The sequence below is a fragment of the Pyrgilauda ruficollis genome, unplaced genomic scaffold, assembly GCF_017590135.1.
Source record: "Pyrgilauda ruficollis isolate IOZ18807 unplaced genomic scaffold, ASM1759013v1 scaffold19, whole genome shotgun sequence".
In the NCBI taxonomy this organism is placed as follows: Eukaryota; Metazoa; Chordata; class Aves; order Passeriformes; family Passeridae; genus Pyrgilauda; species Pyrgilauda ruficollis.
In genome coordinates, this window is record NW_024518095.1 from 3,973,226 (window position 1) to 4,261,583 (window position 288,358).

At 40.4% G+C, this 288,358-nt stretch overlaps 6 protein-coding genes and 1 non-coding gene across 16 annotated transcripts in view; 4 read left to right on the plus strand and 3 right to left on the minus strand.

Moving 5' to 3' along the window:
* The first annotated feature begins 4,064 nt into the window (after positions 1 to 4,064).
* Positions 4,065 to 142,939, plus strand: SRGAP1 (SLIT-ROBO Rho GTPase activating protein 1). The gene is made up of 22 exons (XM_041465689.1): positions 4,065 to 4,705; positions 71,061 to 71,256; positions 73,668 to 73,830; positions 81,929 to 81,991; positions 91,477 to 91,659; positions 92,049 to 92,177; positions 99,164 to 99,385; positions 100,173 to 100,274; positions 101,941 to 102,138; positions 102,258 to 102,342; positions 106,098 to 106,125; positions 109,094 to 109,127; positions 112,199 to 112,259; positions 112,423 to 112,500; positions 114,008 to 114,142; positions 124,255 to 124,360; positions 127,662 to 127,886; positions 128,924 to 129,003; positions 136,774 to 136,954; positions 137,514 to 137,648; positions 137,775 to 138,120; positions 139,850 to 142,939. The coding sequence occupies exons 1-22, from the start codon at positions 4,639 to 4,641 to the stop codon at positions 140,225 to 140,227; spliced, it is 3,195 nt and encodes a 1,064-aa protein (XP_041321623.1). The 5' UTR covers positions 4,065 to 4,638; the 3' UTR covers positions 140,228 to 142,939.
* Positions 142,940 to 162,459: 19,520 nt separating this feature from the next.
* On the minus strand, positions 162,460 to 172,235 carry KICS2 (KICSTOR subunit 2). 3 transcript variants are annotated; one of them, XM_041465614.1, is made up of 4 exons: positions 171,955 to 172,235; positions 169,899 to 169,972; positions 169,684 to 169,802; positions 162,460 to 165,174 (listed from the first exon to the last, which is right to left on the minus strand). In XM_041465614.1, exons 1-4 carry the CDS (start codon positions 172,187 to 172,189, stop codon positions 164,358 to 164,360), a joined length of 1,245 nt encoding a protein of 414 aa, XP_041321548.1. In that variant the 5' UTR covers positions 172,190 to 172,235; the 3' UTR covers positions 162,460 to 164,357. The 3 variants fall into 3 exon arrangements, with proteins under 3 accessions (XP_041321548.1, XP_041321546.1, XP_041321545.1); XM_041465612.1 differs by having other exon boundaries at positions 169,684 to 169,820; XM_041465611.1 differs by having other exon boundaries at positions 169,684 to 169,972.
* A 1,363-nt stretch (positions 172,236 to 173,598) lies between these two features.
* On the minus strand, positions 173,599 to 177,183 carry RPL18A (ribosomal protein L18a). Its single transcript, XM_041465619.1, has 5 exons — positions 177,034 to 177,183; positions 176,489 to 176,668; positions 175,787 to 175,916; positions 174,171 to 174,280; positions 173,599 to 173,748 (listed from the first exon to the last, which is right to left on the minus strand). Exons 1-5 carry the CDS (start codon positions 177,049 to 177,051, stop codon positions 173,656 to 173,658), a joined length of 531 nt encoding a protein of 176 aa, XP_041321553.1. The 5' UTR covers positions 177,052 to 177,183; the 3' UTR covers positions 173,599 to 173,655.
* On the minus strand, positions 175,038 to 175,169 carry LOC121352616. Its single transcript, XR_005954967.1, has one exon. It is a non-coding gene; the product is annotated as a small nucleolar RNA SNORA68 (small nucleolar RNA).
* Positions 177,184 to 177,320: 137 nt separating the features above from the next.
* On the plus strand, positions 177,321 to 204,971 carry XPOT (exportin for tRNA). Of its 3 annotated transcripts, XM_041465615.1 has the most exons (26): positions 177,321 to 178,719; positions 181,117 to 181,225; positions 182,182 to 182,315; positions 184,143 to 184,225; positions 185,305 to 185,361; positions 186,800 to 186,869; positions 188,018 to 188,236; positions 188,822 to 189,006; positions 189,473 to 189,641; positions 190,925 to 191,161; positions 191,456 to 191,494; positions 194,056 to 194,118; positions 195,095 to 195,219; positions 196,135 to 196,279; positions 196,432 to 196,551; positions 196,734 to 196,828; positions 197,614 to 197,683; positions 197,961 to 198,199; positions 198,680 to 198,965; positions 200,169 to 200,358; positions 201,608 to 201,724; positions 201,811 to 201,926; positions 202,419 to 202,466; positions 203,390 to 203,461; positions 204,010 to 204,068; positions 204,486 to 204,971. In XM_041465615.1, exons 3-26 carry the CDS (start codon positions 182,256 to 182,258, stop codon positions 204,565 to 204,567), a joined length of 2,946 nt encoding a protein of 981 aa, XP_041321549.1. In that variant the 5' UTR covers positions 177,321 to 178,719; positions 181,117 to 181,225; positions 182,182 to 182,255; the 3' UTR covers positions 204,568 to 204,971. The 3 variants fall into 3 exon arrangements, with proteins under 3 accessions (XP_041321549.1, XP_041321550.1, XP_041321551.1); XM_041465616.1 differs by lacking the exon at positions 181,117 to 181,225 and having other exon boundaries at positions 204,010 to 204,066; positions 204,485 to 204,971; XM_041465617.1 differs by lacking the exons at positions 181,117 to 181,225; positions 201,608 to 201,724; positions 201,811 to 201,926; ... (2 more) ...; positions 204,010 to 204,068; positions 204,486 to 204,971 and adding an exon at positions 201,451 to 201,557.
* A 6,516-nt stretch (positions 204,972 to 211,487) lies between these two features.
* Positions 211,488 to 235,671, plus strand: TBK1 (TANK binding kinase 1). 4 transcript variants are annotated; one of them, XM_041465603.1, is made up of 21 exons: positions 211,488 to 211,608; positions 213,371 to 213,511; positions 214,335 to 214,464; positions 215,014 to 215,195; positions 216,000 to 216,160; positions 218,029 to 218,139; positions 219,882 to 220,061; positions 221,403 to 221,599; positions 222,784 to 222,842; positions 223,943 to 224,034; positions 224,475 to 224,576; positions 226,581 to 226,659; positions 227,539 to 227,660; positions 227,786 to 227,862; positions 228,206 to 228,245; positions 230,493 to 230,594; positions 230,684 to 230,780; positions 231,844 to 231,950; positions 232,260 to 232,331; positions 233,013 to 233,066; positions 233,185 to 235,671. In XM_041465603.1, the coding sequence occupies exons 1-21, from the start codon at positions 211,522 to 211,524 to the stop codon at positions 233,234 to 233,236; spliced, it is 2,244 nt and encodes a 747-aa protein (XP_041321537.1). In that variant the 5' UTR covers positions 211,488 to 211,521; the 3' UTR covers positions 233,237 to 235,671. The 4 variants fall into 4 exon arrangements, 3 of the variants coding, with proteins under 3 accessions (XP_041321537.1, XP_041321538.1, XP_041321539.1); XM_041465604.1 differs by having other exon boundaries at positions 233,058 to 233,066; XM_041465605.1 differs by lacking the exon at positions 233,013 to 233,066.
* A 1,385-nt stretch (positions 235,672 to 237,056) lies between these two features.
* RASSF3 (Ras association domain family member 3) overlaps positions 237,057 to 288,358 on the plus strand; it is a 105,431-nt gene continuing 54,129 nt past the window's right edge. The window contains exons 1-2 of one of the 3 annotated variants that reach the window (XM_041465663.1): positions 237,057 to 237,158; positions 263,743 to 263,867. In XM_041465663.1, coding sequence (XP_041321597.1) covers positions 263,814 to 263,867 — 54 coding nt within the window. In that variant the 5' untranslated portion in view covers positions 237,057 to 237,158; positions 263,743 to 263,813. Of the gene's footprint in view, positions 237,159 to 237,244; positions 237,406 to 263,742; positions 263,868 to 288,358 lie in introns of those variants that run through there. The other 2 variants (XM_041465664.1, XM_041465660.1) reach the window with 2 other exon arrangements.

A 288,358-nucleotide genomic window follows, 5' to 3' on the forward strand; every position in this document is an offset into this window, starting at 1 on the left:
AGATAAGCAACTGTATTTGCTAAAATAATCTCATTCCAAAGCAAACATATTTGATTCTTTAGAAATGTGCTTCTTATCAGTGACAAACATTTGAACAAGCTCTATGAATGGTGCTTCTTACTGATTTTTCAGTAACAATCAAATGTTTCATTGTTTCAATTAAAGCTTGGTCTTTCACTTAGAGACTTACTGTCCAATTGTAAAATGACTGATTGACTGCAATTACAAAGCAAGATGAATTATTTGTCTTCTTTTCAGACTAAAGAACATTAGTGTAGGGTTTTATTGTTTAAGGGGGTCAATGTGTTTCATTATGTACTCACAGAGAATAGCTCAATGATACTCCAGCAACCAGTTATATGGACTGTTTTTATTGGCAGCAGAAGAAACCAAATACTGCACAGCTTATCGGGCTGTAGAAATGAAATGCAATAATGAAGTTCTCAAGCAAGCAGAATCAAGCATACCTGTGTTATTCCCTTTTTGCACTAAGTGTATGAAGTATTGCAGGAACTGCTCTCTGTAGAAACATGTCTCTGTTCTATCATACATAATTCAGGTTTTCCAATTCCCCGGTGGAGTAGATTATCTAACTCCATACCCTGAGGTAGTCCACAAACCCTGCACCAGAACTGTATCACAACAGTACCGTACTACACTGCATTACTGATACAACAACATATGTGCTCTCCACCAGCTTTATCCTAATACTTTTTAAATGTCTGTAGCATTCTCCCTGAGAAGACCTGGATATGCTCTGCAAGCAGTAAATTAGAGTACACAGAACCCTGGATAAACATGATTTCTTGAGCATCATTCATGAGTGCACAGGGATTTATATAACATGACTGTTCCACAGCTCTAGCACTTGCTGCTCTCAAAATTCACGTGAACTCGGTGGGGATCTTTGGGAACAGGTCTCAAATGACGGGCATTTCTGTAATAATCTTCTGTGTCCTGTAAGTCACCTCAAACGTGGCATTGCAGAGCCCAGGCAGGGTCTGTTCCTGTGCAATCACCACCCTCACAATGGGATTGCAGGCTGTGTAAATCAGTGCGGAATTGAGTCTGGAGACTTGAGCTGCCATGAACATCTTAAAAGAAGATTACACCCATGTAATAACGCACAATCCTTTGCCAATCCCTAAAGAAGAGCAGGGCAGGGAGGGGGGGACGGGGCCTCGGTAAGCAGGGGGAGAACAGGGACAGGGGGCCAGAATCAGATTTCTCAGCCAGCTCAATCCTGGTTATCCTGGAGTCCAACCCTAACTCAGGGATCCAGAATCTCTGCAGCTCTAAGCCTGGTACACTCAAGCCTGCTGGGTCGCTGGCCCATCCTTCCTCAGTGGTCTTGCTACAGACACACAGCCCTGAGCTGAGTGGCTGAATACAGGGAGGTCAGTCTCCAGAGCCCAAAGGTGGTTTCTTCATCTTCTCAAGCAATAACATAATCTGTCCACAGCTTCTGTTTTGGCTCTGTGGAGCCAGGCTGATCCTCTGGATGTAGGATCTAGTGCAGAGGGAATGGATGGTGTCGGCATGGGCATTCAGCCTATCTCTGCACCATTCTTCTCACAGTCTTTCCAGCACAGGCTCAGTGGGGGCTGCATCCTTCAGGACTCAGGAGAGGACACACAGAACATTTCTACACCTTCAGCCACAGTTGGGCATGGTTTGCCCAACTTCAGCCAAGTTTGGGCATGCCCAAGTCCTAGGTAAGGGAGAAAGGGACTGGCTTGGCTGGAGGCGCCAGCCTGCAAAACCTCACACAGGATAGAAGGGGACTTGAGCATTGTTCCCTGTCCTGTTTGCTAAAACACAGCGCTCTGAAAGACCAGACAAGACTTACAGCTAATCTCCAGCTAGTGCCTTGTGTTCCCAGGGAACACAGCCCACTGTCTTGTAAATCAGCCAGTCCCCAGCCAAACAGATGGACTCAAACAGCCAGGAAGCAAGATGCTGGCATCAAAGGTTGAGATGAAAATCAAAGTGGTTGGGATTACAGAGATGACTGCTCTTTTGAGGCTGGGCTTCTTATTCAAGGGATGTAATTTGACTATCCAACCTAAATTTTTTAATTGGTTTTAGACAATAACCTCCTGTGCTAAGACAGTGTTAGGTGAACTGGATTGGGATCAGAGTGCATAAAGATTGCACTGGGAGGGCAAGATGAAGACATGTAATAAAATTACAGAGAACAAAACATGAAGATGGAAAAGGGAACAGGAATCCTGTTACCCTGATCCCCTAGCAGGAAGAACATGGTACTTAATGAAAGATGAACTGCAAAGGACAGATGTACACTTACTGCTGAAATGCAGAGGTGTGCAAGTGAGCAACTCTAACACCAAGGCAACCTGCTTATAAGAATATAAACACAAGCAAGAACGTCTGCATGAGTAGAGTTAACTGTGCCATTGCTCTCTGAGCAGCAGGTCCCCCCAGCACTCAAGCTCAAATCCCTTGAACTTTTCCAATTGCAGATCATCCCACAATTCACTTGTTTGTCCCAAAGAGTCAGGTCCTGGCAGTGTCAGAGCTAGCTGTCCAGGACAGGATCTCTGGGAACTTCCACCGCAAAAATTATACAGCCACTATCTTTGGAATTTTTGAAATTTTGACCTCCCTGCAGCTCAAAGTCTGAAGCTGTGCCCTGCATTGACGTTTGGCTTTGACCCATGAATGACAGCCACATTCTCTGTTCATCACAAGGCAGCAATGTCCATCACTCTGCTTTTTCAATGTGGTGGTTTTTTTTTTGTTGTTTTATTTTGTTTGTTTGTTTGTTTTGTTTGGTTTGGTTTTTTTCCCCAGAAAGCTCTTCTCTGGCAAAAGCAAAGTTTCAGAGCACCCAGGGGAAAAATGGGTTGTACAACCTGAGCCACACTTGAGCCCTTCTGCATCTCTAGCCTTGCAGCCAGGGACCTTAGAGAAGTGTGGCTACCAGCTCTGTGTACCACTGTGCTTGACTCCTGGCAGGCATGGTCTCAACTCACCTGCACAGCTGGCAGCCAGCTCTCATCCTCCACAGTCTCCAAGGGCTGAACCAAGTTCCAGCTCTTCAGGCAGAGGAGGCCGTCCCCACTGCAGCTGGAGGCACCCTGGACCAAGGGTATGCCAGGGTCACTTATGCCCTTTTGACAACTTGTCCCATGCTCCAAATTTCAGCTATTCCTGCCCTTCTGGATGATCTTCTTCCCATCTTCCGAGTCCCAGTTTTTTTGGCGAGGGCCGTGCACCGCTACTTGCTGGGCTGGAATCCATCCTTCCGAGGCTGACATTGAACATGACTGTCAGACAACAGGGCCAGCCCCGATGTGTGCCATGCACAGCAGCTCAAGGCAGCACCATTTTGAGTGGCCTCCTGCCCAGCTTTGCTTGTTTCCTGCAGGAGATGTGGGGAATGCCCCACACAGGCGCTCCTGCCCTCGAGAACAAGCTACATCCGCAGGAGAGCACCGAGCAGACAAAGCAGTGCAAGCAAGACCTGCCGTGCTGAGGGTGCAGCTCATCCCCTGGGTGCTGCCAAGCTCTAGCCCTCTGGGTCCGGGCCCCTATGCCCCCCACCGGTGCAGCCGTACCCTCTCTTCGGAGACACTGGGGAGACACATGGTGTCCCCAAAGGCTACTTGTCCCCTCCGGGCTCCCCCTCCCCGGGCGGCTTGGTGCTGACGGCAGCACGGGGCTTTAACTTTCCCTGCCGGATCAAGGGCCTTCTGTAACCGTATCGCGGCCTCACACCTCTGTCCCCCGAGAGCATCCGGCCACCATGTGCTAGATGGGGGCGGCGGGGCGGGGGTCTCTCTCCTCCCACCCGAGCCCGAGCCCCCAGGCCTGCTGGGCCTCCGGCTGCGGGCCGGCCGGGCAAGCGGGCGCTGCACCCACGGGTCCGGCCCCGGGCGGTGAGCGGCTGCCGGCGGGGCCACGGGGAAACGGAGGGGGCGGACAAGGCGGACGAGGACCGGAGGCGAGAGGGCAGGCAGGAAGGGAGGAGACAGCGGCGGGAGGGCGGGGAGAAGTTTATTCCCGGAGACACCTCTTCAGGGCGCGGCGGGGGAGCTGCCCCGAGCCGGCGACTGCTCGCCCCGCGAGGTTGGGACATGCGCCGCGGCGCTGCCGCCCGGGGTTAGTCACGGCGGGGCGCCGGCCCCGAGTTTTCAGCCAGACGAGAGCGGCGGCAGCTGTAACCAGTGTCTCTGGCGTACGGGCCGAGCGCGGCCGCCTGCCTCCCGCCCACCGCTCTCTCCCTGCTTCCCTTCCTCTCTCCCGGGTGCGTGCGGACAGATAACAATGGTGGGGCGCAGCCGCCGGGCCCCCGCCCTCGCCTAGTGGAAGCGAGTGCCCCGCGGCCGCTGCTCCGCCGCCCCGCCCTGCGGCGGCCCCGAGCCGCGGACCGCGTTGCTGCCGGCGGCGGTGCCGGGAGGCGATGGTGCCTGCGCCGGGGTTAGTCTGATCGCCGCTCCCCGCCTCGCCGCCTCCGGTGCCGGCGGCGCTCCCGCGGGGCCAGCGCCCGCCGCCTCCCCGGCTCGCTCGGGCGTGCGGCCGCCTGACACAACTTGGGAGCTCCTCCAGATAAACAAGAATAATTAGTGATAATAATTTAGAACAAGGCGGAGAAGCAGAAGAAGCGAGTGGATAATGTCAACCCCGAGCAGATTCAAAAAGGACAAAGAGATTATAGCGGAGTATGAAAGTCAAGTGAAAGGTAAGAGCGGGGAGGCAGCGGGAAAACCGCCGCGGGGGCCGGGCGTCCTGCCGGCCCCTTTCTCCGGCTGCCGGCCGAGCCGCCACCACCGGCGGGGCGGCCGGTCCCAGTTGCCCGAACTTCGGGCGGGAGGGAGCGGAGAGAGGGCGGCGGAGGCTTTTTCCCCGCCGCAGCGCTCCGATCGGCGCCGGTGGGTCCGAGGGTCCGGGCCGGACGGCAGCTGCGGCGGCTCTTCCCCGGCCGGGCACCTTCCCTTCCTCCACCGGCTTCGGTAACGCCCGGGGGGGTGGGGAGGGAAGGGGAAAGGGAGGACAAAAAAAAAAAAAAGCTTGTCAATTACTGGGGCGAGAGACAATGCTAAGCCTGCCCTTTCTTGAGGCACATGGCTGGTGTCTCCCACCCTCCCCTCAGGGCTGTAGTTTCTGTGCTGGGCTGTAGAAGATGGCTAATAAAGAATTACCCTTGAGTACTGAATGAGCCCATTCAGCCATCCCAGGAAGTATTTCAGCCTCGCATCGCCCGGTTGTATCGCATCCAACTATTGTGCCAAGGACAGAGCCGCCAGATCCTGGCTTGAGCCACCGGCGCTTCCAGACCCTCGAGTTTCCTCGCCTAGCGTTTTCCTTCTGGGAGTGTCTTGGGTGGAACGGAGATTGGGAAAGTAGCGACATGGCAGTGGGGTGTGGGTCTCTTGGTGCGCATCCTTTTGGGTGCTGTCGGGGAAAATATTGCACAATATATAAATTGTAATAAATCCAGGGATGGATGCGAACGTGAAACACGGCATTTAAAAAGCTATGCAACATCTGAACTCTCTGCTTTTTAAAATGATGCTGGTGTGCTCTTCACAGAGGTAGGGTGTTCCCTCCTTGATGCTGCCCAGAGTCTGCGATGTGCACAGACGGAGCATGTCCTCATGCAGGTCCGTGGGCTTCAGGAACAGCCTTCCTGCTCCATGCAGGCATGGGCTGGGGACCTTCTATATGAGGCATCTGGAACAGGGTGGGAGGGACCACTCCTCAGCTGTTGAAAGATTTATTGACTTTGTGTACTTGCACAATATATTTCCCTCTCACTTGATCCTATGACATCAATTTTTCAAGGCAATGCTTGTAGTTTTGTTGGGGTTTTTCCTCTTAAAAGTAAAGAGGTAATTTTTGAGTTTTTTCCTTCTTAAGCTTAACTTTCTGTGAAAATACCTGTCACTATTGAAAGTCTTTTTGTGTCCAGAAAAGGATCTGTGCTTAAAATCCGCCAAATAGGTGGGCAGTGAGGCAGTGAGGGGTCTGTGCTGGCAGGTGGGCCACGCTTCAAGTGTCTGTCTGACATGGGCAGGGCCAAGACAGTTCTCACATAGCTGGTGTATTCACTGCCATTGAGCCCTTGAAGGGCTGGCGCTTTTTCCTCTCTGGACAGGGTGCAGATTTGTCTTGGTCACTGAGCATAAAAAATGTTTGAGATCTTAAGCTCATTGCACAGTGTGCAGACTGTTCTTTGCCTCCTCCTAACTTGATTGTTAAAGGCTTAGCCTTTATTATCTGCAGCCAGTTGCTATATATGCCAGTCTTTTCTTTTGAATAATGAAGAAAAGATGCCATGCCCTTCAGCTACATCTATTGTATTGTTTCAAAAGACAATAAAGATGAAGGCATGAAGTTCTCTTGATAACCTGGCTCTCCTTTGGTGTCATGGTCCTCCATCATAATTGCAGAGGGAGGTGGCATTTGTAAATATAGCTTAATAGGAATTTTAACTTGCTTTGCTTCTTTGTGGTGGTCTGGGGTGTGTGCAGTCTGGTCCCACCCAACTGTCTTGCTGGAATTGTTGATCAGCAGCTGTTTGAAAGGTATGCTGGGCTAGATGCTTTTTCTTTAACCAGCAACACTACAATTGTATTTCAGATGGCAAGAATTGTCTGTGCTAAGATACAATCCTGCTTGACACCAGCTGTGATAGTATAAAAAAACAGTGATACCACTCTGTGATACCTTGAAAATCTTTTTGATATTGAGGGTTAAAGGCCTAAGAAATCAGCCCTAATTAGCCAGCAAGATAGCTTTAAGGGAATGTAAATTCAGGAAAGTCAGAACCCTATATACTGCTTGGAATTTCTTATATTAGGTTAGGAGAAAGGGTGTGGCCAAATTGCTTTTGCTGCCTGTGATTTCTGGTGTTTGCAATGGCTGGCTTATGTGTTTAGTTGCTGAAGGATGTGGACAGCTGGGAGCAGACTGGCCCTTTGGGGTCCTCTGGACAGGCGTGTGCACAGGAGTGCAGCAGCACGTACCTCCCGTACCTTGTCGTGAGATTGCACTGAGCACAAGCATTAGTGCTTCAGAAACCGCGCCACTGATGTGTGCAGTTGGAAACCCTGCCCTAAGATGTCTGAGTATTAATACTGAAGGAAGAGGGGCCTGCAGTGTACACGCCCTGTAGGGTATGTATGTGGTGCCATATTTGGAAATGAGGATTTGGTAGTGCCATTCTTCACATAGCTTTTCTGCTCTTAACTCCTCAAATAGGAAGCAGTAACAGATGTTAATTGTCGTGCCTGGTTCCTGGGTGGTGTAAACTGACATATTCTCCTTGGATTTTAGTATCACTAGATTGTCTATTGCTTTAGTAGAGGTCATGCAGGAACAGCAGAAAGTCTGTAAATGTTACCTGTTTGTTAAGCTGAAGTAAACAAAGTACTTCTGACTTGTTGGGTAGAGCGTTTTATTGCACCTTTTTTTGCAATATCCTTGTTCTTCAGTCTACCTTCTGTCAAGAACTGTCCCAGCTGAATCACTAAGGTAAGTGCGTTTACTTCCCTGCACATTGTATAGAAAGCAGAAGAATATTTCTTAAGGATGTTTTAATACTGAAGTTAGATCTGTCTAACTGGATACCTATACATGTTGTTTTGGGAAATGTAAGAATATTATAATGGCATAGGTACCTTACTTTGTAGACATAAAGGCACCTGGAAAGTAACATAACTAATAAAATATTCCTGGTCATCCACAGTATAAGTTGTATCTATGTTTTTCTGAAGAATGTGGTAATTTTATTTGCACTCTGAAGTTATTAGAGGTAGTTTTACCAACCTTGCAGCTGGGGTGGGGGATACAACTAGAGCTAGAAAGTGGAAGGAATACTTTTTAGATGAGCAACAGACTAGTGGTATAGTTATGAGCCAAGTATTAACTTTCTGCTGTATGACCCTATTAGACTAACAGACAGCATGGCTTAACTCAAGGCTCAGTTGCCTATAGTAGCCTATCTTACTTTTTGTATTCTGAGGGTCAGTGCTCCTTGGTACTGCTGATAATGTCAAGCAATGTCTATTGATAAAGTTACTGAGCAATTCATACTAGTGAAGAAATCATCCTCTGATGTCTTTGAGTGGGTGTCTTGAGTATGGTAAAGGGTGAGCTGGTGAGATCTTGAATACCTGACTCCCTCTGGAAATTTATCCTCTGAAAAATAAGTGTCTTGGAGGAGCAAGAGGATTAGGGATATACTGCTCCAGAGCTTTTCGATCATTAATGTTACACTGGCATGTTTGCCTTCTTAGGGCTTGTAACTGGCCTTCCATGGACAGGAGAAATGTGCTTTGACTAGGTGAGCATTGTACCGACTAATTATCAGGCCTGTCTATTCAGAGAGATCTCCGTATGGTGTGAACTGTTGAGAATCATTGCAGTTTAAGTCTCAGCCTTCTTACGCAACTGCATCTCTGACTGAAACGGCTGAGGGAAGAGCTGCTTAGATCCTTCCTATTTCCACCTTAATTTTTCATTTGGAATTGATCTACTGGAAATGCAAGCCCAAAAGCAGTTTGCAGAGGAAAAGACTTCCCCAAGATCAATATTTGCATGGTCTTCTTCAGAACAAAATACTCCTATTTTTCATCAGAAAGAACTTGGTAGCAGGCTGTATTACATTGCCTAACTAATTTTTATGGAAAACGAAAATTCTGAATTGTGGAGCTGAATTTCTACTTCACATTAAAACAACAACAGAAGCCTCTCTGAGAAAAGACTTGAGTTCTGAAGTACAAATTCGGCTGTTGTTTTAGTAAACTGATAGCTATTTTGAATAAAGTCTTTGTAATGAAACATTTGGTACCTTGGATGATGCCAGAATTCTTGAGGTTTGTTTTAAAAAAAGCTGATGAATAGATGCCAGTTTTCAAAGTTCAAGTTTATCAAGTGTGGTTTAGCAGAAATTTTTCTGGTCAAAGAACTTGACCGCACACAGTACTTTGTTTGATACAGGAAGGATATTGTTCTCCATGCTATTTTCCAGTTGGAGTTATGTTGTCTAATGAAGTTCCTTATCTTTTCCCCCACCATTTTCTCCCAGCTCTCTGATCCTTCCTTTCAGAGTACAAACTCCAGTTGCCCAGGTACATGTTAATGAGTTTGCCCAGGTAAATGTTAATGAGTTTGTAGTTGACTATGCAGCTGAAAGGGGTATCTGCAAGACAGTTCAGTCATAAACTGAACAGTTTTTTGGTTGGTTTTGGGTTTGGTTGGTTTTGGGTTTTGTCTTGTTCTGTTTGTTTGTTTTGTTTTTTAGTTAACCAGCATATTCAGTACTCTTACTCTTCCACAGCATTCTTGGAATGAAAACGAAGGGACTTGGTTTATTACTATGCTGTGTACCAAAGTATTTGGGTTATGGGGGAGCCCTACAAAATGCCTGCTTCCCAAAGGTCATGACTCAGGAACTTCAGAGGTTTTGGCTTCTTAGTCTTTCTATGTAATTAAAGAAAAAAACCCCACCTTTTCTTCATGTCTTTTTGAAAATACGACAAAGAGTCAGGAAAGTACACTTTTTTTCTTGGTTTGACCACACACTGTAGGTGCTGTGTTCCTGCAGCACAGTGAAACTACATTATTTTACTTGAATTTAAAGGTGAATGAAGTCTTGATTACTATAGCACACATGAAAAGATAGGTAGTGAATGGATTGTCTGAACAGTGTTTCTTTCTGGCAGTATGGCACTCATAATGCATATTTAATGCATATGTTTTGCAGATACACATTTTTGTTAGTCTCTAGCATGAAGTTTTAACTTGCCTCGGACTCTGAAGCAATTTGGAAACTTTTTATGATCACTTCTTTGAGGCTTTTTTTTTTTTCTTTGCCAAGCTTACTTTCTGTGCAGTTTTGCTGTTGCAGAGCAATGCTCTAAATCATGCTAAGGTCACTTAATTTCCTGCCATTATCTTTTATTGGTCACTTTTTAATGAACTGGAGTTCTAGTTGCTAATAAAATTAAACATAGCTTTGAAGTGGCTGCAGTAAGACAGAGTGGGATCCAAATTTCTTTCCATTTTCTGCTTCAGACTTTGCTTGTGTTAGGTTTTCCCTTTTGTTAACTGGGCTCTTTGTCAGTCAGAGGTGATGGATGATAGTGCTGGAAGAAAGTGGGTCAGCGCTGTTGAGATTGGATAAGAAATCCGCTCCTGACCATTACACAGCCTGTTAGAAATCACTGACCATGACTTGACAGTGCAGCATGTCTCATCTCTGCTTTGGACAGGGATGGACACGAGGGAGAGCAAAAATAGAGCCAGGCAGGTGTCAACACAAGCTCCTGTGTTACTTGTTCTTCCGTTTACCTTTTCTTTTCCCAATGCTTCCTACATCTACCTGTCATGCTATCCCACGTCTAACCTTTCTGGTGTCCCTAGTGGAAATCGCTGCTACCTTAATTTGTATTAATCCCTATTAGAGTCTAATCTACTCTTACAGCTTGGCTTTCACAGGGCAAAGTAGGCTTTGGAGTGTGGGGGCTTGTTTGTGTGTGAGCGATTAGGCTAAATGTGTAGCAGAGCTGCCTGTGCTCGGGGTGCTGCCGCCTCTGCTTCCTGCAGGGTTTAGTCTTAGGCAGCATTTCCTCTGTGGGTGCTTCTCCCAGCTCACCGTGTACGGACCCGACCCTTCCAGGGCTCTGCCCCGAACTGCGCTGGGAGCTGTGTGGGCCGATGCGATCGAGTGCTGGCCATCTCTGAGGCAAGGCTGGCTGACCTTGCGCTGTGCTGCTCAGTCTGGGAGCTGCAAGTCATGAACGGCCTCTTGTTCCTGAAGTTACTTCATCTTTTCTTTCCCCACTTTTTGTCTCTTGGGCACTGTGCCACACACCCTGAGGTTCAAGAGATTGTGGGTGTGGGTGTGTGTGTAGGTACATACACAGGGATGTGGAAGAAGAGCAACAGCTGAAAATTGGAGGCAGTGGTTGAAGGTGCAATGACTGGCATGGCTGCTTGTGTACCAGTAACAGGGATGAGGCTGGTGGGCTCTGCAGTAGCAGATACTTGGGATGAATCACAGAAGGCCATTGCTGAGAGCATGGGCCCATGTCTTGGGTAAGAGACAGAGCTGTCTGCACAGGAAGACTGCTTGCTGTGTATCTTTTACATTATGAAGGCTGTATCTGGCACCAAAACTAAAGAAGTTGGTTATCACTGCTTTTTCCTTTGTTTCCAAGACTTAAACAACTGCAGGCAGTTCTGGCAGTTTGTGTGGTGGCTTGGTCCTGTGGGAGTGCTCTAAGGCAAACAATTCACTTTGATCTGTTGTAATGGAGCCATAATCCTGAGGCACTACTTCCTCCGGAATCGACTGTTTTCTGCAGCTTGTGGAAGTCATCTTCTCATAGACATTGAAATGTGTCACAAGTGAGTTACAGCCACCTGGTAAGCTAAAGGTGTGTTACCTATGCTCTGCCCACTAATCCATCTTGTCCAGGCAAAGCACTCATATTCTCAAGCCATTTTCAGTTAATCTCAGTTTTGTAACTGATCAAGGAAGATCTCTTTAAGAACTCCTTCCCTCTCGTTTTTTCTCTTCTGTCACTATTTCTCAGGCATATACCTGTATGAATTTCAAGATGCAATATTCAGTCTTGCATTGTACAACATGCTGGAAACCTGAATTTTACCTAGAGGTGACTGATAAGTCCTGAGATTGAGATGTAATGTCATTGTGAAAAATGAAGAGCATTTTGGAAATATGTTTGGAAACAAATCTGATGTCCTGTTTCCAAGAATTGGCTTGTATGTGGGCCTGGCCATGACTTCATGTTATTCTTCTGTCTTCTCTGGAAGGTGTAAATGCTTGCTGTAGTTCATACTTGGCTCAATAAAATAATCCCAGCTTTAGGTGCATGTTAATGAGGTAGATGTTGCAGGTAGGAAGGGAAAACCCACTAAATACTCTAAGAAAATGTTGTGGAGAAAATGTATGCTTTATGATTTGACTCTTTAATAATCATATCTGTGAAATAAATTGAAGATGGTCTGTATTATTTACTCTAAACTCTATCCAGTGCAGGACAGTGCTATTGATCTGTCTTTAATGAAGTCTCTCCTAAGGTATATGGCTTCGTTATCTGTGTTTACTTTGATCATAGCATCTGGGAGGGTTGCTTTTAATTAAGGTGGTGAGAAGGAAAAAATACTTCTTCTTTGTCTATTTTTCTCAAAAAAGATTCAGTAGAACTTGCTTAGAAGTGTGATCATAGATTCGCCAGTTAGACTATTCCTGCTAACTTTGTTATGTTATCTATTATTGACCAATAAAACATGCTTTAGTTTCAGTTGCAGCCTCCTGAGGTTTTCCTTTATAGATGCAGAAGTGCTGACAAGCAGGCAAGGGAGTTGTATTAGCATATTAACCAAAACATTCTCAAAATACACTAGACCTAAGTGGCTTTTTTATTGTAAAATAGAAGTTACAAAAGTATAATTAGAACACTTATGGTGCAGTATTTCTTGTTAGCTATATTGGGAATAAAAAGCAAATGCAGCTGGCTTACTGGATGATGACTTCCAGGAAGTAATGATTGTAACCCTTTACATAATTAGCTGTTGTGGGAAACAAAACTGACTGGAGATTCATGTAAACTATCCAGACTCCTTAACTGACTCAGTGCTTACTCATCCAAATTACTCTGCATGTAAAATCTTCTAGCAGTTAGTTGGTGCTGTCTTTTGGGGGGAGTCTTTGAGTTGCTGCATGTTTCTTCCAGGGTGTCACAAACGGAGTGGTGTGCACTTTGGATTTGCTCAGTGTGTAAAAGTAAATAAGGAGAGAGACTGATCCCCTTTCACTTTGCAGTGTACATTCTTTCATGTGGTGAAAAGAAAGTAGTCTCTGCTGTTTTAGCCAGTTCCAGAGTATCTGCTTCCTGAAAATCAGAGGAATCTGTTCATGTTTACAAAGTACAGAGTACATCAGAAGTCTAATAAGATTCAGTGATAGCTCTTGTATGACTCTGTTCTTTCGACAGCGTATCTTTTTTCAAACCTTGCTGTTCTCTGCTTTTCACCTCTGATTCTTTTTTAAGCACAGAGAGGATAAACAATCTAAAGCATCAGGTCAGAGGCAAGATGAAATAAGTGTTCATTCAGTACCAAGATGAGCAGGCATCTCATCTGAAACTTTCTAACTCAACAGTTAAGTTATTGTTTTACACAGTAATGGAGAAATTGAAACAATTGCAAGTTACTTAATTGAATTTTTAAAATATAGATCAGGATGATCTGTTATTCTGCTTGTGCTACTAAAACCAAGAAAAACCACCCCAAAAGAGGGGTGGTGGCTTTTGTCATACGCTTCATACTGGTTTCTGTGACTAGTTGCTGTGACTAAGTTGCTAGGCATAAAGTTACTTTTATTTCTTTGAAAGTATTTCTGCAGGCATTCAAAAGGCATGCTAAAAAGAAAAAGTTCTTAACCCTTATCATAGCATTCTTACTACAGCAAGGTTGCTGTAAGTGGTTAGACAGTACAGCAAGCTCTACCTCTTGCAAATCACTGATTTGCTAATGAATAGAAATGAGAGTGTATAAGCTCTTGTCCATAGGTGCCTTGTGTATTTTGCAAATTGGTGTCTGCATTCTTGGCTTAAATAATACTAGTTTCTTGAGGAGCCAGCTGTGTAGCAGAAAGCTAGCTTTTGTGTGTGTTGGCATATGGATAACTGGTATATTTAAGAACTTGACAGCTATGATGTGCTTGCTGCCTAGCAGACTACTTGAGATAAGACCAATGTAATAGGGTTCTTTGTATTGTGTACCTTTTTTGGGGGCTGTCTTTATTTTGCCTTCCTAATTTCTAAATAACAGCGCATAAAATTAGTGAGATTCTTAATATAATGACAGAAAATAGAATCCAAATGTTGATCTGCTCAGATCCTTCAGCATTAAAATCACAGCCATGTGCAGAGTGGGAGAAGGTTCCCCTGTGCAGAAAAGATGAGGGAGCCGAGTGCAGGTAGCGAGTCCCCACCTGCTTAGGTGCTCCTCTCTTCCCAGGGTGCCGTGGAGGAGCCTGGTGGCAGCGAGCACTGTCGTGCATGCCCAGCATCACTTCTTCTGTGGCAGCCTGCGATGAGCGGTCTATGTGCATCTGCAGCTGAGCTCATCGGATTATTGTGGACTGTATTGTAATCCTATAATTGCCAGCCACTTCTGATGCCATGATATTGTAGTTGTGGGTCAGATTCTGTGCTTCGTAAGCAATATTCCCACTTTACATGTGGGATGGTGCAACAGACTATGCCTTGTGAAATTGATTGTGTGGCTTTAATGAGAAAAAAAAGCCTCACCTGTCTTACAGTAAAGATTTTCTTCCTTATATCTAATCTAAAGCTACTTTCTTTCAGTTCAAAGCCATTACCCATGCTTCTATGACTATATGCCTTTGTAAAAATTCTCTATCCAGCTCTCTTGTTCCCTCCTTTTAGTTACTGGCAGGCTGCTCTGACATCTCCCCGAGCCTTCTCTTCTTCAGACCAAACAGCACCAACTCTCTCAGCCTGTCCTCACAGGAAAGGTGCTCCAGATTCCCGATCATATTCATAGCCTTGCTCTGGACTTGCTCCAGCAGGTCCCCATCCTTCTTATGTTGGTGGCCCCAGAGCAGGATGCAGCCCTCCAGGTGAGGTCTCACCGGAGCAGAGTAGAGGGGAAGCATCATCTCCCTTGGCACACTGGTCATGCTCCTTTTGACGCAGCCCAGGATGTGTTTGGTGTTCTGGGCTGCAAACATGCATTCCCAGATCACGTTGAGCTTCTTGTCAACCAGCGTGCCCAAGTCCTTCTCAGGGTTGCTCTCAGTCCATTTTCTGCTCAATCTGTGTTTGTCCTTAGGATTATCCTGACCTACATGCAGGACCTTACACTTGGCCTTGTTGAACTTCATGAGGTTTGCAGGGGCCCACCTTTCAGGCCAATCTAGGTGCCTCTAGATGCCATCACTTCCTTCCACGTCAACCACACCATACAGCTTGGTGTCATTTGCAAACTTGCTGAGTGCATTCAAACCCGTTTTCTGTGTCACCAGTAAAGATGTCTAAAAGCCCTGGTCCCAGTACAAACCCCTGAGGAGCACAACTCAGTGCCTCTGGTTTCCATTTGGATGTTGAGCTGTTGACCACAACTCTTTGAGTGAGACTATCTAGCCAATTCCTTATTGACCAAGTGGTCCATATGTCATATCCATGTGGCTCCAGGTTAGAGATAAGGATGTCTTGTGGGATAGCATCAAGTGCTTTACACAAGCCAAGGTATGTGACATATTGCTCTTCCCTTATCCTCTAGTGCTGTAACCTGCATTACAGAAGACCACCAAATTTCTCAGGTACAGTTGGCCCTTAAAATGTCATGTTCACCTGTCACAGTATTTTCCACCTGCCTTAGCATAACTTCAAGGAGGATCTACTGCGTGATCTGGCTGAGCACTGAGGAGAGACTCACATCTCTGGGAAACCTTTCTGGACAACCATAGTGTTGAGCAAGAACCCTCTTTTACATATCAAAATGGAAAAAAATCAGTGGAAATAACAGCCAAAGTGTAATTCCTCCAATATATATTCCCTGACAAGCCAACTAGTGGGTTGCTGGTGAGAGGGTATGGGTGTTAAGAGGGACTGTTCAATGAGATTGCAAGCACATGCTTTGATAGTGGCCTGCTTGGCAGTTCAAAATAGCTCTATGTTGTTCCCTGCTGCTTCCAAGATGGCCTGTGTAATTGTGGGTGGAGGGCTACTGGGGTCTCTGCTCAGGCCTAAGAGGACAGACTTTCAGGCTACAGTAGCAGTTTTCAGTCTTCCATGGAGGCTCAAAGAGGCTTAGGGTGTAAAATATCCCATGGGATGAAATTCATAAAAGAGCTCTAGCTTGTGTTTGCCTTTCAGATGCCACATTTAGTTTGGTTGCTGCCACGCTTCTGAGGCGTTGGTATGTTTGTGTGATTGCACATATTGGCCTACGTGTTTATTCTGTAGTATAGTTTGAAATGCAGCATCTCTAATATTTATAGACCACAAACTGCCTTGCCTGCAGCTGGCAGAGACAAAGTGCCAGCCTCATCCATGCTGATGTCATCTGAGTTGCCACCAGAGTAGACCTAAAAATGTTGCTTTTTCTGCTGAGCTATGTGAGGATATGTATGAAATTGCGGCATCAGGAATCTGATCAGTGCATCCTTCCTAGGGATCACAGCATTTGCGTGAATTCAGTTCCATATTTTGCTACCTTTTTCTTACTCAAAATTGAGTCTTGAGTACAGATCTCCCACCTTGCAAATGATTGCTCTGAGAACTAAGGAACTGAGTATTCTTGGACAAGTCTCCCTGGTTTCTTGTTTGTTGAAGCTCTCAAGCTCTTTCCTAGACTTAATGAATATTTAATTATTTACAGGGTGATTATGAATCCATTGCCTGGTAGTTAGAGCAGGCACCAGAGAGATAGGGTTCTCTATGAATTCCAGCAAGAGTGTGTTCCTGCTCTGCTTTTTTAAAGAAATGGAGGAGGACTGTAGGATTGAGATAATTATGTGACCATTCTAAATTAAGAATACTTACTTTATTAGTCTGGAGGGGGGACTGTTCAGAGGCTCCCTTATTTATTTGTCACAGTATACAGAAAAAAACACAGCTCTTTCCTTTGTAATGATTTCTGATCTTAAAGCCCTTACAGGATTTGCACCAATTTTTGGTAGCTTGTCTCTAGTTTTGCAGATAATCTGTGAAAGAACTGTTTGCTCAGCATTATTTTAAACGTTCACAGATGAATGTCTGTTTGCCTGAACCTTTGCTTTCTGCAGCACTCCCTGCATACAGCAGTCAGTCCTCTGTCCCATGGCAATTCTGGACCCCAGGTGCCTGAGTTGCAGATTCACAACAGTTTTGTTTTTTTTTTTTTTTTGCAGCCAGAATAATCTTACTCAGCAAATATTCCTGATTTATTTCATATCAGTGAAGAGTTGGGTTTGGGGTTTTGTTTTGTGTGGGGTTTTGGGGGTTTTTTTGCAGGCAGAAAAATTACTTCAACTGATGTTTAAGGAGGAAAGAAGGGCAGTTGATCTGCAAATATTACCAAGGCAAACCTGCAGGTTTTAGTCAAATAACAGTGAATGTTTTGGGGTTTAGTGACTAGAGATGATTACTGTGCATTAATATATCTGTAAGGAGGAAAAATGAAGAACTTTTTATCAGTCATGACAGCTGATCGGGTTATTTCCTTTGCAGAGCTGTTTTGTAAGGCAGCAGACAGTCCTTCAAGAAGCCAATCTACTTGTTACTGATTTGGGGCTTTACTTTGGCGTATTAACGGGGTTGTTCTTTACTTCTACTGCTGCAGCTATATATGGTGAGGTCAGGTTGTTTGAACAGCTGTATGCAAAGTGCCATAGCTGAGAATCAGGCAAGAAGATGGAAATGTCTTTTGCACTTAATTTAAAAGTGGATTTAAGACGATCCTTCAGGTGTGGTTCTGAACTTGTGCACTGGCGTGTTTTTCATTGGAAAGGACAGTTTAGTTCTGTTCTGCACTCCATTCAGTTATCTGATAATTTATGTAACTATTCATGTGATAATTTTTTTTTAATTGTAATTGACTGTTGAGTTAAATAGCTAATGCATCATGAATTAGTAGCACTTCCTACTGAATAAGAGTATGCTTATAATTGTATTGAAGATACTTTAAATAAGGAGATTGCATGTATGTGAAGACTTAATAGAAATTTTAGTTCCCTAACTATTTACATGTAATCTGTTGGTTTTTTAGTTGTAATATCTGACTTGGAAATCACATGCTGTTCACATTATGTGGATTTGGTTTTGCTTAACATTGTGTTAAGATATTTGGAAATAGATTTAATTTAGTTGCCTTTTTTGCTTCCATCTCTGGAATTACTTTTTTTCTCAGTTTGTTAACTATCAGTAGTGTGGGAGATCATGGGATTAGCTATGATCACTGAAAACTCCATCTTACATGTAGGTCTGTCGCAAGATGCTCTGGAAAAGAGCTTCTTAGTTTACAACTTAAACCCTGTGTAGTGCAGTGGGAATTCAGGCCTGTTGCTAGGATCATACAGGCCATTATTCCTATTACAGTGTGTTTATAACCTTGGAATTACCCCTTTGAATCTCATCAGAAGAGTCTGTGATTTTGGGAAGACATACGTCTTGTATAGTTGTTGTGCAAACAAACCTGACTTAGTGAAAAAAACAAAAGCTTTCAGGCTCTCCTACATCAGGGTTAAGACTCTGCTCTAACTTAATGTAAGAGGATTTAATTTAAAGTGAGGAGATCGCTTAATTCCAGGTGACTGAACAGACTGCCAAGAGTCTCCTTATGTGTAGTGAAGGTAGATGTACTTGAACCAAAAATTGAGTACCAAGTTCCTTGTTCACAACATTAAATAAATATTGATGAAACAAACTGGTGTTTTTCTTCAGGAATTTATTTTTCCTGTAATGGGTAATATTTTTGCCCAGTCTGGTATTTAGGTGGTTTCCTAAGCAATGAGGTGTGCTTTGCTGAAGCAGTGCTGCATGTGGATGGTGTGGAACTGGCACTGGTAGGTGCTGAGGAAACTTCTCCGTTGTGTAAAAACACGTCAGTGCTTTCTAATGTGTCTTGGCTACAGGAAGAGCTCGAGACCCACTGCAGTAAAATTTCAGTCAGTTAATGGAATAGGCTTTGAATGCATTCAGTGCACTGAATAGTTGCTAACTAAGGCAGGGTTGGAGGGATGAATGAAGTGGTACTGCTTTTACAAGCAGAATAGTTGCTATGTGTCCTGTTAGGACAGCCTTGCTTACTTCACGTACATCAATTTGTTGATCTGACTGGAGCTCTTTACCTTCCTAGGGCTATTAATCTCCATAATGTCTGAAGAATTTGCCTTAATTTTGGCATGGGAATGTGCCAAACGAATACAACAATGAGTCATCATTTTTGTAGTAGGGCATTCAGACCTAGTCCCACAGTCAATGTGTCTGGCTGATACTTGCCTGAGAACTTGCAGGATCTGATCCATGCTTTTGGAATCCTGACTTCTTAAGTGTAGGAGAGACTGTTCTGAAACAAAGGAAATATAATGCAGAATATACTGAAGCAAAGCAATAACTGTCACTTGAATCAGATGCAATTCATAAAATAAAATTAGTGTAGGTTGTAGCTGGGATTATGCATACGTTACAGAATGTTTCAGTGGTACTCAAGATGCCTTGTGAAAATGGTAGCAGTGATGTTTTCAAGTTACTGACAGTTACTTCCTTTTTTGCAAATGGCTAAACTAAAGCATGGCACTTCTAAAATTTATTGGAGGCACTGAATTGTGGAGGTAATGGAGAATGATGTGAATGTCACTTTCATGTCTGCACTATAAAATGCAAAAGCACAAACATAGTAACCACAAGGCTCTTTTTGATGTTTTAATCTTTTAAACCTTTGAAATGGTGGTGTGCTTGAAAGGGCTTCTAAATCCATTGGTTAGTCTGTGCTGTCTTGTATTGTGTTCAAAATCATAGCAGATAAAGGAAGAGTGATCAGAAAGCTTAATGCAGTCAGAGCGTCACGACCTGTTATGTAAAGCAACATTTGGCAGGGCCTTCCCAGCTGCTGTAAATGAATGTTAACGGCATTTTATCATCTGCTTTCACTGTCTTTATTACATAATCTGAATATTTATGACCCTATTAATATGTTTAGCCTTGAAATTGCAATATTGAAGGAATGAATGTTCCACTGAATATTGAACAACAAGAATGATTTTATTTTTGCCTCGAACAAAAGTTGTGTTGGTATTAAAAAGCTTTGAATTCATATTTCAGATAAGTTTACTGAGTTTCTTTACAGGTATATATTATTTATTCCGTAAATTATGCATTTCTCTGAACATTGTCGTAAGAAAAGTATCTTGGTGATAGAATTGCGTTGCTGACCATGATGGGTCTATGTTTATATGAAATACAGAGCACTAATGTGAAAATGATGACTTTTGTTACCTGTAATGCAAGTCCTTGAATGCATTGTGATGATACTCTGTGGCCTTGAACAAACATAGCCAAGCTAGACCAGATCCAGGCTATCAGAATCACTTCTGCCAAGAGAGCTGTTCCAGGTGGGATTCTGGGGCAAGCTGTGGGCCTAGTTATCACTACAAGGGTTTTGTGTGGGTGGGGCTTTTTTTATTGCTTTGTTGGTTGGGGTTTTTTTATAACCCAAATCTTACTTTCTACTGCACTTCCTCACAAGCATGCATGCCCTCCCTCTGTTGTGACTAGCTATACTGTTGTCTTCAGACCTGAAATGCATATCACATAATTAGGGGGTGTGTGTACCACATTGCATAACTGGGGAATGGTTGCAGATGCTGTCTCACTACCGAATGCACACTTGCTTGTATCGTGATTGTACTTGAAATTACGTGTAGGATGGTAATATGCTTGGTCAGAAGATGAATGAGGAGCTGTAAATCATTTCCCTTGGGAGCCTTTTCGGTTATGTTATGTCCCCAAACAGAACTGAACATCAGCATTTCAACAGTCATCTGCAAATTTCTAACAAGGTGGTGTGTTCAGTAAGTGGCTCTCACTGATGGAGTTTACAAGTGACATTGATATTGTGATTCTTTACCATCCTGCAGGCTAAATAGCTCAGTTGGCTGCAGGCTCATATTTGCAGATTGTCTACAACCATCCAAAGTGGAAAACGAAATTTTGCATCTGAGTGAAATTAAGTTCTTGGTCACTTTTATCTTTAAGTGCAAAATCTATAGCCTGTGTGAAAGCTGCTGTCCTAAATGTCTTCATACTGATTGCTAGGGCTAGAGTTGGAGAGATGCAGATGTTTGTGGAGGTAGGTCCCTTTTGTTTCTAAAGGTCTCATGGGTGTAGTGCAAATCCTGTGGTGTGTTGTGACACTATATCTAACTGTGAGTAACTTTGACTCATAATGGTCTGTACTTCCACCCTCTCCACAGTCAAACCTTATGAACTGGTACAGGAGGCAGCTGCACATGACTGTAAGTGTACAAATTCTTAAAAATGTGAAGATAAGTGGTTACAGGGTATGGAGTGTTAGAATCAGGAAGTAAGTTTAGATTAACACATATTTTTTAACAGTATTTTATCCCCAAGCAAGATTGTTATAGTTACTGCAGAACTCCAAATGGGCTCTCTTCCCTTGTGGGGATTAGAGATTTAAATATGTGTTGTTCTTCTGGGCAATAGTATTGAGCAGTCAAGTAAGGTTCATAATAGAACAAGGAAGCCTTTAATTAGGACAGGAGTTTCAATTGCATTCTTTTTTGCTTTGTGTAAGAAAAACTTGCACTAAATCAGATAAATAAAACAATAGAGGGGTGAAGGAAGTTTGGAAGAAGCACATCCATTTACAAAGTCAAGTGCCGAGTTTACAATAAACCAGTAGTTTTTATTTGGGAAACTCTTAAAATATGATTTGCCTTCTCCCAATCCCTGAGCATCTGAGTCAAGATATTTTAAGATGTTTTTCAGGTTATTCAGTGGTTTGGGGATTTCTTGCTATCTTTGGTTTTTCTATCCAGGAGTGGGCATTGCAATGTAAATTTAATAGCAATGTTTACATGGTTCTAATATGTTTGGTTAGGTTGGTACATGCATTGTAATTGCATTCTTCCCTTACTCAGCTTTGTACTTACTTTTTGTGGCCTAAATACAATGCAGTATTTCCTTTAAGCGTAAAGAATGAGAATTAATCTTTTGCATAAAGAATGATAATTAATCTTTTCTGGTAGGTTCTGGGGTGTACATTGCTTTGTGTTGTTGAGGTCTTGAAGTCAGTAACCTTCTCTACAGCCTCAGCAAGTTGCCAGTGTGCAATAAATTATAACTGGCAATTTTAAGGAATAATATCTAGTAGCTTCAAGGGTTCCTTAATTTGTTTCTGAAATTACCTCTGGCAAAAAAATCCCAACAAACTAGTCTCCTCTGTCCCATCAGACACTGCTAAGAGGAAGCCTAGCAGGTTTGAAGCTGTCTTTTCTTTGCACTGGCTTATTTAATGTTTACTGGCTTATTATGTGTGATGAGGCAATGGAATAATCTGTCTTAAATTAGTTTTTTAAAGGAAAAGCTCAAAAAGATGGTGGTGGTGAATTTGGTCATCTGTCTTATGCCTGTCCTCTGCAGTTTAAATGCCAAATCCAACAATGACAAAAGACTGCCGTTGTCTGGGAAACGATTGATTCTACTCCTTGTTTGGATAGAAGAGCTCTCAGACATGGCTCAAGGTAGCATATTTCCCTAATTACCTATCACTTTGGGTATTTTACAGCCTTCTTCTCAGTCCTATCAGGAGAACACTTTTCAGAGCAAAATTCATGTCCCTTTAAAGAACCTAAGCAAATTGCTAAATTTTGAAGAAAGCAGCTGTTGATTTCATTGGACTTTGGGAAAGAAAGGGCAGAGCCCTTTATGTTAAATAACTGACGTGATCTTTGCTCAAAATTTTGTTTTGTGGAATGCTCTAAAAAAATGTTCCAGTTTTACTGTGTGAGTGGTAAACTCCACTTTAAGTGCAGACCAGCATCTCAGTTGTGGAGGTGCAAAGAATACTTCATAGTACCAGTATACTTGAAACTTACTGGAATCTCCTGCCATTACCCTCATCTTGCATCCCCTTAAGTGCATCCCATATGAGTAATTTATTTGCCAAGTAAAGGTATTGTACTCCCTCCCCTTCCTCAGCTGGCATTTGGGATTCTTTACCAGGAAGGAGGGACAGGGACATTGTGTTGCATTTATAGAATGTGCTACTAAATGGCTCTTCCTGTTGCCTGACTTGATCATGACTGGTTCTTGTTTGTCACAAGGATCAGTACAGTAAATTTATGTAAGGGTGGTTTTAGTAATCTGAGAGTGGAGATTCAAAAAGGTCTTTTTTCCCCCCCCCCCGAATATCAAATAGTGTCTGTTTCCTCTTGTTCTTTCAGTGGGCATTGCTGAGAAGGGTCTGGCTCCATCTTCTCTCTTCCTTTCCCCTGTTCTCCATTGTTAAGATCCACTTTGAATCTTTTATTTGAATAATTTCTTCAGGATGAAAATTGCTCTAGTGCTTTAATAATTTTTGTGGTTCTTTGCTGAACTCACTCAAGTACTCCCATTGGAGTGGACAGCCCAGAACTGGACACAGCAGTGCAGATGAGATCTTACCAGTTTTGAGTCGAGACAGAAAATCCTCCTCTACCTGCTGGCAGTGCTTTCCTAGTGCAACCTAGTGCTGGCTTTCTTTGCCACAAGGACACATTGTGGGCTCATGTTTAACTTGGTGTTCATTATGACTTTTTTGGTCAAGCTGTTTGCAGCCTGTACTGTGTGCTGGTGCCTGCACGTGCAGAACTTCGAACTTCCCTTTGGTAAATGTTATGAGGTTCACATCTGTCCATTTGTTCAGCCTATTGAGGTCCTTTTGAATGGAAGTTGATTCAACCATATGCTGTATCAACTTGCTCTTCTCAGTTTTGTATTATTTGTAGGCTTGCTGAGGGTGTTCTCTGACCAATGATCTAGGTCATTAATGAAGATGTTAAGAGTAGTGGCCCACAGTATCAGCCCCTGGGGTATGCCAGTTATGACTGGCTGCTAGCTGGACTTTGTTTTGCTGATTATAAATCTTTGAGATTGACAGTTCAGTCAACTTTCAGTCCACCCCAATGCTTGTTCCTCTAGCTTATATCAGTTTTTCCGTGAGGATGTTGTAGGGGAACAGTGCTGAAAGCCTTACTAAAATCAAGATAGACAATATTCTGTGTTCTTCTCTCCTCTGCAAGGAGAATCATCTAATTGTAGAAGGTTATCAGGTTAGTCAATCCCGATTTTCTTAAATAATTGCATACTGACCATTTGAGATCACCTTCCTGTCCTTAACATGTTTGGAAAGTATTTCCAGAATTACTTTGTTTTTCACCTTCCCTGGGATCCTGGTGAAATTGGCTGAATTTTAGTTCTTGGATCTTTTTTTTTTCTCTCTTGAGTATAAGAGTTGCCTTTGCTTTTCTCTTGTCCCGAGGAGCCTTTCCCAATAGTTAAGACCTTGTGAAGATATTCCAGAATTGCCTTGTAATAGTGTTAACCAGCTCTCAGCATTCATGGATATATATGTTCCATCAGTTCTAGTGGACTTAAGTATGTCCAGTTTGTATGTTTGCTAGACTAATTCACTTGTACCAAAGATAAGTCATGCTTGCTCCTGACTTTCAGGAGGTTTCAGGAACCTGAGAATGCCAAAGCCAAATCTTTGCCACTCAAGTCCAAAGCAAAAGTGCTGTTGAACATCTTTGCGTTTTCTCTGTCCTTAGTCACCGTGTTCTCTGCTTTGTTCAGCAGTGGTCCCACATTTTTCCCTCATCTTCCTTTTGTTGCTGATATACCTGCAGAAGCCCTTCTTGTTGTCCTGCATGTCCCTAGCCATATGCAATATCAGACAGGCTTTGGCTTTCCTAATTTTCTCCTTGTATTCTTGGATGGTGTCTTTGTATTTTTCCTGGACTGCCTATCCCTGGCGCTTCCTCTCATATGCCTCCTTCTTATGTTTGAGTTTTGTCAAGACCTCCTTGTTCATCTATTTAGCCTTCCTGCCACTCTTGCTTGATGTTCTGCTCACCAGGGCAGACCATCCTTGAACTTGGAGGAGGTGATCCTTGAGAACCAACCAGTTGAACTGCTGATAGCAAGTGCCTGGACAGACCAGAGTCTGCTCTCCTGAGGTCCAGGGCTGTTGTTCTGCTATTTGTTTCATTCCTTCCTCATACCATCCTGAATTCCATCATCTCATGGTCATTGCAGCCATGACTGCTCCAGCTTTCACATTCCTGGCCATTTTTTTTCTGATTTGTAAGTAGGAGCTTGAACAGAGCATCTTCCTGTATTGTTTCCTTAATCACCTATGTCAGGAGGCTGTTATCAGGATGCTCCAGAGACCTCCTGGATTGCTTGTGCTTGCCCTTCCAGCAGGACTGTTGTTTATAAAACTTCCTGTGACTGCTCTTCAAGTAATGTGTGCAGCTTAGGAGCTTTTGTTTATTTGGTTGTTTTTCCCTAGATCCAGTATAAATCAGTTTCTCACCTTGATCCAGATGGGACAGATCACATGATGAGGCTGTACCGGCAGTGAATGTGTACTTATGATGGATGGATTTCTGGAGCTTATTAACAAAATTTCATACAACTTAGGTTACATAATTAAATCAACCAGGAAAATATGAGTATATAGCTATTAAAGCTATATACTGCACTGATACTACGGGTCTTTGTGAATTAACTTTTTGGTTAAGCAGTAACTTTATAAACTTTTTAAACCAATCTTGCACTGAGTAATTTTAGAATAAATTCTGTAGGGTGGATTTAGTTCAAGAATGTCCTAGGTTAGTGACACATGCTGGCTATAGTATTTGCAAGAATTTTTTCCATGGACAACTGCAAAAAAAAAAAAAAGAGGTGCATCTTCCATCTTAATTGAACCCTTGAAATTTGTGCCTACAAATCAAATGAAAATTGAAACTAGATGTCTTGTCAGCAAATTGCAAGCTATCAGTCACAGTTATAGATGAAAGCTAGCACGACCTACATCTGTCGTGTTGATACAATGGTGCCGGCATTACAGTTTCATTGTTTAGGTTCAGGGTCAAGCCTGTTGAGACCTCTTTTTATTCAGCTTTGAATGTATCCATTTTCATTAAGTTTTTCAAAGCTGTATGAAAGACTCAGCAGGGCAAGATGTGGCGATGCTGAACCTACGTTAGTCTTGCAGCTATCAAACTGTCTCGTAGTCACAGATGGTCACTGCGATTGTCCACACCACTCTACCGCCAGAGCTGCTATTGAAAGGGCACAAAACTGATGGTACAAAGGGACGCCTTTTTTCCCGCCAATAAATGAAGCTAGTGTTGCTGTGAGCTGACATTGTTGGAGGTTTTGTGCAGGAGAAGAATGGTTGTTGACAAACCAGTTTCCATGCTGAAAAATGCTACTCTTATTCCTAAACTTAGAGATCTTTCCTTGGTTGAGTAACTGCTAATAGCAGAGTGGCATTTTGCAAACTATTTGCTTTGATTCTTTGGTTGATGGTTGTACTGGGAAGTCTAATACTGACAGCACTAAATATGGGCTTCCTAAAGTAGGCATGCTTCTGTTTCGTAGCTCTGTTAGAAGAAAATCTTTGACTGTACACTGTTAAAAACATTGGAGGCCTTAATTGCTGCATTTCTGTGTTTAATCCTCCAATGTTAGTGTCCTTACATACATTGAAGGAGCTTGGACAGTTGTCTCTTTGAGTTAGACTTGGTTAACCGAGTACCAAGTATCTTGCTTCTCATGCTATCAAAATTGATAGTCTTGGAGTTGGTAAATAAATCTTCTAATCTTCCAGTCTTCCATTGGCAGTGTGAATGTGCTTCGTTTTGTCTTTAAACAGAACTGCTTTTCCCATTTTTGTAATACCATTTTCCAAGTACCTTTTCTTCCTTTCAGGGTGGAGTGAAAGCCTCTGTACAATGAACTGCCTGTTTGTTAACAGACTGAAGAAAGTTTTTGTGAGATTAAAACAGTTCTTGCCTGAAAGAACAATAAAAAGCAATAAAGCTGATTTCTATTGTATGGGATCCTTTGTGGCCTCTGATAGATCCTTTTACCAGTGGTGAAGGAACCTTTAAAATTCAAGTGACCACAGCAATGAAATGGATGCTTTCTGGAGGGGGAATATCAAGCTTCTGTGGAGACCAGTTGAATGATTCATCCCATAACAAAGTACAAAGTAATAACCAAGTACAGTTTAGAAATCATACTTTAATTATTTTAGTATGGGGATTTTGGGGTGGTTTATTTCACTGAAGCTCTCCATTGGTTAGCCTCCTGTGCTACAGTGGAGTTTTTTAGCCCGCTAAAGACCTGAGTAATTTCTGCATTGCCTGTTGCCCTTGGAATTTCATAGCTCTCTGAGTACATTAATGTTTGTTTGTTTTGTTTCTTCATCTGGCCCATCAGTCTGTAGCTACATGAAAGGTCTTAGACAGGTGTAAGTTACAGAAGAGTACATTTCTACATGTGAAAGGTAGGAAAGCTGGTAATGTACTTAAATTTGCAGTCACAAGAATGAAATACTTCTGTGTCAAAGATAGAACTGAAAAAAAAAGGGATATTTTTCCCATAAAATGAAAATCACTTGCAGAGGGATGGATTTGACTGTCACAGAAGGAAACTTCCAACTTCCTTCTGGCTTAGTAATTCTAAAGGGAATCTAAAGAATGAGACTTTCTGCCAGGAAAGTGATGAATATTGATGAATTTCAGAGTTTGCAAGAACTGAAATGAATTTGACACTAACCTAAAGCTGAGTCACTTGTGTAACTAATGCTTCTTAATGACTTCAGTCAATGTGTCCTTGCTTCTGAGATCATGCTTTCTGCTGCCTTCCTTGGTCTCAGGTCTTGCATTATTTTCCCATTTCTGCCATACAGTATACTACATGAAAATAAGTACTTAAACAAACATGGTGTAAATTATTAGATTTTCTCAATAGTGATTTCCTGGAAGCTGTGTCCTGTTTGAGGGGTGGTTTCTAGGCTTGTGGTTTCCTTTCTCATAGGTAGTCTGTGTTTGTTATGATGTCAGTGTAACTTATGCTGTGTATTTTCCAGGCAGAAGTTTTCCTGTTCTTTCTGATGTAGCTTGGTAGAATGAGTGATAAATGTGCTTGAGCCAAGCAGTACAGGTTTCACAAACTGAAAGCCTTGTGCAAAAACAGCTGCCCTCTCCAGCCCATGGACTGTGGAGCTCTGAGGAGTGGGAACAGGGAGTGGTGGGGGTGACACTTGGATTACGTGATCCCATAGCCTGGCCCCTCCAATGCAAGGGGCAACCAGCCACATCTGCTCCAGCAGCCTCTCTGCCAGCCAGTCCTGGCACCTCCTCCACCTACATGATATGCAGAAGGGCTTTTCTGACTGTGGTTAGTTCTGGGACCCTACCAACTATGGACAAACAACCTGTCAGGTTTAATCAATTACTAGTTTGAGTAATACTGGTAAAGGACAGTTTTGGATTTTCCATAGTCACTGTCAGAACAGAAATAACACTTCATCCTCCATTTTCAGCTTCAGTTTAACTTCACATCCAGAAAAATCAAGATCTTGCCCTGTCAAATGCAAGTAGTCTTGACTCTGGAGTCAAGCAGAGGATCTTAAAGACAGGTCCGTGAGTTGTGCCAACACAAGTACTTGCCATGCTTCATTTCAAAACATTTTCTGGCTTTGCACAGAGTCAGATTTCTAAGAATAAAGGTAGAGGGAAAAATTTTGAAGTGCAGTGTGCTCTGCTGAGGGAGTACTAGTCCTGGTACATCTGGACTAGTTATACCTTCTTAGTCTGGTTTCCAGTGCAGCTGTAAGTTAGATGGAACAGCAGATCCCTATAAACTGTTAAAAGACCTAAGGAGTCAGGTGTTGCTTGGGGGGATGGTGTTTTCTTTTTAGCCTTAGATTGCAATTAAAGGAAAATCTATCCTGTTAGTTATCCTGAGGTATTAAATAAATTGTACTGGCTCTAAAGTTATAGTGAGGTTTAATATAACAGCAATATCCTGAAAAAAAAGGAGAAGATTAAGGTTTGGATGCTTGAAAATTCTTCCTCCTTTGTGAGGAATTACTACTCTGCATTTCAGGGAAAAAGCCAATGTTTACACTGCAAAATTAAACACATTTACATTGTCCCAGTGTCATAGAAACATTATACCAATTATCTACTGAAATGCTCAAAACCACTCGCTTTGTACTTCCTTACTAGTGGTTTAAAATGTTACTTTATTATCTGATGCCATTTCTTTTAGATGCTTGTAAAAATCAAGTAAGAGATTGCACACATAGCAGACTCTACTGTAGAGTCTGCTCTTTTGTAGATTTTAAAATTGCTTCTAGGTGTTCATGAACCACAGAACAGTACAGGATTTTTTACCTTACCTGATGATAGGGCTGAACGCATAAGGTATCAAGTTATATGACAAAATTAAAACATCTGGCAAATGTTCTATTTGCTGGTTATTACAACTGCCATTTCCTTCAAGACACCAATTTCCAATAACCTATCCTGCATTATGGCTTTTCTTCAGAAGAGAGATTCTACCCCAGATAATTGTAATCACCCAGACCATATTTATACTGCCTACAAGCCTGAGGGATGTTTTAGCATTCCAGCCTAGCCAGGAGCATACAAGATCCTAGACTTATTCAGCTTGGGGCTGTAGTAACATGAGAGCTTTCAGTGTGAGGACACTTGGGAACTCTGCAGCAAGAAAACTAGGGAGACAAACCTGTAGATAACAGGTTTATATTTGTTGTTTAGGTTTCTCTTCTGGAAAATGTTTGCAGAGTTGCTCAGCTCAAATAGGGTTGAAACTTAGTGCAGCCAGGGTACTGTGTGTCACTGTATGCCTCAGCCTACAATTTAACTGCTAGGACCATTTTTCACTGGTCTGTAATGCTTCCCTTCTTTTATGTTCTCCCCTCTTGCATTCTGTGTCTCAAAGATGGCTGTTGCTACCCTTTTGCCTGAGGAATGCTGGCAGTCTCACCTCTAAACTCTTCCACCTAAATTCTTAATCAAAGAGTCTGCAGCCTGAGAACAACTGTACTGCCTCTGCATCTCCTCTGCTGAGAGCACTGAATTGATATCTGTGTCTTTCTGTGGTGGATGGACCTTGCCCACTCTGTGTCTCTCTGGCCACAGAGGGGTTAAGTGTCTTAGTTTTAAATGCCTTCCTGTGGTTTTGGGGTGTCTGCTATTTGGAGTAACTGGTGTTACCACCACTTAGACAAATTGCTGCTACTTTCAAAGCTCCTTTCCCTCCATCCCTTAACTTCCTTTCAAAAATATGCAAAAAATAAATGCAAATATTTTGTGAACTGCTGTTGTTATCAATGCAAACCTTTCAAGACATTATCCTGAGGGAAATTAGCGACACCTTATTCATCAGTGTACTTAACAGTAGTCTCACTGGCATGGGGTATGGGGTGGGGGAAGCTGTTTGCATGTTTTGTAAGTGGTTTATATCAGGAAAAACTGGAATTTGCTTTGACTCTTTAAGCATATAATTCCTGTATTAATTGATTATTAAGTTAAATTTTTAATTACAGCTGGAGCTTTGTATAACACTGAGGAGTTGCAGAGAGTAAAAGACTTAAAATAATACCTTGAAGTAGTACATTGCACCTTGAAAGAGGTACATTGCAGAGGGAGCTGGAATTGGGCCCCACACTTCCTGAAGAGTCAGCCAAAACTGTGCTTTAATTTTGTCAGCCTTGCTGTGTGGTGCTGTCTATTTAAAAGTAGTTGAAGTTTGATTTTTTTTTTAAGGTGGATTTTAACCTTACAGTTGCTCAGTACATTTAAAAAAAATATTTTTTGAAAGTATGTGATATAAAAATCTCAAAATAAAGAAGCACAAGGGAACTTTTAACTGCTTGAGCTGCATATGCTTAAAGTTTATGAAAAGAAGTATTCAGGGACAGGGTGCAGCGTTGTGTCTCGCATCCTCCACGCAGCTGCTTAGCAGCGATAAGGAAGCAATGCTCTATTCATGCTGACCTTGTTTCCAAAGAAGCCTTGTCCTGAGAACTACTGAAAATAAGGAAGAATTTCCTGTGACATGCTGCTCATGTTGGCTTTTGAAAGGGGGGTAGAATGAAATCTCTGAGCACGACACATACTGTATCTAACCACACAGGATTTCCTGTGCTGGAATGGAAGCTTAGTGGAAGCCACGTTTTTCTCTTCCTCTTAATTCATTCAGAAAAACAGAGGTCAGCGTCATGAATTGATATGGCTATAGCCGCTGTTAAAAGCTAAAATCAGCAATTGCTAATGGATGCATTGTGATGCCAAGAGGACTGCAAAGCAATTTTTTTCCCCTTTGTAACAAGGCCTGTACATATCCTGATTACACTTTTAAACTCTCATAAAAGAAGAGTTGTGCACTTAAAAATTCCATCTCAGTGAAGGTGAAAAAATAGTGCATGTATTGCCTTAGACTTTAGTGTCTTTTGGTAGTGGACTTTCTGCTCTTTCACAATTAATTAAGCAATTGATGAATTGGGAAATACACAGAACAACAGTTGGATTTTACCTCTGAAAACAGAGAAAATGTTTATTTTTCCTTAAATTAAATTTCATTTTATACTACTTTGGTTAAATAAAATTCTGTGTTTTTCCTGTCTGTTGCTCATTTGCAGCATTATCTTCCTGGGAGGGTCTCATTGGGTTTAAATGGTAAAATCAGAGCTTCCTGCTACAACCACAGGGAAAGCTAGAGTTAAGCAATGGGTTTTGATAGGATAGAGTGCATGTATTTTTAATCATATTTAAAATAGAATCACCCTGTTTGCAGTAGATCTTCAGAGAATGAGCTAACAAGCCTGTGCATAATGGCAAATCATCTAGATGTCCTCACACTGTGTTGTGGCTCACTTTGCTCCAGAGCCAAGCTGACCAAGCAGCCTCCTGACTATACTGTGTTAATGGTGAACCCAGAGCTTTCCTGGTACTTCTTGGCTTGGGTTCAGTGCTTTCAGGTTGCTCATATATTTTTATTCTTCCTTTAGTGCAAATAGTGGTCTGCTGTCACCATGGAGTGTGGGTAAGAGTGACTCAGTAATAGGATCAGCTGTAGGATAACACCTAGTGCATTTATGCTGTATTTTCTGAACCTTTCTGTTTTACTAAAACTTAGCTGTGCTAAGAAGACATTAGTAGCCCATGATTCAATTCATGGCTTCTTGACTCCTGTTTTGAAATTCTACAAGCAATGCCAGGTACGAGTTGGCATACTCTTATCTGAATTACAGTTTGGCCTTAGTGTAAAGTTTTGTGACTCTGTACTAAGACAGTGTGATAATTATCCTCTGTACCTGCCTTTAAGGAAATAAAAGTAGTTTTGCAATGATAATTTGCTATTAGCAGAAATGAGATGATGTCCAAGAGTTGATAAAATCTAAAGGGAGATATCTGAAATTACACTGTGTTTGTAAACCAGTGTGTGTTGTACAGGCTTAGAGGGAGATTTTGCTATGTATTGCTTACCACATACACTAAATGTATGCAGAATATCAGTCCTTATTACTGTGGTCAGTGGCCTTCCTTTCAGTGAATGAATGCATGAATGAATGAATGAGTTGTGAAGAGTGTCTTTGCGTCTGCATATTGTGAATGAAACATTGGATTGGATATTACTATGGTGGCCTTCCTGTGTGGCATCTGGTTGCTCAGAGACACCATCCACAATTCCCTTTGGTACTTAATTTAAATATGTGCATTCCTTTGTGTGTGGTATCAAATAGATAGATAGATAGATAGATTAGATTTGCAGTATGAGTGTGGTATTTTGAACACATGGACATATTTTATTATGTTTGTGGTAACCCAGAAAACCAGTTAAAAAATAATCTAGTGTACTTGGGATTCATATGATAAACCTGCTGTGTCTGCATTTTCTTGACATTATTTGTGTGCCTGCTGAGGACTGTGTGCCTGAAGGCTGTGAAGGGGAAGGTGGGACATGTGCTGACCTTTCTTGGTATCAGACAGACTGTTACTGAGTGAATATGTTTAAAACTTGCTGTGAAGATACTGAAGGGCAGGTCTGAACTGAATATTATTCCAGCTCACCCTTATTTGTGTTTTTCTCCACTTGTTTGAGGACAAAATAAATTTTGGTTGAAGCCCAAGACACCAATCTGATAGTTGCTTGTCTTCTTGCTTGTTAAATAGTTTATCACTGTTGCCCATCTGGGAAAGGTACACTAGCACAGTTATCTGCACAGCAAAGAAACACTTATCAATGCTATGGAATAGACACAGAGGAAAGGAGACAGGAAATATTTTAAATTTAATTTGAAGCCTTTTCAGTTTGAAAATAAAAAAATCATTGCTTTTACTTTGTAGTAGCAATGGTTGTTTCACGTTGCTTGTAAACAGAAAGATTCAACAACATGTCAGTCTACTAGCAACTTCATCTGTGCAGCTACTTAGAGATGATTAATGGAAGACAGTAGCATATAGGGATTAGTAAGGACATATTGCCAAAATTAAAACTGGAGAATATTCTTTTGAATAATAGATGAAATGAGGAAAGAGGAATCTCTTTGTATACCTACTGTGATGTATGTATTGTGCCCATGCAGAATAGCAAAAGTTGTATTACTGAACAGGGAAACTTTGACATAGGAGCATGTGATAAAGATTTAATTAACTTCTTTGGGCTAATACTTTGTATTGTATTTTCTTTGCATTTTTACTGAGTTGTTATTGCTACTGTCAACGAACATAATTTCTAATCTGTCTAGAGAGTCAATAATTTTGATTTGTTAAAGTAGACCAGGATCACCACCTTATATCTGTTTCCATTTTCACCACTGGATAGCCCCATAAATTCTGCAAGGTCCTACACACACTTTGATAAATAACAAATGGCAGGTGCAGCTGGTCACAGATGTTACCAGATTTGGCTGTCTGGTCAGATTGATGATGTTCTGTTGAAGCCATGACATGAAATGAAGTGTTCCTGTGCATCTTCAGGGAGCTGGTGCCTGTGAGGTGCCAAAACCTCTTTGGCAAGCTGAAGTCACAAAGTGCAGGTGGACTCACTGGAGAAGAGAAAATTTTAATTGCATTCAGGGAGGACAGCATCTTCTGGTAGATTGCTTATTTAAGAGATACAAAACTTCCTTCTAGAAATGCTCTGGTTTAGGAGTAGTTGTTTTAGCAAAGCAATTCTCAGAGTCCGCAGCCTGTGCCTTTCAGCCTCTCTTTTGGACCAGGCAGGAGGGTAGGATGCAGACCACAATGAGTCATCACCAGTTACGCTGTGGTTCCTTTTGTCCCAGGGGACTTGCTTCCCCTTGGCTGCCACCAGAATGCTGAGGCCCTCACATCGTGCTGAACACGTCTCGTCACACAGGCAGATCCATGTGCGAGACACCTGTATGGGCAGATGGTAATCACAGACAACTTCAGTTGTGTGCCCAGCTGCGCCTCCTGCCGTGGCTGCTGCCTGTCTGGATACAGGAATGCCTACAAGATATGGAACTTAACACTTGTTTCTCCAGAATGTTTTCTCTACTGGCAGAGTATTTAGATGATAGTATCTAGTATCTACAGTATCCACTGTAGGCAAAAAGTTGGAGGTATCCTGGAAACATGTCAGAAATAGCATGACCAGCAGGGCTAGGGCAGTGATTGTCACTCTCTACTTGGCACTGGTGATACTGCACCTTGAATCCTGTATTTAGTTCTGGGCTCTTTGCTACAAGAAGGACATTTTGGTGTTGGAGCAAGTCCAGAGAAGGCCACAGAGGTGGTGAAGGGTCTGGAGTGCAAGTTTTGTGAAGAGCAGCTGAGGGAGCTGGGGTTGTTTAGCCTGGAGAAAAGGACGTTCAGGGATACTGCTCTCTACAACTACCTAGCAGGAGAATGTAGCAAAGTCAGGGTCAGTCTATTCTCTCAAGTTACAAGAAATAGGACAAGAGGAAACTGCTTCAGGTTGAACCAAGGGAGGTTTAAATTGGTTATCAGGAAAGAAATTCTCCACATTTCTTCGCCAAAAGGGTTTTTCAAGCACTGGAGCAGGCTTCCCAGGGAAGTGGTGAAATTTCCATCCTTGGAAGTGTTCCAACAAAAAATGTGTAGATGTGGCACTTGAGGACATGGTTTAGTGGTGAAGATGGCAATGCTGTGTTAATGGTTGATGATATTGAGGTCTTTTCCAACCTTAATAGTGCTAGGAAAAAAAAAAATTGTTGTTACTCAACTGTTTTCTTTCATTATACATTATTTTGAGCTACATCAATTTTGAAACTTTGAAGAGCAGAAATCACAAAAGCTATTTCAATATCACTTTGAAATTTCATATATTTATATACTAATTTATATATATAAGTCATATATTGACCTATAGCTGGCTCTTAATGTCTTCTAGCCTTGAATTCTTTTATCTGTCATTTAGACTCTTGTCTGGTTTCTCATCTTTAAAATTATTAAGGTACCAATTACAATCTCTGGAGGAAACAGAATCAGGTTTAAGAAGGGGGGCGGAACCCCAAACAAGATAGTAGTAGGTACCTCAACAGATGAGAAAGGTGAAGAGGACCTATTGAACTTTGAATTTTACCTGAATTCATGATAGGAAAATACCATTGCATACTATTGTATTTAACTTGTTAAAGATAGGATGTGAACTGTGCTCTATTTTTTGATGAGTACTAAAACCATAACAACATTATTCAAAATATCTGGGTTTGCTTTGTGAATCAGATCATGGGACATCAATCCATGTTCTTTGCACTTGAGAAGGAACTTCTCTTTAGTATATTATTTTATTAATTCTATGTATTACCAGAGTTCATGAAAGTTCTCCAAGTTTTCTGGTTTGTTGGGGTTATTTTTTGTGTTTTTTTTTTTTTTTGTATGTTTGTTTAGTTCACAAGTGCAATAAGTGTTTAATTATGCATGTAGCAGATCTGTGCATGGTTATTGTTGCCTGCTGCTGAAGAGACACAGTCTCATATTGCCTTACCTGATGAGAATGTCCTCATCATCAGACAAAAGCCTGTTGGGGTGAGAGCTTCCTCTTTTCCTTCCTTCTGGCAGCATTTAGTTTTCCTTGGATTCCTCATAATTGTTAGAGAGTCTGAGCTAAAGGGAGAACAGCTTCTTTTTAGTGATGGAAACTATCACTAATCAGTGGGAATTTTTTTACAAGCCCGTTAGTGATAAAGAGTGACCCTACTCGTGCATTTTTTTTTGCTAAAGGCTAGGTGTGACCATCAGACTGTGATCATGGTGGGGCTTTTTCTCCTGATCTCTTGAGACAGTGAATCTCTGAACTCAGGCAGCATGAAGCGAGGCTTCTCAGTAACTTTTGGGATGGACTGACTCATTTCTCTCAGGTGGAAGAATTTCAGCCTAGGCTGTATCATACTTGGGTGAAGCGAGGCTTCTCAGTACAGCTTTTGGGACAGACTGACTCATTTCTCTCAGGTGGAAGAATTTCAGCCTAGGCTGTATCATACTTGGTGAATAGACTTCCCAACTGGCTTTTTAAATACTGTCTTGTTTTGTCTGCCTCTGTCAAGGAGGGGTTCAGAGTTTGAATCCTCTCTCATTGAGATACCTGCCCTATGTATCTCAATGCAGGGAGCTGTTCCAACGCCTCAGATACTGCCTGCCAAGTACCTGGTGGGCTACCATCCTACTACAGTGGAAGGCAGAAATCTTCAGTGAGGAGTCTGGAAGCACCATATATGCATTTGCATGATACTGTGTTGGAACAAGTAACTCTTGCTTCTCTACCCAGTCTTCTCTTCACCTAAAGACTTAGAAAACTAAATGAATGCAAACATGGATGTTGTCTCTTCCATAGTAGAAAATGTCGAGAATTGTCTGGAAAGAGCAGAAGTATTATCAGGTTTTATCAAGAAACAAAGCTGACAGCCTTATTTAAACAGAGCACATAAAACCAGATAATCAAACCAACACTCAGTCTGCAAGGACTTCTATACAGATGTCAAACCCTTACAAGCTAATACAAATGGATTGGAGTGTCTGATTTTTTTGTTAGACTGCCTTAACAATGAATATTCCAGAGTTGAATATTGATTTATATGTTAGAAGAGCAGCAGGTTACACCTTTGGAATAATGGCTTTGTGCTTTAAGGATAATGAAACTGGATAGCGTTAATTAGTCAAATGCATAAACACAGTGCCTCAGTCCATGTGGATAGAAAATGAGTGAATATATAGCCATTATCTTAGAAATATACCAGCAGTTATAGCACAGAATGGTAATAATGATACAGAATATGGAGGAAGATGAGAATTGCTGTAATGTCAGAAAACAATAATGTAAAAAAAAGTTAGTTACTTCTCCGTATGGAAAGGAGAAGTCACAAAAAGGTATGATGTGGAAATAATGGTCAAGTACAAATGAGTTTGTTGAAGCACCCACAAAAAAAATGCTGATTTTGTACTGGGTCTTCATTCACAATTTATATGCTTAGGATTTGTAATGTATTTTAATTCAGTTTTCTTATTAAATGAAAAGGCCTCCCAAACCCCTCTCACTTCCCATTATAATATTTCAGAAAGGAAGTAGATGAAAATGAGGAAACAATCCAAGGCATATTAAAAGGAGCAGCATAAAGGGTAAAATACATAATAGACTTTGGATTAAACCATGGATTAAGCTATTAAACTATGGCTCCAGTTTAATGTATTCTTTGTAAGTGTACTAGGTTAATAGTATGCTACTTATCAGAAAGAGTTTGCTATGTAAAACCATGGTGCAGGATTTATTAAACACTGTATATAATTATAGTCTCTCTGTCTAATAACAAAGGTGACATACTTAAAAAGGTACAGGATACATGGAACCGCTTGGGTGCAGAGGGGATTGCAGATGATCTGGGAACAAATGGCTGGAGAGGGACATGGGAAATTATGTGTTGCTGAAGGCAAAAAAATAATTAAGATCACGGAAAAGATGACTAGGAATGACTGAAGTGGCAGCATTCTGGAATTCTTCCTGGAGCATGCATAGGATGGGGAGGTAATTAGACAGTTACTAGCCTTTGTTAGAAGTGTCCAGTGTGAGAGGTGGTGATCTTTGACCTGGAAAGCATCTGCCAACCTGTAAGATTTTTGGCTGCCATTTGAAAAAAAAAATATGTGTGCCCAATGAATATAATTCTGACTTGCTGTGTTTAATTCCTTACTAAGAAGAGAATATTCAGTTCAAGGATGAAAACAAGTATTTAAGGCTGGAAAACCTTATACTGTGAAAAATGTCACCTATTCAACAGCTTTCTTCTTTTTTGAAGAAAGCATGTTTTCTCAGTTCTTCTGTGCTTTGATGAGGTCACTTGCTGGACATGTTTCTTAAATTGACTTTTCTTGGTAGTTCTTAGCATTTCACCAAATTGCCTGCTTCATGATAGAGATGGAAAGGAGCTGCTTCTGGTCCTGTTTAGGACAGATCTTCAGGAAACTGCTGGGCTTTCTTTTAACATTTTTTTTCCTTCAACTGGCCTCCATTCAGTAATTTTGCTGCTATTGCAGTATATTCCTTGCATTTTGGAATAGTAAATTTTAGAACACAATTTTACTTAAAAAAACAAATATGTGCATATTTTTATTCCTGAAGAATTTTCTTCCTAAAGTCTGAAATTGTCTTACATTCCTGCACAGATATTTTTCAGGAACAGAGGTAAAGATTTTTACCCTTAGTATTGTTAGGCTGGTCTGATCATGCTTATGTTTTTGGATGACACTTCTTCCTAAAGGTAATGCACATAACAGCATGAGTCCATGGCTGTTGACCTTGTCATATTAAAAATGTTTGAAAGAGCTTTTAATCTGCCCCAGTGCGCATCAAATAAGCATAGTTAACTATCACTGCCTTTAAAGAACTCCTGGTATTCTCTCAGGGACATCTAGATGGCTTCCTGATACAGGCAAATTGTGTGCACAACAGTACTCAGTATTTTTATTTGGAGAATTATTTCTCTTATTTCCAAATGAGTTTAGTATATTATTCAATTGAACAAAATCCTTTGTTTAGGGAGCTGTCTACAGTCCAGGGAAGAGTTATCTGAGTTTTCTTCAGCTGTAATTGTGAAGTAAAGTTGTTTATTGAGAAGTAGGTGTATGTGAAGAAGCTCTATATTCACTTTGCTCATGAGTGTGCAGTTTATCTTTTTAGTCTCTGTATGCAATCATGGTATAATTTAGGTTGGGAGGCATGTCTGGAGGCAGTCTAGTCCAGCCTGTTCCAAGCAGCCCCTTAGATGAGGTTGCTCAAGGGTGTTTGCACTTGAGCTTTTCATACATCCAAGAATGGAGATTTCACTAACTCTCTCTAGGCAACCTGTTCCCCTGTTTGACTGCTGTCACAGAGAAGGTCTTTTCCTTGCAGCTAATCAGAATTTTCTGTCATGCAGTTTGTGTCTACTGGTTCTTCTGCCATTGCTCTGCACCTCTGGGAATACCATGGTTTGCCTTCTGTATGTATGCCTTCCCATTAGGCAGCTGAGAACAGCACTGGTGTCTTCCCATCTGTTTCAGTCCACAGTTAAAAGTGAAAAAACATTCAGGTTGCCATTTTGTTTTCCTGCGGGAATTGTAACGTGAAAGTCTTTTGCCTCAAAAGTCCTCTGTCAGCTGAATATTCTAATTATACTAAGTTTTTCCTCCCCTTTTTAAGTAAGTGTAGGCCAGTTGAAGTCAATTAGACAGTAGTGGAAAGTATAAAACACTTGAATTACAACTCTCTGAGAATTACAGTTCCATTTTGAAGCAAGATATTTTCAGCTGAAAGTGTGAGGATGTTTTTCAGGCTCTCTTCCAACAACATGTCAGAATCTTATGTGTCTAAAGCTGTCTCTTGTAGGAAAAACTTGAGCTTTGCCATTCAATATAAAATTTGGTTTTTACTTAAGTTTGCCAGAAAGCTTTTAAGCAGATGTTTAATGCATCTTAATATAGCTGAATGTGTTTCTGCTGCTGCCAAAGGAATTGTACCCTAGTGTTTTTTGGAAATGACTGCCTTAGCCATGGGCTCCCAAGACTTCTGAAAGTCTGTTTGTGTATTCTGTTGTGTCAGTTTTTGATATTCCAACTAATTTTGATTAGGTTTCAGTTGTTGACTCTTTTTAATAACCAGCTTATTTTTCTTTACTACTACACCAGAAAGTATACATGAGTGTAGTTTTCCTGTGCTTTTCAAGTATTAAACTTGAACTTTCTTTGGAGATAAAGCAAAACAAAAAGACAGGAGTTTTGAATTGATTCTGTCAAATCAATTCAAACAGGTTTAACTGCTCAAAACTTACCATAAATTGTTTTATTGAACTGCAGTGTTTGGTTCTGTCAAATCAATTCAAACAGGTTTAACTGCTCAAAACTTACCATGCCTATGTACACACTCTGCAGCACTTACAGCAACAGGACCTTACTGCCTTGGTGCTACAGAGCAAACATTAAACAAGATGGGTTTATCTTCTAAGGTTTATAAAGAAGCATTTTGTTTGTTGGTTGGAGGATTATGTGATTTAAAACATACAGAATGCTGATATTCACAACTGAGTAGGAAGGAAAAAGAAATACAGTTTATTGTATCCTCTCAAACAGTGAAACTCAACTTGTTCATATTCATGAAATAAAATTAGATTCTTAGGGCCCAGTGTTTGAGGCTGATGAACATGTCTCTATGGCTATAATTTACTTTGCATCAAACTTAGATGTGTTTTACCTGAGCCTTCTAAAAGGGCACGACACCTTCATCTTCTCAAGCTCATTCACTGGAGGGCAAGTTTAGAAAAAAAATCTTTTCATCTTGAAAGATTTAAAAGTGGCTCATTTTGGCAGAGGGAGGCAAACCCTGTCCAGTGCTTGGATTCCCCTCAAGGAATGGAAAGAAAAATTAGAAGAATTTTTGACTTATTTTTTTATTGGCAACAACATTGATAACAGTTAATACAGCTAAGGTTAAAAGGACTGTGTGAAAGCAGTGAAAATTTATTTTCGAGTATTTCTCATGACACATACTGAAAGTGCTCATAGCAACTATCACCACGGAGACCAGTGAAATCCTGAAAAGCCCTAGGGTCAGGTGTGAGCACCAGGAGACATTCCATTTTGATTAACTGGGCTTTGAAGCAAACAATCCCTTTCCCCCCATTTCAGTGATTTTTTTAAATAGTTGAAGAACACCATGCCTTAGAATAAAGTAATTCTTCATTGCTGAAAAAAGTTACACAGATACAGACAGTAATACATGAGGCAAGCATGGGGCTGGAATTATAATGATGGCAAACCTCAGAGTAAGCTGTCAGGATACCAAATGGCTGTAAAAATTAGCTGTAATGGCCATAGTTAATGCATATTAGGCATGAGTCCACAGTCTAACAGCTTGCAGCTTCCTTACTTCTGTAATGTATAATGGCCTCCTCCTGGAGGCACTGAATTTTTTTTCTTTTTTTTTAACTTAATGGAAAATTTAAGGTAACATTGACAAATTTCTGATTTGGGTACCATGAGTTGTTAAAAGCAAAGCCTATAGATATGCCAAAGAATGTGTTGTTTGTGTTTGTTTTATTCTTAGCTTACAAAATGGGAGGAGGTATTTCACAATTCTTTCATGAATATTAAGTAAAAAATTATATTAGAAATTCAAAATGTGTAATTGGTTAATCCTGGCACAATTTTTCCAAGATCCATGCTGGATCCAAATGCCTTTTAGGTTTATAAGCACTTAAATAGTGGGGATGGCATTCTCAGGGGTAGTTGGGTATTTTACATTTGGTTTTATTTTCTTTTGGTGCTTTCTTGAGAGACAGTGCCTTTGCATCTACTTATACATATCTCTTAGCTGCCTTCTTTTTTTCAAGTTTATGTTGCTTTATCCAGGGCTTCATTCTATTTCATTGCAATAAGTCTTAATGTATATTGCTGGCTTGAGGTTTATCTGTAACTTCTGCCAGTTTTTTACTGGGTTCTGGGAAATGCGTAATGATGGACGTGACGCCCTGGCTCACTCTCCAGCCAGTCACTGTGCTCCACTCATCTGACACATCTTCTGTTTTGTGGCCTTTTTATTGCTGCTTTTTAAACTGAGAGCATTAAATAGGCCAACTGGCATAAAAAGTGGGGATAGCTGCTTTCTGCTATTGATTAACTTACGCATGACCACACTTTTTAATTTGTGTGGATAAACAAAAGCGAAGCAGCCGGTCCAGCGGCTCATTTCTTACGTAACCTTGCCAAATGAGTCTCGTTGGGCTGCAGCCTGGATCAGTCGGTCTGGCGTGTATTGATGAAACTTAGCAGTAGTGGAAAGACGTGGCAGCTGTTAGTGCTGTCACTGGCTTCCCTTGTCTGTGGCCTGATGAGCTCTGTGTAAAACAAATGGGTAGAAAAGTCATTGGGGTTTCTTCTGTGATGGGGGTATCCTTTACATTCAGGAAGAAATCAGATCTCACTCAAGCGACTGCTGTATTTAAGTTTCTGCTGAGAGAATCTTCAAGATTGCTTATGCCAATGTTGACAGGAGGTTGCAGATCATGCTGTTTGAATGCTTAATGCTGATGCACTTTTGCTGCTGCAGCCTTCCTGATGTCCCCATCAATGTCCCAACAAGCTGACAGGACTTTGCAGTTTCTGGGGAGCAGTTACTAAGTGGCTCCTCTGGCTGCAGCCTTACTGAAGCCATGGCAGAGACTGAACATGAGGTTCCAGTGGGGACATGGTGCTTTGTACAGGGATCATCTGTCCAGGTGAGGCCAGCCCAAGGCAGGAGCAGCACTGAGGTTGGCAAGAGGATAGCAGAGGGGGTGAAGGTCTGTATATGAACAGATGACAGCTAGTGCTGTGTTCCTAGAGTGCTGGGATACATCTGCTTTCTTTGGGATGGTGGTTGTAAGAAGAAAACATAATAGGAAAGCAGAATGCCTTGTTACAGAACGGACCAGATCAAATGTCTGAGTCTTGTGTCAGTTCCCCAGTGTCAGGATGAGGTGTTATGCTAGACACACTTTTATGCCCATGGTTGTAAGGTTAATACCAAAGAATTTCTTTAGTTTTCCACTAGTTTTTTTATCACTTTATCTAAATTATGTAATTACGGTATATGAAAAAAATCAGTGTAGTTCAGAGCCATTAATGTCTAAAAGGGATGTCTTAGTTTTAAATTAGCAAACTATCCCTAGTATTTTAAATTTTGCCTTAAAACATGTAATTAGGTTCCTTTTAAATGCTGCTGTCACCATCATATTTGTGTTTTATGATATCCCTAGCTGGCTTTGTGTTGATCTTGGTTTCAGCTTAGAACAAGGCTGAAACTTCTCACTGAAGTTAACTGTGCTCTTAAATCTATACCCCTTAATTCAAGCCTAATAAATTATTGGAAAATTTTCAAGGAAAGAATTTATTTTGTTTCAGAAATTTAGTGTTTTTAATGCTGATCGTCCATGGTATGTGAAAGAACAAACTGATTTGACCTTAATTTTTAATTTATGTAAAACTGAAAAAAAAAGGTCAGAATTTTCCATACCTTCTATGTCATTTGCAGAACTTTGGGATTTGACTGGTAGGAATAGATTGTTTGGTTTGCCCTGGGCATTCATAGTAGAACTGCAAAACACAAGAGTAGGAAATAGCTTTTCATGAGACTTTTGTAAATGCTTCTAATATGCCTTTAGTCTCAAGGAATTGCCAGTCTAAGCAAATAAATAGCAGGACATTAGCTGAGAAATACATCTTGCAACATTTAATATTTTAGCTTTATAACAAAATGCTCATGAAAAGAATGTAGAGTTGCATAAGAATATGTTGTTTGCTCTCAATAATGGGAGGAAATGCTTGTGACTTAATAGACATATTTTATTTTAGCAGTAGTGATGGTGGAAGTATGTTCTGTGAGATGACAGTCTTTTCATCCAGCAGAGGAAAATAAATCTTTCATTTCACTAACTTGCTCGTAGGACATCAATTTACTTGGCAGGGTTATACAATTCAGGGAGTCTCAAGATGAAGAGAACTGGGTTGGATGGTTAACTCTGCCTTTTAAGTATTGGATTATTTTCTGCCTTGTTTCTGAATGAGGAGGACAGGGTAATTCTGCAATTAAAAAGTCCTGGGCTGTCAGTGTCACCTTACTGATTAATTTATAAACATTAAAAATTACTTTACTGAATTAATTGCATAGATTATATGTTCCAGTTCTGATAGCAACAGGGATAGTTTTGACTTTGGAAGGTTGCTTTTGTTTGGATTTACAAGCTGTAGCTCAAGCATTCTTCTTCACATTGGTTTACAGTGAAGTCTTGCTAGTCCACACTTATTTATAGCAGATTCATTCTGGCTGTATGCTCATTTTTCTGGCTTCAAATGGTGCTGTTATGGTTCAGCGACTGCCACAAAATGCACATCCTGAAAAATCTTGATTGCTGGGTGGGCAGCAGCCTGCCTGTGCCTTCCTGGCATCTGCAGTTATGCTCTGTCTGAGCAGGAGATCTTGAATCCTCTCCATCTCCGGAAGGAAGCGTGAAACTCTCCCGCTCTTAGGTGGGACTCCGAGTTTCAGTCTTCCAATGATAGGTTGTGGTTTCCTCACCAAGCCTAATTTATTCCCCAGACAGTGTAATTTTGGTCTTTTTGGAGCAAAAACACTCTAGATTTAGAACAAAACCTGTACTATGTAAGCTTTGGCTTTGAAAACAGTAAAATGGTTTAAATGCAGTGCATGTTTACTAAAGGTTTAGCCAGCACTGGATGATCTCAGATCCCTCTTTGGAACTTCCCTTTTTGCTGCATTTCTTGGAGTGCTGACAATTGGGAACCTCTGGCAGCTCCTCCACTCTTTGTAGCAATGCCCTGCTTATCCTGTCAGGTAAGCCTTTGGTCTGCTTGTGCCAGCTTGTGTAAGGCAACATTGCAGCCAATTGGAGATAGAGAAAATGAATTCCTTGAGACTAACAGCTTGGCCCATTGTGTTTCCATGTTTGCTCTTCCCACGGCCCCACTGCATTTCAGCTTTAAGGCATACAATAACTGCTCTATTAGACCGTGCAGATTTAGGGAGTCTCAACAGCTGGCTTAGGTGCAATGCCTTGCCTATTTTTTTGCATAGCAGCCTTCTTATTATTCATAGCTTTATTGTGTATCATTTCTGTTTCACAGCTTTTATTATCCGTCTTTTGAATTATGGCTGATATATTAATGTTTGTTACTCCAGGGGCAGAATACAATCCTATTATGGCATTTCTATTAACTGTGCTGGACTCAAACAATGCAATGTGTTTTTCTTTATAACTACTTTGCAAATTTGTGATACTTCTGTCTTTATAGAAACAAAGAGTAATCTCTGCATCCACTGGCATTTTTTGAGACCTATGTCTGCTGATAAACTGCTTCCGTCGTCTCAAATAAAATGGGCGTTAATAACCATTGAAAGGAGCCACTCATAACAAAAGCTTAAACACTTGCAGTTAGAACAGAACGTGACAAAATCACAGTGACATGTATGATATGCTAATGTTAAGTAGGGAAGAATTTAATGAGGCACTTGACCACTTCGGGTTAAACTGTTGATGACTCCAAAATGACAATAAATTACTCATAAGTGAGCTACAATTAAAAAAAAAATTTAAGAGGAGAATGAAAGTGGGTTGGCAAGCTGACTAAACAAGGGGAAAAGAGGCTAAGGAGATCATACCTTGCGAGAGTTAGTAGAGCACTCACTGAGGTAAGACCTCAGTTTCATCCTGCCATGGCTGGCAGTTGTAGTTAAATCTGGTCTCTGCAGATCTGGATTTCTTTCTCAGCTCAGCTGCACGCTTTGAACAATGTAAAGTAGGGATGGTACTTTTTTTGTGATTCTGATGAAGGTAAATTCTGGAGAATGTTGTGTGTTACTCTGTATTTGCACATCATTTAAAACAGTGGGGTTTCTTCTCAGCTGGGGTTTCTGGGAGCTTTTATGCTTAAGGAATAAAATATTTTTATCTACTTCAATTACTAAACCTTTCACATCTTCAAAAAAATGAAGATGACAGCTAAGTTTTCTTGTGCTGTGGAAATAAACTTCATACACTTAGCTTTTGTATTTAAATATACACTTGGTACTGAAGAACCTTGAATGGAAACATCCCACCAAATCTTTTACACTCAAAACCTGCTTTGATAGAGAAAGGATTTTTCGTCCTCTAATGTGGAAAGAGTTAGACTATTAAATTATATTAATTAATCTCATTGAAAAAATAACATCACAATCAGTATGTCAGAATCAGTGTATCAGTATCATGTCAGTATCAGTATCATGTCAGTATCGGTGCACTCCCAGAGTATTCACATCAAAAATATTCTTTGCAGGGGGCACTGTCTAATCAGGTGTGCTATAGTTTTTGCAATTCACAGAACTAGGCAAAACCTTCTAATTACAGAGTGCAGTAGAAATTTTCCAGGGGATATTAGTGAAATCAAGCTTCTCTGGTAAATATCAACATTCTCTAGAGAAAGTCTCTTGCTGATTTGCATCAAGAAACCCCAATTTTTCCTCTCTATAATAATAGGATATCAAGCTAGTGTGTTGTAAAATACAGCAGAAGTCATGTATCTCCTTTATGAGAACACTGTGGTGATCTCTACCTACTGTGGTGTTCTCTTCTACCTACTTTTCCAGAGTCATACTGGGAGCATAGTGCAGGTTAGATTAGCTGCTCTGATGAAAGCAATCAGCTCATCTCCATCATGTTACAGACATTAAGACAGTCCTCGTGCATAATTGCCATTTATAGAATCACAGAATATGCTGAATTGGAAGAGACCCTAGATTCCAGACAGGGCAACCTAAAAGTTAAACCATATATTATCCTAACGGCATTGTCCAAATGCTTTTTGACCCTGACAGAATTGCAGCCACGACCATTTCCTTAGAGAGTTTTTTACAGTGCTTGACCACCCTCTGAGTGCAGAACTTGGTCCTAATACCCAACCTGAACATCCTCTAATGTCCTGATGGTACAGAAGGGAAAGGAACCATGCCTCAGGAAAGAAGGTGAAGAGGAGCACATTTCCTTGAAAACGGCTCATAACTGCAGGACACTCAGGAAAAATAGTCACTGGGAGGCAGCTGCACAAATGTCTCTGTTGGCAACAGGCTGTTTATGCCCAAACTGTCTCCTGGAGCTCTCCAGCCTTGAACAGGGAGTTAGGATTTAATGGCAGAAGCATGTACTTGTGCTCAGAGTCATGTGTGCCCTTTAACTCCAGTGCTCATAGGGAATGACCAAAAAGGATGCATGATCTGCAGACACATGAATGCCCAAGTTTCCTGTACAGTGGAAACCACCAGTTCCCCTCTTTCCCTCTATTAAAGGCTGTGTGGCCTACCACAACATTAGAATTGGGAACTACTGTGCTGTTACCTAACACAGTACTTGGAGCTTCTGTGATGGGCTTCATGATTCTCCAATTATAGCTGAACCCTTTGAAATAGTGTGTTTCCTGTAGGAAATAATCTCCTAGCTGGTAAAAATCATTGAGATGTAGAAGCTATTTGAGTCTCTTTCTTCTTCCACTTTTAATGTCTCATTGTATTCAGCAGTTGTCCCTGAAGTGCCTGTGGCTGTTCTGCTTCCTCTGTTATTCATGTTGGAAATACATGTCTCTTCACAGGGTTGTGGCTGCATAAGAAATCTTTATATTGTGTGTGGAACTTTTTGTTGGGGTAACTGTCAGTGGCATTTGATGGCACCACTGCTATGAGCATCAAAAATAAATTATGGTTTAGAAAGTGGGCATCACTTTCGTGTTGAAGTTCATGCTTGCTTTTCTGACTTCCTGAATATAATGGAATTCTACAAACACAATTATGCTGACATAGTAAGAACCTATCTTAAAATTTTCAAGTTCTTAAATATACAAATCTACCCATCAGCATTCCAGTTTGCCTTTCTTCAACCCACTTCCCATTTTCCTCCCAAAAGCTTCAGATGATGATTTGTTTTCTCTCAGCATAAAATGAACTTCCATGTTTGTATTCCTTTATGCTTCAGATTTTTATCCTGTTTTCCCAAGTAAAGATGTACCACAGGATCCTGCTGTGTCTGTCTGTTCAACTGCCTGCCCTCCTCTCTCGAGCACCTTTTCAGCTGGAGGGCAGATCTCAGCCACACAGGTCAGGGGCTCAGCAGTCTGAGAGACAGGATGCCCCTGAGAGCCTTTACAGTGTGCAGAGCTGTCTGTAGAAAGCAGGGTTTATTCCTGTTTCAGCTGAGGGGTGTACTAATTAGCTCATCTTTCATTAGCTATCAGGAGACAGAAGCAAACAGGTTACATCACTTCTGCTTTTATTTTTCCCTTTCCTCTGCCCTTGCCTATACTTTTTGCCATTTGTTTCCCCACTCTGAACAATGCCACTCTCTTGGGAGATCCTGTTGTTTGTCATCCTGTTATTTTGACCAATACTCAGTCTTTGCTCCACAGCTGCTTATCTTTTGAACTTTGCTTGCCTAAAAATTATTGAAGATGCTGCAGGGAAACCAGCTGGGAGTCAGAAAAGTCATTGAAGCTGTGAGGTCTGTCAGGAAACAGGAAACCCGTGTTGTATACTGTGGGGGTTCTCTCCTGCAAGGCTGCAACCAGTGGAAAGTCTAATCCTGCCATCCTTTACTCAAGTAACTAATCCTAGTTTGTATGCTTATATGCTCAGGCTCTCGGAAGCCAGCAGAAGCTATCTGTGTTTGTGAAGATTGCTGGACCAAGTCCTTATTTTGAGAGAAAGATAAATTGTTTCTTGCCTTTGAAACTGCTGCCAGCAGAAGCAGACTGCACGCACTGAGAAAAAAGTTGTACTTTGGGGAGCTAATCGCTTGAATGTTCAACACATGGCTAAGTGGTAAACTTTAAGCAGATTATGTTTCACTGAATTGTTTTCCCTGTTTCATTTTTTTTTAAATGTCAAATATATCACAATGTAATTTATGAAGACATGCCTTTGAGTAGAACCACAAACACTTATAGGGACACTTGCTTCAGACAACATATGGCAAATCCTATGAATTATGCACAGCCAGCATACGGAGAATGGAGACAGCCTAAGGAAATGATTAGACCTGTTACTGTAGCAGTGACTGTACATTATTTTCACTTGACTGGGAAAAATGGAGTTTTATTCTAGGTTGGGGCTGAGATTGTTACTGCCAGGTGCAATATATTAACATGCATTTTAATATTTAATGGTTTCTAGGAAATGTGGTAGCTTAGTTCTCTTCTGTGCTAAACCATGTTTCTGATGTAGTTGCTACAGTCTTGTTGCAAGAGTAGCAGCATAAAAATACATCCCAGTTTTTTAAAGTGTATTATTTTAAAATATATGTTACACACCAGCAAATATTCCATGCCAGATGCGTGGCTTTCATCAAGTTTGCATTTACCAATTCTGCTTTTCTTGTTCTGAAGAGTAGATTATATGTTTTTACACTCAGGTTAATTGCATTGTTCCACCAACAGAATTTGTTCATCCTCCAGTGGAAATGCTATTAGTAAAATGCTGATAATGTGGAGTTTGGACTCTTCTGGGGTGGAAGACCCAAAGATTTTTAATTTAAATCCTGGCTCTGCTTCTGAGGGTTGTCAGATGTCTTCCATAGCATCTGCTTCCTGAAAAAAAATACCTAAAACTGGCTTGTTGCACTACAACCTAGCCCACAGCGCTTCACTGAAACTCTGAAAGTGCCCATGGGTGACTAGGCACCCAGGACATCTGGCTTAGCTGTAGAAGTCAGTACTGGGTGGCCTTGCTGCTCCCAAAATTTCTAGTACAGTTAAAAAGAAATCTGGAGGTGACATTTTAAGTTTAGATGGTTCCAGTTTGCATGACAGAAGTGAACACCTTCTGAAGCTTCATCTGTGTGATTCAAGTATTTCAAAACCAAAGAGACAGAATTCATAGAAAAAAATTACCTTCTTTTGCACCTCAGGGTTTCCAGCCAGACGTGCTGTACTCTGGGAAGGTGACAGAAGTTTAAGCACCAGACTAGACTACTTCTCTCAAGCCTATCTGGAAGGCACTTGGGCCATCCATTATCACATCTTTTCTGAAAGCATTAGCCATTTAATTCTTTCCAGATGACTGATACTTATGTTTTCTTCAGCTCTTAATTAGATATCTTTCCATCTTGCTTTCTCCTAGCTGGCCTCCTAGGAAGTGCTGTGTGATGATAATGAGCTAAATCAGAATCCTTACTCCATGTTAACAGTCTTACTTCTACCTCTTTCACTTCCAGCACTCTTTGTAGTAGGTATATGAACATATGTTGGCTAAAGATAATAAAGCGTCTAGTGTTTTACTCTGTAAATCCATGAAACTCATATGATTCCATATCAAATGTTGATAATGCTTTCTGGCTTTACTTTTTCTGAAGATATGTGTCAGAGCACAATAGCTTTCACTATGGAGAATTCACTAGTGCTTCACAACATGTGTAAGCAAAAATTTATGGTAAAGCTTTTACCTCTTCTGTGGAGGAAGAGGAGTAAAGGGTAAGAAATGCCTCAGTCAAATGATGAACAACATTATTCGTTTCAGAAGGGGAAATTTATAGATAAATGTTCATAGCCTTGTGTCTAGGCCATATGGTGAAAGGTATTTATCAGATTGATTATCCTTCTGAAAATTCAGGTCAACTTCCTTTATGAGGAGTTGGAGTGAACATGACTCTTCTCTATTTGAAGCTATCAAGATTTAGAGCAGTGCTGTCTGTCTAGGTTTATGTTAAGGCATTTGTGCCCATAATGCAAGACTAATAGATTTGGATGTCACGTCCAGCTGTAGATGATGTAAGTCTTAAAAGATGTTGAATTTATTTAGCATGATGCCTCTAAAAATTGAGATCCTGGTTTTCCTACAAGTATGGATTTTTTCAGTGTTTTATTACAAATCCGGAATCTGGATCTTAGATGGTTTTGCTTTCTTGTTCATCATATCAGCATCTGTAGAAATGAATATCCACACTACAGGAAGATCAGGCAGCTCTGCCTTTTAGTGTATTAAACAAAATCCACGTACAATCAAAAGTCAGCATAACATTTGAAAGATCTAAAATCAGAATAGAATATCTTGATAATGTCTTTCAAAAAGCTCTGACTGAATCAGTCTTCCCCTGTATTATATTTAGTGAGATCAAGATTTTCTAAGAGAAAATTGATTTCAATGTCTTTTCAACCACCTTCACTTTCGCTCTGCTGCTCCTACTGAGCTTTGACTAGCCTTAGTTCTGGATATCTTGACATAGATAGGAGTTTCTAAAGCGTAATTCTGCTTTTAATGATAATATTTCATATTAAATACCCTGATTGTTTTAAAGAATACATACCTGTTTTGGTATGTAAAGATGTAGTGGACTTGGAGCAGAAGTGAACAGAAGGCTTGTTTGTACAATGGCACAATGACCTACGAGCTAACGCTGCAGCTCTGCTGACTGCTACAGCGCGAGTCACCAGACAGGCTTGTAATCACAAAAATGGCCTTTTAGTTTTGAAGGCAGTATGTTTTTCCTCTATGGGAGGCAATGAGAGTAGCACACTATATTTTAGAGCACTTTTTAGTTGAGAGTCACAGCTAGCTTTATTTCTGAGGATTTGAACTTCAGTGTAGGGATTTTCCACAATGCTTTCTCCACTGTGAAAAATGCAACCACCTTGTCGAGTTTCTTCAGACAAGTTGAAAAATTGAACTTCGGCAATAAACTGCCAGAGACCAACGCAGATGTTTGGTTGGCAGCATTGCACAGAATTCTTCTCTTCATCCTACAGATATCTGCATATTTGAATTGTAGAAATGGGCTTCTTGACACCCAGAACTAAACATTTTGCTTAAGGAGCAGGAGGAAGTTATTAGTATGCAGACTCACAGCGGAGCTTTTAAATGAGATGTTTCAAAAGTACTACTAGTATGCAGGTAAACATGTCTCCTGTTTTCTCAATAATCAAATTGTTCACTCCTCCTGGATTTCTTTTGCCATCAAAGCCAGGCATTGTGTCTGCCAGCGTGCTATGGAGTCGAGCCTATAGCTTGCAGGAGGAGCTGGTTTGGGTGTCAGAACCCCTCTGACAGCTCCTTATGCTGCTCCTCAATTATTTCTTAAGTGCTGTGCCCTTGATTCCTCTGGTGGGACCTCAGACAAGTCCTCCTGCCCATGCCTGCCTCAGTTTCTCTGGGCACTGCACCAGCATACCAGCAGCTGCCACACTTCATACAGTCTAGAAGTTCACTGTGGTATTAACTGTATGTGTTTTAATAAGAGCAGCCTCTGTGAGTCCCAGCAGACAGGCAGGAAGAGATGAGATGTGATGTATAACCCTTCTCCCCAGCTCTCACCGTGCCCGGTAGCTTGAGAAAGAGCCAAGGAGGAAAAAACGAGAGGGAGGGTAAGGAATTGAAAAGTGAGATTCCAAGATAGACAGCTGTGTGTCTTTGTAGCACAAAAAGGAGAGGACATGAGGGATAGGAAGAATAACACTGAGATGGGGTTTGGCAGTGTGACACTGCCTGGCACTTGGCTCTTTGGAGTATGGTAGATCTGAGCTGGGGGTCCACCAAATGCTCCACTTTGAGGACCAGCAGCCAGTGTGAGGTCATGACAGTCACCTGGAAACAACAGCAGTTGAAGAATACACTTTCAGGAATACACTTAAATCAAAAGATTAGAGAAAAGATTGAGTTTCTTGGCTTTTGATCCCTGTGCATTTCATTCCTAGTTAGTTTTCTATTTTTGTTTACAGCATTGATTCCCCTGGAGTTTTTAATCTTTTGATGGGGAGTATGTTTTTAACATGTTAATAAAACCCTCTGAAACCCATAAAGTTCAAGTCGTATGGTGATTCCCTCTGATGGCTTGGAGATTGACTGAGTTGAAGTTGGTGATGTTTCTTTAAGATTGAAAATGATAGGGGAAATCAAGCCAGGCCAGCTGAGCTCTGTGGAGAGGCAATTCTGGGAAGATTATCACCCCATTAGAGCTTCTCATTCTGCCATAGTTATGGGCTTGTCATTACTGTGGTTTTCTAGCTATCATCTTACACCTGGAAGGCATTAACACAGAATTCAGTTCCTTGTAGAATCCCTTCAAATGCATTTGTTTGTGGAAGTAAGTTATCTGTTGCATTTGATGTGACATAATAATTATAATTCCTTTCTCCTGAGACAACTCCTTGTTTTGTTCTTATGAATGCTTTTTTTTGCCACAGCATTTCCTTTCTGATATATTTGTTTTATAGTTTTAAATCCCTTTGAACAAAGGGAATATTTGGTTTTGTTCCTTATTTAATTGCCATATTTACAGTCTTTCCTGACTAGTATGTTTGAAGGCATTTATAACTTCTTTTGTGTTAGCATTCCAACATCTGCACTTGGCATTCCAACATTGGCTAAGTGCCTCTGATCCATAGTAAGTGCTGGCTGTCATCTGCTGTGGAGCTCTTAAGCAGTTGCCTTAGAATGTCAAATATATTGCATTCTATCCCTAACAGAATTAAAAAAAAAGTTGGAAAGACCAGTAGCAATAAAAGAAGTGTTGCTGTAGTCAAAAAAGTTACCCTGCTGGTACAGGAGAGGTTGTCTCAAGTCGGTGTGATTTGGTGCACAGCAAGGAGGCATGTTCCTGCTTCTTCAGAAAACAGCAGTATGTGTCCCTGCCTAGCATATCTGTAGTAGCCAGCTGGTGACCTGGCCAAGCTCCTGCTTGACAGATCCATCCATTTCACACATTGATGCATGGGCTAATGTTGTATCCAACCTTTCACTAAAGGGAGAAGCTCCGAGCAAGGCCATGGATTGATGTCCTACCTCCCTGGAATTAGCTGTTTCAGAGAGCCAGCTCATGTCATGGGAGTCTTTTCTCCCTCTCCAATAAAAATAGCCAGACCTACAGGATAAGGTATTTCCTTGTCCTCACACTGAATAGCATCCTGACACCTCCATGCCTCAGGCTCAATGCACACATGAAGAAGCAATTATATGACAATTTCCTCCCCAGCTTTCTCCATTATTCAATTGCTTCACATTCTCATGTCACTGGCTGATCTGTCCCTTGTCACAGGTGTCCCAGGACACTCAGGACTGGCAGCCTGCACAAAGATGGTGAACGAGATATTCACTCTGGGAGTTGTAGCTGCTCTGAATTCCCTGCAGAAGGATTTATTTTCTGGCATGAGGAATATTGGGTTCCTGAACTAGGTACTTCTTAGTTACTTAGCATGGGTGCTTACCTTCCAGAGGCACAGAACCCTGTGGATTGCTCCTCTATACCACTGCAAATCCAATAGTGAGGTGGAATGTGTTACATGATGGTCTGATCCACAAAATCAAAAGGAAATTCTTCCACAGGAGATATGGTGAAATGTATGGTTGTTCTACTACAGGCTTTAGGCAAGAGAGTAATTTATCAAGGAGGAAGCTGTATCATCCTTCTTGTTAATGCTTTACACATGCATTTTTACTCAAGTGCTTGACAATATCCAGTATTAGAAATTGCCCCTGTGCTGTAGGATTTGGACTGAAAGACAGCAAACCCTTGGCATTAGTGCCATTACTCTTGCCAAGGCATCAGTGTCACTTCTAGGGAAATGTATCCTTGCAAGTATTTCACCAGGGTGTCTAATGCAGAGCTGACAGGTAAGACAGCGCCTGTGCCTGGTACTGTGAGAAATGGCTCAGCACGTAATCAGATGACAGTGTATCATGCAGGGCAAACAGGACTTTTCTTACTCTTTTTTTCCATCCGTGTGTGACCGCATATCTGACTAACTTAGGTGAATTTCCGTTTATGCGCCGTTGCACCTGAGTGCAGTTGTTCTTTCTGCCTCTCCCTGATTCCTGGTATGGGGGCTGCTGGTTCCTTTGTGAGGTGCTAGAGAGCTGTGTTCCAGTGTGAAAAATAGATTATACGGAAACTAATGGTTTGGAGTCATCACACCCTTTTGGCAAGAGGGTGGTTTCTCTGGTTTCCCTCTGTCAGCAATGGAGAGAGTACCAGCTCTCCCAGGGAGCAGACCAGAGTGCAAGGTACTTGGCTGCTGCTCTGAAGCAGTGGCTGAAAGAGAAGCAGGGTGCAAGATGAACTCTCTTAGGCCAGAGTGATAATGTAACCCTACTACAAGGGAACCTGCATGGATGAAAAACAATCCTTACCCGCAATTCCCTCACCTGATTTTTTTTTTTTTTTCTGGTTGGATTCAGACCTTGGTCTGACAGATCATGCAGTGTGCAGCCTCATGTATCTTATCTGAGGAGGGGCTGAGCAACCAGGGAGAGGAGGAAAGGTGGGCCCATTATTTCCTTAACAGCCCACAGTTTAATCAGCTAAGAGAGATCAGCCAAACCTTCAGTCCTTCTGCACTTCAGGCCCCATGACTATTCTGGCTTGCAAGTAGCCTTCTTAGCTCCCATCATATGTTGCTTTCCTACTCTTATAGAGTGGCAGCAGTGTAGTTGCAGAGAGAGCTGATATGAGGGATAATCTTTTTTACCTTGTTAATTTTTAGTGAGATCAACACCCTAAGCACACATAACACATGTTAGCACAGATGTGCTGCTCTCGATCCAGCTTAGGTCAGCTTAAGTTGCACCTCTGCAGTGTGCCAAGGGCAGTCAGATGGAAACTGTTTAACAGCAAGTGCAGAGATAGGCAGTAAGGTTTCTGCTCTCTTGTGAGACTAAATTTGCTATAATATTAATAACAATTCTAATTTTTAATAGTGCCTGGAGTAAATAGGATGCCTGTTGGGTATTTGTTCTGCTGGATTTCTTTTTTCCTCAAAGAACCACATAGATCTTGCTTCCAAAACATGAAGGTGCACTCATCCTCTCCCTTCATTGCTTTATCTGAATGTCAGAGCTTGGGTTTGCCTCCCTGCTGTTGTCTGAGGTTACCTGGGTTTTAGGCAGTGAGAAGTGGCCTGTGATAAGAGAAACCACAGCCAAATACAGTCCTGTCAAACTGGAAGGTTCTGCTTTTTTTCTCAGCAACCACTCTTAGACAGCTTCATATTGAGCTCTTCATTTAAATGTGCTTTCTAAAAAAAGTACTTTCGGTCCTCTATAACAATCAAACTTACTGGAGTATCACTTACTAAAACGCACCCAGCAACCCACTTCTTTGCTCTTTTTCTCTTCTAAGAAAGTTTAAAAAAATTATGGTACAAAACCATTTTGGGTGAATAAGGTACGGGGCCTTATTGCACTCTGTCACAGAAGAAGGCAAAACATCTCCTCAGATCACACGAGAATCTAGCAAAAACTGAGAATAAAATCTGTATTTCCCAGGTGTTAAATTTGTCCTGTCTTCATCCTCACCCAGGCAGCTCCTGTCTTTCCCGCGTTAGTTATGGCATGGGATACTTAATGCCACACAGAACTCACATTGTTCCTCTGTGTGCAGCATTTGTCAGACAGAGGTTTGAGGTTTAGATGGACATGTTTAATAGAAAGGTCCTCATTCTGTGCCACACAAGAATGAGCATGACTGCACATCCATCCATTTGATCAATACTGCTGCTGTTGGGAGCTGTAAATGGCTTTCTAGACCAGACCTTAACAATAGATGTCTCGTATTGAAGACCATGCAATATTCTGTATTTTTATGCAGAAAAGGTACAATTTTCTGAACTGACCTGGCCTTTACTATATTTCTTCTGAAGTAGCACACCTGTAATATGATGTTTGTTTACATTCTTTAATAAGGAATGTCATTAATGTCACAAAATCTTATTCTGTGTTTGTACGAGAGTTTTTCAGTCTTTCAGTTCAAAATCTCATTTATTCACAAAGCATATTCTTCTGTCCTCTGATGCTCGTCCAAATGTTTGCCATGTAAGCTGCCTGCAATGGAGCAAATGATTCTGCTCCTCCAGTTTTTTTCTTCTAAAAACCCCAAAAACATATGGGGAATACAGAGGGAGCATATGCCTGCAAAGTAAAACATCCTGGTAAATAGAGAGGAGCATCCTCAAACCACTGTGTTGTACATGGCTGTCTGGTGCCTGTCTAAAAAGATACTGTGGAAGGGTTTTGTTTTACCCCTGAACAATCAAGGTTCTTGCTATCCCTCTTTCCCTGCATTCAGAGAACATAAGCAGAGGTTCTTGAGCTACAGCAGCATTTATCAGGATGTCCATATAGGACAGTAGGAATACAGTGAAGGCATCCAAAAACCCATTTTCGAAAGGAGACCTGAAACTGTTACCAAGGTAATTTTGGATTCATTTGCATGGGGGCACGATCCTGAAGTCAGCCATGCATAAAGGAATCCATAGGAAGGATGCAGGTGGTGGTGAATCCAGCCCAGATCAGAGGCAGGTGTATTTGGCATTGTAGGAACAGTGACTGGCCAGACAGTGTGTTCTCTTGCGTAGCTAATGAGTGCAGGTTTCTTATAAGACTGTCTTGAGACGTGTCACTGTGCTGAGCTGATGGAGTATGCTCTTGTGTGGCAACACAAGGAACAAGGACAGCACTTTTTCTTATTATATTCACTGAACAAATGCATAGGTCTGAAGGTGCAAATTGGAAGAAGTCTGGCACTCAGGAGAATGCTGACAGTCTTGTCAAGTATTCCGCTGCCAGATGCAGTCTCTGCAAGGTTGCTTATTCTCCTGGATCCACTATTGTTAACGTCACTGAAAGCTTTTATTTCTTGCCTTAAATTTCCTTTGGCAGCAGTTGTGTAGATCTTTTTGCTTGGAGATTTAAATGATAAAATTTGTGTCTAAATCAAACCAACAAATGACATATTAAAAAAAAGAATCAGAATTTCCTTAGCACAGGAAATTGCAAGGTTTGGAACTTTCGTTTACATCTTAATTGCAAGCTTTTTATAAATTAAAAGACTGAAACTTTGCAGAGGAAGGAAGTTTCAAATTAAAATCATTAGGTGTTTTAGTATTGGAATATATGTGTTCTCCTTTGTTAAATCAGAGTGCTTAAGGGTTTTCCTGATTTGTTTTGATTTTTTTTGTTTGAAATTATCTCTGCCTTCACAGTGCTTGCATCCTTGCGGGTAAAGATATGCTGTGAAAGTGTCTTTCCTTTTCCTGCAAAATATAGGTGGGTCTGCAGCGCTGGCAATAGTACTTCTGCACTAAGTGCTCAGGAGAGGCACGCTCTCCAGCTTGGTGTTCCCAGCAAAACACCTGAAGGACACAGGCAGTCAATCTGAGTGATGCCCTTGACGCAGGGTGGCAATGAGGAGGTGCTCTGAGAGGAAGGATCTTGAAACTTCTAAGTGTCCTACTCTGAAATGGAGCTCTGGTGCAGTTTTATCAAAGTGCCGTTTTTACGTCTAGCCTTAGTGATGATTCAAGAAACAACTAATTGTTCAGCAGAGTTAAAATGCTGCAGATGTGCTTCTCACTCAAAGGACATGGGGTAGGTCTTCTGTTACCATCTAATCACGTTACTTCCGTCAGAGACTACACTAATTCTGGGTGGCTTTTCCGCCCACTCTGATGAGCTCAAGCAGCTTGTTTGGCTTCAGTGTGAACTGCTTGTAGGTCTGCTGGAAAACTTTATCCTAGGAAGCTGGCTTACAACCAGTTTTTTCTGTTCAGGCTATTGGCTTTTCTGGTCTGAATCTTTCCTTACAGAATGCAATATACCTGTGTGGCTAGAGGACTCTCTCTATGGAAACGAGGAAAAGCTTGCTTGGCTCTTTGGGAGAAGGAGGCTGAGCTCAGCAGCCTGGCTGGGTACCATGTGCAGTGGTCTTCCAGACCAAGGGAGTCTTTTGCCTATTCCTGTCTCTAAAGCAATTTTGTAAATAGAACTCTAGGAGAGAAAAGTAAGTCTAGTTCTAACACCTTGGTAGATTTCAGTATTTGCGAGCAATTTCCACATGATTGACACAGTTTTGGGCAGGACTGTTTGCTCTACAAGCAAATTAATTTTGTTTGGAAGTTGGAAGAGGGGGCTCCTGCTGAGGTTAGCTGGATTCATCTGGGTGTTACAGTTCTATTGAGTCTTCTGACTAGCCTTTCTTCATGCCTGAAATTCTTTATTTTCTCAATTTTTGACCTCATTGATTAAAGCCAATCCTTATTTGCAATGAAACTGGGTTTTACAGACAGGGAAGAACCATTACCTGGAACAGTGCATCATCAGAAAGGCTTAACTTGCAGAATGCTTAAATACTGAGCACTTACTGTCTTTGCTTTTCGTTCTGGGTAAAGAGTTCTGGTTTTTCTCTTTCAAAGTAGACAGAAGTAAATGTTGCTCAAACCCCTTTCATAGCTGCTGTCTTATTCTTGTTGACTATCTTATTCTTGTTCTTCATAACATGAAAGTTGGTATAAACAAGTAAAAATACATCTCCGAGTTTTGATGACACACTTGTTTAGAATTTGTAACTTGCCTTTGGACTCCTGTTATTTGGACCTTGCTGTTTGTAGTAAGGGTGTGTTTATAAATACAGCGTGGGACACCATGATCATACAGTTTGCAGCCCTGTGCAAAGGCGGAATGAAATTTATAGTAATAGTCTTGTACCTTTCTGAGCAGTATTTCTGAACACACCCACAAACAGGCCATGGCAGCTGTAGAGTGGGCAGTCAGCCACAGGCTGCTGTGGTTTCACCATTGGCGTTTGATGTGTGTCACTGCAGTCTCGCCTGAGCTTGGCACTGTGTTCAGCACAGAGCAGGTGTGTGGGGAGTTGGACGCAGGAGCTGGGTTATGTGTGACTGTCCTGAGGAAGGTGCAGCTAGTTGTGAAATGATTGTTGTTCTATAGAGAAGCCACAGATGGGGTCTTTTAGATAATGCCCAGCTTGGACATGAGTAATCTACAGTTTTAGACTGAGTCAACTGGGACAACTTGAATTTCATGCAAAGGTAGTCTTCTTTGTGATTTTTACATGTCAGGGTTATGACAGATTATCACCAAAGTGACAAAGCAGTAGATTAGCACTAAGATGAAAATGTCTATCCAGGCAGAGAGGACAGGACTGATGCTTCAGTAAGCACTGTCGCTGTACTCGACAGATGAGGTACAGAAAGGAAGTTGCAGTGAAAATGCACATTTTGCAGAAACTGGAAAAAATAAATGCTTTTCAACTGGTTTATCTGTATTTTTGTGCTCTTTAAGGTTTTTTGATAGATTTTAGATGGAACAGGAATAGAATAATTTGAGGCAAAGGACTGCAGGTAACTTGAGGCGAAGGATTGCAGGTAAGTTGAAACTGAAGGTCAGCTGGGTTTAAGTTATCCACTATCTGTTGATAAGCTTAAGTAACTCCAGTGGCTTGCCACCGTAGTTTTCTTTTCCAGGAACTGACCTGGTTTCTCCTTATCTCTCTACCTGTCTTTGTTCTATAAATATTTCTGATGTGAACTTCAGTAACTTAGGCAGAAGTAGCAATTTGCTTGCTAGAACACACTGGCATCTCTCTCTGCTCCCCATGCTCTTTCCAGGAGATGCTCTCCAGCCCTTTGGTCACAGCAGCCACTTTCAGGCAAAGGGGACAGATTCTTGTCAGCAGTTTGGCCATTGCAGTCCTGGGTTCATCTGGCCTACTAGGTGTGCACTGCCACAATTTACAACTTTTTGGTCTTTACTTTATCCTTCTGTTTTAATTATTTTTCCAGTGCTCTTGACTGACTCGAACTCATCTTTGGTTAAAAAAAAAAAAAAAAAAAAAAGAGTGGCCCTAAAGTAAACATTTGGAAATATAGCACTGTTGTAAAACCAGTATCTGGAGTATTCAGAGTATTCCTGATTAAGAAAACTTAACACAGGATAAAGCCTCCTTTGGCAAATTGTCAGAAACGTGTAAGATTCATATTGCTTGCTGGCGTATCTGGTTTGCCCTTCCAACTACTCTTGCTTTTTCCCCTAGTTGGTATCTGTGTTTATTGCATTCATTATTTCAAAAAAGGTCCCTAGTATTTTGCTAATGGTTGGATGATGATCTTCTTACAGGATGGAGATTTCTCCATTGTATATGTCACATCTTTAATTTCTTCGCTAAGTCATGCACAGCCTTCTGTGAATTACCAAACAATGTTTTTTCCCAGAATAAAGAATAACTGTTTTCACAGATTACCACTTTGCCATCCAGGTGCTATGGCTGCTGATGTGCTTCTCAGGACTGGAACTTCATGCTTACAAAACATCAAGATTCAATTTCAGTTAAGCCAGGGAAAGGGCCTAGGACCTACAGCTGCTGCCCTGCCCATTGCTGTTCTCCTTTACTCACTCCAGTGCAGCTTTTGCTACCACAATGTCTATTTCCAAATGGAGATAGGCTAAAAACATAGGCAATGATAGGGGTTTTATAGCCCTTTTTTATAAAGGAATTCTGAACTAAGCATGTGAAGCATTAATCCCTTGGCCATTCAGTGAAGGTGCCCTAAGTGGCACATCTGTTTCCTACAGCTGTTTTTGGTGTCTTTGCTTCCATTCAGCAATCAGCAAAGCCCTGCTGGAAACCCTAATCACCCATATATCTGTTGGAGAGAAACATTTGCAGAATACACAAAACAGTGAATTAATGCAGATACTGGGTTCTACAAATCATGAGCTTTAAGTTTTGTTCATTCTGATATTTCCTCACATTAAAAAAACAGGAGTGATATTTTTCTTTTTTTTTAAACTTCTGACAGATTGAAGATTGTTTCCAGGGGACCTGGAAATATGCAAATTATTTTAGCCCAGAGTTAATTTACTAGCAGATACTGTTCTTCATTTTACTGTTGAGTGAGTAAGCAACAGTTACCTACAGTCTCACGGGATATTTTTTTCTATTCTCATTTGCAGGAAACTGGGGGGGGCGGGGTGCTTTCTTCTCCTGCTACTGTAATAACTGAAGATAAATTTAATTAATTAAATGTGGTCCACAATCCAATTTGTTCTTCCCTGTAGCAGAAAGAATCTGCTCTGTGACACTGAAGGATTTGTTTTTTCCCAGCTGCTGTTAGTGGACTTTGAGGCTCTAAGTAATTGGGTTCAAAACCATCCTTTGAGGTAGGCATTTTATTTTCTCACTTAGGCATTACACCTTCTACCAAATCAGAGCAGTACATAAACAAATGTACTTGAAGTGTGGCAGAATTTATCTAATCTTGTTAAGTGACATATAAAAATGCCTGTCAGTTACTTCTACTTGTATAATAGTTATAATCAACCAGCATGGTGATTATCTGATTATCTATTTTACATTTATTAGTACCCCTGCAGACAGAATAAGTAATTCCATCATGATGGAGGTTATTCTTTTGTTTAGTTAGTAAAAATACAAATTTTCTGTTCAGAGTTTGTCATACAGAACTTTTTTTTTTCTCCAAAACATGATGCCCTGTGTCTTAAATCCTCTGCTGAGTCAAATTCAGTATTATTTGCTATGTGAAAATGAGACAAGACACTGAAATTTACTTTTGGATAATATCATAGTCATGCTCAGAAGACCAGTAATCCCTCACCGGGGCTTTGGTTTTGCAGACTTAGACCAAGTCTCTACTAAAAAATTATGCAGATCAAGGTCCATCTGGTCTGACAGACATACTCCTGAGCCAGACTTGCACTTTTACAGTTAAATCTGTCCAAGAAGCATGAAGCAGGGTGATAGAATTTCATTCAAAGATTGGCTAGGTGGTAGATGCCATCCTTCACTCAGCACTGGGTGGGTGAGTGAGGAGCTCTGATCCACCGCTGCTGCCTCTCTGGTGCAGGGCTGTCCCTGCTCTGTGCTGCTCCGTGCTCGTGGGCAGGGGCTAATGCTCTGCCCACAAGTGTGCCACCATCCAAAGCAGGCTCTGCAGCTCTGGCATGTTGCCCAAGACAGTTTCTTTCCGCAGTTGGCAGGCTGGGGTACACAGTGCCTTAAGTAACTTCAGAGATGTACTCAGGTGAGTAATTAGCATGGGTTATGTACAAAAAGTTTTAAAACCGATGTTGGAGGCATCTCAGTGGTGTAGCTGTTTGTCTCACTGAAGAAGAGGAGCATCATGGATCTGTTGCAGAAAAAAATACATATTCATTTTAAAAGAAAAATACAAAGGTGCTCAATGTATTAAGTTGGGGGGTTGGAGTTAAATGTATCAAAGCTAAATGAGCAATAGTGAAAGTATTTTACTGCATGTTAGGTTGGACTGAAAAGTGATGTGGGTAAAATGCTGGCGTGCAGCACAGATTACTGTTTCCTTTTTGTGCTTAACTGCACTGTTACTTCACCTTGGTACTTAAAGAGCTGTCACTGAAAGTCATGGCTGGGTCAAATGCATGCTCTTATTTATGACATGCAGCAGGGTGTGTGTCATCCTAAAAATGTTTTATTGACCTCCTAGAGATGTGCCATGCATGGAGGGTCATTTTCACAGGATGCAGGGAGGGAATTTTCTCTAGTTATTAATTTCTGAGTTTTATCACAGTGATAGTGTACAGGAGATGCTGTATCTCATTGATGTGCAGATTTCATGCTTTCTTGCTTATCCTGCTGCGCAGGAGTTCCTGGCCTGCACTTCTACCAGCGTAACTCTCATCTTATAAGAGCTGCGTCACCTGCCAGAGGTTCAGATTAATTAATTTTTTTTTTCAAGAAAAGGCACTTCTCTCAACATCTTATTTCTAGAAGAAGCCTTTAGATGTTTTCACTTGTCAGCTCTCCATCCAAGATATTAAGAAGGAAGGAAGGGTTTTATTGTGACAAATAAGTAGAACTTAACAAAGTGAAATGGTGCTGGTCTGGATGCAATCTGTACTCACATCTGTATGGTCAGGAGGTTTATGTTTCTCTGGAGATAAAGGATATGTACCCATACTAAGACTGGAGTCATTTGAGGGTAGTGTTAGTGGACAAGTGATGCAGTGTTTGTTGCAGAGTGGATACTGCTGCACTATTCAGAGGCAGCTCCATCCTTAGCCTTGCAGCAGCTGAGGCAGAAATTCCACCTGATTTCACCCAGTTTACAAGTAAGGAAGCTAATGAAGGGTATTAGGTTTTCATTACTGCTTGGATTATGACAATCTGGGTTTTCTTTCCTACCGGACCCCCTGGTTTGTGTGGATTTTTTGTCTCATGGAGTGCTAATGCCAATCAGGCCTCCCAGACATTGTGCAAGGAATGTTTCCAAGAAGACCCATGAGTTACTTTTCTATTATATTGGCAGATACGTCATTGGTGAGAAGATAAGAAAGATTTGGGCATACTGATTTCTTTTTAAATTTCTCATGTGCCCAAAACTTAAGACTGCAAGGAAGGGCTCATGGTATCTTAAACATAAAGCATAAAAAAAAGGATGATCGAAGCCCTTAAGAAGAATCAGAATAACTTTTCCCTTAGTTTTAACTTGACAGTTTTAACTTGACAGTTTTAACTTGACAGTTTAGATGCTCTAAATGGGTTTTCAGACACCTACTTTATGATAACCTGTCTGCTTGGCAGACAGTTGCATGGACTCTTTTTATCTCTCTCTCTCTCTCTCTCTCTCTCTCTCTGTCTTTCTTTGCAGAACTGATTTGCTCATCTAGAGGTGGGGCAGTTGGATTTTGGGAGAGTATCTGCTCCCACCATGGGAGATAAGGGCTGGTCACTCTGGTGAAAGATCTTGAATCAGACTGTTGACGCAGAGGAGACATCTTGCCCTTTGTTCTCTGCTCTTCTGGTTGGCAGTGTTTTGAGATGAGCTGAGCTTTTACTATTGAGCAAAATGAAGTTCCTTCTCCTCTGAGGGACAGAATTTTTTGTCCTCAGTCCCAGCTCCTGTGACTACAAGGACAGAGTATGCAGGCTCAAGGTTTGGTAGGACATAGTGCCAGCACTTAGTTATGCGTGCGAAGGAGCAGTTGCCACAAAAGCAGTGGCACTCAAAACGTGGTGCAGGCAGACTGCCTGCTTAAATTCATGGTCACTTGGCAGCAGCACTGTGGCAAAAGTGTCCTGCCAAGTCATGAGCTGGCATACTGCCCTCCATTTAGACTCAGACTGTAGGCAGCCAAGTGACCAGCAGCTGTGGCTGTGAATAGCAGGAGGGCGTTAGTCCAAGAACAACAAGAAGAAAAGCTTCTTCTTCTACATCTAGAGATTTTCTTGGCTCTTCCAGACATGTCTTCTCATTTCAAAAGGATCTGGAAGGTGCCCTAATACAGCTGCCCTTTTTGAATCCTGTCCACTGGGATCCCCCAGTTACAGGATTCTGCATATGCACATGTTGTTGCCCAGTCTGTGATTACAGTAGACAGAAGTGTGTTTGCTTGAATATATAGAAATGAAATTTTCAGCTTCAAGGAGAGGATTCATTGTTTCTCTGCTCCCTTTGTTTAAGCAGGACAAGTGAAGTGACCCATAAAAAATTTGTTTGCATCCTGCAAATGGCTTCTACACCAGCTTTCCTCCTAATGGCTGCACGAGGATTGGTTTTTATCTTTAAGGATGCCAAAGTGCTTGAATGAATATGGTTTACAGTTTTTAAAGAGGTTGACAGATGTCAACAGGGGCTTCAGATTGCTGACTCTTTGTACAGCCCTTCAGATAGCAGAAGTGATTCTCTCTCCCTATCCAATTCTACGCTACAGCCTGAAGACGTGATCTGTCACAGGCAACTTCAAGCACATCCCCCAAAATCCCCAAACAAACAAAAAATCTGAAATGAGTTCTCTGGAAAATAGCACAAAGTCAAACATTAAGTTTAATGCTGGGGTGTGCACAGCAGAGGTCACACTTGAAGTGGTGACGTGTATAAAGCTGTATGCTCAATATACTAAGTGAAATTGATGGGGGTCAGGGTAGAACAAAGTCCACAAAAGCTCTGCCTATGGAAGCTCAAAGGCATCACTGTCTCTGCAGCCACACTTCTTACGTGCTGAACACAGGGAAGTGATCTCCCCTAGTCTGTCATAGAAGGTTAATGTTGTGGTACAGGCTCATGATCTATTTAAAGGCATTTCTGCATCAGCCTCCAAGATCTTTACCTCAGCATCTCTCATTAGCTGTCAGTCTGGTGGAATTTCCTGGCTTTTGAAGTGGATTTTCTTGCTTGTGGTCAAAGAAAATGGCAACAAGGACTTGGGAGAGAGTGTGAGCCAGACTCCCTGCTGACCACAGAGCTTCCCTCGCCATTTGTCATAGAAATACTCAAATAGCTTTCTAGCCAAGTCTCTGAGAAACAAAAACTTTACAGCACTAGCGTCTTTAGGCTGTGTATCTCAGAGACATGTATTGGCAGCTGGGTCTGAGCACCCACCATGGATGTGATACCTCTCACTGTCTTTATCTTCTTGTCTGTTGAGAGGAATAATAGTGTCCCTGGGAAGCGTGGGAGCCCTGTTGGGACATGGCATTAAGGAGTACTAGATGTGCGCAGGGACACCTCCAGGCCCCTCTCAGTGATTCTTGCTGCAATTTCTCTGCTGGCAGCATCCTCAGAGGGTTGGAGATAAGCACTTTGCTCAAACAAAACCTAAACTGGAGATGTTGACCAGCTGCATGCAGCTGGACCAAAGCTCTGCTCATCTTGACAAGCCAAAACCAAGTCCTTACAAAGGCAGAGGTTTGAATGAAACTGAAATGATCAGTCCCCTCTTGCAGCACCCCAGCTTCTAGCAGCAGGGGTAGACATGAGCAATTCTTCATGCTAAATAACTAGGGCACAATGAGAGGCATATAAGACTCAAGTGTCTTCAAGGAGGAACTGCGAGATGATTAATGCTGCAATAGCTGCTTAATTACAAATGCATGTTGGTCGCCAGATGATATCTAGGCTGAATTTAAGGTCTGAATCTTTTCCTGTGAAGTATGATCTGGATATCATTGGCATGACAATGAAGGATACTTGTGTTGATAGCTCACTGGTGTAAAAAAAATTACTAAGTGTAATGGTTTAGAAATGCAAAGTCTAAGATACCATGTATAGGTTTTAGTGCATTTGATGAGACATTTTTGAGGCATTTAAAATTAGCTGTTTTTGTGAAGGAGACATTTGGAGAAAAATGGGAGGTGATGCAGCTTTGTCTGGTTACCCAAGAGATAAAACCTGCAAACATAACTATGTCTTGTGAGAGCCTCTGTACTCTCAGAGTTCTGTTGAGTTACTTGTTTTTGTGATCTTTTGAAGGGTGAGGCCTCAAGGCTGTTGGTATGATTATCCAGTAATACCCCTGGGTTAATATGTCTGCATAGTTTGTGTATGGTAATCATGACTTAAATATAGCTCCTTGCCAGGCAGGGTGAGGCAGTGGGTGGGAGGCTTGTGAGCCAAGAGGGGTGACTGGGGAGGCATGTCCTGCTCTGTGGCATTTTCCAGAGCTTTCAGCAAACACCAAAGCCCATGTCAGGGCTGCTCTGCAAGCGCAAAAGTTAAATGGGAGCTAAGAGTGGCAGGCTGCATCAGCTCCTGGAGTGGCTCAGGCAGGAAGCATCTTGAGGCAGGTGTGTTGGTGGCACCATGAAGCATTCTTTAGAGTTGCTTTGCTTGAGTGTTGCTAAGAGAGTTTGTGATGGTCTGAAAGGTCTCCAAGGTGTGAAAGGCTTAGGCATAGCCTAGTGCAGCATGGCTGGAGCACTGCAGTACTGCAGGGATGGGGTGGGGAGTGCAGTAGCAGGGCAGCACTGCTGCTCTGTCCATGGGTTAATCTGGTTAACACCATGTGTTTACAAGTTGTGAGCTACTGAGGTCAGGAGGGGCTTTCCTTTGACTTTTTGGGGATGTTTGGTGGAGTCTGGTGCTTTTATGTGTGGAAGTGAAGGTGAAGAACTTCATTCCATGCTGGTGTGTAGCCAGCATTATGATTGTGTCACACTGTAGTGTATCTTCACAGGTTCCTTCACGGGGGACACTGGCCTGTCACTGGTTCCGTATGTGTTCCTCAGGGTAGTACAGGGTATTACAGCAGTGCCACGTAAGTCACTGTTTGTAATAATGTACTGTGTGCAAAGAGGTAACCTTGATGAGTTATTTCTGATTATGATTTGGGTGATATCAGCAGTTTGGCTTCATCTGCTCTGACTTTCAAAGTTAACTTTCAAAGCAACTATAATCTTGTCTCTTTTTACTTTTCATGGTGCGCAGATCTAACCACTTGTCAAGGAAATAAAAAATTGTTGAAAGGTTAGAGTTACATTTTCAAAACTGGCATAAACAAAATCTAATTTTATACTTATTGCAGTAATTCTAGTGGAGGGTGTCTGTGAGGGCATAGCATAAAAATCTTTAGAAATAAAATTTTATTCAGTTTATTGATTTAATTGCCATCTCATTAACTATTTCCTCACTTTGATTGTGTGCAGATATTGGACAAAGTGTAGGGTGGATTTAATTTTTTTTTTTCAGTTGATGTGATCTCAGTCTGTTCAAGCTGCAGTATAAATGGATGGGATTCTTTTTGAGCCTGCCCCTGGCCAGAAAACCAGTGAGCATTGACTCAAAGCTGCCAGGAGAAAGAAGGAGAAGGTGTTAACTCATCCAGGGTTTAAACGGGTCTTTTCCTTGCACAAAATAGCCTGGAAATTTGACATCAGCCACTCAGCAGAGCAGAATAGGACAATATCATTGCCCATTACAACTGGTACCAATTCAACTTTGAATTTAAATGTGCCAGCAAAATAACAGTAAAGACAGTCACCCCTCTCTTACTTGCTGCACCTGTTTTTGTATCTATGGAGTTTGGACTATGCTGATTTTATTTCTTTGAATATAGTGCAGCAATTTTCCATGCCACTCTTTCTTGCCCTAGGGAAATCACATATGTAAACTGGTTAAAGAAAATAGCATTGCCTTGGTGCATTTTTCTGTAGCAGTAGGTAATGGGTAGTCTATTATAGTTAATAGTACCTGGACAGTTGTGATTTTGTCACACACAGCTGCTCAGGCTGCCTGCCTGTTATGCCAGTACTTGTTCTGGAGGTTTATTGTTGTTTTTATTGTTGTTTGTTTGGTTGCTTGCTTTTTTTTTAATCCACTGCTCTCGTCAGAAAATGGAAATCACAATATTTTCTGATCTGATTTCTTATTCATTGCCATCTCCTCAGCCTGCCAGTATGGTATTACACATTAGTAAAAGTTTAAAAATGGAGGAGCGGAATGACATGAAAGTCTGGAAGGAGAACTGCTGTTGAAGTCGCTTCTGGACTGACTGTGGTCAGCTAGCATGAGTGGGATGTACATCTCCCCTTTTTCTCCTCCGGCAGGAGGCCACAGGCTTAGCCTTTTGGAATCAACATGTTCTTTCCCTTTGCTGAGACTCAAATAACCAGAAATTAGGAATCTTCCCTTCATAAAGCTGCAGCCCCCTGAGCCCCTAATTTTACCAGCCTTACTCAGACCTTGTACCTCTCCATCAGCTTTCATAGATCATGCTTCAATTTTGTTCTTTAAAATACAAGTTTGAAGGAACCCACTATTGTCCACCGGAAATCCAGACAGCATCAAAAAGCTAAGGCAGTTTCTCATATTTTATCTGTTGTCCGTTGTTCATTGTTTCTTGCATTTCTATTCATATATTCCTGTTTCTAAAATTTCTCATTCTTGTTGCTATGGTAAAAGCCTGCCTAAAAATGAAGAATTATAGCAGCAAGGTACACTGACCTACAAAATAATCAGAACATAGTTGCTCTGTACAAAATGCTGCTTTCAAAGTAACTGCTAGAAAATCTTGAGTGGGAAAGGGAGACAGCTGAAGTATAGTGACCATGTACACGGATCTGGATTCAGTGAAAACTCCAGCTTACATACAAAATTGCTGCTTCTGACCAGTGGGTCTCTACAGCTGGTTCCCCATACACAGGATTTTTCCATGACTGCAATATTAACATAGTAGACACCTAAAAAAGTGTCTTGAGTGTCTGTTTCTGTTGTTAACCTTCCAGCTCCAATGTGATTTTCTCCTCTGTGTACATGAATGTCATTGATACAGTGTTGTATTACAGTGGCTCATCCTTGCTGGAGGCATGGTTTCTTTTCCAACAAACTGATTTGAAATGAAGTGAAAACCAAACCATGAATTTTTTTTGGTTCACCTCCCAGACTATAAAAATGGATGGTCTCATTAATGATTAACACAGCAGCTGGTAGCTCACAGGAGATCTGGAAGAAAATACTGCAGTATCTCCCTCTCCAGCAAATATATTGGTTTAACAGTTTCCTGTGCTTGTACTACCTTATTTCAGTACACACATTTGAATCCCAGCAGAGTGGATCTCTGCCTTCATACCTGCTCTAAGATCAGTAAGGATGCATTAGATCCTAGTTGCATCAGATAATTTTTTGCAATGTTATTGCTGCTTAGTGGTTTGCAGTTCCATGTGATGTTAGTATGACTTTTAGAATGCTCTTCTCTTTCAAACTATGCTATGGGCTTTGAAGATTTCCAGTATCTTTTTGCCCACAGCATGGTTACGTCATTAAGAATCAAGTAAAATTTCACAACAATTTTGCATTTATATGGACATCACTTCTGGATGTTTTGCTGTTGATAAATCCTTATTATAGCTTTAAACTGTGTAATAAATATACACGTATATTATTGTCAGGAAGTGTTTACTCTTCTTTTTACTCCACAGTATTGGAGTGCCTGGGCAGCTGACAAAAGTGAAATGAACTCTAAAGAACCAGAGGGATCTTTTTAGACTAAACGTTCTCAGAATGTATTTAACTGGTTAGCACTCAGGAAATAAAAGTGCTAAAAAATTGCCAGTCAAAATAAAAGAAAATCAAAAACCCCAGAAATCTCTAAAATAAAAACCCTATTACATAGTAATTTTGCATATGGCAAAAAGTGGTGGGATATCTGGAGGCTTTTCCTTATTACTCTAGAAGAGAACTGTGAGCATATATTCTTTTCTAAACTGAGATTCTTCTAAAATGATTTTTTTAAATTCTAAAAAATATACTATAGTCTCTGGAACCTTGTACAAATTTTCGAATAGTTGTCTCTAAGTATAGGTACATGTTTTCCTCTATATTTGCTGTAAAACATTACTGCATGCATGTATAGTACACCAGTTCCCTCCCTGGCAGAGATAGGGCAGACATGGAAGCTCACCTGTGCACAGTCACAATGGATAATGCCTCCAGGGTTTATCACAAGGTTGTTTCCATGCTGTACATGAAGATAGAGCACCTGACAGTCAGCAGGCTGATCCTGGCCCAAAGGGTGCTTGTTTATCCAGCCATTCTTCAGGGCAGCACCACCTTCTGCATTTCCAAGTGGAATGTTGTGCTAGTGCCAGAGGCCAGAAGAGGGATGGGAGAGGAAGGTGGAGACTCACCTGAGCCCCTGTCACAGCTGTTTGTGAGACAGACAGCAGGTGGGAGGATGCTGGGCGTTAAACATGTGGTGGCAGAAGTGAGAGCTGCCACTGCTGTGTCCCACCACGGGACCTGAAATGCAGCTCCAGCTGGTGTAGCTGTGAGGGTGAAGTACACTGGAGTGTTTGTAATTTGGGTTGGTAACACTCAATGAATTTGCTCTCTGACCTGAGTGGATATTTGTTTCTGTCATTAGAGATCCGAGCTCAACTCGTTGAGCAACAGAAATGCCTGGAGCAGCAGACTGAAATGAGAGTGCAGCTTCTTCAGGATCTGCAGGATTTCTTCCGCAAGAAGTCGGAAATAGAGATGGAGTATTCCCGAAACCTGGAAAAACTGGCAGAGAGGTTCATGGCAAAAACAAGGAGTACAAAGGATCATCAGCAGTACAAGTAAGAGAAACCTGCTTGCGCATCACCCCCATATTGTATCTGTTGCTGGTTCAAAAGCCTGTTTTAAATTTCCACCCCTGCTTAGCAGCATAGCAGTTCTCCTTGCAGTTGAAGGTAGAGCATGCCTAAATACTAGCGTTGATGTGGCTCCTTGCAGTTACTCATGTCAGCTTCTGACAAGTAGTTTCAGTTTCTTAAAAGGGAAGTTGCACAGATATTATCCCTAACCTACCGTATGGATTTTAAACCACCCAAAATACAGCCAGTGTCTAGAAGAGATGCAGAGCTCCAAAAGCTTGAAAATCTGTGTGCTCATTTCTAGTGGAGTTGATAGGATTTTGAAGCATCTGCATGTAGGTCAGTCAACATTACAACAACAAAAAAGACAATTTTGGCCAAGAATGGCATTAAGAAATAAAACTATTTTGATTTGTTGTTGCATGTGAGCTTTGCTGCATCTTCACCTCTCTGATTCCTGGGAATAAAGATGTGAACGTTATGCATTGTTTACATTTTTATGTATCCTTTTAATGCCATAGTTTTGTAACATGTACAATATGTTTTCTGAAATGCTTCATGTGCATCACTTGCTGACATAGTCTCATGTGGTTATTTTCCTGACTTGAGCTGATTAATGAATGCATGTGTCTGGGCCTGTTACGCTTAAGGATTTAGAAGAGTATTTTGTGTTCGTAAAACTAAAAATAATTTTCCTACTGTTCACTCAGTGCTGTGCTAGAGATACACAGATAAAACTGTTGTTTCAGGACAAAAGTCTTTTCCAAATACATCTGGCAAAGGAAAGGTTAATCAAATACAGCTTGAACAGTTCAAAGAGCATTAATATATATTTCTTAAAATTCGTTTTAGTGACTCAATGATTCTCTGAAATAACCAACTTGTGCATATGTCATCACTTCACAGAGAGCCCTGGCTTTTGTTCTGCTTTTGGCAAAATCTTTTTTCCTTGTGTGTACAAACATCTTTCCTTGTTCTTGAACATGTTAAATCCAGACTGGCAGCTGTGCATGGGTGTTATGACTTGAGTTCTACCTTTGGCTTTGTTCTTGCAGTTCTCTGCTTTGAGAACAGGTTACAGCAAAAGTGGCTTTAGTTGTTGGTCTCCTGTTCCCACCATTGCTCCCAGAACAATCAGGAAGGTCTGTTGAATCGGCTTCGGGACATGCAGAAGCAGTGAGGACCAACTAGCATCGGGCCCTTCAGGAGTGCTCATGTTGTCTGACCTGGCTGATAAAACCCCTTGCTGTGAAGTAACACTGTTAAGATGTCTATCTGAAACAAATGGAGGAAGTTTTCTTAACTTCTGATTCATAGCAAAGCAAAGCACTGATTAAGAAAAGACTTTTGTCTGTTATCATTCTCTGTTGCTTTGATTGTGAGGGTGAGAGCTAAAAGTAGACAATTAGATGGGAATTAAAGGCCATATTTCTAACAATGAGACTAGCTAATTATTAGAAGAGTTTGCCAAGAGTTGCAGGAGTTTCTCCCTGAATTCATCACCACTTCTGCCTGTTTTATCCTCATGCGCTTTATCCTTTTAACTAAAGGAGAATCACTGTAAAAGAGAGAAAAAAAAAAAAAAAAGCAGCAAGTTTCTGGAGCAGTTAGTTGAAAGGCAAAATTTATACTAAAATGTCAATAAAATCCTAAGACAAATTTTATAAATCTTTTGTTGTCTCTGAAATAGTTGCTCAGCTACATGTATTTTTATTTTGCCTTGTGTAAAAGAAATGAGAAGTCATCTTTGATTTCACTTTTTGCTACGTTAAAGCTGGGAGTGGGCCTGCATTGCAAAAAGTCTGTCATGGGAATTCAGAATTGGATCACTGGAAAAAGTCCAGTCCTGCTCTTTGTCTTGTAATTGACACATCTAGGACTAGCAGTAGCAGTGTATTTACTAATGCTGTGAATTTATGAGCATTGCTCACAGAATATGGATGCTTGAGACATTTTCTTCTATTTCATCAGTTACACAAATCCAATGCAGTGAAACAGCTAAATCTGCAATTTTGCTTATGAAGAAATTGGGTTGTGCTTTCAGTACTTTTTTATTTCTAATGTCAAAAATTAATTACTGTTACTCTTCCAGGAGTGACCTTCACTGATTTTGAACATTTACATGTAGTCCATCTCTAAACTTTGTGGCAGGATATTTTATATTTTATACTTTCAGGAGGTTTGCAGAGTGTCCATGCCTCATGGGACTTGAATGTGTCTTAAAAGTCATCTGAGGCTTGCCTAACCTGAGTTATCCCAAGAATGGATAGACTGTTCAGAAGTAGCTATTTTTATGTAACACATTATGACTGTAAATGTCAGTGAGATGTTTCAGTTAATAACACAACCTTTTCATTTCTATACATTATACATGTGTGTATCTCCTTCCTCAGGAAAGACCAGAACCTCTTGTCACCAGTGAATTGCTGGTACTTACTCCTGAACCAAGTGAGAAGAGAAAGCAAAGACCATGCCACACTGAGTGAGATCTACCTGAACAATGTGATCATGCGATTCATGCAGATAAGTGAGGACTCCACCAGAATGTTCAAGAAGGTAATGCCTCTTCTGCAGCCCTCTATCCAGGCTTATAAGATGCATGAGGGAGGCAAAAGTGTCCTAATAGATAGCATGTGAGGAGAAGATTCAGCACACACAGCATAAAATCTCTTTTAGCATACATATAAATTCTTCATGACTGGTCTCTTGAAGCAGATGCTTAGTGCTGAAATGCCTGTGATCCTGCTGTATATGCTGGTGACCTTAAGAGCTGAATCACAAATATCCAAAAAGCAGGGGAAAAAGCCTGTCTTCTCTAAAAAGCACTCTTGTCTGCCCATGCAGAAAGGAAACAGTTTTCTCTTATGACTCCCAAAATAGTAACACTGTATTAATTAATTATTTTAAAAAAGAATTTCATTGTGAATGAAACAGATTGTAGACAAAGCAAGAGTTTGCTTTTTAGTCCCTTGACATAAAGTTGGTAGCATATGCCACAGTTCTCCTAAAAGTGTTTCCTTTTCTTCCTAATACTAATATGAACATAACACTTTTGATGATATAAGTATTTCTATTTGTTCCTTTAAGTGTTGTCTCTGTACATGTTTGTCCTTGTCCACGACTGTTACGTATTTTCAGAACACATGCATGGTGTGTAAATCCCTCATGTACTAAGCAAGCACTCTAGGTGACCTTAGCTCAAGATCTACATAATGTGTTTGCAGTCATTGTTGTTAAAATGTTTCAAAAGAAAAATAAATTATAAATGCATATTTATTATTCACAGTGTCATGCTGGTAGACAATTGGCATACAAAAGAGTTCAAGAAGAGTAAAGGTTAAAAGATGTAAATTGTGTGATGAAATGATAGCAGCAGTACCCGAGTTAATGTTTTCAAAACAGGGAACTGGTTTCACATATACCTGACCAGAATTCCAGATAGCACTGGGGTAGGGAGAGGAATCATTTAGGGAGCACATAGATTGTACTTGGAGGAAATAAAAGTAAAAACTTAAATCAAACTTCCTGGTATGCATTAAAACCTGGGGTAACAGGGACATGTAACAGGGACAGAGTGGAAGTTTATGGTTTCTCAATCAGTAATGGGTGGTTCATATAATATGTCTGATATGTAAAACTGTAATTTACTGACAAGTCAATTTAATAAAATGGAAGATAGTTATAGAAAGTGATCCAATAATGAGAAAAGTGATTTGAATGGGCTGCAATACTGTCTATGTGCAGATATCTCAGAGTTGCAAACCAGTACAATTTATTTTTTTTTAATCTGGAATAGTTTTTCCTTTGTTTATGCATCAGAAATATCTTCTTCAATAGGTGTGCATTTATTAGACAAACCTGTTTACTTTCAACATAGTTCAGTTTTTTGGCACCTTCTCTCTCAAAAGGAGGAAAATACATGGATATTTTCAGTATGTTAACGGGAGGCATATTGTCCCATCTTCCTGATAAACTTTTCTCTCATGTCCTCCATGTTGTTCCCATGCAGATGCAACATTTCAAATTGTCTCTTTCTAGCACAGCTTCTTGAAGAAGAGCAAGCAGCTGCTCTTGCTTTTATATTCCTAACTTGGATTTTCTAAAGGGGAAAGAAGAGCAGGGAAATAGACATGGTCCTGCCATGCACAACCTGAAGCTGGCACTAGTAGAGCCCAGATCCTCAGCAGCTCTTCGCTACCTTTCTTCAGGGTTTGCCAGCTGACACTCAGCGTGAGAGTGTCATGTCAAAGAGCTGTTAGCTGAGGTGGAGCGTGGGCAGAGTGAGCTGAGCAAAGGCTGTGCAGGGGTCTGAGCCAGTCCCATAACATTAGGGGAAGGAAGACATGCAGCACCTCAATGTGGTATAAGTGAGCTTCATGGGCACGTGGGCTGAATGTGGCTGTGCTTGTTCACCAGTATCAATTCAGAGCACCCATTTTTAAGACATTCGGTCAGGCTCAGTACTTGTTGCAGAAGGTTTGATATTTCCACTGAGCCCCAGTGTGCACAGTTCTTGCTGTGGTGCTTGCTGCAGAGTGCTGGTGATTTATTTGCTGTTAGTTCCCAGGTGCAGAACTGATGATGAAGCTCTTTCAGCCCAAACCCTTCCATGATCCTGTGATAATTTGTGTGAGATGTGAATGAGCAGTCTAACTTAAGGTGCTCGCAGAACTGCATAATGGATGTTTACTGGGCAACAAAAAGATCAGATGCAAAACACATGTAGTCTGCTACAGTTCTCTTTGCAGGAAAGAGGTCACAGGGGCAAAGAGAAGGTGCACTTAAGAGTGAGAAAGGTGACAGCCAACAGTGTCCTCCATCAAAATTGTATTCTCCCTGAAGAAAATGGCATTGCTTTGGTTGGAGATTTTTTAACATCAAATAGCATATTTAAGCAATTTCTGTCAATTTCTGTGATTCTGCTGATTACTTTTGGGGAAAAAAAAAGTATTTAGAATAAAATAGTGTCAGAGAAAAGTATAATCAGTCTCAATAGGTGTCATATCCCTGTGAAAGCATATGGAATTTGTGCACCATTCACAGATTTTGGATTAAAGTAGAGACAAACCATGTCCTTCAGATACTTCTACTCTGGAATCTGATCATACTGTTCTGTGAAAAATGTAGTGTCTCTCTAAGTAATAAATGTAAATAACAAGCAGTAATATGAAGATTTTAAAAATAGACTAACAAGTGCATGCTTAGTGGCTTACTGTAGTCCACGGTCAAGGGCAGGAAATATTTGTACTCTGTTGGCTCTCACAGTATTGCTCACAAGAGCATGTAATGTCTACAGTTCTGTGATTCTAGAATTTACAAATACCAGTTAGTCAAGCTTCTCTGTATTCAATTGTTAGATTTTTCAGTTATAGATCTTACAGCTTATTAATCTAACGTGTTACACATCACTACTTTTACTTCGTTTTAGTTCTCCATCAGTCTTGTAGTCGCAAGGTGCTTTACTCCTTTTCCAAGTGTGGAGAGTAAGTGCATACACCAAGCCCATGATCAGAGCAGATCTTCACTGTGCTGCTCTGAAACCTCAGTCTTCCTGCTGCAGAAAGGAAAAGTGTCTCAGGGTGGATTGCCCCATTGCCCACAAGCAAGATAAGGAGAAACAACAGCAAAGTCGTGATCACTCTGAACATCTTGACTCTTTCTACTCCCTCTTTTTTTCTCCCCCTTTCTCCTTCCAAGAGGATGGGACTTCCCATTCTGCTTCTCAACGCTAGACATTACTGACTTTTTCCATCTTGCTGGTAGGTATGTTGGTTCTCAGGTGAAACTTTTCCATGAAGTGAGTCCAACATTTTCTAGAGGAGTGTGACTTGAATTTGTATCTTAAGATTGACTCCAGCTTGAATTGTAGTAAAGATCCAGTAATTTCCTCTTTTCTCAGCCATACTTTGTTACCCCTCCTATGTGCAACATCACACAAGCCATAAGTTTGTAGCAGCCCCTTTCTCTACTTGTTCTGTAAAAGGTGTGTGCAAAAGCCAATGATGATCTGGTAAAATGTAGTGATGAGGATGTCCTCATTCCTTAGGCTTTGTTCCTTGTCCGAAGGCTCAGTCTCTGTTCTTCATCATTCTGCTTTTCCTTTTGTGTGCATCTGTCTGGATATTTGGATTGTTTTGGGGAAATTATGCCTATTGGCTCTACCTTACATGGTCTGATGGGACTGGATGTGCTGTATTCAAGTACCTGATTGTATATGGCTTTGCTGTCTAACCTGGCCTCCTTAACGTGTTGATATTAATTAATTTTGTTCTCCCAGGAGCTATTTGTCATTCTTTTTTTCCAGGGGTCAGAAACTGGCATCTGTTTAAATGCTCTAAATGCAAGACAAAGATAGGATCTAGTAAAGAGATTTTGTAGCTTTTGTTGGAAGACATTATGTCAGGCCTCATACTTTCAGATAGGCACCTAATCTCTTCTTTTTAGTGGCTGGCATATAAAAGCAGTAAGATTGCTGTTGATGCCTGCACTTCATGCTGCACATAAAATTACAAAAATAAAGTAGTGGAGTTCAAACCTTGCATGCTTGCATGTTTCTTCAGGCAGATGGGGTAGCTGGCCTCATGGGGACAATTAAAGAATAAAGTAATAAGGAGAAATGTCAAGCAGAAGGGAAAAGTATTATGCAGAATATTTCATGCAGTGATTCTGGTTACCCCAGCAGTAATAATCAACTGTATAAACACATACTAAATCCTTAAGCAGATTTGTATATTTATAATTTATAAACATGTATTTTCCTTGGACAGAAATCTACATAAGCCAAGATGAACATATCTTCCAATGTTTACAGTAAAAGATGCTGGAGATACCAAGCACAATAAATATTTTAGTTCCTTAATCTGGCTATTAACAAGAAATATGACTACCTACCGAATCTGTTTGGTATTATACAGATTGTGGCATATAAATTTTTTGCATCATTTTCTTAAGCATTTAAATGTTTAAAAGGATAGCAAAGCCAAAGCTGTTTGTTTTGTATAGACTGGCAAGTCTGGGACAGTATTTTACTGAGTTGGCTATGTTAGTGTCATGCAGCTCATGAAACCTCCATAAAAGAAGGGTTTGCACTTCACTTCCCATAGGGACCAGCAGCAGACTTATTTAAAAGCAATAGGCACAGAATATTTTCCTTAAATGATGTTAACTGAGTCGTGTTGTGTATGCTAAATACAGACACTAAAGAGTTCAAGGAAGAACTGGACTGACCCTTAAATTTCAGTTACAATAAACAAGAGTAAAGCTGGAGTGCCAAATTATGCTTTAACTGAAATGTATGGAAAAAATTTTAACATACTTCATTAAAAAGATATTAATGTGGAATAAAATTTTAAGTTTCTCAGACTTTTATCCAGAAATACAAATCTTGACATATCAGTAGGAGCACTGATATGTTGAAAGTTGAGCACATACTGAAAGGAGGGTTTAGGTACATTTGCTTGTCTGTTGCATATGTAGGATCTATGCTGCTAGCAGGTGAAAAAAAATACACTACTGTCTCTTAATGTCTTGAACCAGACTAGTAAGATATATAATATTCTTAGCAGCAATTTGCATGTGATCTAACATTTTTATTACATTCTTCGTTCCTTTGGTTAATAGGTCCTAGTGCGTTTCACAGGGGCACAGTGAATAAATAAGCACCTTCAGTGATTGTTTGTCAGGTTTTAATAGCCTGATTAGAGCTATCAACTCAGCTCTGGGAAAATGTGTGCTGCATCTTGCTTTCTGTTGTTTGGGTACCCTGTGGACAGGCTCCTAGAGGAGCACACCGTTCACACACACTGAACCCTACTGCAGGGAATAGGTAGCATAAACAACAAATTATAGGATAGCAATTAACCACTGAAAATAAATTCACTTCTTAACTGGTGCTCTAACATGCCATATATTACACAATAAAAGCCATATTGCTTGTCACTCAAGTCAGTGTTTCTTAATCCTAAATGGTAAAGAAAAATGTGTCAGTTCTTGAAAAATAAATCCCTTTTATACTGCTAAGTTTAACCTTGATTTTTTTTTGACAATTCCTAGAATATCTTTCATCAGAATTGAAATAATTTGAAATGTTATCCATCACTGCAGGCATCTTCTGCTAGTTGGAGTCCACAGATCAAGTGGTGGAGGGATGACTCCTCTGTGATTGTGTGGCATTGCTTGGTTGTCACTTCCCAATTTTCACACTTTTTGCTGATCACCTCCCTCCTCTTTTTGCTTTCAATTTTAAAGCATATTTTCCTTCTATAAAAGCATCTTTATCTATTGTAATCCCTTCCATTCACTTCCAAATTTGCCACTGATCACTGTGTTGCCCTGGAAAAGATCACGTATGCAAGATAGCCAGTAAATCCTGAGGGCTGGACTGCTTGTATTTCAGTTCTGGACAGAGCTTGAAAGGAGCAAAGGGAAAAAATGTCCTAATAAATAGTGATCATTCACCAAATCCTCAGCTTATCTGGTGTCTGCTTGCATCAAGGTGGGGCTGCATTAAGAGGAGAAAAGAAGGGTCCATCCTTCAATAAACTCTGTGTGCTTTGCTTACAGTGAAATCTCAAGGGGTAAAGAGAAAATTGATTTGGGGTTTTCTGTCTCACCTTCTCAAACAAACTTCTGCACTACCGGGTTGAGGCATCCTGCCTTAGAATTGCTGTTGCTGTATTTAGGGCTTGACTTCTCATCAGCCTCAAGATGGCTGTGAGCAACAGTTGAAAGGGATAAATTGCTTAAAGCTGGAATTCATCTAGAGTTTCCTCCCACATGGGTATGCTCTCATCTTAATGTCAAACATCTTATTTGTATGTTTTGCCCTTCTTCCTGCTAAAGTAATTTAAAAAAACACACACATTCAGCACTATAGAAGCAGCTATCCAAGAATAAGCAGGTGGCCTCTGCTTGGAGCCTTGAGGAGATGTGTAAGCTGTGTTAGAGCTGTACTGCTGACTTTTAAAGGCAGGGTGCCAATGTGAAGCAATGAAAATCAACTCAGAATTTTTGATAAAGATTTTATGGCATTTCCCTACAGCAGCTTGCAAATCTGCAGTCCTTTTCAATTCTTCATAAACACTATACTGTTATATATATGAAATTTTGTCCTTATTATTAGATGAAAATAATCTGATATTTGCAAAGAAATGGACGTAGTAAGTCTTGTGTTCTAGATACTTTGTAACTAATGCATACCTCAGGAAAATATGTCTTTGAAAAGTATAAGCAATAAGGAAAGTTTCATAGTAATTCTGTGTACCTCAGCTTCAGAGCAGCTGTCTTACTGTGCCTTAGCTACTACAGCTAATGCCCTTGGGAATACAAGAATTTCACTGAAGTGGTTTTTGTAAATTATATTCCTATCTTCTTGTCAGTGTAAAACCATCTTGCACATAATGATTGGAGTGAATACTGATAAATGATACGATGGGTGCTTTAAAAGACTGCCCAGAGTTAAAGTAGGATAGTAGGAGCAGGATAAAAAAACACCCGACATTTTCTGTTTGAGCTACTGTATGTATCTGATTCATCCTCCTGGAAGACACAGTGGGTGGGATGTGTGATGTGGTTTCCCCTCATATGTGAACATTGTGCTGCAAATTGTCATTCAGAAACCCATTATTCCTTCAGGTGTTTTAGTGATGGCCAAGTATGCGCTAGCAGCTTTGGAGATGAACTGTCTCTGAGGATTTTCCTTTGGCTTCCATACAAATACAAAGTACTTCTCGTAGCTAAGGCCATTATCTATCATGCTGTTGAAGTTTTTAGAAGCCAGACTAATTATCAATTTATTCACAGAAAAAAAAAAAAAATCTCATGCTTCCAGCATGGATGTTAGAATGCTGAGCATCACAGCAGAAGTGTAGCCAGGCTGTTTGCCAAGTCCCATAGCTGTATTCTGTAGCTGTTTTCAAAGGCTGTGATACAAATGCCTTCAACTCTTGCACAGTTGCCACCATTTTCATCAGATTGAGCTGCTGTGGAAAACTAACAAAGGAATATATTTCAATGAGACTCCAATTAAATACTCTTGTTTTGACATATTTGCTTTGATAATAACTGCTGCTAAGCATTTCTTTTTTTTTTCTGGGTCAGAATGAAAGTAAAGTCATAGTCCAGAAAAGCTAAACAAAGCTGGTTCAGCAGCCCACTCTGTGGAATATTAGGCAGTTGGGTATCTGTTTCAAAGAGGAGCCACAATTATTTCTTGCATAAATATTTAGATAGTTGTATGTGCTGAGAAACAAAGACTAGATGCAAAATTGGGCAGGATGTCCCTCTAGAGTATCACATTCTGCGTGGTTTAGTTTTTGTATATATCTTAGCAATTATAAAACAGTACACAGTTTGTTCTATTGAAAACATTAATCTTGAACTTTCCCCTTTCTGTTGGCACCTAATTTCCTGATGCTTTATGGGAAAAATACCTTAAAATTACTTCTGGGCTTCTTTTTAGGAGTCTTCTGTCCAGATGTTACCTGTCTGCCTCTGCATCCCTGAATCACTCTTTTTAATGCACTGTAATTCAGAATGGTTTTTGGGAGCAACATTGCATTCACTGTCTAGGATGAGCAATGAGTATAAATATCAAGAAACAAATGTATGATGCAGTTTTTACATGCCCTTTTCTAATGATTCTTTTTAATTACAGAGTAAAGAGATTTCATTTCAGCTTCATGAAGACTTAATGAAAGTACTTAACGAGCTTTACACAGTAAGTACAGTTACTTACTTAGCTTATCTTATACAAATTCCATATCAGACTACTTCTGTAAGCTTTATGTGGACTTTCATTAACTAAGTTACCCCCAATGGAGTTACTTATTTTTATGTTTTACAGAAGCCTAAACTATATTTTTGAAAAGACTACTCACTTGTTTAAAATACATATGCTAATGCTTTCAAGATTACTCTTTACTTTCAACCCTTTTGTTCCCCAGACTCTGGTAAGCCAGTTTATTAGAAGTCGTCTTGTTTATTAATGAGACATTTCTACTCAGAGCTTACCAGAGCAAACTTCTTTCTTTTCTACTTTGTTTTTGTCCATGCTGCCGTCTGCTTAGTTTGACTTTGACGCTCCATAAAAATCATCGGTGTTTGCAGATCCAGTGCTGTACTGTCTAAATGTTACTTACGTGCCCTTCCCCATCCCTGACTGGGATAAGTAAATAATGAAAAGGAAAACAGAGGGTTTTGTAGACTTCCCATACCATTTAGAGAGATCAGGGAAAAAAACCACTGTGAACATTCTGGCAGGCTCCTGCTAATCCATAGGAAAATCTGAGAGAACTTAGGTCTGATTTTCTATTTTCTTGTTTGAAACCCAGTTATGCAACTTGGTACTACAAAGCAATGTCTCGTCTACCTGATAACTATTTCCCCAGCTATTTTCTGAGGGTGTGTGTTGTGAAAAAGAAAAGAAGCAATAATTACCCTTTTTTTGAAACACAGCTGTAGAATTAAGATTGCATCTCTTATAAAAGCCTGTTGATTTCTGCTCATTCAGGAAGTTGTACATAAATTCTCTTCTTTTTTGTCTGGAAGAACTGAAACATATATGCTCCAGTACCCTACATAACAATCTCTAGGCACCTCTGTTCCCCATCCTCAAGATTTGGAAGACCATAAAAAAACCTTACAGTAGTGATATCAAGAAACATTTGTGAAGTTTAGGAAGCTATCAATGATCACTTCTCCACAGGCAGAGCCCAAACATTAGTTTTGTGCATCTTGATGATTTTTCTTTTGACCTAGGGAAAACTCTGCAGCTATCTGTGGATGGGCTGAAGAACATTTCAACTCAAGAACAACTTAGGTGGCAAAAAGGAGATCCAAAGAAAATTAGTCTTGTCTTTCTGCCCTGAGTTCTTTTTAATTGTTACGAACACAGATTCCCAAAGCCTTCCTAAACCACCACTTTTTTTTTGTTCGGGATTTTCTTTGGGGTTATTTTGTCTGAAACCGCGAGGATTTTGTAGGGTGCTATACTGCAAAGCCTTCTTGGCTGAGGCCTGTAGTCAGTGTTCTGGGATCAGCTTCTGCAAAGTAGTGGTAGCCACAGCCAGTTCACACAGCTGCAGGGGATCAGCTGCTGCAGGAACTGTGGCACAAGTGGGACTTCAGTGCTGGATAAGCCCTGAAGATACAGCCTTGTTTCAATTAAACAGTTGCATAACTCCAGTGTCTGGCAAGGCTTGGGATTAGTGCCTGTGCTCCGTGGTAGGGAGACAGTGAAGCATGTGCTGAAATACTTTTCTGAAGTACCACTGAAAATCTGCAGGACTGGACTTCGGTATTTTCATTCTCTTTCTTCACCCTAGTGCTATATATGCACACAGATAACTATCAGATTTAATCAGGTATTAACTTCCATATTATGGCTTCCAGTGCATGCTAATTCCTTTCTCACAATTCAAGATTTATTTTTTAAATGGGAATATTTTTTATGTTATAAAAATTCTGAATTTGTCCACAATTTGAGTCAAGCTACTGCTGCAAATGGTTTCTTGGAATGGAATTTACTTTACCTGATTTTCAGATATCTGCAGTGTAAATACAAATATCTTAGCATGCTATCTGTGTTCCAGCTAGAGGCCCTGGAAATATAATATGGGCAGATGAGATCCCTTTAATCAGGTGCAAGAATCTGCTTCAGATTAAGTGATCTGTACTGTTAACTTCATTGTCCAGCTTTTCATTGATTGCAAAGGGCTTGGTCAGCTCTACATGTCCACATTTAGCTAAATAAAGCCCACACATAATAAAGTGACAATATGGTGCAGAGTAGCATCTGTTTCACTGCTTGAATGTTTAGAATGGTCATCATCATATCTGTGTATTATATCTGCTCATGTACATAAAGATAGAACAGTATCTAGACAGATGGGGACCTCATGCACAGGTTTTTAATTCTTTATGACATTTACTATGTACAGAATAAGATCATAGTGGCCTTATTGGAACAAGTATCGACAGTTTTAATCTCCAGCAGTGACATTTATCAGTCACAAAAAGGAGATGTCATCTACTTGTTTGCCCCATGATTTATAGAGGGGGGAAAAGTTTAAAAAAACCAGTCTTTCTATTGTGAGATAAATCATTGTGTCCAAAGAAAAGCAAATTGATGCAAAATCTGTGAGTAATGTACTAATACTGAAGTCTCTCCGTACTACTTAGTTCTGTTTGTTTGAAAGGAAAGGTGCCTTCCTGAAGTAGAACTTAGAATGTGATGTCATGTTGGAATTTAAATACCTCTAAAGCTTTTGAGTAAGGGGCAAGTATCAGAGCTTTTAGTATGTATAAAGAAGGTTTAATAATCTAGTTATTTCTTATCATCATGCCTTATCTTACAGCAAAGGTCTGTAAATTAAGGCCTTTAGCTTGTGCTGTCATCATTAAAACTGCACATCATGTACAGGATTGTTGAAAAAATAAGGACAGAAGCAGGTGAACCACAACTTCAGATGTTCTCAGAATAAAGCAGGCTTATTTTGCTGGAATAAACAGAATTTTGTAAGGGAAACCTTGGTTTCTAATTTTCCATCTCTTCTATGTAAAGGTTTTTTTTAATGTTACATTATATAGGTTTTCAACATGTTTTTCACCTAATGAAAATGCATTTTAAAACTGTATTTTCAGTTTTCAGTATTTTATGCATACATTTTAAAATCATGACTGAAAACATCATTCTAAAACAAATTAATTAGCTAAGCTTCATTTGTATCTTTGCGAGTTCAGTAAATTATGACTGGCAAGTACTTAAAACTGTGCCTGGTTTCTCTGTGGCTGTGCCAGACAGTATTTTCAGGTCTGCAGCATCCCAGCAGCTGTGCACTCCTCTGTTACTCCTCTCCTTACCACACTTTCAGTCAGTACAGGCCAGGAATCAGTCCCGTGTTTCAGATAAGAATATAAGCTATAGAAACTATGAGGGGAGATGGGAAAAGTGGAGCTCAGTTAGTTGTGTGGGGTCACAGAGAGGAGTTTTTCCTGGCATTTACAGGAAGAAAAGTTGGTCAAACTGAAAGCTGGAAGATGTTTGGTTTATTCTTTTGTAAACTGATTGATTTAGAAATCTTCTTACACATTGACTTAAAGAGGCAAGATTATTGACTTTGCAATAAATCATCTTTGCAAAATAGAAAAGTCCCCAGTCAAACTCTTCTATTTCTCTGGGAAGCTAAAATACCTTGCCTTGTCAGATCAAGTGCTGGTATATAGCAATAGTATCTGAATGATGGGGAATGACAGGAAACAGAAGGTAGCTAGACACTTTCCTTATGTTGGAGAGAGGTCTTCACTGGACTTACTTAGGGGTCGAGACATATTCATATGTCAGGAAGGTCACAGGTTTGCTAAAAATACAGAGCTGTTCCGGTAATAAGGCTGAGGGCAAATGGTGGAGAAAAGTGATGCACATCATAAAAGTGTATCTTCATGTCTCCCACTTGGCCTTCCAAATTTATCCTACTGACATCACACATTTCACAAGCAATGCAAATGTATAGGGCTCAGAAAAAGGAAAAAGTGAGGACAGTCCAAAGCAACTTGGATGTTAAAAAAGACAGGGCTGCTGTGCCACTTGCATTTTCCATTGATTTATCTTACTCTTGAAAAATTTTGGCTGTTTAATTTTTGAAGGTAGTTGCTGCCAGATTTTTTCTGTCACTGAAGTAACACAGAATCTGATTCCTCTTTATAAAGTTAAGTTCAATTTACTGTGGCACATCAGAGATCTGAGAAGGTGAAATCAGTAATCCTGTATTGATAGTAAGTATATGTGACAGTTCCTAAAACCACAGCAGAGTCCAACTTGGAATGAGTGAACAGGATGCTGACAGCAGCTCATACTGAGCCTGCTTAACTGCTAGAGGCCACTGGTATGATAAAATTGGCATAAGATTTTTCTTATTTCTTGTGCAGAGCACTAAGTAACCCAATTCAATGAAACCCTTGTGGCTCCACCTTCTGAGAAGAACTCACAGCTTAGCAGAGACAATTCTAAAACAATTCAAACATGATAAATACACCAGGGATGAGCTAGGAAGTTACTATTTCCTGAGAAACATTGTGAAAAGGCTCTTAATTGTGCAATTTTATTATAAAAATAAAGTACATGTTAACACAGTTATTTCCATCTATTTTAACTCATTAGCTTTCAGTCTTGCTTTCGTTTGAGTTTTCTAGAAAAGAAGGATGTGTGTAGAGAAGGAAAGCTAGTCCCCTACGATGGGAACATTCTTCACTTATGGCCCATAGAAGTATAGCACTAATTACTGTCTTGTTGATGGATTTGCCTGGATAACAACTGTGGGGTTAAAATAATTATCTAAGGATGTACTCTAGTGTGCCCTTCCTTGTGATAAATTCTATCTTCTGCCTTAAGCCTATTTGCTGAGCTCTTACAAATGATGCTGAAACTTTGGCAGACAAATTGAGATGTTTATGCTACCAAGTGAACAGTCTGTCACCTACAAATGTGAGAGTACATAGTTAGGGTAGGATAATCTTTTTCATCTGCTTGTAGTCTGACACAGTTGTCTGACATATATATTTTACATCACTGGATCAGCAGAATAAACCTGCTAAATTAATAGGAGATAAACTTAGTATTTAATTTTAGGAAGGTACTAGTATGCATTTAACAATGCTGGTTCACTTCAGTGGAGAAATACAGCAAATATCATGATGACAGTTCAGCATCTGCAAAATTACAACCTTGCTCTCTTTATTTAGTGCATACTTGATGGCTCAATAGTAAGCATTCTGGAGACTAGGTAAAGTCAGTTCAGTGATGGATATTCTCTCAGGATGGTCTGTTGAAACCACAGTTTGGTGGACATTTGAAAAGCATTGTTACTTGTTTCATAGTTTGAATAACAGATCTGTGAATCTGTTGCATGTTCACAGATCAGAGGCCTACAAATCTCAGAAATTTTCATACAATAATGACAATTATTGTACAAACTAGTATTTAGGAAAGCCGGTTACTGTGTTTAACAACATCTAACAGTCTTAAAAACTCCAAGACAAAAAGATGACATAATGTTGAGGGAAAGAATCATATATGCAACTTAACCAGCAAATTCTAAGCCAATTTGTTGAGGAAGTATGCACTGAAATGTTTGGAAGCCAACTCCCTAGCTTGTTCCCATTTGTTTTTCTGTACGTGTCTCTCTAATGCTTTCTCAAATTAAGTTCAGCTGCTGCAATATCAGCTCTTTAAAAAACATTGACACATCATGAAAAAGGCTGAGAAATCATTAAGACATTTTCCCCAAAGGCTTGCAAAATAATGATGTCACTAGTGCATGAGATAAGCATGCTATCAATATAACAAACTGGACGTGGAGGAGTCACGTGCCTAGGCTGATCACTGCTCTTTACAGAGTCTGTATTGATTCCTAAGCCAGTGAGGCTTGGGTAGGACTGACGCTGACTGATGTCCAGCCCCGTGAATCCAGAGAGAGGACTTCTTTTTGTATTTTAGTTATTTAGCCAACCATTTGTACCAAGAACTTGTGCAGAGTTTGTTGTGAGAACATGGATTTCAAGTAGACGTCTTGGTTCCCCATGAAAGCTATGAGTTCCATGTAGTTGTCCCACAAATGTTGCCTATCAGTCTGTGTGGAATGAAACACTCTGGATTTGGTAGCATGTGCTGTAGGCAAGCAGTGAGAGGAAGAAATACTCCTTGGTGATGTGAAGCTAGTGGAGTCAGTGTGGAGATATTGGTGAGAACAGAGATACACTTGTACTCCTTCAAGGAGTTCTTCTTTCAACAAGGAGGCAAGCTGAAGAGTCAGCCACTGCAGAAGGACATTTATGCCTAATCTGCTAGTTTAAGAACTCCAATGCTTGCTGCTTTTGGCAAGCAGAACAAATCCACTTAGGTGCTTTGAGATACAGTTAGAAAACTTTGAGATATATTTGATACAGAATCACAGAATGTTCTGAGTTGGAATGGACCCTCAAGGATCATAGAATCCAGATCCTTGCTCTGCATAACACCATCCCCAAGAGTGACGTCACGTGCCCAAGAGTGTTATCCAGACACTTCCTGACCTCAGGTATAGCTTGGTGCTGGACCACTTCCCTAGGGAGTCTATTCCAGTGCCCAGCCACCCTCAGGGTGAAGAACTTTTTTCTAATATTCAAATTAAACTTCCCATGACAATTTCAGGCCATTCCCTTGGGACCTGTCACTGGTCACCACAGAGAAGAAATCGGTGTCTGCCTTTCCTTTGATGGACTTCATGATGTTGGTGATTGGCCAGTTCTCTTAATTTGTCAAGGTCTCTCTGCAGGGCCTCCCTGCTTTGGTGAGATTCAGCAGCTTCTCCCAGTTTTGTATCAGCTGTGAATATGTTTAGTATCCCTTCTAGTCATGCATCCAAGTCATTAATGAAGATGTTGAAGAGCACAGGACCTAAGACAGCCCTGCAGAACCCCACTAGTGACAGGTCACCAGTCTGATGTCACCCCATTCACTATAACTCTGCCCAACCAATGGGCCAGTTGCTCACCTATCACATGAGGTGTTTATCCAGCTGTGTGCTGGACATTTTATCCAGAAGGATACTCTGAGAGACAGTATTGAAAGATCTCCTGAAATCCAAGATTACATCAACTGGCTTCCCTTGGTGGGAACTACATGGGTTACCTTGCTATAAAAGGAAATCAAGTTTGATGAACAGGACTTCCCTCTCCTGAATCTGTGCTGGTTGTGACTAGTGACTGCATTGTCTTTCAGGTGTTTTTCAATACATCCTGGAATAATCTCCTTCATAGCTTTGCCAGGCACTGAAGTGGGATTGACAGACCTGCAGTTTCCAGGGAGGACCCTTGTTGCCCTTCTTGAAAACTGGGGCAACACTTGCCAGCTTCCAGTCAGCCTGGACTTTGCCGATTCCCAAGACTGCTCAAAAACTGAGAGAGAGGTTTTGTGGTGACATCAGCCAGCTCTTGAAGAATTCTTGGGTTAATTCCATCAGGACCCATAGTTCTCTCCGCAGGCAGAGTACAAAAGAAAATAACTTTTCTAGGTGGTAAGACACATGAGTTAGTTTTGTCCCACCAACTAAAAAATCTCTAGAGATGACACAGAACAAAAGATAAAAAATAAAAGCAAACACCTCTAGCCTTACGCAAAGAAACACTTAAAAGATTTGAATAGAAAGGCCAAAAGAAAAGGGCACAACCTTGCTTTTAATTTCCTTTCCCCATCATTTTTAATAAGAGCCATATCACTTTCTGTGCTTCTCTGTTTTGTTATATAAGCCATTTCTTTAAAAAGTCCTTTTCTTCTCTTTGCAGTAATTCATTTGTTTCCGTGTGGCTGTATGAGTTAAGCTCCCTGGGTACTGATCATCAACACCTGTAAGAGTGCCTTTGGAGCAGTGCACAATACAGGACACTGAACATGCTTTTTGGTTAAACTGGGAACCTTGCAGTCCTCATCCCTGTGGGCTTGCCTTCTCTTCCTAACCCAGCTTTGTCCATCTCTGGGAGTTTTTTCTGCCTCATCTGTGCAGATGTGAACAGTTGCTGGGAACAGCAGCTGTTCCCTGCGGCTATAGGCAGTGTTTGGGCAGGGAGCTCTGCGCTCTGCTCGGGCCTTGGAGCACAGTGTGCTGTAGAGGAGCAGCAGCAATAGCACGGAGTCCTGCTCCAGGCAGTTTGGTTTTTTTAACCACAGAGCTGTAAGCATATGCTTCTTAAAATAAAAACAGGGCCACTTTTAGTGCTTGTCACCAACTGTTTTACCTTACTACAGGAAGCTAGTGAAGAGTTGTCTGTTTCGTTTTTATTATCAGTGGCATCAGTCTTAAGTAGTGGCATACACAGTTATGGTGTGTAACATACATTGTTATGCAAAAATGCATTTCTCTGGAAGTGTGTGTCATTCTGTTGCACAGGACTTGAAATAAGCATCAGTTCAGCCACCCACTGGCACGGCGTGCAGTTGGTTTGTGTCAGTCTGTGCTAAGGTGTTCTGTGGTGAATTGCAATATCTAGCTGTAGTGTTCCCTGTTTTGCCACTCTGTGGATACTCCTTAGGCTGACCTAAATACTCAGTTATAAAAAGTACACTCTCCCAAGAGAATATTTCAAGGCAGCTTCCCAAAACTGTCTCCTGCATGGGTCACACAAGCAGCTGGTTTGATTCCTCCCTGCCTGTGTGTCCTTCGATATGTGAATGGTCTGCATGGCCTCCACCCGAAGATAATATCTGCTGGTGAGAGCTCTGGCACCTGTTAGAATAAGAGAGGAGGCCTCTGGCTGCCTGAGGATGCCTTCAGTGCTCTAAACGTAAAACAACAAAAGCAAACAACAGCAACAAAAGACTGGGGAAGGCAGAAAGACGCTTCCTTTGGTGGAAGCGGGCAGAGTCAGCTCTACCCAGCAGAGGTGGGGTTTGTGACTGGCTGCTGTCCACAATGCAGGACTCAGTCAGAAAAACCTCAGGCTGAGGTTTTTCTTGCTTGAAGAAGAAAGGGAGTAACCCTTTTCCTCTTTGTGGCCTGTGCAAGCCTGTATTTGCATACTGGCAACCCAAGCTCTCTCATCTGCAGACCCAGCAGGTGTGTAGAGGAAAGATGCCTCTTGTTTTCACAACTTACGTATCAGGCAGCTCCTTCTTCATTTCTCATCTGGTTTTACATCAGGCCAAATCTGCGGGCTGTACAGTGGGCAGACACTTCTTTCCAGGCCACGGACAGCCATCCAGCTATCTGGGGATTTGCTTCCAGACCAAAGCTTCCCATTCCCTCTTCTTCCTTCCCCTTTCCTCAGTGTTGAAGGGATCCTCCTACTTTCAAACATTCAGTGTCCACAGCCAAGCTGTTACTTAGCCCAGAAGATAGTTATATATCAGATAGATTTGGTACTGACACAGATTTAGTTTTGTTGTTCATTATTTTAGATTTTCACTTGAAGATAAGAATACTGAAATTTATTAAGAATGGCTTTTGCTCTTTCCTATCAGAGTAATTAAAGAAAAAATCCCTATTTGGAATACTGTTAAATAAATCAGAAAAGAAAAATGCAACCAGAAGTCCTCAGTCTCCACTGGCAAAGAAACTTTCACAAGATCCATGTTTATAAGTCAACATTTTGCTCAAAGACACTGTGATTTTTCTGTAAATACCTTTATATTTTCATTTTCTTCCATTGGCCTTTGACTCTTGCCTTTTTCAGGTCATGAAAACATACCACATGTATCATGCAGAGAGCATCAGTGCAGAAAGCAAACTGAAGGAGGCAGAGAAGCAAGAAGAAAAACAGATTGGGAGGTCAGGAGACCCTGTTTTTCATATTCGACTAGAAGAAAGGCACCAGAGACGGAGCTCTGTGAAGAAGATTGAAAAAATGAAGGAAAAAGTAAATAGTCCTTTTATTTACTTTCATTTGAAATAAATTCAGTGCATTTCTGACATACTTTGGCCTGATATTAGACAGGGAAATCCAGCTGGGAAATGAAATTAAGCCAGGTACACATAATAAACTAGCAGTGGGTTATAGATAACTTGACATCATTTCAGTTCAGAGAGGGGGATCCTTCATTCCCAATATAATTCTTACTGTAAAGTTTGTCACATTTGGAACAAAATATTAAGTTTTCACTTCGTATTCTATCTGTTGTATGTATAACAGGCTGGAAATTAAGATTCTTTCTTGTTACTAGGAATGCCTGCTTGAATTGTTACCGTTTCTGCTGCGTACCAAAAATGAAGTAATTAAAATACATTAATATGAAATGTCTTTCCTAGCGTCAAGCAAAATATTCTGAAAACAAGCTGAAATCTATTAAGGCCCGTAATGAATACCTGCTCACCCTGGAAGCAACGAATGCTTCTGTTTTCAAGTATTATATTCACGACCTTTCGGATTTAATCGATGTAAGTATTGGCATGTTGGTATTTATGTTTATTCTCTTCAGGAATAATTCTTTTTTTCCGTTTACAAGGGAATATATTAGTCATATGGATTGTCTACAGTACACTTGCTATTTATAGTATTGTATGATACAATCAGAAGTTTTCCCCTTATTTCCACAAAATAAAGTGCCAGTAAGATGCTGAACCCATTCCTTTAAAGTTCGAACCTTATGTTTGCACACCATGTGTCAATAGAAAATATGACCTTCCCACTGTGTACAATCTCTGGGACCTAAGTATTTTTTACAAGATAAACTTCTTAAGTGGTCATCTAATGATATTTAATTCAAAAGAAACAATTTATTCCATGTTTTCAAAATTCTGTAGTTTCATTAATTTAGTCATTGAATCATACATACAGTGGCTTCTTACTCTGACTTCATGCAGTTTGAAGAACAGACACAATCAATCCTGTACTGTACACTGTCAGCATACCTGTTACTTATTTTCAGTAAGTTGTTTTTATGAAAACATCCTAGAAGAATGAGGTTATACACTAATGTTGACTTGTGCCAGCATTTAGTCTCCTGCATTACTGACATTTTTACATGATGCAGAGAGAGCATCCTGCACCCTTATCACCACCCTCTTAGTAAGCTGACTTCATATGTGATGGAGAGATTACAGAGACAGCAAACACAAGCTCCAGAGCATTCATTCACTAGCATTGTAGGGTAAAATGGCTTAGTGGATCCACCTCTGAAAAAGTGGCCCATTTGAAATTCTAGATATTTGAATATGCTTGCTACTGCAGCAGTAACATATGGTGCTTTCAATAGTAAACAACATTGATACACAGCTCTGGTTTCTAATATGGAATAAATTAATACAGAATTTGACAAGAAGTCTCATTTCTACTAACTGGAGAAGCAAAGCTTCACAGAGAAAGGGAAAAATGGCTTCTTAAGATTAATGGACTAAAATAGCTCCATATACGTGTTTTATTGTGTGTCATCTAAATACTGATAGTTTTCTTTATAATTTCTAGTTTTTCTATAATTTTTTAAATCTTGCCTGATTTCGTTACAACTTTTCCCTTTCAAATGGTTTTGCTTCATTTCTTTCTTGCTTTCCTGTAAAAGACAGCAGTCAATCTTTTTTGTGTTTTCAGTATTTTTTATGTCTCTATTTCAACATCTTTTTTATTCCTTTCCTAGTTGCTGCTGCATATTTGGTCCTGATTTCTTCTGGTTTATTCTGTGTCCTGTCCTTGTGTAATCTGTATTCATTGGTTTGCACAACCTGACCCACCCATCTAGGTTGCCCAGGCAATGAAAGCATTTACCAGGACCTATAGGTGGAAGATTAGGGCAGAAAACAAAGGACAAGCTGTATACCTGCTGGGTTATCCCCCAAGTGAGAAGTTGAGTCTACCTAGTGGTTGATTTTCCTGCTACTGCTTAAAGGATGACAGAGTTTTGGTCAGTAGTTAGGGCATGTCTCATACATGTGAACTTCATAAATTCTTCTTGGATTCTGGAAGGAAGGAAAGTCCTTTTCTTTTTGTTTCCAGCACCCTCACCCCTTCAGAAGCTGAACAGATGCTCATTATGTCACCTCTCCTGCCTTCCCTTTCAGAGTTCAGATTTCTCAGAGAATGTCTCCAGTGTGTGTTTCTAAAACTTTATCAGGTTGGAAGATGCGTATGATTCTTATCCACTTCAGTGATATCCACAGAGGTTTCTGTAGCAGTGAAAACTGAGTGGAGGAACCACAAGCCAGGAGCTTTACAATTAATTGTGAGGGGAGGAGAAGTGAAGCTTTCTGTCCATACACACACACAGAGCTGACACTGGAGGTAGTGTGTATGTAAGGGTATTTACACAACCATGAAGACTAGAGCTTCCTAACTGCTAGTCTTTAATAAAAATATTCTACAATATTTAGTAGCACAGAAAAATTGTATCTACTCTGCCTGTCTTTTTGAAAGCCATGGACCAATGGCTTGGTACACAATAACATTCTTTTGGCAAAATGGCTTGAGAAATTACTCTTCCCTAAGGAATTTAAATGGAAAGTCTAGCTGCCCTTTGCATCACTGTTTTGTAAGAGTAGGCTGTAAACATGTGCAACCAGAATTTGCTTCAGAGCTAATTTAATCCAATTGTGAGCTTGTTTAAATGAAGTGTCTTTCAGACATTTGTATTTAATCAGAATATGCAGTGAAAGCACTGGTATTTAGACAGAGTATTTGCCACTTGACAAAGGAAACTCTTTTTGTAAATGCAAGAATCTTGGCAAGGGTTTGGAGTTATATCATTGGAATGTGAGACATGCTTCCCAGTGGCCATATGTTGCAACAGTCCAGACTACCTCATTCTGTAAATCTGTTAATGTCATGGTACAATTTGGAGTTTTCAGAGCAGTGGTGGCAATTTCATTCTTTGTCTTCTCTATTTTGTCCTGCTCTGCTGGCCTGACTTCCTGTGCTTCCCTGAACTCTCTCTCATTGCCTGTACAGAAAGGGATTACCTCTGCTCTGTGTCTGAATTCCAGTTAACATGCAAGAATTTAGATCTCCAAGCTGTTGGTGTTGCCCATAAATGAAATGGAATGTCTTCCTATGTTAGAGAAAAATATGTCTAATGAAAACATGTACATGCAATGTAATGAAAAAGTACATGCAATAATGAAGTAAACAGTTCTATAAATTTTTTTTCTAACAAAGTTGGGGAGGAGAGTGGAACTGCTCATTTTTACACAAAAAAAAAAAAAAAAAAAAAAAAAACGAAAAAAAAAACCAACCTATTTTTCATTTGGATTCCACTGCATTTTCCATATATGAGGCTTATATGGAAAATCCGAAATTACTGTTCCCCACCTGAACTCAGTCTGAACTTTTCAACTCTGTCATTTCATTAACAGAGCTCAGCACTTCTGACTTAAAATTATGATGTGTTGCTCATTTTAAGCTCTTGTGATAAAAGCAATATAAAAATATTGCTGGAGTCTTTGCTGGATGATTTAATGCATTTAGTGAGCTGAGAGATGAGGCCAACATTTGCAAAGAAGCAGAGAGGTAAACAGGATTTGATATGCAAAGTGTATTTCTGTCCTCTGCATATTGTACTAGAGGAATTTGAATTTTCTGTTAAATATTTCTTCTCTGCTGTCTAGAGTGGGATCTAGTTCACGTGCAGGACAGAATTAGTTATTTTCTTTATTTGTACCTATAAAAACCAGTAAAGATTAGCTGAATTAAATAAGCTTTACCTAGTATGTAGAAATTTTTTAAAGATTCTGAGTTTCAGAGGAACAACAAACTATACACTGCTGCTAATCTGGCTGTTAGTGCCAGCATCAGTCCATATGGCACATATTTTTACTCATTTATGTTGAGGACTCTCCGCTCATGGCTACACATTTACATTCATTAAATTTGTCTAAGAGGAGGGTAAGGACCTTTCTTCAGATTTACCGTGCCTTTTTATGATCTGAAGATAAATAGTAGGAAATAGAGATTAAAACAACTTTACTGTAGTTCTGCTGTTGAAATAAATAAAATATCAATGTGTTGGTCTTTCTTAAAATGTAATTTCTGAATCTCTAATTACAGTATGCATGCTTTGGACAGTTAAGAAGTTAAGGAACATTTAGCTATTGTGAATTTAATTTATTCTATAAAGGTTTTTTATTAATAATTCATAAAACCAAGTTTAAAACTAGGGTAAAGTGTGTGCAGCTCACAATCTTTATTACGTAAGTCCTCATAAATATGGTATGTACCCTTAGATCCCTTTGATTTGAATGTGGATGTCCATGTAACAAAATACTTAGAAAGTGACTTATTCAGAGATTAAGGCTTTTTTTATTAATTCCTCTCTCCATTGACATTAGAATTTTACTACTATTCCTGAAACAAAATTAAATGAAATAAGAGCAGCTTGGTTTGGTTGAAGCTCTGTGCTAAGCACTTCAGTTTGTTTTGTTCAAGCCTAAATATACTCTGGGGTACAATAAAGGCAGTAAATGCTCTTGAGACTGCTTCAGATTTAATTTCAAGTAAGAATAAAATGCAAATTACAAAATTAATTTTTCACACACATCCCAAATGCATCCCTCATCTCCCTTCATTTTGCCCAACCAAAAGTCTTTAGGAATCCAGAAATGCAAACCCATAGTCTCTGACTTCATTCTGTTATTTTTCATCTTCATGTCTTACTGCACCAAGTGACATCTCACCTGTAGCCCACAGACGGGTAGCAGGTCCATAGCACCCTGGCTGTACCCTCGGTGAGCCTCTGACACTCGTATTTATTTTGGCTAGCAGTGTGGTTGCTCACTTGAATTGTAGAAGTCTTTCCACAAATCTACAGATTTTTCCTGAAAATCATGTAAATACACGTGTGTGTGTGTGTGTGTATAGACAGCTCTCTATTCTAAACCATGTTTCCAGCAGATTAAAACAGAACATTTCTTTCTGCATAACCAAGATACTATGACAGAGCTGTTACCCTGTGTGTCCAGGTTTTGGGGAAAGTGGGCTATGGTCTGGCAGAAGTAAGAGCTGTGATGTCTGAGTGTTTAGTTTTGCTTTTAAAAAATAACTTCCCTCATACAAATTCTATTTTTACATGAGTAATTTAAGCAAAATTTCAAGTTCAGATGCTTTTAATTCCATTCAAAGAGACACTTGTGATAAAGCATTAGTTCAGGATCTGCATTTAATTTTTGTTTTCTCTGCTGGCATTGGCATTGCAAGAAAATGCCTTAGCCTGGCAAGATACTCTGCTTCACTTGAAAAGTCCTCTTCTTGTCTGATTTGTTGCCTTGTTCAGCTGTCATCACTTGCCAAAGATGATCATGGTCATAGTGACTGAGTAGATTAAGGGTTAAACAATGAAGTTGTGTCAGAGCATAAAGGCTGCAGTTTTATATTCCGGCTTGCAAAAAAACTGCATCAGAAACCCACACAGCTCTAATTGTAAATCAATAAGCTTTCTAGTAATACTCAGATTAATCCACCAAAGCCAAAATTGAGGCTGTAGTTTTATAACACATGGGTAGTTGGCAATGCTAAACCTGGCACTGCCCTCTATTTCTAATTCCTTTTCAGCTTAATCTTCTATGAGGTCTTTCTGAAACTAATGCACATGAAATAAAACAGCTGTCCCAATTCACTTTCTTATCAGCACTTTTAGTCTGTCTTTTTCATCCAAGATAGTGAATTAAATATGAGATCTGATTTGACATAGAACAAGAGAAAAACACCAAGAGACTTTTCCTTTTAGAAACAGTATTTTTGAGGCTGGTGTTCTTTGAAATATGGATGCACTTCAGTATAAAGGTTGAGTGGCTGTTTTAGTAAGTGTAACAAAAATTTCCTTTTTATAAATGCAAAAGAGAGGTTAACGTATGTGTGTGTGATTGAACATGACATCTTTTTCATTTTGTTTGAATCGTTCAGCATCTGGTTTTTCAGAGAGCCACTGTCCCAGCTGCAGTCACTCCCTGGAGTACTTGCTAGGAGTGAAAACTTAGTCTTTCTGGAAGCTTTGTTGTGAATTAAACAGCTCTCTGTTAGATTTCAGAGAGCAGCTTCATCACTAGTCATTACCCTGCCTAGGTCAAGGTGTGAAGTGTTTAATTCCCTTCTATTCATCAGTGAAGTGTTTAATCCCCTTCTACATGCAGATTTTGGTACGGTAAATAGGTTGAAAGCTCTTTCCTTTTGTCTCCCTCTCTGTCTATTTCTCTCCTTTTTCAATTAAGTAAGAGGAAAGAGAGGGGAATGTGATCCCATGAATCCAGTGGGGTTTGTAATAGCTGTGAGGGAGTAACTCATATAAACAGTGCATGTATACATATAAGGTACAGTGGACTGAATTCAAATTGCTTCTTTCCCCAGCTCCATAGGTACCTTGGGAGTCCTGCAGGGATGGGGGACTTCAGGCTGTGGTGGGCATGAGGAGGAGTGGCTGGGGACTGAGGGATGTCCTGAAGCAGGATGCTCTGACTGCTCTGGCCAGGCGTTGGCCTCTGGTTGGGGCACATCTCACCCGTTTGAATAAAGAGCACTGCTTTGTAAGCAGCTGTTAGCAAACTGATGTGCCACTATTGAGGTGACATCTCCCCCCCTACCTGGAGACTCACTGAGCAGAAACTCAGGGTATTTACTGTACAATGTAATGTAGGGAAACAATCAGCTGATATGCTACTGCTGCGACATTTTTTTAATATATTCAGCTGTTCTCTAAAATATTAATGTAACATGAATAATTCAAATTGAGGATGTTTAAAATTCAAGAACAAACACAACTTTATGTTTTGCCAATTAGGTTTCAATTACATTCCATTTCATAGGAAAAAAATACATAAATTATGACTTTCTGCATTTAGTAACATGATGTATATTTCTGGCTCTATATGAGCATGGGAAATAAGGTGTTTACATTGAATACATTTTCACGATCAGGGAAAAGATGTTAAACCTTTCCTGTTGTATGAAAAAGCATTTTAGATGGATTGCTTATGCTGAAAGTATTTGTGGAGGTTTTGGTATGGGCACAGGCATGGAAGCAGTAATTGCTTCAAGTTCACTTTGCTGCTGTCATTAACTTAGATGATAGTTATGTTAGCATGTGTTTAAATAGGTGATTCAGGGCTTACAGATGCTGCTGATGCTGAAAAGCCCACTTGTTTGTGGAGTCCCAGATGTTATTGATATACAGTGCCTGCACTTCGGTATCTGATAAACAAACTGTCACATATGTACACTTGATCTCTTTTCTAAAACTGTCCATTAATCTTTGCAACAGATTGGGGATACAAAATACTTAGTGTCTTGATCCCAGTAGTGTATTTTAATTTAGAAGATATTTTGTTAAATGCTTCAAAGATAGAAAAAATTTAGGACAGAAAATTTTAGTGACAGTTTCAGGATTGTGATATTGGAATGGCGTTTCTCCTTTTAAATTGGTTTTCTTTTCCCTTTATTGTTTTTTTAGTGTTGTGATCTTGGATACCATGCTAGTCTGAACAGAGCCCTAAGAACATACCTTTCTGCAGAGTATAATCTTGAAACTTCCAGGCATGAGGGATTAGACATCATTGAAAATGCAGTTGACTGCTTGGAGCCACGCAGTGACAAGCAAAGATTCATGGAAATGTACCCTACTGCTTTTTGTCCACCAATGAAATTTGAGTTCCAGTCTCATATGGGTGATGAGGTCTGTACACTGACAAGTATCCCCAAGTGACTGTTTCTGTATAACAGGATAGAGAATTTATTATTTACCAAACACTTTTACAAAGAGTTTGGTAAAAGCTACCCGAAAGTCAGTGGATCAGCAAGAATGTTTTGCAAAACTTGCAGCACTGTCTGCTGCTTCAAAGTTCTCATGTAAATTCTGTTAAGTGTTACTGTATTCTGTATCATTTATAATGACATTGCTATAAATTTGCTGGCCAACCTGTGCTCAGCCCAGCACCAGTGTTAGCAGCGACTTTGCCTTTACTACCTGCATCACTCAGAGTTTGTGGGTGCTATTTGAGAGCAGCTACAGAGCCGCTCCAAATTATTCGTGCTGCAATGCAGCCTTTCCCCTTATTCTTCCCCCATTTTATCATCTGGAGATTTCAAGCATAGTGGGTACCCCAGCTGTGCCCTCTTCTGCTACACCAAAGGCCAGTAGCAAAGCAGAATTTGAAATCACCCATGTGCCTATTTTTTTCTGATGGTAACTCCAGGTAACTTGCATTTCTGTGTGATACAAAAGCCACAAAAAGCACACATACAAAAATGCTGTGTTCTTTATTCGGAAGCTGTAGTACATACTTCCACACCTTACAGCACATAAGTACTTTAAATTTAGATGGGCATGTTTTATTGTCTGCTTTATTAGGTTTTAGCTTTAATAGCTTTGGTAGCTATTCACCTAGTTTTAAGAAAAACAAGACTATTGACTGGTTATTTTAATTACTTGCATCTTACAGCTCTTTTTGATTCTTTGTTAGGTTTGCCAGGTCTCTGCCCAGCAACCTGTGCAAGCAGAGCTTATGCTTAGGTATCAACAACTACAGTCACGATTGGCTACACTCAAAATTGAAAATGAGGAGGTAAGACCTATGTCTACAAGGGCTGAGCATTGAACATGATTTTCAGGAAGGTGCAGTGTTTCCTACCTTGCCAAAAGCATGTAAATGACCCTGAGGTGGCTCCAATCTGTGTAAGTGGTTTTAATTTTAAAAAACACATACTGGCACATATGCTAAGGTAGATCCTCACCTGCTTTACAGAGGTTTGGAAACTTTGTCTTTTACCTGTCCATACATTCACATTACTGAGTTCTGTGTTTTGTAGATGCTTCAGTGTAAACTTGCTAGAGCACATATTTTTAAATTCTTGTGACAGAAAGCCACTGAGAACAGTTATTGTCTCCTGTGACCACCCTCTGTCCAGTCCTCAACTTGCTACTTCTTTAGTACAAAGGAATTTGAACTGTCTTTTGTGGTAGCTGAGTCAAGATCTCTTATGCTCTCAGCTACAGCTATTTATAAACATGATTAATGAATGCCTGTGATGGGAACAGCTCACCTAGCAAAATAAAATGCTTTTTTTGGTAAAATATGGAAAAACTGTGCTGTTCTCTTTCCCCTTCTCTGGCAGTGGAAATAAAATGCATTTTTATCACAGTTGAGGCAATGTTGAAGTCCTTCAGTTTGCATGAGAATCTCTTCCTAAAAGAAAATGTAGAAATAATTTAATTTCTTCTTAAGAAGATATTAAGTTTTCAGGATGCCAGTTTTTCTCATTCTAGTTTGTATGTTGAATGTCTAGAACAAAGTATTAATGTCTATGAGACATGTACAGTAGCATTAAAAAAAACCCAAAAAACCAAAACACTTGCATTCAGAATGTCTCTCAAGGTAACAAAGATGAAAGGAGAAAGATAATTTCTTTCAGTGAAATGAAGTGCAAGAGCATAAAGGGAGAAATCATGTTTGACAGGCATGGAAGGGATATTTGACTACATTGGAGTTGTGTGTAGGCATGTCCATGATTTGGTTGGCCCTACTAGAGACTCCATCTGAAGCAAAACTGGGAAGTAAATCCCATCCTTGTGAATCTTACCCGTTACTTTATTGAACTGTGGAAACTGCATCCCTTGTCCACAGCATCCATGCCCAGGTTTCCACTGTGGGCAGTGGTGCTCCATAGGTCATAGGAGGGCTGGGAGTCTGGTGTAAATTGTTCTTTCTCGAGCCCTCTCTGTCAACCATGAATTCCATTTCTGCAGTCTGAACATCACTCTGCCCCTCATCACAGCACTGCACAGTACAGGGTCACAGATTTTTTCCTTAGAAGATCACGTTGTTCTGGCTAGATCCAGATCCCTGGATGTAGATATTTGATATAACACACTGACCATGTTTAGGAGAGCTGACCCTCTAGAGTGCTGTATCATCTCTATTGCCTCCAGATAAGGGAACTTAAACAAATCATGTCACATTTTAATTCTAATTTCAAACAAATGCGTGAGTGCACTACAGAGCCAACACAAGGGTACATCTGTGTTTGTGGCTTAGACCATGGTGAAGCAGAGAACTAGACAGGATATCTGTTACATAGATATCTGTTTTAGCACACCTGACTTTTCACATTTACACACCTGTTTGTTTGGGGGAGTGTGCCAGGGAGTTACTGTGAGTAATGAGCTTCCCTTCTAAGCTGTTCCTGTATATATTTATCTGGCATTTGGCAAACTCTGCTTTTTAATACCAGGTTAAGAAAACAACAGAAGCTACCCTGCAGACAATACAAGATATGGTCACCATTGAAGATTATGATGTGTCAGAGTGTTTCCAGCACAGTCGCTCAACAGAGTCTGTGAAGTCAACAGTCTCTGAGACATACCTGAGTAAGCCTAGCATTGCAAAAAGAAGAGCTAACCAGCAGGAAACAGAGCAGTTCTATTTCATGGTATGTTGGTTGCTTCCTCATTCATGTGATGCAGACCAAACACCTGAAGTAAACATTATCCAGAAGTTCCTGGGATTTATGTGTCATGCATAGTAATAGATTCATCTGCATCTCTACAGAAATTCAGAGAATATCTGGAAGGTAGCAATCTCATCACAAAACTTCAAGCAAAACATGACTTGCTGCAGAGGACACTCGGAGAAGGTAAATATCCCAGAATAAACTGAAAAGTGCTTCCAAACTATACAGCGAACCTCCTGAAATGCCAAAGATATGCAGGAAAAAAAATACAAAACTTAAAATTTAATTGTCCAGTAAACATAGATTTGATTTTTACCAATCACAGGTTTGATGCAGTGGTAAGAGTATACACAATAAATTGATTTTAGTTCCTCAACACATACTTATTTCCACTGCACAGATGTTTAGATAAATGACTCTATTTGGCAACAGAACTACTGAATGAAAAATCTCATGCCTGAAAGGAGTGACACAGTCAGTGCAGGTTTATTTAAGAGCTGTGACAAATGTAGTATTTCTAGACCCTAACAATTTCTGTTGACTTGAGGTTTTAATGAATCACACACTATGCACAGCTCCAGCCTCTTACCAGCCCTTCCAACAGGCACTTCCTCATGCACTGAAGGGAAAAGGGGAATTGCAGAACAAACCTTGAGAACTAGACACACAGAGTGGAGCAGACTTGAGAGGAAGTGAGGTTACACCACAAAGAACAAAAATCTTCTTGTGGAAGTTAAAGACTGTGATTTAAAGTTTAGACTCAAGAAAGAAAACCTGTTTGCTAAAAGAATTACTCTAAAAGATGTGTCAGCTTATTTTCTTTTTACTGCCAAGTATCTGTTGTTAATCACATCTGTTCTTGCTTTTAATACAAAAGCCCAGAACACCTATTAGCAGTTCAGTGGCTATCACTCAAACAAAGCCCCTGTCCAGGGAGTGACTGAGGCTGGGGATAGGATATAAGTTTTCTTTCAAAATTGAACTGTAGAAGATGGTAGCTGTTTTTAGACAGCTACCTATGTTATCTTCTTTCTCGTGGAAGTTTTCATTTAATAGATTTTTATTTTGAATGTGTGTGGTGAATGGTTTATTCACACAAAACAGTGTGCAGCTGGCTTTAGTCAAAAAAAGAGGACGTTTTTCTCCTGGAAGCTCATTGAAAATGTCTTTGGAAAAATACAGTGAAAGGGAGGGAGATAAAAGGCAGCAGAATCTGCTACATAAACCATGTTGGAAAAAAAAGTAAGGAAAGAATTGTTTGAAAGGAAACATAAAGAAAAACTTCTCAGCAGGGTGACCCAAGTGATAAATTGCCATTAGGCTCTGGGCCATTCTGCCATGCTGAGGCATGCTTGGACCATTCTGTTTGAAGAGTTCCCTTCTACACACCATCTGTAACCCCCATGTAGTTAATCTGTGTTGCCCACAGTGGTTTTGTGCATATTTGTTGTCCCAACACCATAGCATGGCACATACAAATAGTACCTCAAACATACACATTTACATTCAAAACTGATATTTGGAGCCATCATTTTTACAGGTTAAGAAGTTCTAGTACCTCCTTCAGTTGAGGCATGACCTGCATTAAAATGCCCATGCCTTGGATGGAGGACCTGGATTCTGAAAGTTTCTTGAATGGGGAGGATTGAAAGGATCTAATTACAGTGGTATAATGAATGTTATTGCTGTAGCTAATATAGAAATTAATTTGTAGGACATGGACTGCTCCCCTGCTCCCCTCAAACTGCCTTTTCTGGAAACTTTAATATCAGCAGGACTGCAGACAAATAACACAATGTGCTGTGTTAAATAAAGTGGGAGAAGGAGAGGATTGTCTCAACTGCAAGTTTTCCTTTGGCACCCTTTCTTGCTTTCATTCAAAACTATACAGTGTAAGGATGTAGGCTGAATAGATCCAGGTTCCCATCTGCTGCCCACAGTGTTAACAGCATTTGGCTTCTATTCTGGTTCATCTCCTGCCTACTACAGTCTTACTGTTTATGAACACAGCAGATACATATTCATGATCTGCACAGGGAAGATAGATGAAGTGCTCTGTGCTGAGTCTGCTTCTACAGACTTGGAAAGTAAATAAGAAATGCTGAAATGAAATTGATACTAAACATAGGAAGCACACTGATGCCTACATTAGTCCTGATCCAAAGGCTCATCTATTGAAAGAAGAAATCAACAAAGCAAAGGGAAATGCAGGAAAGAAAACAAGGAGTTGTAGAAGAAATTCTCTGAAGGCCCAGACACCTTTTACCCTAAACTGTTAAATAACAAAGATGTGTTTAAAAGCCCCCAGGTACAGCATTTGTAACATCTTTTGTTTTACTGACATTTATTATTGGAATTCTTAGTCTCAGCGAGTTTCCCATAGTAACGTGAGTAGGGAGAGGTCCCTGGCTTACTCTTTTTCTGTCATAGGTTATTTTTCATACTCTTCTTTGATCTCTCTTTTTCATCTGTCTAACATCGATGCCAGCAAGATTCATGTGTCTTACTGTCAGGGGTTGTTCCCAGAGCTTTTTCTTTGTGCCGCTTTGAGGGGATCCACACTCTTGTAGTATTGCAAAATATATTTTCAGACTAGGGTCTTCGGTACTGTGCAGTACTTTGCATGCATCTGAACACTGGCACATAATAGCATGTTTTTCATATCACTGTTATTCATTCTTCCTGGCATCTGAAAAGCTGGTTTGGTGTCACTTTCAAACTTGGACCTAGCCCAAGTGAAGCTCAGAGTGATTTTCAGAGATCATATCCATGGATCTGTTCACTGGCATAGGTGTTTAATTCTTCACTAATACCTTACTTGAACCTGTTAATAGTGAATTTTGTTTGCAGTGTGTGTCACTTAATCCCTTTTAAGGGCTTCACAGTTTTGTCATTATTTGATACAAAAGTATTTCAGTCATCTGCACAGTGCTCTGACTTCTTAGCTGCTGTCATCTCAAGATATTAATAAATGCCTTCTGGATTGCATAAATGGTCCTAATAGGAAGGTTTGAGTAAATGGCTGTTGCATTTTTTGCCATGATGAAAAAAGACCATTATAAGTCCACTGGGTTTCCTTTTCTTCACTAGTTTTTGATCAGTGAGAATATTTTGCCACTCTATCCATGGCTGTTTAGTTTCTATCATCACCTCTTGTGAAAAAAGTCATCAGTGGCCTTTGAAAGCTTAAGTAAATTAATTGAACTGATTCTTCGTTATCTAGTATTTTACTGACATTTTCAGAGATTTTTAATAAATTAATAGGGCACAATCTCCCTTTGGCAATGCTGGGCTCATTGGAACTTACCATGCCATGATCTTTGTCCTGTTTCATTATTTTGCTTTTCATTATGATGAGTCAGTCATGCCTGATTTACTGGTCTGTTGATCTGCCAAGGAGCCTTTCTGGAATATGATATTTGTTTCTTTACAGTTCCCTGCAGTTCTCTGTGGTGTTTCTCAGTGATAGTGTTGTACTTTTTTCCTGTAATACACAGAGTAGGCAGTCTTTTAATAACTACTCATGTCTAGAGCCCTGCATTTTCAGCACTGAACACGTTTAGGCACAAGGCACAGTGGGAGATGTAATCTAATCTTGGCACAGCTCTATTTCCATACTGATTTAGACACTGAAACATATGAGCACCAACAATAGACATTGTTTGGAATTTTACTTGAAATTATTTACAGTATCAAGTGAATCTAAATCTTTGGGTTTGCTTCTTAAAAGTTGTTCCATAACATGGGTTCTATTTGTATTTTAAGTGGAACTGTGGAGATAGTAGGTAACCATTGTGCCCTGTTTGTTGTACAGTTGTATATCTTTTGCTGGTAGTCGGAAAGTTAGGGCTAAAAATAATTTGCTAAGTATCATTTAGATACAAAAATTTCAACCTAAAACCTACAAATCATTGTTTCCTGTTTATTTAACTTTCTAGGTCACAGGGCTGAATACATGACAACAAGGTAAGATATCTTTATCTGACTTAGTTTAGAGTTAAAAAATAGGTAAAATCTTAGAATTAACAAATTTTAGAACAACTTTGTAAGGCTTGTTGCTATTGTTACATAAATTATGTACAGACCCTGTGTGTTTTAACATTCAGCATTTCTGTTTCAGCATGCTGATGAGTAAAGGATCAGACCATTCATCTTCCTCATTTTTGTGAGCTGCTTTGGCCAGTGTCAAGGGTGGGACAAGCTGGGAGATCCTCAAAAATATTTGTGAATCACACATCAAATTTGGAAGTTGCAGGGGGGACTTAAGTGCTCGAAAAGAAATATTTTTCAGTTGTCAGAGATACCTTGCCTCTCATCATTTGTAATTCAGTTGGTCAGGATACACAGTTTAAAAGAAGCTGGTAGGAAGATCAATTTGGGCAATGGGCTGTGTCTTTGATAGCCTGGCTCTGAACACAAATACCTGCCTCCCCCAGCATCCATGTGTTCCATACTGAAACGGCTCTATAGATCCGCAGAGGAGAAGGGATTCAGTGTTAGATCTCCCAGCTTTGTGCTGCATGTACTTTTTCAGTTGTGTAATGCCACAGCTTTGAAGCTGCCTCCAGATATAAACCTGGATGAGCTCTGCAGCCCCCGGAGACTAGGAGGGGGCAATGGCAACTGCTTGAATTTGCAGCTGCCACTTGTATGTATCACTGCTACAGGCAGTGTGCCCTGCTAAAGCAGGAACATCCAGTCCAGCTTGCTTGGTCTCACTCTTCCCTTCCCTTTCCATGCAATACATCCTTGCCCAATGCTTTCAAGAACCGTATTTCCTGGTCCTGATGTTTCCAGGACATTTCTACAGACTTTACACTGGATTTTCTCCCACCACTCCATGTTCTTTATTAGCTCTGTAACTAAGTTGGACTTACTCAACTTCTTTGCTTACATGACTTCAGTTGACCTCAGTTGAAAAGTGGTTACAAATCAGAGCATTCTTCCCAATTGCTGACATTAATTCTGACAACTACCTTTAACTCTGCCTCCAGGTGCTACCATTCCAGGAATGCATGGAAATCAACAAGTTTATGTCTAATGAGAAAAACCTCCTTTCTTGACTCCAATGCAGGCGACTCATCAGGCTCACATGATCCTAAGTTCCCTGCTGTGTAAACAGCTGAAAGGAGATGGTGGATTTAGGCAATGATTTTACCTTAGCAAAGTGGAGGAGCAGTGAAGCCATCTTTCCTCATATCTTGTTACAGCTGGTCACTTGAGAAAAATACTCGGAGGAGTAGGGCCTGCCCATCTGTTCCTCAGCACCAGCTCCTGGGCTTTGGCTGGGCCCTGCCTGTTGCCCCAAGGTTCAGTTATGTTTCTGGACTGTGAGACAATGTTCTTTAAGGTCAAAGTTAAATTGTAGAAGGGAAGAAGATATCTTTAAAGATGAGTTTAAAATAGCAGATAGTATTCAAACAAACTAAAGTCCCACTGCTGAATGCTCTATGCCTTATTGTTTCTCACTGATCCCCCAAAAACATTTGATTTTTTGCTAAGTCCAAAAAAACCTCTAGAAACTGCTGGTGCATGGGAACTAAGGAAGCTGTTGGCATTTAACTGTTGGCATGACATTCACAAAATAGTTTGTGATCTAGAGAACAGTATTTATTTGCTGTAATCTCTTTCAGTCATAGTCATCACGTGTAACACACTAGGTAAAATTTTGCAGACCAAAGTTTTGTGTGTTCTTCCTTTACTTCTTTATGTGTTATACTGGTTTTATTTATTTGTTCAAATTGATATATTTTTAATTCCATTAGCCAATTAGCAAGGTGTTTCTTTTCATGTGTGAAGTTGTTGATGTGCAAGGCTAAAGCTGTTTAACCTTCTTGGCTCTAGCAGAAAATGCAGACAGTTTGGTTTTGAAGCATCTTAGGAGTGTGCTGAGCAGCTTTAATTTGCATTTGAATTTTCTCCAGCATGAAGCAACTTTTCTGCTTGATAAGAGGTGCTTCGAGTGGTCTGTGTTCTGCCATGGCTGGCAGGATGAATTCCAGTGGTTGCTGCACATTTTATGCATGACCACCACAAAAAAAGCCATTCCGATTGTGCAGTGTTTGGAATAAATTTATATGATAAAACTGCAAAACAGGGATTCATAAAGAATGTCATTATTTATCCATAAGTAACTTTTAATGGGCAGTTCTCCACTCTTTAATGTGGTACACTTAAATTTGATGGAAAGTCTTTATTTGATAAGTATTGTGTTTATTTCTCCCTTTACAGTGTTCTGTTGTTTTGCCATGAGCTTACAGACATTTCATTTTATTGCATGACTTAATTCTACCTTGCTCAGTAATCATATTCCCTTCCCTTAGGCCTCCAAATCTTCCCCCTAAGCCCCAGAAACACAGGAAGCCCAGACCCCGATCACAGTATAGTGCTAAGTTGTTTAATGGTGATTTGGAGTCGTTCATCAAGGTACTGGCACCAGCCACCCCAGTGGCTGATCTCAACACTTCTTACTATAATGGTCACCACCTCGCAAAAGCTGAGGCAGATCATTATGTTTAAGTCTGTCCTGGGGCTCTTCTTTCCCAGTTGATCAATATAATACTTCCTGAAGTCAAAGGGAAAGAGAGGGATTCGTTTCTCACATTAGCCTCCCTACAGTTGTGTTAATCAAGTAGGAATAGTATTGTCAGCCTGCTTTTAGTAGGAAACTTTGCTTCATGTAGTAGGTAGGATATAGTGGTACAGCCCACAACTTACCACAATTTCCTGCTTGCTATTTTCATAACATCCAGTGTTCAAAGTCTGTGGAGAAGCAGCATTTCCCAGGGTTTGATGTCCAGATTTTGATTTCCTATGACTTTAGGAATTTATTATATTGTGTGAAATTGTGATCAACGCTATTCTGGATCTTGTATCTTTGCTGTATTTACTATCTTCTTCTTTCTCATACTTTTATTTCTAATAATGCTTCTAGCCGAGGCCGAAGGAACTCTCACACGAGACATCAGGTATAGTTCTGGTGACAAGAGAACCAGCTCTGCCTCGCTCTCGGGTTGCATTCCTGCCTGGCTCAAAATGAGTTCTTTCAAAGACCTGGAGGGAGAAGTTTGCATTAAGAAATGAGTGTACAAATATAGCAGGCAAAACTAAACCAGAGCAGAACTCTGGAGGGATTGTAGTCTTAAATGATGGATATTCTCTTACTCATTTTCAAGGACTCAGCCACATAACAGTTTGTGCCTCTGGACACTAGCTGACACAGCTACAGGAAAGAAATCTTTTAAAAATTGTAGAAATACATTTATAAATGCAATTAATGAAATTCTTGACTTCAAGCTCTGTGAATTGGGTTTGAATATTACAGAGATTTTTTTTTTTCTTGTTCAGTATAGCTATTGGCAAACACTTTTCCGAGCAAATTCTGTGCTTGGTGGCACTGTACTGATTTAGCTGTCTTGGAATCAAGCTTTCAGTCATCGTCAGTACAACTAAAGGGGAAATTATTATTATTTTCATTTTTATTGTTACACAGGAGGTGCCATGAAATGTAAAGACTTTGAGAAATCATTACATGAGTAATAGATGAGTATTATGAGCAGTTTCTTGCTTAAGGGTGAAAGTAAGCAAGGAAGCAGAAATTCTCACAATGAAAGCCCCTAGACTAGAGAAGACAAAGCAAATCAGAGAAATGGTCCCCCATCATATTCCCTCACAAGGGAACATGGCATTGTGGCTGACAGGGCTTACTTGCAAGTGGGGAGCCCTATATAATTAGGCTTTCAAAAGGAAAGGTCAAAAAAGCTGGTAGCCTTATGACAGATTTGCCAATGTGGGAGCTACGTTAGGACAGCATCTCTGCCCAAAGACCATGTCATTACTGGTAGGGATGAGTCATTTTGACAGGCACAGCTAGTGAAATACAGTATCATGCCAAACTGTTTTTTTGTTTGAGTTTTACATCGTAAGAAATTCTAAATAATCAAAAATATCCATTCACTGACTGCACACATCAGATTAAATTCACAGTAGCGGTAGGGTCCCTGTTCTTGACACACACCAACACAGATTGTTACTTCAAATTATTTTCCTTTGATTAGATCCAAAAGGCAAAGCTGTTAGTTTAGATTATTTTAGGGTATTACTTAAGTACAAAGTACAGTGTGGTTCTGAACAGATCTCCAAAAATAGGTATGAAAGTGATTTGGGTTTTGGGTTTTTTTGTAATTTCTTACTGCAAACACTACCTTTTCCTAGGCTTTACATTCTTTGCATGAACCATGAACTACTAACAAGAGATGTGGGTGCATGTTGTGCATTTTTGCTAATACTCTGCTCCGTGTTGGTGAAGATTATGGTGTTCCTGGGTTTAACAGCTGACCTGATCCAAGGGGTTTTTTATTTAGCTGTTACTGGATCATGACACAAGTCAAAGAGGAAATGCTAATCGAGCCATTACTGATTCTTGGCTAGCCAGTCTTTGCTAGGTTTTAAATTAAAAGACAAACAAGCTACAATTTAAACAGCATAGTTAGTGATAACAGTCTTTTGTAAGCCCCACTAAAACAAGCACAGGGTCCATGTAAGATTAGGGGGTTAGGTTGCCTCAGGAAGTGCAGTTGCTTCACTGTGTGTTGTTTTCCAAACATTTTACTTGTTTTTTCTACTTGAGCTTAATTCATGAACTTCTCATTAGTGTAGTTTAACATGAAAATGAAGTACTAATTTGTAATAGGAAATGTGTATTCTGAGTTACAAGGTCCTTTTGAATTAATGATTTTATAATTCAGACTGATTTTATACTAAACTTCCAAATGAATTAGTCAATTCTCTGAGCACTTACATATTGGAAATTCATTTGGAAAGAAAAATTACAGCTTCCAAGACAAGAAATTCTAACATTATTTATGAAACAGTAATTTCTGCAGCATAAGCACCAACTTTTCCAAATAATTTTTCAATCATATAATTTATGTCTTTAATCTGTATTTGATAACTTCTGGTCACTAGTGTGCTTGAGTTAAAATATCCTTTTTTTAAAGTGCCAAAACGAAAGGTTTCCAGTGGTTATTTTGGAAAATAAGCAGTTTAAAAAAAAAAGACAACTCACCAATATTATTAGTGTATAGTCATCTTCTCCGCCTGCCATCACAAATGCTTTTTATCCTGTTTTAAAACACTTTTGTGTAACTGAAAATGTAGCTACAGACCTACTGCTGTGTCATTGCTGAGATGAGGAGCTGTGATTTCCGAGCTCTGCTGGTGGGGAGGTTCAGGCTGTGACCTCCCTTTTCCAGTGACCTTGTGCATAGAGACAAAGCAGCTGGACCACATGCTCAGCTCAGAGTAGCTGCAGTTCACCACCTGAGGATTGCCATTTAGAGCAGCCAGAAACAAGATGCCAGCCCATCATCTGCCCCATGGCAGGGCGCACAAACCAGCAGAGCCATAGCAGTGCCCTCAGTCAGGAGGGAGACATCATGGTACCCCGTGCAATGTCACTTGGTGGCTCTGCTCCAAGAATGTTTCTCATAGTCCAGCAAATCCAGAAAAGCCTTGTAAATGGTTTGTGATAAACTTCTTGCAAAAAGAAAGCCCCACATTGAGGAATTGGGTTCTGTGTAATTAGGTCCATGTAGGATTTTCTTCACCAGGAAAATAAAGGTCAGTTAAATGGATACAGAGGAATCATCTCCATCATTAATTATTATTCTTAATAATAATCTTTTTAAAAGGCAGATTTACTGCTTTAACTCATTTTGCTTCAAAAGTCTAAAATGCATGCATGAGCTTAGATGTCACATACAGTGTTAGCCAGATACAATGACAGAGGTAGAGAACTGAATTTCCTGAAGAAATTATTTTAAGAACCATAATCCTTTTCTTTACCTGTTCCTTTTCCTCCCTCCCTAAATAGGAAGAGAGCTCTGTTAAAAGTGGTATTTTTATCTTAGGTGTTTTTTTGCCAGCACTGTATGTCCATCTAGATTGAGCAAGAAAGTGCATTTTCATGTTGAGGCCATAGCAGGGAGGTTTCCTCTTTCTGATCTGCAGCTCACTCATTCTGCTCTTGTTTTTTCAGGATTCAGGGCAAGTCATTCCTCTTATTGTGGAAAGCTGTATCAGATTTATAAATTTATATGGTAAGCTCTGAAAAAAATGATGTCATTTCATTATTGTCCTGACTTTTTTTGTGTATCTGTTACATTACTCATTTAGCACCACAGCTTTGTTTTTAAAATACAGATTTTAAGTATCTTAAAAAATAAATTACTTTTTCAGCGCTGTCTTCCATCTTTTCTGCAGGTCTTCAGCATCAGGGGATTTTTAGAGTGTCTGGTTCCCAGGTGGAAGTCAATGATATTAAAAATTCATTTGAGAGAGGTAATTGGTTTTTCATTTATTTGAGCACTTTAGTATCTGACATTTAAAAATCTTTTAAATTCTAATAATTTTCTCTGTGTAGTTCACCTAAAACTTTCCACCATCACATGCTTAAACATGAAGTATAATGGTGACATGTGCATGTTTTCCCCCATTATGTCCTAGGAGCTTGAGGGTTTTTCTCATTTTCTTTAGACAAGGCATATGACTCTTCAGTCAACTGTGAATGTTTAGTTTTTTGTTAATGGTAAACTGCAAATGATATTTCTGTGTATTTTATTTTAAAGATCCTCAGAAAAGAAAGGTATTGAGTTTAATTTGTTTCAAGAGACTATTTAATGAAATTTGAAAGTCCTGTTGCTTGATCTCCTGGAATACAAGTGCTCAGCTTTCTGGCCCCTCTGCCAAAGTTGCATCATGATCCAGGAAAATAGGGAGTAAAAAAAAGGGGTCATTCCATTTTTCATTCCCAAAGGAAACTTCAGCCCCCAGAGGAGGAATTACACAAAAAATGCCAGGAAGTACAGCCAGGTTTTTCAAAATCAATGGCTTGCAACACCCAGCCTGGGATTACTCTGCTAGGGAAACCAGGATCCAGCCATCCTCCAGCTGTGTTAAAGCAATACTTGTTACAATCTTTTTTAAATCTTACGTTCTTTTTTTCTTGAGTGTTAAAAGCTGGGTTGTTTTAATTTCTAGGGAAAATTAAAATTTCTGCAGATCATCTGCAAATGACAAAACCCTTGAAGCAATAAGTCTTGTGACTAAAAGCATAAAAAATATGCACAGTATTTTGCTCCCCAGTATTAGTTATATATATCTTGTTAAACCTGATCTTTTCTTTGACAAGATACATAAAGCAGCTGTTTTCACTTGCTAAGTGAAACCACATCCCTCCATTCTGCAGCTTTTAAATCTGCTTATTCTTAGCTCCTCCTCCTAGGTAGTGTTATCTTTGAAGATCAATACATTTTAAAGTGTTTCAAAATAAAGATTATTTATATAATTTAAAATCACATAAATAAAACAGTGCAGTCATGGCTGAGGTTTCAGTTAGATTTTCAACAAAGTGGTTGCACATACTCCTGATATTTTAGCTTTTTAGAATGAAGACACATTTTCAATTCAATGAGTGGTCTAACTCCATTTGTTTTATGTAGGGCTCCAAAGAAAAGCCTGCAAAACTCTATTCAGTTAAGAGTGTTTGACTTTTTTATTTTACTAAGTGTAAATCACAACATGTCCATAAATACCTAGCTGGAAGTTCAGGACCTAAGAGATCAATAGGTTATGTAATTTTAAGGAAGCTTTATTTAGGCTGCCTTTTTTTAGTTTAATCATAGCCTGGGATTTCTAAATTAGTGTTTATTATCTTACTTGAATGCTTGCATTGCCACCTCCCACATACTAAAAACAAAAACCGCCCAAAATGTCACTCACTCATAAAAATGTTCCATGCAAGAATACTCCTGCATGTGTGTTTCATTCACTTTATTTACTTTTTAAGGTGAAAATCCTTTGGCAGATGACCAAAGTAACCATGACATTAACTCAGTTGCTGGAGTACTGAAGCTCTATTTCCGAGGGCTGGAAAATCCTGTCTTTCCTAAGGAAAGATTTAATGATCTTATTTCTTGTATCAGTAAGTATAAATTTCTGGTTTTTCTCAATAGAATTTTACTTTCAGATACACAGTAGTAGCCTGAAAAAACAGCTAACTTCACAGATTTTCTTGAGATGATTTGTTTGCTGTGTGTAGCACTCTGGCTCAGATGTTAGTCATACTCACAGCTGCAGTTGTTCCCTTTTTCCATTGGGATTAATGTACAGTACAATTCTTTGTTTAACAGGGCAGGAAGAATATCTTTTGGTATACAAGGGATAGTTAAATTTAAACACATTATTATTTTCCTCTGTGCACTGGGGCAGACAGAAGTGAATGAAGTTGTGAACATGCAAACAGATTGTGTTACTTTCCAAGGTTTTCATGCCCCACAGCTTGGGGTCAGCACTGGTGAATAAGTAACTAACTGCTCAACATTGTGTGAGTCTTGATCTTTATTGTCTTCTGCTGAAAGCCACCAATCTAACCCAGAAAACTCTTGGGTGCAGGGATGGAGGGGAACAGCTGAGTGTTGTCTGCAGGAGAGCCTGGTCTGCCTTCCCACACACGAATTGTAGTGGGGTGCCTTGGAGGAGCATTGCATGATCTGTGACCTGCTGGTGCTCATGACCAGACATGAGAGGTTGTAGTAATTTGGAAAGTTGTCAGCTTTGAGGAAGAATTTCCTTTATAACTTGCCTCCCTCAATGAAATGGAGAAAGAGGCAGTTCCACAGGTAATGAGAGCCAGTCCTTTGGGATATTAATTAGGTCAGGCTCTCCAAACTGTTATTTTGGCAGAGATCTCAGCTCAGCAAGCAGGGCCACCAGTTGATGGGTGCATAGTGTTCCAGGCTGGCAGTCAGGATTTTAGCCCCCTACTTGGGGGACACAGTGTGTGTGGTTTGCTTCCCACACAGGGAGGATTGTGGTAACTCCTCCTGGAGGTTACAGATACGTGCATCACTGTGATCACATCTGTGTGCAGTATTTTGTGTTTCATTGTTTTTGTAGGGTTTTCTGCAGCTGTTGCTGCTTACAGACTTGGTGGCACTGAGGAGTCCTAAAGACCTGAAAACCAGAGTTCAGCAGTCTGATCCCTGATGCTGAGGGGGACAGTGTCTTTTTAGGAAGCATAATCCTGGTTCTGCTTCAGTTCAGCTTTAACTGACTGTGGTGGCACAGCCCAGAAAATCTCTGCAAGTCATAGAAATGGAAATGTATAAAAGGATCATTTTGACTGAGTGATTTTCTGCATGACAGGGATGATAGAACTTTGCCTAATAATCCTGTGCTAGTTTCCGTAACTTCAGGATGAATTAAAGCGTATCTGCTGGAAAAATTTGTTGATTTAGTGGCTTTGGTTGATAGAAAATCTACCACATTCTTGGATAAACTGTTCAAATGAATAATCACTTTCATCATTAAACATTTGTACTAGATTTTTTTCTCAAAGTTTCTCCTGTCAGATTCTGGCCATTTGATGGTTTTTATGTCTTCATTATTTTGACTAAGCATTAAGAGAAATATAAATGCTGGTTCTTGCATATGAAGATGTTAGTGCAGTCTGCTGTGTTGAAGAGATTTAAATACAATTGTAACTTAAATTTTAAAATACCTTGAATGAGTGTTCAATTTACAGAGATTATACGAGTGAATACTCAGGAAATGCAAAGATACTTGCCCAGAACAGCCTTATAAATGTGTTCCAAGAAGAGGAACCTGGATGATTTCAGAGTTCTCATTCACCGCTGAAGGTGCTGAAGAGGGAATGGGGTATTTGGAAAGAGGGGTGGAAGTTCAATGGACTGAGCAGATAGATCTGTGTGGCACCTGCACAGGCAGGAGAGATTCACCAACCTTCCAGAGCATCACTGTCTGAGCGAGTTCCAGTTCAGTTACCCTGAAAAAAGTATTTCTTTTGTTGTTAAGAACTTGAAGAAAAATGGCTGTGAATACTAGATCCCTAGTGCTAGATCTTGTTTTCCATAGAGAATTATTGCATGCTCCTAGTAGGCAATGAATTATTTTCTTGCGAAAGAGTTATTTCAATACTAGTATCTTCCAGCAGAACTGAAATCAGTGACAACAATAGCCTGGAACAAAATCACTGCTTTTCACAACAACATTTAAAAATGTTTATTGAGAAAGAGGTGTTGCCATCTGATCCTGGTTTAGACTGAGTGTTCTCTGAGGATGTCATAAGTCTGGATTGTCATCTCTATGACAGTTTGTCAAAACAAGGTGTAATGACTGAGTAGTTCTGCTAGCTTTGACTTCTGCTATTGCTGTTGTACAAGGAAGCAGAGGATGATAATATGTTGTTAAGAGTCTGAGATCTGTTTTCTTACAGGTTTTGGAGAAGCATGGGGGATGATTTTGTTGGTTTGGTTTTCATGAGAGTATCATTAGGGGCATGCTGAAATGGCCTATCAATGCCTTCAGCACAGGGAGTGTGGACCAAGGTGGGACAAAGGGGGCTTTCTCTGTGAGCACACTGGGGTGAGTTAGCTTTGTGTTGTAGCAGTGGGGGGAGTTTGAATGAAGTATGAGGACAAGAAGAGCTCTTGTGCCTTGCACCCAGAGCCAGCCCAGAGCCGTATGCTGAGGACAAGGGGCTGTGTGGCTGCATCCTCTGGTTATCTGAGAAGCCTGAGGTGGACTATTCTTACAGCTGTGTACTACTCTATGTGCTTTGTTGAATGGTGCACCAATTCCAAGGAATCAGAATGATTTGTTGGGAAAAAAACAAAAACAAAAACAAACAAAAAACCAACCAAACAAAAAACCCCCAGCATTTCGAAATACACTGTGTAGCACCTGCATGGTACATACTGTCATAAACTGTGGGTCTAAAACACCATTTCCATTGCTATGTTTTAACCTTAACACTGGATATCTTGCAGAAAGGAAAACTGTGTAGGCAAGATTTCTCCTTCATTTCAAACTTTGAATCAGTCATAGTTGTATTGGGTTTTTTTCTGTGCTTATGTGGCCTTACATATTATGTATGTCCGGTCCTCCTGCTAATGGGAACAGGGCCAGACTCCCTTTTTCTGTGGGAACTTAGGTTAATGTAACTTCTTTAGATCACAGTTGATACATAAAATCCACAAAACTTTCACATGTTTTAATTATGCATTTTTAGATACTCTTAATTCATGTTGCATTCATGATCTGAAAAACAGTCAGGAAAGGAATAAACATTCTTTTCAAATAGTTTTTCAAGACAAATGTCAGTGTGGTTTCTTAATTGTTGGCAGAAATTGTTACAGAAGGGTAGAGAGAGAAAAGAAATTTGTGAAGTTAATGTTCACATAAAACCGTAAAAGGGCAGAATGTCACGCATTTTATATGGAAATGTAATGTTGCCAGTGAAAAAACCTTTGAAACTGAAGTACTTAGTTATGGATGTCAGGCATAATTGAGGCTACAGCTGCAAAATGAACCTTTCCTCAGTACAGCAACCGAGAAATTCCTTTACATTTATGCATACATTTCCAAATGAAACAGAGCATTGTGAGTTAATGCTTTCCATTTTGTAAATACAGTGGAAACAATGTGAAATTACTGTGATTTTTATGGCAATTTGTATTAATTGCACTCATGAGAACAATATTATTCTGTTTGGGCTTATGATCTAATTTAGATAAAATTTGGGCCAAGTTGTATGCACTGGGCCAGAGCAAGCATGAAAGGTAGAGCAGAACATAAAGAATCCATCTGATTATGGGCCATAATGGTTTCTTCTCATTTTAAGGAGTGGCTACTCTTGGTCCCAGCAGCATTCTGTTATCCAAAAGACAATCCAAGGTTGGGGTGGGAAGGAGGAGAGTCCCAGTGCACTTCTTTCTGCCCCTTTGCAGGAACAGGTTGGACCAAAGACAAGTATTTGTAACAGGAGCTACCTGGAGGCAGAAGGTGCCTCCAGGTAGCTCCTGGAGGAGCTACCTCCAGGAGCTGAGAAGCTGAGCTCAGTAGGACTGGCTGTAATTCACTTCACTGCTGGGGGACTGCAGTTTCTGTCCTGCTGTGAGCTCTTACACACATGGCTTACTTAAGTCCATATTTACCTAGATAGTTGTGCCATGCAGCAGCAGACACACCTCAGCTATTCAGACTGCTTAACATCTGCACAGAGCATTGCAGTTCTTCATGGTTTCACCTCCCTTGCCTTAAATTTCATAGACAAAAAGGGCAAGATGAATGAAAACTTACGTCTTTTTTTCTTCTGATTTTTATTATTTTAGTCCCTTGCCACCAGCAGTGCCTGTTACCTGATGACATAAATGTTATGAAAGAAAATTATTTTACTTCTTTTCCAGACTATTGCCCATTACTTAAAGAGTAAAAACCTACTCTGAATCATCAACTCTTCATTAAAAAGTTTCAACAATATAGGAAGTGTTTTCTTCCCTAAGTGACAGTGGAGTGTGTTTGGTTTGTCCTCCTGTAATGCCTTCTTAAATAGATCTGAAAAATCTGTAAGTGGCATTGCTGAGTTAATGTATACCTATCTTTGAGCTGGATTGGACTCATCAACCAGAATGAAGAGGCACAAATTGTTAACTTCAGCACTAATACATATTCATGTAGATAAACTTTGAGCTGGATTGGACTCATCGACCAGAATGAAAAGGGGCACAAATTGTTAACTTCAGCACTAATACATATTCATGTAGATAACTTGTCAGCTGCAAATTGACCATAAAAATTACATCTGCAAGTGTAACTCAGTCCCATTTGGCATTCACAGGGTGTGTAAAATATGCATTAGGCATTCACTCTGTTACTAGTAGGCACCACACCAAGTGGAAATAGCAAGTAACCCCCACAAAGAGATACTACATTGGATTTTATCCTTCAAAGCCGTGGTCCTAAAGTAGAGAGACATCTTACATTACCATTGTTTGCTTCCTCCTTTGTGCTACTGTTGCTTGTGAAATATGCTTACCTTGCACAGCCGTGGATGTTAGTTGTAACACAGTTCATTAGTTGCTGACACCAGGTTTCTCCTTCCGTATGTTTTGATCAACAGTATCTTCCCTTTGCCAAATATTTGCAGTTCTGTTGTTCATACTGAGCTTGGCCCATGGAGGCTGGCTGTTAAGAGTGGCTGGTCAAACATTCACAGTCCAGAACTGATGTTTCAGATGTTTCCAGATGTTTCTGAGCTCTGCCTGCTCTCAGGCTGAACCTTCTCGGTTGGGTAACCATGGATCGCCTCCAGTGCAGGAGAGGCCATGTGTACTACCAAGTACAGTGATTCCTTTGCTTCTTTTGATTAAAAAAACAGAGTATGCAGCTGTCCAGGTGGCCCAAAATACTTTGAAACCACCAGTAATTGCTCTCCTGCAAAAGACTTGTATTCTGCATCGCTGTATCAATATATTTGCTTATATTGCCTTTTACATGCTCCACCACCTCAGGGTTATTGTTTAATTAAACTTTAATTTACCTTTTCTTAATGTTATTTGGGATTAATATACCCCTATTTTCATTTCTAATTTAGTTTTTATTTCTTTTTGTTTGGGGGCTTCCGTTAGTCACAGTGTTTTCTCCCCTCTCAGGTTTCCTTTACTCTTCTGTGGTAGATTGCTCACTTCTGATCTGTTTCACTTTAGTTACCTTTCAAAAACCTCATCATGAGTGACTACTAGGTGGTTAAAACTGTTATTTCTCCTGGAAGAGAAAAGTAGAGATTCATTGTTTCTGTGTGTCTCTACAGTAAGTGAAGGTGACAGTGCCTCTCCAGAAGAGGTTCCAGTGTTCTTGGAGACTGAAGATCACACTTTTCAAGGCTTGAGTGCCTAGGATTTATGTCTATCTCATGTGATTGAGAACCAGTCCTTAGTGTGTGGCTGACAGAGAGGGAGCTAGCTGATAAATATATGCAATGACATTAATTTCATCTGGATTCATTCATTCAGACATGAAACGTTTGAAGAGCAAGTCCCTGTGAGATCAGGAAATAAAGTCTTATCCAAGAGCAATGCAGGATTGCACCTCAACAGATTTTCTTGTGGAGCTTGTGATCTGCCTTTTTGGAGGATTTTATGAAAGTTGAACAGACATTTCTCAGAGGGGATTAAAGTGAAGTCAGAGGCTAAGACTACTGTAGACTTAAATGACCTCTGTGCTCTCTGTTTTTCATTTTTTGTAGTAACTGGTGGAGGCTTCTTAGATCCAAAACACCTCAGAAACTTAGATGCCTAGATAATGTTAAGAATAGACAGAAAAATCAAATTCCTTATATTATTAGGATACTTTGTTCACTCTTGTCTGTTGAAAATACATTAATAGTTCTGGGCTCAGGTGCCTGGCTCTTCCACAAAGCACTACAGTCATGAAACTCCAGAAGCTAGCTCCTTCCCTGTGGTAACCACATATTCTCTGAACAGAGAGAGACATAGTTCTCCCAGGATTTTCATGGGAAGCTGTGAGAAGCTGTGGGAAACTTAGAAGAATTCAAGCAATTATTATCTCTCTTTCTGTAACAGTTGTTTATAGATACGGTTCTCCAGAGTGTGCTATTCATAGTTCACCAATAGTGTGAGAGGTTTTTCACTTTGAGACTAATCCGGTCTCAGTTTAGCCAGTCAGACTATAAAAGTCACACCTTTTTCTAATAAGCAATTCTATTTTGCCTTCTGATGACTGGAGTCTCTCATTCCGTCCCTGACGCAACAGCGTCACTTCCCCTCCTCTTGTTTCACCCTACAAGTATCTCCTGTGCTCTGCTTTGACAGAAGCACAGTGTTCCCACAACAAACAGCTTCTCATTTTGCTGACAAGAAACTCTCATGCTTGTGGGTTTGACCCCCATGGCAGAGATGGGTCTGGAAGGCAGATGTGTCAGACCACAGATCCAAAAGTTTTGCTTTGCTCTGAGAATTGGGAACTAGAAAATAGTAACCATTTCACTATGTGATATTTATTTGACATTAGTCTTGATTTGTAGTTGATATTCCTGTGTCCTTCATAGAGATCTCTCTTCCCTGTCTCTTTCCACAGTCAGAAAAAATACATTAATTCTCCATGTGTTTGGCCTTGCCAGAGGCTTGTCCTCTTGCTTGTCTTTGGGAATATGAGTCTCATCATATCATTAGAGTAATGAACCAGTTTTCAAATCCCCTGATTTCTATTTCAGCTCAGCAGTTAAATTGCCTTACTAGGACAAATCATGTAATAGCAGGCACTTCTGTTTCCTTAGCTGAGAACTGGGTAATACCTCATCAGGCACTCAGGTAAAAAAAATCAGAGTAATGAAAAGAGTGTCTCCAGCAGAAGTACTGTGAGAGGGGAGGCGTGTCCAGCTCTCTCCAGCATTGAGCTTGCCAGTATTTCCTTGCAGCAACCAGACTGTAGGTTGGATGACCCTTCTGTCCTGAGGCTCTCTTTAGTAAAGCCATTGGAGACAAAGCAATGTTTTAGCTTTCCTCTGCATGGGAAGCAACAGAGCTGCAAATTCTTTCCACCTGCATGTAAAAAGATTGTTCTGTATTCATTCCATCTTTCCTAAGTACCCAAGCACTCATGTGCTGCATACACTCAAGCAATGAGGAAATTCAGCTCCACATTTAAAAGCAGGATGCAAATACATTGCATCATTACCTAGCTCCTTTAAACCAAATCAGTGCTGGGAAATAAAAGCCTCTTGAAATAATGTGGAAAGCACATAAATTTACTACTTGACAGTAGTTTGTATTTTCAGTAAAGGGACTTTGATGGAAACTGGGTCCAGTGTTACTGGGAAAGTACTGGAAACACACACATCTCATTCAAGCATGTATGGCTTGTAACTGCTTTGATATGGAGTGCAGGTCACTTCCAGTACTTAATACTGATCATGCTCCTGGTAGGACAGCTGGGATAGTTCAACACACTACACAGCCAGGATCTCTGTACCTACTCCACCATCTCTGTGCTGCCTGCTGCAGCTGGTTCCTGACTCATGCATCTGTCAGGCTTGTCTAGGAATTGCTTGGAAAAATTGTAGTCAGCAGGGACCACAAGCACACTGGAGAGCGTGGTAACTGCTGAGTGGTAGTTGCCTGCCAGTGTGCCCCATCCTGGTTTAGCTCAGTAGTTTAGACAGAACTATTGCTGCCATACAGGCAACACACTGCTGGAAGGAGCTGCTGAACCCACCTTGGGTCCCAGCTCAGTGCGTTTCTCAGGTCTGATTTTAATTCAGCAGTGACTGAACCTGGCCCAGGGCCAGTCTCCAGAATTGTCTGGAGGAGGCAGGACTCTAGCACAAGGCATTAGCCAGGAAAGGCTGTAATGCAGAAGGCAAGTCCTGGTGTTGCATCAAAACTCCCCTCCAGCTTCCCACATGCAGCACACAGTGCTGCTGAAGCAGGAGTGTTGAAAGATGGGAATGGGAAAGGAGAACTGTAGTTGCTCTGTGGATCTTCACTATGCCAGCAGCTCCCAGACTGGGCATGTCCCTGCCGTGGACACCAGTTCTTAACCAGTAATCAGAAATATTTCTTGACTCATGCAGTGTATGTTTACAAGAAACATAAAAATAAATTTCAGGTCCCATGCTTCACTTGAGATGGCTTGAACTGATTTCCAGCTAGTGTTTGGGTTCAGAGTGACTCATTAGGTTGTAAATTATACAGCTTGTCAGCAGTCCTTTTTCCTACCAGCTCTGCAGCAGCACAGCAGGAACACTGTCCAGTCTTCAGGGTCTCTGCTGGGGAATACATTTTTACTTCCTGCCAGAGTTTTGCTATTCTGCCTCTGCAGTAGATGCCATAAGCCAAGTGGACTTCCTTCACACAAGCAGTGGTAGGCTGTTGTGCTTCTACAGAAGCTCTGATGGAGGTCAGTTTGATCCCAGAATCTTTTGTTCCAGCACACCAGTGGTGCTGAGCCAGTGGAATCTCCTGTGAGTGCTGATGTGGGAGCAGATCTCACACCCTTTTGCTGCACTGGCATTTCCTAGTGAACTATAACACTTCTAGGTGGCAAACAGAAGTCCTGCTGCCAACATGCTCTTCTAAATGCTTAGTTTTTAATGCCAAAATAGCAATTACTAGATACCAGTTTTCTTCTAAGAAATGTAAGTCAACACACATATTGCATCTACAAATAAATACTGAAATAGCCATACCAAAGAGCACATAACTAATACACACCAGTAATTCTGTTTACACTTACCACATTTTTACGTAAGTAATTATTTTAATTGTGTACTCCTAAATATTGTATTTTGTGGTACAATCTGCTTTTCAGCTATTGGAATCAGCTCCTCTTTCTGATTTCCAAATTTCTGAATGTCCACTTTAGTGCCACTGCACAGGATTTCTCATCTTAGTCTGCTAAGATTTCCCCTAGGTGTTGTTAATTGCAGCATGCTTTCTTGGCTCACATAAAACTCACTGCTGAAATCTGAGGTTGTTCTCACAGCATCATTTACTGTGGACTCAGAAAACACACTGAGTTAAAAACTGAGATACTGCTTTTTCTGAAAAAACAGTTCAAGCTTTTATCCCATCATTGCCCAACTTGCAGCCACATAGTCTTTCTGACCAGCATAGAAGATAGTGCATCCTTGTTACAAGACATTAGGAACTGATGCTTTTATCAGATGATTTTTCCCACTTCAGAAGAATTTCCATGGACTGCTATAAAATCATTTGAAAAAAATGCACTCTTTGTGTTTCTTGGCTCCATACCAAAAAAAAAAAAATAAGGCCTTTCTCCTATTTTGCCACTAAGAGCCCAGATATAGCTGGACATTTGATTAAGAAAACTTGCTAGAGAAGCTTGGTGACTGAATTATGTATCTGATGGGAAAATTCAAATAAAGAAAATGCATCTGTATTTGAAAGGAATGGCCAGCATCTTTCCTTGGTTCCTTCAGGTTATTTATGTACTGATTTTGTGGTTTTGTGAGCTGTCAAGCTCAGCAAGTGTAAGCATTTGACTTAAACATATGTGTATCTTCTTTAAAAATTGTTACTTTTAAGCTGTGTGATTTTAATGAGAGGGAGAAGGACTTCTAGATCTCATTTTTCTAATAGGCCAGAATTAAAGGCATGTGATGATAAAAAGTCAAAGTAAATTGAGTAAATTGACTGAATGCTCTTTCTGACAATCATATACAAAGGAACATAAAATACTTTCTTCTGTTTGCAGGAATAGACAATCTCTGTGAGAGGGCTCTTCACATCCGCAAACTCCTCCTGACTTTGCCCAGGTCGGTCCTTATAGTGATGAGATACCTCTTCGCCTTCCTCAATCAGTAAGTGCTTACCCCAGGTACTGCAGCTTTCTCTGCCTTCCTTTGCAAAAGGGAGTTGAAGTTCTTTGGGTTTACTCATACTTTATGTAGAATTCACATTTGAGCTCCATTTAACACAAAAGATGATGTTCTAATTGGCAGTGGAAATAGAATGAAAGTGCTGGATTCCATTCAAATTAAAATTCCATTTGTCCAGAATTGAACAAGACAGATTAAAGTGTTGTCTGAAATGGGGAGTGCAGTCTACAGCATTAAAGCTGGCAACAAAATAAGCCGGTAAGAAAAACAACAAACTGTAGCTACATTAAAACTAGTTTATGCAATTTAAAAATGCATTTCTTTTTCCTTATCACAAGCTGATTTCTCCTGGTGGGAAGAAACCCCTGTATATTCAAGCAGCACAGGCACTACAAGCTACCTGTTTCATGCTAGGCACTGCCAGGGTGGGACTTTGTCTTGCTGCTTCTGTTTTCTGATAACAGGAGTATGAGCATAGAGAGCACACATCCCCTGTGTATGCTTTGATGTAGAGTAGCTTGTTTCTCACATTGCAAAATGCAGGCTGGAAGGAGGGTTGTGTGAGAGGGAAAGTGGTGTTCATGTCTTCATCATCCCAGAAGAAACTTCTTCTTTCTGTAAGATAAAATAAAAGGTTGGGCAATTGATCTGTGTTTCTTCTTCCAGTCCTTCATGGCCCTCTCTGGTTTTGCTGACCCCAATGGTTTCACAGAAAATTTTGCTTATGTGCACTTTGCCCTGATTCTAACTTTTCTCTTTCTACTGTCAGTTTGTCTGTTTCCTGTTCTATCTGTTTTCATATCACCTTTTTCCTCTTTTTTCCTAAATTTGCCCTTTGCTGATTCATTCTGTCTTTGTGACCTTCCCCATTTCATGCAGCCTGTCTGTTCCTATAGAAACAGGGTCTTTTGCAGCCAGGTTATTTGTTCATGCCTGTAGTCACAGCTGTTCCTGTTTCCTTTCTTCTAGCAATTTCTGAACCACTTTGAAAAGAGAAACAGAGACCTAAAGTTTTATGAAAATAACCATTCCTTTGAAAATGAACCCATCCCCCAAAAATTATACCATGTGAATGTCTTTAAAGCTTACATCACGGCTACTCCTCTGCAGAGACATGCAGATCCACCAGAGCTGTATAGGGTTGTACTTGTTATGTGATCATGTTAGCTACATCTGTGCTCTCCACAGGAATGCAGTTTGGAAAGCAGATTAAATACCTTACTGCCTCCAAATTGCTCCTGGTGCATCCACAGGAAAAATATTCCCATTATTTGACTTCCTGCAAATCCCATTCTGCTTTTTGCATATGCAGTTATGCCTGCTTGGCTACATGATGTCATCAGGTCTCATAGCAGATATAACCTGGCATAGCCTCCCACACAAAGCTCCAAAGTTAGATCAAGTTGCTCAAGGCTTTGGCCAGTCAAGAACCTCAAACAGCAGCAACTCTCCAAGCAGTCAGTCCCAGTACTAGGTCACTCTTATAGTAAAGAAATTTTTTCCTGCTTTCATTGGAATATCCATCCCTTGCTGTGTCTATTGCCTCTCATCTCTTTGCATCTATGTCTGTCTTGCTCTTGTTAATAATCTTATATATAGTAGGAGATTGCAGCTAAATTCTCCAGTAACCTCTTCTAAAAGCTGAACAAATCCAGTTCTCTCTGCTTTAGATTATAATTCATATGCTTCAGCTCTCCAGCCATCTCCGTCGTAGTTCTTTTCTGGGCTTGTACCAGTTTGTCAGTCTCTCAAAACTAGCCACAGAGCCTCATGTGCAACTTCACAGTTGGAAAAGGAATAATTCACTCTCTTAACCTGCTGCCTTTTCTCTTCCTAGTATAGCCACAAATGCTGTGGAATGACTCTCCATGGGCAGGACTTTGCATTCGTCCTTGTTGAACTTGAGTTCCCTTTTCTCCATTCCTCCATCTTGTCAAGGTCCTTCTAAATGGTAGCCCTGTGTCTGACCTTCGGCATTTTTACTGCTCCCTTCCCAGTGTGGCATCACCTGTAAGCTGGCTGAGTGTGCCCTCCATCCCCTTGTGTAGGTCATTCATGGAGATGCTAAACAGTACCAGCCTTGCTATTGAGCCCTGAGGAGCACTGCTTATTAACCGCCATCAGCAGAACTTCACATTTCACGATGATAGTTACAATCTTTTTTTACAGTGTTGCATGTATAAAGTCTGAACCACCTAATAAATCAGAAGAACAAGATGTCTCCAATTAACACACAGGGGACAGGATAGTAAATCATGGCATAAGAAAGAGGTGAACATGATTAATTTTAAAAGCTAGTTATGAGGGTTGTCATGTAGAAGGTTTGCCTCATGCATATGTATTGTTTAAATGTGGAAAACACTCTAAAATTCCCTTTCTAGAGGGAACATGGTGTTGTATTTGAACACAACCAGACATCAGAATTCCTATTTCTATAGGAATATTCCAATTAGAATATTCCTATTCCTATGCTGCCTCAGAGTGCAGGACAACATAGTATAGGGCATCCCAGCACTTCAGGTTCTACCTGACAGGCCTCGCATAGAACCATTCAAAAGACAGCTTTTCCAGTAAAAATGCCAATGCTTTAAACAAGGGAATAGATAGCAACTTCTCCTTCAAAATTGAAAATTAGTAACATTGCATTTTCTGGAAGAAAGAAGAGCTTGCAAATTAATAACAATGAAGGCTTTTCATTTGGACACTTCCATAGTGAAACTGTTGTGGGAGTTTGTGAGCAGAAGGCAAGGTACTTAGGAATTTTAGTCTGTGTGGTAAAAACAGAAACCAAAAGTCACAAGAGTCCTTGCAAGATCCAGGAACTTAGTTGCCTGCAGAAGAGAATTCTGTGTGCCTAAGTTGTGTAGCCAGCTGTTGAAAGAGATGCACCCAGGTCCAATGAGAAATGTATACTCACTTTGCATCCAGTTCACTTGGAGCACTGCTGAGATAGAAGCAGCAGCAGGTGATGTTAACCCATTAAGTCAGCGTACACTCAACATGGTAGCCTGGAACACACACACACACACACACGCACACACACATATATATATATATATATATATATATATATATATATAAATACATATGTGGTATAAACTCACTTTATAGTGTATGTAACCTGTTGAAGAAATCCTGGGGTTTTTTTCCATTTCTTTATGTAGGATTGTCAATGACAACAGGAAATCTCTAAGTTGTGATTTTAAAAAGTTTTCTACAGTTTTCAGAATAAGGTTAGTCACAGTGGAAAAGTCAATTTTTCTTGATTTTTCTGTTATAACAGCCTTTCACAGTACAGTGATGAAAACATGATGGATCCATACAACTTGGCCATTTGTTTTGGGCCAACCCTGATGCCTGTTCCAGACATACAAGACCAGGTGTCTTGTCAGGCACATGTGAATGAGATAATCAAAACTATCATCATCCATCATGAGGCTATTTTTCCAGATGTGAAAGAACTTGATGGACCAGTGTATGAAAAATGCATGGCTGGAGATGACTATTGGTAAGTTGGAATATTATCCTTCTATCTCCTAAACAAAATCATTAGGCTGGTTAGAAGTATGAAGATAAATGAGAAGAGCATTTAGGTCCACACAGTAAAGTGTTAAGTATGAAAAAGTGAAGCAAAGGCAATTGTGATGATGTTTCCTACAACATTTTGTGGAGGAAGCTGCTTTGTGTTCAGCCAGAGATAGAATTCCAGGTGTAGAGAAGCACACAGGCAGGTAGGAAATTGTTTCTTTGGCTGTGAACCACCTTACAAAATTTCACCTTATGATGGCTGCTCCTTTTCTTTGTTGTGCTTTAACAGGAGGCAGGTAGCTAAATACCACACAGGCTCTCACTCACTCTCCCCACAGTGGGATGGGGGAGAGAATTGGGAAAAAAATGTAAAATTCATGTGTTGAAATGAAGACAGTTTAATAGGACAGAAAAGAAAGGGCAAATAACAATATTAGAATATGCAAAACAAGTGATGCACAATGCAGTTGTTCATCATCACATCAGTGCCCGAGCAGCAGCCCCTGACCAGCTTTGTCCCAAGTTTATATGCTGAGCATGACACCACATGGTCTGGAATATCCATTTGGTTGTTTGGGGTCAGGTGTCCTCGCTGTGTCTCCTTCCAGCTTCATGTGCCTCCAAGTCTACTTGCAGGTGTGGTGGGGTGCTCAGTGTGAACACTGCTCAGGAGCAACTAAAACATCAGTGTGTTGTCAACATTCTGATCCTAAATACAAAACACAACACTGTACCAGCTACGTGGAAGAAAATTAACTGTACCCCAGCCAAAACCAGGACACTCCCTTGGCAGCAAACACACACTTTTTATTTATAAAGGAATCAAGTGTTCTGAGGGCTTCTAAATGTTGGAATTTTGTTTCAAGGAAATGCATATAGGCTTCTTCATTAGTTACATATTCACAACACAGGTAGCACACTAGTTGCACATAACTTTGTAGCATTAGAAGAATACTTTTAAATAATCTCATGGAGGTGGCGTATTTTTGATGTGTGTGGTTCCTCTCTTGCCTCCAGTGACAGCCCGTACAGTGAGCATGGTACCTTGGAGGAGGGGGACCAGGATGCCAGTACAGAGCCCCACACCAGTGAAGATGGTGAGTTTGTTACTTTACTGTGCCTTTGATGAGGGTAAGTCCTACAGGTGTTCCAGGCAGGAGACCGTCTTCCTTTCCTAACTGTGTCTTATTTTAAAGAAGGAAATTTCAGTCCTGCTGTTCTGTAGCAAATCTTTAATCTCTATTTGTGTGCTTTTGCACTCTTGATTCATCTGTGTTTGACCAGCTGTTTCCTTGTTCTCTCCTGATTTGCCCAGTCACAGGAAGGGCAAGAGAGAAACTATTTCAGTCAGCACATATTATTTTCTGACATAATGTTACATTTTTAGTGACTCTTATGTCTACAAAAACTAAACTTGTCAAAAGTGTGCCCTTAAGTATTGCAGCTAGAGGATATTTGCCATTGAAGCTCTATTTTTATATGAATTTAAAAGCTGCTCTCTCTAAAGTATTTATAACAACTTAAAAACATGTGTGTACCCCCCACAGTGAAACTTTTGAACAGTAATAATTTTCTGTAAATATCAAATCACATATACTTCTGGGTATGAGAGGTATCAATGAAAAAATTGATGCAACTCTATTATAATAATTGTTTTTATCCAGGTCATAAATGTGTATTCAACTGTGACAGTTTGACCATCCTTCAGATGTCCCTCATCATAACTTCTGCCAAGTTTCAAGCAAATTTAACAGATAGAAAAGGATTCTCAAAATTATTATATAACTACTATTTTTGTGAGAATTAGTAGCTCATTAGAGGTGAAGGATTCAGAATAACACTCCATGTAGAGAAGGGCAGCAGTGTGAGCTCTCTGCCTATCTGGCCAGCAGGCAACCCAGACAGAGCAATCAGCACACGTGCACTTAGCAGCAGTAGAAACAAAAGCTTCCCCTTGTCCCTTGCAGAGGATGTGTGGAGGAAGGAAGAGGAAAAGACAGAGCAGAGGAGAGGGGAGGAAAAGAGCTACAGCAGAAAAGGATTTTCTTTTTTTTAAATAATGCCATAAGGGATACTGTCTGGAGCCGGGACAATTGCTGTAGGGAAGGGAAACCGGAAGGTGTATGTATAGGAAACCTGGCTACACTGCTCCCGTTGCACACAGAGCAAAGTAAACAATAGCTCCACTCTGGCTGTACCGTCGGCTTTGTCACGTACGCAGGCTGTCAGTGACAGATTGTCTGTCTCTTCCCCTTTGCCAAGGTGAGGAGGGGCAGGCAGAGTCTGTCAGTGCAGCTGTTTGGAGAGGAGGGACATTTGGGTGGGCAGACATTACAGAAATGGGGAAAACTGAGAGTAGGAGAGAAATCTTGGTCTTCTGCCTGGGTGTACAGCTGTGCCTGTGCAGCAGGCAGTACCAACAGCTCTACAGACAGGCTGTGCATGGGCTCCTCTTGACCAGCTCTGTACAACTAAACCCACCATCCTTCTACAACACATCTCTTCTGAGCAGTGTGAACAAACTCAAAGTCACACCTTATTTTTCCAAGACAGTATAGCTGTACTTTAGAAGTACAGCTCCTTCTTCCATTGGAGGTATGAAGCAAGAGTGGAAGCTGAGGAAGTTTGCCTATCTCTCATTTAGAGCACAAGTAAAGTGTAGATGACACACCAGTTCTATATACTGGGGCCAGCTTCAGGGTCCCATGACCAAACTGACTGACACGGCACGAGTGGACACGGAGAAGAAGTGCAGCTTTTCAGCAGCCATCAAAGCAGTTACTTCAAAGCCATGCCTAGGAAAGATGAAAACATCAGCAGGATACGGAGGAGCAGGACTGTGGCATTGCATGATGCATCATTTGTGCCTCAATCATCATGGGCTATACCCCACCACTGTGTTGTTATATCAGTTTTACATTCCTGTCACAGTATTACTTGTGTTGTGTTGTGAATGTGTCACCAGGGAAGACAAACCCTGAAGAGAACCTGTCAACAGGACAAAGTTCTGTTAAAAGATTTAGCTGCTCAAGACATGGGCTTTTGTTCACCAGATCACCCAGTAGTTTAATTCTAGTTGCCTCATCACACCTTTTTAATTAATGCAGTGCCAAAAGGAGCGGACATCTGTGTTTACAGAGAAATAATTGTTGGCACAAAAATATTTGTAAGCTAGATAAATACTGCTGCAAAGCTGAAGACTAACAAGCCTGGATTGCACACAGAAACTGTTCATTTTTGATTCCAACCTGCAAGCTCTAACCCATTTTTTTCCATTAATATGGCTTTCTGTTGTAATAGCACGGTTTTCTAATGTAGGTTACAGACTTTAAATTAAATGCACTCACTCTCTTTTTTCTCATACATTCATGTGTTTGTGCTCTGGACAATTCCTTTTAAAAAGCATTATTTACACCAGATATGAGAATAGGTGAAAATTTTTCAGTTTGCTTACTGAACTTCATGAGAGTCACTGATAGACATGTGGTGGGTAGCAAAAACCCTTCTACTAAAGGAGTATTTTGAAGTTTTAATGTGCTTGATTGATTGATTGTAAGCTGGATGCATCACTGCCAGCTGAATGTGGAGAGAGAGAAAGGGAGGTGCCACATTGCTGCTGTATTGATCAGACCTGTGGTACTTACATGGCTCCCTCTGTTAGGACATGGAAGAAGCAGATTCTGTAAATGCTGAGGGGCTTTCTTTCATGTTGAAAATCTGATTAGTTTTATGCTAAAATGTTGTATACATACATAAAACTGAGCTGCCTACCCCACAGGAATTACAGGGTCATTGAAACATAATCCAGAGGTTGCAATCAAAACCAAAAGGATTTATTTTACTTGCTGTTGCTATAAAGTTAAACTGCAAGTGGCTCTCTCTCTTTCTCTCGCTCAAGTGCCTACTAGAAAAAACCATCTCTAGGGGCTGTGTCAGTAGTGCTAGAAATGTTCATTACAATTTAGAAAACAACAAGACTTTAAAAATCAAAAATTAAGTTATGTCCACGGAGGTAAAATGCAGTAGGATTGGGAAAAAAATATTAGCACATATAAATGAACATATAAATATTTCATAACTGCTTTATTTTAAGCATATAGATTGTTGTGGGTTTTTTTCCCTAAGTTTATAGGTGTTCATGTATTTCAGTTGATCACTTGAAAGGGAAGCAGGAAAGAAAAGGAGCTGCACTTTTCTGTGGTGTTTTCAGGCTTTTTTTAGATATACAGAAAGTATTCTGATAAGGGAAACATATTAGTTTTTCCTTTCTCCTAAAACTGGAAATGAAATTTAATTTGTGAAGTTCAGAACATTTGTACTCAAGCTGAGACACAAAAAAAAAAATACACCTGTAATTTTGCTGCAGACAACCTTTACCTGAAAATGTCTCTGCAGTAAAGATTCAAAGGACATTGTTTATGTTTTACTGAAACAGCTGTTAGCATATTTCCTTTACCTTCAAATTGATGGAGATTTTTTATTCTTGTTGGAGTCATATGGTAAAGAGTGACTAGATCTGTTTGCAGAGGAAGTAAACATTTCCTGAGGAAGTTAGACAGATGGAGTTCTCCTAGGAAAACATACATAAAATTAATACTATGCTCTCCACAGATATCTCCTAAACTTAGGATAAAACTTAGATGGTATTTCTGCTGAAAACAAAACTTACAGGGACATGTCAGACTGTACCTTGTTGTTCCCAATGCTTAGTCATTTTCTTGCTCTTCGCTAGTGCTTGCTGTGATCAATACTTTGCCAAATTCTGTTTTGTCAACAAATTGCAACAGTTCCTTGCTTTTGCTCTTCCCAGTCAGAGAACTGCTGTCCTGAGGACATTTTGAAATTACAAAACCACTCTATTCTCTGATGGGATGCAGAATATAAAGAAGTAGGGAGATAGCATCTTCCTGGGGAGTTCGAGGGCGTACTTTATTCCCAACAGACAGTCTACCTGGGAAAAATGAGGAAGTACAGAGCAGAGCAACTCCCCTAGAAAAAGTGCAGGGGAAGGTGTCCCTCCTTTCCTTAGCTCCTTGTGCCCTGAGGCATAAGGGGCAGCCCAGGTCCAATTCACTACCATCACCTCTGTAGGGAGGTTAGGTCTACATCTGGCACTCCGGTCTCAAAACTAAAACTAACATGTTTATTCTGCCTTTTCTGCTCTCCCAAGCAGCATGAGTTTTTCCCACAGTTCTTCAGTTTGTCCTGATTTTTCCTTTCCATAGCATTTCCTGATTCGCTAGAGATTATAGCTGGTGAGATCCTGTATTCCATCAAAAACTTCTTGGTATTTTAGCTGAATGCCCGCAGGTACGGACAGAGCAGTGCAATTACGCTTCCCTCTGAGCTGTCAATTTTACTGTTAGACGTTAGTACCAGACAGAATTTGAGTTACAGATCCCAAATTTAGCTTTCGTTGCCTTAGCTTTTTGGAAATACTCATCTGTCATTCGGTAACCTTGATATTAAATGGCTTAACTTTCCAAAATGCATTTGTGTGTAGGAGTAACTGTCATGGTACTTCAGTTTTCACTATTAAAGCTTGACTGTAACAAGGTGAATTACTGTTTAAGTGCAGTCTCAGTACTGTTTGCTGTAGGAAAGTTATCTCTGTGTATAAAGAAACAAAACCAGCCCTTTCACAGTAGGAAAACCTGTCTGAACTCATTTTTTGTCCTCTTCACGAAATCTGTGTGAAATCTACTGGGCACTCCTCCCTGAGGAGGTGGGATTTGTTACCCAGGCAATCTGATGTGCATGTCTCAAAAGTCACATCCATTATGGGTACATTAACAATTCATGCAGCTGGTTCCAGTGGGACATCATCATTCAGACCTCTGAGAAAGTATGTGAGTCTTGCAGGTGGCAGAAGGTTACAATAAACAGGATTCTCATTGTGCAGCACATTTATATGAGCATAATTCCACTGAGCAAGACAGAACTGTTTCTAGTTTAGTCCACTAATTTGTAAATAAAAAGACCTGTATACTCAATTGTGGGATACTGTATGGTCTGTTGATGTTAGCAGAGAAACAGGATGTTCCATAGCCAATCAGCGTAGGGGTTTGTCCATCAACCCAGTTCTCGTGAGCATTACCAGTTAACTGTGGAGAATGTCTAAGGAAAATATGTGCAGGAAATTTGGGATTTTATGACTTACTGCAAAACTTTTTTGTTTGGTTGACTTAATTTTTTTCTTTACATTTTAAAGTATTGCCTGTTAGTGGGTGACTGGCTCTCCAAAGCCTGGGAGGTTTTATTTCTGAATTCTTGACCAACTCTACCATCACCCATAAATTAGCTGTAATATAAGAACAGAGTACTCGTACAAATGTCTGCTCCTTCTCAATCTTACCTGATTCCAGTATTTCCTTCTTATAATAAATTCCATGAGCAATACACATGGTAGGAGAAGAACTGTGCTCTTTTGTCAGTGTTAAATTATTGCCATTTCATATTGCCCTCTTAAAGACAATGCAAGATAAACAGGCATGTTTATTTTTACCTCTTTTCATTTTCTGAGCCTTACAGTTGCTTTGTGGCATCCGCATTTTCTGTTAGAGAGAGACTGTAGGAATGACAACAGAGTAGCATATCATAATGCTACCACCATTAGAGGTCTCCCAGTTTTCCAGAATGGTTCTTTCTGTGTCAGCATTATAGTTTCTTCGCTTAAAAACATAAACCAAGAAACCCTTCAATCCCACCCACCAGGGAATGCCAGTGAGTGAGACATCCGTAGGGGCCATGATGTTTGTTATAAATTCTCATCAGGCTGAACAAAGACATTGGACACATACCAAGGAACTCCTAGGTTTCATTGTACAGTCACCATAACTTTGGCCACCAGCCCAATATTTATACTCAAAAGGTATTGGCTAACACACCCTTAAATTTCTTACAACACACTCCCACAAGAGAGGAGGTGAACAAGCCCTTAATTTTGTACAGTACACTTCAGTAAGTTCACAACTCCCACAACACACAACCAAAGGTGCTGACTCACAAGTCACAGTACATTTGATATTCAAAGGTGCTGGCTCACAAGCTCTTCCTTCCCACAACAAACTTCAAAGCAGAGTATGGGGTAGAATATGATACTTGAGCTTTGCCCATGCAAGGCAAGGGAAGAAAACAAAAAATAAAACCAGTGGTTTGATCCTGCATTGTTGCTGCTGTGTCAGTGGTCCAGAGCAGAGACTGTGAGACAAAGAAAGCAAAAGAGAGAAAGAGAGGAAAAAGACAAAGAACAAAAAAGATAATGTGGTCCTCTACAGCCATCAGTTAGGGATGCATTTTCAGGAATGTATACTGTTATTGCTAGGTCCTTAATTGTGTTTATGTAATTGAAATAATTTCTGCCACCATACATTACTTTTGTGTTTGTAACAGTGAATTCCCCATATCACTGTATTCCATCTGTGTAAAGTTTCTGAGTTAGTAACTTCTAAACACACTGCAGTTTGTCACTGGCAGGAATGCTTAAAGTGACTGCAGAAGCAGCAAGCCACAAGACAGTTTTCTGCAGGCTGGCAAGTTAATAAAAAAAGGAGCTGCAAAATATAACCTCAATAAAGGTGCTGTCATTATGTTTTCACACTGTAGAACAAAGTTAATTTTAAAAAGACATTCCTGTACAAAATGTTGTCATAAAGGGACAGTGGCTTTCATTACCAGCCTGGTTCTTTAGGGAATTACAACCTCAGCAATTTTAATTCACACCAGACAGAAAGTTGCTATGCTAGTCATTAGCCCAGATGTTAATTTCCATCTAAATATTGCTCTAATTATGTAAAGAAATTAGTCATTTCAGGGACTCTTCAGTAACTGGAATCATCAGAGTATGTGATTTTTAGACCTGTATTTTGCAGTTTTTTCTTTATGTTTTGAGACTTTGATGACAAAATTTAATCAGTTAGAGCTCAGGTGCTTTTGGTTTTATGCAAACAAAATGAGAGCTTGTTAAAATCACAGCTTTTTGCTGGATGCCTGGGCACAGCTCTGGCCATAGCTGCAGGGCCCCTTTGCTGACATCAGTAGCTCTCCATCCCAGCACAGGTTATGGGATGGAACCCATTTCCAGCCTAAGGCTGTCCTTCTGACAGAGGATTAGCCAGGACTGCTGTAGCCAGTGTTTGGCTTCAGAAAACACCAGCAGCCTCCCCTGCAGAAACCAGGGTAGCTCGAGATTTTGGAGCAGTCAGAGCTGCTTTAAGCAACTTGAGGCCACACAGAGACTGTCCCTGTGGTCTGGAGCTGCCTTGTCTCACTCCAAAAGGGCATTAAGGAAGTGAATTAAAGCACGAGGCTTTGGTGCTGTATAAAACACTAGGTTTCAGTAGGTCTGCATGCTCATCACGTAAAAGACAGAATTTCCATGGCCCAGAATTTTCAGCAGGGTATCCCTACTCATGCACAGGCTAATCTTGTCTTCCTTCCCTTGCCACTGCACATGGTAAGAGCACTCCTATTTACTTTTCCCTTATCATGCTGGTTCCTTGGGCCTTTGGTTAATCATCTGAGTTGGTTCTTTTTGTTTTCAGAAGTCTTTATTGCCTGGCCTCCATCCCAGTCTCCAGCACGCAGGAGCCCTTCCAGCAGGAGGCAGAGGCCTCTCTTTCAAGGGCAGTTGTAACATTTGAGTATGCTGTTGTTTTCTGCAGCTCCCGAAGCAGCCCAGATGTTTCACACCTGGGACACAGATTGATTATGTTTCTTTGTAAGGAGCACATTGTAACCACTGCCTGAAGTCTGCCTTCCTTCATCTGATCTCTGTCAGAATGAGCACTGAGAAAATGCAAAAAATGGGGCTGATGAAACCCAAAAGAGCGATATGTAATCTGATCTTTGTTGTTCTTCCCACCCAGAGTGTGAGCCCATAGAAGCTATTGCCAAGTTTGACTATGTTGGAAGATCTGCACGAGAACTCTCTTTCAAGAAAGGAGCTTCCCTTCTGCTCTATCACCGAGCATCTGAGGACTGGTGGGAAGGAAGGCACAATGGAATTGATGGCCTTGTTCCTCACCAGTACATAGTGGTGCAGGATATGTAAGCGGTGTCTGGTGTGGCTGGGTTCTTGGGGGGTGTGAAGTCTGCAGTGCTTAGCAGTGTTTGCCAAATGGGTCAGTAGTTTGAAGGGTCAGATATGTTAAACATCTGCCTTCTATGCAGGATACCTGTCTTTACAGCCCTGAATTGAAAGCTCCATCAAAAACTACTACTAGGCAAAGCTACTTCTATGGATATGTTCCCAGTACATTAAGAGACAGATGCTGCTGCACTTACTTTAATTTGACTATCTCTGTGTAGCAGTTGCTGACTTTTAGCTTCAGAATAGCAAGAGCTGGGGAAGTGCAGCCCTGACCTCTTGTTTTGCAGTATTAGGCAAGTGCTTTGCCAAGGATGACAAAGTTCTTTATGGAAGGGTTACATACACTCAAAGTGTAAAGAGCTCAGTAAACAGAGGTATTATAAACAATTCTGGGAGTTGTGCAAAGGCTGCAATGCATTTATAACATGCCTGCTTTTCTTATGGGGATTAAAATCTGAGCATGCCAAGTTGCTCTCACTCACTGACTTCTCATCTCACCTCCTGTGTTCTGTTCAGGGATGATACTTTCTCAGACACACTGAGCCAAAAAGCAGACAGTGAGGCCAGCAGCGGACCCATAACTGAGGACAAGTCATCATCAAAGGATATGAACTCTCCTACTGACCGTCACTCAGATGTGTATTCAGGAAGGTAAGCCTCAGCATAACATGTTTTCAGTAGTCCTGCTCACAGCTCAGCTAACACAGCAATTACTCCTCCACGTGCTTATGCTGGGTCACTACAGTTTGTTCTACCACCACTTCTCCACTGGTGCAGGCAAAGAAAGAGATCGGAACCTCCACCTCCCCTAAGACGCCCAGGCAGGAGCAGTGACGGCCACTGCCCGGTACACCCACCTCACCCTCTGTCCAACTCGGCCATGGAGCTGGGCTCCCCCAACCTGGCATCTCACTGCAGTCCCAGAGCCCTCCTTCAGAACCGCAACCTCAACGCCGACAGCCCTGAGCGGCGGCGCAGGCCGGGCCACGGCAGCCTCACCAACATCAGCAGGCACGACTCGCTGAAGAAGATCGATAGCCCTCCCATTAGAAGGTCTACATCTTCTGGGCAGTACACAGGTTTCAATGACCATAAGCCACTGGACCCGGAGTCAATAGCTCAGGTTTGTGTCTTTTTTATTTATGGCACTGTGATTTTCTGAGCAGCAAATCCCAGTGAGTAGCACAGCACAGAGCACATGCACTGGTGGGAAGGTGTGTGCAGGGGAATATCCCACTTGGCTTTCCAAACAAAGTGTGTGTGAAAGAAGATGCATTAAACAATCCTGAATAGAAGAAGCACAAAGGGGAGTAAACATTGCAGAAGCAATAAAAAGAAATTATTTCCCATTACACTGTAATGAAATTGCCTCTGCCATACAGAACACTAGGACAGTGTTAGAATAGCTGCATAGATCGCTGTGCTCTGTTGAAGGCTGGCCTATTCTGACTTGCATGTAATTAGTGTTCAGTTATGTCTCAGTATTGTGGTAAGCAGCAAAGTTCTCTCATTGGCTAGTAGCAACCACTACTATTAAAAGCAGAGGTTTGGCAGTCCAGGGTCTTGTGGATTTTATAGTTTTCATACAGTTCATACTGTGTGTTGATTTGATGCTTGTAATAGAACCTGATGTGCAAGATGTTGCAGCTACATAAATTGTGGGCCGTCTTACTGTGTGAACAGTCATCAGTGTCATTCCTGGCAGTGAAGAGGTGAAGAGAGTGGAGTAGGAGGCACCCTGATCATCAAATTGGTCTGTGTACTGAGCTGGTAGTGGCTCTTGAGTAAATAGATACCTCTGTCTTCAGAACTCACATTTTGTCTAGGAGGGATAATGTGATTAGTAGGAGCACCTTGAGGGTGCTTTATGATTGCAAACACATTTTACAATAACGCTGGCACTCGTGTTTTAAAATTTAATGTACTGATAATGCTTGCTTTCAAACTCTGCTTCCAGCAAGGAGTAGAAGGGACTGGCATGCTTAGGTCAGAACCCATGTATTAGGGGTAGAACGTGCAAGTGTTTTTACTGTTTTATTTTATTCTAAGCTATTACTTTACTTTCCTGGAACAACACTGTTTGGCTTAAGATATCTCTTTTTTATGCCTAGACTAGAACCCAAACTTTGATTAAACTATGTGAAAGTCAGTGTGAGCAGGCAGGGAAAACAAGATGTTTTAAGCTTAGTTGTTTCTCAATACCACTGAGAAGCAGTAAACTAGTATCTTGGTGCATTCTTTAAGCATTCAGGCCTGAAATCCTGATGAAGAAAATAGTTTTTCTTAGGTGTGCATACTGACCAATATTTTACAGATTTTTTCTGTTTAAGATTTAACTTGGTGAAACAAGAGGAGAGAAGAGCTGATAGGCACACAAACTTTATTTCCTTAGAAAACTAGGTTTTGTAATCCATGGGAGGGAATACAGACCCTGGACACCTGAGGTTTTAGTTGAGCTGAGCAGTTAGCTAAGAGTGAGCAAATGGACTAAAATCTTTGCAGTTTTCAGTACCCAAGAGATGACAGAAATCTTCACCACTAAAACATTGCTAAGCAAACATCAGTTGTCCTGACAATCACTTCATAAATGGCTTGCAGATTTTGGCATAACACCTTTTTTTGATTCTGTCATATGAAAAAGCTTAAATGTTTATAATGTCCACCCAAAGCTGCCATGTTGTCAGTTGTAATGTCTTTCAAATAAATCTGGTGGAAATTGATTTTAGCACTGTCATAACTGTTAGAGGATGGTTGGTGAATGAATTAATGCATTTCCTTACCCCTCCCCTTGCTCCTCTGGCATTCAATAGCAACACGAATGACATGCTGCTCTCTCTTGTGCTCTGCCCCAGGACATCGAGGAGACAATGAACACAGCACTGAACGAGCTCCGTGAGCTGGAGCGGCAGAGCTCGGCCAAACACGCCCCTGATGTCGTGCTGGACACCTTGGAGCAAATGAAGAACACTCCCACCCCTGCCACCTCGACGGAGTCGCTCAGCCCTCTGCACAGCGTTGTTCTAAGGAGCTCCGAGCCTCAGATCCGCCGCAGCACTAGTTCTTCCAGTGACACCATGAGTACTTTCAAGCCCATGGTGGCCCCTAGAATGGGAGTGCAGCTGAAACCTCCTGCTCTTAGGCCAAAACCTATTGTTCTTCCAAAAACAAATCCTAGCATAGGGCCTTCTCCTCCTTCCCAGGGTCCAGCCGACAAATCTTGCACAATGTAGGCAGCTCAGCCACCCACAGCGCCCAGCTGGGGTGTGCTAGGGAAGGAGATGGATTAACAATAGAAGTCAGGGCTCTGTAACATCATTTGTTCATGTTTGTAACTGGAGAGGCTTTGTTTTTCAGTGTTTTTGAATGTATTGTCTGAAAGTAGCTACATTAACATGGGCATTTGTATTTTGTATGGTTTTGATTAAACGAAAAACTGGACAATTGTGCATAGTTTTAAAAAACAAACATAGACTTACTTGAAAACTTGATGCTGCACCATTTGTAATAAAACCAACACAGATCACAAACAGCTTGCCACGTTGTACCATACTTCACAGTCTTACTGTAGCTATATAGTAACAGATCCTGCACAAAACTAAGGGGCGGGAGGGGGTTCAGGGGACATGGAGCCTCTCATTTCTGGGTCACCAAACCAAATCTCAAGCAGGTTAGTAAGAACTGAAGTTTAGCATGTGAGGATTATGTGTCTGTGTGGAATGTCTTAAGTCATCTCAGGCCACATTTCTTATTTAAGACACAAGAAAAAAAATCACCAAACCCTCACAAACTCATAATTGGCACCGAGTTTTAGCTTTCTTGTTGGCAGTCTCACTAGAGGCAAGCGCTGGATGGAGCTGGAGATCACACTGCTCTCACTGATACAAAGCAGCATTCCAGGACACAGCTAAAGCACATCTCCAGGATAGTATCTAGAAACTCCTTTTGCTGCCCTCTGTAATAGTGTACCTTCTCCCATGAAGTTAGACCTTCATTCCCTGATACCACATTTCTTACAGAAGCTGAATTTGTTTGAAGTTCACAGAAGCCAGGCTCTGGGGAGTGTGTGAACCTGTTGGTCCATTAGGGAGGATGAGGGGCTATTAAAGGGATCAACTACACAGTAATTCAGAAAAGTATCCCATTGACTTATTGCTCAGTGTCCAATTAAGGACGTGATTTGGGTTGCAATAGCCCGATTTCGAGCTGACCCAGCCGTGCTGACTGCCTTGTGCAGCAAATGCCCCGCTGTGCTGACAGCAGCAAGACAGGGACTCTGAAGGGGGTCTGCCTCCTGCCACTGGTGCAGGGGTCACTCACAGGACAGGCAGCTGAGTTTCTACTGCCTAGATGCAAGCTGACTAAAGTTTTCCATAACCCTTTTCCCTTCCACTTTCCTTTTTTTTAATGACAGAAATCAGTACCTTTCTTATGTCTGTGTGAGTGGCGACTGTCAACTTCGCTTAGTGCTCTGTTGTTAAACTTTTTTAGGCGTGAGCTAAACCTACAGCTGTTTTGCACATTGCAGCAGTAAGCCATAATACTATTTCTGTGAACATATTTTCAAGCATCCAATCCTTAAAAAAAGTTTCAATGAATAAAATGGGGTGAAAAGTCACTTGTGGTCCACCTACAGAAGTACAACTGGCTGTAATTAAGATCTGTTTTTTCACATATTCTGTAAGATCTCACTTTTGGAAAGCTTGAAATTGTACAACTCAGTATACATAAAGAATTGAGTTTGGGAGGAGAAGAGTAGGGACAAAATTTGATAGACATAATTGCTGAGGTGACAGGAGTAATTTCCTGTTGTTATTTAGGAGCAATTTATTCCTGCTCTGGTTTACACCTTCTAGACAAGCGATGCAATGTGAAGCTCCAGGTGTGAGAAGTACCCCATGAACTGCCTCTGAGCCCCAAACTATTGCTGGCATTTGCAAACACTTTTCAATCCAGTCAGAGAGTTCACACGCATCTAGGTTAGACACAAAGTCTTAATCCCCCACAGTGCACTGTGCAGCGTGGGTCAGCAAACCTCCATCCTTGTCAACTCTACTGCCTGGCCCCAATGCCAGGGCCAGAGCCTAAGCCAGACCAGCCCCAGCTGCAGACCAGTGCTGGTCTGCTCACTTGTTTGGGACCAGAGGTATTTTCAAGTAGTTCCCCAGTTTACTAGACGCAGTGGAACAAAACTGGAATTTCAGCTTTCATTTACATACAGTTTTTGTCTAGCATTTTTAAATTAACCCACCTGGCACAATTGAGATGGATACCTGTATCTTTAAATTGCATAGGGAATTTTGTATGTTTAAATAACTGTACTGGACTCCATAATGCTTTTATTAGAAATTGTTTAGCAAAAGAAAATATTAGAAACAGTGCATTTAGTGAATGCATCCACTTAGTGCATTCACGCAGTTAATGTGTAGTTTGATGGTTATTATAGATACTTTAAAGCATAGTAAGTGGATATGTAACAGGAAAGACTGCTACATCTACAGGCGTACTTAAGGGTAACTCCTGCACACCTAATCCAATCAGTATTGTCCTTTACTGTCAAGTTTGATGAATTGCAGTACTGGTAGCTTCCTGCTTGTTGACTGTTACCTACTTGTGTCAATGTACATCTGTAGTATGTACATGTGAAAGTGCCTTTAAATTTTAGAGGAGCTTTAGCTTTGCTCTTGTACTGTTGCATTTCCATTGCATCCTTTCCTGTTTCGTGTATGGCTGCATTCCCATTGCATTCCTTCCACTCTTGAAGATCAAATAAAAACATGGAAAACCCACAGTTCTGGAAGAGAAATGTACTGTTAATCTGTTGTGACAATGCACTTTTATGTATAGTACTGTACATTTTTGGCATGTACCATTACAAGCTTCAGTATACATTCAAGTTTGTTCCTCATAGTGTATCTTTATAATAAAGAAGATAGTTCTGTCTGTGTGTGTAGTTTTGCTGGGGGAAGCACTGTATCTTCCAACATGGATTGACCATCTACTTCCCACGTAAGGGAGCATCCAGCACACCAGCCTCCCCCAGCTACCCACACCCCACACTGCATCAAGAGCTGTCACCCTCTTGGCCTGAAGAAGCACTTGTTCTGGAAAGTTCCCTGCCTAACTTAAAAGTCCCTCTTTACCTGAAGACCCCTCACCAAGAGCCACCAACTTCACGTAGTTCTGCCTGAGGAGCCATCAAGAGTAGTCAATCGTGCTCACACTGGCTGAGGAAACCCCTCGCTGCCCACTTAGCCAAACACCCTGCCACCCCCCTTCTGCTCCCCACGGGAAAAAATGGGGTGAGGAAAACACTCCAGCTTACATATTTTAAAAATAGAGTGAAAAGAATTTAAAAAGGGACATTTCTTAAAATGGGGATATTTCTTGAAACAAAAGAAGAGAGAGATGCTGTCAGGCTGGGAGGGGGTGGGGGGAGTGCCACAGTTAAAGGTCTTCTTCAGTGACCTCATGTCTGAGAAATGGTGGCAATGCACACCCTCCCAGCTGGCTCCAGGAGCCGGGGGTCTGATTGTCAGGCTGATAGCTGCAGAGAGATGTTCTGCCATACATGGATCAGATGCTGTCAAGGACAGTTCCTGGGCTCAGACCACAGCTGCCCAAATAGGCTTGCCATGCTTTCCCACCTTAGATGTTTAGAGGCAGAAGAGCTATTTGGAAATTCATTCTCAATCCCTGCTAAAAATCCCAAACCAGTCATCCCTGGTTGTTGTTGAGGACCACAGTGTGCCTGAAGAAGACAAATGCCCCATTCCTGGAAGTGTTCCAGGCCAGGCTGGATGGAGCTTTAAGCGACCTGCTCATAAGGTGGAAGGTGTGCCTGCCTATGGCAGGGGGTGGGAGCTGGATGATCTCTAAGGTGCCTTCCAGCCCAAACCATGCTGTGATTCTGTCAGGCGGTGTGGGGTGGTGTGGAGGATGGGGCACAGCAGCCACCCTGGCTCAGAGCAGGGCTGTCACTCCTCTCACTGGGAAAGCTGTGGCTGCTCATCCATCAGCCCATGGCAGCAGCCTTTGCACCGCAGTGTCCAGCGACCTACTTCAGGCATTTCTTCTTGTCCCCTACTGCACAAAAGCTGACTAGGACACACAGGAGGGGACAGCAAAGGTCATTCCTCATTCAAGGTCCTACACAGCCCAGAGGATGCATAACCCAATTTCCACAGTCAGATCATTCACTGGTGAGGGGAGGAGCTTATGTGGTGGCTTTTAATCTGATTTAAAATGAGTAAGAAAACACAAGAAGAAGAGTCTTCTCCTGTTTTGTAATATGAAGTTTCAGAGTTGCACAGTGCTGACTTCCTAACTTCCTTCCAGTTTTTGTAGTGGAAAGAAGCCCAGCTCTCACGGAGACAGCCAAAGCTTTTGGCAGGTGGTGGAGGAACTGCTGACTCTACTGATGCTCAAAAAGCAAAAGGGTGATGAGATATTTTGCTGAGAAAAGTGTATTGGCTAAACAGAAAAAGAGTAGCAGTGGCAGCAGAGTGTTTAGCTCTCAGGCCACTGCTGCAAATCATTGTTTCAAGCCACATGCAGCTCCAGGACGTGGCACTGCCCCAGCCTGCACGAACAGCTCCTCAGACAGCTTAAGGAAACCACAGAGGATCTACCCTGGTTTTTTAAGTTCTCCTTGGCAGACAGACACAGTTTGTTTCTTACTCTGTGGCTCACATGGACTTATCCTGACCAGAAGGATCCATATTTGCTCTGTTCAGTCACTGCTACCCCGTGGAACAAGCCTTGACATCAGTCTGGATGGAACTGATACATGGGGAGCAACTGAAACGGGAAATGTATTAACGGTGGTACAAGATGGAGGTACCATTCTTGTACATAGGAATATTGCTTTTTCCATGAACTTGCCTCTTGAGGGGAAAAAACTCCCACTATAATGTATGAAATCTTAAACAGATCAGCAATTTAGCATCCTAAAACCCAGATAGCTGAACCAGATCAATCACTGTTTAAAAAACAAACCAACCAACCACTCGTTCAGACATGCCACTGTAAGTGCAGCTTCTCCCCGTCTCTGCATTTTGCACAAGGGCGTTTGCAGTCACACAGCTGGCAGCAGCAGGCTCTGCCAGCACTCTGGTTCCAGCAGACCCAGCCAGAGCAGTTTTCCCTGCCGGGGAGCCCTTATGGCTCGGAGGTGTCCCTCACTCTGCGCCGCAGTGCTGCAGCTCCCCCGGACTGCAGCGGCCTTGGCCCCAGCCCCAGCTCCTGCCTCCCCTCAGCCTTTCCTGGCAGCCGGGAAAGGCCACCCAGCTCCCCCCGGCCCCAGCCCCAGCTCCTGCCTCCCCTCAGCCTTTCCTGGCAGCCGGGAAAGGCCACCCAGCTCCCGCCGGCCCCAGCAGGGCTGTAGCCCTGGCACAGTGTTTTGGTTCCTCTCACGCAGCCATCCCACTGACCAGCAGGGCTAAAAGCAGTGGAAAGGAAAGCAGGCGGCCTCGGAGCAGCCTGCCCGATGCTCCGTGCCGCCAGGTGGGAGAGCAGAACTTGTGCCGTGGCACCAAGCTGGAATCCAGGGAGAGAAGGGCTCTGCGTTCCCTCACCTTCTTACACAGCAGGTACGCTGAGAGCTGCAGGCCCAAGGGCTGGAAGGAGACGTGCACAATTTGATGCTGGCTGAGGGATTAAATAGAGTTAAATGACATTATCTGGGTCTGGCTGAATTGGACAGGTCAGCAGGTTTTCTCTTACCTTTCTCAATATATTTGTGCAAATGAAAATGCAGGAATATACTTTTTCCTGTAACTCTGCAGTCAGCTGAGCCTCTGGCCCACGGCTGCACAAGTAGTGTGCCCCATCTGCCTCTTCTCCCGAGTGAGAAGAGATAAGCCAAGAGGAAATGATGAATCACAGGAGGTTTAGATTGGATGTTAGAAAAGTTTCTTCACTGAAAATGCTGTGAAGCACAGGAAAAGACTGCCCAGGGAAGTGGCTGAGTCACCATCCCTGGAGGTATTTAAAAGCCATAGAGATGTGGCTCTTGAAGACATGGTTTGGGGGTGGGCATGGCAGTGCTGGACTGGCAATTGGACTCGATGATCTGAAAGGTCTTTTCCTACCTAAATGGTTCTATGCTTCTGTGATCCCCAGTTGTGTCACTGCCGTCTCCCAGCAGGTCAGGCCACACTGGCTACCACAGACACACGAGAGCAGCTTAATAATTCAGGGTTGGAGGTTGAGGAATTCCCCTTTTTTTAATTAACAAGCTGCATTGATTTACTTTTTTCAAGTAGCATACTAATGGAATATGAACATGAAGTACAAGGCAAAAAAAAAAATTCAGCTTGAATATAGAATATATTCAAGTGAAATATAGACAAGTTGTGCTGTACAAAGGAGGTCAAACACTTGTGGGATCAAAATCAATGACAGCTGCACTGACTGCAGCACTGTGGATAAACCAAAACCAACCCTTGCCTGTTCTCATCTCTGTGAAGCGCATTGATCCCTCCCTTAATATCTGCCATGTGCCTTTTCAGTAGTGTACACTGACATCTATAAACCCTGACAAAACATAAAATAGTGATTTACATTTATTTGAATGAATTATGCTCCAGGAGAGACAAATCACTGAGCCCAGCATTCCTCTGGATGTGAATGAGATGCTCATTGAAATGGTCAGGCTTCTGGCAGTGAGTTTTTGATTGCAAAGAAATGGCATTAATATGGATGAAAGAGAATTTAAATGTGTTAAAGGTGGAAAATGCCTAAAATCCTTCATGACTTCAACCTCGAACTGCTGAATACCTTAAAACAACACACTGCAACCCATATTTTAATTGGGTTTTTACCTGCCTACAATCTTTTCTGAGACAGACATTACAGTAGCACTCCAGCGCCCCGGCAAACAGCATCAAGGTGAATACAACAGGGCTGGCCATCAATACTCACAGGTTTAAGCTGAATTTCACCTGGACAGTTTTCTCAGCTATTTAATTTTTTTCCTGAAAGCTTTTACAAGAATATGTCAAAAATTAATTTCAGTTCTAGGGTGAAGATAATTTTTGAATTTGTCATACACATCACAAGGCTTACTTTATGATTTGGTCAAAGTTATTCTGAACAAACCAGTTTATACACAATGTTACAATCAGAGATAGAAATGTGGCTAATCTGGGGCTGCTAAATCAATAGCAATTCTGAACTCTTCTCTGTGCTTGTTCCAAAATTACAAGCTAAAACCAAATAAATATGTATGTATGCATATATAATTTCTTGAAAACATTGGACCAGGTACATTGCAAAATTCCTGCTGCATGGTTTTTTTTCTGGTAAAGAAAACACAGAAATGGGGTCTGTTTTGGAGGGGGAAAGCCCTGCATCCCTGTGCAGCATGTGGGGAACAGCAGGAACCCCGACTGGAGGGACCCCCCTTTTCACAGCCCCACAGGACCCCCCTTCTCCTGCAGCCCAGGCTGGCAGCACAGCAGCTTCTGCCCAGCTTTCTCCAACCAGACCTGGGCAATGCTGCCACTACACCTCAGGCCTTCAAAATTCTCCCAGGGCTAAAAATTAACTTTGTCAAACCCTGGATGTTCAGAACTAATATAATTTCTTACGTACTGTAGGCCTAAATGCCATTTGTATCCATGTACATCCGTGAGTTGTGCACATGAAAATGTGCATGTTCAGTGAAGCAGCAGCTGATTTACAAGCTTTTATGTAAAAACTTGAGTTTCTTCTGTACCTGCATGGTAATATTGGGTCTCTGGTTTGGCCTCTGTGGAAATAACTTCATATTCTGTTTACATGCCATCCGTTTGTGTGTTTTCCATTTCACTGTTTTAACTTTTTTCCTGCTATATAGGGATACCAGCAGGCTCCAGCATCTCAATGCCATTTCTGTGTGCACTACAGTTCCATCTCCAGTACCAGGTGCATTTATTATTACCTCGAAGCAGATTCAATTTTTTTTTAGAGATCTATTAGTAAAACTAGTCCCAGAATAATTCAGTTATGCTTAATGTGCTTTTCATTCTTAGTTAATAAAATCAATGGGAAGGCAGTTCCTGAAGATAATTTAACTTTTCCCAATGTTTCCTTTTCCTGGTGAAAAAAACAAATAGTTTTGTTCAGGCCTTACAAATTTAGCAGCATCTGCCCGAGATATCAGCTGTGGAAGGAGCCCCATTTGGATGTGCCCATGCAGGGTGGCAGCACTACCCTGCTCCCTGCACTGTGACCTCCAGGACTCACCCCTGGTCACCACGACATCAGCGGGACATTTTCCCCTCTGCTAACCTGAATGAGATAAGTGTGAGGGCATTCAAGTCTGTCCAAGTCCTCTAACACGCTCTGAATCCCATGTGTCATGGTCAAAGTAAAGCAGCACTCAAATGCAGTAGGAGACAGTCCCCACCTTGCTCCCCTGGAGGAGGACTGGAGGTAAATGTCACCTGTGCCACCCCTACAAGGCTACTGAGTGTCACACATCATTCCTGAGGCTCTTCATCCTCTTTGTTAACGCCAACACAAACATCTCCAGTGCCTGCAGGGGCTCAGTTTCTCACTGCTTCCACTTTTCAGAGCACTGGCAGCAGTCATGTTTCATCTCACTAAAGGAAGGATTCCAGTAGCAAATTAAACACATCATGTGGGGGAAAAACCCCATTTGTATGTGGCAGAACTGCTTGTAGAATTAGGTGCTGCAATTCTGCAGAAGGAAATACAAATCACTTTGAGGTTATGCTTATGTGCAGGAATATTTGCCAGTGTTGCTTGCAGGATTCTAAGTAAGAGTGCGGGATAATCAGGTCTGTTCATAACTTCTATCGAGACAGTGCCGATGTGGGAGGGGTGCTCTTCTCTCCAGGGCTTTTGTAATTCACTCCCCTCTCTGGGAAATGCAGCCCAGCACCTCTGTGTCCCACTCCAGCAGGGACAGACTTTGACAAGGGAAGGACCTGAGCGGGGGATGCCCTTAAACCGGGCAGAAGATGACTCTGTGTTCGAGTGCCAAAACTATGGGACAAAAGATTCAGCCAAAGAGGCGGTGAGCTGGGTGCAGCCTGCTCTCACGTACCCAGTGCTGGGAGATGCTCCACTGCAGGCTGTCCTCGCTGCTGGGCCAGGGCGGGCAGGGAAAGGAAGCAGCGGGGCCTGGGGGAAGTTGCAGATGTTTCAACACTTAGAAGACCGGGGAGGAAAAGAAAAGGTCACTGTAATTCAGGTGAAAAGTGACGCCTGGATTCCTGTCAAGCTTCTTACGCAGCACAAGTGATTTTGTGCTCTCTGCCACAGCGCTGCGGGCAGGAGGGGCAGCCCGCGCTGAGCTGCGCAAGGAGCCTGCAGCAGGCAGGAGCTGAGACACCAGGCACGGACAGGCAGTGAAAGGCACCACCAATTCTGTGCCCACACACAGCTCCGGCACAATTCTGTCTCCAGAATGATTGTTTGTAAAACTGTCCTGTTCAACACAAAGCAGAGAGTCCTTGGGAAACTTCATTTCCTTCAAGTATTGTTGCATGCACTACTCAGGGTATGAAATATAAAACAAGTTATTTTAAGCTCTAACTTGTACCTCAGGGTAACTGAATATTAAAAATTCATGGTTCAGTTCATAACAGTTTCTCATAATTTGTGTGGGTTTTCCATGGGGTTTTCCATTCAGGGGAGCTGAATGCACATTTTCATGGTGGGAGCACTGGCATTTGGCCTCGAGCAAAATCCCAGTCCCCAGCAAGTTAACCTATACAGGAACATAAGACTTACGCTATTGGCTTGTACTACAAAATATACTGTCTGAATTTTTTAAAGAAAAAAATGCTCCAAAAGGCCTAAACCAAACTGTCCAACAGCCTCTGTTTAAATCTGACTATTTTACAAGTGACATGCTCTCTTCCAGATTCAAACAAACCAGAGAGTCCTGCCGTCTTTTAAGAAACTCAAGAGTTAAATTCAACTGCATCTCTCATTCCATATATAGGAAATTAACTCTACATTGCATCTTTGTGAAGTATTTTATACCTAAGTTATAAATTACAAAAGCCTGGACTGTAAAGATATCATACAGCAAATAAGTTTAAGCAAACAAAAAGTCAACCACAAACTGAGAAAAACATTATTTCTTGCACAGCTGAACACCTCGTTAATACAAGACATAAACCAAAGCAATGCAGCACAGAGAGAAAACAAAGCTGGCTTTAATAGGATTTCCCCTTTCACAGCAAATTCTGCAAGCTTAAATATATTTTCCATAATAAAAAATGGACAAAAGAACCTCTGTAACTTGTTCCTAAAGAAATATTTTATTGAAATGCTTTGCTGCATTTTTCATGCTTATAGGATAAATGCATTTCATTGTAAAATCTTATAAAACTCTGCTTTAACATAAGAAAAATGCCTTTTTGTTTGTTTGTTTTGCTCTTTCTAGAATGAAACACTGCTGTGAAGTATGTCTTCAGGAAACATCCTGAGCTACACAAAGTGGCATTTCCTGATGGCACAATGACTTACTGGAAAATTACAGGTCAGTTCTGGCAAACAGCTTTGGGATGTCTCAGCTCCCTCAGCACAGAAAGCCCCAAGGGCACACAGAGAAAACCCAAAGCACAAGTCAGGGCACTGGGGACCAAATATTGCTATTAAAATAGTAGTGCTTAAGAATGCAAAGGAAAAGCTGTCAGACTAAGAACTTCTATTTGAGAGAGACAGATGAAAAATTTAGCAGCCTTGTGTTTTATTTAAGGAGTTCAGCTCAGCAATCTGAGGACACTGCTCTTCCTCCCTCCAGCAGCACGCTGCCCATGGCTTGGCAGGACCCCCAGGGGGAGTTCAGCTGTATTTATAAGTCAAATAATCTGAGGTTTTCCTAACACTCTTATAAGTGGCAAGTCTTTCCCCATACTCATGATTCTCAGCTCCTACCTACCTGAAGATCCTTCTTGTGTGTTTTCTTCAGTTGTGAGCACCACAAGAAGGGATGGAAACTCACTGCCTTTTAAACTCCATTTGTTAATCATTCATAGTTTGCAAAAGACCTGCAGGCACTGACCTTTCAGAAACATTATCAGTTTGAGACTTCTTCCTTTTAAATGTATCTGATCACATCAAGTGTCCCTTGGTAAGGTCTTTGAGTGTTTTATAGAGAAATAATCCCCATATTTATTTTTTTTTTTAAGCCACTTGATTATACTGCTACAGCATCATTTTTCATTTCTCCCATTTATTGTGCAACCAAATACTTCTGGGTCTCTGCAAGGACAACATCAATATCTCTTGGTTTCTGTTTCCAGTCTCCATTACACACACACATGAACACAGACATGCAAACAGGTTTTACACCCCTACCCAAATCTGGAGGACAGGAGTTTCCCCCTCCAAAGGCTTTTGCAAATATCCCTAATATCTTTCCTAGGCCAACAGACCCACCAAACAGAGATAACATTCCTCAAGTGTTTTATGAATATACACGTATCTTCATATTTAGGAAGACTAAAGGGGACAATATCTAATGCTGAAATCATCTTTGATGCAGTGTGTGTTTTCCACCATCAAAATCCATTCATGATCCCTGTTTCCTTCACATGGATACCAACTTCTCCTCCCTCCTGGACTCTGCATTTTGACAAGCAGAGTTCTGCAGATGGCAGAGTTCATTAATGGCAGAACATTGAGAGTCTGTCATATCTTGCTTGACTGTTCACAGAAGGAAAAAGGGTGGGCTGATTTTTTGCCACATTTGGGCTAATTTTTTTGGTAGTTCCTTGTAGTATGCTGCAACATCTCATTAACACTCCTTGCCATGTAAAGAAGTAGTTGATGTGCATATCAGAGGAGTTTCACTTCTGTTTAAAATTGTCTCTATGAACTTATTAACTGCAATAGTTTGTTGAACATCTTGGGAAAAATCTTTAGGACAAACATTCCATCATCAGAACTTCCTATTAAAATAATTTGTAGCAATATTCCTTCTAACAAGAGAACAAATTTCTGAACCAATGTAAATAAATGCTTTCCCCAAAGAAAAGGGGTTTAACAGTATGTAGTAGAGTTAGTTTAACATCACTGAAAAGTTTCCTCAGAGGTCATAAACACTGAATTTACTCATTAGTGTACCTGCACATCCTCTAATCTTGTGAGCAGTCTCTGCTGTCAGAAGTTAGTTGTGTGACTTTCAACAGTATCTTTCATCTCATCAAGCTTCAAAGTTTTTCAGCAGCTGAACACAGTTAAATCCACCTCTCTCAAAATACAGCGACAGAAACTGTCTTTTACTTGGGAGGGAGAGGGGTGGGAGCACTCAACAAGTCTGGGCATAAATCTTCTTGTCTGTACCAGAGTACAGAGTACAGAGCAAGAGACATAGCTTATTTCAAAAGCCAGTTTTCTGTTATCATCAGAAAGACTGATAAGGTAGGAAAAAAATCACCTTGGTATGAGATTTCTTGAGGTCACTTGCCAAAAATCATATACAACATTATACCTGCAGAACAATAGCAGTTTACAAATCTTTATGCGCTGGTGTCACCCGATCTGGGACACAGCTGCAGTGACATCACAGTTTATGCCGGACTAGATATCCAAATAAAGATCCTATGAAGTCTTTCATACTTCATTTATTTGTAATTGCCCCATGACCACAGACTTGCATTAACCCAAACAAAAGTAAACTGAGCAGATCCTAGCAGAGAGCAGGGACTCCCTGAAGTGGCTTTGAAAGGCTTCCAGGGCTGATGCAACATCAGAAGAATAAGATGGGCACTGCACAAGCCCCCCACTTTGTGATTGTTTTTTAGTGTTAATGGGACAACCCAATGACATGCTGTATTTGAGTCCAGCACTTGAAAGACTCAAGTGAACAAAAGTTTGGGATATTCTGTATGAAAAGCAAACAAATGGTAGTGCAATGAGATGATACAACAGAGCACACTTGCCAGATCTTTAATGAGATGGAACAACATTTTCCCAGCATTTTACACAGCTCCTGGTAAAACTGATGGCTCTGAGAAGCCTAAGAAGTCAATCAAGGAGGGCTGCACCAGGTTTGAGCACAGGCCCAGGTAGCTCAGTACCCAATCACTAGCAGGGACTCTTAGATATATCCAGGGCATTTTGGAAAACCAGAACCAGCATGCAGTGGTAGTTCAATAACCTGTACCTTAGAGTTTACCTCACCCAGATGCCTCACTTTCTTTTTTTTTCTTCTTAAATTAGTACATGAAAATCACACAGCTCAGTGAATTTCTGAAAACTTAGTTCTTTGGGTTGATGAGTTTAACATCATTTACTGGAGTAGTTATAAAGGTCTAAACAAGAGGAAAAGTAAAAGAAAAAAAAAAGCAAAACCCAGGCTTCTGTAGATGTCAACAGTGTGCTGTAAGAGCTGGGCTTTGCTTAGAGGAACTAGAACAAGGACTCCAGGTCATGGCTCCTCATGTCAGTAGAATGCTGAAGCACACAGTAATCAGGGCTTTTTAAAGAAAAAAAGGACTTAAAACATATCTGTGATTACTTTCCTAAATCCAAAGTGACATAGCCTCTAGCATAGCCTAGATTCCTCCCCAGCACTACACAGGTCCAAATCCCAAGATGCTTCTGAGCCAATATTGCTCCTATGCTCCCTGGCAGTCAATACAGTTCTGCTGGCAGACCCAAAACTTACCTGCAAAAAAGCACAGGACAAAATGAAAGTGGAGACATGTAGGAAATATTAGGCTGTACACCCCAAATTCAGATTTTCCCTTTCCTGGACTTTCTGGTGCCTGCAAATCAGTGTTTATGAAAACAAAATGTAAGCCCTGATGTGAAACATCACTACTGCCATTTATGAGGCTTCATTTTGAAGTGTATGGTTCAGCACAGAAACTAACACATGGTGAAGGGTTTAGGGATTTTTAAAAGTAGCTGATGAACAAAATATTATGCTCTTTTAGAACAGCCATCACCCTGCATCAAGTTGAAGGGATTTTTAGCCTTACAAAACCAAATTGCTGGATGTTCTCTGCAGTCTAGGAGGTTGTTTTCTTGCACAACTGCAGAAACATGGCTGATAAGTTTGCTCTTGGCTCCTACAGAGTTAAAATAGGCATTACACCTGATCTCCTAAAGAACCATTGTAAGCAATATATTTTACATACAGTGCCCTGGTCCTGTGGATCACCTATAAGAAAAAGGCCCTGACAAGGAGGAATTCATGCCTAGCTCATGAGTAAGGGAAAATGACTGTGTATTGTTCTTAAAGCCCAAGGAATAAGAGAAAGCAAAGGTAATTTATACAAAACCGCAAAAAATATGCATTTCCAAGGCAGAATATACGTTTTTTTCTGTATTAAGTGGGAGCATTTGAAGCAAATCAGCTTAAAATTACTTTTTTCTAATGGGTACCTAATGTCCCATTGAGTTGTGTCATTGGCAGATACAGATGTGAAGAGCACACACAAAGTGTTTGAGAACAGCCTCAGTGCCAGAATTATGGGGTTTTTTTAACACACCTCATATGATAATAGTGCACATAATTAGGTTTGGCTTAGAAATTTATGGCTGATCAGTGTTCTTAACTTTATAAATGTGAAAGAAATATTTAGCATGAGGACATGGGAAACCACGTAATGACACTGGAAGGACATGTTCACTGAGTGCAGCAGGTGCAAACGTTTCTGTACACAGGAGGCAAACGGTTCAGAGCCTCCCAGAACGGCATCCATCACCCTCCTGAAGGAACGTGATGAAAAATTCTGCTCCATCACCATGACAACTCGTGCCACACCATTGCTATAGTAACTGCCTGAACATTATTAGTTTTTAACCATACACTCAATGGCCAGCGTGCAAATGAGGAGGAGACACTTAGCTCTGCCCTGCTGCTGCTCCCACCCCAACCTGGTTTTTTGCAGCATAATCCAACCTCCTTCCATGTTCCCCCAGCCTCACCCTGTCAGCCAAGCTCCCCACCACTGCCAGCTCTCAAACCCAAGTCTGTCTCATCACCAGAGCACTAATTGCACATATTTTACTGCTGGATTTGTGCTTCCCCTCCCTTCAAGTGATTTATCAGGCTAAGATTAAATGCAAGTAGAAAATTTCATCTTCCCCATGATTCATTGAAAATCTGCTCTATTAATCCAGTGCACCACAGGGTGGCTTTGCCTGCTGCATTTGCATCCTACACACGCAGTCGCAGTATCAGTTCAAAGGCACTGTCCTGTCCCCTGAAGAGCCAGGATTTCAACCTTGTCATGGTGCAGGAATGCATTTACTGCACCCCAAACCCCATGCGACCATCATTTTAACACTCCAGCTCAGGCTGCAGCGCTGCCCCCCGGCAGTGTAGTTGTTGTGTGCAGTGATGTAAAACAGCAGCAGGAAACACACACTAATGCTTCTCAGATCACATCAAACCCCAAAAGGCTGTGGCTAGATAATGCCTTACATCCACCTACCTTCCAACACCAAAGAAGGGAAAATAAATACAATTATTACTGGGGTTTGACCCAGGCTGGGGGCAGAGGGGGAAGCACAAGCTTGGCTGTCATCATGAAAGGTTGCAACAGGTTGGGAGGAGTTTGTCACTGTCTGGGGACACCATCCCCACCCGACTCCTAGGCACAGCAAGCCCACAGCCCAGATCCTGCTGGTTCATCAACCATGTTGAAAGTGCCATAAAATTGGCTTGCTCTCCTCTTGGAGGACAGATGGGAAAAGAGATGGTCCTGCTGGCTCCTCCTTGACTCTTGTGTTCCTTCCACTTTCCTTCCTCCTCTGCCTCCTGCAGGTTCTCTTTGGGGCTGGTGCAGGCTATAGGATTGCCAAAACTCCCCCATCTCTGTGCCAAGGGCAGCAGTGGGGTGGCACAGGCACCTGCCCGGAGCCCCCGTGCCCAAGCACAAAGCCAGCAGCATCTTGTGGGGCTCCTGAAAGGTGTCTGCCCATGGAAGAGGGCTGGAACCAGATACCTTTAATGCCCCTCCCAAGCCAAAACCCCAAACCCCAAACCATTCTGTGATTCTACCACCACCCAGAGGAGCACAAGGACATCAGCCCCAGGCCCTGAGCCACCCAGCCCCTGCACTGCCCTGTCCCCTCCCTGCCCTCAGCCCCACTGCCCTGTGGTCTGGCTGTGCTTCGAACTGTACAGCCATTTATCAGAGGCACGTGGTGATGCCATACATGTACATATGATGGTACCACACTCCATACACACACACACATACACACTGTTATGCTAAATATATTTATACTTATATACCACAGTAGCTCTTCCCACAGAAGACTTTCAAAATCCTATTATTACTTTGCATCAGGCTTAAACCGTAGCCTGATGTTCCCTGTGAGGCCTTTAACAGGTCACACTGCACAGCCTTGGTAAACAATACTTTTTTTCATTTTCTCACTGTTTAAGAAGAAAAAAAAAAAAAAAAGAGACGAAAAAACCTACTCCATCTTTTCTAAACTGGAATGCAAGTTTAAGTGAATGGGTAGTTTTCAAGATAAAAAAAAAAATCATAAAATCTCTTTTAAAGATTTTTTTGACAATAAAAAAGTGTCTTGCAGAGAAGATGAAACAACATAATTTTAGTATTCATATATACATTAAGGTATGAAACTAGATACCTGCTATTGCTGTTTACAGCTAAAACAGAACTACAAATCACTCTGTGGAAAAAAGCCAGCAAGACTCAAACAAATCTGACTAGAGCAGTAAAATCTATCCTGTGTTTATAAACGTGTAGGAGAGTATATATTATTTTATTCTGGAAAGAGATTCCTAATTACTTTCTTCTTTTTGTAATAATACCACCCTCTAGTGGCACTTTTTCTGCCTTACTGAAGCAAAAATATGGTTTAACGTATCAATCACATGCATTAAGAAATGGTACAAAAATTGCAAATAGGAATCTGTTGACCTGCACTGAATTTCAAGCCCGCATTCTGCAGTCTCTGCAGAATCTCTGCAGCTTTGGAAAAAGCTGTATCTGGCTCAATCCAAACATAACTTATAAAAATAAATGCTCAAGAAAATGCTACTATGAAAAGCATAAAATAATACAGTCCCTTTAATGTACATTTGCAGAATAACAGTCCAGATAGATGAATTCCTCAGTGTTTGGTGAATAAATTACACTCTGAAGTATGAGCCTTATAGTTTCAAGATATATTATTATCTTGGCCCCCTGAAGATATTTTCCTTGACAGCTTTAAAGGTAGATGTAGCAAGAGCTTGTGACTGCTCAATCTCTCAACTTGCACTTCCTTTTTGAACATACTAAAAATTCATTAATAAGGTGGTGGTGGGGGGGTGGTTTTAACTGTTCTCTGACAATTTCAGATAGGAACAACTAGAATGAGCCATCCTAACTTACAAGCCATTATTTTAACAAAGCAGTCCTAAGCAGAGGCAAGCTTGAGGCACCCACAGCATATTTAGATATTGAGAGCCTTACATTTTCTGGGATAAGGATTTGGGATATCATTTCAGTCTACAGGGATAGCAAGAAAAATTAGATAGTGCCACAGATCTCACTAGGTTGGAGCAAGATTTATACCCATTTATTTTTATACTTGATAGAGAGTAACACACAACTTCAGAACTTTGCCTCCTGCTTTTCTCGCTGCAAGGTACAGTCAGGTCAGACAGCTTGAGGCAACTCCTATGCTGGGAAAATTCAGAGTACAAAACTTTGAAGTCCTCCAAGCAAAGCCAGCCTGGGCACACAGTGTAACTTCATTGTGGAGATGGCTGATGGGCTACATCCAATTCTATTGAATTTGTAGGCAAAACTGTAGATAAATTGTGTAGGAGGGTGAGCAGGAGACTTGATTCATTGCACTCATTCCCTGCTTCTGTAACAATAAATGAGGATCAGGTTTTTCCCTAAAAGCTATTATCCAGTGACACTGGAAAGTAACTTGCTCTTGCTCTTTCCAGACAGTAATGCATGATGAGAAAGGAAAGGCAGCTTTTATTTGGCTTACACATCTTGCTTTCAGCAGAGCTCCAGGCACTTTACTCAGAGACGAGCTCTACATCTAGAATGGGACTTAATCTGTCAATTTTTCAAAATAGTTTGGGCAGATTTGCATCATAGGATTAAAAGCAGAAAGCTAAACCTGCTAGTACTCCCAATCCCTCACCCCATCCCCCTGACAAGTGCTGGCATCCCTCAGACTGAGGACAGGAGCCAGCTGTACTGCTGGAGGCAAAAGCACTTTCCCACTGCAAGTCTAATGCATGAATGGTATTATAACTCAAGTTTTCACTCTTTAAGTGCTGTCTTCCTAGAGTTTTACCTCTAGGTGATATGGAGGTCTCAGGCAGGCATAGGCAGTCCTTGGTGTAGCATCTCTCCCAGTCCCTGAAGAACCAGACCCAGCACTGGGAGAACCTGTAGCTCCAGCCTGCAGCAGTCACCATGGATCCTGCTGAAAGCAGGGTGGCCCTTTGGCCACTGCTCACTGTGATGACTGTGAACCAGTTCTGGGCTGCACCCACCCAGGAAGCAGATGAGCTTCTCCTCTTCAGACAATTGAACCTCTCCTCCCCCATCTGCCAAGAGAATTTTCCAGGGCCAGGGAGAGGAAGCTCATACCTCACCTGAGAAAGCAGAGGAAATACCTGGAGGCTCTGCTGAACATCTGCATAACCACATGGAAGAGGGAGAGGTTGACTTGGATTCCCCCGATCAAAGCCAACACTGATATTTGGTATGACATTTTACTAAACAAATGTTTAAGAGACCATCAGGCTATTCCATGCTGTGGGAGGCAATTCCCTCTGCCTGGGTTCCCTGAGAGAACTACCTCCAAGGCAAAATCTAAGGCTGGGAATTCATTTTAATAGGGACACCCCCAACCTGACCTCAGCATCTCTCACTGGCCCTCATTCTGCCAAAGATCACATCATTCTTCCCACAGGAACCTGACAATTCCTGGTTCAAGGTTGTGCATCCCAGTACAGGACCATGGTGACATTGGCTCCTAGTGGCTCTGATCTGAGGAATTCAACTTGCACACACTAAAAAGCCTCTCAATACCTTTACAGCAAATGATGCATACATCAGAGCCAAAAACTTTAGTGCCACTAAATATTTTATCTTATCAGCAGTGAGCTGCACAAATGAAGCACAGCATTTCACTGCTCTGAAGCTTCAGATGTTAGCTTGCAGCATTGTAGCAGCGTATTTCAGCTAGTAACAGGATATCACAAAGCTTGTCTTAATCATCTGACCAAAACCAGCTGCTTTGCCAAGACTGCTGATACCTAAAGATGGAACACAACCCTAATAGAAAGAGTATAGTTATTTTAAAGTAGTCATGTAAAACAAGCAGCTGCAACTACGGGTGGGGTCCAGCACAGCTTTTTCAGCACATAAAATTTGCATAGATTCCCGTGAAATTAGGCCAGCAATGCAGAGAGGCCAACAAAAATCTTCTGCTCACAGTCCGTCTGCAATGCAGCCCTTCTGTGTCTCTTTTCTCCCCGCCTGTCTTTCCCATCTGCCCAAGCTCATCTTGTAGTGACTTGTCTCCCCTTCTCCTGCATTTTGCTGTTCTTGCCACTGCCCTGCACAGCTGGGGCACAGCCAGGTCCCAGCTGCAAGGTGGAGAACTCTGTTACCCTAACACAAACCCACTGGCTGCAACACCAGGTTGAAAGTTGAGAACCGTACTGAAATAGGCAAATTCCCCCAGAAAGCTCCATAGCAATGATCAAAATAAGTCAGGCCATGTGTTGAGTGCATGCATGAACCAGAGAGGAAAAGAAGCGGTTCCTGGAGAAAATTATTGAGTACTTAAAGCAATTTCAGTACAAAAACCTGTTACCTCCATCCTTCAAAGGAGACTTCATGTTTAAATCAGTCCTTTGCTAACATGCAATCAGAGTCCAGTTCCATCCTGCATTTTGACCAGTATATTTCTTTTGCCAGGTCTGCAAAGCTGTACTTTGTCAGCATTCTCATTTCTAGAGCCTCTTCTGCTTTTCCCAATGAACAGCTCCCACCTTTGCACAGCTGCAGCCCAAAGGCCATCCCTGCTGGGCCACTCAATAGCTGTTCCCATGGGCACAACACCAATCTAGTACTCTTGAGGCTCAGGCAGAGCCCAAGCAAATAAGCAGTGTTTGGCCTCCACTGCATCCACCCAGGCATGGCTGGCTTACATCTCTGGGAGCTGAAAACAGGATTTCTGGAGCAGACAGGGCAGAAACACCAAACTTTTCAGCCAACTAAGTCACCTTAGTGTCAGCACTTCTGGAAGCAGCCACAGAGCTCACCAGAAGCCCAGGACCAGCCATGCTGTGTGATGTCCTGCTTTCTGCAAGATGAGCAGTTGTAGGCAGAGGGCCAAAAAACAGGACTTGAGGAATGAAGTAAGCACACTACTGATTTTCTCAAGAAAAGCTTGGTTATGAGAAGCCTGGGACCCAGTGCAGCCAAAGGCAGCAGCAGGCTGAAGAACATACAAAAAGAAGCCTCAGAAAAATTATGTCCAAGAACCACCACAAGAACAATCACAAATGTCTCACAAGGCTCACATAGGAAGACAAGTGGACCAGGGCAGTGATTAACCGTGTGAGTGCCATAAAATTACTATCTGCTATAGTGCAATCTTTTTTTTCAAGTAGATTACATGAACACTAGGTGTTAGCATTCAAACAGATACCAGGAGCTTCTGTTACTTTTAGATCATTAAAAGCCTGAATATTATATGCATTATGCATATGTTGCAGTCCTTCACAGCACAATACGAAATATATTAGTTTACATTCACTGCACTGTCTTTATGCAAAGGGAGGAGAAATAAAAGAATGTCTCATTCAAGAAAAAAACAACATCACATGCAAAAGAAAACAGCTTACAAGATATAAATATAAAATATATCAGACTTTTTAGAATACATTTGCTGTCAAAATCACACTGCAGGCAAAGGATATTAAATTAAATATTCCTCCAGTATCCTCATGGACTCAAGCAAGTGATGTGGTACATGAAATTGCTACAAGATAAGCTTCAACACTGCTATGCTAAGCAGTCTGAATGGCACTAGGAATATCAAATCTCAGTACCTGTTCTAAAAATGTTTAAATATGCCTGAAAGCAATGGCTTTCAGTATGCTATCATAAGTATCTTTACATCTTGCATTTACAGCAGTCATTTATAAATGATTTTCAAAGGACATTAGCACATTTAATCTTAGCTAAATTGGTGCAGAGGAAAAGCTAGCAGATGGGGTATCACCCAGTTCAGCAAAAGTCTATTTGTTTTCCAGTTCTTATAGACAAGACATTAATCAATCTTTCCAGTACTGGAGTTAGTAATGAATGCATTTTTTTTCCAGTTACTGAATTTCTGGTCACCTTTACTTACTCCACAGATATGTTCCTTCCCTTGCTTATTTATGCAGGTTTTCATTTCTGGCCTAGCCAGTTTTACATCATAGATACAGAATCACAGAATGGTTGGGGCTGACAGGGATCTTAAAGACCATCTGCATTCAAGTCCCTGCCATGGCTGGAGACACATTCCACCAGACCAGGTTGCTCCAAGCCCCATCCAGCCTGGCCAGGGATGGGGCAACCACAGCTTCTCTGGACAGCCTGTTCCAATGTCTCACCATGCTCATAGCAAAGAATTTCTTCCACGTATCTCATTTTCCAGTTTGAACCTAATGCAGTCTCCCCATTACCTCATTAGTAATTTAAAACATAAACTCCATAAAGCATCAAATAAGAAACTGTACCATGAGTATTCATAGATCTGACAAATCCATAAATATTCATTCATTCCACATACTCACACTCCCCACACTTTGTTTTTGGTCACAGCACACTCAACTCTGCAACACTGTTTCATATTGATTGCATGTCACCTCTCTTCAGCTTCACCCATCTTCGTCCAAGCCACTTCCTACGGCTTGAGTTTTCTGCTCCCCATGTTATATTAATTTAAGGCTGAGATCTTGCAAGGAGAGCCACAGGGACAGGACTCAGAGACAGCCCCATAAGTTTCTCCAAAACCAATTCTTTCTACCCTTTGCCTGCAAATCTCTCCCATTCCCTCCCTTCATACACCACAAGAGTAATGTTTATGGTTCCCTCTGGTTCTTCATCAACTGAAATATTCAGAAATTTTTATCCACAAGTCACAAGGCTCCTGTGATTGCTTCCCCAAAATCCTCTAAGAAAAAAACTGCAGCAAATCACCTCCTCCTGCACAAAAGCATCACCCAGCATACCCTCCCCTCTGACACACTGTTTGCCAAGAACAGTAACAGGAGTCATTCTCTCTCTTCCCATAAAAAAAACTGGGCACAGCCTCTATACATTTCAGAAACTGGTAAAAGCTGCTGGTCTGCTTCAAAGGGCAGCAGATTTCCCTCCCACCTCTTCCAACTCAGAAATGAATGTGTCTGTACCACTCAAAGTTTCTTCCTCCAGTTTTCTCTCCCCTTTCCCACAGATACTATGACAGGGAAGTACTGTACAGGCAGACAGATTTTGTACAATGCTTTATTTACACTGCTGAAGATTAGGAATCAGTTCTGGTGACAGTTTCTTTTACGTTAGGCTGAGGAAGTCAAAACTACACATTATTACAAGGTCACTGTCCCACAGAGGGAAGCACACAAACTCTCTGAGTACTGTCATTTGCAACTTTGTCCTGTTAAAATATAATTCAAGCTGCAAAGGGTAACACTCTTACAAAAAACAGGTGCCCTCCAACTGCTGGTATATTTGCAACCCTTGTTATTTTCTAGTGGCAAAGAGTAGAGCTTTTTCAAGTGGTGTTGCAGTCAGACCAAGCCTTCAGGTAAAATGTAGTACTACAGATATTCAAAACAGGCTACACACAGTTAGAGGAAAGCACGGAAGGTTCCATCGGGCACAGAGTGGAAAATCAGAGCTTGTATTTCAAGAACAGAACGTGCTTATGTGATTGTAAAATGTCAGCATTTGCAGAAAGGCAAGACAATTACCACAACCTTCTGTGGGAGAGAAAGGGAATCATTAAAAGACACATTTGCAAAAGTATCTTTTATAGTTCAACCTTAACAGAAACCAACATTTTGACTTAAGCTCCCTTTTAAAACCAACCTGATGATGCTATTATACATTACACAGTGTCAATGTGTACTTACTTTACTACACATATATACATCAGTTCCCCTGAACCCCTGTCAAAGTGCTTCCACAACTGCATAGCTAACAGTCAGAAGAATCCTGCAATGTAAGGCTAGAGGCACAGCCAAATTGACCCCTTTATTGTATTTGGAAACCCTCATTTCCAAATTAAAGCACTTTCAGGGTAACTAGAAAACATACTTATTCCAACCCTGCAGCCTAGAAGTGGTGAAAGAATGAGGTAAACATACTGCATAGGCTATATATTTAAATCCAAATCCCCAAAGTGTTTTGGCTTAATTATGCAATTATTTAAAATTGAACAGAGAGAAAAAATAGTTATAAAAATCTGAAAACAAATCTAGTGTATTAGACAATAAATCATTTAGAAAGGGCATTTTCTACCACCTTTTTTTTCTTTTTTATGTTAGCCAGACAAAAAACACAAATTGAAAAGAGCCTTGGTGCTTTTCCCATGGAGCTGCTCCTTCTAGAACAGCTGCTCAAATTCAGCTTGTCTGCTTCAGTTAGCCTGAGCCAAGACAGGGCCCACACTGTCCCAGCACTCCAGAGAATACCAGCCTTCCAGGCCATGCTGCAGCTTTTCTTGGCCCAGCCCAAGTCCTGGAGCAGTGACCAAGCTCTATGGCACAGGGCCTTCAGAACAGATTACCAGTCTTAACAGAGTGTCAGAGACCTCAATTATAATTTTAAACAATTTGGAAACTAAATTATAATTAACAATAGTGACTTTTCTGATTCTCATATTTTTATTTAAAATGTGTCTTTGCAGGTTCACTTTTTTAAATATTCCCTTGCATCAGTGTTTAGTTACCAGAAATCATTCCTGTCAGGCAATGCAGTTTTCTGAAAAGACAGTATCTTCCATCCTCACCACATTTTCAATAAACTCTGTAGAACACAGTCAATGATCAGACTATGATAAAGTGCATATATTCCTTTCTGATACAGGCAACAAAACTGTGGACTAAAAAAATAAATCATACTGGAAATTGAAAACCACACCAAAAAAATCCCACGGTGGCCCTTTACCACCCCACAATTAAGTTGCCCCACTGAGTACTGCCCAAAAATACTTTTCTTCAAGTGTCTGTTAGCTTAAACAAAAAAAAAAAAAAAAGCTTATAACATTTAAAAAAATGGTTCCTCTTCAATTAGACTCTGAGAATCACAAATTCATCTAACTTTGAAAGCTACAGCTCTCTCAAGGCTAGCATAGTGCCTTGACAACTTTTAAGTAGTTTGTACTTCACCCTTTGGATCCAGGTTTCAAGCTTGCAAAAGCTTTGGAGTTCTTAAGGGAATGTGAAATTTCATTGAGAAAAGAAATAAAATGATAGTCCCTTTCTGACTTCTTGGACTCAAAAATAACTACAATGGTAAAGTGAGGTTCGGGGCGAGTCAGAAAGTAGGTGCTTTGGACTTTGTCATCGTAGAAGTGAACAACCTTCTCCAAACTGTTGAGGTCAGAGGTTCTATCAGTCATAATCATGATCACATTGGGCCAGTGCATAACAGGCCTGTCACTGGGCAGAGACACCACTGCAGGATACTGATCCACTCCCTTGGGGGCTTCCCTGTATGAATGGGGATGATGATAACCATGTCCCTGAAAACTCTCTGATCCACGATTGTCAAAAATTAAGGAAACATTGACAGCATCATACTTCCGGATGAAGCTGGAAATTTTCCCAAAGTAATCAGGATTTGTTTTAGCAGTCAAAGTTTTCATTTCAGATGCTGTTGTCTGTCGACTAAGGGCCTCATGAAAATAAAAGCTAAACTTGGCAAGGAGAATGTTTTTGAGCTTCATCAGCCAGAGGAAGAGGTGTGGAGGTTGCACAGCCTTCTGAGACTGCCCTCCAAACAGATGCTTCTTGGTCTCCCGCTGTTTCTCAAAAATTTGGCCCCAAGTCTGTAGCTTTGTGTGAGCACTGTGCAAGTTGACCAGGGATGGAAGGAACTTCCACTCTGAGATCTGAGCCTGAGCCTTTAAGAGATGTGCAAGCACATCTACCTCCAGCTGGAAACTGCTTTCAAGAGGACTGAGGATTGGATGGTGAAATCTAGAAGACATAACATTAGTCAAGACATGAGAACTGCTATACACAAGGGTGAAATAATCAGACAGTATTTGCCAGTTAATAGACAAAGGATCAAACATCAGAACAAAGTGTAAATTAAAAAAATAATATTCTTAATTTAAAGAACAGTTCTTTTTACATAATTAGGGTAAATATTTCCACAAACAAACAGCACTTTACATCTGACAAAAAAAAAAAAAAAAAACTGTCAGACATTTCTCTGCCAAAGTAAGGGCATTATATTTCATCAGTTCAACAATCACAGTTTATCTTAATCTAGGAACTACTATAACACCATTTCTTTTTCAATTAAGATGATCTTGTTCCAATTTAAAATCTCTTCTGGCAGTAATATATGTCTTGATGGTTCTGCAGCAGCAGTAAGACATTAAGTTAAAGGAATTATGTTATAGATCTGTTGTTCACACAGGGGAGCTATGAGGAAGCCAAGCTGAGTTTGGTTTTGCTTTTTGGAACCATAATTAACTCCTTCTCTTCTCACTTTTTTCCCTGACATTTAGAAAAAATACAGATGCAGTCTACCTCTCTTCCCATGATACTCAAATTATTTGCAATTTATAACACCAGCAATAACATACTTAATTGAAACAATGAAAAACTGTAATGTAAAATATATAACTTTAGAAAGAAGTGGCCTTTTTAGTAAATGTGTTCCCTCATTGGCATTTAGGATTCAAAGAGGTCTCTAATAAAGAACAATGAACAGTTCAAAGACAAGACTTGATGAGGTTTCCATTTAAGTAAAGACAGATTTATCTTCTCACTTCAGAAAAATATTTTGGGATCTTGTTACTGTTTTAAAATAATAAAGTTTCTACAGAATTTTTCCAACTTTTAAAACTAAAACAATGTCATTATTCCTCTCAGCTTCTAGGACATAACAAATACAACCTGTTTTGGAAAGAGCTGGTTCATCAAAACACTTGATTTTGTTGTAGACTAGAAGAGAGAATAAGAATGTCAGGCTTTTCATCCCCTCTCCACTACTTTTCCTTTGGCTTGTGAGAAAAATCTGACTATTTTATCACTGATCTGTAAGCATCTCTTTTTTTTTTTTTTTTTGGAAGCCAAAATTTGTAAATTGCAAGGATTTGTTATTAAGATGCAAGTTTAAATTGATCTGAAGAAAATGAAATTAAGAATATCATAAACCAGCTGATGCAGCACGTTGAGCAAACCAGCCTGGCTGGGTGATCTTCTGCACACAGCACATGCCAGCAACCCTCAGGCTGACCTGCTGGAGCAGGGATCCAGTGTTTACTGGCCACTTTGGTGGGCTGAGAAGTCCAGAGCATATTTACATTTCTTTGAACAAACAAGAGCTTAAAGAAGAGTCAACAAAAGATAATTTCTAACAGTCAACATTAACATCTTACAGTCTCCAATGGTTTTGTCATTCACCAGGAAAACAGTTTTGTTGCTGTGTATTTTAAGAGGGTACAAAAAGCATTATGCAACATTATTTGCTGCAGTCCCTTCAAATGACACACACCACAGTGATTTAAATACGTTTGCAGTCAGATCAAGAAAGTTTTCTTCCATCTTAAAATCAATTTAAAAATCCTTATTAAGGCAGCACTGCCAAAGCCTCCTGGATTAACATTCTGATGTACAGCTCCCCACTTCTGCTTTGCTTCACAGCTTTCCTAATGTTGCACTGTCCAGCAGGATTTGCTAAACTGTTTTAACCAAAAAATACACACCTCAGCCACAGCTGAGAAGCTTGATATGGTTACAGAGAGAACTGATGAGTTATGCACAAAGCATAACCGCTGTAATTGAGTTTTATAACGTAGAAGCATCCAACTGAGCTCAGTATCATATAAAACAGACAAGTTCTTGCAATATTTCATAAACCAGAGTGTCAAAAACTTAAGAACACATTGAAAATTTGAATTTTTTCCTCCTAATCATTCCTGAAAGCAGAGGGATGCTAGTTTTGTTTTGCAGACTGTGAAGAAGCCACATTTTCATTTTATTTCCTTCCAGAGATCACACATTCATGTACATATTATATAATGCTGACTAGATGAAAAACATTAAACATTTAAAAATTATGATACCAGAATAGGTGTTATTTTATACAAAGCTTTTAAAGGATCTTGCTTCCAATGCTGCTTTAATAATTTAAGATCCCACCCAAACCAACAGTTAAAAACTACAGGAAAAGTTACTTCTCCAGATGTATTCTAGAGAAAAATGGAAAGGAAAATGTCGAGTACTGGCCATGCACAAGTTAGGAATAAGTAGTAATGAAATAGTAACAAAATAGCTTTAAACTGTTCAAGAATTAATGACATTTCAGATACAAACCATACGTCCTGTTAACTATCAATTTTGCTGTTCCTTTACCAGCTACCAGTTATTTCCTCTACGCTATCTACCCAGCTATTTTCACAAGTAAAGGAAAGAAACCAAGGCCAGAACCTATCTAAAAACAAATGTCCTGTCTGGCCTTAGCACAGCTGGCTGAACCAGCTATTTTCCTCTACCCAGCTATTTTCACAAGTAAAGAAACCAAGGCCAGAACCTATCTAAAAACAAATGTCCTGTCTGGCCTTAGCACAGCTGGCTGAAATAATGGCACACATCCTCAGCTACAAGTGAGGAATGCACTGACAGAGGGAAGAGGCTGGGTAAGGATGAGTTTATTTGATCTTTCACCTGTAAAGCAGAAATGCTTAGCAGCCACTACATATCAACATAACACACCCCAGAAACTGATTTGAGATACAAAGACACTAAAAGGAAGGACTAAAGGAATATATCACTATATCCACTTTATTCAGAAATATTCTGCATGTCACTGGGGAGGAGCACACTGCAGCTACTGAATTAGCTCTGAGAGCATCTTAGATTGTCTCCATCTTAAAGACTGCTTGTTAACCCAAAGCAAGATCATCAGTATTTTTTCCAGGGAGACATTACTTTTTTTTTAAAGATGTTATGATATATATAGTTATACACTACATATTACATAAACACATTATATAACAGATAATGCCTTAGAAGTACAAATGTACCTGTGAAATTTATTTAAATTGCATAGTAAAACATGTCATATGCAGGTATAGTCTTGCAAGTATAGTCTCCCCCCACTTCATCAAAGTAAGAATTTCAGTTCTCAGATTTTTAACAGTGTTGTTGATTCAGCACATGCTCAGAACAGATGGCAGTTGTTAGTGTGCAAGAGAAATCAACTTTTCAAAAAATAAACCCCAAACAAAAGCAAATGTCAACAACAAAAACACCCAACCCCTAAACTTATTTCCCTTTACTCCTTAAAGTTTATCACACCAAGGAAAATACATCTAAATTTCAGGTTTTTACTGGACTAACAGTCCTGATATTTTAAGTGATCACAAGGCAAGAATTGAAAAACATCACTACTAAGATCATATGGACCAGTTTTGATTTTCAAACCAAACGTATTCCTAAAAAATAAGGCAATCAGCTGCAGTGCTTCAATCTGGAATATCAGAAAGCAGCACTGAATTATTTTCATTTTTCCTAGGTGAACAGTATAAAAATCCTAACTGAAAAAAAGTAAGACCTATGAATATTCTCCCCAAAAGTCTTCCTAGACACTATTTCACTAACAATGACTTAAAGAAATTCAACCACATCTGACAGTTAACTTCCTACAATGGCTATTTTTTTTTGGTTTAAAATGAAGAGGAAGAATTTGAGTGTGTTGACAAGCATTCAAAAATTCTCTTTTAAACTGCCATCACTTGGTTTAAAACTAAGAGGAAGAATTTGTGTTGACAAGCATTCAAAAATTCTCTTTTAAACTGCCATCACTTTCAAGGCACATAAGTTAGATGTGAAATACCCAATCTACCCTCATTTACAAACATCCCAGGATTTTTGTAACAGGAACTATTAAATCTTAACGTCAAGAAACCATACTGCCAAGGACCAAAGTCTCAGAGGTGCTCCTCCTACTGGCTCCAAGACCTCTGGAGAAAAGTGGTAACAGAGCACCATAAAGCCCTGCCAGCTAGTCCAGATAGTTGAGGTGTAGCTTTTAGATCTAAGCAGACATATTCTTAAAAAGTAAGATTGTCACAAAAGTATTTGCTTTATTTATGTCACCTTTACTGAAGTCCATATGAAATTAAGGCTTTTTCCTCTCCCCTACCAAAGAAAAAAGTTCAAGAAGCCTTGCATCTTATAAAAGGAAAATCACTCTTCCTCTCTCCTGAAAATGAACATGCTGAGCATTAATTAGGCATAGGGAGGAAGGTTCCTAGTACACCATGAGCAGACTCCCTTTGTTATTTCTCCTCTTTGGAAGAAACTTCATGCATCTGAATGACAGACACAGACTTCACATATGAATTTGTGAAAGGACTGTGCTGTTCAGCAGTCAAAGGACAGCAAAGTCTTTAGGTTTGCTTTGAACTTCAACATCAGGTATTACAGATCACATGTCTGAGTACATACTGCCAGCAAAGAAGCACTGACCTTGAACTGTATTTCTTTAAGATGGATTCCAAAATGTTTACCAGTTCCTCAGAGTTAATGAACTTTTGGGTGCTGAGCGTGTACATTTTTTCATAGAAGTCAGCAATTTCCATCCGAGCCTGAACAAAAAAACAGAGCTGTTCAGACAGGTGAGAAAGCAGCTCTTCCAAGTGAGGAGCTGTTCCTCCTAGTGCATTGTGACCCGTCGCCACCACCTTCTTCAGCTCATTATGCAGAGATGTGTAGATGGTTCGGATGGAGTCCTTTCGGCTGAAGAATGACTGACCACCTGTTCAGATAAATATGGAGGTATTACCAAATTCCAGGGACAGCAAAGATAGACAGCAACACTGGAAAATTCTTGTAATTACATATCTAGTTGTTTGTAAGTATTGTTTAATTACAGTACTTCTTTGAACAAAGCAAAAAATTCAGTATTTTATTCTGCAGGTAACTGAATTACAGAGCATATGCTCAGAAGCGCTTTATGTAATTTCACACAAGCTACACTTGTCCCACTTCATGTCTCAGCAGTCAATGCAGCTGCAAAACAGTAACTCCTTCACAGCTGCCTCAGTTAGGACAGGACTTTTAAGAAACCCAGGGTTCAGTTAAATTTGCTACTGTGATACATAATCTGGAAATACTGTTATCTGTGGAAGTCAGAAGAATTAAGTCATCATCACTTGACTGATCAAATTTTAATAGCCTCCACTCCTATTAATAACTCCAGATGTTTTCCAGAGAATTCCCTTAACAATCCCTCTTCAATCATGAAGCACTCAAATTCATGAAGCAACCTTTAAATGGGAACCATGCAACATCTGTGTGTACAAATCAAATGTTTCTAGTCCCTATACAATCTAAATATACACCAGAATTCAAAAGGAAAATAATCACACTTTATCCCAGTGAGACCACAGTGCAGGTTAATCCATAACTAAAACTTGGAGGGCGAGAGGGAGAACAAGAAGTCATCTGTGCTTCTTTCTACCTGCTCAACACTATGAGGAATTTTAAAAAGAAAAGAAAGACAAGTAAAGGGTCAAAGTAAAAGATATTTAACTTTGACATTACAAAAAGACTGTACAAATGTACTAGCCTTATTTCATAGTTTCTATTTACAGAAGACCTAATGTGCCATTCTGACAGTCAATGGCTGCAGCAGAGCCAGAGATTGAGTCTGAACCTTTTAAAGATTCCAAATTTAGGTGCTGCTTTGAAACTGCTTATAAATTTTGTAATGCTGGACAGCTCTTTCCACATTCCTTTTACACATACAATGTTCTACCTTGACATTTGAGGTAGAAAGGTAGAGAACTGGCTATCATAGTGAAACAGCTCCCATTGTAACACAGGAGTAGCCCCCCAGCCACAGGCAGGAGGAAGAATCATCTATTGCAGTTGTTCATGAAGCAAATAAATAAACAAAACTTTGCCCCTTCTGTTGTCACCTTTATCCTTTCCGCAAGCACAAAATTCACTCTTTAAAGTCAGCCTTATAGACAGAGTTTTGGCTGAAAAGATCTTATAATAGTTTGAAGTCATCACTTAAATAACAAAGCTGAATTTTCTTGATGGTTTAATGTGCTATACATCAGATTCATATTCTTTGATCCATTTTCCATACCCATCTGCACTTCAAAAAGAAAATAAGCAGCTTTGCCCAGAGGGTAGCATCATGAAAGCTCATCCTGTGCCAGTCTGGAATTTTTCCATCCATGTACTGATAAAAAATGAAGCAGCTGCTATCATGGCCAAAGCTTCCTGAGATCCTGCAGTACCTGCATGGGTAACAACTCCTAGGATGCTGTCTCCAGCCCCGAGTACTCACACATATACACCTCGAATACAGGTGAAAAAGCTTTAACGCTTTGGTCACCCCAGTAAGGCCATCTTTGCCTATATCTCAGCCAGAGCATCTCAACACAGAAACACCCCTGGCTAATTCTTGGGAAGGGCGGGTAGGCGCCCTGCCGGCCAGCGAAGAGATGCCTCGAGTGGCACAGAGCCAGCGTGCCACCTGCACAGCACCTGTCCTCTCGTCCATTCCTTAAGGGCAGCACTAATGGCTTCCCAGCGGGCGCACGGACACTCACTAAGCCAGCACCGCCTTCCAGAGGCCCGCAGCCGCCGAGGCAGGGCCCGCAGCGCAGTGCCAGCGCCGGCTGCCAGCTGCCCTCAGCCGCCCGCGGAGCGCAGCGCGGGGCCGGCCCCCGGCTGAGGCGGCGCGGGCGGGGAGAGCCGGTCCCTCCCTCCCCGGAGCGGTACCTAGCTTCTGTCCCAGGAAGGTCATGCTGTGATAGGCCTTCTCGGCCGCCGCCAGGTGCGCCAGCCCGGCCAGCAGCGCCAGCCAGCTGGACCCCGCGCTCTTGTTGGCCTCCCGCTCCTTCTCCACATTGTCCTTGGCCTTGTCGTAGGAGAAGATGCCCAGGTGGGAGAAGAAGGTCTCCAGCACGGCCTGCTCCACCGGCACCGGCGCTCCCAGCGGGATCGACTCCCCCATCCCGCCCGGCGCCTCCGCAGCGGCCACCACTTCCGGGTCCGGCGCCCGCCCGCCCGCGCGAGGGAGCACGTGACCGGCGGGGCGGGGAGCGGCCGGCTCGGGGTCACGTGACGGGCCGGGGCTGGCGGGCGGGGCAGCGGGAGCGCGCGAGAGCGCCGGGCCCCGGGTGCGCGTGCCCGCGCCGCGCGCCCGACCTGCCGCCCTGCGCGTCGTGCTGTAGGCGGAACGCGAAACCACGCTGCTGCTGAACTGTACCGTCAGCCAAAAACGTTCTACGCCTCCAGGTCCTTCTGAGACCCTTATTGCCACCTCTTTTACTCCCACAGGATCCTCCACCTACTTCGGGCTTAGCTTCTCCCTCCCTTGCAACCGGGGAGATTGCGGATTGCCCACATTAATCCCATTTTCTCCACTTCATGTTTCAGACAGACGGGCTGCCCGAACTGACTCTCCGTGCAGGCGGTGAGGAGCACAAGGCTGAGCCACGGGCCCAGGCCACAGAAGGGCAGCTCTCTGTGGCCACACTGAGCGGTCCCAGCTCTGCAGAACTGCTCACCCTCGCACTGGCAGACAGCACCTCTCCAGTCAACCCAGGAAGGACACATTCCCAGTTTCCTCTCTGCACAGTATTTCCCTGCACTCTTAGCAGCATCTGCAGCCGTTTTTTAGCTGACATCAGGACAAAACACAGCATCAGTTCTTTAACACTGGTGTGACCCACGTACTAATTTAAGTAGCTGCCTCTTGTTCAGGAAACCATCACTAAAAATGGGCATCAGAAGCAAGCACCACCTTCAGGTATGAAGCAGCCTTTTAAATATGAACTAGTGTCTGCAAGCTGTGAACAAAGCAGCCTAAGGATTCAGGTTTAGATATAGGAATTGTCATCATTTTCATTCATTGGTCTAACAAAAAAGGGTAAGTCTGCCAAGCCCTTCATCACTTTTCTTTTCTAGGCACGGGCACCTCCACACCCATCCTTGAGCTTCCAAGTGGTGTGTAACATCCCTGAAAAGGTTCCAGTTAGAACTAGAATTTTGGCTTCAAATGCTTAAAATTTGAAGCACCTTAACTGAAGTTATGAGGTCTTTATTCTTACAGCTGAGTTCTGCACGCACCAGAAGCTGCCTTCTTCCTGAACCCAACTGTTCACTTAGTGTGCCAAAGGGACAAAATGGATGCAGGATTTTACAGCTGCTCAACAGATCTCTCTGATCTGGAAAGCTGGTTATTAAAATTTAATTTATTGATGGGCTATTTCAGTAATTTAAGTCAGCACCTGAAACACTCACCTGTTCAAGGCAATCACAGCTGTTAATAGTAGGCTGCCAATGGTTTACAGAAAATAAGAGAGTAGGAATGGGGACTCCTAGATAACCAGGACACAATCTCCAAAAGACAACTGAGAGTGAAAGGTTCCAATAAGACCTTTATTGCAACACAAAGTTGACAACATGTTTTTGTATTTAATAGAAAGTATTTGGTCTCTTGGTGGTGAAACGTGGTTTGTGCTGGCGACGCAGAACTCTGTGTGGCAGCGGGAACTTGATTTTAGAATCCTGCAAGAAAAATGTTTCTATGTTAATTGAGGTATCAGATGAACAACAGAAAATAGTTTGGAATAAGCAGTCAAGCTGTACTCAGTGACTACCTTACGCTTAGAGAAGTAATCTATCCACAACTTAAGATATACTTCACGGGACTTAAATGCATTAATTCTGCATTCTTTTTTTCAAAAGTAATGCCAGTCAGAGGCATGTTTTCTGTACCATAACATGTATTTGCTTTATTGTGACTTTCTTCCAAATACTTGTAGCAGTAGAAGTCTTGATCATAACATACCATAATCATGAACATATGCACCCAAGTTTGGCTCCTGCCCTATTTCTGGCTGCAAAGCAAAGCTGTACCACACAAGAGAGATCCCCTCTTCCAATCCAGCGTTGGACCAGGCCCCACCAGCCAGTGCTGGCTCACTTACATGGAACTGCTTGACTGCTGGTCTGCGGCACTTGCTGGCAGCAATTTCCTCAACCTTCATGATCTGGATAGAGTGAGCACGGGCACGATGACGAGCTCCCATATCACGGTCTAGAACAACAGAACTCATTAAAAATAAATTCTATGATATTTTCAGTTCAAGAATCTTACAGCCCTTTGCTCAAAAATGTTCACAACTTTTAAAAATTCTAATCAGTTGTAATTAAAATCAGTTTCTATTATGTGAAGTGATGGCACAAGTATCACAAAAACAACAAACAACAGCAATTCTTCCTGTAAGGTCTAAGTAAGCTCCACAACAGGAAGAACCATCTTATCTTCTTGTCCAATTTCAAGAAAATACACATGGACACAAGTACTATACCTAGAACTACTTACTCTCCTGCAAGAGAAAAAAGTCCTGTGATTTAGAATCAACTCTGAAATATTACTGGAAAGACACGTGAACTTCAAAACAGTTTCTGTACCAAAAGGAAGGTGCAAGTAAAAGTAGGACCTGAGGATATCTTTACTTTTATTGAAATGGACCACCAATAGAACCACAAATTGATGTTCATCCCACAGAATAAGACTTTTTGAATAGGAGGAAGCATCTGTACTTAGGCTACCTGAAAATTCCTCTATTCAGCAGTGCAAATCACTGGCCTCAAATCACATCCATATCTACTTCCACAAAGTAAGCCTGTCGAAACACTGCTGTTTCCCATGAAGATCTAACACACCTATTAAAAACTTACCGGTCAAAACTATTCTTGAACATAAAAGTACCAGTCATTGTGTCATGAAAAGTTTTCTGGGTCTCTTAAGCAATCCTTCAGTATATTCATTAACAGAGATTATTGTAAATTAATGTAGAACCTTCAATTTCACTTTCAACAGCACTTCAGCTTTTGAAAGGCGACAAGATACATTTAATATTTGCACACATGACAAGAATATCATTATTAAGAACAATATTCTTTGGGTTTTTATGTGCAGTCTGTAGTGCTTTTAACACTTTGGAGTCAAGTTTCAACAGCATCAGCCATACAAATGGTCTATCCCTCAAGTACTTCACAAAACAGTCCAAAATCAGGACAACCATTACTTCTCCATGATATGAGGTGATGAGATCTTGGTGTAACAATAGGGGCTTTTTCCCTGTTTTTTTTTTTTTCCTACTTGCTCAATTAAGGACAGATTCTAGCATATTCCAATGATCTCTGAAATATTATTTTCACAAGACTTGGGAAGATATATTCAATTATTTTAAAACAGCACAGTGCAGGAAATACACACAGCACCCGAAAAGTCATTAAATTCTCAGTTTCTGTGAGCAACACTCATTACTAGAACTGTAGGAAGACACACCAAAAAGAAGTGGGAGTATTTTCGAGTCAGAGAAACTGCTTAAAAAGAGGTAACAAGTCACTTACCACATGTATAATAGATAAACATCTGTGTAATAGATGGTAAGCCCCTCCTTTAACTTTTCTCAGTATTTCAGTTATTTTACCATGGATTAAGTCAGCATGCTTTATGCCCAATTTGAGATTTAATCTTCTGCTTGTATGCTGCTCCTACCATTTTACACCTCAAACAGTGACATATACTTACAGCACTGAGTGACAGCACCCGCAGTGGTCAAATCTCTGTACTCCCTGTACATGTTGTGGGTTCCACTACGAGAATCATAGCGCAACCAAATACCAAAATTTTTTACCCGCAGAGGGGACTTCTCATACACCTGGAATTACACAAGAACATGGAAGTGGTTAGAGATGATGTACTATCACCATTTTACAATTTTAGGAATAAATATTTCAGAGCTCTAACGAAACCCCTGTTAAAGTCTTACTGTCGAAAAAAAAAACCTCTTTGCTCACTTTCCCCTTACCAAGACAGCTGGATGTGTCTTGGTAATTCAGAGTACAAAGCTTTAGTAATTCAAAAGAAAAATACAAGATTTCAGCTCTAAAGAGTGCTCTTGAAGTATCAAGGTAGAGGAGCGCAAGCACACAAACATCCCAGGGCTATGAATGTCCAAATGCCTCTTAAAAGGTATATTGTACAATGAACCTAAGTCTAAGGTTTAACACACAGGTCCTCATTTTGAACCAGTAAGTAAATTTGTATTTTGTTTACAAGACATTTACCACTACTTTCAAAAACCAAACTTGTCACTCCTTTTCACAGCTACTGAAAGACAATGAATTTCAACTTCACACCCCATAACTGCAATTCCTGTAAAATCCCTCAACATACGCTTGCTAGAATTCCGTAAGAACCTCCCACGCTTTTAGGTTTTTAATCCTTCACCTGTCCACAGTACACAATCTCTCCAGAAGACTTCTTCATCTTCTTCAGCTGAGAGACGAAGTACCAGAATCGGGACTTGGCGACGACATGGTTCGGAGCGAAGATCCGCATGCGGTACAGAGGAGGGGTCGTGCATTTCGGCGTGGGCAGGCAGCGCCCGACCACCTTGTACTCGCGCAGCTGGAGGGACACGAAGCACAGGCGGACCGCAGAGTGAGCGAGCCGCGGAGCCACCGACCCGAGCCCTTTGAGGCGGCTCCTCAAAGGAACAACGCGACGAAAGAAGCTCAGTCCATCGGGGGAGAGAGCCCCTTGTGCCGGGCGGGCCGATGTCCCCGCGGTAGCGCACGCCGATCTGGGACCGCACCTGGCGGGAGCGGCGCCGCCGCCATGTTGGCCGCTCGCCGCCCCACGGGCCAGGCGGCGCCGTTCGGGTACGCACGGGCCACTCTCGAGCTACAACCCGCCACCGCCACCCTCCCGGCGGCCACCCCGGCCGCACTCTCGGTTCCGGCTGCGCCCGCCGGGCCCCGATCCGTACTCACGGTGCCCGACGCCTTCATGGCGCTCCACCGCCGTCGCTCTCAGGAAAGGAAAGGGATGGGCACCGTGCGCCGCCGCCTGACGTCATGGCCCAGCCCCGCCCCCGGCGGCCCGCGCGGCGATTGGCTGCGGGCGGAGCGCGATTGGAGCACGCAGCTGTCAGTCTCCGCGCGCGGGCCTGGCTTCCGGGCTGGCGGCACCGCGTGGCGCGGCCCGACGCGCGCCCCCCCTATCGTTGGAGCCTTCGCTGCGGGCAGCACGGCCCGGCCGCAGCCGCTGCTCCGCCACCAAGGCCGCGGGCCCGCACGGCCCCCTAGCAGATAGACCTGGCTGTGCGTGACTCCGTCTCCAGCCCGCTCTGCTGGCGTTAGCGTGAAGGACGTGGCAGGGAGGCCCCAGGCGGAGGCACCGATATCCCCCGGGGGAACCTTTCTCACTGGTCGTCCTCCGGGATAGCGAGGTCACTGGCTACCGTGAGGTTGCCCCCGAAGATCGCCCCCACGCACTCAGTTCCATGGGGTGCGGGCAGTGGCTCTGCAGGCAGAGCAAACAAGTTTCTCTCAAGCCTTGGGCGCCTCACACCTTTTGAGAGCCGCGCTGCCGTAGCCACGGGACAGGAGTGGGGTTTGCCTCGGAAGATACTGTAACAGCAGCGCGGCTGGCGCGGGTCTGTGGCGCACTTGCTCGCGTTTGGGTCGGTTTTCAGCCCGGCCGAGCGGCCACGCGGGCGTGTGGCGGTGCAAAGCCCCGCACACGGCGCATTGCAGAGCCCAGTGCCACATGTGCAGACACAGCTGTGTGAGAAACGACGGTCACTTTTAAAATTTTAAAGGTTTGTTAAACCTTAACAAAATACAAGAAGTGATTGAATAAGGAAAAATTGCAGCGCTCGGAGTACGCCCCCAAACGGCCATGTGCTCGGCTACAAAATGGATACTTTGTTTTTTATATCCTTGCCCCCCTCCCAAAGTCTTGACAGTCAACTCCTCTGCCGTCTTTTAGTGGAGATCACTTTCTTACAGCTTGATTGGAGGTCAGGTGTTGCCATGCCGCGCCTCCTAGTAACAAGCCTGCCCTCCCCTAAATGCGCTGACTAGTGACAATACCGGGGAGAAAGGGAAGAGGAATGTGCGGAGAGCATACCAAAGTAACATAACTATACATCCATAAAACTTCTCTTAACATACACATAATGCTCGTCTCTTAATTATGAGAGCCAACCATCGTATTACCTATCTACAGCAGCTGGATCCCTCCTCACGGAGGAGCCCACCCAGCCCGGGCCCTGCCCTGTGCGCATCCCCAAGCGGGTCGCACCGGCGGCCCAGCCCCGCGCCCACCGCCGCTGACACAGCACGATTTCCAGACACTGCAGGCAGTTCGGGGGCGGCCCGGGATAGCCCTAGTTTATTCCGCCGGCGCGGTCGGTTTTACAGCGGTGCTGGCGGTACTGAGGCTGGGCGTGGGACTACGGCTCCCAGGCTGCCCCGCGGCTGGGGCACATCCCGGCGTGCCTGGCGGCCGGCCGGCTTGGCGGAGAGGGGCGGTCCTGCTTCGTCTTCTCTCCTCCTCCTCCCGCCGCCAGCCGAGGCGGCGCGGCGCGGCCCGCTCCGCTCCCTGTGCTCGTGGCGGCTGCGGAGCTGTGGGGGTGGGCGGGAGCCGGCGGCGATGGAGCACTGACCGGGAAGGTACCGGCGGGGGGGCGCGGGCAGGACGCGACACGCGGAGCGGGTGACTCAGCCCGGGGGGGAAGGGGCAGTGTGGGCTGAGCTGGCGGCGCCTGCGGGCTCCCGCGAGTCCCCCGGCCGGTTTCCTCGGCCCGGGGCCGCCTCCCAGCAGCCGTGAGGCTCCGGGAAAGCGGGGGGAGGGAGGCACCGCCGCGTCCGCCTGGCCCCTCTGCTGGGGAACAGCCGGGGCTGCAGCCGACCGGGCCCCGCCGGTCCCGCCCTGCGGGTGCCACGAAATATATCTGTGTTTTTTTCTGCTAATACGCGCTGTAGTCTGTGGTGTGGTTCTGTTTGCGGGAGCTGCCGCCTCCGTGGCTGTCCATCCGCTATGGTTCTGGTGGGGGAAGGAAGAAATCGTAGGACGGCAGCGTGAGGGGAGGAGGGACGTCCCCGCACTTCCATATTCCGCTGGTGGCGGCGTGCTCGGAGCGATGGTTCCCCGCCGCGGCTGCTGGGGCCGGGTCGCTCCCGGCGGCCCGGGACGGCGCTGGGGAGGTTGAAGGACCAGCCGATGGCTGTGCCGCGGAGCCGAACGCGGCGGGCTCTGAACTGCCGAGCGCCCGGCCCGGCTGCGCTGCGGAGCCCGGCTGGCTCTTCCCAACCGCGGGACACCGGGCTCTGACCGAGTCTGGGGCGGCGGCAAGGAGGCCTTGCTCCTTACCGGAATTCCTGCTGGTGAAACTGTGCCTGAAACTAAGACCTAATGTCACTTGCAGGAAGAAAAACTTTTCTAGTCCAGTTGAAAAGTTGTCGAAGTAGCAGTAGTTGCGCAGTTGTTGGCTTTAACCGCCTGTTAGGTCGGTGTAAAGGGTCTAGAGCCCAAAGAGGCTGTAAATATGTCCGAGGTTTGCAGCAAGCAAAACCGCAAAAAAGACTGTAAAAGGTGAATGTTAATGTCTTTGTTTTATTAGAGAGAAAACTTGAGGAAATTCAAATGAGGCACACCACTGGCTCCCCCTGTGTTACCACATCTTGTGAATACTTAAAATGACTGCTGAACATGAAGCTTTCTATAATTGCTGATTGTTCCCGTGGTTAGCATCTGTAGTTAGAATGCTTTGAATGCTTTCATTATTGGGGTATATCTGGATCGAAGTTGCACACTTTGGCCACGTCTGTATTGTTCATTGGGTAGTCTTGCCCAATTGAAGTGGGTTGAATTTTTTTTCTTTTGCCTCCTTTACACTATGAAAACAGTCTTTGCTGTGCAATGTGCTTTTAAGTATTTAGTAGGGGAAAAGGAGTAAGTTATTTTGATGCGACATACCTCTATGACTTTGCTGCTAAGGAACTGCAGGCTTTAATTACTGTAAGATGAGTTTGCCACCTGATGTGGTGTACTGCTTAACAAAAAATAGTCTCTAAGTAAGTAAGACAATACTTTCTGCACAGCTGCATATTAATTATTAACGTTATCTATTGTTTTTTATAAATAAAATTTGCTTTAATTACATACTTGATGTTATAGCTAAGTGCATTTTGCAGTGGATTTTGTGAATTATTAGTACTATTAAAATCACTGTTCAGTTTTGCTTTTGAAGTGTAACTGGCCGGTTAAGTAGATACGTGGCAGAAAATATACCTGTTTAAGTAAAACCATGGGGCAAGAAAAGCTATTTTATTAGTTTTCTCAAGAGGCTCATTCAAATATTTTATCTCATTAATTGTCTTTTAGAGTTGGCTAGTCAAGATAAAACCGAGAAAAGGCTATATGATAGAAGGTGAAATTTTAAATATGCTCATGAGGCGTTTAGAAAGTTAGTAGAACAGATTGGCATTGCAGTTTGCAGTAACAAGGGAAGAGAATACATGTTGGAGTCACGTTATTTTTATTAGCAAAATTTGTCACCCAGGTATAAATCATCTGCCCAAAATATAAAAATGTACTGATACTAGCAGGTTAATATGCAAAAAAAAAAAAAAAAAAGTCTCTATATTAAATAGTTGTGTAACTCTGGCCAGACCCTAATCAAAGGATGCAATAAAAAAAAAAAATTAAAAAAATTTTCCCTAGAGCATTTTACCTTTTTTTAGTCTGGCTCTTCTGGATGTTGATTATGGGAAAACAGATTGGGGGCTGGGGATGCAGAGGGAGAAGACTCAGCACTGCAGTTTAATCCCTAAAGATTCTGCCCCTGAGGGGGATCACCGTGACTAAGGCAGTCTGTGAGGCTTCGTTTGCCAGGAGTCATCACTTTGTTCCAGACTTTCTGGTTTCTGTACTGCCAAAACCTGCACATTTTTTTGTATGAACTCAATTTTATTTATTAAATTGCTTTTCATTATGCATAGTGTATTCTGTTTTGACTTTTCTATAAAAGTCTGTTACCACGTTAAATTTTGGGCTCTCCTTTTCAGTTCTGCTTGCTGTTGCTTGTCACTGTGCCACCTTTCTTCCCGTGGGGGAGGGTGAACAGTAGAGCGTGCACGAGATACAATACTAAGAAATTAGAAGTTCTACCTATGGGTATGTAGGCAGCTTCAAACCACAGCTCCTTTGTATTTCATCTCTTCCTCTTGTCTCTTCCTTTCCCCTACCTCCTACATACTTACATAATAAGGCCTGATTTCAGGCCTAATTAACTATGTTGCCATGGGGGGGGGGGGGGGCGGAGCAGAGAACTGAAGGATAGATGGATTTTTGTCCCCTCTTGTTATTTAACAGCATCCTAGTATTTGACAGAGAAATTTTAATTTTTTGAAATTCTCTGTATTTTACTAGAGCATTGCAGAACAGCCTATAGTGGCAAGCCATCTTTAGAACATTTGTCTAGCTCATTTGTTAATTTTACACTGAATTTTCTAAGTAAAAACCATTACTAGTGAATCAGCACCCATTGATAGGAACAGAAAACTTTTGTTAACAACTTAGTGTGGTGTATTTTGTGGTGAATTTCTAAGACACTTGTATGTGCTTGCTTTAGAAGAAAGACTTCCTAGTGACTTTGCCCCCACCATGGGAAATACTTCTTAAGTGAGTGTATGAAGCATCTTATCTATACTGGAGTTGAGTAGAGATTTTTGTAGTTAGGGTGGTGGTGGGGGAAAAAACCAGCAGCCTTTCATTTAAGGAGTATATTTGTGCTTATGTCATGTCTTGCTGAAACTTCTGCATGCTTGAAATTTTAATTTAAGCCTTTCAGCTGAATATTATACATAATGCCATTTTTCTGTTAACTGAGTTCTCTTTTCAAGAGAACTGAAATATATGGAGACTTTAAAGTCTCCTTATTCAGTACAAAATACAGTACTGTGAAAAGCTGATTAAAGGACTCAGAATTCCAGTATTTGTACTGGAGCATTTATGTTTAGTTGGAGTACATTTTTTGAGGTTTGTGGGCCACCTTGTGTCATTGATGCTGTCCTGGTTTTAATTTTTCTTGTTCTGCTGAGCAAATAAAATTTCTCTTTCTCTATTTGCAGATGATCGTATTTTGCCCTCTAGAAGCAGTGGGCAAAGCAGTTAGGAGCAGGAAACAGCGAGTATAGCAATAGACATGGATGAACAAGCCCTTTTAGGGCTCAACCCAAATGCTGATGCAGACTTCAGACAACGAGTATGTAATTAATTTCCTCTCCTCTCTAGTAATGGACATAGTATTGCAGTGCAAAAAAATCTAATGTTTTCATGGGCTGGGTGGGGGTTTGTTGAGTTTGTTTGTGAGCCAAATGCGTAGGGTTTGCGGTGGCAAGTACAAAGCAAAGTCGTGTTGCAAACATGTAAGCTGAGGGGGTACGTATTATCAGTTCTGTTACATTTCAGTTTGATTGCAGTTAAGATGCATAGAATTTATTTTTCTGGATTCTGCCTGTTTAAGTTTTTTTCAGTTCTTTGTACTTGTTGCTCAACTCCTTACATAGATTCTCACAGAATGAAAATCAGCCACAGAAAACAATTTGCTTGAAATTAGCCTGCTGATTCTTAGATGTTTTTAACTATAATTTTAATGGATTACATAGATTTAGTGTCTTTTTAATGAAATGTGTGGGTTTAATTGTAGTGAAGCTTGTGTTATTGTAAAGTAGGTTAAGAAAGTAATCATGATATGTGGGTAACATTTACTGCATAAGAGATGATCCTATCAAAAGACATTATTATTTATATAACTATTTATTGAGTAATTATCTCTGCTAACTGATTACCATGTTGATTTAACTGTCTACAAGATAACTTCTAGTAAAATCTTCCAGGAATGAGGATGTTAATACCATGGTTTTGTGTTCGTAAAACAAATCCTGCAATGTTTAAAACAGTTACAAATTTGGTTTGATTTGCTAAGTAGCCTGTTAAATATGTTGGTTCTGGGTATTTGTCCTTTTTAAAGGATGGGTATAGCTAATCTTTAGTGATCTGTCAATAAAATATCACTAAAATTGGAAGCTTTTAGATTTGACCTTTTAACTATGCAGTCTGCCGAGTTTTGAAATATTTCATAGCAGAAGGGGACCTACCTTTTCCGCAATCATGTGAGATGTAACACAAGGGAAGTATCAAACCATTTCTAGTAAAATAATACATTAAGTATAAGAAAATCACTAGTACTAACTACAGGAAGTGAATTCTTATTTTAGGACTTAGCTCTGAATAATTATTTTGGGAGATGACTTTGGTGTAAATGGAAACATTTATGAACTAATGAAAAAGCAGCCCCTAAAAATATCCAACAGCCAAACCTCCCCCTTGAAATACATGCATTCATAGAATTGAAATCATGTTGTTAATCTAACTTCTACTTCAAAACTTGCTTTACTGTTCTGTATTACAGACCACACTGAGTCTTAAAGCAATTAAGTCAAATTAACTGTTGTCAAAAGCTGTTTAGGAGTCCTGATAAGTATAATGCGATTATTTAAAATTTGGTAGAGGTTTTCTTGATTTCTGTAGAAGATTCATATACTGACAGTTGCCCAGGTGATTAGTGTTTGAATGTTTTTTGATCTTGGGGTGTTGAATACAAGCAAAGTGGTGCAACAAAATAGTGAGTTGTTTTCAGTGAAAAATCTAAATTACCACTTCTTTACAATGTGTGGAAGGAATTGTAACTTGGACGTGAACTTCCTTCCAAATGGGAAGGCCCTGAGCAAGTTGCTCCAGTCTCTGTCTCTGGATGTTCTATCTAACCTCAACACTTCTGATTCTATGACTTCCATATTCAAGTAACAAAAATCTTTGTATTGAATATGAAGTGGAAATGGGTACCTATGATATTAGCATTTGGAAAGAAGCCTGCTCAGTGTTAAAGTGATTAGGGAGCCACTGGAATGTGTCCAAATAGTGTTGGTGTTTTGAAGAAGAGCTGTTTAAATACAAGGGAAAGTGTGAATGAGATGTATTGCTATGTGTTTTGTTCTTTTTAAAGTGAAACTTACCTTGATTTTTGCAGGCACTAGCCTACTTTGAGCAGCTCAAGATATCTCAGGATGCTTGGCAAGTCTGTGCAGAAGCATTAGCTCAGAGTATATACAGGTAATGTAACTAATAATTTCTTATTGTCATTAGTAATATGTGTGGGTCTCACTTAGCTGTGCAGCATAACAGGCAAACTAAATTGTTGAAAGTTAGTATGGTCTTTTTACTATTTTTAGTATCATAGTTGATCTGTGACCTCTGTATAGTGCCTTTAAAGGAAGAATAATGTATAAATTAAACTCCATGTTAATTTAGGAGCCTAAAGACTGCTCAGTTTTGAAATTCTGGGGAAAAGAAATGCTGAGAATTGCCCCCTGTGAGACTGTGGACTTTATGTGCAGTAACCTCATAAGTAGTTCCTTGCCCCAGTTCTGTGGAGTAGGCCATCCAATTTTTCAAGATGCAAAGAGTGTGTAATCACCACTATTTTTGCACATAGTTGTGTATTTACATCAAAAATACTAGGTTGTCACTGTTTTATGGAATAATTCCATTTGGAAGGAAATTGAGGGATGCATATCTCCTGAATAATAGCAGTAGTTTATAGTGAATGCTTTTTTGTAAATGATTTTTCAGAACTACTGACTCTGTCAGAATGTGCAGTATTTAAAACCATGTAAGATTAGAAATTATAATCTTTAAAATATACATTATGGTTGTTGCAAGTTTTAGATAATAAGATGAAAAAGCAGTGTGGATAACAGAGCATGTGGAATGTCTGTGCTTAATCTACACCCCAGTTTGTCTTTACCTTTGATTTTTAAGATGCAGAGTACAACTTGCACTTAGTGTAGTAGTGGGCCTCAAACATACTATTGAAGTCTGACAGATTTTTGTAAGGGCAGGATACAATAGGTACTGTAGTTTTGTTTGTTCAATACTGAAATCAAACCACAACAAACAGGTGGCTATAGAAAAAAGGACTAGTATCATACATAAATATTAGTTTAACAGTTGCTCATTTCTACCAGATTGACTGCTCCACTGTTTGTCATTTTTGCTTTGAAGTAACAGTAGCAGCAGGTTTGGTTTTTTTCTGGTGCCAAAGAGGCAATCTGATTGTAATATTTGAGGAATTTTTTTCTTCACAGAAATGTATACCATATTGCTTCCAGTAACAGAATTTTCTTTTCTAGCGATGATCACATAAAGTTCTTCTGCTTTCAAGTTCTGGAACATCAAGTTAAGTTCAAGTGAGTAATTTTACTTGACACCATCCATATACATCCATTTAATTTTCCCTTTTTATTCTGCTTGCAAATAAAATAGTATATCTTGCCTAGTTGTGGCTGATGAGGTGTCTGTAGTCTGGTGCAGAGATTATATTTCTTTACCTTTTCCTTGGGGAGGTTTTGAGCAGCTAGTCTAACACATTTATGGTCCAATGCAGACCCAGTTAGCAAGGACTGCTTGAAACTTGGCTATTCCTGGCTGGAGATTCAGGCCTTACTCTGTACTCTCACTGATTTTTGCAGCTGTGCTCTGTACTGAGTCCTGGACTTCAGACAGAGCCCTATTCATTCAATAGCCGTGGCAGAGATGTTGAGAAAGTAGTCTTTTCACTGAGTGGTTTCGTAGGACCATAATTCTAGGGAAAAATACTTTTTAATAATATGAATGTCATTGCACAGAACTATATTTTTTCTTACTTTGGGCTCCCTTGGTCTGGAATTGAGCATTGTGGAATCTTTGAATATCATTGGGTCTGCTTGTAATACACTGAACAGGTCAGGAATTTAGATAGGAATAAGATGTATTTTGTGACTGATTTTTACAGTTTGATATGAGTACAAGTGTTAAACACTTTTTTATTTACCCAATTTTACCTCATTGTCCACTTTTCTCTGCTTGTTTCATTCCTGTCACCTGCTTCCTGCAGTATGTTTTCTCTTTTTTCTGGGGCTTATTTTCTTTAAACATTTTTGGTGGGGTGTTTTTTCCTTCTCTTTAATGAATAGTTGGCTGTGACAGGAACACTGGAGTTCCATTCAGCAGTCATTCCTGTTAAGGACTTCACAAGCCTTTAGCTAACTCTCTTTGCAATAAAGTATTCCCAGCTTCACTAGTCCTAGAAGAGGTATGGCTGGTATTTGAGGTGGGCTGGATATAGTGTGTCAATTTGCCAGGACTATACGTACAACGTAAAGCAGAATTACTTCCTTGGGTTTTTTGACATAAGTCTGATAGTAAATCAGTAGTGTAGATCAGATCAGTGAAGGACCTCTTGTACTCAATAGTGATAGTCTTCAATGTGTAGTGAACATGTTCAGGCATATGCAGATGTCTCTTCCTTCTCCCCTTGGCCTATGGTGAAATGTTTATTTTTATCAGGGTCATAAGTCCTGTCCCTGACAGAGCAGCCTTCCTGCAAAATTTCAAGCTTCTACTCCAATATAGGAGGCAGTAATGCCTCAAAATGTGATCCTTTATTCTGGGTAAAATGTTTATTATCTTTGCCTTTGAGTCAGAATTTTAACATAAATGAAAAGTTTCTAGGACAGCAATTTACAAAGCTATTTGCATGGTAATGTGGAGCATTACATACCATATAAAAGAGTTTTTGCTTTGCTGAGTGTTGGTGCTTGCCATGAAGCACAGTTGTATTTTGACCTCAATATTTTTTTGTTTCAGATACTCTGAACTTACTGAAGTCCAGCAGCAGCTAATTAGGGAAACACTCATAACATGGCTGCAAGCACAGGTATGTATGTTCTGCACTGCAGTCTTGCATGTTAGGCTTTAAAGCTAACATAGGGTATTGAGTGTGGGCTAAATGTTTAATCTGTTGTTTTAGTTTAAAGATGGCTTTCTGAAGATATTTGGTATCTTATTGTTGAAGGTTTGTGAGAAATTTTTTACACCAAGTGTTGTAAAGAAGTCAATGCCTGAACTTAGTATTAAATATATAACTCTTACATCAGAAAATGACTGTGGTTTAATCAATTATGTGTGAAATAATGTGTATTAAAAGTTTCTCTTTAGAGAGGCATAATACATATTCCTGATGTTCTTGAATGTCTGGAGGAGGAGCAGGCCTGCCAGTTATTTTTCTAAGACCCTACTGAGTGAACTCCTGTCTACTGGCAGATGTTCATCACTCTGTGATAAACCATGTTAGTACCATGGCAGAGTATGAACTATTCTTTCTTGTGTATGAGTTAGTGTAGCCAAACTTGTAGTATCAGCCCCACCCAGGAATTTGCAGTCAGAAGTATTCAGTGGTTTGCCCATACCCGCCATTATATAGCTGTCATTCCACTCCTGCACTGAAGATACATAGTTGCCTGGAGAAAACTTAACAATAGGAAATGGAGTGTAATACAACTTTAAAAAGAACAGATCATTATGAAGTGGGTTAAATTGCTCTTCTCTTTGCTGCAAACTGTTCCGTTTAGGGGTTTCTAAAAGGAAAAGGAGAGGAGGTTGGTAGTGGCGGATTTGCTTTTTCCCCTTAGATTTAGGAACTTCCCTTACTATTCGTAGCACTAACATCTAACACAGGCACAAGCTAGCTACAGGAGGACTGTAACTTCCACCAAACTGACAAATGACCTTTTAGTCTTTGAGTAGTTGTGGTGGTTTTTGCATGGGAGGCATTTATGGGAGACACTTAATGTCTTGGTACTGAATGAAAGGCTTAGGACTGTATCACCCATAGAAAACATTTTCCCTGTTGCAGGAGACTTTAGCCATTTTTGCTTCAAATTCCTTGGAAATCTAAGGGTTTATTTGTTGGTCTCAGCCAGGAAGAGAGGTAGTACATTAACTACTACAGAGAGATCAACAAACCCATAAGATTCTTCTCTAATTTATTGAGAATATACAGATGAAATGTCTTGTTTCTACCAGATGCTGAATCCCCAGCCTGAGAAGACTTTTATTCGCAACAAAGCAGCACAAGTCTTTGCATTGCTTTTTGTTACTGAATATCTCACAAAATGGCCCAAGTTTTTTTTTGACATTCTGTCAGTTGTTGACCTTAATCCACGAGGTGTGGATATGTACCTCAGAATCCTGATGGCTGTCGATGCTGAGCTGGTGGACCGGGATGTTGTTCATACATCAGAGGCAAGTTATTATTTTGCATTAACACTTGTTTTAAAATTTTAAGTTCTCTAACTTCAATTAGAGTAGAAGGTTTTTATATATGCTTTTTTTCCTGTGGCTGCTCTGCCTTAGACACATTAGGTGGTTTAAATTCAAAATATTATGTTTAGCTTTGTTGTATAATGCTTTTTATGATTTCATGCTTTTCAGATAATACTTTTTTTGCTTGAAAGCTTGCAAACAAAAATTAATCAACTGAAGTTGCCAGTGTAATGCTAGACTGATTAATTTTAAAATGTTAATGTTTTCTAGTGCATGTTTCAAGGGGTCCTAACCCCTTAAAAAAGCCCATTTAATGATTTAGAGAACTACTCTTATTTTTCTGCCTTTTCTTTCAGTGTTTGGGCACTGTGGATAATAAAAGGGAAAACTTAGGATACTTTGGTTTTATTTGTTGGAAAGGAAGAAAACATTCTCTTTGGGTTTCTGATTTGAGTTATTTTGCTATGACACATGATGTCTGGCATCTGGATACAAAATTGCTACTAATTTGACAAGATGCTAATCTGTGACAAGACTGATTTTATCCTTTTTCTGTATTGATAGGAGGCTCGTAGGAACACCTTATTAAAAGATACTATGAGGGAACAGTGCATTCCAAGTTTGGTGGAGTCGTGGTACCAAATCTTACAAAATTATCAATATAATAACTCAGAGTTGACATGCCAGTGCCTTGAAGTAGTTGGAGCTTATGTATCCTGGATAGATTTGAGCCTGATAGCCAATGAAAGGTAAGAAGGTTTTGATGGAAAGGGTTTGCAAAAATCACCTTGGCAGTGTGCTGACTGTATAGAATATATAAATATATTTAATATGTAGAAATATATATATATTTAATATATAAATATTAAAAGTACTTCATAATATAAAATATAGTAGTATATGTTGTACATATTTTATATATAAATATTTAAAATATATATAAAAGTCCTCCAAAGATGACTTTTAATTCTATCTTTGGAGTTTTGGGAATTTTAGGAGAGTGATTGTTTTTGCAAGCCAAGCTGATATAATGGCCAAACTAAACACTACTCAGTTTGCTGTGTTCTCTTTAAAACGCATAAAATGTTGAGTTTTGTCAGTACAATAGAAAAAGAATTGTAAAAAGAGTTCATTGTAAATATTCACACAAATAATATAAAGCTTCTGTACAATGTTACTTTGTATATATAAAACTGAACTATTTTTTCTCTGAAGGTTTATAAATATGCTGCTAGGTCACATGTCTGTGGAAGTTCTCCGGGAAGAAGCCTGTGATTGTTTGTTTGAAATTGTAAATAAAGGAATGGACCCAATTGATAAAACAAAACTGGTTGAGTCTTTATGTCAAGTATTGCAGTCTGCTGGCCTCTTCAGTATTGATCAGGTTTGTGTATTGATTTTTAACAATAGGAATGAGTCATATGCTTCTGAAAGCTCTTAAATAAGTTGAGGCACAGAAAATTATAAAGCAGTCCATAAGTTAGAGGGAAGTACTTGTGCTTCTGCATTAAATCTGAACACTTCTTACGATTTTCTCATACTTAAATTTAAGAGCTTGTTATTAATGTTTATTATTATTTTGAACACACAGGGTTTAATTCTAGAAGCAATGTATTATGTAACTCCCCTGTTCCTCTCCTAAAGCATGTTGTGCTTACTGTTAATTTAGCCTCTGTGTTTCCTTGTCTTCCCTGAATCTTCCCTCCTGAATGATTCTGAATCTTCCCTCTTGAATGATTCTGTAACAGGTATTGTAGGCAATATAGCTGATCTAATGTCTCACCCTAAAAAATTCTGTGCATGATTAGGTAGGGCAAAGAGCTTTCTTAAGGACACGTATGCTGTTTTGTACGTGTACACCATCAAACATGAGGTTTGAAATGCTTATCTGTAAGCTGGAAAAGTATATCTACTAACTAAATACACATTTTCTGGCAGTTGCCTTGTTTAAGGAACAGCTGTTCACTCCTGCTGTGGAGAAAGAGCAACCACTCCTTATGAAGCTGAAGTTCTTAGATTGCAAGGCTTTTACTTCTTACTTTTGAAACCTTTGTCAAATTTTTATTCCTACTAATAAAAATCTTGCTTCAGTCTTTCTTAGGTAGACTTGTGATTCTTTCACTTTTGTGTAGTTATGGCAGAGACCAAAAGGTCTTTTTGAGGTGGCTTGCTTTAGGGGTATTTCTTGATTCTGATCAATGTATTTATGCAAAGCAAGCCAGAAATATTTAATATTAACTCACTCTAACAGGCAGTACTGAAAGGTACTTGTTAATCAGTATTTCTGAAGTGAGCTGCAGCTGGTAATTCTTTGAAGTTTTTCCATAGAAAGATTTTCCTCTTATACAGCTTAGAATTTATGGTAGGCATGTGCTGCTGCTTTTGTTTTGGACCTTATTGCTGTAAAGAGAGAAACAAATAAATCTGAAGAGGTGGAGCAAGCTACTGTTGTGTAATGGAGGACAGACAAATCTGGCATTGCTTTAACTTTTTTCTCTCTCCATTCCCAGGGGAAAAAGAACCAATTGTAGGCAATTGGTAGTTTCCAGCTAGGAGACAAGTGTTGGTTTAATTCTACATACTAGACGTGGGTAGTACAGTCTGTAGTCTTGTATTATTTAAACATAAGCTCTGTTAGTATTTTTAATCAAGTGTCTTTTCTTGCAGGAAGATGATGTGGATTTTCTGGCCAGGTTTTCTAAGCTGGTCAATGGGATGGGGCAAGCATTAATAGCTAGTTGGACTAAACTGATAAAAAATGGTGATATGAAGAGTGCTCAAGACACTCTACAAGCTATTGAAGCAAAAGTGGCCCTGATGTTGCAACTTCTAATTCATGAAGATGATGACATCTCTTCGAACATCATTGGCTTTTGTTACGACTACCTTCACATCCTGAAACAAGTAAATACATCTGGCTTCAATTTAACACTAATTCTGACATGATTTCATTTGATTTTTGTGTGAATGTCTCATACTTCGTGTAAACTGACCTGCAAAATAGGTTTTTTTACTAATTAGCATTCAGTTTCTCTAATGCCTGTGGTCATGCTATTTCTGTAGTGTTGTTTAGAGATCTGAAGGAGTTAAATCTTGTGTTAAGGGGAAAGGCAGATCATCTGGCTGTTAAAAAAGCAAGTCTTTTAGTAATGAAGGAGTAAGAATACAAAAAAATAACACTTGAATTTTATTTTCCAGCTTTCTGCACTTTCAGACCAACAAAAAGCTAATGTAGAGGTAGGTGTTTTTTATTGCAGACTCTATACTTCAAGGACACATTAGATCAGAACATTTCATTTTGCTGAAACAAATAATGTTTCATTTTTATGCCTCAATGTGTATGTGACAGTAATTAAAAGCAAGGACAGTGTGTTCTATCTTTTGCTAAGTAACTACAGTTGTTTCTTTAAATAGTAAGCCTATATTGAATTGTGTATGAAGAGGAAAGCTATTTTAGAGCTGGTCTTCCCAAACAACCCTTAAGCATATGCTTGGCAAGCTCCTCTGCAGGCTATACTGATCAAAGAATATTCTTAAATCAGCCTGGAAGAGTTGTTTCTTGAAATTTTTATTTTTATTAAAACCTGCCCTAATTCCAAAGGATTGGAATAAGTAAAGGAAGGATTGTCATAAATATAACTCTTAATAATTTAAACTTAAGAAATAAGCAACATTTGAGAAATAACAATTGTAATTATGAGCAGTTACATTTTAAACATTAGATCAAATATACATTAAGCTCAAGTAGATAATCTTAAGTTTATATATAAAACATGAAGTCCATGTCCAGTTTTGGAAGTAGTAAACTTAGACGGATTTTTCAGTCCAGTCTGCGCCAGTGTGATGTACTGATTTGGATGTTGAACTGGTTAGATTGGTGCAGTTATTTCGTAAGTTCATACAGCTAACAGGTTTGATTCCTTTTCCTTTACAAAGAAAATTGAATTCTGTACCTGTTCTAACATGCAAGTTGAATTTGGATAACTGTGGTGTAGAGTATCTTGATTTCCTTTTGTCTAATGTCTGTTTAATTTGGATTAGGTAACACAAAAAGAGAACTTTGATAAGAACACTGAATCTTTTTATTTTTGTGACTCTTTTGTTGTTACAACTAGATCAAGTAATGTTACTACTGCAGTATACTTAAGACACTAAAAGCTGGAATATGTTACTGCCCTGAAATATGTTGGTTTAAGTTGCTTTCATACTAGAGACTTTCATGTTGCAAATATTTCTTACTTTTACTGAGCATTTCTTGAGGATTTGTGTTAAACAGAGAAATAATCATAACAAATTATTTTCTTTGATCCACCTCATAATAATAAAAAAGTAATGGGAAATAGTCTAAATCTTATTGTTGTTTGCCTTAAGCTTTAAATTTTGTGCTTAGCAGCATTCCTTTAAAGTATACACTTTCAACTTGTTCATTATTTGAACAGGAAAAAAAGGGAGCTTGTTTCTTGTGCCTCTGAAGTTCCAAAGTTTTTTCTCATCAGCAGGACCACATTTTTAGTTCTTAGAATGACAGGTCTTTCTAAACATTTTTGGCTACAAGTGTATTGCATTCATGTTTTGCAATTATTTTAATTCTTAAATATCACTTCTTACAGAGAAGCAGATGCTTCTCACAGGTCATGGTGACACTTGGTATCAAAGTATCTATTTCTGCAAGATGACCAAGAATTTCACCTCGGTAATCCAGGTTTAATCCATTGGTCCGTTTTGGTTTGATGAATTTCAGGTTTTGCAGTTAAAATGAAAAATAGTGATCATGGTTTATTTGTTAAAAGGTTTTTTGTTTCATTTTGTTTCATTCAGACTTAAATAGAGCTATGGTCAAGCCTTTATAGCTGCTTTAGAATGTACCAACAGTCCCTACTAAGGTTATATTGCACTTTATTGCTCCAATTGGTCTGACAACTTGCTGCTGCAAGCTATGGACAAAGTGTAGAGAGACCTTCCCATTGAGTGACAAGGTGCAGAAGGGGCCCCCTTGCTTTCTAAACTCCTCTAGAGAGAAGTCTAGGTGCAGCTGGATCCAGTCTATCTCCCAGACTTAGTCAATGGTTTATGAATAAAGGATTGTGTAGGTGAAGCTTTTTGCAACTTTGTTCCGCAGGATTAAGGATGGCAAACCAAATCTATAAATGATTGATTTTATTGATGTTGATAATGATTAGACTGAAAGACTAGATTCAGAATTATTTACCATATTCAATAGATAATAGTTTCAGGTACTACAGTATAGTGCACTGTTTCTTGAAGCAATGTTGAAACAGCAGTATTAAAGATGGCAAAGCAGTTATTGAATAGAGATGAATGAATGGAGATGAATAACAATTATTGAATAGAGATGAATAACACACACCAATTACTGTGAACTGTTAGAGAAGTTATGTCATAGCTAAGCTGACTTATCCCTTTAAAATAGTGTCTTGGACAACCTCTGCCTAGTTTCCTCTGCCTAGTTCAATGCTGTGCATCGTTTTCCTTGTGAACTGAACAGCACAAACTAAAAGCAGGAAGTAAAGCTAGATAATACTGTCAGAGACTGAGAGCTCCAAAATGTCTATGCTGTCTGTCTGGAATAGCATCTGTGTATTGTTTGGATATAATCCATCTGTTTTGATTTGGACTGTTAACTTCTGCTAAACCTCTGAAAAGAATAGTTTAAAAGGGATTAAAAATATTTGTAAAGACATAATGCTAGCTTCAATATTTTCTGTCCTGTAGTATTTATCATGGCTGTTTCTTATAACTTGCCTGCTTCTATGCTTATTGTTCTGTTTTTATCTTAGGCAATCATGTTGGCTGTTATGAAGAAGTTGACATATGATGAAGAATATAATTTTGAAAATGAGGTATTGTGTTGTAGGAATAAACACACACATGCAACTTAATTATATGTAGCAAAACTTGCTCACACTTAAGATACATATTTTTCATAGACTAAAGACTTAAAGGTAGGAAGCAAGGGTTCATAGGTTGAGGTTTTTTCCTGTATGGAAAGCTTCTAGGCATTTCTGTATAGGACAAAACAACATAGTAAAGGTATATCCAAACTGACTGAGTTTACAGTGTTTGTGCCTGTGTTTGTACAGAGCTATTCCAAGGCCAATAGGGCTGTGCTGATAACTGAACATAGCAGTTGAGGTGGTTTGTTCAGTGCAAATTTGCATGTTTCTGCATGTCACTTCTGTCTTGCAAAAACACTTGAGAAATACTGTGTAATGAAACTCTCAAAAGAAGTGCTGCTTGAGCTACTGGAGATGGTCATACCTCTGCAAAAATGAGCTAAGGGTGGGGTAAGGTCTTTGATTTCATTTTCCTTCCATGCTTAACATCTCTATCAGCCAACAGTAATGATTGAGTATGTGAGACAGACTTCATCCCAGGCTGTTGAGAGAGCAATAGTCTTAGAAGGGTTAACTTAAACTGTATCCAGTCCATCATAAGTGTTGTCAGTCCAATTTTAAAACTAAGCTAGATGCTAAGAAAGAATGTCTTTGAGGAGTGATTCAGTTTTTAAGAATTGGGTCAATAAGGCTTTGCCAAGAGCATTTTCTTTCTTGTACTTTTGGCTGGTTTTCATTTTGGAAAGCCTTTTTAGTATATTTCTGGACTGAATGCAATGGATCTCAACATACTATATCCAGCCATAAAAGGAGCCTGCTGTTATGTTGCAAGAGCACTGGATGAGCATTATTGAATTCTCTGCATGTGCTGTACTGGTTTTGTATGTACATGTTTTTGCTTTAGGTGTAATTGTCTAAAATGGTTGTGGATAAATTTAAACATGAAAATAAGGACTTCACTGATGTGAATGTTTTTTGGTAGGGTGAAGACGAAGCAATGTTTGTGGAGTACAGAAAACAGTTGAAACTGTTGCTGGACAGACTTGCTCAGGTTTCACCAGAATTACTCTTGGCATCTGTCCGCAGAGTTTTTAACACTACACTTCAGTAAGTTGGGGTTTATAACTTGATTTATATGGTGCCTTTTTGGGGTTTGGTTTTTATTTTCCTTTTGTAAACCATCAGTCTATAGTGAAATGTGTGATGCGGCAAGGTGAAGTCAGTTGACAGAATGGGCTCATTACAACTTAATAATAAATATGGCTTCGTGTCATCTGTTACTCAGCTCCTTAGAAAGAAAAAGCTTTCTTTTTGTAACCTTAAATGGCAGCTTTTCTTTCCTAGAGATGTTTCTTGATCTTTGTCACTTACCTACACAGCAGCACCAGCTGTTTGGAGAGGTGTTCACTTTGCCACATCTCATGAGAGCGTCCTTGAGGTGTAAATATTATGTATTACTTTTATCAGAAAAACAAGGTTGGATGGGGGTAAAAAATTTAAGTGAAGCATTTTTGCAAAAAAAAAAAAAAAAAAAAAAAAGTAGATCTCATCCTGGAAGCTGCACACAAGTAAAGAAACATTACTAGTTCCTTGGCTAGGAGGAAAGTTTTGTGTATACAAATAGAAATCCAGTGCTGTTTGTGGCTACCTTGTACCTTAACTGAGTCTCTTCTTATGTGTAGCTGAATGGCTTGTCCTCGTGTCATAGTAGGTGTGTTTGTATCTAAATAAGCACAATAGAAATCTGTAGCTTTCAAGTGGAAACTGGCAAAAGAAAGAGGCCAGTTCTTTTGCCAGTTTTCACTAGAAAGCTAGTGTTGACAAGGTGGTATTTTAGAGGATAAAGTCTCTCAGAAGCATCTTGAATAACCGCCTGTGCCTTCCAGTGTTTTCCTTAGTTTAAATCTGGTTTTTTTATGCTGTGCATCTGAAGAAGGCTCAAAAGAAAATATTAACATGGTATAATTGTGATTATTTCATAAAGTACTAAAGACTAACATGATGTTGATATTCTTTCTTCAGGAACTGGCAGACTACACGATTTATGGAAGTAGAAGTGGCAATAAGGCTGCTGTATATGTTGGCTGAGGCTCTTCCTGTATCTCATGGTGCTCATTTCTCTGGTGATGTTACTAAAGCTACAGCTTTACAAGACATGATGAGAACGGTAAGCATGTCTTGAGAGCTTTTAACAAGTGCCACTAAAGCCTAGAATGTTTCAGTTAAAATGGCTCGTTGTAATGACCAGCATGTCACTTACGCTGCAGTTATGTTTTATAAACAGCTAAAATACTAACTTGCTAATGCTTTTATTTGTAGCTGGTGACTTCTGGTGTTAGTGCCTATCAACACACATCAGTGACCCTGGAATTTTTTGAAACAGTGGTTAGATATGAAAAATTCTTTGCTGTTGAACCTCAGCACATTCCAACTGTACTAGTAAGTTTCATTTCATTTATATTTTTGAGTAGTTGAAACTAGTTAAGTTCTTTAGACTTAAGAAATTTTCCAATTCTCTGAAGGTCCCTAAGGAAGCTGGGTTTCTTAACTTGTTGGATGATTAGATTTTCCCCCCTGCTTTGTTTAGACACTCTAAGACTGAGATGCTTTATTGATTGCAGATGGCATTTTTAGATCACCGTGGTCTTCGTCATACGAGTCCCAAAGTACGGAGTCGAACAGCTTACCTCTTTTCCAGATTTGTCAAGTCTCTTAAGTGAGTAAAGAAATGTATCCAAATGGCAGTGAATGTACTACCTACAACACTTGGTGTGTCCCAGTTGTCATTGGAACAGCCTGGGCTTCAGATGGACCGCAGTGAAGTAAAATACCAAAGCAGTGCTCTAGCAGTGTTGTTCTACTGTGTAATACTAAGGTAGCAGTGGAGATATTTGTCACAGAACCAAGAAGTGGAATACATATGCCTAGTTTATTTTGATCAGATGTTAAAGCTGATCAACAACATAAATGCCTTTTCTACTTTTTCTCAGTAAGCAGAGCTGAGTGTGAGTGGATCTAGAGACTTTCAAGAGTAACTAGTAACTAGTCCCTGTCCCTAACTAAATTTTTTATTCTTTTGGAATTTACACTGAGTAAACTTCATCAGTCTATCAGTCCTTTGAACAGTCCTGTTCTTTTGGTCTTATTTCATTTCTTTTTCTTATTCATTTAGAGGCAGAAGAAGCTCAGAGATGGCTCAGATTTCAGCATGCTTTTATTTTTCAACTGTTCAAAATACTTCACTTAAATGATGCATATTTTTAAAAAATGAGGGAAAGAAAGAAATGGCTATTTCCTACTATGCCATGTATTTATTTGGCCTACCACTAGCATCATACCCATAAGCCAGATTTTTCTGCAGCAGTGCTTTGATATTTAAAGGGGATTCCTATATGGAGAAGGCAGTTTAGCATCTAACTTCACAGCTTACATAAAATGTCTTGAAACCTGTAAAAATGAATGTGCTTCTAAGTAGTGCTATATGATTGTGTTTTACTTCAGTAAGCAAATGAATCCCTTTATTGAAGATGTTCTGAACAGAATACAAGACCTGATGGAACTTTCTCCTCCTGTGAGTATTTGCAGTAGGTTTTTGTAATGAGTGAGGCTTGCGCTTGTCCGTGTGCCTGAGTACTTGCTGAATTGTAAGCTTAGCATGCAGACAAATAATTTTTGGTGTGAGATCACTTGCACACCTTACTTTTGTACCTAGTTGTAATAATCTTGCTTATGTGGGTTTCTGGGAGTACAGGGTAGAGATGGGTGTATATACAGAAGGCTATAAACTTTGAGAAGACAGCCTTGATAGAGGACACTTAGTGAATTATGCCTGTTATCTTCCATTTTAGGAAAATGGCTACCAGGCGCTGTTAAGCAGTGATGATCAACTTTTCATTTATGAAACAGCTGGAGTGTTAATAGTTAACAGTGAATACTCTGCAGAAAGAAAACAGGTTCTGATGAGGAATTTGTTGACTCCACTGATGGAGAAGTTCAAAGTATTGTTAGAAAAACTGATGATGGCACAAGATGAGGACAGACAGATGGCACTGGCTGACTGCCTCAATCATGCTGTTGGGTTTGCTAGGTAGGTACAGCACAGTAATACTATATGTTTCTGGTTTGAGTAAAAGGGAAATGCAAAGGATTTAGTGGGAAGAGGGACTGAGTTTTCTATTTTATTGACCTAGAAAATCATCAGTGGTTGTGGAATTTCTTGTGATAGCAGAGAAAATAAGTCCCCTTAGATGCTTTGGATGTATATACAGAGAATATTGAGCAAGTTCATAATGAATCGGCATCTATTTCTTTGCTCAAATAATCGTATGGAGCTAATCTAATCATAAGCTGTTGGTAAATTGTTAGAATTTAATTCTCAGAAACTGCTAAAGTGATGCTACTTCATATGAAAGTATTCTGTTCATTACTTCCACTGTCTGGCTCCCAGTTGATGAAATGGAGTACTGTAGTTCAGTGCCTGGGTTGGAAAGCATTTGTTCTCAGTGTTACTGCTTCTTCATTGTACTGGAATGTGAGCTTATGTAAAACCTGATGTGTGCTTTTACAGCCGAACCAGCAAGGCTTTCAGCAATAAGCAAACTGTAAAGCAGTGTGGCTGCTCAGAGGTTTATCTGGACTGCTTACAAACGTTTCTGCCAGCTCTCAGCTGTCCATTACAAAAGGAAGTTCTGAGGAGTGGTGTCCGCACTTTCCTTCACCGCATGATTATTTGCCTAGAGGAAGAAGTTCTTCCATTCATTCCTTCTGCCTCTGAACACATGCTTAAAGATTGTGAAGCAAAAGATCTTCAAGAATTCATTCCTCTTATAAACCAAATAACAGCTAAGTTTAAGGTATGATAGTGCATTAGCTTTTCAGGGTTGAAGTGTTGCTGAAAGATCTTCATTTCTAGTTCCAGAAAAACGGTGTCAGAGCCCTCCTTAAAAATTAGTAAGTGTATTTTGAAGACTGCTATTGGGAACATTGTTTTTGATCACAGTCGTATGTTCCTGGACTCACAGTGATTAAATGACTGATTTTTTTCTTTGATTAGTCTTAAATGTTGTGTTAATTTTTTGATTTGATATTTTAAAATACTACTTGCATCACAAATTTTTCTTATTGACACAATTAACTTCATGCTCTCTGAAGTTTTAAGCTAGTGTTACAATTTAGTTTACAAATACACAAGGTTTGAAGTGAATTCTCATCTTTTATAATGAGATTTCCAGAAGATAGAGATACAAGAAATATCGAATATGTGTATAAGGAGGAATGTAGATTTATACTGGGGATAACAGTAGATAATTAAAAATAGTCCATGAAAGATGAGGAAGGTAAAAAAGTCACAGGAGCAAGGTGGGACAAATAACATGTTCAGGTGTAATGTTTTAAGTTTGTATGATATGGTACTACTCTTATAAGAATAGGTAAAATAAAGATCCTACCTTCTACGGTCTCACCTTGAATACTTTAAAGGCATACTATAAAGAGAGGATAAAAGATAAAATCTTGCTTAAGCATTAAGAAATTAACATTTTGCTTCTTTTTGGAATTCTGATGTGACTGAATAGCACATGCCTTCAGTTTTTCAATACATCATTAATTTAGTGCCCTTACATATATTTTGCACTAAAAGTGTTGTGACAAGTTTATTCTGTAATGTTAGTAGGAAAACTTCAGTAATTCTTAAAGAAAAGTTCTATAAAAGCTGGCCTGTTGCCAGTTTTAACATCTTAGAGATGGTATTTCAGGAAATTTGAAATTGTCTGTCTGAACAGAAGGATGAAAAATCCTGAAAAACATTTTCCTACACAAAATGAGGCTAGACAGGGCTAGTTACTTTTGTGCAAAAGGGTTAAAACAGGTGGTGTGTAAGTCAAGGTGCAGTAATGTTCATGGTGACCCTGATGCAACTTGCTGTGTTGTAAGTAATTATATGAAATTACTAACACTAAAAGTGGATCCAAGTTGAGAATTCTAACAAGCCTTTAAGTTTTAACTTCTTAATGTTCAATTTCTCTTTTTGTGCTGACACCTTTTTCTGATCTTCACAGACACAGGTTTCACCTTTTCTGCAGCAGATGTTTATGCCACTACTTCGTGCTATTTTTGAGGTGTTGCTCCTTCCAGCGGAAGAAAATGACCAGTCTGCTGCTTTAGAAAAACAAATGTTACGGAGGAGTTACTTCGCTTTTCTGCAGACAGTAACAGGCAGTGGAATGAGTGAAGTCATAGCTAATCAAGGTAAGGAATCCTGTTCCTCAAAGGAGAGTGCTATGGTTGTTCTCACATACGTTTTAGCTAACTAAATTGTTAGCCCAGTTCCTGGCAAGTACTATTAACTATCTGACAACAGGATGTCTATTGTAAGTGTATCTAAGTACTATTACAATATCTTACAATGGAAATACTGTGTTCAGCTTGCCTGATTCAAATTACCTGTTGTACAGGAATTTGGGGTTGTGAAATCCAGCTATAATAGGCATATTCTTCCTATTGATCTTTTCAGCTTCATGTGATCACTGTGCCTGTTAGGACAAGAACAATGTATCCAGTCTTCCTGTATCGTTGTACTTGTCTGGTGAATTGGAGATCATACAATGCATACCAATGTATAGCAGTGTTCAGACTGCTGGGCAAGACCACTCATAGCTGCCACTATTGATTGTGTCTATTTTTGGAAGGACATATCAGTAAATCCTGTAAACTTCTATTACTGTTGCCTGATCTTGTTATCTATGGTAGAAGGCATCATGTGACTTAGTATATATGTAGTTACCAGGTTTTCCTCACCTTTACTGGCCAGATGCAAATTAGTTATTTTTCATGGTGGGAATTTGAAGTCAGACATCTAGTTGCTTGATACCTTAACTGATTCTTTCTGTTTAAATTCCATCAAAATGGATAGGGACTTCAGAAAGTTTAAAGTGACTCATGTGGTAAGTGAAGCTCAGAATTCCTTTCCCCTATCCTAAAATGGTGGTAATACTGCTGAGACAGGAAAAGGTAGTGAGAGCTTTCTTGAAAGAGGCACTTGGTAGTTGTGATGGGCCAAGAAATTTTTAAAGAGATCAAACAAATCAGCATAGATGCAGCACAGAAATTTTAAATGTCTGAAAAATCTCTCATCATATGCTGCAAGATAAGCTAACTGCTTCAGTGCTGCTGAGTTTTAATTAACACTTCCAAGTTAGGTAGAGAGGACAAAATTTTAACTTGTAAACAGGTCAAAGTACTGCCCTGACCTTTGTGTGTGTTAAAGGCCAGAAGAGCAATTAAAATCTCCAAACTTAAAAAAAAAAATTTAACCTAAATAAGAGTTGTCTTGCATCGTAGGGGAAACTTCCCAAAAATATTTGAGATTTGTGCAAAAAAGAGCTATTTTGAAGTTGAAGCATATCTTCCAGGTCAGTATTTATATTAAATAGTGTATGAGTACAGAAACATTTTAGGCTGTGGTTTGAAGTGACAAGTTCATTTTAATGTGTTTAAGGTGCAGAGAACGTGGAACGTGTGTTGTTCACTGTCATTCAAGGAGCGGTGGATTACCCAGATCCTATTGCACAGAAGACTTGTTTTATTATTCTTTCTAAGCTGGTGGAGCTCTGGGGTAAGAATGTCTTTCCAGAATTCCTTTCCATCTGCTACTACCCATGAAGCAATAATAGAACTAAAAATTTTTTTTTTTCTTTTTAGGAGGTAAAGATGGACCAGTAGGTTTTGCAGACTTTGTCTACAAGCACATTGTTCCTGCATGTTTCTTAGCACCTTTGAAGCAAACGTTTGACTTAGCAGATGCCCAGACAGTACTGGTGTGTATTATGGATGGTTTTTTTGCATTAATTCCTGTGAGGCAGACTGAAGCTAACAAACCTGCAGTAGCCATGGGGTATTAAAGAATGTCATCTCAGAAATAAAATCCCTTAGGTTTTGTGGGATTTTTTTTCATTTAGGTATCTGTAGGATTAATTATTAAATATTGTGGTAGGGTATCCTGTAGTTTTCCTAGGCTCAAAATCAATTGGAGATCTAAGTATTTAACACTGACTGGCATTAGCTATAAACTAATGTTCAGTGAAAACAAATACAAAAAGTTGGCTGTTCTCTCGTTCATTTTGGATTCAGCTGTGCAGAAGTTTTTCTGATTTTCTGACCTGGAAGGTCAAGACTTGGCATTGTGTGAGGAGAAAATGAAGGGATAATGGCATGAACTAGCCTTTGTTTTGGGTCTCATTAGGTTCTTTAGCTTTGAATAATGAACCAGTAGACCAATGCACAGTCTAATGCTCTGTATTACATTTCAGGCTTTATCAGAATGTGCAGTGACATTAAAAACAATTCATCTCAAAAGGGTAAGCTTCATCATACTTCATAGGGAAAAACTGTCACAGGTTTCTTTCTAGTGGTTTTATCAATTTCCTAAAGTTAGATACTTACTAGGATGAATTCCTACTGTACTGTTATATAAAATAACAGGATGATCATAATGCTGTGCATGGATACAGGGTCCAGTAGTTCTACCTCTTGATAAATTAATGCAAAATACTGACTCTTCATTAAGGAGAAAAATCTGCTCACTTTGTTGTTCTAGTTCCAGGGTAACTTATGTGAATTAGTAAAGTTGATTCACTTCCCCTTGGTAGAGCTATTCTATTATGTTTGTATTCTGCCAGCTTGTGCAGTAATCCCTTCTGTGCTGAAACTTATCTGATAAATATAGGTAAAGAAAACAAAAACTGAAGTGTTAATCAAAATGTTTGTTTCGCTCAAAGGTTTGGACATTCCATTTTATTACTGCTTAGTTCACTGCAGATTACATAGTCAATGTTACCAGAGAAGTACTGTCTTCATCTTCTCTTGGCTACTGAATTTTGCAATGGGAGTAGTATGGAAAAGCAGTAGGCAGATGCTAATACCCAATTATTTTATTTCTTCCAAATGTTAGATAGTTAATTATGGAGGCAACTCCAATTTCACAATTTCTTACAGTTGACATATAACAAACTGTTTGGCTCTATTGTAATTCTTACTTCAGTGTAATTTTTAGTCCATTTTTCTTCTGTGTAACAAAAGATACCAAATTGCAATAGAACCTTTAAGGCCAAGTTTTCTCTATCTTTTTATTTGCTAACAGCTGAGAATAACTTAAACATTTGAAAAGCATTCATTTTCTGTGAAATGGTGATGTAGACCACCATACAGTATAGGGCTATGGTTTTTCCATCTGTAAAAAAAAAAAAAAGGCATGAAAAAATTGTGTACTGCTTTTCTTTAGGGTCCTGAGTGCATTCAGTATCTTCAGCAAGAGTATTTGCCTTCTTTGCAAGTAGCTCCTGAGATAATCCAGGTAGGAGTTCCTAAAAGAATATTTGGAAAACTCTTTAATAATCATAAGTATAAAATGGGGAGAAATGGATATTTACAAAGTGAACCTCCTTTAATCTCACAGTAAAATTTACTCAGTTATTGCATATGAGAATAGGATTCATTTATCATAAGGAGTAAAGATACTGAGAGGATACCTTGCAAAAAAAAAAAAAAAATTCCAGTGCAGGTAACTGTCTAAACAATCTTCCTACTTTAATTCAAAGTTTAACTTGAAGATATCCTTGTAGATAGTCCTATTTCTGTCTCCTCAGCTAAATGTGAATGAGATATCCTGTAAATGGAAAAAAAAAACCCCCACCAAAGAAATAGTTTTTCACCCTAGAATGCATTTGGACTGTCATAGTCTTTTACAAGTTTTTATCCATGACATGCTTTTTTTCAGTTGTACATTAGGGAAAATACAAATGAATATCAATGGCTTTAATATGATTGTATCTCAGGTTTTGTTGCTTCATTTAGTTACTTCTTTGTTGTTTGTTTTAGTTATTTCTTTGCTTTCTCTTACAGGAATTCTGTCAAGCACTTCAGCAGCCTGATGCTAAAGTTTTTAAAAATTACTTAAAGGTATAAAGATATTTTTCTTTCAATAGCTTTTAGTTCTATTTCAACTTTACCATACCATTCAGTCATAGTAGTGACTTGAGGTAAAACCCAAATACTGAATTATTTAATATTTTTCAGCTATTGGGAATCTCCAAGTAGCAAAGCAGTTAATTGGAAATACAGAGCAAACAACAAACCTGCATCTATAAAATTGTCACTCATTCTTAACACCTTGCCATCTCAGTAGTTTGATATTCTTGTGGCTTTTGTTTAATAGCTGAAAAAGCTATTAAAGTGAAAAAGTCACACCCTTACACTTAATGTGTTAACCAGTATGTTAAACACAAAAAGGAGCTCTGTCAAACAAATCCTCTTATACCTCAAGCATTCCATGTCTTGCATTTCCTTTGTTTTAATTTTTAAAAATAATTTTTCACAGGTTTTTTTCCAGCGAGCCAAGCCCTAAGGAAAGTACTGGAATCTCATGTACCTGTTTCCATAATGCAGAACTCTGGCTGTTAATTTATAAAAATGCTAACTCTTGTGCCATTCAAACTGGTTTTGTTTTTAAGAAATGTTGCTTTGTGCTCACATCAGTGCGTACTTTAACCTTCCGCAAAAAAGAAATGCAAATTCCCCACCTGTGTCTCAGACATGAAGGTATGTGGCAACATGAAAAATTATCTGTATACACAAACTTTTATTATGTATAGGATGAGTTAAGCTTACATTGTAACACATACAGCAAGGAAATTACACTTATTTTTTAAATTAAATGAATAAAATGTAAAAATACCTTCAGACCATAGCAATGGTTATTAAAATGTGTACATTTTTGATACGGAGTAAAATGTTTTAATAAGACATAAAATTCATTTGTTCATGTATGGTGACATGAAAATAAAACAATCAAAGTCCTTCTTGTAGATAGTCATTTTATTGAAGTTGTCTTAATGATAAAATATATATATACCTCCTATAAAACAGATTGGTGTAATAAATGATTTCACTTAAAAGTAGCATCTGGTTCTATCTTTTTTTTATAAAACCAATAAAATTTGATGCAGTGAAATGTCTAAGTCTCTCTGAATCATTTTAGTGGAATTTTTAGAAGCTACAGCATTCTTTAATCTTCTGGCTGTTATATCTGAGTAGAACCTGGCAATTTTTCTGGTACTTAGGTAATAAATTATATTGCTCCCTTGCATGTGGAAGATGCTAGCAGAAAGAATTGCATTCACTGCAGAATTTTAGTAGCATCAATGGTCTATACAGTGATTTTTAGTAGAATGCTGCTACTTTTATTTTTTTCATTCTCTAACATGACAGTTTTTTATAATTGTCTCATAGGGGCAGGGGAAAGTTTGAGTCTTGCCATGCATGGGATTTATAATACTTTCCTCATGAACTAATGTCCATAGTAAAAAGCTGACTTGCTTCTAGTGTAATCAGATGAACATTTTTTAGACTCCGTGATGCCGTGTTCTTCTTTCACTTTAATTGAAAAATAGATGGGAAGGTGGGTCAGAAGCAGCATCCAGGATTAGAGTGTGGTGATATTTTGAGCATACTGCCATTTTCATTTTTCACTGAGGGAAGAAAGTACCTTTACTACCTTCAATAGGACAGTATTACTTTTGTAAGATTTTGTTCCTGATTTAAATGTGTTTAATCAAAAGTTTCTTGTTACTTGATTTGTTGTATCACAGAATGAGTGCTTGTTGTGCTTTTCATATTTCCTAGTTTCACAGTGTTTCCCTCCCTTTGCTGCCATACCAATGCTCCATTTCATCTTCTCCCATAGCACTAGAAACCTTCCCTTTCTGGCTTGGTGCTTTCCAGGTGTTGCCATTCTCCTGCACCTCCCCAGCACGAAGGCTGCAGCCCTGACACTGCAGCTATGGCTGAGGATTTGCTGTCAGTCTTCTGTGTCTGTCTTGGCCTCCTCCCCCACAGTTAAGGAAGCTTTACCACACAGAGGGGAGAGCTTTCAGTAGGCACATTATGAAGTAAACAGTAAAGCTTTTTGGGTTTGAGTCACTATTAGTTTTCGTATGTGAATTAGGGTTTTGCCTTCTCGAGTAAGAGCAGTGCTGCTAAGAGGATGATTTAGACCCTCAGAGGAAAGTCTAAGCTGGCATCTGCTAAGAGAGACTCCTTTTCTTCCTCAATCCCACCATCCTTCACTATTGCTGTAGGTCCCTTTGTGCCAAATCTGGAGCTCATCTGTGCCCATAATCAGCTATCCAGGAAGCTGAAGCAGCAGAAACACTTCCCCCTCACAGTGTGTTGCCTGCTCTGGTGGTGGCAGGTGAGAATGGATAGAAAGCAGAGCACACCAAGTGTAGGATAGAGCTGCGTGTGGCACCCATTATGTGGGTGTGCCTCTATTATAAACTTGTACCCTGCCCTCCCATCCATCACTGAAGGAGTATCCTGTAGGATGAGTAGTCTGGATCTTCAGACAATGTAAGTTGGTTCACTTTGAAGAATTAAAAAAGGATTGTTTACTTTTGTATGCTTTGACCATTCAATCAGCATACTGTCCTATCAGGGCTTATGCAACATGAGCTGTAAAGCAGCACTTGGGGGCTAGTTTTGTATCTTTAGCCTAACATGTAATTACTGATTCTGACTACAAGCAGGTTATTTTCAAGAGTGTGAACTAGATTCTTCAGGCAGTGTTTGGATGCTTTGAACACAATATGAAAACTACTCAAGCACATGGTAACTCTCAGGGATGGTCTTGTGCAGAGCCAGAAGTTGTAACTCAAGGATCCTTGGTAGGCCCCTTCCAACTCAGCACATTCTATGACTCTGTGATATTTCTTGTGGGGTAGAAGGGGAATAAGAGATAAATGAGAGCACTCCATAGAGAGACTGGTTTGACAATCACAATTTATCCTTTTCCAGACAAACTAAAGATTTCATTTAAATGCTGCACCAAACACAACCACCTGCAGCTTTCCTGTATGACTGAACATTGTTGTTGTCAAAATGGTCCTGTATCTAGACTGAAGGGGTTTAAAATCATCATCATGGTGGTAACTCCTCTAGTGTATAAGGCAAATTTCCTCTTGTAAGGAGTGTTTAAATGAGAAACACAACTGCAAGTCATAATTAAAGATGAGGCACCTTTTCTAGAGAGGTGGTACCTTTCATTTACAAGCTGGTGTAAGGACTAAAGACTGATAAGCTTTCAGGCCTATGCAGCTACAGACTGCTGAATTTGTGAACATGAATGAGAATCCAAATACAAGAGAGGTGAGGAATACTGAAAGTTTTACTCATATGTTAAAAAGAAATGGGAGCAAGCAAAGAAAAAAAAAAATCTAGAATGAAACTGCAATGGCAGTTTCTTTTTTGTGTCTGTTTTCTCCTATTCTTAAATTGGGCATGATGTTTTGAAAGATACAAGGACAGAACGCAAATGTAGTAGGGAACTATCCCCACTACAATATAGCATTATAAAGCAAAGTTCAGATGCCAACAAATGGGGAACATTAATTTAGCATTTCTATTAAGACCATAAATGCATCAATGTATCCATTTCACTATGGAGAACTTGGGAAAAACCTTAGTGTGTTGTAACCAATTTTTCAGTTTCACTACGGAGAACTTTGAAAATACTTTAGTGCCCTGTAACAAGTGAAGCAGAGAAAGAGGGCGGGCTCGGGGGTGGCCGCGGAGGGCCGGGCCGAACCGAGGTGGGCTGCGCCGGCCGCGTGCCCTCGCCGCCACCGCGCTGGTGCCGAGGGGAGGCGGCAGCCGCCGGGCGCGATGGTTTCGGCTTGCCGGGGCGGCGGCGGGGCCTTCGCGGGAGCTGCCGGGTCGCGGGCGGCGGCGGCGCGCCCCGAGGTAGCGGCGGGCCCGGCCGTGCAGTGGCCGGGACGAGGCGCGGCCGGGCCGTGGCCTCTGCGGCGTGCCAGGGGCCCGGCCCTTGCCCCGGTCTCGGTGACTTCTGTCCCCGTGAATGTGACTCAGGAAGCGCTGTCGCCTTCGTGGCTGTAGGAGTTGCTAAAGTTTGTCGTCCTGCTGTGGGGATGAGCCCCGGTGCTGTGCCTGCCCCCTCCCCGCCGAGAGGAGGACGTGGCCCTCCGCAGCTTTCCAGGAGCTGCAGTCCCAGCCAGGCCGAGTCCTCTACCTGCATTACGGATTGGACAATCCTAGAGTAGGGGTGATGAGCAGCACTGGAGCCAGGCTTGCCGTTTGATTTGTGTGCCTTTGGAAGAATGTTAGGGTTCAAGCAGCACCTTGTGTGGCCAAGGGCAGGGTATTTCCATGGCTGAGGTGCCAGCTGTCGCACTGGAAACCCCCTAAGGAGGTTATAGCTGAAGAAAGCAGGGGTAGGAAGCCGGAGCTTCAGGGGGAAAAGCTTATTTTCTAAGTCTTGAGAGAGAGCATACAGGGAAGTATAAAACGTTAATAGTTAACAGACTGTGAATAACATTTATCTGGACCCCCAGCACCTTGTCTGTTGGCTTTGGTGGCATATAGGATCTTGCCTGTAAACAGAAAGAGCCATCACTTAAACTTCATCATCTGTCCCTGCTTGCCTGGTGAAGTTGTATATTGCAGCTGTCAACAGGGGAGCCATCCCTGCTTTGTGTGCTTATCCTGAGGTAGCAGAAAATTCCTTCATATGAGTTAGGAGCAGTCAGTACTCCTGCTTCAAAGCATTGGGAGTTAAAAAAAAAACTGCATTAGCAATGCAGTCTTTTTTTATTACGATCCCTTCTGCTGATAGATTAAAAGAGTAATAGCATGACCAGAAGCAGAAAAATCTTCAATAAAAAACACCTAAAAAGCAGCCCCCAAGCCCCTGAAATGCTAATGAGTCATGGGGGATAATAAACTGCTAGCTGGAGAGATTTCTCTAGGTGTATGTGAGGAGCTTTTGACTCATCTAATACCAAACTTCGTGGCCATAAGTGAAATGTGAAGAAATAGCAAGTTCAGCATTAAGTCTAGTGACAAGGTCAATCATACAGTTAGAGCCTTTTAATTTTTTTTTTACTATCATTATTATTATTATTATTTTAATAGGAAACCCTTAGTAACTTGATTTAGAAATATAGTGGGAGAAATGAAAACTTGAGATGCTGAGTATTTAGCAAAGATCAGTTATGACTGTCAGAGAACACAAAGTATTAAAGGAGGCCTAACATGTTATTCGATCTAATTATTATAATTTGAAGGTTAAAACTGAATGAGACTTTATACCTTAAAAGTGAAGACTGCCAAAAAGAGTGCACTCTTTTAACAAAAAAAGGGTAATAGTGCAATACTGACTTTGTTTTGCCAAGTAATATGTACCCTGGGATTAATATTGCTATATTTATATCTATATTTTGTTTTAAGAGTGAAAAAGCCCCAGACCTTGAGAATCCATTAAATGACTTTCTGGTCTGGGGTTATTCTTAATATCCACTGAATGATACTGAAGATCATCTGTTGCAGTCATGTTCGTTTGTTTTTTCATCCATTTACCTTTATGCATATTTAATTATGGATTAATACTAGAGCTGATCTTATACATAAGCTATTTCATCTTTATTATTTTGGGAAATGTAATTGTTCAGTCTATTAATGGGCTACTAAATTTTGTTTTTATTTGAATAGATTTCGATGAAGAATTTCTGTGCACTTTCTGTCTGATTAGAAAGGATTCGTTATGTTTCTGTGTCTTGCTAGGAGTCCATGAATGTTGTTTTGAAGTAAATCACAAAATACATGCTTACTGGTAATGTTCCAGCTGGCCTGTTAGAGGCAGGAGTTTAATTATGAGAGGAGTGTTTTAACTTGAAGATTTTACAGATGGTTTACAGAGCAGGCTGTGTGTTATTTCTTTGCATCCTCTCTTCCGTACCTTCTGTCTGCACTGTAGATAGCTCATTGGCATCTACAGTAATTGCCCCATGGGAGAAGTCAACTTATGCTATGTCCGAGTTAACCAAGAATTGTCAAGGTTGGGAATGTGGAGTTAGGGGTTTTTTTTGTTGTCTAGATTTGACATAAAACCTTTTGTCCCTTCCAGAGGCATTAAGAACTTTGTCAAATTTTGCAGATGGCATTGCTGCGTGACTCTCAATTAACTGCGGAGCAATGTCAGGTCTTTGCTTTGTGTCTTTGCATTCTGTACGCTGCATGCCATTGCTTGGATGTTTTGGGACAGCTTTGCAAGAAGCTTCCCATGTCACATGAGCGAACAGCTAAAGGCAAGTGTGCAATCTGCAGTCGCTACAGGTAGAGCAGCGCGCTCAGAGGCTCCTGTGTCCCCTGTGCTCCAGGGAGCTCTCAGAAAGTGCCACCCGCCTTCTGGTAACAGATGCAGAATATTCTGTTGTGCCTCTTCTTCAACAGTTACAGGAAAGGCTTCTTTCTTTGAGTATCAGTCAGCAGTTTCCTGTCAGGTATCACATGCAGTAACATGCAGCGTCCCCTGCCAAGCTGAGCAAAGACCTCCCCTGTAGTAGGAGCTTCCCTCGTCCAGTTGCCATTTTGCTCTTGAGATTCTTTAGGGGAGCTTAATTTTTGATTTTAGAGCTTTTTGCTAGGTTTAATGGCAAAATCAGTGTGTTAATTAAACCAAAAAGTTAAGGGTATTCACCTGCAGCTCCTGCTGTTTTGGCAAACAGGAAAATCTGGCAGTTCTAATGTTCTAATTTTTGTTAATAATCTTAATTTAATCAAACTTTTTTCTGCTTTCTTTTGAATCTGTAAAGGTCTGAGTATTTGGCAATTCATATTTCAGGAAGGGTGGGGAAATTCCATAGATACGACATACCCAATATGAAATTTCAGAAATGAGAGAAACGTCCCTTAATTTTTTTCAGTAGTAATTGCTGGTTCTAGCTAGTGGATGAAAATGCTTGCATCAATCGTAGCTTTTTTGGAGCTCCTGTAAAAGTAGTTTTTTATGTGTTGTTAGTCCAGCTCCTTTACAGTCCTACTGAAATGCAACTTCCAGAGCCAAAGTGATGTACTGTATGCATATCTGACATCATCTCTAATGTTTGTTGTTTGGCATATGTACAGAATAGTGGAATTCAGTTACAGGTCTTGCTTACCTTTACAAGACCTTGTGCACGTGTTTTTGCCTCTTTTCTATATATTTTGTTACTTGATCATTTCAACACCATGTACAGCAGTAAAAAGATTATAAGATTTTCACCTTTCCAGTTGGTCTTTGAAACAAAGTTTGGGGAATACAGACCTTAAATTCAGAAAGGTGTTGTGTCAGTGGCATTACTTTTGATTGTTTGGCTTATTTTTGTTTCCATGTTTCACCTCTTATTTCTCTACTTGGTTGTTCTTCATTCTCCATGTCTTTGGAGTTAGAGTTGGGGTTTGGACATTTATATTTCCTTCTAATTTAAATTACTCCCTTTCATGTATTTTACTAAATCATAATTCAGTGTATTGAACCTTCTGTTTTTAAGGTGAAAAAGAAAACTCTCTGATCAAAGAGCAAAGATGCAGAGCACTTCAAATTACCTCTGGTTGTTGTCTGACATTCTGGGACAGGGAGCGACTGCAAATGTTTTCCGGGGGCGACAGAAGGTTTGTGAGGAATTTTCATATGCAAGTAGCATCATGAAATCAACAAAAAAAGTTAAAGATTTATGCCTAAAGCAAATGTGTCTGTGTAATTATTCATGCTTAGTTTTTAATTTTTAATATTTGTCCATTGAACTAGAGTTCTGTAGTTAGATTTCTAAGGATTTGTTCTTAATACTGTATTATTTTTCCTTGTAAAATATTAACTGTTAGTAATTCTTCATTCCTTTTTCTTCATTTTTTATGGAAAAAAAGAAACCTTATTCAAGAATTTGAATAGAAACAAATGACCTGCCAGTTTCTATTACATGATCCTATTATATATACCTTTGTTAAACTGTCCTTTCATTGGTTTTTATCTGTTCTTTTAAAACCTGTTTCGGTGATTTTTATGATAGTTTTATGTGAAATATTGTTATTGTAGTGGATGAAGCTGTTGTTAGTTGTTGTCTGTAAGTCAGTGCTTTTTAAATGTCTTCTTAGTGACGTGCCTTGAGTAGTCAGTGCAAAATGGTAATTTTTTTCTGTGAAAATGATACGCCGATGTGTATGTTGCAACCTGAGTGAGGGACTAAGAGGACTTTACTGTTGTAGTCATTTATTCCTATAAATTTCACAGTAAGTGAAATTTCACACACACTATCATTACTGTAAGGCAATTTTCACAACTATACTTACATTTGCTTTGTTAGCAAAGATCACAAATCAAAGATAAGTTGTGAAAGTTGCCTTACAGTAATGATAGTCTTTGTGAAATCAGTACAAAGTGATTTGTAAGATACAGTGTTTCTGTGTTCCACATTTAAGTGTGAAACAGCATTAAGCAATAGTTTGGCAGTTAGTGTGCTTTTCTGGTAAGTGAATTTCAGCACAGAATGATTGCCCTGTAAGCCATGGCTGCACCTGTCATCACCCTCACTAGTGTGAGCCTGTGACCTGCAGCTCATTGTCAACGGAGAAAGCTTTTACCTGGGCACCAGTAGTGCATGTGGGTGCACACCTTGTCTTAGCACAGGAAGGCTGTGTCCTTAGAAATAGTATGTTGCACAAACTGCTAGTGCAAGCTTATTCCTAGAGTGGACACGGGAAGATGCTTTGCCCTGAAGAGGGACAGGAGTTGCACTTCCAGCTTGTGCTGTTGTTGCATGACTGTGTTGGGGCTTAGTCCCTCTGGAGAACTTAAATCTGATTAAGCTCACGATTGTGCTCCTGACACTTACTATGTGGGTTTGAACTGCTTCAGGATTTTACATGAGTGGCATGTAGTGCTCGAAACTGCCTTTGAAAAAAACAAAATAGTGGTTTATCAGTATAAACAAAACAGTAAAGAAAGAGAGAGCAACATTCAGCTACCGGAAATTGTCTTTTAACTTAAGCAAGCCAAGTATGTGCCTGCCTCTCACTGATTAGTGCAAGTAACTTTTGCTGAAAAAATATTTTTCAGCTAAGTTTAGGATTAATTTTTAAATGTGTAGCCTTTGTTACACTAACAGTTCTCTTTTTTTAAGAGCTCTTTGTGTTTTGTGACCTAATGAGTTTCCATTCAGCTAGTCTGTTTGCTTTTAGGCTATATTAAACTAGTGCAATTTTATTTTTTTAGCAGAATCTTTATTTCCACCTTAGCACAAAGTAGTATTTTGAAGTATTTCTAGTCTGATTATACTCACATGTACAATAGAAAATTTGAAAATGCTTGGATAATGTCTGTGTGTACGTTTACAATTTTTTGCTTCTGTTTGATGAGTGGTTTGTTTGTTTTCAACAGAAAACTGGGGATTTATATGCTGTCAAAGTATTTAACAGTATAAGTTTCCTTCGTCCTGTGGATGTTCAGATGCGAGAATTTGAAGTATTGAAGAAACTAAATCATAAGAACATTGTCAAATTGTTTGCCATTGAGGAAGAGGTAATTGTGTTTGTGATCTGAGATGCATGGGAGTAACTGCAGTAACTGTTTTTTTGTTTTATCCACAACTATAAAGTGTATAGTTGCATTTTTAAAGAATGGTAACATACATGATGATACAAATACTCCCACTCAACCACCACCATATTTTGGTTTTCTTTCTTCTTTGTTGTTGTTGTTGCTGTAAGAAAGAATATGCTTGCTTTCAGTAGGTGAAACATCTTCAGTGTGTAAGCTCAAGTATATCTCGAGAAGCCACTGTCCTAAGTTTTATCTTGAATTAGGATTTTTAAGGTATTTACATGTATTAATATTTAATAGTTGAATAATGGAACTGTTTATAGTTGAAGGTGTTTCGGTATTGCTGACAATTTTATGCTTTTCCTTTGCAACCAACTACAATGATGGCATAGTATACTATTATACAGTAGTATAATAGTATAAATTGGAGCATCTGAACTGAAACTGAAACTGATGAGTTGAAATGACTGAGATGATGAGATGAGTAAAGAGTAAAGAAGGACAGTTCGTATTCTCAGCACTAGTGGTGCGACTTGTCCACCTGTCAATAATGCTGTCAACCTGCTAGTGAGTAGAACTTGAGGCTTTCTTAGTTATTTTCCCCTCTCCAAGTTGGAATACATGAAACAATATAAAAATCCACCTGCACTTCTTTTGAAGATCACCAGAATGGAAATTATGATATAACTATAGATTTTACTTTTCTTTTTTGAAAGTAAGATCTTGTGGTTATAGGTGTTTTCTGACATTGCTGTCACAATAGTCAGATGCTTAATCTCTTTTTGATTTTTTTTTTTTTCAGACAACTACTAGACACAAAGTACTAGTTATGGAATTTTGTCCCTGTGGGAGTTTGTACACAGTTTTAGAGGAGCCGTCTAATGCCTTTGGTTTGCCAGAGTCTGAGTTCTTAATTGTTTTGAGAGATGTGGGTATGTAGACTTAGCTCTTTGGTCTAATTTGTTGACTGAAGCAATCTCATACTTGTTTTGTTTATCTTGAAACAGCAAGAGACAAATTTAAATGACTGTCAACTAATTGAAGAGATTAATATGGTCATATGGAATCACATATTTATATTTATGTTGGTATAGGTATCTGCATTAAGAAGCAATTTTTGTGTAAAGTATTGATGCATTTTTTTCTTTATTTCGAGATTACTTTTCACATGTTGTACAGACTTCCAGTGATAATTTCAGAAGAGTTAATTAGAAAAATAATATGGTTTACCTGTGATTACCTGCTATAAAATTTACTTTATGGGAAAGATGTTACTGAGAGCAAGAAATGCTGTAATTTAGCTGTTTGGAAAGAAAAAAAAAGCAATATGTGGTCATGGTCTTCCTGTTAATTGTCTGTCCCTTCTCATTCCCATTTCCCAATAAGAACATAAGCGTGTTTTCCTAGTATCAGTTACAATTCAGTGTTTGCACAGTGTCACAATGTGTACATAAATTCTGTATTTATTTTTTGAATTGAAGTGGCTGGGATGAATCATCTCCGTGAGAATGGAATAGTGCACCGTGACATCAAGCCAGGCAATATAATGCGTGTTATAGGTGAAGATGGGCAGTCTGTTTACAAACTTACAGATTTTGGTGCAGCAAGAGAACTTGAAGATGATGAACAATTTGTTTCTCTCTATGGCACAGAAGAGTATTTAGTAAGCCCATATGATTTAATTTTCTGTTGAAGAAATGTTTGAAGCTTGAGGCCGTTTATGATTATGGTTGAATAGGTCAAGGTCAGGTTGTTGGGAATTAGTATATAAACCTTTGTATTACAGTTGTTTGTATAACTTTCCACTGGACTTTTTCATCATGGATCATGCCATGCATGATGTAAATACATCAGCCTTGAAATAATTTCCAGGTCCAGCTTTAACTGTTGCTGTGTGTAAAAGGAGGAACAACAATATTTTAGTTAGGAATATATTTGCTTTTATCTCTGTAGATGTGTTTTAGTTTGTGTTTGAGCTACTTGGATGACGTTAGGTGTAGTTAAGATTCATGTGAAACCTTGGCTAACCAAAGAGAGGCAAGTAGAGAAGTATCAAGACATGCACCTTAGTATGATTTTCTTCCTGCCATGTTTTCCCACGTGTGATTCACAGCTGATACTCTCCTCTGCTGTGAATCTTTTTTCCATTTGGTTTCTGTTGTTTCAAAATCATCAGGAGGAATACTGAATTTCTTCTCTTTTTTTAGTTGTCTTTTATACTAGTACTCACTCTTGAGCTGAATTTTAAAATATTTATTGCAAACTTCTTAATAAAAGCAACATTCATACCTAGGAATATAGTGATGTTTGTGAGAATAGCTTAAGCAACTTCTGTGATGCAAGCAAGCTTTTCTTTTTTAAAGAACTGAAAGTTTAGACTGACAAATTACCTTTCTGTGAAAGGATAGATTGGGTTTTTTCTTTATAAAGCTTCATAAAGCAATTGTAACTTTTTTTTTCTCTTTAGCATCCTGATATGTATGAGCGAGCAGTTTTGAGAAAAGAACATCAGAAGAAGTACGGAGCAACAGTTGATCTGTGGAGCATAGGGGTGACCTTTTACCATGCTGCAACAGGAAGTTTGCCTTTCCGGCCTTTTGAAGGACCTCGGAGAAACAAGGAAGTGATGTAGGTAATTTAGAAGGAGAATTTTAACTGTTGGTAAATTAAATCAGCCCTTGAAATGCTTTTTACCAAGGAATCCTACACACATATAGAAAAACTTCTAAACAGTGAAAATATTAAAGGACAAACACTGCCTTGTTGTGGTATAGCCCCAGTAGGCAGCTGAACATTACACAGCTCTTCACTCACTTCTCTGTAGTGGGATGGAGGAAAGAATTGTAAGGGTGAAAGTGCAAAAACTCATATGTTGAGTTAAAGACAGTTTAATAAGTAAAAAAAACCTCCACAACAAACATCAGCCTTTGCCTCTTAAACCCAAAGGGAAACAAAACCAAGGAACACAAGTAATGCAGAAAAATCCCGAGTTGCTCACAAGCAGCCAACTGATGCACAATCAGTCCCTGACGAAATGCTACCCTGGAAAATTCTTCCCCACCTCAGCTTCTGCTGTTGAGCAATATGGTGTGGAATATCCCTTAGGTCAGCTGTCCTCCTGTATCCCCTTCAGACTTCTTGCCTGCCCCCAGCCTACTTGCTGTTAGGGCAGTAGAAAAGTAGAAGAGGCCATGATGCTGTGTAAGTGCTGCTCAGCAATGGCTAAACATGCCTGTGTTATTGGCACTGTTTTGGTCACAAATCTAAAACATAGTACCATACATTACTGTGAAGGAACTTAACTCTATCCCAGCCAAAATCAATAGAAGCATTCTGCTTCAACAAGGATTTTACTCTGTGGCACCTTAAGATCTGAATTAAGCATTTAATTTGAGAAAGACCTGAATTGAGCTCCCCCAAAATATTGGTGTTTTTCCGCAAATCTTTCTTTCAGCATGGCACTAGGCTGGTCTGTTGCAGTGCCATTTATGTAACTTGGATACTCAGGCAAAATTATGGTATTCTGAAATGGGGTTTCAGTGCTGCAAATTTTTGTTTTCATTTAAATGATGGTCTTACCCAGCAGTCTTGAAATGAGTGCACTACCAATGAGACTGACATTTGAGTAGTACAATTGTGGACTGCAGCTGCAGAAAAAAGGGATGGCTCCTGAATGGAAAACAGAAGATATGCCTGTGATGTCATGATTGTATTCGATTCCTGTTTCATCTTAGTCTGGTTCTATTTTGTTTTCTGTGTGTTGCATTTTAAGAATTAAGCAGGGTGGTGCTTGGAATCTTTAACACGTCGGTACCATCTCTGTTCTGATGCTCTGTGTAAAACTGACTCCAGTTTTCTTAGTTGAAGAAATTTTCCATTTTGTGATGTTTTTCACATAAGAATTCTTGTTGTAGCTGCTTGAGAGATGTTTTGTATGCATCTTGTCCTCCAGAAAAAGAAAGCACAACTGAAATATTCTGTTGCAAAAAGTCTATTGATACTCATTTGTTTCATGAAAAATTTGAGAAATACTTGCCTGTGCAATACAAAGTTAAACAATGCCAAATTGTTCCAGATTTCTGGATGTTCCTTCTCTATGCCCAAGCCACTTTGTGGTGACTAAGTGTTTTCTATTGCTGTGGAACATGCTTGAAGTTAGCATGTTAATGTGTAAATGAACTAAATTGACTTTGACTAATCAACTCTTGTGAAAACCTTTGGTTTCCTTCAGTATGCTGGAAATATCTCCAGAAGTTTTCCCCAAGGCTGAGGTAAACCAAGTTGCTTCTCCAGCGTAGCTTTTTGTTCTTTACTCTTTTAGCACAGCTCTGTCAGCTTGTAAGTGAAGCTTCCTAATTTTTGCACCATCTACAAATTTAGGCCAACCTGTCATTTAAATTTGCATTTTTGCTGCCCCTTTGAGGATTAATTACTCGACCTATATATGTATAAGAGGTAGTAGTTGAAGTTTCCGTTATTTTTGTAATGTATTGCAGGTATAAAATAATCACTGGAAAGCCTTCTGGTGCTATTTCTGGAATACAGAAAGCAGAAAATGGACCTATTGAGTGGAGTTGGGAGATGCCCGTTTCTTGTAGCCTTTCAAAGTAAGTTTGAACTTACAGATGTTCACAAAATGTTTCAATACCACTTCATTGGGCTTTTCCAGTTATTTTCTGGGATTGTGTCTTTGGAGCAGAGATCTGACACAGTTTTTTCTTTGAACTGTTCAGTACATCAGTACAGTCTGACATTTGGTTATCAAGTGGTTTTTTTCTTCTCATCTGTCCAAATAGTTTTGTGATTGCTAATTTACAAATGAGCACATCTGATGTGATTTAAGAAGAGATACTATTACTGCATTTTTTCACCCTCAGGAATGAAGAATTAATAACTTTGATGACCCTCATTTCTTGCAAGAATGTGACTTGAGATATGACAAAGTTTAGGCAGTAGGAAGGAAATGATAAGCAAAGACAATTGAGAGGCTTACTTTTTGCTAGGAAAAAGGTCACATAAGTGCATTTTAACACATACTTGTATCTTTTCAATTTTATCATCATATTTTTGCTTCATATGCCTGTAATATGCAGTAGGAAGAGCTATGGAAGATCTAATTTTGATATGACTTTGAAAACACCTCCCATAACCCATTTACCCATTTTTCTTCCTGAGACTTCTTCTGGACTTTGAAGTTACTAATCTTTTGTGGTAAAGGAGGAAATAAATTGTTCTATGAACAGACTGTAGAAGCAAACTTTTTTGAAATCCTAATATGTACATCCTTAAGGGGTGTAGAGTCAAAGTCTGGTTTATATGAATTCATTAGTTTAGAATATGCAGAATTTGCAATTTCATGATACCGCTCATTTGTTCCTCTGCTTATTCTGTACAATTTAACTGCTTGAAATTATAAAGGAAGCAGATTTTTTCTCATTAAATGTCTCCTCATAATAATCCTTTTAAGTAGTATTCAAGGAGTATTCAGTGTTAGAAGTTTAGTACTAAAGTGAGTTTGAGCACAGCATCCACTGACCTCTAATGCAGTCAGCAGTGTGCTTGCAAGCCACTGCAGCTTGCTCCAGAATGTTACCAGTTCTACTGCTAGATTCAGGCTTGATGTGTACATAATGTTAAAATTTTGGAGTTGTTCATGGTAATGCACAAGTGGGATCCATAAAGTTCCTTACCATTCAGATGCTCAACGAAGAAATGCAAGAAATTTAAGCTGACCTTTCTCTTAGAATAGTAACAACTGTAAGGCAATGGGTAGCACAGGTTTTTTTTTGCAGCATTGAAGCTGCATGTGCAGAGTACTTATTTAGCCCCATCTCAATCAGGATGAATTCTTAGTGTTGACAGTTTAAATAATGAGTCTGCTAATCCAGCTGATTTTGATTTGAAAGCAACATAGTGTGCTCACACAAGCATCACCACCAGCAAATCCTAAATGGCAGTAGCTTCCTTCAAAGTGATACACTGTGGTGTGTGGGGTGAGCTGGGTAAAATGTGACTGGGGTGGTAGAAAGTGGCCTCAGCTCTACAATGTAGACTTAGTAAATTTTATGTGATTTTTGCAGTGTGAGTGAAATTTCTCAAATACCAAAAAAAATACTTGATAGTTAAGCCTGAAAAGGAAAGGTTTAAAGTACATGTACTAATGAAAAACAATGGACATTGCCCTTGAACATTTTAGCTGCTCAGTGTAGGAAAAAAGGCACTGACAGATTCTTTAAGGGATAATAGATGTGTATACATGAGACAAGTCAAATGAATTATTGCAATTGGTTGCAAGATAAAACGTTCCAAGTAGAACCAAGTTGTCTCATCTCTTCCTGGTGTCCTCTAGGGGTCTGCAAGTACTGCTCACACCTGTCCTTGCGAATATTCTTGAAGCAGACCAGGAAAAATGCTGGGGATTTGACCAGTTTTTTGCAGAGACAAGTGACGTACTGCACCGGATAATAATCCACATCTTTTCATTACAGCAGATGACCTTGCACAAAGTTTATATTCACAACTATAATACGTAAGTGTTCTCTCTCTCTATTTGCATTGCTTTAGTCTTGTTCAGGCTAACAGCACTGTGACCAGATCACCATTTACAAATTCAGTAACCTGTGACCTCATGTCACCAGTGTTACAAATTCAGCAACCTCTCCTTGGCAGTTTATCTGAGGAAGTAAAAAGGCGCAGTTCTCCTGCATAGTCATAGTGCATATGGAAACATGTTGACCAGAAATAAAAATAATGTCCTCAAGCATACAAAATGCACACATTCTCTGGTGGCACGCAAAGCTCTCACAAGGGCTCTGAAGTGGTAATTGGTACAGTTTAGGATCCTGATTTGTTTGGGGTTCACTTTATGACCATGAAGTACTGATGTTAAAAGCTGTGAGATGTACAAACATAAATGCCTTTTTTCTTCTGTGTTACAGATAATACAGAGCACATGTTAATTTCTAATACATGGGTACATACTGTTATTTCATCAAATGTGTAAATACAGTTCTGCCCACTTCAATTTTTCTTTTCTATTCCATCACTTTTATTTTGAGATAGCCCAAATACTGTTTTTGCAGAGAAATCTTGCTTCTAATTTCTATTATTCTATTATTGTTTGCATGTGTGATTGTTTATAAACTAGCTGTAGTATTAAGAAGCAATAGTGTACTAGTGCTGCACAGGAGGCAAGCTGGTCCTTCCCGTTAGTGTGCTGAAGGCTTTTCTTCTTTGTGGGAGGTTTTGCTAGTTTGTTTTTTGGTTGCTGTTGTGGTGTAGTAGGTTTTGTGGTGGGGTTTTTTTGAGGGGAGAGGTATGGTGGTATTATGGGTTCTTATCCTTGTATCTATTGATTGCTCTAAATAAAATTCCAAAGCGTCTTTGCTCTTTCTTATCACTGCTGTTTTAGGAAATAATCTGGCTGTCTGTTAGCTTACGGGCTGAATTTAATTTTTTGACATGTAAAACACCAGACTTTGCTTTGGGAGAGACCATCCATCTGCTTTTCAAGAAATGGATATGCCTTAGAAAACTTAAGTAGGTTTCCTTCCCTTCATCTGGTGTTGGCTGTTTTTACAGACCTTCAGACCAGAGCAATTTTGTTTAGACAGACGTGCTTTGGCAGATAATCAGAGGTAGAAAGGAAGTTTGATATTTTGCAGGAAATAGCTTCTATTTTTGTAACACAACAACCTGGTGTCTTAGGCACCATGCTGTTTTTTTACTTAAAAGTTAAGTGCATTATGTGTAAACCCAGCTCTTAATTAATCAGAAATAAAAGCAATTTTTATTTAAATAATACAAAATTTGAATTGCTAAACTATTGTAGCGAGTCTAACTACTACCGATTATATTGTTTGTATTATAGAGCTGCTATATTTCATGAGTTGGTCTACAAACAGACAAAAATACCATCTCAGAATCAAGAACTGATATATGAAGGTCGGCGCTTAGTACTAGAGCCGGGCAGATTGGCACAGCACTTCCCCAGAACAACAGAGGAGAATCCTATCTTTGTAGTAAGCAGGGAGGCTGTGAACATTGTTGGATTAATCTATGAAGAAGGTATGTGAAAGTAATTTCCCTTTTCTCACAGCTATCTTTTGTAAATAGTTTGGGTTACTTAATGTAATTGTTTTATGTCTGTTATGTCTTAAAAATAGTGTTGGAAATTTTCTTTTGTTGATATCTGAAGTTCTAAGTATGCAGTCCCATGTTTTTCAAAACTGCTGAGTATCCAGAACATTTTTACAGAAACAGTAGGTACTTGTAATGTTTCAAGTCCTTTGGACCTGAACATTTGTGTGCTAAGATGTAGTGGTGCTTATGGAGTTATGAACCTTTTTGAAGCATGACATTTTAAACAAGTGGAAAGAAACATTATAGGAAGTAACTCAAAGCTGGTTCTTTTGTTCCCTTATTCACTAAGTGGAAAATCAAGTTTTACTTTTTTTTTTTTTTTCTAATTTGTCATGAAAGTGGTTAGCCTTTCAGTTAAGAGAAGAGGTCTTTACAATGTGCATTTGCTCAGAAGGTAAGGTAATACCATAACAGGAGGAGAAAAAATAAATTAAGGTTTTGAATTTCCATTTATCATTGTGAGGCTTTTAGAGGAGCCTATGCCAGGGCCCTTTTTAATAAATGATGAGCAGGAGGAGGAGTAAGATATGGCTGCAGTTGAGAGGTCAGTGTTGCTTTTGTCAACTGACTGCTCTGGCCAGCTGGCACTCAAACAGAGGTGCTGAAGAGTTTGGGTAGGTGAGCTGTTTGTGGAAGGATCAACAGGGCCTCAAAATTGTGTCTGTATTGTGGCTTTCTGAAGTAGCCAGTGAGCATGAGAACAAAGGAGATTCAGGAGGTTGGTGAAGTGCTACCCTTAAGAGCCTCAATGAAAATAAGCAGCCCTGTGATGAAAAGGGAACGGTCTTCTATGTGGGCAAACATGGTACTGAAGAACAGAGAGAACCAGTTGTTTCTCTCAATGGAGAGACATTGCAAGTGGAGACCTGCATGAATTAGGTGCTGTGCGGGATATTCAGAAGTGAGTCTGGAAAAGGAAGGACAATTTGCTGAAGGTACCAAGTTATTTAAAACAGTTAAGACAAAGACTGATTTTAAAGGAGTGCATGAGAACCACATGATATTAAAAGGCATAAAAGCAGTGTACAGGGTGGGGAGGGATAACAATCTGAACTTTTGAAGTCTCTTCTCAAAAATAATAAAATACAGACGCTTGTTGTATGTTTCAGTTTTACTTCCTAAAGTACATCAACGTTACGATTTGGATGGGGATGCCAGTATGGCTAAAGTGAGTAATTACCATTTCAGATTATATACCTGTCTTGGTTAATGATAGTGAAATGAAAGCTTAATTTTCAAATAAATAATGTTAATAAAACTATTTTGGAATGCTAATGAGGATTCTGACTGATAGAAATATATTTATTAACAAAGGATCTAAAAATATATTAAAGCTGTACTTTTGTATGCAAAATATAGTTTGGGTTTTTTTAAAACCAAACCCAAAGTCCAGTCTTCTAAATTCAAAATGCTCTGTTACTGTATAATTCAGTGGTGGTGGGCAGTCCTGAAGTTAGAAGCTTCATAACTTATAATGGTTCAAAATTTAACATTAGAAAAATATCTCTTGCTTGATAGAGAGGAGTCTCTAGGACTCTGCAGATGGGTGGAATTTCTGTTGCCTCTTAGAAACTTTCAGAATCTGTGGGAGACAAGTAAAGGATGTTGCATTCTTTTGGTTGTTTTTCTAAAACTACTGAATGTATGCGCAGCCAGGTTTGACATTGTGATGACCACTTATACATGTGAAATACTGACTGCTGAGGAGCCTTTTATTCAGACATGGTAGTCCTGAAAATGTATGCCACTTTAAATACCAGTAATCTTGAAAATTAAGAAACAGAATGCATCAGTTTATATTAATTATTTAAAATATTGTAAATTATAATATCTGAAACTTCGTTCTCAGTTCTAAATAATACAGCAATCTTGTGAGTGGAGTTGGGTAAATTAAGAGAGTCTCTAGCCTTAGAATTAAAAAAGTGTCAATTTTTACAAGTTCCTTTTAATGTATGTGATTCCTAAAATATTGAAGAAATGTACTTGTAACTTTGACAGAAATAGTAAGTTGCGTCATTTGTGTTTGTGAGATTTGTTTTCATCCCTAGTAGGTGCTTCAGCATAACTGGAAAACCCATGTTAGCTCTGCCTTCATAATGGCTGTTTGGTTGTTGCCTGACTAAAGCTTAGGCCAAGTTGCACATTATAAACTACCATCCTCGTGTTGCTTTCTTTTATTAATCTGTGTTGCTTTGTTGTGATGTATTGTCTGGAAGCAATTGTTAAGAGAATGCCAGATCAGTATTTATGCTGTTTTTTTTCCTCCAGGCAGTGACAGGTATTGTGTGTTATGCCTGTAGAGTTGCCAGTTCTTTGCTACTTTACCAGGAGCTGATGCGAAAAGGAATTCGATGGCTAATGTAAGCAATTGACTGCATTTCATTATTCTTTTTTTTAAAATCAAGATATGCCTTGATTATAAATACATAATTCTGTAATCTCTTGATATCTTGGGAGTTTTTGTTTATCCTTGAGTAGGGGTAGGCTGAATTTCTCCCTTTTTCCTGTCATTAGGGAAACAAATTTTTTTTTTTTAATAATTAAAGTTAAGGTGTTTGCAAATTTACTTTCTTCTGTGTATAATTTAAGTCTGACTTCTGGTAACATGCAGATGGAATTGAACAGCTTGCACAAGGTATTTTTATATGAGGATTATGTAATGCATCTCTAACTGAAAACAATTCCTCCTGGCAATTATTGCTGCAGATATATTACTGTATTACTGATTGCTGGTAGGATGGCAGTTGAATACTTTTATTCATTACTTTATACATTATAGACTAATGCTTCACTTTTTTAGTGAAATAATCAAGGATGATTACAATGAAATGGTTCATAAAAAGGCAGAGATTGTCATCAGGCTGGATTTCTGCAACAGAAACATTGAGAAGGCTGAGAAAATGTGAGTAGAAGCATTACACCATACACATTGATTCTTCATTATCATTTTTAATGACAACAGTATTATAAAGTTATGATTATTTGCAGTGGTTTTGCATATAAAAATTAAATTTGAGTCAGCATAGATTTTCTGATGGCACTGACTTAAGCAGATTTAGTCATATATGTTCCTTTAGTTAGAGTATTAATTTTGCTGCTTAACCTAATAAGAACAAGTAATTACTAATTAGTGGTAACTGTGTGTGTTCTTTTTCTCCTGCTCTGACTCAGCTCATTTGCTCTTACTGACTCTAGAAGCTATAGTAAAGCTTGGACAAAGAATCAAGTAGCTTTGCTTTCATTAGTGCTTTTGCCACTGCGTTTGGTTGCATATGACTTCAAATACTGCTCCTTACACAGTTTTAAGACTGTAGCATTTTCTGCGTGAAAGGAATTTTCATGTTGAAATACAACACAGAGCAGCTGCAAAAAAAACCCAACCAACCAGGCCCAGCCCCCCTTGGTCCCTTCCCAGGAAGGTGTTATTCTTAGGCAGTGTGATAAGAACTTCAAATAGCACCTCTTCTTAGCATTCTCCTATGGGTGGTAATTTTCCTGTTCAACCTACTGCCAGTCTTCCCCAAATGCCCTCTTAGTCATGAGATTTTCTGAACTTCTCACCAGGCTGCTCTGAAAATGCAGGTACCCACAAGGTGATTAACACACACATGTAGAACCACTGGGTTTGCGGAGTAGACTTAGGAATTAAACTTAAACCTGTTGGAGCTGCTATGACTGTGCAAATTGAACACCTTGTTTGTAGTAATTGTGGATGCTCAAGGGTTTGACAGATTTGTTCTGTGTGTGTCAAGCCTACCTTAAAACCCAGGTGTGTCTTTTTGTATTGGCTTCAAAAACACCACAAAACCACAACAGTGAAACAGTAAAGTTGGTAACTTGCAAGATAACACCTGTGCAGCCTAGATACAAATCATCAGGGCAAGAGCCCAAACTCCTCTTCAATCCCATTTGTACTAGTTGGCAGGACTAGATCTTGTTCAATCTGTGTTTGGTTCAGATAGTTTCTTCCTGCATTCTGCCAGAAGAAAGCCACTCAGAAGAAACCACTATCAGTTCTGTTTTGTGACTCTGTTGTGCTCAACAGTACCTCAGCAGGAGTTTGAAAAAAAATGACATTCATTTACTAACTGGAGTAGTTCTTAACGTGAACAGAAATTTTCTATGTGTTGGCATATGGTCTTTTGGCCTCTTACAAAGGGGCAGGATTTTCAGTTTGTTTGACTTTGCTAACTCCATAAAAGTCTTCTAAAGGACATGTCCTCTTGTTTGTCCTTCCTTTTCAAGGCTGTGCTTCAAAGCATGACAATACAAAGTCTTTATTTGAAAAGGTAAATAAAGCATTGAACTTAAGTGAAGCATGTATTTTTTGAAAGCAGTTGAGCTGTTTGTGATGGTGTTTTTAAAACTAAAATGTACATGAGACTCAAGAGAAAAAATATTGTCCTGAATAATTTATTTGGCACTTGAGCTATGGTCATATGGAAAGTATCAGTATGAACAGATGGTCCTACTATCCCAGCCTTTAAGCATTTAACCCAGTAAGTTTTCTCAGAAAACATTTTGGTACGTTGAAGTATTAGCGTGTTAATGACTACTTTAAGTACCTTTAGTTAGATAAGATTAAAAAAATTACTTGATGAAAGGACATAGTCTTCCACTGCCTGTTAAGTACAAGTAATAATACTAGAATAAAAAATTCAGGAATGGAAATTTCAACTTTATTTTAACAGTTCCAATGTAGGAAAAAATCAAGGAATGTTTTTTTTAAATCTGTTTCCATTGTTAATGGCCACTTAAATTTGTCAGTTTCATGGTTGTTGCTTGACTGAGACTGTATTTCATATACAAGAAGAGGCAGTCACTGTTATGAGCTGGATTCAAGAAATACTTTGAGTGTATTCACTGCTTGTTTATTTTTTTTTAACTGCCTTCTTTTGCTGGACAGATATGAAAATTTGATGCAGATCAACTTGGAAGCATCAGAAGTAGATGAAATTTCAGAGATACACACAAAACTCCTGCGCGTAAGTGTCTGACAAAGTTACCCTGTCATTCTGGAAATGGTGTTGCTACAGAAAAAGCCAAATACACAGTAACACAGGCTTCTGTGAATAACAACTCTGAAATTTCAATGTAGTTTCTAGATTGCCAGTTGTTAAAATGTCCATACTAATGTGACTATCTTTCTGAAAACAGAGCAGATCCTTTTACATTAGCTCAGTGGAGTGAAAATGAGTTCCCGAAAATACATTCCTATTTTCTAAAATACTCAAGAATTATAACCCTGAAATATATTTTGCTTTGCTATTTTTTCTTTTCCATTTTTTCCTTTCCTTAAAGAATTATTGACTACTTTGTTGGCTTTCTAAAATGTTACATTAACAAACACACTTCAAAGTGATCTGCTTTGAAATGTGCATCATGTTTCCAGACATTAAAGGAAAAATTGAAAATAACTTAATACACTGGGAGCAGATAAAAAGTTCTCCATTCTAAAACCAAAAGATTATTAGTGCATTTTTATTTTGAAGGTTATATGAGCTGCAGAGAAAGGAAGGTATGAATCATGTGGATAGTTATTACATGAATTCTTAATAAATCAGAAGAATAAGGGTAGAAGTAAATAAGGGATTTATGAAAGGGTGAAAGTTATTGTTGAAAGAAAGTAAATTTTAACTAACAGAAATGCCAGCATCAAATATTATTCTTTCTTTAATAATACCTTGCTTTATCTGCTTCTAGCTAAGCCTAGGCAGATAATTGGACATATTTCTTTAATGGAGAACAGTGAAACAAACAGGTTTGTAGTATTAATGTGCTCAAGTAATTATCAAGTAATGAGCTCAAGTAATAATTTTTCACTTTACCTAGTGATAAGATTGAACCTTCTTGCTCTTACATAGCTCTCCAGCTCTCAGGGCACCATAGAAACTAGTCTGCAAGATATCAAAGCCAAACTTTCTCCTGGTGGTTTACTGGCTGACACCTGGGCAAATCAGGAAGGCATGCATCCAAAAGACAGAAAGTGAGTAACTACTTACTGTTTTAATGTGTATTGAATTCTGCATGGAGTTGGAGTTCACAAAGCTCACTAATAGGTACTTGAGTTTATGTATAAAACATCTAATTTTCTTCCTTTTGTCACTCCAGTCCAGAAAGGCTGCAGGCCCTGCTGTCTTCCATCACAGACATCTACTATCAGTTCAAAAAAGACAAAGCAGAACGAAGTAAGTAGTTTATTTGATTCACTTTTAATATAAAATGTAATGCAAAGGACAGGTCAGTCTTAGTTTGACTAGGGTATTAGTGGTAGGTATGGACAGTTAGCCACTTGTGCATATGTCTGTAGGTCCTTAGTGTGATACCATGCTAAAGCCCTTACGATGGAAACACCACTATTAATACCATAAATTGGAGTTGCAAGACTAGAGAGGAGAAAAAAAGTGTATGACCATTTTGACCTGTAAAAAGAAGGAAACTGTGTTGGAAATGGGTAAACTTAGTAGAGTTTTGCATCAATACATCTAGCAGAGTTAGATTGGTAATGTTTGTCATCTGCTCTGATCCTAGGGCTTCCTTATAATGAAGAACAAATACACAAGTTTGACAAGTAAGTTTTGAAGTTGCCTTTGGGAGCTACCATGATTGCTTTCAGGTCCTCCAGATGCTCTTGCCAATAACCCATTATATTAATTTTATTGAAAATCATGACTTCTTTAGGATTGATTTGTAAAAATTTTATTTTAAATTTCTTAATACATGGGGGTACTAGCATATGGTAATGAGGTGCTTTCTGGCTGTAGAGTGTTTTCACTGATAGGCCTTCTAAAAGGACAATACCTGACTGTTATATGGGCATAACTGGTTTGTAGGAAGTTCACCTCTTCCCTGGTTTTTTTCAGGCAGGAAAAAGCCCTGAGTAAGATCAAAATGACTTTGCAGCTAAGGTGGAGATAATTTTCTACATATAAGTAAAATATGGACTAGCTGAATGAAATTCTAGAATGATTTAATCTTAAAGGAAATATAACATACAAAATTAATTTTAATTCCATTCTCCATGCTTGTTTGTCACTCATGCAAGGTGTTCACATTAAGATCTGTTTGTAACTTGGGTCTCTAAACTCCCATAGTCTCCACTGATTTTATACTGCTGTACTTGTCTCAGGATTTATTCACTTCCTCATATGCAGATGGCTAATGCCATTTAAGTTGCCCTAAAATATCTGGGGCATGCTCTGAGACTGGGAGGTAGGACAAAGTCAAATGGGAAACCTGTCAAATGGACAGGTCAGAAGCAGGGCAGGATATCTTAGCTGGAGAAGAGAAGGTTGCATGGAATCCTCCTAGTGGCCATCCAGTAGCTGAAGCGGGGGGGCTACAGGGAAGCCAGAGAGTGACTCTTCATCAGGAGCTGCAGTGACAGGACAAGGAATAATGGCTTCAGGCTGAAAGAGGTGAAATTTAGGGTGCATACATTGAAGAAGTTCTCTGTGAAGGAGATGAACACTGGAACAGATTGCCCAGAGAAGTTGTAGCTGCCCCATCCCTAGCAGTGCTCTGTGACATGGGGGTTGGAACTAGGTTACTTTTATGGTCCCTTCCAACCCAAACCATTATAAGATTCTATCTCAAATGATGCTAGATGCTTATGCTTAAGTAAATAAATTATTCTCCTAGTAGCTGGTCAGTTGCATGGTTCCCTAGACTTTGCTCAATGTTGCATGAATTTAGACACCACTTACATAATTTTCTAAAAAATCTTGCTCTTCCTACCTGAATGTGGCTTTACTGACAATTACAGATAGAAAGCTGTCATGCAGAGGACACAACTTTGCCACTTGATTTTCCCATAGTGAAAGCTAAACTGGATAACTGCCAAGCCGAAGAGAGGGTTTTCTACTACTAAAACCATGTCCTTGCCTAAGTGTATGATAAACTTCAAATAAGTATGCTTCATTTTCGTGGTTTGAATACTGGACTGTACAGGTTTGAGATCCTAAGTCCATCTTTTTTATACTTGATTCACCCCACAGGGAAATGGCAGTGGCTTTTGTTAAAGACTGTGTGCTATTATCAGCAGAGGCTGGCCTTTGTAATATTTATCTCTAAGCAGATAAGAGAGCAGCACTCTATTTGAATTTCATTTTTCTGGTTGAATGATAGGTATGCATTCCTGATGACAGTCCAGCTACACTCTAGCTACAATTTAATTAACAGTATTTATTATGCAAGACTTAATGAATACCTGAACTAGGTGTTGATCTGTAGTGTTCTAGTATCCCTTACACTTAACTGGTGCAATGCATAGCATGGTGAGGCAATTACACTGGGACTACTGTCTGCCACACTAAGAAGAATTAGGCTTTGTTTTCCTTTATCTTCCCTTTCTGCTTGTTTCTTTTTCCTCTTGTCATAAAATTAGGCTGACATAAAACTTCTGTTCTTTTTCTTGCATGTATGTTACTCAGTGCAAAGGATTATTCATATATGCTAGAAGTTCCAAGTATCTGCAGTAGGCAAATATGAAATAATTAGGACTTTAGTCCTTTCCATGTAGAATTCTGAATATACCAGCTGACTCAAATAAGACATTTGACCATTTATTCATATACAAGTATGCATACAAATACAAACTAAGTGCTGCAAATCATTTTCTTCCTCCCTGCTAGGGTATATTTTTGAAACATAAATTGTCAGTTCCTGTAGAATGTTGAGTTCCTACACATTACAACAGCCTGAATAAAGGTGGCTGCACAGATTTTAGGTCCACAAACCTTTCTCCAAATTTTAGAAAGTTAGAGGAGTGGGGTTTTGAAAGCATTATGACACTGGTTTGGTTGTTTCTGTGTTGCAGGCAGAAGCTGTATTTGCATGCTACAAAAGCCATAGCTCTTTTCAAAGATGAATGTGTCAGCAAGTATGAGACATTTTTGGACAAAGCTGAGGACTGGACAAGGCAAGCTGTTGATTTCTTTAATATTTGGTAGTGTTCATCACAGCAGTTTTATATAAGCAGCTCTTAAGAGAAAATTCTTTCTCTTTTAGGAAAATGCTTCACACAAGGAAGCAATTACTGGCTCTTACCAACCAGTGTTTTGGTATTGAAGAAGAGGTGTCCAAATACCAGGATTATATAAATGAGGTAGAATGCTTCAAAATTATGGGTAGCATTTGCATAGTTAAAAGACTTCCACGTATTTTCATGTCAATAGTGTTGCTAAGAGTAAGTCTTACATTAATGGAGTTGTATTTAAATACTGGCCTTTGTGGGTGCTCTGTGTGGTCTGCAGGAGCTTCATTGCCATGTTAGTGTGGACTACACACTGAATGCTGTTATTTTTGAATAATTGAATAATGTGATTTTGTGAATTGTAACTTGATTTTGGAATTTAGTGGGGCTAATTTGGTTTGGGGTGGTGGGTTTTTTTTTTATCTACATGGGGGTTTTTTGGTGAAGTTTGTGGGTTTGGATGATTTGGGTTTGGTTTTTTTTTTTTTTGCTAATGTTAGCATTTCCCCCTCAAAAAAGAAAATCAGTGCAAATGGATATGGGTTCATTGAGAAACGTTCTGTGCAACTGTTACCATAATATTTTCAGAGGACATAGAGGATTATCCTAATTCTCTTAGGAAGTATAAAAATGCTGCTTCCATAGTCAAGATGAAGGGATACATATTTAAGGATGTTAAACTAATGATCTGGACTGTAACTCTGCAGGATGCAAACTTATCAGAATTACCTCAAAATTGAGAGAATAAGACCATTTTCATGTAGTAAAATTATTGTTTTTTTTAGAAAGGAAAATAAATGAACAAAAAGCCCTTGCTAATTGTAAAATCAGTATAGGAATGGTGAACAGAAGCATTTTCCTTGTTATTTGTATTTTAGTTGCACCACCAATCTATTGATTAGGATCTTGTTGCCCTAGGATATCTACAGACATAACAAATAGATATTTCTTCCTTTCCAGAGTTTATTATGAAAGTATTAGATAAGAAGATGGAACAAACCAGGGAATTATTGGTCATGTCCATACAAAACTTGCTGTGATGATCTCATCTTGGAGCATATCAGCCTCCTTAGTACTGTAATGAGTTTATGAGATATCACAGCAACAGAGAATTTAAAAAAGGATTTTAAGGTGGGCATCAAGATAGACATGACATCTTCTATTGTAACTTAGATTTCCTTTTTATCTATTACAGTTACAAGATGCCCTGCCACAGAAAATGTTTGCAGCTTCCAGTGGGATGAAACATACGATGAACACAGTCTATCCAAGCTCAAACACATTAGTAGAAATGACTCTTGGGTGAGAATTTTGTAATGGGATTGATGTAATACTGTATGCTTGCTATACAGGGAAATTGAAAAAAAATTAAATGGCTTAGTGATTGTTGTATAAAGATCAAGAATTCTAGGTTGCTGTAGTGGTGGCACAGACTGGGAAGTGAGTGGGGACAGCACTGATGTATCATCTGTCTCTTTGTAAATAAACAATGTACCTGTCCCTTATTTTGTATGTAATGGCAAGTTGCTGAAAACTGTGGTGGTGAGTGATCAGAGCAGGTGTCTATCCCAATAAAAACTTTAATCTTTCTTTTGCTTCTGGTTACTACAGGATGAAGAAACTAAAGGAGGAAATGGAAGGTGTTGTTAAAGAGCTGGCTGAAAACAACCACATTTTAGAAAGGCAAGCAATTGTTTTCCCTTTTGGGCCTGAAACTAGGGGCAGGCTTAAATTGGTACATTTTATAGAGCCAGAATCTAAACTAAGGAAACAATTCTTTAATGTCTTTAATTGTAAATATATTTTAAGTTGTTCAAATGAGGCATATCAGAAAAATAATTACTTAAAACCTTGGAACATGGCTGTGTCAGAATGATCTTACAGCAATTTTTTGGGCATTTTTGTTTCATGTTACTTTGGTTTAGCTATAAATATTAAAATATAATAAAATAATATAAAATAAAAATATAATAATATAATACAATATAAAATATAAATATAATAACAATTCCTGTCACACAGACGGATCAATTCTGAATTTAAACACAATACTGTTGCAGCAATGCAGTGGTGCCTTTTAATTCCTCCCTTTTAGATGCTATTTTTGACAGCTGTGGAATTACACCAATCTGAATTAATGATTTTGCAGTTTTCAGATTGCTTAAGTAAAGTGAAGAGGCAAACATGTTTCTTACAATCCTGAGAGGGTATTGTCATTATCACATACAGAGTGATTTTGATTTTTTTTTCCTATGAAGATGAAAAAATATATAAAAATAAGTATCTCCTGAAAGTTCCAGGGTAAATTGGTAGAGTGGAGTTTATCTTCAAGCTGAATTAGTTTTGTTTGTTCCCCACTCCCAGTCCCATACTTGCAGCAAAGCTTCCTGTCTTTCATCTTCTTTGCAGATACAAAAGGTAGGTACAAATGCCTCTGTTGTCATGTAGCAAGGGAAAGGAAAACCCCATAAACAAATTAAAGATTGATTCTATATTCTAGTCAACCACCTAAAAAAATACTGTTTTTATGGTTTAGATTTGGTGCCTTGACTATGGATGGTGGCCTGCGGAACGTGGACTGTATCTAGCTTCCAAAGGACCCGAAGAGGACTTGTAAATTTTTTCAAAGAGGAAAAAAATACTGTTGGGACAGTTGAAAGCAGATAATAAACCTGTATCCAGGATTTTTTTTTTCCTTCAGCAACTGTAATATTAAAGAAAATGTAAATATGTATAATATGTAAATACAAAAGAAATATATATCTTTTCTTGGTCACTTTTAGGATAGAATAACTTCTGGCAGGGAATTGAGCCCCTTGGAGGATCTCTGAGGATTCCTAAAGGGAAAAGTATTGTTGATGAAACTGACATTTGTCTGCTTTGAATATTGCCCTTTTTTTTTCAGAATGCAGTTTAGTCTTCATTGCAAGAGGACTTGCAGTACTCTAAAAGACTGTTGTATAAAGGGTATTTTGGATTTCCTTCAACAACCACTGTTATGTAGGAGTCTAGCTGGATGACTTCGATCATCACAGAACATGGTGAATGTTTTAAATGAGATGTTTTTAAATGAGTGTGAATAGGGACTAAGAGTGCACATAGGACAGAACAGAAATGCATTTCTCTTACCTTCACATTCAAATTGTTAGTTCTCTTCTACTTCAGAAAGCAAATTCACAATATTTTTTTAAGTTCTCTAAATATTTGGTGCCATGTTGTCTGTAATCATTTGACTGCTTAGTATATGGAAGTTTTGCACTCCAGCTTGTCAGAATGAATGTAAAAATTCATTTTTTGGAGTACAGCATTTTCAGACTTTCCCTGAAATCTTGTTGCTCACCACAACAGTGGGTACTTAAAACAGCTTCTTCTTAATCTTACTTGCAGGTATAATTTTTTAAAAGGTTAGAAATTTGGTATGAGAAGAGTTTATGGACAGTCAGTAGACTGGATAGTATCATACCTCAGTAGTAACTGAATAGTGGAAAATAAGATACCAGTCTAGATTTGAAAAGGGACCACTCCACTGTTGCCTTACAACTTAGGTACCAAACTTTGATGGAAAATTTAGTAAGACTGTATATTTATTTTCCAGCATCAATGGTTACTACTTTCAGTGCTACATGATTGGGATGCAGAGATGCAAAGTGAAACATTCTGCTCCAAAATACATAGGAGAAAGACAATAGGAAAACAAAAAATTCTGGAAATATCCCTTTGTTTGGATACTACAGATGTATGTACTTGTTTCAACTATTAGAGAACTCATTCCTTCCTTGTGGAAACCTGGCCATAGATGTTCAGTGGTGTCCAATAACATTTCTCATTGCTGCATTACACCTGTAAGAGCTGGACCAACTATATTTAGAATTTTCCATAATTACTGGTGGAACATTTAGGTGTAAACTAAACAACATCGACCAGTGATAGCATCTGGCAGTTTTGTGATGCTTTTTCCCTGCTTATCTGTCCAGGTCAGAACACAAAACATTTTAATTTCCTTTTTAGAAAGTATTTGGAGAGAAACTTAGGAAATTTATAAATGAGTGTTTCATTTTAAAAGAAAAGGAAATTCTCTTGCCTTGATGTCCAAGACCTGCGTTCCAGTGTTCTTGGTGAGAATCAAAAAAGGGAATTCAAACATTTTTACACTCATGTGAGCAGCTTCTGTCTTTGTCACCCAAAAAATCTAGCTATGCAAAAGGAGTGCAACAGTTTGTCACACATCTTTCTTTGGCATTCTTAACAGTTTTAAAATACTGGAATGATGTCTAACTGGAATGTTTTAATGCCTGCTTGTACATTTGTTCATTCACATCCACAGTCTCACTGAATATCAGTAAATGACATGAATAAATGTTAAAAGAATTGGGCTCTCTAGATGTGCGTAAACTGTATTTCGTTTCCAACATTATAACACGTTGTTGTTTCAAAGTTCTTAATCTTGAAAGAAATCAAGTGCTAAGTGGAATATATAATTTTCAACTTCCTTATACTGAAGCAGTCTGAAAAAGAAAGTTAATTGTAGTATAGTCTGTATGTTGAGATATGTGCAGCATTGTTTTACATGTTTGAAAATTTTTTGTTATATTTTATGTTCATTTTAAACATTGCTGGCTTTAGTCTTGCTGAATACATCAGTAATCTTAATCATGTTAAAATTTCTTTTTCTAAAGCAATTTTAACAAAGCTGTAGCTAAGGAACTTGAAGTAATCAGTTCATAAGCTTCTGATTACGTTATTATGAAGCAAATAATTTTTCAAGTCAAAGCCTAGTGTTGGTACCATCAACTTTTTGCTCAAACGAAGTGTCCTGATGTTATGAGTCTTGCTATTCGTTTGCCAAAATAAGTAATAGAAAGTAATATATGGTTCTTCTTCCTGAAGCTGGTTTACTGGTTTGGGGGGTTTAGCTGAATATATTAATTATCTGTTACTTGAACAAACCTGTCTTCATATGAATTGTGAAAATGCATGAGTGAACAGCTTAATGACATAAATACATCATCAACCACTTATTGTACAGTGTGTACTTCTGCCTTTTCATAATTTAATTTTCTGTTAATTTCAGGATTTCCCTACGAGATTTATTTTCTTGTAAGCGCAATAGAGAACCTGAAACATGAAGTTGCAAATTGCAGCTCAGTTTGCATTATCCAGCTGTTCAGAAAATGTGCCCTGCACAACAGAATCACTAGCATGGTAGAACCACTAATTCTTCTCATTTTTTCAACTACTTGGTTGACATGTGTTCTGAACAATGTTAATTATTTTAATGGTGGTAAAATTCCTAGTGTCTGCTCACTGGTAGAACTCAATCAGTTCTGATGTAGTCAATCACTGTAGAAGTGGTACAGTTGTGGAACAGTTCTGGATAGTCCTGAGCAGAACTGGGAAAAAGGAGAGTTGTTGGCTGAAAGAAGGGAGTACTGGAAGAAGGGGGAAGTAAAAAATCTTTGGTAATCTACAAGCTGTTCCAGAAGATCAGCATTCGGGGTGTCTGTGGTGAAAGGGCTATAGATTATTAATATAAACTGTAGTTGAAACAAAAAAAACGAGCCTGCAACTTTGGAGAAACCTTTCTAATGGTGAAGAGAGGCAAGTGCCAGAACAGATTGTTCTGGGAACAGCAATACTGTTTGAAGAAGGTTTATAGGAACAGGTTAACTGGTGGGAGCTCTTGTGACTGATTCTGCCATTGGCAAGACTTCACGACCTTCTATTTTTCTGTGCCCTAAATAGCTTTATTTTTTCATCAATCACCAAAAAAAAAAAAAAAAAAAAAAGTGGTGGGGGTAGTATCCCTCAGTGGAATTTGCTGTTTTGACACTGGTACTAGCTCAGGCAGCAATAGTTGTAGGTGCACCTCTTTCGGAGAACTTTGCTGCCTGTGGGCAAGTAAGGCCGGCGTGCTGCAGACGGGCACAGCGCAGTTCAACGTTGTGCTCCTGGAGCTCGCACAAGTGTAGAATGCAAGCTCTGACTACCCCGGCCGCCACAGCGTCCCCATCCCGGTGTGTTCTGGCAGCTCTGCCCAGCCCTGGGAAGTATTTCCCCCAGTAGCTGCTTTGGGGAACTGAGGCAGATCGTTTTAACGGGAACCTATTGAAGCGCGTCACCAGCTCTTGTCAGCTCCCCCTGTGCCAGGGGCTGCCGCGGCACCCGGAGCGCGGTTATGCCGAACGATGCGGAGTTCGTGCCAGCCGGGCGCGGGGCGGCGGACCGGCGGCAGGACTGGGAGGTCGGGGGGAGGACGCGGAGCGGTGCAGCGCCTCCTTCGCCCCCGCCGCCTCCCCGCTCCCCTCGCCCGCGGGTGCCGTGTGCGTGAGGCGGGCAGAGGCGGCGGCGGCCGGCGCGCCCCGCTCCGCATGGCGGCGGCCGCCCGGGACCGGCGGGAGAAGCTCGAGCCGCCGCCGCCGCTGCCCCCGCACCGCTTCGGGCAGGCGGCGGCGGGAGCGTGGTGCGACCTGTGCTGCCGCTTCGTCCTCTCGCAGGGCCTGCGCTGCGCCGGTGAGCGGCTCCGGCGGGGAGCAGGGAGCGGGGCCGGGAGCGGCGGGGCCGGGGGGACGGAGACCCTCACAAAACCGAGGGGCCAGGTGAGGCGGCTCCCGATCCGCGCCGGGGAACGCGCTCCTCGCCCAGCCCCGACGGGAGCCAGGGTTTCGCCATGTGGAGCGTTGGAGCGCGACGGCTGCCGAGCGGGAGCTGAATTGCTGGGACACCGGCCCGGCATGGGGATGGATGCAGGGTGATCCAGGTAAAAGTGCTCCGTCCCAGCCGGCAGGAAGGTGACGGTGTCACAGGGTGTGCGGCGTGCTGCCCTGAGGGCTGGTGCGTGCTCCCAGCCCTGCCCAAAGCCAGGCGCTCTGCTCCCCGGCCGGCAGGGTCAAGCCCAAGGCAAAGCTGCGTTAGTGTGTCGCATGTCCCACGAACACAGCATGTACATACACGTACTTTCACTCTCTGGGCTCTGGTTCTTAGTAGGCAAAGACGCGTTTTCCTTTTCCTGCATAGAAAGCAGCTTTCCTCCTTTGCACCCCTTTTATTACCAACGCCACACTCTAAAACACAGCTATTTGTTCACCTTCTAGCTCCTGTCCTTTACAGTAGGGCAACATACATAATCTAGTGCTGATGAAAAGTCCTCTTTTGCCATCCCTTGATTGATTGAAAAGGCTTTGGCCACGTTTTTGGGCTTCACGGTAACCTCAAGGGTACTTTCAGCATGGATCTCCATGGGCACGTTCACTTGGCTGGCTGTTCCTCGCCCACAGCTGCAGTGCTGCTGCGCTTCCTAGTGCAAGCTAGTGCTATCCCTAGTGCTGTGACACGCTCAGGTGTGTGGTTCGCTTTTGATGTACATCACTGAGCCTTTGTTTAACAGCTGGTATTTGAAACACAGGGTGGAAATGAGAGGTCAGTCTTCTCCTTTTTTCTTTTTATTTTTTTCTGTTTTAAGGAGATGTAATAACCCCATACTGTCCTCTGCTGACAAATATAATTCATATTATGACACACAGTTCTCATGGTTGCACTCACTTTCAGTAGCTCTATTTTTACAGTTATTCTTGGAATGGAAATACTTTGGCTGTGAAAATACTTTTTATTTATCATTTGCATTAGTGCACTATTTGTTCTGACAGGATGTGTAGTGCACTGATGTGAAAATAGACCTTAGAAATAATAAATTTTTTTTATGATCAAACGCTCCATGACAAGAACTTCAAGTGTCACATTGGATTATGTGTCTTGCAGCAACATTTTCTCTGAACAATTACAGCTTACAATGTTTTTTCTTCTCCTCTGTGACAAGTTCAATTTTTATGAGGCATAGTAGTTCAAGCTGCTCTCTTAAATTGCTGTTTAAGTAGCAGAGGAAACATTCAACTTTTATGATCTATCATGAATATAATATTTAGAAGCTGTAAAGTGCTATGGAGATGAAAGGAAACACCAGCTAAAGAGCACAAGGGCTGCTGTGAGAACCTCTGTTCTTACCCACTTGGCAGGCACAACCAGCGAGCCAGGCTGGTGAGCAGATCTGGCTGATAAAGTGTCTGAGGGCAACAGAAAGAGGGCCTGGGTCAGGACAGCTCAGAAGACCTGAAGGAGTGTGTGCCTGGCTGCCCTCCTGGCTGAGCGCTAAATCCACTCTGGCCTGATGTCAGTCCACACCCAGAGTCACAGGCTCTCCTGTGAGCAGGTGAATATAGGAGAGGATGTCCCCTGCTTTGGGAAGGCAGCAGGCACGGCTGTGCTCAACAGCTGAAGTGGGTCTAGACTGGCCTTGAAAGCTGAATTGGATGCACCCAGGACTATAGCCAAATCTGTGGTGGCCTCTGTGAAAATACCATGGTCTCCTTTGGGCATCCTTTGCAAAGCAGAGATTACAGCAGAGGTTAAAAATACCTTTCAAAGATTTTAATCTGCCTGGTAAGGTATGACAGTGCTCAAAGTTTCCCAAATAAACCTATGTTTTCCAGAAGCCACTTAACGTCATCTAAAAAGCCAAATAAAACAGCATCTTCCAGATGGGCATCTGGTAATAAAGAGGGATCTATCTACTAGATTCTCATGATTCTGAATCACAAAGACATAAATACTATATTTATTTAAATTACCCTCTCTCAGTATTGGTTGAAGTCAGATCAGACTCACCAGATCATTGCCATTAGACATGATCTAAGTCAGACGTGGTGAGTGTAGTGACGAGGATAAAAAGGCGAGAGAGCTTTCCCCTGGGGTAGGGAAGCAGTCAAAAGGCACATCAAAGGAGTAATTTTAAAGTATTTAGATACACACTTTTTTTCTGAAAGAAAAGCCTTTGACTTCTCTATTGAATGGGGATTTCTTTGAGTATCTCTGTCCTTCCTTCCCCACAGTGTATATGAAGAATTCCCGAGCTGAACTTCAGTAGAGGTTAGGCTTTACTCTTACCATTTTTCAGTGGGTCTGTGATTGTCTTAGGGTTTTTGTACGCTCCTTGATGTACCTCATAAAGTGGGTACACCTCCCTGAACTAGCAAGAAAAGGTCTTTCTGCCTTTTGTAAGATTTTTGTTTGGAATTCACAAGTTTTCACGCTTCTGATAAAAGGTTTAAAAATTAGTTTCATGTTATTCAGGGAAGAGAGATCAGAACAGAAGAAAAAAGTCAAGATTAAGGATTGTCTATTTCAATGCAGTGCACAAGGTGCACATTATGAAAGCAATTTATTTTTTGAAAAGAAGTAAGGCAGTGCTGATATTCCTGGACCCCAGCCCAGGAAGAAAGCCAAGTGTAATGAAATCCCTCTGGAAAGGATACTTTGTAGTATCCGACTTCTTGCTGTTGTTTTGGATTCCTTTTCAAGAGAGGCTTAATTGGTTTAGCAGCCCAGGTTTGCTCTGCTATTCACCTTTTCACCTCTGTTGTTTGGGGTAAAAACCTGGTGCAGATGCAGAATTCCATTGCCTAACCTGACTTCTCTGCATGAAGTTGTTTGAAATAGAAGCAATCGGGATTATTCCAGTTTATATAATGGAATGTTGTTCAGTAAAAAGTGGGTTTTGTTTTCTAGCATTCAATTTTTCTCTCAATCTGAAGGTAGTCTCCATTTCTTATATCTCATTGATGTTGTGTAGCATTATGTAGTGTAAGAGGTTGTTGCATTGTATCAACGTGTCACTTGCCATTTGAAAAACGAGGCATTTATCATGGCTTTGGATGAAAGCCTCTACTGCCAGGTTATGAAATACATTTTCTAAGCAGTTTTACTTTCCTCATAGTCTGGAGAACAGACTGGTGGTGGGAGTGTGAAAGGAATTACTTTGTGGACCACTTGCTCTGGACTTCCTAGTTAATTTCTGTAACTTTTCTTTTTCCTTGCATTTTACACTTTTCCATTGAACCAGTTGAAACCGAATTAAACCTTTTCAGAAGTTTTACTCTTCACTTAAGAGACTATAGAGAAATTATAGGTCCTACATGACTTTCACTTTATACTTTCTAAAGATATTTAAGCAGATGCTTTGGAGGTACCATGAAAAGTAGGTGGCTCCTTTCCTGCATTTAGTGGTGGACATGGTCTCTTCTCTACATATTTTTTTTTTTTTACCAAATTTTCAGTCTTTGTCTAGGTGGCTCCTTTCCTGCATTTAGTGATAGACATGGTCTCTTCTCTACATCTTTTTTTATTTTTACCAAATTTTCAGTCTTTGTTTTTTGAGCAAGCATTCCCTGGTAAGTGTATAGCACAGTGTCAGGGCCTGTTGGGGCCTTCTCTTTGTTTTTTCTCTGCTGAAATGGGTATTTTGGTGGGGGCCTTGTTCAATTTCTACCATGCTTTTATATTGGCTCTGAATATTCACTAGCAGACTCCTGCTTTAGTGCAGTTGAAGAACAGAGGTATTATGTTTTAACATGTAGTATAGCTCTCCTACTACAAGAAATTTTAAATATCTGTAAAAACAGAAGCAACAGCACAAAACCCTTGGGAAAAAAAGGATATATTATGTAGATGCCTACTAATTGTCAGGAGTAGCAAAGAAATAGATGCCCCCGTAGAGAGTGAAATATGGAGAAAAGGAGCAATAACAGAGATTAGTGGGTTTTTTCCTTCAGAAAGTATGTTTTTGACCACCAAATTTGTGTAACATACATTTTATTGTGCTTAAGTAAGATAATAGACATTGTCCATTATCTCTGCAGTAGGACTACATTCATGTTTAATTGAATGTAATGAGGGGGTTAAGTTGCTGAAACTACAAGACTTACTACTTGAATTACCAAAGCTGTTCAGAGTTGAAGGAACCTCTGAAAGCTTTATCTATGGAGTGAGCACTGGGCATCAGATTAGAACTAACAATGGTGGGAATCTGCTTCTCTTTCCCATTATTTCTGCAGAGTTTTTTTTTTATGATGCACAGTTTCCCTAGTGCTTTATATTTTCTTTTAAATCCAAAATGACCACATTTTCTCAGACTCCTTAGGGGCTGGAGCGGCAGGAGGTGACAGAGTTTGGGTTTGCTGGTGGAGCTCAGCTCAGAGAGAGCCCTATTTTCCTCCCTGTTGCATTTGGAGGAGTGTGGGTGGTTTGCTGTCCCCAGTGGAGTGTTTGCTGGAGCTTGCAGGGCTGGTAGAGCTGGAGAAAGAATGAATCCCTGTGCAGTGCTGTAGGCACTGTGTCCTGCACTGGCAGTGGACTGTGCCTGATGCAGGGTGAAAGGCAGAGGTGTGGAGATGGAAAGAGGAAGCAGCTTTGGTGGAGCTTGCTCCTCAAGAGTAATGCTTGCTCTCTCCCCCACTGCCTCTCTGCCTCCTGGGGCATTTCTGTGTTCTCTGTAGCCACAGCAAGGTTCTCACTGCTCAAAGCTGGAGTTATTTCCTCTGCTGTTTGCAGAGAGTGGTGACTCCTCACTGAGGTTATGGTGGATCCTGTTTTCTCAGGCTTCGACATTTATTTTACAGTGTGAGTCCCATCTTCCACTCCTAAGCCATACACTGTCCCATGTAGAAACTCTCACCTGTTTCTGAGCACTTTTCTTTGTTGTTGTTTTCACCATCTCATGAATAAATGGTTGATTATTAATTATGGTGTTCTTCAGCATCTGGGTGACTCAGATGCAAACTTAAGAGACTACAAAGAATCCAAGCAGTTGTTTAGAGGCTGCGTGGCAGTGTAGAGAAAAATTTTCTAAATCACCCTCTTACATTCATGTGCCATCACTGAAAAGAAAGGCTCTGAAAATGCTCTGTGGTTTTCCCACTTGTCTTCCTCACATGCTTTGGAGCTGCTCTGGGAGCTCCTGCAGAGGATTTTTTTAGTGGGCAGGAGCCTCCTCTGCCCTGGACAGCTTGATGTGAGGTACCCTGTGTTTTGTTTCACACACAGGGGCAAGGACCACAGATGCCATAGGGCTTGGTTTCAAACACACCAGTATTTGAGAGATGATGCAGGAGCAGAAAAGGGTCTGCTAATAGAGATGTGATCAAACAGGTGTTTCTGTAGGCAGTGCTCCTAACCCTGGATGTATTCAAGATGTGTAATAAAACATCAAAGCAATGATGTGCTCAGAAAAGCAAAGATCTTAGTAGTAAAAATATTGGCATTTCTTGCCAGTGTGATAACTCCTGATTGTCTGCTTGGTTGGAGAAAGTCCTGGGGAACGAAGGAGGAACTTGATGTTGTCATGGGAAAGTTTTGAAGAGCTTCCTGTGACTTGATGCTGGTTTTATACAGTTATCCCATGCTCAAAGTACAACAGATTAGCACTGCTTGGGTAGGAGTTTGGGTCATTGTGGGATGTAATGATCCAGGTGCCTTTTAAATTATGCTGTGCCTGCATGCTAGATACATATTGCTAGTATCTGTTATTGTAACACACTGGAGACAAAGGCAAAACTGAAGGTTTTACTGGATAATATGTCTTTTTGTTAAATGGTTTGGGGTCTTTTTGCATTTAGGACTAGCAGTAGGAGGCCAGTGTAAGTCCTTAATAGAGAGTATGCTTGGGCAGGGAGAAGCAGTCCCTGCTCTGAATTGCTATGAGCCAAGCAGACAGAGATGGAAGCACCAATGTATTAAGTAATGTTTTGCCCGTGAGGTCACCGGTCAAGCCAACATTAGAGATCAGCTCTTGAACAGGGACTGTAGTCAGCTCTTCCTTCTGTTGTTAAGTGGTGTTGACCAGAAATCTCCAGCCTTCTTGGAATGATCTCTTCTTCCAGACAGTGAAATGCAGGTCAGCAGTGTGCTGGCAGGGTGGCTTTAGGAGCTGCTAGACATCCCTGTTTTCTCCACACTGTACTGAGCATTGAGGAATGCCTTTTTTATTTTGCTCAGTAAAGCAAGAGTGCATTGTGTGCAGAAGCTTGGGTGCCATAGCCTGACAGTGAGTATAGGAGCTTGGAAGAAATTATGAAGAGCTACAGTGAAAGTCCTCTTGTATTGTATTTTTCTCTTATACTCCTGTTCTAAACATTCACTTGTTATCTAGTAGCTGCCATGGCTAAAGTAAGAAATACTTACTCTTCTAAGAGAGAAGAGATGTACAAGGTGCACCCTTGTTAATCTCAAGTGCAAACAGCAGGTAATCACTCCTACTGCAATGCAGATATCTAAAGAAGGAGGGCCACAGCTTGCTTGCACCCTAAAAAATAATCAGGTCTTAAGCAGATCAGATTAGGATGAACAAACTTACTGTTTTAGCAAAGTTTAACACCTTTCTGTTTTTCTGCCTCAATCAGTTTTCTCTTAGTGATAGTTCCCTGTGAGCTCTCACTGAGAAGTCTACTAATTTTGGCACAAAGTCACCCGAAGCCCACAGGCAAGTCGGTCTGTCACGCGCTGAGTCAAATCCTATGTGTCAAACTCTGTTACAAGGCAACTCAGTATCTTCTCTCCAGTTTTAGCCTTGAGTTTTAGCTTTCCTCTGCTATACAGTGTAGCTGTTTACACACAAAAGTGGTTTTCCTAAAGGCTGTTCAATAGTTGCCCTGAATTTGCTGCTACTAATATAATGTCTATTGCAAAGCTAAGATTAACATGGATCTGTTATTTTCACATTACACCACTGTTCCCTTCTTCTGGCTTTATACTCTTATATTCAGCTTTAGTTTTGAGCACAAACCTGCAGACATGGAGTAAAGCTGTAAAAAGGACATTAAAAGGGAGCAAGTGCAGCACGTTGTAGCAGCAGCAGTCTCCAGGAAACAGTGCATTCCTTCCCGATGCTCCGTGCACCAGCACAGCAATGCCCTCCCTACACACTTCCATCACAGTACTCTGCTGCTCCTGCCTGCCTCTGCACATTCCCAGCATCTGGAAAACAACATAAAGCACATGACAACAAATTTTACTGATTAAAGTATTTGAAATAAAACAGGGAATGACCGTACAGTACAATGGATGATAGTGAAAACAATCAAGAAGAAATATGCTTCTTGAAATGTGCTGGGATGCACAAAGAGACATTCTTTCCCGTGTAACCATTCAGGAAGTCATTTATTTACAGTGTAATATATTGTAGAGTTAAACAAGAACTAATCAAATATGAACTAACATGCTTTGGAACAGTGATTTTCCTCCTCAAAATCCAGGATATGTTTCATTGGAGCTATTGCTAAGAAGAAAGCTTCCTACTCCTTACATCTTAAGGGGAGAAATCAAATTATTCTCCAAAAAGAGTCATTAATAGATCATTAAATCTGATAACAGATGTATTTCACATCAGTTTGAATACTACAGTTCTTCAATTACTACCTTTCAAAAGGAGGCAAGGTTTTGGAAATTGCAGATTGCCAATCACTGTTTAATTTTTAGTCCTTTCTTTTTGTGCACATGCAGCTGCTGAGAATCCAAAGTTTTTTTAGAAAGCTCACAAATATAGCCGCTTATTTGGATTAGGGAGGGATGAGCAGCTGAGCTGGAAATTGGAAGTATTGTGCTAGTTTCGCTGATTCAAAGTCAAATACAGCAGGTTTTTGTTTCTTTTCTTTCATTAGTTATGTTCTCTATTAACTTCCTAGCAACTGCACAGTCTTGTCACACATCACGATGTTATAAATTATGTTTTGATATGCAATCAGTGATGCTGTGTCCTGACAGTGTCATGGTAATGCAGTAGTGCTGAATCCCAGGGACTAGTTAGGCAAGGCCCTTTTTTTGATAGTTGGATAAAATTTACTCTGGCATGCAGCTGAACAGAATTTAAGGAAGGTTGCAGCTTTTGTTTATAATTTCTAGGTAAATATGTGTCACACATTCCATTGTTTCAGTGCATAGGTACAGGTTTCTCTGCATAACCCAGTTCTGGATTGCAAAAATCTTGTAGTCTGTTCCAGATCTCTATCAAGGAAAAAAAAAACAAACAAAAAAACGGCGAAGGGAAATAGTTTATGGAGCTCTGGAAGTCTCTGCTTTCTTCTCTGGAAATTCAAGTTCCATCAATATGGAAAATATCCTTGTGAAGGCTGGCTTGTGAATACTTCTCCGTACTGACCTGTGCCTGTATGTGTGGCATATAGCGTAGTGACATACATCCACACTGGTTGGAAAAACACCACCTTGTTTTCCAAATATATTACTGCCTTCAAAGAAAGCAAAAACTCATTTTCAGCCTAGTTAATTGGGACATTTGCCAGTGTAGACAAGCAGATATTCCTTAATACACTCAGCTTTTCCTACACACAGTTCTTACTGTGAACAGGTGTGTGGGGATCTTTGTTCCTGAAACCAGACTAAATGGAGAAGTTGCAGTTGAAGTCAAAGCAAATGAAATCCTTTACTCATCCCAGCCATTTGCCGCCTAAGAGCTGGGGGGAGTGGAAATGGCAGTAAGTCCTCACTGAGGAAAAATGCTCTTCTGCTTGGGAGCAGAGAGTTCTGCATCTGCCCCACATCTGGCACCACTGTGTGTGCTCCTCCTGATTATTAGACTTCATTTGTATGTATTTCAGCACTGCTGTGTTCCTCTAAAAAATGCTTGTTAGCAGAGAATTTGCTTTTAAAATATATGAACTCCGCACACCCCAAGAGAATATTTCCAGTCAAGCACCTCTGGTTGTTTACAGTTCATTTGGGAGTATTTTATTGTAGCAATAAGGTTAGTTTGGGGTATTTTTTGTTCTTTCAGCGCTGTCAGTGGCCATGGGAGGGCTGCAGTAGGCAGCCACTGGGTCACTGTGTATCCCCTCTGCTCAGAGCTGGTCTGTCGAGCTCTGTAGGTCAGGGTGGACGGGCACATGTCCAAACTGCTGGGTGTTTCATGGACACCCCTTTGCTTTCCAGCTGGTTGCCATGCAGAAAGTGGGTTGGGAGGCAGATGTAGAGCAGTGTGGTGGACCCAGCTCTCCTGACAAGGTGGTGACTTGCCACACACCCGGGGCACCACACACGTGGAGGCTCTGTGGGCATTTCTGCCCTGCACGGGGGCCCGCTGAGCTCTGTGCTCTGCACTCCTGTGGGGACGTGGAGGTCAGAGGCTGCCTGCATAGCACAGGGGACAGCTGCTCACCTCCCTTGCCAGGCAGGTGGGACAGCAATGAAGGCAGCAGTCATTCCCTCCCCTCCTCCAGACACCGCTTCGATGAGCAGAGTATGACCTGGGGGTTGAAGTCTGTTGCAGAAAAAGCCTTACATGGCTTTTTTCCCTAAAGGGAGACAGGGATCAAGAGTCTGAGTCTGCTCACATTTCAGATCCTTTTGTCCTCCTTGGAAAGTATCTCTGTGCTGTCTCTCTGTCAGAATAGATTGAAAGGTACATATGCAGCCCTGTGTAGTACCTTTCCCTTTCTAATACAGTGAATTCTCAACTATATTAATACATCAGTGTAATGTGAGGAATCAGAGTTGTCTTAGGAGGAACGCTGTGGACTTTCCTGAGTCCAGCTGAGAGCAGTGCATTCCTGTGCAGAGCACAGTGGCTCATATTCCAAAGCTAGCAGTTCAGGTGGAGAGGAGCCCCCGTCATCATCACACACCCCTGATCCCTGAGCTGTGGGAGGCAGGCTTTTGTTCATTAGCTTTACATTTTGGCCTGACTATGGCCTAAAAATGTGAAGTGATGGAGAAGTTGTGAAATGATTGTATTCTAACTACCATTGCTGTTCAGTTTAACTTGAATTGTTCAGTTTAACTGTGTTCTCATCTGTTTTACCTGGTTTGTTGCATAGTGTAATTGTCAGATTCATGCCAGCGATGTTTTTTGTAGAGAGTAAGTTCTGTTTGCTTTAAAGTAATACACAGTGTTTTATGCTCTTGCCTATTTTTGTTTCACTAAATGTTGTAAGGTATAAACATCCACAGGTTTGTTATTGTCATCACCAAAGTCAGTTTTTCCCCTTATTCCCCTTATGTTTTTCCAACTGGATATGTTTTACTGAATATTTTTTTAAGCCTCATAAAATACCAGTATAAAGATACTGCATCAGCATTTTCTGTTAAGTGAAAAAAAATATTCCTGTGCCTTTCAGATCCTGCTAAAGGACATATATATATATGTGTGCGTGTGTGTGTGTGTGTATAGTCTATATATATATATATATATATATATGGATTCTTTGACAAATTGCAACACTAGTCAATTTGTGACATATTTACTTAGGGTGTGAAACTGTGAAATCGTACTGGGTTTTTTGGGTTTTTTTATGCCACTTTGATTTTCATTAAATTTTATATGTATAAAATTCAGAAAAAAAATAAGTCATTGTTTGATCTTGTATTTGGCAGATGCCAATACACACTCAGATCCCTGCTATTTCCTGAGTTGGGCAAGTTGTCTGTTGGGCCTTTAACTCTGCTCCTTGCCTGTTCTGAATTGGGTGACAGACCTCCTGCTTGTGCTAAAACTGTCACTTTGCTACTAAATTCCTTCTGGTATGAAAGGGTGGGGCTCAAACAAAACAAAATCCAGGGGTCTGTGTCCTGCCTTCTGTTTGTTTCATTGACACTGGCTCAAGAATTGTGACAGATACAGTATAAATGGAAATGTTTATTTGTTTTTAGAGACACACTGACAACAGGAAGTGCAATCAGAAACCGGTAGCTCAGTCCTGACAAGCAGCAGTATGTTAAAAAAGTCAGATGAATAAAATGGGGTTAAATACTTCACATATTTTAGTGTAGAAAAATACATTGTGAATTCTAGATTTATTAACTGTATGCTGTGAACATAGCTGGTGTAACAAAGCCCTTACTTTCTGTCTTTTAAAGGTTGATACAAAAGGACCTTTGTTTTGTAATGACATTAGACTTGATTTTCCAGGGATTTCTGCCATTCAGATCTAACAGAAGCAAAAAAATCAAATCAAATGTGAGAAGCTGGACACATAGTCAAGGAAATCATACCATCCTTGGGAAATGGTTACACAGTCTTGCTGTTTAAAAATACATACTAGAAGTCATGATAAATGTTGCAGGGGACATTGCAGTAAATAGAATCCATGGATTAACAATTTAATATATACAATGATTGGAGCAGGTGTAGGCTATGTACTGAGATGCTATTAATTTCTTTGTATAGTGATAGTATGTTGATAGATGCTTAATTCTTAAGTAAATTGTGGCAGTGAATGATTTGACGCTTACATTTGCCTTAAAATCCATTAAGAGGAAAGTTGCATTTTGAACAACGTGTGTATCCATAGAAATCTCTGTTAAATTTGCTGCTCAGAACCTTCAGAAGAAAGTCTTTGAGAGACACTCTTTCCAGAGAAATTCTGTTGATTTACATTAAGGGATTTTGAAAGAGGACTTGTCCCTATTAGTTTTGGTGTTTATTTGTTTTCAGCCTGGAGAAGGTAGCTAGAGATGAACAAAGGAGCCCTTCAAAGCCTTTCCTGCAGAAAACATGCCTTAACATCATTGGAAACACAGTAACAGGTTAAGACTCCAGAGCATTGGTCTTTCTTTAGCTGAAGCATCTATTAAAATAGCTGCTTCTTGTAATAAAGAGGGAGGTCTGGAGGGCTCTGAGCGGAGTGGCGGAGAGGGAGGGGATTTAGGACTAACAGGTGGTCCTGAGACGCGCTGGCTGACGCCGAGCTCAGAGCCAGCGCACTCGCTCGGGCGTTCGCGGGCTCGCCTCTCTGCTCGGGACACATGTGCCTCTTGTTCCTGCTGTAGCTGAGGAGCCCTTTCAGCCATGGCAGTGAGAAATGATCTGAACAAAACCATCAGGAGGATAGCACGGTTTTTTTACTGGTTTCCTAAATCATTGAGCAGCTCGAGGAGAAGGACAGTAAAACTTCTCTGGAAATCTCCTGGTAAGTCTGCTGCTATTTTTCCCCAGATTTTTTTTTTCCTGCTAAAGAAAACGAAAGCAAAAACAAAAATTAAAAAAAGGAAGAAAAGGAAAAAAATCTGTTTCTATTGAACTGGTTAACTTTTCCACTCCGGAATTGTTTGCATTTTTTCATTCTTGGAGGCTCATTAGGCAAAACTGTCAAAATATTCTGGAAATGCAATAGAAGTTTCATCAGGCATGTTCTGACAAAGAGTTCCCTTACAGCTGCATAATTTATTCACATTACTGATATTTGGTATCTTGTTTTTGCTGTGTTTCTCCCTTAGGTATGTATATAAGAGCTCTAATATGACTCAAATAATTTCCTGAAAATTATTTGAAATTGCCTTGAACTGTTAATTGATCTAGAAGGCTGTGCAAAGACTGAACTGACTAAAGACTTTAACTCATTCACACAGAGTGATGGGCAGCTTAGAGGGGCTTGTGTTCAGCAGTGATGCACTTGCCTTCCCTTCCATTTCATCAGCTGAAATGCAGTACAGCTCAGCCCACCAGTCAGTAAAAGGCATTGTTCCTCACAGCAACCCAGTGCTCTGGTCCTTGACCAGGCCTGGCAGAAAACTGTTTGCATCTCTCAGATTAACATTCTCACAAACACCCTTAAAGCCCAAACACGGTTTCGTCCCTTTAGCATGGTCTGTGAAGGCTGGGGCTGAGGTTGGTTCTCAGGGGTCTGGAAGAACATGCACTGCCAGAGCTGGGGAAGCCGAGTTCTTCCTGTTCTTCTTAAGGGACTAATGGTACAAGGTCAGTTTCCTTTTGGTTGGGACTCTGGAACAGGATGGTGAACTTGTCAATTCTGCAACATTAATAACAAGTTTGTATTTGCATGGGGTAGAATTTGGGTCAGTTCCACAGCTGAGCAGTTTAGTGTTGTACTTCAGACAACAGATCTGTGACTCTTGAAAGGGGTTGTGCCATCTGAAATCTGTCACAGAAAGGTTTTTAGGCCCCATGTCTAAATGACACACGACTTCTTCCCAAAGAAGTCCACAGATTTCAAATATTCAGAAGAAAATCCCAGGACACTGAAGTCTGTATGAAACTTTCCTTGATGAATCTAGAGTTTTGAACCTCCCTTGGAATACTGGTAATCTCAGGTCCTTCTAATACATGAAGTCATCCTGAGTCCTCATAACACATCAGAGCATTCCTGCACCTCTTTTACTACTGTAAAAACTATCAATAAATGTTATAGAGAGCTTTAATTGCTAGCTGGGTTGCACATATGTGAAAATGTTTGCATGCCAGTTATCTTTTCCCCCAGTATTGCAAAAAAATAAGTGCATCCATGACTTGTAACAAGAAACGAGGTGAACTCTTGAGTGCTTTAAAAGTAATACTTTTTATGGGTTGGTTTTCTTTTCCCTCTACATCTAGTGGTTTGAATAAGATTTACCTTTTTACTATCATTTTAGTGTATGTTTTAGCATCTCTTTTGAACTGAATTTGTAAATAGCATCTGAAGTGCCCTAAAAGTCCTTTGCTACCTGTGCAATGAGATATTTGGCACAAAATTGTGGGTTTCATGGAAATGTGTCATTTCAGCAGAAGGTTGAGTCCAAGCAGAAAAAAATCTGAGTGTGAAAATTCAACTCAAATTTCTTGTAAGTTTACAGAAACCAATTTCATAAACTGGAAGCTGAAGTCCTGATGCTCCTCTCAGAGGGGAGGAGACACAGCTCCTGATTGCTCTTTAGTCTTTACAAAGACAGCCAGTTACACCTGTTAGTTAAACCTTAGCTACTCTGGAGTCCATGAACATTTCTGCCTTCTTCAGTGTCCAGAATTTTCCTTTAGTTTTTGATGAATTACAGAATTATCCACTTCCTCAACTTCCTCGACTCTGAAACACCACATTTTGGTAATTCTTTGCCAAGGTGCCCTTCTGTCCTTCTGAGAGAGCTGTTCAACACAAAATCCTACCCTGAGCATATTGACCATCTACCCTGAGCAGAATTGGCTACCATCCCCTGGTACACAAAGATTTACCCTTGCTTCCAGCATACTAGAATTCAACTTTTTGCTGTCTTTCTGGTGGGTTTTACTCCAGGACTGGCACTAACAGAATTTCTTATTCAGGATGGCCCAGCAGGACAATTCTGTGTCACTAGGCTTGCCCCACAGATGAATAACCCAGCTGGCAATTAAAGCTTTCAGTAATACTTACTGATAATTTTTAGCCGCTTGTGCTTTAATAGATACATTAACATTTTAACAACAACAAAAGAGAAAATGTCATTATTTGGACATGTTAGGAAGATCAGAGGTTATGTTCTCTGTTATGCTTTGTCATAGATTTTGGGTGATCTCATCCATCATGTGACCCAAGAGGTGGGCGCTGTGCCTCTGCATAGTACCCTCAGACTTGTTGTTCTTGTTCTGCTTCTATCACTCCGTGTCTCGGGATGCCTTGTCCTCTCTGCTTGACCCAGAAACAAAATCTGCCAAAGCACAAAATTAGTTTTTTAAGTGTAACAATGAATTAAGTACTGTTGTAGGTCACTGTGTTCAGAAAGGTGCATTTGACACAATTTTAGAAAGAGCTGTTAAAGCATAATTAGGTTGCTGTTCCTAAAAATTCTTAGCTTTTCAGCCTGTCCTTGGATGGGTACTTTTGGATGGTTCACCACAGACTTTGCCTACAGCTAATGTGCTCCTTGCAAAGCTCTAAAAGAAGGAAGAAAATTTGCGGGTGCTCTTCAGCAGCTGATTTTGATTAAGTTACTTACTGAAGGATTAAAAAAATGTCTTAGACACGGTTCAGAATGTACTAAATATAGCTGATAATCTTTTAACTGCATTTTATACATAACATTTTATAAGAGGCTTAAACTAAGGGATGTAGATTTTAGGGTTCTGGAGCCTCCATTTCTTTGAATTATGTTTGAATTTTTCCTACAGCATCTTAGGAGAATTTATGCTGGCACATCATGTGACTAGAAATTTTATCATGATAAAGTGCTTATGTACAGGGAGAGACATTGAAAGACAAAGGAATTAGAAAAAAATATCATGAAGGGCCATGATAAGACTATAGAATGATGCAAAAATTCAAAATAGACAAGTAACTCCGGTTTTCTCTGTCTCATAGTAGAGGAGTAAGGTGAGGGGTGACAAATATAAAGCAGACAAAAGGATTTTTCAAAATTATTTTTAATTCAGCATGTAATTAAATTGTAGAACTCATTACCAGAGGATGCTGCTGAGGTCAGGAATGTAACAAGATTTAAAGAGGGTCTGGAAAACTAAGAATATTCAATATTATGATAATTGAAGCTGCAATAAAAGCTTTGTAAGACAAATAAATCTTCTTGCTTAAGGGTTTACGATAATTTTTAACAATTAAGGATTAGTCTGAGATAATTTTGTGGCTCAGATCTCACAACTGTTACTGTTTCATCCAGTTTCTCCTTAAGCAACAAATGCACCCTCCTGGAAGAGATAATTTTATGATCTGCATTGATTTAAACCTTTATGATATTGTTTAGGATTATATAGAAAAAAAACCAGATTTTAGACATGCTCAGAAGACAATTCCATATTATTCTGTGGAAAACATAAAAAGCACAATGCTTGCTGACTATTTTTTTTTTTTTAACTTTGGAAAACTGCCCCAGGGGCAAACCCTTCTTGTTCTGCAGCCATTGCACTAAATAAATAACTACAAAAATCAAGTCTGTCTGAGGTGGGTGATTTTGTGTCCTGTTTCTTGCCAAATTCTGCTGGCTCATGAAGACCTTTATTCTCAGCTCTCATCTGGTGAGAATTCTCATCATTTTGAGCTACTGTTTTTACTAGGTACTTCGGAAGGTTCTTTCAGAGGGCAGAAAGTGAGAATTTATTAACAGAATCTTAAACTGCCAATGTATTTCAGGCAGCCAGAAGTTGCTTTTTACCCTTTGCTGTTGACTGACATTTTTTGCAGCTTTTCTGCTCTACTGAGTTACTCCTTTAGTCCTTCTCTAATGTTAAAGTTAGAATATTTTTATTGATTTCAAAAGACCTTTGGTCAGAATGGCTAAGCATCCAATATTAAATTACATTCATGTAAGAATATGTGTTATGGAATATAAGTGGAAATCTTTACATGGGTATGATGATATGCCTTAAACTTGCTTTATGATATTTTTATTACATGTTTATGTTTATGATATGCTTTAAACTCCTCAAAGAATTAACATATAAAGCTTTAATTGATCATGCAGTACAAAAACTCAACCTTTCATCTGTCTCTTCAAAATTTATCCAACTGACAAAAGAGATCTATAACACATATGGGATGAGAGGCCAATGTTAGTTCAGTATGTCAACTTAGATTGTCTTAGGTTAAAATATTTGTAAATTAATTTTTTTTGTTTTCATATTTGGCCAACTAACATATGATGGCTTATGCTGTAAGTGCCCATGTCCTTCTGTGACCTCTTCAATTGGACTATTCTGGCAATAGCTTGGGTGTGTAGAGGCAGCATGCCTTCATTTGGGAGACTAGATAGCTGGGAAATTAATGAACAGTGTCACTGCGTTTCAGTGTTCTTGTCAAAACCCAGCTGGTGAAAGCCATTGCCTCCCTGTCTCCCTGAGGCCAGGGGTGTGTGACACCTATGCAGTCCCTATGGTCAGGCTCCTGCTGTAACTTTCCAGGGAGCACCTATAAGTCTCCTGTGCTTTTAGCTGAAAAAAGTTCTCTTGGTCATCCCCACAGTTCACTGGAGCCCTTGCAGGATCTGGGGTCAGTGTGGCCCTTGCAGGCTGAGCATGCAGAGCTTGAAGGGGGACTGAGAAGGAGAGTGCCCACCTCTGGGAGTGATGGAGAGGGTTTTGTCCTAACACAGACGATACACAGAGCATAGAGGCATTTGGGAACTGTAGCTCTGAAGCTCTACATCTCTTGTTGATGCTACATTTCTTGTTTCTTTTGCCAATGTCAAGCAAAAGCAGTTGGAAGATGCTGTTTCTCTCCACTGCACCTCTCTGCTGCCCTCAGCACTAGTAGGAGGATGAGTGGAAGATGATGACCAACTGTTGTGCATTTAGCTAAGCACCTCTCCAGTACAGCTGCTTCAAGATTCACTATCAGGGCTGGCATGGTGACCCATAACACCTGAAATAAAAGCTGTGAATTGGTCATTTATGAAGAGTAACATTAATGAATTAGTCGTGTGGAATTACCTGTTTCAAAGAGATAATGTAACGTTAGAGCTTGAGATGTAAACATAGACCAAGCTTGGATGCAGCATGCAAAAGCAGGTTTAGAATTGAGCTGTATCCAGTGTGAGGGTTGATCTGCACAAGTGCAACTCTTTCTGTATTAAACTTCATTTAATTTGATGGGTTTGAGTCAACTTTTTTTCTCATCTCACATTTAAACAGAAGAGACTGCAGGTTTTGTTTGGCAGAGAGTCCAAGCTTTTAAATTTCATGTGATCTGTCAGTTAAAGGTCTGGCTTCTGTCCTGGTAGGATATAATTGCTGTTTCACCCCTCTAATGGAGTGACCATTGATCCTGCAGCAGCTACTCAGAATTAACTCCTAATCCAGTGTTGTGCCCAGGTAAAGTAGGGAGATCTTCTGAGCTCTCAGGACTGTTTTTCTATGATTCATCTCCTCTGTGAACTTGAAACTCTTGTTTGTTACTAATTCCATCAAGAAGAGGGAGTTTGTTAAGTCAGGCCGGGTCAGGAACTCACAGTTCTGGGAGTGCACAGACAGAGAGACCTAAAGTATACTTTTCTTTCCTGTTGTGTTTTCATTGTGTTTCTCCTAAAAGGAAAACAAAAGGAAGTGCTGCTTTGCGAGTATCCATAATGCTGGCTATTTCGAGGAATTAGCAATAGAGGGCACTAGAGTAAATGCTTTCAAAAGCAGTATTTTTATTGGATTTGCATACAAAAGTGAAAGCTCACTTCTGGTTTTTTACGTGGAAGGGATATTGTACCCATTTGTTTAGGTTTTTAATGTTGGAAAGAGGATAACAGTCAAAGCAAGTGGAAGTCCCAAGATATGACATGACACGTAGTGGAACTGCATAAATACTTTGGACTGATTTTTGACTTTTTAAAAAGAAATTTTGCTATTTCTTTCCATTGCATTTGCAGTGCAGAAGTGTATGCAGCAATGTGTTCCCAAGCCAGGTGCTTATTGAATGTAATATCTAATGCCTTTTATTCTGTCAAAGGTGGATTTCAAATGCATTTTACGAAGCCACCACAAAAGGAAAACCAGGTGTGAGAATGTGTGTAGACCCACATCCCATTCCTGTTCTGGCTCTGTTCCCTCAGAAGTTGGGAATTCAGCGTATACTCCGGCCTGCTGCATTTTGTGGTCTCCATATGAAAACTTAATTTAATTTAAAGACAGCCTGAGCTGCTTTTAGAATATTGGTAGAATTTACTGGGTCTGGTGGATTAGGTTGGTAGCTGGGATTCAAATGCCTGTGGACAGGTTTGTCAGAGGAAAGAGGCCATAGCTGCCATTTCACCATCCTAGCCACCCTGCTGCCACATTGCTGCTGCTGTAAGTGTTGCTCTGTGCAATGCCAAGACACCCCTCCGGCTGCTTGGCCTTATGGAGCAGGTAGCAACAGGTGGAGCAGCCAGAACTCGTTGGGGAGCTGCTGGCATCTGTCCCTCCAGCCTGGCTCTGGGGGCTGCGGGTGGCACAGCACAGGGCTGTGAGCTGGATGCTGGCTGGGGGCTCAGCCCTCTGCTTTTCCCCTGTGCTGCTTCACGATGTGTAGAGATATCTAACAGCTGCTGCAGGCTTGCACAAGTAAGCTTAAAATCAATAGATCTGTAGGAAATCAAATGTAAATGAATTATTGTAAGCTGATTTCTAGGGCAGGTCAAATCTAGGATTTTACCTATGCGGGGCACTTTTTTTGTGTGTGTGTGGAATAACTTCACTGCAGTTCAGAAATGGAGAATAAGTTTTGTTTTCTGTTCCAGAAGTGCAATCTTTTTGCTCTTGAGCTGAAGAAGAGACACAGTTCCTATGTGGTACCCTGGTTTTGTCACTGGTACATGTGGTCAGTAAAGGCTGACACTATCCAGGTCCATCAGATTTTATGGAGCCTATGGGCCTGTGTGGGAGGGGTGTGTGGTTCGCTGGGTCAAGTGTACAAAAAGCACTCTCTGAAGTTTGTCATGAAAGGACAGACATGGTGATATGTCAAGGTATCTGCCAAGTTTCCTCTCTAATTCATTGTCTGGAGCTACTGCACAGAGGAACTTGGCCTCCCCACCCCTATCTGGCATGGAGAAGCAGGAGTCTCAACGCTCAGGGCAAAAGCGATGTAATCAGCCCAAGGAAGCTGCTTCTTAGGCTGTAACCTGGAAGTTAAAAAACCTAAAGAATGCCATAGATGCCTGTATATGAAGAGGACTAAAGGAGAAATGAGGCCTCTCCTTTCCCTCACACTCTTGCATTATTTTGTGGTGTTCCTGTGCCCAGGTAACTGCAGGGGAGCCCTTACAGCACGGAGGCATTTCAGGCTTCCTGGGGAGGGAGAGCTCAGCCATGCACCTCTCAGTCTGCCTCCCAGAAACTGGCATACTAAGAGCTCCCAAAACCACGATAGCTGTGGTATAGCCTGGGGTGGGGATGTGGCCCAGCTCTCCAGCCAGGTATGATGCTGAAACAGATGAAGGAGACTGTGAGAAGTAAACATAACGTAAACCTGATTTTTTTTGTTTTGGGCTTTCATTTTTTAAATATTTCCACTATTGCAACTTTATGTTTTAACCCATACCTCTATTGAATGAAGTGAATATTCTCAGCCTTGTTTGCAAACAGATTTTGTGATTATTTCAGGGTGGTCTGGCAAACACTGGGTGTTCTGTTTCTGTGGGAGTGGTGACTGTAAACAGGACTGTATGCAGAGCAGTATCTGGCCAAAAGAAGTGTAATAGATTTCAGGGGCAGAAACAGAAACTGTTTATAGGCTGGTTATGTAGGATCCCACGTTTGTGCAAGAGTCTCCTGTGACAAGTCTTCACTGGATAATGTTGGCAACGCTGGAAGGAGGGAGAAGACTTGAGAGTTTTCACATTGATAAAAGTACAAACAAGCTTTATCAACCAATTAGGTTGATTTTAATTCTTTAATACTCCAGAGTAAATCACTGGGATTTACACTCCTCTGTCTCTTAGGGGCAGGTCACTTAGGGCTCAGAGATGTTTAAGCATCTGAGAACCAGTGTAGATTTCAGTAGCTGAATCATTGGCCCTTCTCGTGGCACTGGTGCCAAGAGTGGGGAATCCTCCCTCAGTCAGGGACCTTCTCTGTGGCAGCTGCCAGCAACCTTCCCTGGCTAACAGTGGTCTCTTAGAGATGCTTTATCCATGCTAACACCTACATCCCAGTTTTTCAACAGACAGCTAGATGGCAATGTCACCTTCCACTTCTCGGAAAAGCTGGTGAGCTGCCAGGAGATGCCATTCCTGGCCAGCATGCCTGATCACCTCCCCCCGGCCAAGGATGACCATGACACAGAACACACGTGTCCTGGTGTTTACCAGTTATCTAGCAAACCATCTGGCACAAACCATGTTAACATTAGCTCATACCAAAAAAAAGTATTTAAAGACTCTAAGGTAGATGACAGAATTTTGGAGGTTTATAGGGGTACCAGCAGCAGAATCTGAAAAAAAATTCAGTTCAGGCTGTTTACTCTAAAATACCTGTCATTCTTTCCTGTTTTGCAGATGGGAGGCTGAATTTAGGTATTAACCAATTATTTTCTATCTGGTACATGAAATCAGAAATAGTGTCCCTGAGTTCCCAGGCAGCAAGGACAGCAAACAGTCCCAGGTTCATGCAGGCTGCTGATTTTTGTACCTCCTTTTCTGCTTCGGGCCTCCCTTGGAGTTCTCAAGGGAAGTGATTCACTCAGGGAAGTGTTTTCTTCTTTCCAAAAGGCTGATCACTCCCTCCTGCTTTGCAAATGTGATGTCCTTTGCATGTGGCAGAGTCGGGTTGTTGCCTGCCTAGATGATAGATAAACTGTTATCTAAAAACTCTGAATCTGAAACTGGTGAGGAATATGGCAATTTTTTTGCACAGTACCCAAACTCCAGCTCTGTCAGACACTTGGCAAACAGAAACAGCACAAGCATTTGTGTTGAAACCTGGACAGTTTGATTAAAGCACTTGTCTTCTGCTGAGGTCCAAATATATGCTCTTAATAGGGCATTAACAGTCTCTTAATAGAGACTGTTACAGGAGCTTGTCCTGTTTCCAGGGCAGGGTTCCTGACCCTGAATTGGGCTGTGACACTTACAGATAGGGCTGCAGTTCAAGTGCTTCTTGGAGAATTTCCCTGGACAGCAAGTTAAGCCAGTTCTATCGTCCTTCTGTTCTTGGGAAAATGTCTGAGGATCCTCTCTGTGGGAAGTGTGTATCCCAAAAATGGCCTCAGGACCTGTGGCTGTGAATGGCCATTGTACCTATTGAGAGGAGAGTCTACAGAGACACAGCAGAAGACCTTAAGTGGTACTTGTAGATAGTCACAGCTTTACAGGAGTTTGGAAGATGTGGGCTTTGCTGGACTTCACTCTGATCTAAGCCTTGTGTAGCTTCTCAATGAGGAAGGATCACAAAATACACAAAGAGATCCCTGAGGGGAAAGGATGGCCATAAGGACCTCAGAAATCCTATCTTATCTGTAATAATAGCCATCCCTTAAAAATCACTAATTGGGAAATACAGTTAGAACTTTATTTTAATCTCAGAGTGGTGTTAAGTGTGACTAACAGATAAACAAACAAGCAGAAATAAAGAGTATGTCATAGAGATAGAACTGATGTTACAGAAGATCTCCCCCTCCTAGTAGCTGTGCTTAGAGCTTTCTGAAGGCTGGCTGTTTATTTCAAATAGGTTTCTCATTCCATTACTGAGAACTGAGTGCAACTGTTAAAAAAGATCTTTGTAGCAACTTTAGCATCAAACTACAATTTAGACTTTTGAGCATCAGCAAAAAAAAAAAAACAAAAACCCAACACAACATATATTAAGCATACATACGCTTTACAGGCATAATTTCCGTAGAGCAAGCACAGCAGTAAAACTCTCTTCTGATTTCTGGGAACCAAGTCACAGGTTCTCATGTAAAGATGATTTTACTTGCTAACTTCCCAACCCAGTAGCAGGACCAAGTAGTGTATCCTCCTCACACTTTCTAATAAAGACTTTTTACTGTGGTTGATAAATAATGCAAAGGTAATTCAAATTTGGCTTTGAACTTTCCATGTACTTCAGTTGTTTAGGCACAACATACATTTTGCATATCCATTTGGAAGTTAAATTTGTCTGGGCCTTCACAGAAATTAAATGACACATTTCCAAGGTAGGGGACATCATAGCAGGATAGAGAGACTTTGCTACTGAGCTTCTGCTGCCTCTGCCTCTTTTAGTAATACTTAGTTAATAGGTCCTGATGTTGGAGCATCTGTGGGGTTCCTGCCTGTTCTTTGCTGGCTTTCTGCTGCACTGCCCTGGAGAAATTGTTTATGGGAGCAGCTATTTACAAGCCATCAGGCAAAGTCAAGTTTTGGGTGAAGAAAACCCAAACATCAGGTAGGGTCCATTCATGTAAAAAGAACATGCTGAAGCCTTACAGTTCACCCCCACTAGGGCAGGATAGGAGTGCTATTGATTTCTAGCAATAATATAACTTATTTTTTTCTGTGAGTCTAGTAAAGCCATTGTTGCAATAGAATAATAAATCATAAGGAGGTTCATTATGTCTCAGTAGTTGACAATGAAACTTCCAAAACATAATATTTATATGTTTAATAAATAGATACTTTGCATTTCTTAATAATTCAGGACAATTTTCTTAATTAATATGCATTGATGCATCATTTTCATACATAAATTCAGTGTACATGACAGTCTGAGCATCAGTAAAATAAAACTATTAGCTTTCCTAATTGTCAGTGAATGCTTTTATCAAATGTGCTAAGTCCACAGAGCTCTGATTTCAAAGAACAGGATTCATTTCAGACCACATCAGGAAAGAGCACCTGACTCTGATTGCTTTCCAAGCAGAAATGATATAGCAATCCATGATCTGATGACCATAACAGTCTTTGCAGAATTACAGCTACTTTTTGAACTCATGGAAATTTTGGGAGTGCTCCAGTAAAGGTTTATCAGAAGAAGGTATTTTTACAATTTGATGCTGTCTAAACTTTTGTGGAACATTGTATGCCACAATTGGAATGAATTAATATATTTAAAGCTAAAACATGCATGAAAAAAGATCATACATACATCCACTGTTTTAGGGAAAAAAAACATCCTTTTTCTAATCTTCCTTATTAAACTTATAAATAGTATGTTAAAATCTAGCTTAAAATTGAAACACTTTTAGAGACGAAGCTTTTTTAGAGATGAAGCTTTCATATTTTTTGTAATTATGCCTATAACAGCGAGGTGTAAGTTATGGGCTTGTCTTGCAAATGACATTATGGACTCACAAATTAAAATGAATATAAATGGCAAACAAAATAGCATTGAGAGCTAATGCTTCCTAACTGAATAAGTAATCCTGTTTCAGAACACTGTTTAGCTAACAGATTTTCTCCTAATATTATTTGTGAATTGGTGCATGCTCAGTACATACAATTGTGCAGTGACAGGAAATTGGGGAATTAGTGAACCCTGGTGTCCTACAGATTTGTAGGACATTCCCCATAACCTCCTCACCACGCAGGTGATGTGCAGTAGCTGCTTCTCCAGACATGGCCACACAATGGCATAATAGCTGAATTTTGCCAGCTTTGCCCTGAGTGTATTAGTTTGGGTCTCCATCCTTCAGCCTGGAGATAATTTTCATAAAACTTAATTAGCTTTTAGGGCATTTGTGGTTGAAATTGTCAGCTGTCAGAACTACAGTGGAGAATTGAAAGGTGGGCATACTATGCAATCTTATAACCATTTTTTCTGAAGAAGGTAACTGAACTTGCAAAGTAAAAAACACAGAAATTAAGGAAAAAAGAAGAAATTAAAATACTACTTTCATTTGATCTTCTTTTGCTTATGCATTGTAATGTAATTTTTATTTAAGTGCTCCCATCCTGGCTTTCTCGTGGAGATGCCCTGTTCCCTTACCTGGTGAACAATGGCTCCGAATTTTATTTATTCCTCTTGGCTTTTCCACTGTGTCTTATGGGGTCCCTTCCCAAAGACAAAATCCTTCTCTTCTCAAGGCATCCACGAAAATGAGTGTTCTGTCTCCTCCAGAATTTCATGAGGTGCACGAGTCAGTTGAAAAATAATCCCAGCTGCATAAGCTTAAAACAGAGCCCTGGGAAAACCTCATTTGGGTCAAAAGCACAGTTCTCCCTGTCTTCAGCTCTAGTTGGGAGTACTCCATGTTTACTAAACGTTGGATAAAGGAACTCAAATGCGGAACCCAGGAGAAATTAGGCAGCAACTGAAGCAAGCCTAACGTGACTTGCCAGCATCACACAAGGATGTAGGGACAGCTATAAATTCTCCTGGGCACCATAAGCTGCCTAACCATTCTTTTTATTTGTCTCTGTAGTCTTCTGTATTGCTTCACCTTTTTCAAATTCTGCATTAAATACAGTGACTGTTTAGTGAGTTTGAGTCTTTTTCAGTGCTTTGATTTATACTGCAACAGGGTCCTTTGTAACCCATAATTAGCTGGAAGCTATTTGCTGACATCTCAAGAGGAGTGTGACTTGAGACACAGTGATACTGTTGTGATATAGTTGCTATGATGAAGTCAGTCTGTTTTAAGATCAGAAACATCCCAGTTATCTGCTTCGCAGTGCTGATCCAGGATGGACTCACTATGCTGGGTTGCTGTGTTGAAACAGTTTTGACAGGCTGACTTTGTACCAAATAAATACAATTAATCTTGCCTTAATGCAAGTGTAACATAAATTCTGTATCAGGTGCAGAAATGTGATTGCAGGTTTACACTTTATCCACATTATAATTTGTACTTGTGAATGGTCTGATGGTATTACATTAAAGATCCAGTCCCTAGCCAAGAGTAACATCATTTCAGGGAACACTCTGCTGTCTTGCCCTATAACACCATGATGAGTATGGATTGAAAATGGCAAGGTTCAAGAATTTATTTTTTGCAATGGGAATCTAATTAAACATAAGAGAAACTGAAATTCTTGAGAAGCTGATAAGAGAACAAAAGAGCCCATCCAGAAATTCATCTTTTGCTATAAATCTTGAAAGTGTAAAGCTTTGTAACAACAATGAAAAAAAAAAAAAAAGTAAGTGTAGCTTAGTTTGAGAAAATTAAACCATTTCCTCCAAAAGTCATTCTTGGAAATGGCTGAATTGTTTTAGCTGAAATGTTCTAAAACAAACAGCATGATGTTCCCCAGCATGGAAACTTGAAGTACAAGTGGCTGCTCTTTGGCAAAATTATAAGCAATTTAAAACCTAAAAATAGAAAGTGACATTCAGTCCTAGACAAAGATGGCATGGTGAACTCTGCCCAGCTTACACAGAAAACCAACAAACACAACAGGGCTTCAAAGCAAATACAAGCTGGTTTTGCAAATACTCTTAAAGTGATTCTTTCTTTGAGATTAGAGGGAGTATGAATCATCTATTTCTTACGAGAGATAAGACCATCTGCCTGTTATAATGAATTTACATTTCTAATAGCCATCTTAGTTGACTTGGATAGCTAGCAAGTGAAATTTCTGAATTGTTACTGAAGGCAACTATTTGATTTACCAGCATAATTAAGCTTCAGATAAGCCTCTTATTCTGTTTTCAATATTCATGTGCATATTCTTAGGAGTACCTAGAGCTTAAAACATGAAAAACCACGTAGTGATAATTCTGTGCGGGTAGAATTTTTTGTCTGTAAGTCAAAAATGTTGTGTCTTTTCTGAGAACTGCCTTTCGTGTTTACATTGCAACAGCAAACACCTAGTTTGTGGCATGGACATTCTGCAAGACCATCCCAGTGAGGCAGCCGTGATCTAACTAAAGACCTGCTCACTGCAGGCCTGTCAGTGTGACACTGGGAGGAGGTGTGCTGCACTGTCACCTTTGCTCCGGTGAATTTACATCTCCAGCACTCTGTAGCTATTATTATCTTTGATACGGGTGGGGAAATTCGCTTGAGAGGTGGTTATTTCTCTGAGGTCACGTAGCAAATGAGGATGTGTCTCATTCCTATGTTCTGCCTGCAGAAACCTAATTTCTAAATGCGATTTTAATTTCTTTCTTTTTTTTGTTTGTTTGTTTTGTTTTCTTTTTTTTTTTCTTTTTTTTCCTGGTGTCTGTGTGTGGATTTTTAAGATTGCAGGTACACCTGCCATGCTCACTGCCGAGACCTGGTGCACCTGGGCTGCCGGCGGAATGGAAAATTAATGGACTGCCTCGCTCCACATGACTCCTTAGAGTCACCTTACAGCAGCGGCCAGGTAAGAGATCTCCTGCTCCTGTAGTTACTGCTTTCTCTTGTCTGCCTGCCTCATCTGGCTGCTCGGGAAGAATGTCTCACTTAGGCACGGCTAGCAAAGCTGGATTTCCCATCCAGTGCTGTGATTTTGCAGCACAGCTGGGTCACTTCTGCCCCAGTTAGTTTTCGGCTAAATCCACTGAAAAGTAATCCCACAAAGCTGTTTTTCCTGTTGGTTCTGGCCACTGTGGGGTCATTTACACCTAACCAGTAGAAACCTCTGAGATGTCACCTGTGATAACAACAGACACTCTCCTGTTTTTATTTTTAGGGGGGAGGGAGGATGAAGAATTGTGGCAAGTTTTTGTGTGTAAGTTCCTTTTTCCAAGCCTTTTATTTGAGCATCAAAAAGCTCCTTCAATAATGCAGGTATGGTCTGAACTTAGAGTGTTACTGTTTTAACTGAAAAGCGTTATTTAAAACATATTTTGTGAAGACAAATTGGTATATGCATATCCACAGTGGTCAATTTAACCCTTTTACTGTCTTTAGAACTCATATTGAAGAAATGTCCTTACTGGGGGAGAGGGTTAAAACCCAAAAAATCCCAGACCCAGCGATCATTGGTAATGCTCATTTTATTCTCTGTAAGAATTGCTGTTGTTCACTGCAAGAATCAAGAGAGATTCCTAGAACAGCTTACCCTGAGTTTCATTATCCACAGAACTGCCAAGCACAGGCTGCAGCATGCTAAAAGTGGCCAGCTGTGAAATTTGTGCCCACCCAAATTACTTCTGAATCCAAGAAGTCTCCTCTTCCCTTCCTTCTGCCCCACCATAAGATGCATAAATTCATAAAACTAATGTTCTGACACCCTGTGTCACTTTTCCTACACAAGGAATATTATGTTAGCAGATTTGTGGAATGGGTTGTCAGGGTCTTGGTTGGGGTTTTTTTTTCAATAATGTTGTACAGAATAAATATTTCAAATTTAAGTTAAGCACATCTTAGCAATAATTATGCTAAGGTCTTAAAAGACAATTTTGTATGGCAAGAAACTAGGATCCTTGTGTATTTTTTCTTGTGGTATTGTCCATAGTATATAGAGGAGGCAATATAACTGCCCTCACAAGCTGCCCAGTTATGTACATGAAAGATCGCTCCACAAATATTTGAACACACTACAGCAGATGCCTTTTGTAAACAGCAACTTTTGCTTTAAATTTTTCTTTCCTGAAATCAGTCTGGTCTAAGGAATCAAACAGATGCCACTTGTCTTCAAAGTCATTACTATCTTCCTGCTGTAATTTACCAATTGTGGGATATGCAGTCACAGGTGATTGTTGCCATAGCCCTGTTTAAAGGCAGATACTAAACAATACTAAGGAGGACAAGGGAATCCTCCTTGAGGATTGCAAAAATTTATTCTGAGTCAGCTCTGAAGCAGAGCAACACAATCATTAACTAAAGATGATGCACTGCCATTTCAGTGAAATAGTCTGAGGACACAAAAAGCAAAGCAAGCTTAACTTGGTGGGAAAAGCAGCAAGAAATATTAACACACAGTTGAGATAAAACCCAGTGCTTACATTCCTCTGTGATGATCATTTACCCATTGGTGAATCAACCAAAGAAATATTTTCTCAGAGGATTCCAAATTAAAAAATAGTGCAGCACTTTTCCTTTCCAGGTTCCTGTTAAGCAAAATCGTTATAGCATATACAGAAGGCCTAAAATCCAGCTGGAAAACATTTGTGATGGACAAAGTTAGACTTTATCCTCAGCCCTTGCCATAGACATGTCAAACAGATTCCAGGAAGCATTTCTATAATTTTATATTTTTAGCAGAAAAAAAAATGGAACTTGCTACAGACTTATGTCAAAACCAATTTTGATGAAATTATAATTCTACCAAAAAGTAAAACAATCCAGATGAGTAAAAACAATATTTGGTAACACAAAGATGTGTAAAGACTTCTAATGACTGGAGTGATTGTTCAGGAAAGTCCTGGAACAGGCTGCCCAGGGAAGGGGTGAAGTCACCACCTGTGGAAGTGTTCAAAAAATGAGTAGACGTGGCACTTCACAATATGATTTAGTGGCTTTCATTTGGTTGAAGGTTGGACTTGATGACCTTGGAGGACTTTTCCAACCTTAATGATTCCATTATTCTAAAATTTCTGAGCACCCTTGTTGAGCTTGGTGTGTGTCCTCCAGGTCATCACTGAATTTTCTCTGCAAGAGCAACATTTTATTTTGTGGAAGCTCCAACCACCACCCAGCTGTCCAGCCACCCAAATTGTGACTGAGGACATAGTGTCTCTCTGTGAGCTCCATGTGCCTTGCTGTTGGGAAGACAGAAGGGGAATAACTCAGATGCTGAAAGGCAGAGCAGCAGCGATGGAGAGGAGGAAGTACAGGGCAACATAGGTTTTGGAAGTGTGGGTCAGCAAGACTGTCAGCAAGAAAATGTGACAGGAGCAGAGAGAGAAGGGCATTAAAAATAATTTTTACTCAAAAAGATATGTGTAGCTTGCCTGCAAGAGATCTAAAAAAGAGCAAGTGCTGTCCTGGGTATGAATACTGAGCAAGGAAACTGCTTCTTGCTCTTTGAGCCTTACAGTACTTAGGGGAGCCAAATTTCACGTGCATTTGTTTGTGTGCAACAAGATCGCATCAAAGAAGTACTGTTTTTTCCTACTGATTTCCTTCCTCTTGGAAGAAGCCACACTTTGGCTGCTTGCAGTGGGTGACAGTTGTTGCAAATCTCTTTCCTCACTAGCTGTTTGGGTCAGTGTGCCTGACAACTGATACACGAAAAATGAGGATTCAAATGCTGTTTTCAGCATCCGTCATGCACTGGTTTTGAGGCAGCAACCATTTACATGCAGAAAACCTGGAATGTTTCCTGTTGGGTCATTTTCTTTACGCATGGCTGTCCCACATGCACAGAGCAAACGGAGCTACCACAGGAATCTGCAAGGTTTGAATTTGCTCCTTCCTCTGCTGCTGACCTGCTCAGACCACTTTGTCTTTCTAGGACTTGTCTATTTCTCTTGTAGGTAAAAAAGGAATTAGAATTTTAAAAAATAATTTTAACATTCTGAATGGGACCATTGTTGCAAAAGCTGGCATTAGGTTACTATTTAATTAAACACAACTCCCAGCTCAGCTGCCTTCTCAAAATTACTATTTTCTTCCATGCTAAAATTTCCTCAACTTTATCAGCCTTAAAGGTGATTTTTAACTTTCTGTTTAATGTTTGAACCTGCATCTCATGTATAAAACTGAACAGGTGTTTAGTATAAGATCATGAAGGGGTCAGGGGATGGGAAAAAGATGTTGGTAAAAAGACTGAACCTATCTTCTTTACAAAATTATTCTTGCATTCTTACTCTGTGGATGGTATCTAGTCTGCAGTCCATTTTACTTAGATGCAGGACTGTGCTTTTGAAGCTAATCTTCCAGTTGTCTTTACTTCCCTTGTTTTGGTTGATATCAGAGAGTAGTCACAGGACAAAAATCCATTCCACTTCAGGTGAAAAGTAAGCTGCTTCCTGAAGCCTGTGAGAAGAGGCACTCCAGGAGCCAACCTAACACACTCAGTCCACCAGATCAAAGCAGAGATTTTCTTAAGTAATCATTATGAAGAGTTTATATTGAAGACTTTGGATTCTCAGCACCACTTGCTGTCTTTTACAGAGCTGTGTGTTGCACTACATTATTTGCTAAAATAGGCATTAGATTCTTGGCACAGAATTTTCCCAGTGATGCCTGCTTCTCCTTTATCTATACTGTGACTTTGAAAATCACATGGCATGCAAAACCAGTTAATTTTGCATGAGCTATGCTAGTCAAATGGAGAGTTGCAAAGATCACACATGTATTTGGGAATGTCTCACCCATACAGTGAACATCAATTTAAATTGTGAAGGGATTTTGCAGGAATATTCAAATTTTTTAGTATTTATGGAGAGGGATGACTTGGTAACAGACCACAGTCCTGGGATTTGTGCCTTTTTTTCCTGAGACAACTGTTTTGTTTTGAAGTGCTTTTTTTAAAAAACACTAAAGTGCTAGTTTGAAGTCATTATATTGGCACTCTAGTCCTGGTACAGGTTAAAGAGTCATGGCACCTCTGTATTGGCATATGCTCCTTCAAACACGGAGAATATTACTTTGTGATGATAGTAGGCAATGCTTTTAACTCTAACTCTCTATGACCTAGCACCATGTCAGATTGGTCAGGCAGTGTGAATGTGTCTCCTGCTTGATGCAGGTGATATAAACTGCCCTTCATTCTGCTGCAGTGAGCTGGTGGTGCCCTGAGTGCAGCAGAGCTTGGTGCCCAGCTGTAGTTCCTGCTCCTGAATGTTTGTTCATGCCTATACACTTTTCCCTCTTCCCCTTGCTCTTCCACTCCCAGCGGCACCAGCACTGCTGGTTTTGGACAGTGCTCTTTCAAAATGGGTCAGGAAAATGTTGTAGCTTCTAACCTTTGTCCTTGCAAAGCCCAATCAGCTCTTCAGTTCTCAACACAGCCTGTGAACAGTGCTGTCAGCACAACAGGGGCTGGGTGCTATGATGTGTCTGGAACACCTTAAACTCCAAATAACCTTGAACAAATGTCATGTTGAGACAGTTTGAGAACCTAGACTTAAGATTTCCCTTATGGGAAAGAGGAATTTCTTACAGGCTCATAACTGCTGATGTTGGAAAGAGAGTCTACCAGTTTCCAGTGGATTTCCCTCCTGTGCAATTCTGCCAGCAACTGGAGCACTTGGGTGCACACATGAGTGGTCAGAGAGTCTCAGAATCTGGAATGTGGTCACACAGCTTGACTTTGTTAACAAGTCGTTGGAGCTCAAAAGGCCTAATTTTTGAGCTTCTTTCTGTGAGTGTGTATATATACACACACAAATATTTCAATACAAAAAAGTCAAGGAAATTCCATGATGAAGCTGTTCTTACAGATCGCTAAGGCTACAGGGTTAAATACTTGAAAACTAAACTCACAATGTCAAACATAATGCAAGTACCAATGGCAGAAATATATGACTCAGGTGAAAATTGTGTAGCCCTAGATGTTTCCCTCCTGAACAGACTTCCTATAGACATTAAAGAGGAAATTATGTATATAGGTTCTCTGTGGTCTTGTACAGACCACTCAGAAAAAGCTGGGGAAAGGGTTGCCAATTTCTTCCACGAACAAGAAGAGTGGGATGAATAAAGCTCGTTTCCAGCAATCCTCTCCTATGCTACCATATTGCCAATTACAGGTGCACCACCTCTGACTGACATGCCAAGGCCTTCTCAAAAGTCTAAGAAGTATCAAAGCCATTATGTGGATTTTCAGTTTTTCCTGTTTTTCTATTATCCTAGATGAATCAAAAATTGACAATTTTTCATGCATAAGTCACAGATAGAATTTATTTCTTCAAGTTGTCAAGCCTTGCCAAAGAGGTCTCACTCAAATTTTCTCAAAGACAAAGGGCATTCAGAGTTGAAGTTGGTACAAGACCTGAGGCACTTGATAAAGTATAGAAAGAGATATAGGGTGTAGCAAATGACTTGGATAACAACACCCCCCAGATTGCTTCAAATTGCATGAATGCCATGGAGAAGAATGAGAGGATCTCACAGTGCTAACACAGAAACTTCTGGACATGGAAGGGCACTGATGTTGTCACTTAAATGTACCTGAAAATGAAAATGGTTTCAGTTCCTTCCCTTAAAAGATATGGTAGTTGAATGTTTCTTCAAAAATAACCCATGAAGAAAAAAACTGACAACACAGGTGTGTGCAGTTCTTGATTAATAACGAAAACTACCTTTGAGCTATTGATTGCTTTCCTCTACCAACTCTTGGTAATGGTGTGTACTCTGTACAATGGGCATGAGGCTTATGGCTCACATATTTCAAATCTATGTTAAACCTGGTTATGCTTGGTAGTAGTTGAAAGGAAAAGAGGAAAAGTGAATTATGTTTGTTTTGGCAGGAAAAATGAGGCAAATTTTAAATTTTGACAGTAACTGCGAAAGCTTTTAAACCAAAACTGAAGCTGATTTCAGTTCTAATTGTGTATATTGCTCAGGTTACTATTAGGGAAATATATTTGGCAAAAATAAAAGGTTTGATCAATTATATAAACTAGAAATTAGTTCCAAGCTTTCAAAAAATAATTTAAGAGTTTCCACAACAGTTCCTGGGGCACTACGCTTTGCAACCCTCCCTCGAAGGAATATTATTAAAATGGGCTTCGCACAATGCCGACTAAAGGTCTCTAAATAATAAATTAATTGTAACATTTTATAAAGTTGAATTTACTCTATCAGATATTTGGGCTTCTTCAGTATTCTCTGGCACAAGCATCACGGAATAGTCTGTTGGGTTTTCTTGAGCACTCTGAACAAACACTTGGGTTGATGGGGACTGAGGCAGTAGTTGAATTTTGCAAGTAGGATAAATCCAAAAGACCCATTTAAACAAGAAGAGGGTTTTAGAACTCCGAGTAGGCCTCAAAGCCCAGCAAGTACAGACTGGATGGGGCACGTGGCGAGGGGACTTGTATCATGATACCACCAAACAGAGTTAATACTAGAATTTATATTTTTAACAGAATAAAGTTCAGCTTCCTGGTGGAAATTTTCAGCCCACAGAAGCAAACTGAATTGTGTTTGTAAAACCTTTTTTAAAAAAAACATACATTTTTATAATCAAATCTGTCTTTAAACTTTTTTTCTTAAGTTGGGCTTGTTGGGGGTTTCTTTCCATTTTAAGTACTTGGTCAATATTCAGTCCCGACCTTTCAAACAGAAAGGTAACAAGCTCACTGCTTAAAGCCCACATTACTGAAACCTAGAGAAGGTCAATATCAGTTGTTTAGCAACCAGATCAATGTAGTCAAACAGCTCTGATTTTCTAGTTCCATCGAAGACACAGACAAGGCTTCAAATTAGAGGAAAATGCTCCTATTAGACAAGGGGAACATTTAAAATGTGCTTTTGATTTTTTGTACCAGGGGTGACTGGTTGTCAAGTTAGGTGTTTTCATATTCAGGAGGTTCTAGGTCTTCCTAGAAAATACGTTTCCCTAAAATGTAGCCAGTCTCAACCTGCCATTTTGCCAGCTGCCACTGTAAGATCAATGTTCTTTTTCCGCTATTTATTTCCAATACACAAATTTTTTCACAATCCTTTCCACTGCTGTCAGTGTTGTGCCAGGTGCAGGATGTAAAATACCTACTGTATTTTTTTATTGTGCCAATTTTCTTCCTAATTCAAAGTTATTGATATCTTCCCAGTATCTCAGCAGGCTCAGAAGAGCACAGATGATAACATTGCTAATTTAACACAGGTAATACTCTTGCAGGTCCTGTATGTTCCAGGTGGTTCTCCAGTATTCAAACAGCATTGCTTAATCATGTTGGAAAAAAAGTTCAAGGAGAACTGATCCTCTAAAATGTTAAGTTCTGTGTGGAGCCTGAGGGTTGGGCTTGTGACGGTTTGCAGCAAAGGGATCAGAGAACATTTTTGTCTTATCTTCAGGGTAGATTTTTCAACACCCAGAGCAGGACAGCAACCACTAGGACAGCTGGTTTTGGTGTGGCATGTGAGGGCAAATGGATGTTGCATAAGACTTGTGTGCTTGAAGATATGTATTTTGCTGGTTTATGCTGTAGGTTAGATGGTACGTGGAAGCTGCACAGTTGCTGGGTGATGGATCACTGACTATTATAGTGTCCTGAGTGCCTTGCTGAACCCTCAAAACATGCAAAGAAAATGAGCACTGGTAGGGAAATTGTTAAATGGAGTGTAAATGCTGGGCCCTGCAAATCTCTGTCTCAGCAAAGTCCTAACACTGATTTTTCTCTGAAGTCCATATGCTGTAGATGACAGATGGAGTAGTGAACTTTGCCTTTCAGTTAGAGACAGGTTGGCAAACAGAGTGACACTGGATTTCATTCTACCCTTCATGGTCTGATTATGTTTTTCATATCCATTAAACACCTCACTCTAAATAGAATTACCAGCAGCCATGTCAGGTTTGTCCTAACCTATGAATCCACAGGGGTAAAGGGGTGACTGGTTGTCAAGTATAACAGGGGCCTGAAGAGATATTTAATATCAGACACTTTTTAGGATACTTACTCAAGAGGCTGATTTTATTTTGCATTTGAATATTCAGGAAGGTAGCTGGGCTTGTGATATGATGCAGACTGCTTAATTCATCCCACGTAGACCTGCCCTGAGCAAATAATGAGATGGCAGTGAGAACTGATTAGAAAAAAAAAGTCAGAACTCATCCGGCTTCACATTATCTGCCTTTTTTTTTTTTTTTTTAATAGAGTTTCAGCCTTTTTGTTTGACTTATGGCATTAGCAGCTGTTGGAAATATACACAGAAGAGATTGCTGTTGCCTTTTGACTCAGTGCAGGAAGGGCATGATGCAAAACCTTCCCTGGTGGGGAAGGAAGGTGGGGAGTGGTTTTTGATTATTTTTAATGATAACATTGCTGGGTGAAGATAGGAAAATATTTGTTCCCAGTCTTTGATCCAAGTAGCATGCCAACCAACAGTAACAAAGACAGCTGTTAGGAAATCAGGTAGACAACAGAGCCCTATGTTGCTCTGTTTGTTTTTCTTACAGAAATGAAAAGTCTTGTTTCCCAGAGTGCAGGAATCAAATGACAGCAGGTAGTATTTTTTCATGCTGATTCATGGCTTCCTCTAACTGGCGGCACTGCCTAAAAGCTGCCCTCCAGACTCTTCATCAGGGCAGAAGAGCCCGCTTTTTCTCAGGAGCTCAGTTTCTCCCCAGCTATGTGCATGTGCTGCACTCTGTGTTCCCCTTCTCCAAGGGATCTCATTCTACAGTGAAGCTCTATTCTTGTATGTGTTGCTTCATATCAGTGTGCTCCACAGGAACTGGGGATAAGAGCTTAAACCTTCCCCATTTACTCTGCAAATAGTGTGTATAGGTGTGTAAAAATTCAGTGAGGTAGTGTTAATGCTTCAATAGCTTTACTGGGAAAGGGGAGACTGTCACCACTTGCATGCCATTTAAATGCACGACAATGAAGTCCTACTAGTTAAACCTCTGGGGAGTAGTCTTCTTGCTCCTGCCCAAAGCATGAAGCAGTAGCTGGCTGCCCCAGATCAAAACATGCTGGGTTCTCTTAGCACGTGCGGGAGATCTCAAGCAATAGCTAGTTTGTCATGTTTCCTCCTCCCTTTTTATTTCAGCTGTGTTAAGTCTCCATTCCTGCAGCACAGGTCCACTGGGGATTCAGCACCTCTGCTTCCTGAGACCTTATGATACTTTACTGCCAAGTGAAAAAAGCTGCCTGGATACAAAAGGCTGTTGTATATTTCTTTCACACTTTACATTACAGTCGTGACATCTCAATTGGGATTTTCAATCCAACAGTAGTTTTGCATCTTGATCACCTTTCATCTGTGACTTTCATATTACTTATGACTTGTGCCTTGATTCCTAATCAAGAGGCTCCTCCTATGGATGAATTTTGGATCAGCTCCTGACCCAGATGATGCTGGAGCCATGATGTTTGGACACTGGACAGTTTCCTGAGAAGATAAACCTGGCTGGTCTCTGCCTGCCTGCCCTATTTGGATTACTCCTAGAGAAAAATGGAAAAATTATCTCCCCTTTGCATTTGAGAAGAAAACTTTCATCATAGGATCCCGAGATTTTCAGACATATATATTACAATTAGTCTTGTGAACCCATAGAAAGCTGCACGTCTGTTTTAGATATTTTGCCTGCTGATATGTTGCCGTAAAATGGGTAACTGGACATGATTACTTGATTTACCTAAATCATACCCTATACTTCTCCACCTTTTTCTCTGCTGATGCTTGCAAGTGCGTACTGTAGCCATGGTAAATGCCCTTTTAAGGCTATGTCTTTTCTGATAGAGTGTTTGTTTATAGGAAGATAAATACCATCATTGATTATTTTGCTTTACAATCCTAGGTGAGAACAAAGCAATGATGATAGTTACCATGGGGCAGCAGGATGAGGTCAATACCATGCATCCTGCTTGGGGCTGACCTCACTTAATTGACTTCAGGATTAAAATTGCATTGTCTTAATTTCACTAGGCTTTTCTATCACAATTTCTTATCAGAAAACTCTGCAACATTATTCCCTGGGGAAGGAAGACCAGTGTATCACAAGGCTGAACATTACTTTTATATTTCCCAGTCCTCTTGAACTTTGGTTTAGAGGAACACTGCTTTCCAGCGTTTTTCTGTTTTCCATTTACATTGTTCTCTTCCCTTGACCTTCCTTTTGCCATCCTGAGTAACATTTTCCTTTACAGTTACCTTGAAGAGAGATTTCCTTATCTGCATATATGACTAATCAGTAAGGTCTTATGATTATTATAAAGCAGTTTGTTGGAGGTGGGAATTAGAGCATGAAACAGGGACCGAGGAAGCCACATTTGCAGTCCTTGCTCAACTAATGACTGATTAGATATGGCCTTCAGCAAGACAATTTGGCCTTGGTTTTCAGATGCGCTGATTTAAGTTTTAGTCTTTTGCCTCTGGCTTTCATTTTTTCATTGTTTTGGGGAGAGGGAGTTGCCCATGGCATACAAATCTGCTATTTCATTTTACCTCAAAATATGTCTCAGTCTGGGCAATCAGAAGTTGATTTTAGAAATGGTTGTGAGTAGTGTTCCTTACCTATTGCCACAATGAGGATGAACTCTTTCTTGCAAAATGTTATAGGTGAATGAATGCACTAGGTGGCACAGAGTTATGAGTTCTGAGAACTTGATTTTTTCTTCTTTATGCTTTACCTGTGACTTCTATGAATAACGCTGAATTTGTTAAAGAATCCATCATTTGGGAAAGGAAAGCAAGGTTGATTTCTTAAAGCTGAGGATTACAGATGAAGGTAAATTTAGAGTTAACTCAGTATGAGGGAGTGGAAGGAATAAAACCTCTGGCACTTTCATTTGTGAACTATGATTTTACTGAGTTCTTAATATCATTTTCCCCACAATCAGCAGATATAACTAAAGACAGGAACAATATATTGGAGTGAATGAAGAAGAAAAAAGTGTTTTGAAAATACCTAGGATCCACACTTTCAGTTGTCATTTGGCAGCTGCTGTCTGTCTGAGAATTGTCCTTAACACAACCCTTTGATGGGTAGGTCAGGAGTCCTCTTCTTTGGCTGAACCATCTTTCAGAGATCCCATGCTCTGTCTCCCAGCAGGAACTTGCCAAGCTGTGCTGGGCTGCACAGCTCCCACAACTTGCCCTGCCTCAACCCAGGCTGCTGGGCTTCACGCCTTTGCTGCCAGATCCTTCCATGCAGTGCAGGAGCAGCCTGTCAGATGTGAACATGTGGGGCCAGAGAGAGGACCCCTGCCAGGGAAAGACAGAGACAGAAAAGGGACAAGAGGGGCTGACATAAGCCATCTGGATTTTTTATTCTTGTATCCCTCTGTGTCCCATCAAGCTGTCTAGACCTCCCAGAGCAGCCCCACTCTTGGGGATTCTTGAGAATCATGGCATTAGTTTAGACAGTGAAAAAGGAGATGTAGGGTCTAGCAGAGTCAGTAAAAGTAAAGTCAAAGTCAGTAAAAGCGGAGTTTTGCTGCAAGAGATCCAGTTTGTAAACATCCATTTTCTTCTTTTCTTTAAAGTATCCTCAACTTGCAGTTTTGAGTCTTCTTTGGACTGAGATGGCCTGATGGGGAGTCAGTACATGTCCCTGAGCCATGGGTACTCTGATGTGAGGGAAGGACGTGTACCTCCATCCCACCCTCCCTCAGGCTATCTGAATTTTAAGATGAGTTGGCCATAGTCCAACAGCTGGCAGCATTTCATAGACAAATCCTCTAGACTGTGCTCAAGTGCTGTGCATAAGAGTAGTCTTATTTTACACTCTTCTCCACACTTTCATTTCTTGTAAGTCACCTGTGTGTTTTGGCATCAGTTAAGAAGGAAAAAAAAAATCTGGCAGTTCTGCTGTAGTCAGATTTGGCAGTCTCACTGGTTACTTCCAGTAATTATCTCCATGTCACAGATATGCTCTTGGTGCCAGTTTTAGGAAAACCTTCCACCTTTTTGATGTTAAGGAAGTGGATTCTTTAGGAAATTGTTTTTGTCCGAGAACAACCCCGTCTTTACAAATGCTCTCACTGTGATCTTTCACAAAAGGCTGCATTCAAAATTTGAAATATGCTGATGTGCAAATAATTTCAATAGCTGACCTGCAGAATCTGTTGGCAGGGCTGCTAGAGGCAGTTTGCTCTGATTCCAGCTGCCTGCTTAATTTTGGCAGCTGCATGCTTTCTGGCCCAGATGCCTGCAGTCTCTTTTCCAAGTTAGGAGCTAGACAAACTCTATTCACTGTCCTGTAAGTGCACCTCAGCTTACCACCAACATGAAGAATTAGACCTAAAGCTTGGGCTGCCTTTTGCCCCCCAAAGTCATTTTAAATGGTCCCAGGAAAGCTGGATCAAGGATGTGCAGTGGTGGATGTGGCTGCCGGAGCCTTGCCGAGGCGGGGGGCGATCCCGCCTTGCCTTGTAAGGGTGTCTGCATGGCTGCAGAGCGCTGCCCAGCGCTGCCAGCCATCCTGAGCCATCGCAGGAGGCTTTGAAAGCAGCCAAGCACGCAGGGGCAGGTCCTCTGGAAGAGCAGATGCCGAAGCAGATGTTAAGGCCACACCGAGGACCACTGAGTGCAGCATGGTGGGGTTGTGGCAGGAGATTGCTTCCAGGACACAGATGTGAAATTCTTAGGTATGGCTTGCAGTGTTGGTGTGCCTCCCTGTTTCAAATCCTCACACCTCTGCCACAAAAAATATTTTAAAGAGTTCTGCAGTCTTTTTTGTAAGTTAATTTAAAAACAGGTCTTTGAAACAAAGAGTTTTTAGAAAGACTTTCAGACCCAAAGAAAATGAAGGTAGATACCCTAATGCACACAGCACAGAGCATGGGTTTTTTAACGTTGTTCTGCTAATATCATGAGTGATGTTTCTGACATGTTTTGAGGTATGCATGTAAGACTGCAAGTTCACTTACCACTTACTGACTTTGAGATCCAGCCCATCTTTCAATTATCCAGTGACTCTGCTAATGTGGTCACATGTCAGAGGAGGGGAGGAACACCCGCAGTGTTGAGTTCCCTGCACATATGGACATACATCTGTACATCTGTTGAGCCACATGAGCATAACCTCTCCTGGCAATGCGTAGCTGCAGTTTGCTCTCCAGGTCTGGCACTCCCGACACTGAGTGCAGGCATGGAGATGCGGTGCTGCCCTGATGTGGAGGTCTGGCACTGCTCCTGTGGGACAAAAGGCAGAGGGTGAATGATGGAGATAGCATATGGCTGATGAGAATAAGCACTGACCAGCAGAACTCAAGGACAAGGTGTGAGGAACAAAGAACGTCCCTTTTAAAACAAAAGCCATGCACTGTTCATGCCAGATGCAGTTTTTTCACAGTTGGCACTGGTGGCATTGCCTTTGCAATGGCAGCTAGCCAGACAGATTTGGGATCCAGTTGGTAAATGGCATAAAAGGAAGTGCTTGTAGCTTATGCAGTCTGGTGCTTTGTGCCCCAGTGTACTTTGTGCTCCTCGCCTATGTGGAGCTTTCCAAGCTCTGACCAGTGACATCTTACCTTTGTATTGCTGTGGTAATCCCCTGCTGCCCCAGCACCCAGCTTGTTTTCCTCTTGGAAAGCTCTGTTTTGCCTGGAGGGATGGCTCAGCTGATGAGGCAGCTGTTCTACTGTGGCAGATTTCAGCCTGGTGCTATTAGGAAAAAAAAAAAAAAAAAAAAAAAAAAAAAAGAAAAAAAAAATTGGTTCCAGTTTATCCTAACCATCTAAGCCCTAAATTGAGGTGGTTCAGCAGCTGCCTCAGGAACAGCTGAGCTGCCTTGCAGAAGGAACATAAACTTCTCAGAGAGAGGCAGCTCAGATTGATAGTTAAGGGCAAGAGTAACTATCTTTGTCAGTCTCTAGGTGCACAGGTTGTGTGCCATATCTCAATATAGCGAAGGAAATTGGAGTTGTGGGAGATGTCTTTGTGAGCCTGTAATAGAGCATTTCTATGTCAGTGACAGAAAAGAGAACATGATGAAACATGTTCAAATGTTGTAGGAAAAAAGCTATATTTAGCTGCTCTAAAAATTGCTAAGCATCAAACATGAGGGAAATGGCTCTGGCAACCTACGCTTTTCCAATTTCACCTGTTGCAGTGTTTCTTAAGTCTAGAAATATCTATAAAATAAGTCACATAGCAGTTAAAACTTTCCCAGAAGAGGTGTAAACAAACTAAATTCACTTGCTGAAACAACTATTACTGAACTATGAATTGACCTTGTGCTGTGTCGATTCTCTGTAATGCAAACCATCTGCATGCTGAAACAATTAAAGCCTTCACATCTCCTAGGAGTTTCCTTCCTCCGATTATAACTTATGTGCTGTGGTAGAAGCACAGAGGTAAACAGCTAGTTAGAGTGGCCCTCTGTGTCTGTGTGTCTGTGTAATTTTATGGTGCAGCACATACAAAACCATTTTCATTTGAAGTGGCAGCCAGCTTTCAAGTAGAAAATATAGCACATGCTTGGTACCAAATGCTGGAGCCATAGCTTGTAAGACAGCCTGAGTTAGACACATCTGCTCTGCGCCTCTGCTTCCCTTCCCCCAGCCTCTTCTTTGGATGTACCAAGTTTTCATGAAGCTCAGGTCATGCTGGAGAGGCAGTGTGTGAATACAGCCTGCTCCTGTGTAAGGCCCCTCTGCATGTGCTAACCTGAAACCCCTGCCTTCTGTAAGAGCAGTACCTAAGTGTGCTGAGCCTGGGCTGTGTCTGAAGTGAAAGACTTGGATAGCAATTACACATGATTTTATAAAAAATTAATTTTATTTACAACTACTTTAGTTTCCAGAAGTTCAGAGTTTACACTCTTTAAAGCCATAAAAAATCAATCTACAGCCATGGCATTAGAGTTTGGATGTTGTTGTGGTGGGAAAATACCAGAGATGTTGCTTCTGTAGGATTGCTGTACAATTTGCTGTGTCCCACAACTGGCAAAGTTTCATATTCAAATCTCTGCACTATAAAACCTCTTTTAAACACATTCTTCCACCATTTATGTCCATATAGATGACAACAGCACTAAAACCTCAGATTCTCCCTTTTCAGATCACAAGAAAAAGTAACCATGCAAGCTGAGTAAAATAAGAAAATAAATTTATTTTGTAGGAATAGGGGTTTTTTTCCCCTGGAAAAAAGTTTTAGGCACTAATTTTTAGAAAACATTCATTTAGATTAACATTCTAGACAATGTAAACATAAGCCATGTAAACATAAGACTGTAAAATTAAAATAATTAAATATTTTTCTCTTAAAGTTAAGTCTGAAGAGTAATGAGTAGTTGCAGCATTACTCACTGGTTTCTGAGCCAGCCATGATTATTTGTCTCTGTGGGCAAAGGCTTCCATCCTAGGGAGTGACCTCTGGCATCTGGCCAGGTGCCATAAGGCACCTCAGGTCCACATTTCTCAGAGCAGGCTGTGTCCAACACGCCTGTATGTGTGGACTCTGGATATGGCATGCATGTTTTATCTGTTCAAAGTGCCTGGAAAATGTGAGGGGGGGCTGAGTGAGTGACACTGGCTGGGATTGTGTAAGAGAATGGTGAAATGCAGAAAAAGACTGGGAGGCTCCACACTGCCATGATGATGTGATTTCTGGTGCTGACTCCCCTTGGAGGAACCTCTGGGGTTTGTTTTGAAGGAAATGTATTGATTTACTGAAAAGAGGGCTCACAAATGAAGTAAGGGCTCACAAATGAAATAAGTCTTATTTCACATGTGAAATAAGATTTTTCAGAACACCAGACCCTGGGGCTGAGCTTAGGAAAGGCAATTATTTGGCAGCGTGGTTCAAGTCCTCTAAATTCTAGGTCATGTACATTTTATGTATAAAAGACTACCTATAGCAAATAGACAAAAGTATATCAATTGCTAGATTTATAGTTTCCTCTGTGACCTGAGTACTGACCCATGTCTGACCTCTGCTGCAGGCTAGAGAAGTAATGAGGGTCGTGGTCATGCCCTGCATGAAGAGTTTGCAGGAATATGTTAAACATATGCAGTCAGTCACGAAAGAGGCATTTCCCACCTTACAAGTACATGCCTTTGAGACCCAAATAGATCCCCTTTGTGTTTATTTTTTATAACATCACAGGGGTTTTGTTAATGAAACAGATAAAAATAAGTAACGTCAGCTTCCCTGCATCAGCCCAGGGCTCAGGCTCTGACCTCCTCACGCACTGCAGGGCCAGACGTGGCAGTCTGGGGGGGCATAAATGGCTTCTTTCCCTCAGGGTGGGAATGTTCTCCTACTTCATTTAAGTGAATATATTGGTTTTTTCCCCTCTGGTCACCTTTTTTTTTCCCCCAAAGTGCTATCTGATTGATAAAATGTAGGCAGAGGAGAGCAAGAGCCGTACTGAACTAGGATGCTTCTGGCAAGGCTACAACCCCGTGTGATCTGCAGCTCTGCTGGACTTCTCATGGATGTAAAGCACACACTTCCTCCCTTTCTCTTCCCTCCATATGTTAAATCTCCTAAACTGAGGATTTGCAATGCTGTGTGCACATCATTCCATAATTTTGAAAGAAAATTAGAAGCACCATATTTTCCTTTGGTTTTCTCTTTCCTAGTTCTCCAGTATCTTGTCAGCCCTGATACATGTGCTTTCCTTAGCTGCCTTTTCACATAGATTACTTTTTTTCATTATTTTAATTTCTATTTTTTCAGTATGTTTTCTCTCTAAATCTTCCTTCAAAATTAGAAACGTACATCTCAGCTTTCCTAAACCTGTGTTCTTTTTTTCCACCCAGAAATCTCCATAGACATTTGTTTTGGAATTTTATGGAATTCTGGTGAGGAAAACTTACTTCTATTCTAAAGTATTACCTTTTGAAATTGGGTTTTACTTTGCTGACTTGCCTATTTCTCACTTCCAACTCTTTCCTCTTCTTGCTCTCCTGTCCCTTCTTCAAACTATCTTACTTTTTTCTCCTCCTGCAGCAGTGCTCTCTCAGTGAGGGAGGAAAAGCATGATAGCAAAGATGGGAATCAGAAAGATCTTGGGCCAGTGAATGGGACACTGACCAAATATGAAAGGAGTTAGTGAAATTTATCTAAGAGAAAGCTTGATTCAGGGCACAATTTTCAAAGCTGGTCACATCCTGCTGAAAATGTGAAAAATGTTGATCTTGTGCAGCGCTGCAGAAGTACAGATGCCAAAGCCCAATTTCCTTGCACTGGCAGCTGGCAGCTCCTCCCATGGCCCGCCGGGCTTGCGAGCTGGGGAGGGAGCGGGCAGGCAGAGCAGGCAAGAGGGGCTGCCCTGCTGCAGCCCCCAGCACTTCAGCGCGCTGGGCTGGCTCCCCAGGCTCTGGGCACTGCACTTCACAGAGACTCTTTTCAGGTATCTTCAACTAAGGGTGGACTGGATGGATTAGGCAGGCATTTCAGCAAACAAGTTGTCAGACCTGTTGTCCTGTCAAACAGCACTGTTTTTCTGGGACAGTTCTCTTCATGGACTGCTGTTGAGATGATTTACTAGGAAGTCCTAAATTTGTGTGGGCAGCTTCTAGGGAATTTCTATGATCTACTGCAGTCAGACTTATTAAACATAGCAAAATGTCATCTCATACACAGCATGACAAGACAATTTCTAGTTCTTTGTCTAGGAAATGGCAATTGGGATGTGATTCCCAGACCAGAAGGCCCCTTCCCCCAGCAATTCACCAGTTTGAGGACAGATGCTGGGAATCAGATTGCAGCTACAGCGCATTAGGGCTCACATTTTCCTGGTATCCACAAAGCATGCTGAGCTTCCACAGTTGTGGTTTCTATACTTAAAACAGAAGGTTCTAGTTAATTTTACTGCCCCCAGTATTTTTATACACTGTTAGCAATTAGGAACTGAATTAAAAGTAGGAGAATATCTGTTTTCTGTACACTTTGTTATAGAATATTTCCTTGAGATTATATTCTCTCGTGTAGTAGTTCTACTGCTTACCCTGGCAAGGCGTGGGTGCTTGCAGAGGATTGCAGAGCACTCTCAGGCCTCTGAGCTTCCTTTATGCCAACATTTGCTTATACCTATGTCTGAATATTCACATCAATGGGACTGTGTGAGTAAGGATGTTTATTTACCTGTTTATTGAGTTGGAGTTTCTGAGCTACATCTGGGTCCTGACAGACTTTATCTGACATTGTTGGGGCTGGCTACAGAATAAGCTAGAAAGGCTATTGCTGCAGGGAATGGATTGCCAGATGGAACACGGCTCTCACCTTTGAATTCTTACTAGTACTGACATATCCCTGATCCAGCCTTGGAAATGAGAGTGAAGGGCAGGGCAATTCTCACTTCAGTACATTTGCACAGCTCTCTCGAGCCCTCTGATTAAACATATTTCAGACATATGAAATATTTTTTCATAATTTGTATTATAAAATCTACCTTTTCAGATCTTTGACAAGAAAGTACCTGTTTAAAATGCAGTCTATAATCAACAGGAGAGAAAGAAAGGAAAATTGCTAACAAACCTATTTGTTTTGGAGTGCACTTCTTCCTAACTGGGATGCAAAAAAACTGATAGGAAAATGCACACCAGTACAGCAAAGGGCTGCTTTATCAGCTTTGTCAAGATCCTTTCAAAGGCAGTAGGAGTTTTTCAGCTGGTCCCAGTGGGATTTGGGGCAGGGCAGGATGTGGGAAGGTGAGTGCTGATACCACATGATGAGGCCAGACTCCATGTCAGTGTCTTCAAGCTGCAGAAATAGTCCCATGGGGATGGTTGTACTTATAGTCTTATCCTGGCCAACACTGAGTCATCTTGCTAAGCAGAATTTATGACATATCTGTTTGAGATAAAAGGGTATAGAATATTCTGGAAAGCTGTCAGACTCTAACACAAGGATGTTGGTAATTCCAAAATTGTTAGAAAGGTACAATTTTATCTTTATAGCTTTAGGTAGCAACAAGATAAAGAATCCTCTAAACTATGTGCATGTTTGAAATTATGAACAGCTGCATTGATTTCAGTCAAATTGTGCATTTAGGTAGGTGGCCACATGTTTGCATCATCACAAGCAAGGAGACAAGCACAATCTTCTTGTTCATCCACTTTCTCTCCCCCTTCAAACTAATGTAGGTCTGACTGCTCTGAGCACAAAGCTTGGGATGGGAAAGGTGAACTTACTCTGATTTCTGTTATCATCTGACCAGTCCAAGTATGGTAGATGAAGAACAGAGATCTGGTGAGTGACAATGTGCAAACATGTAAGAAAGTGATTACACAGGTTATTTTTAATTTCCAGCTATCCCATTCTTTTTGAGGATTTTGGATGAAAAGTTGCACCAAAGGGGCTTAAGGTTTGGGCAGAATCAAGAATTTGAAGAGCCAGAAAAGGATTCCTGACAATGCTGTCTAAGGTTGTGACTGCCATAACAAGTACCTGTCCCCGTGGCATTTCTTCACCAGGAGATGGGGAGAGGCTGTTTACCTGGCTCCTGTTTGTTTTCAGTCTGCACTCCTGTGCCTGTGTGGCTGGAATGACCTTGTTTGAATTAACAAGTTGCTGGGGTATGAATCAAAGGATAATTGTCACTGCTGCCAGTGGTACTAAACAGACCTGAGCTATTAATTCAAGACAAATGGGAGAAATGAGTAAACAGAAAGTTTACTGGTGTAAGGAAACTACAGGCCTGAGTGGATGGTCTGTATTGGTTGTATTTCAACTTTATTGCTTTCCTTTGATCATTTGAAATTACTACTGTTTTCAGCTGGAATGTAGAAAAAACTAAGCCCACACGATTAATTATTTATTCTGATTTTAAAGGGACAGTCTGTTACAAGCTTTCTTCCCCTGCAACTTGTTTTTAGGACGTGTTTTTTGTTATATAGGCATAATTTAAATAACTAACATAATGGAATAATTATATTTCCTAGTCAAATGTGTTACACAGAAGCCAAATTCAATGCGCTATTTGGTAGGAACCCCTTTGGATTTCACTCCTAAGCATATCTTAGTATGTCCCATAGGGACTAATCATCAATAAGACTACTGGGGTCAGGGGTTGCAAAGACATGAAGGCAGAGAATGAGAGGGGGAGAGAGACTCACAGCAAGCACCGCAGAAATTACCAAAAGAGTTTCTGAAACAGCCAGGGGCTAGGGGCATCTGGCAAATTCATAGCAGCTAGAATGAAATACTGCTAAGGTTGTTAATGAAACTCTTCCTGAAAAGCACTGCTGAATCTGGAGGGATACTAAAGCAGACTTAGAGGGTGTAAGAAAGTTTAGTCCCTCTGATGACCCTTCCTTCCCACAGCCCATGTCCTGCTTCCCTTCAATGCTCCCACCCCACAGGAGGCTGCTGCTCGCAGCTGTGGGGCCACCACAGGTCCTGCTTGCCAGAGCATGCAAGCACCCTCACTGGATTTCATCCAGGGGAGACTGAAAAGGGGAGATAGAAAAGGAGGAATTCTTCTCTTGAGATCTCCACATTACTTTTTAAATTATAATAGAAATGTAGTCTTAAATGCCACCGGACCCTCCGACCCATGCCGTACATTTTTCCTTTCCTGCTCCTTTGACCCAATGCCTTTTGATGTAGTCTGGCACGAGCCTGGAGAGAAGACCAAGGCTTGTGTGCAGAAGTGACCATCTTGGTCCCGAGCCTCAAAGCAGAATTACTGGCCAAGTGAATGTTTTGCAGCTTTCCCATTTCAATGAGTGCTCCAAGTTTTTCTGTCAGAGGGCTGAGGGGATGTTTTAGAAACATGTAAACATCATGCAGTTGGTAATGGAGTTAATGTAAACTCTATAGGATGTTTTATCAGTTGTCCCTTTGTTTAGTCTGGGAAGCAGAAGAATGGGAGGAACAAAAAGAGTCCTCAAATACCCAAAATTTTCTCTAAAAAACCAGCAATGAACTGTTCTACCTCTGTTTCTTTTGTTAAGAAACAAATGGGCAGGGTTAAGGATTCAAAATGAGATGTTAATAAAAACTATCTATCTAACTCAATAAATAACTTAAACACTGGAAGGGATGGCCTATAGTGGAGAAGCTACAGCACCAAACTGCATTTTAAGAACAGTTTAGCTAAAGAACTGTTAGGGATGGTGAAAAGTACTTGGTTATTCTTCAGAGCAGGAGATGAATTGGCTGAACTAATAATCCGTGTAATCCTGTTCAACCATACTTTTCTGAGGTATTTTGATTACTTCAATAAAGTGATCTTTTAATACAAATAAAGCAATGAAGCTGCAGGACCTTGTGAAGCAATCCACCTCTGTGCAGTTTGATGTCTGGTTCTAAGGGTTATTTTAGTTAGAGTAGTTCAAAGTCCTAATTCTTGCCTGATTCATAAAACTATTCACACCTGTTTTGCCATTTAGGAAGTCAGCTTTCACTTCTCTGGAAGCTATGCTTGGTATTTCATTTCTCTCAGCTGACTCTCCAAAACCACAAAGTAATTTAAAACTGAATTTCATCCTAGAGAGGAACAGTCATTTAAATTGTTGTTTTTCCTCTTACACAACAAATCAGTGTATGTCACACAGGTTATCTTTGTCTGCGATTGCTTTTTTATTCATATTTTATTCATGAGAGTCTTGCTTTGAAATAGAATGCCTATTACTATTTTAGGTTGTGTTACTTGAGCCACCACTTTTAACCGGATACAGTTTAAAAATACTACGAAATTCTATCTATGTCATCAAGCTTTAATTAAAAAAAGTTCATTCTCCTTTTCTTCATGGGTGCACTTGTAGCACTACTTGCTACTTGAACTTAATGCTTCATCTAAAAAAAGCCTTTCCCTCTTCTCTTCTTGCTAACTGTCTGTGTGATCCTGTGATAACAGATTGACAGCTTAATTTCTCATGGGATTGGATTATTTCTCAGAAGGACTTATTGAGAGCCTCATAATGCTCTGTATTTCAGATCTCACTCCTGTGCAATATTCCTTGGCTTTTAAGTTAATTTTTTTTTACTTAATCATTAATCCATAATTCTCCCTAAGAACAAGTATGCTTTCAGAAAGCTTATTACTATCCTGAGACATGGCTATTTTTATTTTCATTATGAAGTGCTGTTTGCCTTTTCTTTGTTGACTATTTAAGAGGCCTGTCAGAATAAACCAAAAGTAGTGCAAGTGTTGTAGTGTAGACGTTTCAGTGCAGCACAAAGAGCCTTGAATGAATCTTACCTAGGTAAGATTAAAAAGTCAATTTGAGAATGTGGAAGAGTACTTGTCAGGGGATAGGAACCTTAAAAATATGGGCAGAGAGTAGCCAGGGGACATTGAAATACACAGGGGTACCAATTGATCTTTAAGTATCACCCTTGAAAAATACTTGGTTTTGGGTATGTTACTTTCAAGCACCAAACAAATCAACACTGAAAGGCATCACATCTGTTTGTACCTTGATGTGAATTGTTTGGCTCAGTGCCATGTCTGAAAAAAAGTAAAAGTGAAAAATCTCTTGTCAAAATTAGTAGGAGTACTGGAAGATATATCACAGAAAACGTAGACATGTTTTCTTCATTGTTTTTTGTTGCAGCTAGAGAAAATGATAATGTGAATTTCATGTTATCAATATAAATTATGCTTTACAGATGAGGTGAATGCCATGCCTTGCTGCTAGGGAATATATAAACTTGAGCCCAGGACTTGCAACTGATCTTGCATAGATGAACTTGAGCTCTGTTGCAGCAGCTTATTGTCTTGATGATCCTCTTTGCCAGCCTAAAGTCCCACCCACACACTATCAGTCAGGTTTGAGACTGCAGCCAAGCAAACAAGCTATACACACAGTGCCTCTTGTTCCTGGGGAGTCCATCAAGTGTGCCAGCAGATAATATATAAAAGTACCTTTGCAGTTTGAAAACAAAAATGCCATTTTTAATCACACCTGAGCCACTTTAAATCCTTCACCTTAACTGTGATCATGGACAGGGGTGTTTTTTCCAAAGGTTTTGTAAACTGGAGTCACTGGGTCTTGGACAGGTTCAGAGGCATGGCCAGCAGGTCTCTGGTGTGACTTCCTCTTGGCATGGGTCTGGGCTCAGCGAGCCAGGTAATGCAAAGCTTGTTTGGCTACAGCAAGCATTTTAAGACGTTTTAGTTGCATTCAAGTAACTTGGCATTCAGCTTAAAGCTATCTTGCATACCACAGGGCTTTACAGTGCCAACAAGTAGGCTCAAGAGCTGACACATCTGCATCTATGCTGATAGACTCAATGATTTGTTTTTAAAAGCTATGATACCTTCTAACCTGCCAGATGCCAAACTCCATGTGAAAATCTGGAAGAATCAGAGTTGACAGCAAAGTAAGGATTTAACACCTCCCAAGTGACTGACCGGTTTTAGTTCTCAATGTGAGTTGTTTTGCCAGTTTTGAGGTGACTTTATCAACATGTAAGGCATACCTGGTCCAGGAAGAGCACCTACGGGCAGAAGCAGACCCAGTCCCCGCTTGGGATAGGAGCAGCCACGCACAGCAGATGAGGAGTGTGTGAGGGACCAGCGAAATGGGGATCAGGAAGAGGGAAAGGAGATGTTAGCTAATGGTGTCCCAGATTACATCTGTGTCTGAGTGCTGAGACCACGGGAATTGTTGTGTAAACATTTTCAAAGATGTTTAATCAGAGGCTGTGCTGGTGCTCAAAGGTATTGCCTTTCTGATGCCCATGTCTCAGGGGTTTGCTGCGGCAGCAAGGGCCTGATGTGACTCACTTCCCGCCATGGGACCAGCGCTGTGGCACAGGGACAGCAGGAACACCGGGCTAAGGGCGAGCAGGAAAGGCAAATCTGCTTTTACGGGCAGCTGCACAGCTTTAGGAAGCCGTACCTTAAACCCAGTATCCTGTCGGTGACAGTGACCAGCCTTAGATAAATCAAGGGAAGACATGAGTCTCTGAGGCAGGTAATTACGGAGTGATCTGGCCTTCAGGCATTGTTTGTCATTTCCCTCAGCAGTGATGAGTCTGATGTTTCCCCTGTGTCTTATCAGGACTTTTGTGCTTTAAATATGTTTTCCAGTTGCAGATCTGGATATTCTTGCTATCTGCACACATATCTAATCCCTGGTGAGTCTTCACAAGCCTCCCTCCTCGCTACATCCTGGGGCGATGAATTCCATTGATTTAACAGTCCGTGTGCTGGCGATGGTGCGCGGGCCGGCCCCGGCCGGGCACCGCGGCAGCTGCGGAACTGGAGGCTGGCACTGCTCAGCCGGAATTCATGGATTGCTGGAAGAACTGTAAGGGAAAAGCTCTCCCCATTACTTTGCCGTCGGTCCTTTTTTAAATGACTGTTCTTACAGTGCATAGAAGAGTGAAATTGAGTAATTATTAGGGAAAGGTTTGGGAACTTCTTACTTCAGCAAGGCCCCCCTCAGCTGCCTGAGGTGCGGAGGC

Excerpts from the sequence above, each read along its gene's own strand:
- SRGAP1 (XM_041465689.1), top strand. The coding sequence starts at position 4,639 with ATGTCAACCCCGAGCAGATTCAAAAAGGACAAAGAGATTATAGCGGAG. Across the intron at positions 91,660-92,048 it reads TTGAAAAAATGAAGGAAAAA|CGTCAAGCAAAATATTCTGA; the intron begins GTAAATAGTCCT and ends TGTCTTTCCTAG. Across the intron at positions 102,139-102,257 it reads CAGAGCAGTTCTATTTCATG|AAATTCAGAGAATATCTGGA; the intron begins GTATGTTGGTTG and ends GCATCTCTACAG.
- KICS2 (XM_041465611.1), bottom strand. The coding sequence starts at position 172,189 with ATGGGGGAGTCGATCCCGCTGGGAGCGCCGGTGCCGGTGGAGCAGGCC. Across the intron at positions 169,973-171,954 it reads CTTCCTGGGACAGAAGCTAG|GTGGTCAGTCATTCTTCAGC; the intron begins GTACCGCTCCGG and ends TTATCTGAACAG. Across the intron at positions 165,175-169,683 it reads TTAAAGAAATACAGTTCAAG|ATTTCACCATCCAATCCTCA; the intron begins GTCAGTGCTTCT and ends TATGTCTTCTAG.
- RPL18A (XM_041465619.1), bottom strand. Across the intron at positions 175,917-176,488 it reads AGATTGTGTACTGTGGACAG|GTGTATGAGAAGTCCCCTCT; the intron begins GTGAAGGATTAA and ends GTGTAATTCCAG. Across the intron at positions 174,281-175,786 it reads GGGTGCTGTCACTCAGTGCT|ACCGTGATATGGGAGCTCGT; the intron begins GTAAGTATATGT and ends CTGTTGTTCTAG.
- XPOT (XM_041465615.1), top strand. The coding sequence starts at position 182,256 with ATGGATGAACAAGCCCTTTTAGGGCTCAACCCAAATGCTGATGCAGAC. Across the intron at positions 186,870-188,017 it reads TAACATGGCTGCAAGCACAG|ATGCTGAATCCCCAGCCTGA; the intron begins GTATGTATGTTC and ends TGTTTCTACCAG. Across the intron at positions 189,007-189,472 it reads AGCCTGATAGCCAATGAAAG|GTTTATAAATATGCTGCTAG; the intron begins GTAAGAAGGTTT and ends TTTTCTCTGAAG.
- TBK1 (XM_041465603.1), top strand. The coding sequence starts at position 211,522 with ATGCAGAGCACTTCAAATTACCTCTGGTTGTTGTCTGACATTCTGGGA. Across the intron at positions 214,465-215,013 it reads AATTGTTTTGAGAGATGTGG|TGGCTGGGATGAATCATCTC; the intron begins GTATGTAGACTT and ends TTTGAATTGAAG. Across the intron at positions 227,661-227,785 it reads ATGCATCCAAAAGACAGAAA|TCCAGAAAGGCTGCAGGCCC; the intron begins GTGAGTAACTAC and ends TTGTCACTCCAG.